Genomic DNA, 247,090 nt, shown 5'->3' with positions numbered 1-247,090 from the left:
TCCCAGTCCTATCATGGATAGATCCTGCTGACATATAACACATTTTAATGTACAACCTTTGTAATGAATCCATTACCTACTTTCTTCTCTTGTCTTTACTTTATTTTTCACTTTTATCTCAAATTTACCATCACAACAACTCATTAAATCTGCACTTATTGCTGGGAAAACTTTTTAAAATTAAGAATAAAAATCAGGTAACCATGGAAAGTTTGGCACAAAGAAACAAATTACCCTAAATTTACAGATATTCGAAACATAAAGTGGCCACCATAACTGTTTCTCTGCAGGAAAAATTAAAATTATTGCTTTTTACACAAATGAGGTGGAGAAAATTTTATTTATTCCAAGAGCTTCTATTCTACCTTAATACTACCTGCAAATAAGTGAATGCACAGTGGGGTAGTGGCTAAGGTACCGGACTCACTATTGGAGGATGGTGAGTTCAAGATCTGGTAGTCCAATGTAACGAACTTGCTGTCAGAGGATGGAGAGATCAAGACTCGACTTGCACGGTGTTGTGCCCTTAAGCAACCCACTTCTCATTGCTCAATCAGAAGAAGCTCAACCTGTAATTGGGTGTTCACATGTTGGATGACAGACTGAATATTAAAAATGTAGTATAAAAGGGATTATCAATAAATGACCATCACTTATCTCTGTTTCATGAAAAACCAATACTATTCAGGCACACTCTTTCTTTTGACCAAATGATGAGGCATTGTTCAAGTGAAATAATTCGCAGAACGAATTACATTTTGCATCATAGAAGTTTGGCTGTTATATCTTGGTGTTTTCAGGGAAATGGTACAAAGCAGTACTTCTGTTGTAGATGTTAAAGGCTTTAAAAAGAAGTTCCATCTAGTTTATCAATTCATATTATTGTACAGGTATTGGTCACTTTTCGTTACAAGTTTTCATTCAATGATTCATTGTTCTCACAAAAAAAACAGAACAAAATGTTTCAAAATTTTGGCAGACAATCAGGAGAACTACACGTCATCATAATCTGACAGAAGCTGAAGTTGTTGAATGTGATGCCAAGCATATTTTCTACTGTCAAATATTTCTTTATCAGTGAAGTTACAAAACTGGAATCTCAGCCCAATGTACATGTACTATCTTCCTGCTTCAGATGTAATCATTGCCATAAACCAGTAATCCTTAATTGGATCGTTTGGTCACCATCTGTCAGGATGATGCAATCATCTCAATTTACACTGTATTATAATGTTAAACAGCGTATTACTTGTAACTGATGCCAGGTTGACAGGGTTATTTACTTTTTCAGGTGTCCTTGTCATGATATTCTGTATAGAATGTTGCTTGTAAATGTTCTGAATTTCTGTCATGTGAACATGCTCTGCTTCTTTTTTTAGCTTTGCCTGCATCTATTCAGCCTAATTTATTTTCAGGGAAACAAATTCGTAACTCTGCAAACAACAACACATTCAATAATATTCACTGATGCAGTTCCATTTCTGAATTTAAAAATTTGGAAGCTCACTGAACAACTCGGGTCAACCTTTGCAGAAAGCTAGTATATTTAAGTCTGCCATTTAGCCAGTCTCTGATCACTTGTGAGTTCATATATGAAATGCTAAATGGAGAGATTTAGGAGGTTAAAATGTATTAAGCAATAAAAGTTTTGAATGTCTGCAGATTCACTTCAGAATCTGTATATTATTTAAAATGTATAATCAATGTGATGGATGGAATGATGTAATATTCATCTTTTGTCACATATCAGACAAGTATATGTCTGTGAATTTCTGTGAACTGTGATTAACACAAATTCATCTCTTGTCATCATACTTGCTAACATTCTAATGTTAAGGCCAAGAAAAATAAAAAAGCTTGTTTCTCATCCTCGCGCACGTCAATTCAGACCCATTTCATCACCCCTTTTTTCTGCTCATGAGGAAATAAAATTTAAATAAAATAAACGCAAAAATACATGACGATAGTGTATAACACAGTGCTGTATAAACAGAACCGTAAACAAAATAATTGACTTTCAGAACTTTACACAAATGTCACTGCTATATAAGCTGTCAAAATTGTGCGTTAATGCTGCACTAAAAGTCAAACCGCAGAACTGTTGCTATGCAACAATAATAAAGCAACACTGCTGTGCATTTATATCTGCGCGCATTCCTATGCTGTTTTCAAGTTTTTTCTGCGTTCCTGTTGATTGAAGAATAAAAGAATTGAGAGTAAAAAACCCACGTCACCACATCATTTTTGTCTAGGATGTCTAGGATGAGAAACAAACTTTTTATTTTTCTTGGCCTAAGTTACTGCATATGCACTGGTAGGTTGTGCTCTCATAGTGGAAGAACTCTTGCATCCTCGCTCTACATCAGCATTGAGTCTGAGTGTAAAGTTTGTGCAGAGCGCACCCAGCGGTGGGAACGAGCAGAACGGGACGACGGGTGCAGTCACTTGAGAAAAGTAATAACGAACACTGTACAAGCTGATAGCTTGCCTGGAGATCGGACAAAATGGCTGGCATATTTGCCCGCTTCAACGAAACCAGAGATTTCCAGGTAAAAATACAACGTTATTTAATCAATTTCTATCTCAGTTTTGGCATCGATGGCAAAGCAATATCACCATCCGTAGATTTCAGACAATTTTAAATCTTCAGTTCGCGTTAGTCGTGTCGTTTGACTGTTGTCTTTGCGTCGCTAAATGCGAGCATGATATTGTGTGATAGTTCGTGATGACTTCAGTGTTTCACAAAAATTCCGATCGATAAACTGGTTGCTTTCAGTATGTAGTTCGGAGGCCAAATACCTTCCTACGTTCGGCACGGATCCAAATATTCTCAGTATACCGTTTAGTGTAAACCCAAAAATTGTCGAGTTAAGAGACAGAAACAGTCGACAGTTGCTGCTACAAATTTCGGAGGTCGTTCATCGCGGATACTTTGTTGAACTGTGATACATTTTTGCACAAAGCCGATTGTTCAAGCATGGTTTCCGATCGCGGTTTTCGGAACAGTCGCACGATCTCGATATTGTTACTGTAAAGGTTTAATGACAGACATTTAAACAGTACTTCACATTCTTTAGTGATGTTTTTTATTTATGTCCTATTTCCGAATTTCGTGCAAGTTTTGGAATAATTGTTACGTGTGTACTCGATGGCCCCAGCCCCTAAATTATTTGTTGCAGGGCTTCCCTCTTAGCCCTAAGTTCCATCAAAACTCTGTGTACGCTTACAAAGGAGAACTTGAATAACATAATATTTAGTTTGCTTTATGGATAAAACAGTTCCGCAAGTCACTTAGTCTTGTCCCATTCTGATTTTACAGTTTTCTACTAGATATAGTGAAAATACACTTCAGGAAATAACGACAGTTATTTCTCAGGTTAATCTAATATTTGGGTAAGTTGATGACTAGGTGTAGCTTTGCACAAATTATATACTTGTGGTAGACTATCAAGTCATTCTGCTGTTGTCAATTGTGGGAGGGAATATGTGCAACCCAATACAATATAAAAGGTGCACTGACCAATTAAAACAAATGACACAGAAACTTTGCATGACCACCGAATTATTTTTCAAATTGAGTTTGAGATTTTGGGAGAGCATTTAGTCTTATTAATTTCCAGCATGGTACATTATTGTTTACTCACCATGGAGTCCATTATTAACTCATGGGTAAAATGGACTTCAACTCGTCCTAATCAAATTGATTAATTGATGGAGTGTGCAGTTGTGACCATAGTTACCCAGGCATATGGAAAATATTGAATGTCGCTTTGCAAAGAGGCTGGTTTTCAAGAGCATTACAGTGTTTCAATAAGTACATGACCATGTGACAAAGACATTCAATGTAGTATTACATTCCAATGAGAGCCATCTGTCTTTAATATTTAATGTCTGTTGTCATTTATTGAAATTGATCAAACAACATTGCTGAGAAAGGTCAGTATCTCTTCTAAAATCAGTTTGCATTCATCTTGTTTTGAGCTCTTATGCTAATTTATTAATAAAGACATAATCAGACTTCTATGTAAACCAATTAATAATGACTCTGCAGAAACCAAAGACTGTTTTTAAATTAAATATGAGCATTCAAGAATTTGATGTCTTTTTTAGAAATATGAATGATCTTCCCTGTAAAAAGGTTTTTACATGAAATTTTAAATGTACTGTGTTTGAACTACATGAAAATTGCTTGCCATGTTGAAAATGTATTAGGATTTTTCTTATTTTATAAGGTAGTTTTTCTAGAGATTTTGAAATATTCATTCGGAATCAAGTTATCATGTTCAGGTACTTATACTAGTTATCTAAAGATGTGTATACAAATTGTAAATACCCTGCTTGGTCCCCAGATATGGTACATATTGTAGCTATGAAGAGATAAAAATAGCAGACACTTGCACATGCCCCATGATAAGTGAAGTGGTCTGTCTGATGTATTTTTTCCTTGATTACAGGCAGTACATTTAATGTATCTCTGTGATAAAATCACACTGAAACGTTGTTTTTTTTCGGCCAAATGGACAAACTGTCTCGGGCAGTTTAATGCAGTTTAATACAGGATAGAATGCAAATTTTAAATTATTATGGTTCAATAGATTTGCACATCCTGTGGCTTACCATTACCACAAACAGACACAGTATCCTTATTTCTGTGATTGATTTTCACTCTTCACATCAATCATCAGTGGATATATGAAAAACAGGATAAACAAAATCTATAGTAAGGATGTAGGTTTTTACATGTAAGCCAATGGATGATGTAACATTAGAACATCTATAGTCTTCCTCGATATAACAATAGGGCAAGTTTTACAGACCATACTTTACCAGTAACCATGTAGTCGTCAGTCGTGAATTTTCTGTCTGAGCCAAAAGTTCCATATCCAAACTGCTTTTTGTAATGAATGGATTACTAACCTAAGCCCAGTCTCCTAAGAAATAAATTGTGAACAGGTGATTAAGATATGCGAATGATATACATGTAATTGTCTATTGCTATGGTGAAATTTTCAATTTGAATAGGACATTAGATTATCTTCTTCATGTAGTCTAAAATTTAAAGACTTGTACATGTATACGACTGTCTGACCTATGACGCCTGTTGAGTAATTGAATTTGCCAATGACAGTCTCCATAGATCTTTGAATATTGCTGGTAACAGTCTCTGCAGAGCATCTAAATTGGTCTCAGTATTTTAGGGCAAAGTGCTTAAGGAAAAATGTTTGCAATTATGGCAATTACACATAGATTGTCAGAGGGGTTGGCACTGAATACCTTTCAACTGCGCAGGGCCATTACATTCAGACCTCAGTGAATTCTAACCATTCATAGATAGGTGCAGAATATAACTGCAGTTTTTCTCTTGAAAAATCATGTATGTGGAAATACTCTTGTATAGTCATACATGAAATTTTAAATTTTTGAACTATTTATTGTTTTGCTGATTATCTTTCAGATGTTAGTGACTTAAAATTTCAAACCCATACTGTAAGGAAAATGAAATATTTTATTCATTGTAGATTCATAATTTCCAACATTTATTATTACATTGATAGCCACGTTTGGGGTCAACCATCATGACAAATAGCAGTGTATGAACTCACTGATTGATGAACATACTCTGATGTGACACGTTTCCACATGATTTAACCCAGAATTGCAATGTACCAGAAAATACAGCAGCTGTAATTCCATCCCACTGAAACCTTATTCAATTGTTATCCCAAATAAAACGCAGTAGGGTATGGATCGGTTCTTGTTCTCAGATTCTTCTACGGTAGAAAACTTGAAATCAGCAACTGAACTTAAAACTGGTTGCCATTATCAGGACATGTTTTGTGCATAATAAGTTGTGCAGATACCTTGATTATCAGGTAAGATCTAATGTGTGCACCATGAAATAGACCAACTTGCATGTCACAGTCATGTCAGCATCTGGAAATGCCGCAATAAGCATCTGCCCTACTGAGTAAATACTTGTATTTTTTATACTTTCTGAGTCATTTAAATACTGTAGAGTACTTGTTTCATCAAATGCCATCTTGAAAACCAGCCTCTGCAATTGTGCGATTGTCAATTGTATTATCTCACCAAACATAAAAAACCCGTCACTCAGATGTAATTTCCCTCTTCTACCTTGGCAATTAACCCTCTCACGAAACTCTACCTTGGTTGAATCCCATGGTTTCCTGTAGGGAAAGTGGACTTGTCCACAGGGAAATTAGGGGTGAAAGGGGTGAGCAGAATATGAATCATATTCAGTTTCAAATTTTGTTAATATATGCAAGTCCAGGCATAACTTTGTATAGCTTGGATTATACGAGCTGTGAATTTATTAGATGTCTTTTAATTTTCACAAGTTGAGAGTGTAGTCTTGCATGGTATGATAAAAAAGCATGGTTAATACTGGGACTCTCTGTCATGATCATTGCGTGTGCTTTGAGTTGTGACATCCAGAAAGGGAGTTAAAAAAACCTGCTTTCTTTTCTCCTCAGATCCACATACATGTGAGTTGTTTGGATAAGTAGCATGGCTACTGTATAGTGTGTCACTTGGTTGTCACATTTATAAATTTTTTTTGCACACGTGAACTATTTGTAAGCTTGCAAATGCCACAGTCAGTTACCATCTTTCGTAAAATTTATCTTTGTTGAAAGAAACAAAGACACAATTGCCTTTCGAAGTTGACAGGCCGCAATGGCTTGAGAACAGTATTTACGAGTCTTTTTGTCAGACAACACAGACGAACCTTTGATGTTTAAATTCAAATTTGATAATGCAATGTGCTATGGGAGGGCACTGTGTGCCAGTTTATTGATGTGTTTGAAAAAACTGACTGGCTTTGATAAGCTTACCAATAGGTAGCTGTACAATATACTAACTCACAAGTCATCATTACGGATGGTAAAACTTCATCCTCAGTTTGTGCTTATTCGCTAATTGTAGTGTTAATTGTAATGGTGATGGGGTTGTAGTCCAGTAATTGTCTTGTGGTTTCTCCTAGGAATTAGTGACTTAATCTACAGCACTACATTTTGAACAACAACATTTCTTTTCCCACGCTTGACCATAACATGGAAAGAAGTATTGCCGGTGCTCAGGCGCAATATTAACAATTTTGAAGAATGATATCAAACACTTTTGCAAATAAAAAAGAATACTGAAGTCACTGGTTTCTTTTGATCATGCTCTCTTGATAACTGTGATGCCCTGTGCCTTTGATCTCTGTTATGATAACTTCCATCACTCTAAATGTTCTCTGTCACATTCGCCACAGCAGTCAGAACGGCATCCTGTGATATCTCTATATTTCCGAATCCACTGAGTCAAATTGCCAAAAGAAACTGGCCCAACCACTTGACATTTTGAAATAGCTCACCTGTATAGTGAGACCATGTTATTTTGATGAATCATGCAGAAGGAAATTTCTGCAGCGGAGTTTCTATTTGATGGTGAATTTTTATTCAGAAGAAAAGTTTGCTGAAAAATTATACAAGAACACACAATTCATAAAACCCAAGAGCCCCCAAGTCAAGGTTTTTGATCAAGAGATATATCAACTTTAGGCTGTAAATTAAAAATGTGTTTAATTAGATTCCATTGAACTTCATGGATCAGCACACCACAACACATCACAGGAAGCTCATCTCCCTGCTGTCTCATGGCATGGTACTATTGTCTGTGTATATTCCATTATACTCATTGCATGGGGGACAGAACAGGGCAATGGTGCAGATAACGTAAAGAGTGTCCATTCTCTGTAGAGGAACGATCATCTGATCCACTGTCATAGGTACAAACAACACAGGCAATAGTGAAAGCGCTTTAACTTGTGACGTCCAACTAACATAAGAATCTGTCTTCTGTTGCGTATTAATGAGTAATATCAAGCTGCATATTTAAGTCCTGGTAACCTATAAGATATATTAAAATATTCAAATATGGTATTTTTCTTTCTTACCAGCGATTGAAAATCACAGAATGGAGTAACATTTCTCATCGGAAATGTATTTATTTTGTTATTTAATTGCAATTTCTGTAGAATATCTTGTATTTCTGTGATGGTTAACTCTTTGAGTACCTCCCCATAAACTGCAGTGTGTGTTATGTTTTTTTCTTCAAAGTGTCCACACCCATGCTTGTAAAACAGATCTACCCTCATAAGAGTATCACATCAGCTTTCTTCATGACTATCAAAAGGAGTCTTCTTCTTGCAAAACTTATTACCAAGCATCACCCTGTGTGACAAAAGAATGTCTTTTTTGGGGGACTGAACAATGGTAGAAAGGCACACAAATTGTCCATGTTTGTTGGTGAATTCACCAACAATGGATGCCTGACCAAAGGAGATAAATAGCACTAGAATAATTCTATTGTCCATAGACCATAGCACATTCAAAGTAGACACATACAACTCTGTTGCACACCAAAGCTGTACACTGCCTGTAGGAACAAGGCCCTCAATGTATGCCCAGTTTGGTCAAAATATTTATGAGAAAACTGATTTACCGAGACAGAACCATCTGGGTAAGCTTCTGACTTCAATAGCCTCTGTGTTTGTGTGGAAATTGCAATGTCTGTTTTAGAATTATATAGACAATATGAATGGATGAGCAAACACCAAGGCAGAGTGCTACAAGGCTTTTATGAACTCTTGACAATTTATTAGCTATAGAGTATCTTTGTACCTGCCCTTTGCAGTACTTGGCTAGTCCAGAGTACAAGTTTATGTAACGCATCCATCAAGTCAAGAGAACAAGTCATAAAGTCATGACTCAATGTTTTCATCAAAAATACTTGTAAAAAAACATAAAGACTTCTAGTCATTTGGCCCATCTGCAGGTAGTGTACGGTCATCAGTGTTATTAACATCACATATATAGCATGCCATCGCAACTTTTTCAGTTACTGTAATAACTTGTGCTCAACTTTCCAAATTTCACAATCATCCATTTGCCACTTTGTAAAGCAGTATAGTGATGAGCAAGTTAAAGTAAACAAAATGACCACTGTTTATGTTTTTCACATGGAAAGTATTTTCTGCATATAACATTCGGCATTCCATCTATTTATAGTGGAATGGATGAAATTTTGACTCAATAAACTCTTGATAAATTGAAGAGATTTTCTTATATTCACTGAACAAAGTGTCTGACAAATAATATAAAACAAGTGGGCTAAGGAATACAAAGTTTGGTAAAATTTATGAACATGTTATATTATGAAAACAAACCTCGTTCACAAAAACAGTTAAAATGAAATCCTGTATTGTGGTACAGCTGGTCAGCAGTGGCATGATGGATTCCTTGTGGAGTTTAGAACTGTGTGTTGTTCATAGATGCTAGGAATCTGCAACCCATCTGTGCATCCTCATCATCTTTCTCTTTCTCTCTCTCATGTAGTCCTGCATTATAGATCAAGACCTGAAGGCCAGAGCTGTGCCTGGTATCTCTGCTTGTGTTGCCTTCGGTGACAAGCAGTGTGTTACCAGGCATCTGCTTTGACCATTCCTGCTTAACTTTACCCCTATATACTCAGCAGTGTATGTATTTTAGTACCGTACATGACAGGTGTTTTTTAGCCAGTAATAAATTTGATCTCAGTCGTAAGCTACCCAGCTGTCTGTGCCCAGGGATACTGAATGAGTTCTTAGAGCAGCTGGTCAAATTTTGGTTAAGAAATGAAGATCCTCATATACTTCTCAAGTGTGAACTGTGTGCTTACTGTGGTTAAAAACCTCTTGCTCAAATCTTTATACTCTCTGCTGATTGGTTGTTGTTACCTGTCACCATGGTATTTACAGAAGACTTCATTTTGTGATTGGGTCACTGTGCTTGTTGCAGTGTGTCATCATTGGCTTGTATGTATCAAAAATAGCCAAGTTCTGAGTTCTAGTAGAAAGTGAAAACTATGTCATGAAAGAAAATCATTCCCCGAAGTACTGATGTTTAGCAAATTTGTCAGTCAATTCTTAGCAGAAAGGAAGTTTCAAGTAACGGACAGAGATCACCAATGCCTTGAAAACCAGCTAAAAGGCTTGGCTTCAGTTTTGAAATTCCATCATGTACAGAGAATGTTTATTTGGAAGTTTAATTTAATGTCACGAGAAGTCCTTCATCCCAGGATGAAGACTGGCACACATGTGCAGCCGTGAGAGAACTCAGAGCTTTGCTGTGGGAGGTTTCTAAGCACAGTGAGTAGACAGAGCTGTAACGTGAGGGAATCCTGACAGCTGCATATCCTAACAAAGACACTGCTTGTAGTTGGGTTTGTCTAATACCCAATGCAGTTTGAAGTGAGAGATTGGTTCCATGCCACTTGCCATTTTCCAGAAAAAAAAAAGTCATGTACACGTTATTGAAGCAATGCAATTCTGTAAGTGACTAACACTGACAAAATTAGATTTTCTCTCAATCACCTCCTGGTTCGACACAGAGCATACATAATAGCATAGTTTAAGCTTGTGTGGGATGGCTTGATAGTAAGTAATGCATGGTGCAGGAATAGCATAACTCTGTTTCCAGTCAAGCTATTTCACAAATTGATTGAAGCTTGGATTAAGTTTTCTTCTGTATGTTGACTTATAGGGGAGCAGTTTTGATCAGTATGAAGAAGGGCATATTGATATTGAGCAAGCATCTCTAAGCCAGCCAATACCAAAGGTAAGGGTTTCTATTCACTTTGGCCTCGTATATTGGACCATCTTCATCATGCCAATATGGTCTGCCCAGTTCTAATGTTACCCATTCCTAGTGAGGGCATGTCTCTGTCGGCAGATGTTCCAACTTACATTACTGCATGGGATTCGGACATTTCCCCTCTTCTTTGGCCTCTTTTCCTCAAAAAACAGACTTGGAAGGGATGTGTCGCTCTCAGATCCAATGCCACAAAAAGAGCCAGAAGATTTAAAGAAGTACATGAAAGAACCCAGATTTCAACTTTACCCTCAGAAAGGATGACTTCATGCAATTTATCTGTGACCTTAAAACAGATGCCGGCTTGAAATTGAGACCATATGAATTGAGCAGTGGGAGACGTGAAACTTTAGAGATAGCTTTCATTTGTACTCACTACACATTTAGTCATTTGGATGCGAACTTAAAGATCCTGGAGGAAACAAAGGTGGCATTCATTATATGAACTAGAGGGAGGAAATAATTGATCACAGCCCTTTGGTAGAGTTAATTCATTCATTGAGAGCTGTCTGGTTGTAATTTCCGTCTACAACATTGTTTGCCAGCCAACATAGCACACCAAACTGACCATCTGTGTATGGTGAATAATTTTCCAGTGCCATTTTGTATGTGCTCTCTGTTCTGTATGGTTTGTTTCTGTTCTTCACCTCGGTGTAAACAGGATAACATTGGTTACCGGTTGTTACAAAAACATGGCTGGAAGACCGGACACGGGCTAGGAAAAACCATGCAAGGTAAGGCATTGTCTTGGTATTAAAAATCTCCCCTCTGTGTGATGTCCCGTGCCTCTTACAGAAGACCACACAAACACTCATGAGGAGAGAAAAGTCAATAACCATGCCTCTTCAAAATTGGCAGACCTCTTAACAAAATAAGTTTAATTGTTTTAAATTAGAAACTTAGTTACCATATGTCAAATAGTTTATCACAGTGTAGCCAACTCACCAATCACCATAGAGGTAGAAAATTAGCATGTAATTAATGCATGTCAGTCATATCATTGCAAAATAAACAAAGAACAACAACAAAAAATACACACAATCTCATTTGTACACACATCGCAAAGGTCACTTTCACCAGGCTATGAGTAATTGCTCTGATGGTTTTCTTTTCCTTTTTTTTTAAATCAAACATAACATCCTGTTTCCGAGAGTATATTTTACTAATATTTGGTGCATTGAATGGGTCTAAAACATTTGATGTCTTCTGGTGCATGGTTTAGGCATGCTTTCTGATGTATCTTTTTTTTTTAACTTCTCTCAAACTTCATCATCATGCATGTAAACAGTTTGTCATTTGCTGTCTTAACATAGAGCTTTAACACCATACCTAAACAAAAAAAATTGCATCAGTGTAATCATATCAGTCTCTCTCTCTTACTATCTTCATGTCATTGGTAACGGTTTCTATCTGGTAAAGCATGTTATGTGTTTGTACCCTTTCAATTATGTTTGTTGATTTTTCATTTGAAGTTCCTTTGATTTTCTCCAGCCAATACAGGACCCTAAGCCTCCCTCCCTGGTCAGCACAGTCTGTAGGGCTGTGCCTCAGTCTGATGGTAATGCACTCTTCATAAGTGTTACACCAAACGTTGCCAGCATAGTCACTCAAACTTGACTTTAATGTTTCATGCATGCTAATGTGCGGTTACGTTTTTAAAAACAACAGATATTTTTTTAATTTGTATATTAATTAATTAATACCTACCTAATTGGCAATGATAATGTAGACGTAGAATTTATATATAATCCTCAACTTATAAGATGCAGTTTTTTCATTAAAAAAAAACAAAACAGAAGATGAGAAAAAACCCAGCAACCAACATTGTTGCGTCAGTGTTTGGATACGTAGCCTTGTTACATAGGCTCATCGCATGCACCGCATTAGTGTTAATTTTACATGCTAAGTAGTTAACATCAGCTGTATCATTTTCTGTTGCTTTTATTTTTACCAACAATAGCTTCAAACATAGTGCCTATTCTTTCTGTATTAGCATTACTGGCTTTTGCGTTATTTGCTTTTTAGTAGTTATATTGCTTGGTTTTGTGTGTGTCTTGATGTGTCATTTTGCATAATTGATTACCCATTTTATTTTTCCATCTGTATTGTGTAACCTGGTTGTCGTGTTATTGATCCAAACTCTGTAAGTGTTTGCACCGTTAGCATGGCTGGTTTCCATCCTTGACCAATTGGGAGTATTTTCACCTAAGATGCCCTGGAACAAAAAAATTAGCACCGTTGCACATATCAATACCATTGTCCAGTGCATATACTGCTTGTTAAAAAAAAATATTGTGTACGTGTTGGCTGTGACATATGCAGACTGTTAAATTGTGAGTTTGTTTACCTTTTGAAGTTGGTGTATAATACTAACATCGTCACACTACAGGGCTTCTGCCACCTTGGAAAGCCCCAGGACATGACTTGCTTTGAGTGACCTCCTGAGCGAGGGTAACATTTAAAGATGTCTGCTATGTAAGAACTGATAACAAGTGCTTTCAAACACTACAGATTTTTTTTCATGTTCATGTTCCCCTTCCTTGTTTATGTAATCTTTTTAACTTCTTGTTAAAACAAGAAAAGTAACACAAGTACAAGTTGACCTCTACACTTTAAAGGATGTGCATTATTGGGTACATGTAATTCTTTATGCTCAGTGATCTACTATTCACAGTAATATGTGCACGAAGCATCCATCTTCTTTCTCTGATCCTAAAAGCCGAGGCATAACTGTGTGTTTGATTGTGTTCAAAAGATTGCCTTGTGTGGCTAATGTTACTAACATAGGAGGAGGGGACCCAATTGTTGTGATTCCATCGTTTTGCAGCACATTCTGTGGTCCTGACAAGACAACCCTTGCTCACAGCACAATGCACCTATTTATTGAGACCCTGTAAAACATAAATCGCTTTCTTTCTCTATCACTTTGTCTCTGCTGTGGTTCTATGAAATTTTCAATTGAGTGGTGTTTTCAGTGAGTTGCTAAATGTTGTGTGTTTCATACATGTGCAGTGTACATTGGTTTGGCTTTCAATGAATTCAGATTGCTCTCTTCAAGAATTTGTCCGCTCATAAGACACAACTTGAGGCTTCAAGCTCACCAAACAACATATCTTTTAGAGGATATTTGCAAATCTGCTGGATGCCAGGACATCATTCATACTTTGTGTATAAATTCCACAAATCCCCACAATTTTGGATTCCCTGTTTTCTGAGATTGTCACAGCATTTCCATGAAAAATGCAAGTGTCACCATGTATTGCCGAATCCCATTCTGTACCTCTCCTGAAATAATTCTCACTTTCAGTGATCACTGCATATCTCCACAATGATGATAAAATATTTGACTTTCTCATCAATTAATTTGCCATAGCAGCATTAGCCCAAGTAATTTGATCAACACCCGTTGTGTGTATTTTTAGAATGCTATATTTACCAATAGCCACCACAGTTATGTTTGCTTGTTCTGTATTTGTTCAACAATTAATTTCCTGGTGATCCATTCCACAAATACCCACTCAAAAGATTCAAGTGGAATTCAAAGTACATGGGAACTTACGAAAGAAAAACGGGAAAAAACGTTTGGTTCCTCATCTGCACTGACAGTTAAATATTTATCGGGGTGAGTTGTCTGACTTCCAACAAACCATTTGACCCAAGATTTAGTGATTGAAATCGATATACCTGACACCAGTGTATATCTATCTGACCTAAACCTAAACTAACATGATTTTGCTTTAAACTAGTTTGTGAGTAGATTTCTAATAAATAGACAAAATGGTTGTGTTTGGATTTGTCATCTATGAAAAAACATTATTCTGTAGATTAAGCAAGTACTGGACAATGACAGCCCATAGTGCAGCACTCAGATGACGTTTTGGGTATTGGTTGCGTGTGAGGCAGACCTGAGCATTGCGTGTGATATTTATAATTTCAAAGGCTGTTGCATGTCATAAAATTTTTAAAAAAGATGGTGTGTCAGCTGATAGCATAATAAATTGTCAGTTTCAATGCCTGAAATCAAACCTGCTGCCACTTATCTTCACAGAGACTGTCAGATTATTGTAATTCTGCCCTCAGGATGTCAGGTCAATCTTTAATTCAGTGTACATGGACTGTGTTCTGAACAACTGAGTGTGACATAGCTGGTAGTGTACGCACAGTGTCGGATTTCAAATATTTTTTAAAAGATTTCTTCTTTTGGAAACCACTTAGTTTAAGAAAAAATTGGCTCATAAAATATTCATGGCAAAATAGAACTAGTATTTATGCAAGAAAAATACAGAAAAAAATGTGTCATGTAACATTTGCATATTTGACCAACATCCTGTTCATCTCAAACATATTATTTCCTAATTTTTGCAAACATGTGTATGTTTTTCTAATTTTTTCAAAATTCCTGTTACATGTGGTTCTCCCAAGCCTTTCATGACCCATTGATTTGATAATAAACTTTTATGACCTATGTGCTTTTGTAGTGAGAAAGCTCATAAAAATATTTTTGAAAAAATTGGATACGGGCATTAATACTATGGTGACATATGCTTTGTCTTGACATGGCAAAGTTTATATGAGCATTGGATATTTGGGTAGATATTATCTGTTTCTCACTTTGTTTTACCTTTGGCTTTTACAATGTAAAATTTAATGTTTTGATACCATTTACAAGATGCAGTTCTTGACTGAAAATAGTCTGTGTTTTGATATTTGGTGTTTCTGGTATATTGCATTATTTTTTTCCTTGGATGTATTCATCAATAGAGGAATCAGAATTGTTTTCATTCTTTGGTATTTTTTTCTTGTCATAACAGATACAAAACTACAGATTTGTCTCTTTTTGTGAGTTTTAGTGTTAATTGCATTTGATAGTGTAGCAAGCTTAACCTCATTTTTGGAAGCCAAAGAGGTAATAGAAGCATTATATAAATTGTATATTTGTACATGTGTGTCCTGAATCACAAAATTAGCAGGACATAAAATGTGGAGTTCTGTATGTGCTATGAATAATGCAAAGTATTAATTGACGTAGAGCCTCATTAAAAATTCATATTTGCACAAGTGATGGTACATTTGTAACAGGTATAGAAAAAGATAAAATTTGTTATGAAGATGGTTTGACTTTGAGATTCGTTCTTTTGCATTTTCAGACGTCTTTAATAAAGAAAATAAAGAAATTGAAAAAAAACCAAAATAAAGAGCACAAAACACGATAAAAAATCTGTGAGCTATTGATTCATTGCAGGTTGAAAACTCATCAGGTGTTCTTTTGTGTTTCTGTAAGGATACAGTTATTTGATAAGTGATACCAGCAGAATTGATTGCCTGGTTGTACCGCTGTTCACAACAATTCTTTAGCCTTGAATCCATTTAGGCATATTTAAGATCAGAGTGTATGAATATGGTTTAAGTAATAAATATACATCAAACAGATGGTACACCGGTTCTGCAATAGTGATTAAACATTATCAGAGGTACAAATTTTGCAGTGTAGTGTGGTGTGGAATCATGTAATATATTTGGTGTTCAATTGACATGTGAGTACTTGTCATTTTGTGAAAAGAGCGGGCCCCCTTGAGGTACTCCTCTCTTGTGACAAAACAACGTCTGAATGTTTACTCAAAGAACAAAGTTTGCTACAGCAAGAGTATTACAACACAAGAATGTGTCTTTGGTTGCGTGGCTTTGGTTCCATTCACTTGGTGTAGTTGGTATAGGTGACACAAATATCACACTGGCAGAGTAATGCAGGTGCAAAAACATTGATAATAAAACCCCATCTATAGCACTGGTGATATACAACCATGAATGGTGATACTTTGTGTCAACCCTATACATTCCGCAGTTTAAATTATAGGATTTCTTCCACTGGGGGTCAGGGGGTCATGTTACAATATTTTGATTGTTCCAAAGCCTGCAGTGTGGCATAGAGTTCCAGTTTTTTATTGTTCCCATATCTTCAATATCTAATAGTGTCAGTCAGTAAAGCTTGATATTCGAACAAAGTAATTTTGGAGTATAACTCTCGTTGATGTCAGCTTTCCAGTTTCATGGAGCTTGATTCTCAAATGAGAAGGCGTGTATGCTGTAACCTAGGAATATTTGGTTGAATGAGTAAGATATTTACACAGAATATCAATGGTAATGCTTACACTAAGCTGATGCAATACTCAATGAATAACATTATCAGTATAATTTTCTGATTTAGTGTTTTTGAAAAAATTTCATACATTTTCTTTAAAACCATGACTGCTGGCAAATTGCACACAAGGTTCTTGGCAGTGTATGCTTCCAAGGGAATGAATCATGTGACTTGAATTGTAGTTGAAAAGTGTTCATTTAACTGTGAAAATGCTATTAAAATAATTCATACATTTGGTAATTGTTTAATCATTTTTGCACGACTAGTAGTACATACAAATTTTGGTGAAAACTGAAATAGCAAAAGCGCTTCCAAAACAGTGGGAAAAATTTATTTAGTCTGGCAGAATTCACTCAATATTGTTGAGTTGATGGGCTGCATAACAACGATACAAAGTGTTAAAACCTGTTGCATAACAAATTGAGACAGATATTCTTGTCAGGTGTGTTGACATCAAGCAAACAGCTTGTGTGGTTTTGGTCTCTTCAAAAGAACCCAAAGCAAATTTGGAAAGCTTGAAATATCTTGAATACAGCCGCTAGTGTTTTGATAATCCCCAAAGCTGTTTTTGGTTGCACAGACCGATCTATTGTTATGGGCAGTAATATGCATAAAGTTTGAATAACAAAAGGAAATTGATAACCATGAGAATGTTGGAACCTCAGCTGTAACGATACATTTCATAGCATCATAAAATTAATTTAAGAGGTAATTCAGGTAAGGTGTTTCTACAAAGCTGTTCAGCTCACAGTATTTTGTCCGGTGTCATTGTAACTGAATGTTGTAAAAACAGGATCGTTTAATCCTAGAATACAGCCCCCACTGTCTCTGTAATCAATAGTCCTCTGTAGTGCAGATCATCTCACTCAATAACAATGGATGCACCAGATGAACACTTTGCCCAAAACTCCTTTGTGAAAATAATTAAGTTTATTCACAGAACGCTTCAATCTTCATGTAGTGAATAAAAATGAGACCACTTAAGCTATTTGTTAATCTTGATAAATTGTGCTATTGTATAATGAACAATTTTCGTAAAAACACCACTCTGCATAATTATTTTTAGCTGTACTTCTCACAGAGGATGCTCAGTATTTGTGTGCTTATGTTGACAACTACCGGAAAAGGTACAGATTTTGAATTGAGAAAAAACTGAAAATTTAATATTTGAAATAATTTTTTCATTAGACGACTTTCACTTTTTCATAAAACATAACAAAACATTAAATTTCAAGGCTGCTTCACAAATAGACCAGTGCTGCCTGTTGATTGGTACCTGATGTTTTTTCTCAAAAGCCCAATATTGATTCTGTTGTGGTGAATTTGTCAAGGCAGGATACTCAATACTGTCTCCATGGCTGTTGATAGGCTGGACAAATACTGAGACCCGATCCCCATGGCTGAGTCCTTTGTGTGGACATGCACGTATGAATTTCCCCCTCACCTGCAATTGCTCATGAAATATGCATCAGTAGACAGCAAGGTGATTAATGGTCAAAATTCAAATACTCAGAAAGGCCAGGCATTGCCATCACTGCACATACATTGCATTGGTATTTACCGGCACTGTGTAGCAGTCCCCCTAGGTTACCAGTCAAAAATAAACAGTATGTCTGCAAAGGATTTGTGGCTTCTGATATTCAACGATTATTCAGACGACAATAATATCTAGGTCCTGTAGCTGTCTGAAATGTATATGAAGGGAAGTGTACTGAATGTCATCTGTTCAAAAACTATTTTAAGGTGTTTGAAATATTGATGTATTGTGAATCTGAGTCCATTTCTTCCACAGCCTGGTCTATTTGTCTGAAATGTAGACACTGAAAGATCTTAGGAATTGCTGTCATGACTCCAACATACTGTGTGATATTTCCAGTTTTGTGTGCAGTATTAATATAGCAACCAGTATTTGCATGTTAAGTGCACGATTGTCAATCTCTCAGATTTTAACTTTTTTTGCTCTGATATGTATATGCATTGTATATGCATTGGCATTTCAAGGTAGTTTTTCATCAAAGAATAAATTTTACTGATACATATATTGGTTGTTTTTCATCAAAGTATACATATGTATAAGCTGAAAAACCCAATGCCTGTGCACTGTGATGTTTTTTTTAGTGAAAATACTACATTCTATTGGCTCATTATTCCACAGTGTATTTTGAAGGTACAGTTGAGACTAGTTTTTTTCATCATTGTGGATGACTTCTCAAAAGAGTAGTAGAAATTGCAAGTGATTGCCTGGCTGCAATTGTAAAAATGTAAATACTCTGCAATGAAAAGGATAAAAGCTGGTTATTATGGTTGTCATTGTGTATTTCTGTCAGACCAGCTGTGTCAATTCATCCAAAATTCCATGGTCTTTTTGTCAGTTGTACTTTTTCAGTAAAATTAATATGATTCACAGCCTCGTCTGCAACCATAGATTTATGATTTCATTCAACATTCATTATTTTTGATAGTAAAGAAAAAAATTATTTATAATTTAGGACGTTGTCTTGAGATCTGACATATTGGAGAAACAATTGAAGGCTTTTAATTCTACCAGAAGGAAAATGTAGATTTGGGGCCATTGAAAGTAAATTCTACAAGCAATTAGGGGTGAGACATGGCCAAATTCTGATCTAAAACTTGTTCCAACATATTGAAATATAGTGTGAATTTAGCTGAATAATACAGTAAAGAGGTGTTGGTAATATTCTTATGTATTTTGTCAACATGTATTTGTTTGTTCATTAGAGTATGAAATATTTAAAATGTATATAATTTATGTCCTACTTAATCAAATGTGTATTCACTTTCTTAAATACCAATGATGTATTGGTCTGAGTGGAATTTCGGCCAGTCCATGAGGGAAATCATATGTGTAAATTTATACTTGTTAATCAGCTTTCTGAAGTGTTCAGGCCTAACAAGAAGGAGGTAGACTATGAGTGAAATATTTAGTAGTATGTCTGTTCACATTTGACATTTTGAAAGCTGTTTTCCAGCTCCATAATCTCAACTTGCGTACATGCCTTTAGTTGGATGGACAATTGTTCAGTCTGTAATTGCTTTGGTGCCAATACCGGCAATACTTCAGCTAAAGTCGAGGCACGTATCATCCAGTTGATTTCAAAACAAGTTTTGATAAAAATAGCAGTTCTTAACGCAGACAGATAAAAACATCACTAACACTAGTTTTCCCAATGGTGAATTTTTTTTGGCAATGTTCCTCAATTGTGATTCAACAAAATGTAGCTTGAAGATAATGAGAAAAAGTAGAATTTTAGTATCATTGAATTATGTAACAATTGAGAACATGCTACTTTCACTACCTGGATATTACGGCTAATTATCTCTGTGAATGCAGTCTTGACGTGTTGTGTTGGTGTAAGCCTCAGTTTGCCGTAAATTGGGGTTAAGTAAACCTGACATTATTGAGCTCCATCAATAGATGTTCAGAACTGACGGCATTGAAAGGAATGAGAACAGCCTAATTGCCACAAAACTGAAAAGCTCCAAATTACTTGAGAGAAAAAGAAAAAAATCACCTGTCCAGCCATAGTGTACGTTGTTATGGGCATGCAGGCATGTGCATGTTTGTTTTGTCGTCAAGTTACGGATAAATTTCTGAAGTCAACTCACGTATAAAGCCAAACTTCACTTCAAAATGGTGTGGGCACTGGGATAAACCAATTTTAAGGTACAACATGCCTTGAAATCTTCAGATCTTTTGCTGATACTTGGCTAAAGGATAGTCAAAACTACTGTCATGTCAAGAATTACAGTCAGAGGATACCGTGCAAATGTTAGTACTGAAACAAATTACATGTACCGTAAATTTGAAATTTATTATTTGCAATTCAAATAATTCAAAATGGACGCTGTACCCTATGTTACCTCTATATAGAATATTAAATTTCTGATTATCACAGCAACAAGCCGATGAAAGCTCCATTTAGTCCATAAGTTTCAAAACAAGTCCACACAAGCAGTAGACCAGAAAAGACTTGCACTGTCCCCATGGAGCATTTCACCCTTAGTTTCTGAGAATTTTTAGGAAATGAGTGGCATTAGAATTTCCATAAGTTGAATTTCCATGTGCCTATAGCTTGTTGAAACAGAACTCTATGCCAACTTTAACAGTTTGTATTAAAGAATCCAGCTTATTCTCAGTCATGAGAAAAGGGATCTTTAAAATTTAGTTTTCAATACCTAGTTCTGGCTAAAGTGGATTTAGACATCCATTAGTGTATTAGCATTGAAGATTTTTGTCAGGTTGCATAATGATATTTATGGTCTTTATCTCCTCTTTAGAATGGCATGTTTCACTTTGCTAAGGAATCCATTCTGATCCAGTTTTAGTCTTTAGAAAAGCACTGATGCTTTCACATAATAATACTTAGTGTTGTATTGAGAATTAAGCCTCTTCCAGTTTTATCAAACATATTCAAAATCAGTATGAATATTTACTGTGAAATAGCCAGTCAGGAGTGGTACTGAATTAGAGAACTGTTGTTGTAATGATAAATGTTTTCCATTTGTGCATATGGTGTTCAGTATAATCAACATAGGGCTTTGAAATATTATCTTCTGCACAACTGAATGTTCTATAAGAACAAAATAATTTATCAAGCAGTTTTAAATATGATTTAAAGTATATTAAAAACATGAAATATGAATGTGTAAATGCATGGGATGTTTAACATGGAATACATGTCAATGCCAGCTGGCATTGAATACAGACATTGCCTGCAGTACCTTTGATAAAAGCCACTGCAAATCCCTGCCACAGCACAGGACATAGGAAGTACATTAGGATGTGCATGGTGCTTTTACACTGAGGAAGGACTGATTACATTTGATCTGCCTCAGTATCAGGCTTGAAAGTTGGGAATTTGATATGGCAGAGTCAGGATCACAAGATGCTACCAATACAAGCAGCACATTTCCAAAACCTTTAATAATATAGTGCATTTTTTTGGGGAAGGACTTTTGCAGGGTTTACTGAAGCACAGCTATGCAAATTTGGTTTGTTTAGATTGAAAGGACTTATCCGCCTAGAAACAGTTGTCCCTATCATGAAGCTCCCAGAGCTATGTTGACTTTTGAAGGTCAAGTTGACATGAACTGTGTGGTCTGAGTAAACATGCTGTATTTAAATAGCATATGCTGAGAGAATCATAAAGTGTCTAGAGATAACTGTCATTTTGAACCAGAATAATTTATTTGCACAGCAAATAGAAATTATATCAATAGCTATGTGCCATCAAAATAAATATATTCAGAAATGTAATAATTATAGTAATATTCAAAATAAATATATTCAGAAATGTAATAATTATAGTAATATAGAATGTCTGTCGTGGATACTTCACTATTTTTTATAACCCTAGATGTTCAGTACCTGCAATGAATTAATAAACACAGTCAGACAGATATGGATGCATTCACAGACGATATACATTGTATGACTCTTTTAATCCGTTTGAGCAAAGTATAATGTATTTACATCTAGTAAAATCACTTAAGACCAAGGTTTTAGCCTATTCTGATTTCGTCTACCAACCAGCAGTTGATTTGCAATTGGCGAAATCATGAGAAAGAGCATTACATAATTTTTGCAGCTTGAAGAACCAGTGATGCAAATAACACTTCTTGCATACTAAATATAATGTGGTTTTCTTCTAAATGTTGGCTGTCTTTTCTGTGTGTGAGTCTGTGACAATGTTATGCTTATCTTGGCACCTTGCAACCATGTTCTTTGGGGAATTGTGTGCTGTAAAAAGATACGAAAGCAGACAACCTTTGTGTGTAGACAAGCTGTTTGTGTCATGCATAACATTTCTCTATTTGATTATCACAAGCCTGTCTTATGTCAAGTCACAGATAAAAGTGAAATTCAGAAAAAATAATTGATTCTTTGTAAAAACTCTGCAGTTACTTCCAAAACATGTAAAAATGTTTCAGCAAGCTGATAACAGAGGCGCCCCTGTTGATCAGGCTCTTGTTTGTTATGACGGATGAGTATGAGGAAAACAGTGTGGCTTGTTTTCAAAGGAAAATAGTGGGAAAAAATTAATGTAGGCCGTACGTAGAAATGAAATTGCAGGCCTTCAGATGGTTACCCTGCATACATGGCTAGTTTTACCATATACAATCAGAAGGATGAGATAATCTACAGCATTTTTTACCTTCAGATATACCCGAAGTTTTTTTGGCAAGTGGAACCATATAACAAAGATATGATAATTTCCTGCATAATGTACACTAGTGTTATTGCACAGCACCATTTGAAATCCATCCTTCATTTGCTCTATTTTTTATTTCATAGTTATTGCCGGGGAAAATTCTCCAGATTTTTGTCTTTGCACAGAGTGAAATGTATAATTTGTCATGTTCCTTTTCATAAAGTGCCCACCTTCACACAAAAGTTTGATGTCACGTTATTTTGACGTAACCAAGATAATCTAATACTTGCATAGAGGGATAAGCGGTTGCATCAAGTGTCTCCCATGTGTACTGCTAACATTTTTCCTAACAAATAACACCATCTCTTCCCTATCATGTCACTGCCATAAGTTTTTGTACCCATCCCCCCTGATATATATAACAACCCATGTGTGTTGAACTTCAAACCTCTCAGTAAAAGAGTGTTGGTGTAGCATAACAATTCGACTAATTGTAAGCATATCCCTGCATGTGGGATATATACATGTATATATATTATATCTATATATAGATATTTATATGTGAATGGTTTTGTTATTTTTTAAAGGAGTTGTCTGTGGCTGTTAGTGTTACTTATAAGTTTTTTTCTTCGCTGGTTTATGAGTGTGCTCTTGTCTTGTGTGATGGATGCCTTCAGCTGGGTGTCTCATATAAACGGTTTTATCATAAAATGGCATTACCAATCAGCTATATAGTGTCTCATATTCCGCAACATACTAAACGAGTTATGTCTCTCTCTCTTTTTTTATTTAATTTTATCCTGCATATGAAGTTACATTGTGTTAAGTTTCTGTCAGTTCAATGTGTGTTCAAGGGTGCTTTTGATATGTGTGCATCGGACATCAGCATCGGTGCTTTGCTAGACTGTGTCTAAAAGTAGAATGTCTTGAGCACTATGAGGTCATGAAAACAGAATGGTCATTAGCAGTATGTTGAGTTCAACGTGTGAGGCCACCTCAGCTTCCACAACAGAACTCTGGTAGGAGTGAAAATGGCAAGCAGAAGGTACGGAAAATGGTTGCTGAGCCAAAGCAGTTGTTATTTTCAGTTTCGCTTTTGACCGCCTACACATATGAATTGAGTCATGAAAAGTTTGTCTATCTTGTATATGACGAATAATTTTTTCACTGGTAAATGGAAAGTACCATAAAAGTAGCCACAAATGACCCTCCCACAAGACATACATCTGAAATTTCCACTCCAGAAAGGGAGTCATAGTAAGTGTTCTAGTTGAAGTATACTATTTTTAGACACACTCTGGACAGTATCACTTGATGCCAACAAGCACATCAAAGAGCATTTGGGACGCACATGGAGCATTTCAAGCACTTGGTGTCTGTCTTTCCACATAAAAGAAAAAAAATCAAATGAAGAAACTTTTTTTTTGGAAGATTTACTTTTGAGTCATCCATTAACCCATACCATCAGTAGATGTTGAATCGTTGCAGTCTGGCTCGCATTAGTACTTTTAGCATGGTCTCTCAGCTAACTCCTTTCTCTCCTATACTCCTCTCTGTCAAACAAACCCTTTGCATGGCTTCCTAGCTGGCCAACGGACAAAAGTCCATTAAAAACCGTAAGAATATAAGTCAAAGAAAGAAAAATATTTGGCGATAATTGACACAAGATCAATACCGTTTGTTGCTTCTTTTCTTTTTTCAGAATGACAGAGCCAGATATTTATAATATGAGGGTAAATGGCAAACACTTTTTCTCTCGTTATCAAAAAATATCCTACACCTTTTGTAGGGGACAAAACCAACTCATAACTCTCCTTGACTGTCATGTTGCTGTATTTTTTGTGTATAAAGCTAACTGTCATCTGTTGTCATTTATTATTTTTGTTCCTTTTTATCTGCCTAATTTTCCCTCAGTTCACACCCTTACGTCCTTCAACCTCATGCCTGTCACTGATGTGTGTTGGTTTATTTTTCATTTCTCCACAGATGCCTGTGGGCCCAGGCCTATAAATGGTATAATAGGTTGCACTATTGTAGTAGTCATCCATTCATTGACCCGTGTTGTGTATTTCCAGGCTTTCCGGTGTATTGCTAAATGTATGTTTACGTATGGTTGTTTTCCAGGCCGAACGGATCCAATTCCAATCATACTTAAGGAAGATGTCATGGGAATGGGCCGCATGGAAATGGAGGTATGTACGGTACACTTTTTTGCCTAAAACACAGTGAAAGCATCCACCTATTTCATGTCGTTAGATTAAGGGAATATGTGATTGTAAAAAGAGAGTTTATGAAAAGAGAAATTTTGTCAGACATGATGACATTTCAAAATATTCATGTTTGTGTCAGTAGTGGAACCAAATGTGAATATTAAAAATTGAAAAAGCAATGAAAAATAACTCTAGATAATCCCTGTTGAATTATCAAAAATGAGTATGATATTTGATTTGATATTTACAGCAAACAGGAGCCTCATATTGCATTATATGTGTGCACCTGTAGGTGTTTTACCCAGTAGATCATTAATCATCTGTTTTAAATTTGAAACAGTTTTCTTGTACATTTACGTAATTCATGATGGCCAATGCAATTAGGGGATATTTTTGGTTCATTACACATTGATGAAGCTGAAATTTTTTAATTATGTTAATTCTCTTAATGGATGCATCACACCAAATGATATCAGTAGAACAGTGCGCAGTGAAACATTAAGTTGGATTTCAAAAAGAAGCTTACATTAATCATGTATTGAAACAACAAGAAGAGATAAAATGTGCTATCGCCCATGGCATCTAGTGTGGAATAAACAACTAATACTGTGTGATAAATTATAAAATGTCAGAAATGAGGTGTGTTGACAGATCAAACAATTGTGCCACCTCAAATTTATTGGAATGTCTTCCTCCTGATTAAGGTGTTAGAAGGTCTGTCCCTTACTCAAGGGTGCCTCTCAGCATTGCTTGATGTCAATCATCATCAGTTTATGTAAAATTAGCATACTGTCTGGTTGCTATTCTCCAAAGACCAGTGGTTAAAAAGCTGGCATGAAATAGGATGACAACTGTTTAGGGACAGGCCTACAGGACTCATTTAAGAGAGCAGAGTTCATAGTGACATATTCAGTGCACAACCCTCATGAATTGCAACCGAGAAGGTGACAGATATGTATAGTGTTTAAAAAATAGTGCATGTATATAGTCATACATGTATGTACGGTACATTGGAAGCAGTAATTACAGAGTGCAGATGCATACACAGCAGCATGGTCAGTCAACTGTGCGGCCTTCAGCTGAAATGTGCATGTGATTAGTGATGAGTCCAATTCTAAATTGGATATTTTGATACTAATGATGCAATTGTCAGTTCAAAGTGAGAGAAAACGAGGCCTTCAGTACCACAACAGAGGAGCCTATGCAACCCACAACCACGGTGTATTTGCATTGACCACGGGAGTCTGTTTTAATGATATCGCTTCGGCAATGAAATCCGAACTGACTGATTGAATTCTGTTGTATGTATCGCTGATGAAATTGAGGCTGCATTATCAACAGCAGTATTCATCAATTATGCATGGCTATTTCAGATGTTCTATTGATCTCCACGGCAACAAATGGTGGCGCCGCAACACACACATGTAATTTAGCAGAGTTGGGGTTTTGTGCTACAAGATCTATTTGGCAATCAAATTTTCATGATGCCTATTTTGTTAGAGCAATTCTTCTCACTGCTAGACTGGTAGATGACATTTTGCGCAAAGTGCACCATAATTATAAAGTACGGTCAAATTTTGTTTCTTGAAGCCCTATCACTGCAAGGTCAGAAACAGCTCCTGTTGGCTTTACCATGCCTTCATGCAAACACTCACAATCTCACTTCATAATTTTCCTGTGAGGCTCATCTTTCGCTACTAAATTGTGTGTGAATTCTTTTGCTGATGAGTTAAAGGGGCAGGTTTCTTATCAGCTTTATCTGTGAACAGATTACTCAACCGGACACAAGGTTCAAATGAGAACAAAGAACCAATATCAGGTAAATGGTTAATGTCAACAAGAACTAATGTGAGAACCAGGGATTGAAAACTGCCACTTTTTAAGACACATTCACTTCAGTTCTATTACACATTAACCATTATTTCCGGAAGTTTGAGATTAAAATGTAGAGTTCTTGATCGGTAGTCACAGAAACTGTAACCATGGTAACTGAGTTGAATTTTGTTTCTTATCTTGAGTAATGCAAATATTGATCCTTCTCTAGAGGTAATTGCAGTGACCATTGTAGAGCTAAACTGTATGGCATTTATCTCCAGTTTACAGCCATCCCACTGTTAAGTTATCAGTTTCACACACAGCTTTTTGGTACAACTGTAAAAAGTAAGAGAGAAGTGATACCAGGATAAAAATACTCTGCTACTGAATCAAATGTTCATGAGCTTTCTCAAGTTTTGAAACTTTGTCATCAGTCATGTACTGTTGTATGTTTTAGAAACTTAGTCACACTGCACGTGCAGAACATGCAATTTAGCATGCCTACAACTATGAAAGTGAAATTTGTCATTCAGCATTTTCAAACAAAAGTCTGGATCATGCAGACTTTCTCCCCACTTGTCTGGCATCATTTCAATCACCACAGAGGTATTAAAAACCAAAGCTCCCAAGCCATTGAAATCTGAAAATCATGTGTTGTGATGCATCATCGTGAAGACAAAGTAGGCAGTAACCAGCATGCCTTCTGAGCTAATTTGATGTGCTTGTTATCCAATTGTTTTCTCTCAGAGTCAAGAAAATTTTACACTTTATTACATGGATCTGCATAGGGCTGTCTCAAAGAAATCTCAACAAATTCCCAAAATGACTGATTGAGGGGTTTGGAAATTGCAAAAGTGAGGGAGGGCAACAGTACAGACTGTTGATACTACCTCCCACATTTCACAGGTTGAAATTTCTATGATACAAATAAAAGATCCAGAGTTAAGACAATATGTATTCTTTTCCAGTGGATGGGCCAGCTGCAATCAGGCTTTCTTTCAATGATGAATTGAAGGCATAAAAACATACACTGTAGAGAATTGGAATATCTTTCAGTCAAAAAATATCAATGAAATTGTGATATTTTATGACCAACAATGATACTTTCCTGACATCAGTTTAATGTACACATAAAACCTTTCTTTGCTTCATGTTTCAGAACAGTTGTTCGTAATAACCAATCTGCTGTTTGAAAGCTAAAATTTCATTTAAAATTTTCTTTGAAATTTGAGAAAAGCAATCACAAGAAGGCCTATGGTTATCATGGATTATCACAAGATAACCTATGATTATCATGGATTATCACAAGATAACCTACAATTATCATGGATTATCACAAGAAACCCAAAGATTATCGTAGATCACCATGTGTAACAGTACCACAAAAACAGTTTGAATGTCTTGCAAATTAGTTGTTCCTAAGGGACAAACAAATGCAAAGCAAACATACACAGTGCTCCATAACACCAAAAGAAAGTTTGACCATTTTGTACTCTAGTTGTTCCTACGGAGAAAAGAAACCCTACATAAATAAGAGCAATGCCTATAGCAACCAAAGAGCAGCTCAACAATTTGTGCAACAAACATTATTTTAACTGTATCCACTGGAGTATAATGCTGAGAAACCTTGGTATTGATGGGAAATTTGTACTCTCTAAAGCATCACCTTGGGACATGATTCTACATGTAGTTCTGTATTAATGTACGGGTATATACACTCTACCATTTTGTTCATGGACTTGCTGTTTGTACTGATTTTAATGAGAGTAACAGTTTAATAACCAATCAAATGACTGCAACCTATTTGGCACTATAGTATCATCTGTTCATTTCAGTTGTCCAACCCCATCCAACTCTGTGAACATCTATGGACAGGGTGTTTCACAAGGGCACAAACATTCACAATCAACTTTGATGTCTGTGTCATTGTTGCCCATCTATCAGTCCCTTGTTTCTACACAGGTTCTCTGATAAACTTCATACACTGACATGTCTATTATGTCTATAATTAAGTATATTCATGTGTTGAAAGTGAATTAATTAATATCATTTCAGTATGCAAATCCAGAGATGAGTCATTATCAATTCTGAATAATCATGGACCTTGGATTGTGCGTATTATAGACAGTAAAGGGCACAGTGTTCATTGTTTTCTGTATGTACATAGTCTTCCCATTCCTCGATCTATCCTGGCTCCACATCCTTGTGAGAATTCCATGATCAATTGCACTGGTCTCTGCATGCCCAGCAGTAGACTGCATAAAGAAATCACTGTTCTTACTGAAAGTCAAATGGATGCAATCGTAACATGTGTAGCGTAATGGTCCTTGAACTGTATCCCCAGCAGCCATCACTCATCAAAAGCCTACAATTTCTGTTCTACATGTACATCCACACAAACCCCTAGAATCAATCATATAAACACCAAGTGTACCATTAATTCTGTGCTACTTTCACAGTTCTATGTTTGATCAAATGTTGAATTTTAATCAACTGGATATCCTGGAGCAGGTAGATCAGAAGTACTTTACACATTAATCAAACTGCATCAGCAGGTGTTGAACAGTTTTAGTCCTGTGATTTTCACAGCTTAAAATCCTCTCTCCCAAAGGGGATACAGTTCACAACTGCAAATTTGAATTTAGTCAAATGCAGCCAAATACCCAAGTGACTAACAGTCCAAACAAATTTGTACAAATTCTGTGTGATATGTGGTGTCATCCGGCAATGCAAATCAGTAATCATTTATGCCAATGGCAATTTCATAAAACATCAAAATGTAATTTTCTTTGTGACTTTATATTTTAAAATTATTTTGAGCTGGTTTAGGAGGTTTAGAAGGTTCATCTTTGACCAGGAGTATGTTTCGATCTTTCCACAAGGTATTTAGTTTCTTGACCACTTTAGTAATAAAAATCCCACGTCAGTTTTGTATGAAAATTCTTGACTTATGGCAGCTTATAACAGTTTGTCCCCTTCTTTAAATGATAGTTTTTTGTGATTCAAAAAGTTCAAAGTACAAAACTGCAAATCACCAAATATTTACATGTTAGTAATAGGTATGATATGCCAGACTCTGAAGTATCAACACTGGAAATTCATATTGGCTTTCAAAATGTATGATTTCTATTTCATATTAAACAAGTGATGTTACATTATTTGTCAGTGAAATGCACAGGCTTTTCTTATTTGAGATAAAATGTAAACAAATCTATTAGCCATTGGTTTTTAATTGGCAAATTGATTATACAGTAGATGACATTAACACTGAGTTCAAGTGGTGTTAAATTGTCTTTTCCAAACGTAATTTCTGGCAAGTTGAAATATTGCAATACATTTTCTCAAAGCGCTTTGTAGTTTGTACAGTATTGTGTCACAAATAGCAACCCAGGAGAGCTGATGACATCATGGAGTGAATGTCCAAGTTAAGCTATACTTTGAATCATGGACATTAAGTTTCCTGGGGTACAATCTTATCATGAATGCCACTATTCAGTGGGAAAAGGGACATGCATTAAAGACTGATAAGGTCAACCTTCAGATATTTTCTCACATGCTGTATGACGTATCCATGGATACAGCGCCGGGAAAATAGAGGTTGGATGCAGATTAGATAGCTGCTGTGCAGAATAGAAAGGCATTAAAGAGATTTTTGTGCAACATCTGCAGCAACTTCAGTTCTCTAGAAATCCAGTTATTTTTCAGCTGTTTCATACAGCAAGGTTATAGTAATACAAAGAGAATGAAACGGTCAAGAGCACGTTTTTCTCTTGATAGTCAAATTGTATTTCTTAATGACCAAACCTCTTTCTGATCTTGTTGGTCTCTACATCAGATGAAAGTGCTCAATCATCACAATGGTTCCAGATATATGTGCACTTGGTCGGTGTGATAGAAATGATCAACACTTTGCTGCTAGCAGTCTTTCAACCACAGTGTTAATAGATTGCGCGACCTGTTTGTACATTTTATGCTTGGCATAAAGCAACAGACACATCTGTGTCTGAATCTTTCAACTTTTTACTTCAGATGTGTCAGCCTCCTTTTGGTAGGGACATTTCCAATCAGACACTGCAGCCAGTGTTCAAAAGTGAAGGAAACAGACCCAGCAAGACCCTCACTCCACAGACTTCCTTTAGAATGCCTTGCTCAGAATCTTTTGGTTTTCGTAGACTTCCTTCCGTGCCCTGGTGAGATACAGACACAATCAGTCAATATCAGTGACGTCAAAGATTTTTATTGAAAAACCAGATCCTTTGAACTGTTTTGAATGTGTTTACAGAAAAGACATTTCTGTGCATTGATCAGAGCTTTGAAATTTTTTATATACTCTCACTCTCACTGATACATGATTGATTCCACAGAGAGTATAGTTTTGTTTAGCAAGGAACAAAAAGACACTGTGTTATTCAGTCAGATGTACAGTAAATTGTTTGCCATCAGATTTTAAATTTATGGATAAAATGCCAATTTTCAGCCACATACCTTTCACCACCTGGTATAAGTAGTATAACAAAAACCTATGTTCGATTCAAACAAAATTCAAGAAAGATACCCTATATGCTGAATCCTGCTGTCCTGTAAAAGCTCCTAGTGACACAGCTGACCTCCACTCATCCACTTTCCCATTGAATGAAGTAAAGAGAGAACTTTCAGCCACAAGTATTATGTACAATGAGTAAAAAACAGCTTGTAAATCACCACACACAAACGACATTTACCTGTGTCTTTTAAAGTACCCCACAGGTCAAGTGCTGTGTCAAGGTTATGAAATTTGAACTTGTCAAACAAATCGCCTGTTTGTCAACAGTTATGTTCTGCACAATGAACAAGTGAAAAACTACCTGTTTAGGTTGAAGTTTTAATAGTTTTGGCATTTTAGTCACTTACATGTGTGATGGTGGGAGGACCTTCCTAAGGTCTCCTCTTTGACTGAAGCATTTAAAATTGTTATGCCATTATGCAGCTGTTCATTGTGTAACTAAAATTTCCATTGAGTGTGAACAGTGTTTTCTACTGCCTGCCTGTCAAACCACAAGACATTAGTAAGCAAGGATACCTCTCATTGTCGCTCAAAATGTAGAATGGAAAATGTCCTTTGTCTCAGGTTAACAGTCCCTGTACTGATGAAAGGGGAAACGAGTACACCTCACAAATACAATGTTATGAAATAAAACCATGCATTGAAATCTTGCAAGAAAGTGAAAGTGTGAGAATTAGACAGTGAACAAAATACCCAATACAGTTCAATAGACATTCTGGAAAGTGAGAATGCAGGTTAATTTTCATTGGAAATGATGAGAATTACAAGAAGTAAATCAAAACATGTGCCAACATTATGTGTGGAAAGTTACTGTGAAGTTGAATGTTTTCATGCTTTGGGCCATAGTTGTAGGTAGCCAGTAGACTTGAATCAATTCAGTGAATTTTTAAATAAAATCATTTGTAATAGGTTCTCTTGTTTCTCTCCTATTTCATGCAAACCTATTTGAAATTTGGCAGCCCAGGCCAGGTTTTCCTTTGGCTTGAATGCATTACCTTTGAGTCTGCCCAGTAGTGAGTTAGTTTCTACTGGATTCACGGGAGAAACTCCCCTGTATAGCATGCACCCCACTCATCCTGTTCTTCCAACTCACGTGTTTCACATGAAAACAGAACATAAATCATCGTGTTCACCCCACTCAAACATTTACAAATCACAGAGTTGAACCAAATCTAGGTAGCCAGGTGAATGTGTTTCAAGCAATAGATGCCACAGTTCCCCCCGAATGAACTTCTTTTATAAACCATTATAGGGCCGTTACATGTAAATGGCAAACAAAAGATGGCCATGTCAGCTATTTACAACAGTATATACCATTACCATGTACCATCCACATCACTTCTCCTTTATTTCCACAAATAAATAGCCTGTATTATAAATAGCATCTATTAGTGCTACGGAGATACATGTAGTACCAATTTCCCTCTAGAGTCTAAAGGACTTTTTGAAGTGGAGGCCAATAAAGTGTTAAAAATGTAGTGCTAAGATTTACATGCTAAGGGCAACCATTTGTAAATGTCAGTATTTTCAAGATCATCACACAAAGAATACAATGTGGACTTGTTTACCATGAGCAGCTGGCTTTTGATGAATTGTCAACCTTTTTCCTGAAATGTTGTTTGGTATGATTTCAACAACAGTTGCATTTATGACTCTGCGATCAATTGCACAGGCTGAAAGTGCAATACAGTTCATCTGAGTTTAATGTCCTTATCGTCAGGATAGAAAGCCATCAGATCGCGTGTCTACCAGTACCTTTTTCTGAGTGAATACTGAAGCTAGAAAAACAGTCAGGATGTAAATTTCCTTCTCGCATAAAGCTGTTTAAATGTCTTTTAAAGGATACTGAAACATTTAAAGCATAGTTTTACAATGCAGAACAAAAACTTGTAATACTCAATTATCATGAAAAACTGCTTGTGGAAAGATATATCTTGCCAATATATGCAAATCAGTGTGTCACTACAAACAGAACTAGTAAATTTTGTCATATTTTTTGACAATTAAACTACGCATCTTTTGACAGTCCCCAGATCAAATATGTGACATAAAGAATGCTCAGAATTGAGCCACAGTTTTTGGGAATCTTAACATGCTTGTAAAATTGTACCAATTTGTTTGCTATTGATGATCAATTTTATTTACATTCAGATGCAAAGTATAAATGACCAGGGTAATCATTGTGTATATTGTAGAGGAAGACTGTACCATTTTGACAAATAGTATGGTATTGTACACTATTCTATAGTGTACATGTGTACAGTGTATTGACACCATACCCTGTTTGGTCAGTTGTCGTCGTGGGAATGAGTTGTTATAAATTATTGTAGATTTGATGTACTATGTCATCTGCTCATAGCCTCAACAGCTGTGGTTTAACAGCTTCCAGACATATTATAAAAGACAGAAGTCAAGAAACCCAGTTTAACTTCATTCCTTGCATCTTTGACTTGCTCACAGTCTTTGCATCGTAACCTTCATACTCCCAAAGCCCTTTTTGTGTCGATGACACTTTCTCACAACCCCCCACTTCCTGTGCAGCATATAATCTCTACCTCACACAGACATGTCCTCAACAGTGTTGCCAGGCAAGACCCAGAAGCATCATGCAACAAAACAGGCTACACAAAGGTATTGACCAGGGAGGGAGAGGGTCATGTAACACAGCCTGGAAGACACTGCGAGAGTCTCTGTATTCATGTACAATCAAAATTTTACAAACATTTGGAACAGCAGGCTTTAACCCATACTGTGGAAAACACTTTAGGAAAGTACAGAAGGGGCCAGACGTGACATGGGCTTTCCCACAAGAGAACTCAAAGTGGATGGATGGAAATTCATCTGTAGAGGGCCCCACCAGGTATATTCTGATGGTATCACCTACAGAGAGAGAGACTGCTGAATGATAATCTCATGTTATATAATTCTTTCAGCCATCAGTCTTTTGTCTTTTAACATCGGAGAACAAAAGTTTATTTTCACGAAGCTGTATCTGTGACAAAAGAAGGCATGTTACAGAGGGCTGATGCTCACAAAATAGGGAATTTTATTTGACAACCTCCACAACCAGAATGCAACTGGTGATGTAACAGGCAGCTCATAGTCCGCTTCAACAGTGAAAAGATTGATGGAGCTGAATCTACAAACAAAGGGAAAAAAAACTGATGGTCCTTTACAGTCTTTTTTTGAAAGAATGTTTGATACAAGTGGTAAAAGGATTTAATATGATTCACAAGGGACCGACTCCATAAAGTTGGTCACAGCTGTTTTGTGGGGAAACAATTGTTGTTATCTCCTGGTCCAGTTGTTGCTGAGGAACAAAACAAATGCATTAATTCCAAAAGAACAATAATTTGGCAAGGACTTTACATGGCAAGTACTCTTATTATGCCATGAAACTTTTAAATGTTGAAGACTTTTGAATTTTCATAGCAGTTTGGAATTTCAACAGAAGACTACCGGTATATCTGCTTTGTAGTGATTTGGCCTCCAATTCTCAGTCCCTACTTCTCTGGCCCTTTCCAGACAGTATTGTCAGTATTAGCTTAATCATTTCGGTAATAACTTAAACAGATTTATTTCTGTTGATAGCAGTGCAAGACTAAGAGGGACTTTTTCCTTGCCTTTTGAACTGTAATTCCCAAAATGCTATTCCTGTGTAGCATGAGTTACATAATATCACTTGGTGATATAACAGTACATCACCTGAGTGAAGTATCAGATTTTAAATGTCCATGAAAACATAAGCACCCGTCCGACACATCCCTAAGGCCAAATTTACGTGCCACTGAGCAAAAAGTATTGATTTTGACAGAAGAAAATCTTACATATTGCTTTTAATAGTATTTTAGGGTTAATTCAAGGAAACTAGAGAGAAATTCCCAAATTGACTCTGAGTTCATAAATCTTCAGTTAGATAACATAGCTCATCCACTACTTTGATGGAGAACATATCAATGAATACAGATGCATATACAGTCAGTGGCAGAATATATTTTGCTGCATTGCATCACAAAATAAACTTCAAAGTGAATATTGTTTTCTCTGTCACATTGTATGTCACATAGTTTGAAATGGGCAAATTTGTATAAAATATTCTTGCAGAGTCTTTCTACTATTCTGCTTAGTCCATTTTCACCACCTTTTTGATTCCGTTTGTTAACTTTCTGCCAACTTCCTGAAAATACATTGTATAGTTTCATGCTCCAATTCCAAAAGTTAACTTCCAATATGCAGTGTCAAACTTTCTTTTGCCCTTTCACCCCGTAGAAAATTATGGGATAGGTGCAAGCCACAGTGGTGAAAAGGTAATTTCTCTGCAGGACCAGACATGGGCATAATTTTTCAGCCAAAAACCAATAAACAAAACATGTACCACACCTTTCCTTCACATTCTTGGGAGTTGAATCTTTATTCTTACAAAACGAAAGTCCAATATTAGCTCACCCATATTGTCAATAATGTTTAATGAATTACTTTCTGTCAACAGCTTGAGCAAGCTGAAGAGGCCACAGAGAAGAGAAGAACATTGGAGGTGGAAAAGGAGGAGACGGAAGAATTACGTCAGAAATACAAGGTATGAAGAAATAAAGTTTTGTTCAAATTGCTGTTGAGCTGAAAAAGGTGATGATTTGAAACAACTGTAATAAATATTTCACTTTTGAAATTACAGACCATAAAGTTAAAAATAGCTAGTTTCGCTATCATGGAACAAATCTAGTCTATTGGCCTGGAGTAAGGCAACATTTTTGTTACAGACAGGATGATTTACTGCATAATGTAAAACTATGTACTCTGTTAAACACGGGTTCTGTATATGTGTATTACGTCAATTCATATCTTTATGAAAGCAGGAGGCCAAAGGGTGTTTAGAATTTCCATTGTTAAAGTATAATGTGCCTCAGGGACAGATATTTGAATTCTCAAACTTTTACATATCTCTTCCGGTCTTCTGCTTGTGGGGGCTCATTTTAAAGCTCTTGGAGTAAGAAACATTTTCACGATCTTGGAATTCCGAAAATCAGAAATTGTGTGTTTCCCCATGCAGTTAACACAGGGAAGGCAGCCATTTTGAATTTAAAATAGAATGTTAGGTAATTTGCTTCTCTTGTACAAACTTTGCACAGTGACCCATGATTATTATTCTTTATTTGTCAAGAGAATGGTTGATAATTTTATTGAAAGTTTGAGCAAAGTTTAAGTCTTTCTTTTTTAAGGCACATACTACAGTAAAGGGTACATAACCAGCTCTGATGCCGAAATATGTGAACAAATAGAAGAGTGAAACTGTGAGAGTAGAACATCTGATGTCATTTTCCACTTTTTTTTGACCTGCAGGAGAATGCAGAACGGGAAAAGGCGATTGATGAAGCGTTGGCTGACCTGAAAGCAAATTTCTACTGTGACCTTTGTGATAAGCAATACTACAAACATACCGAGTTTGACAATCATATCAATTCATATGATCATGCACATAAACAGGTGAGTTGATGAGAATTCTACTGATTTACCATACAAGAGTTAACTTCTGAACTGCTACATAAAGGAAATACAATTTTATGGTACATTGTAAAAATAATTGTAATATTACACTCATCGTAACTTGTTTTCAAATTACCTTCAGTTGGAAAACAGGAATTAGTTGCAAAAAAGGAATGTTAAATTGGGCAGAACCAAAAGATTTAGTTGTCAGTTCCACAAATGAATAACATTTGTACACACATTCACAAGGTGAGAGTTCACATAATTTAAACTGGCTTTTTAAAGAAACAGAATGAAATCAGTTCTATTTCTATCAGCAGGAATGCAGTAATTTTCAAAATTCGAATTATTTGATTTTGTGTACTGGGTGTTGAATTGATATGCATTATGGCATTTTGGTTATTGTATGTGTGATTTCTGTATTTTTCAAGTAGATGATATGTCATGATGCATAAGATCAGTATCTTGGTGAATTTGAATGTCTGCCTCTCCTCTTTGAGTGAAGGTCATCAAAGAAACAAACTCAACCACAGTGCAATCATCCAAAATTTCCAAAGCATAATAATGTCCTGTCTAGCCAACCATCTACATTCTGTGGCCATATTGTTGGACCGTCAATAATTCTTTTCATTCCAACATGTCACATGACCCTATCGTGTCACAGAACATGTGTTGTATCCATGTATTTTGTCAGTAACCTGATTCACTTGGTTTGAAGGGAAACGTCTTTGTCATAATAAGAGATAAATCACACCAGCATGTTTATCATTCTGTTCGGCTCATATACCCAAGCTTTATGGCATGCTATGTGGGTGTCTCCATGCTTGAGCATGTATAATGTAATCCATGGTAACAGAATCATGGCATCATAATTTCTCTGGTTTATGTCAAAGAAGTGAGACAATTAGTTTAGCAGCGTATATTATTATCACTTGCGATTTGCAATTATGTTATTGTTCCCAGGGTTGGTTGTCATTTCATGTCTATAGGGGTTGTACATACTGTAAATGTTGAATCCCCATGAATTCTGTCTTCATTATTCATTGCAATTGAGTTACTGATGTATCAGAATAGGCCATCTGTCACCGCCGATATGTTTTACCATGCTGAATAGAAATGGTACACATGCCTGTGATCTGACTTACTGATGTTGGACAAGGTAGTTTGTGAAAGAAACGTGATGGATGAGGTTATATTTAGCAAACAATCTGACCATGTTTTTCCCATTGTGACATGTTTGCAGCGGTTGAAAGATCTGAAACAAAGAGAGTTTGGCCGGACAGTTGGTTCAAAGTGGAAGAAGGAAGAAAAGAAGCGAGAGAAGGAACTGAAACGGCTTCATGAACTTGCTGACCTCAGAGCACAGGCTGCAGAAGTGAGGTAAGACATTTAGTCAAGTACTACAGTTGTAATATAGACAGGAATTTTACCATTTTAAATTGCTGTTCATTCATTAGATGACAGGATGTGGGACAGTGCAGTACATTGAGATCGCAAAGCACAAGAAAAATTCTCAATATTGATATTTTACGTTTTCAGTCATTACTCACCTAAGTTTTAACATCCTTTCAGCTCAAGAAAAATTTTCCTATCGGATTGTGACATACAAATCCTGTGTTTGCAAAGACGTATGAGCAGAAGTAAAAGTCGTTGATGTTTTTTTGCAAATATTCCTCTGTCACAAGTTAAATGTAATTCGTCCATTGTATCATTTACCTAGCAACAAGTTTACAATATTATTTGTACCGGCCAGAAGTGTTGTCTAAATTAGTCACTGTTAATCATGTTACAGTTAGATACATTTACAAAGATGCTACATTCTTCTCTATTTAATAATTGTGTGTATTTTACAATTTCTTAACAGACAAGAAGAAATGGGCCAGGGGTCAAAGTTCAAAAGTGGCTTCAAGACAGTTGATGAAGAGGAGTCTTCATCATGGCACAATGTGCCACCTCCTAATCCAGAACAAGTAAAGAAGTCAGAAATTTCTGCGACGCCAAGCAATAGCAATACTGAAGTTGTCAAAGTTAAGGAGTCAAGACGGAAGATGGTAGTAAAGGGTGCTAAGTCCAAGGATAAGGAGAAGTCTACAAAAGATGTGAAAATAACAACGCCAAAAGCACCCGTGGAGAATGAGGATGATAAGAATTCAAAGGGTGTTGTTTCATTTGGCTTTGCAAAGTCTACCACCAAAGTGGGAACTAAGTCTTCTGTTTTCACTGGTGAAGTGGCTGACGCCAACATAGCTGATGAGGAGATGACTGCTGACAAGGTGGATGAAGAGACAGAGGAAGTGCCTAGTGATGATAAAATTGTGAGAAAAGTCTGTCAGGAGAAAATAATCGCAAAGCACAAAGATGGAGAGATTTACCCCTATGCTCCACCAGAACATTACAAAATCAAACCAAAACTGCCTTTCCTGGTGTTTGTCAAATACACAGACGACGCCAATACAGCAGAGAGTACATCCGAACCAAGAGATGAATCAAATAAGAGCCCACAGTCAAATCATGTGGACAGTGTAAAAACAGAAAGTGTGCCATCTGAACAGGAAGAAGAAGGCCACAAAGGCAGCAATCATGAAAGTTGTGAAAAGAAACAGGATAAAAGCACAACGAACAAAGACACCAAAACGTCTCAAAGGAAGAAGGCTGGTGGACCTAAGGGAGAAACAAGTACATCAGAAAAACAGCAGAATGATACAGCAGACAGCAATACTTCACATGGAAAAAGTAAAAGTAGCAATGATGGTCCTAAAGATTCTGGCAGTGGCGACTCTGGTAATGATGGAAAAGCTGGAAGTGTTAAAGAGGAGAAAGAAGCTGTTGGAAAGAATAAGGATGAGAAGCCATCAACAAGCCGTAAAAAGGAAGAGAAGACATCAACTGGGAGTAAGAAAGGGGAGAAAATGGCAGCTGATAGCCAGAAAAAGGATAAAAAAGATAACGACATTAAGAAAGAGGAGAAAACCAGTACTGAAACTGCAACAGTGAAGGCTGAAGACAATAAAGAAAAAGTGACTACAGAACAGGAAGATAAGTCAGCAAGCCAAAGTGTGAAAGAAGAAGGAAATTCCGCAAGTCAAGAGGAGAAGAGAAAGTCTGATGTTCCGGAGGAAGAGAGAAATAGACTTGCCCAGGAAGCTGTAGAGAGCATGTTTGTGCCTGTTATGAGCAAGGATGACACAATGTTGCAGTGGCCAGTTGAAATGATCCAACACACTGAGACACAACCGTCCCTGGCTTACAGCTGTAATCCACTGTACTTTGAATTTAAGAAACTTGTACCGAGTAGCAGAGCTGAAAACGAAGATGCTGCAGAAGAGGGAGAGACCCAGGGAGAAGTGAAGATGGAAGTGACTCAGTCTGAGAGGAAGGAGTCAGCAGAGAAAGGAGCTTCTGAGAAGAGAGAGAAACAAAAGGCTGGAAAAGTAGAAACTGAGAGCACAGAGGCTGATGGCAGAGAGCCTGGAGGTAAAGCTGAGACAGCAGAAGAGGAAAAGAAGCCTGATGTAGCAGCTGAGACTGAACCACCTGCCAAGAGCAAAAGTAAAAAAGCTAAGAAGTTGAAAAAGAAGAGGAAGAAGAAGAAGTCGCGTTCTCATAAAGATCATGGTCAGGGTGAAGCTGATGGAGGGAAATCTAAACATAAGAAGAGTAAGAAACGAGCAGAGAAGGAAAGCAAGCATGCAGAGTATAGCGATGAGGAGAAAGAAGAACATCATTCGAAATCAAAATCCAAGCATAAGAAAGAGAAGAAGAAACACAAGGAAAAGCATAGACATTATAGTGCAAGTGAGGACTATAGCACAGACTCTGAATACTCTGATTATGAGAAAAAGGGAAGCCGACGACACAGTAAGGATCACAAATCAAAACGTAAACATTATAGTTCAAGTGAATATTCTGATTACAGCGATGAAAAGAGCAGTAAGAAAAGGCATCGCAAGCGTAAACATGACAAGTACTCGGACAGTTATGACAGTTCTGATTATGAATATTCACAGCGCAAATCAAAGCGGTCACGTGACAGATACAGTGATGATAGCGATTACTCAAAATCACGCCATAGGTCAAGTCGGTCAAAAGAAAAGCGGAAAGATTCAACGAGAAGTCATGACAAGTATAGCAGTTATGAAAGTGATGATAGTTACTATAGCAGTAAGCGAAGCAGTCGTGAAAAACGACACCGAGATGACTCTCGTGAAAGCAAGGATTCGAAAAGCAAACGCAGTCGTCACAGTCGTGACAGGAGTGAGGACAGAGAATCTGAATACTCACGAAACCGCAGGTATTCAAGATCGTACTCACGGAGTAGAAGTCGCAGCCGTAGCGGAAGCGTCTACAAACGTTCAAAGCAATATGAGAGACCTGAAGAGAAAAGGATTGAGAAGAAATCTGTTGAGAAAAAGCACGATGAACCAAAAAGTAGTGGGAGATGGGACACATCTGCTAAATCTCTCACAGCAGGGAGTATTGCTCATTCTAATCTGGCAGCACGACTTCAGAATGCCAGTATTACGACAACAGCTGTTCACAGAGAACTTTCTCAAGATGCTATCTTTGAAAATCTCCAAGCACAGCGAGCTAAAATGCTTCTAGAAAAAATTCAACAAAAGAAACAGTCAAGAGAAGAACTGGGGAAAGCTGCAGATGACGGAAGGTCGATACTATCAAGAATAAAAGCTGGAATCAAGTTGAAAGATCCACCAGCAGGGCATTATGGTCCTAAACTCCCACCAGAGCTGCAAAAAGTCGCCGTCCTTCCGTTGATCGGAAAGCTGCCAACTGGCAAGAAGAGTGTCTTTGCTGCACTGTCCAAAGCCAAGGATGACATTCTTCAAAAGGAGGCTGCTAAGCCAGATAAGGAGGAGAGTAAGAAACAGCCTTCTCCAGAAGTGAGTCAGAAGGAGGACAAGAAAGAGGAGAAAAAAGATGAGACTGAGAAACCTGCAGAAAAGGCAAAAGAAGAGGAAATGAAGGATGGTAAGGATGAAAAGGAAGAAAAGGAAAATGTCAAAGATGGTTCAGGTACAGAAAAGAAAGAAAGTACCCCAGCTGAAAAGACTTCATCACAGGCTGGAGAAGTTAAAAAACCTCAGACAAATGAAAATAAGCCAACAGTACCAAATAAACAACCAATTAAAAATCAACAACAACAACAACAGCAGCAGCAGCAGAAGCAGCAGCAGCAACAACAACAGCAGCGTGCACAGCAGCAGAAACAGGAACAGCAAAAGCAACTGAAGAAACAGGAAGAGGAGAAAAACAAAGGCAAGGCAAAGTCTCCCTCACCAGCTAAGCCAATCATTCCACCAGAAGAGATGGAGAAGTATCGGAAACTGCAGGAACAGGCGCAGTTACACATCAAACAGCAGCAGCATCAACAGCAGATGCAGATGCACCAGCAGCAGATGCAGCTTCATCACCAACAGCAACAGCAACAACAACAACACCAGCATCCACAGCAGCACCAGCCGCACCATCAGCCGCAACACCAACCACAACACCAACCTCAACACCAGCCACATCAGCCACAACAACAACCACAGCAAATACATCTACAGCATATATCCCAACAACAACAGCAGCAGCAGCAGCAACCACCACAGCAACCACCACCGCAGCATGCCCACCACCAGCAGGGAATACCACCTGGTGCTATTCCCCAGCCTGTGATGCAAGTGTCTGCCCAGGGTGTACCTGCCCATGTTCAGCAGCAACATCACCCTGGTCCTCACCATCCTCACCCTGCACAGCATCCACATCTTCAAGTACCAGGCCCAGCTCATGTAGTTCATCAAGGACAAGGACCACCTGCCCAAGTACATGGACCAGGAGCCCCACAACCAGTACCAGTTCAAGCTGGACATATAGTTCGCCTCCAAGCTGGTCAACCTGTCCCTGTTTCCATGGCAGCAGCACACCAAGCAGCCATTGCGGCAGCAGCAGGAGCACCACCTCCGCCACCACCACCTCCACCTCCACAAGCCCAGGGTCAGTCATCAGCTGCAGCACAGGCACAAGCCCATGCACAGGCCCAGGCTCAGGCTCAAGCCCACGCTCAAGCTCAAGCTCAAGCTCAAGCCCATGCACATGCACAGGCCCAGGCACAGGCCCAGGCCCAAGCACAGGCCCAAGCCCAAGCACAGGCACATGCTCAGGCACAAGCACAAGCGCAGGCACATGCTCATGCTCAGGCTCAAGCACAGGTAGCACAGGTAGCACAGGTGGCTCAAGCAGCGCAAGTTGCACAAGCTGCTCAAGCTGCACAAGCTGCCCAAGCTGCCCAGGCACAAGCTCAGGCCGCCCACCATGCACAGGTTCAGCAAGCTCATGCCCAAGCACAGGCTCAGGCTGCAGCCCATGCCCAAGCACAGGCACAGGCACAGGCACAGGCGCAAGCTGCAGCTCATGCACAGGCTCAAGCTCAAGCCCAAGCACATGGTGCAACACCAGTCCAGGTACCAGTATCTCATGCTGCAGCAGTGGCAGCAGCACAGGGAGCTCACTTGATACCATTATCATCAGTACATCCTATACCATTATCACCGACTGCAGCAGCAGTAGCTGCAGCTGCTGCTGCAGCACATCATGGTCAAGGTCCCCATCCCATCCCAATTCATGCTGCTGCAGCTGCAGCTGCTGCTCACGGTGGTGTTATACCAGCTGCTCAGTTGCCAATACATGGACCTATCCCAATACACGGCCCTGTACCAATACCAATAGCTGGAGCATACCATCCGCAAGCACTCCTACATCAAGCACTGCCTCATCCTCATGCAATATCACTTGGGTACCACCCTCACAGAACACCAATAATCATGGCTCCATACTCTCACCCATTGCTACACTACAAAACAACTTCGTACAAATCCAAGTATTCATCAGTTTCAAGTAGATCTTCAAGCTCTGTGACCACTACCTCTGCGTCAAGTAGTGCAACGACATCCACCACAGCAGCAACATCAACAACTTCAACAGCTGCAGTCACAAAGACTACTGGTGCTACAACGCAGCAGGCAAAGACTGACGGTAAAAAAGCTGAGAACGGGAATCCAGCAAAACAGCCACCACCTCCAGGAACGTGAGGGGGTCTTCTCTCATGGTGAAAAATAATGCTACTGTGCAATTACTCCTACAAGTCAGAATACTGATTTTTGTATTAATATTAAAAAATGGTACATAAAAACACAGGAACGGTACAAAGATGTTATGAAGACAGGAGTATTTCTGTCTTGCCTGGATGTGTTTTGAGTCTGTCATCAGTGATACTCTTTCACTGTAATCAAATAACGTTTAAAGAAGGCCGTATTCTTTATTTCAGATACAACAGAATTTCAAACAAAATTGTTGAGACACAAAGTCTTTGGTTTTTTCATTGAGTTTGCTTGTAAATACGTTTACAGTGGAATAAGAACAGTGTGCTAATGAACAGTTACATAGCTTTCTATGAGCAACACACTATTTCAAATCTTAACAAAGAAAATATTGATAAAAGCTAAAGCCTCTTTCTGCCATCCCCTTATTACTGGCATTATCTCCACGGTTTACAATGCATACCATCTCTGTGTTCATCCACTTTGTTTCATCATCTATGCTCTGTAACTTTACCGTATAAGCATCGAAAATATCATGAAAACCATTAACATGTCGAAAGTCAGAAATCACTGAATATGTAAAGTGAGGAGGGAATGAAGAAAAAACTATGTGTAAATGATGACATATTCCTAGTTATGTGTGCAGCAAAGCCCCAGTAGATTATCTTGTGTTTTTCTGAGTCTGTTTTGTATCAGTAAGCTTAGCTTTACTTCTTGCATGGCAAAGGTATTGCAAAGGATTTTATTTTTATTTATTTTTTTGGTCATTAATTTTGTATCATTCATAGCCTTTGTAATTTATGAGACAAGAGCCCCCCAATTTTTTTAATCCTCATTGGTGCAGGTGACAAAATCTGTCATTTCACTAGCACCTGTGGTGTACCGCCAAGTATGAGTGATATGCTTGAATTCTATACAGTGGGAAATCTTGAGTATACGGTGTAATGAAGGATGTTTTCTTCCATCTGTCCCTGTGCTTCTGTGTAATTTCAGCATGTGTAGTATGAATAACCTGAAAGTAGTGGAGTTATTAGCAAACATTATAGTAAAAATACAGTCACAGCTCTAGCTAAATATTTATGGCAGTGAGCTAGTTTGGTTTTAGTGTTTCCCTAGAAAATTTCGAAAAATTCTTCATCAAGCAATTGTTATAATCTTATTCACACTGATAAGAACAAATACTTTGTTGTTTTAATCAAAATGAATGTGTGTATTATGCACACAGTATACCTGCATTGACAAAGGCTTGACGGTATTTATTGCAGACCCAGAAATTCAAGATATTGTAGGACTAAAATATCAGCCAGAATAACAATTAATGGAATGCTTTGCTTTGCACCGAAAGAACATCTTGATCGTGATTTCCATGATGGCAATGGACCACCAAATGGGGAATCCCCCAAAGCATTATTTATTTTACTTTGAACAGGGAAGTTGCGCTGAATTTACATGTAAAAAGTGGGGTACCATACAATATCGTAGAAGTATGGTTAAAAAAATATGCAGACCAAAGATTTGCGTCATATTTAAACTATTGCTTGTTAGATTTGTGTCTTTGTAGCGTTATCGATTAGTCTTAACAGCTGACTGTATCTAGTGTGTTTCTGTTTTGTCATAGCGATTCTTGTATCTTGACTGTCCAATTTCATTCTTGATTTTTGAATGCAGCATTTTCTCTACAGCTGTCACAAATTTTTCAGAAGTTTCTGTTTGATTAGAAGACAAGATATTGTAGTCATCAATGCAAATTTAAATATTCTTCAAATTTTTTTTACCAGTGTCTTTGATGTGAGCAGTCAGTAACAGAAACACAACACTGACATGAAGTACAAAATGCTGTAATATGCAAAATTTCAGTGTGTATGCTTTTTAGCTGTGTACAGTTTCTTTATCTGTATTTTTTGTAGACATAGCATTTACTGAAGAGATAGGGGGACAAAAACTTCAACTGTGCCTTGTACTCTTATTCTTATTGTCTATTACTCTTTTTCCATAACATTACAATGTAGAAGATAGACCTCTGTCATGTCACACCCCGCCCCAAGTCTGTTCTCTTTTCGCAAAGTCAAACCAACAAACACAATAGGGTTAGACTATTGTAAGGGGCTGATAGGGTGAGGGGATTATTCTGAGCAATTGTGAATCAGACCCAGATGCTTAAGGTAGTTTTCAGATGTTGGAAAACCAAAAAATTACAAAACATCAAAAAAAAGATAGGCAGTAGTGGATTGTTTCATCAATCAAGGGTTAACCTTCCAAACAAAACTTAAATTTACCAAGGTCATGTTCGTCTCCAGTCTAGAAGTAAGGCAATAATGTTGTAGGTGTTAATGAAGTGTTCACTTTCCAATCTGCTCGCATCATTGTGGTCGTGAGACCATCATCCATTAGCTTGCTATTTATTTGAACAAAAATCTTCATCTCACTTTTTTCTTCTGTAAAAAAGACATGGTGAAAATATGAGACTTGTGATGTGAAAATTTTGTACGTTTTATTCCTGTTTAGTATTTTTTATTTAAGGAAACTGTGGAAGGTGCTACTTCCCAAATCTGAAACTCTGTCTTTCTCTTTTGAAAGCAGACACCAAATTCTTTAAAATTGACAACAGCGCCCTCTAGCAGTAAATGTGAAAACTAAAAACAAATGGATACCAAAATTCTGTTGGTAAACCTTGGCTAAGTTGTACAGTTGACTCACCAGAGGGGCGGTTAAAATTGTAAGTAGCTTCTCACATGTACTGCCATTGTAATATTTTGCAGTGAGGATTATGTAAATTCTACAATTTTTGTGATTTTGGACTGTTTTATTTAGCATTTCAAATAAAACAAACTTTTATTTCAACATTTCCGAGTGTTGTATTATTTTTGTGCATCTCCCTATTGCTGTTATCATACCTCGAGTGGCTTCTTGTTCTTATCCAGCAGGTTGTGTTGAATCTGCATAGTGAAATGTTCATTAATATACGATTATGCAAATTTCTTACTCATTGACACCTGAGCAGGGTTTGCAACCAACTGTCGTATCCCCAAAGAAAGTCCAGCTATAACATACGGTACCCACCATAGTAACCACCCCTCCTTACAGCTTGAACAAGACCATATTCAGTGTTTCTCATGTCTCACTAAATTTTCCCAAATACATTGAAAATTAACAGTTGTCAAAGTTACGAGAAAAAATGACAGGTAGATAATACATGTATTGGTAAGAGGACCTCTCCAAATAAAGTTGTACGCCTAGGAGTCAAGTTCACCTGCACAGATCTGTTACAAACTATGAGCTAAGAATAAATATATGAAATATGAAATTGGTGTAATTTTATCCTTGTCCAAACTTTAATCATTTCAATTTGGATATGCTCCCGTTTCGCCTTGGACAAGACTGTCGTGTGATTGCTTGAAACCAGAATGTGATGTACTGAATGTGAATGAGCAAGCTGAAATATGTAAGACATAACAAGTGGTGTTTTATTCAGTCTGCATGATTACATAATGTGCAAACTTTGTACTAAGTAACGCCTGTATGAGAAGTAAAAAGCTGTCACAAAAGAAAGCAATTCATGTCTGAATCATAAAAATGTTACACTGAAAGTTTCAGCTCTCTCCACCTCCCTACTACGGTAACAAATGCTCTGAGAAGTAGAAAATCTCGTGAAAAAGGTTGCATAGATTTCATATTCTTCAACTTAATTGACCTTTACATGTACATTTTTGCCAAAACTAAATTTCATCTGGTGGTATGAAGGCCAGCACTTTATTTCTCCTTGTGTATGCTTGTTTGTAAAATAACACTTCTGGTCCCAGTCACAAAATCCTAGTGTTCACCATGTTGGGACAGCCAATATTTGTGATATGTCCAATGTTATTATTCATACCTGAAATAGTCGTGACCAAAGTTTGTTGTCAAGTTTTTCCATACACATTGCAATGCAAGTTATTTTGGTTTTTAATCTGACCAACTATCGTCAACTTTTAGTGAAAATTATCGATCGAGTCTTGAGTATTCAGGAAATACCAGTACAGATAGACCTGCCCATTGTCTGCTCTTTTTTTTACTTTCTCCCTAAGGATAGAATATGATAGATATTTGTAATCTCAAACTTTTGCAAAACACTTTTTTAGCCTACCACTTATGGGACCTTATTTTGAAGTTCATTGAGTATCTAAAGTTTTTACAAACTTATTTATGTGAAAATTTAAAATTGAATTTTTCCACATAGATTTAACAAAGGAATGGTGCCCGTTTTGAATTTTAAGTGTTGGTAAATATTGGGTGATTTGTTACACATGTACAAAATTTTTCATGGCAACCCACAATTTTTTATTCTTGATTTCAAAAGGGAATGATTTAAAACCTCAGTACAGTACGTTTGACAGAAATTTGAAGTCTTTCTATTTCCAAAACTGTTAGAGTTGGAAAAGTTTGGTTGCCTGAAATTTTTCATCGAAAGTAGGCAATGTAACTTTAATTTCATTGAGGAGGTCAAAACTCGCTGATCTGGCAACTCTTGGTGGAAATTACCGTTGACCTGTGGGTGAAGTTATTGTTTACAAACAGGATGATTAGAACTTGTCCAATGATGACCTGTGCCGTCTAAATGTCACAGATAACTTCAAGCTTTATATGAAAATAAGATGTTAGAATTAAAATCATCATACTTGTTGAATCTGAAATTTCTTGTTCGTAAATAGCTAAAGGGATTTACTAAACAAAACTTCTTTTGTTATTAAATAAGCCAAATTTAGAGATGAAGCATTCGTGAAAAGGAAATGAATGTCTTATTCTGCAAGATTCTATTACTAGTAACGATAGACAGATATTGCACTGTGATAATACTAAGAACAAATTTTTCGAAACGATCACGGAAAGAACTCGCGAAGCCGTCAAAATTAACAGATTTTAAAACAAAAGGTGGCTCAAGGAACTGATGCGTATTGTAGAGGGCGGCAGTCATAACGTGAGCGACCAAAGCCACCCAAATCATGCCCAAATGTTATTTTTGTTTTTAGAGGGCGCCAAACGAAGGTTACCGAACATGCGCACATATCATTTCCGGATATTCTTCTTGAGAGAAAAACAATTCTGCTAGATTTCGAAATATCGTATTTTAAAGGGGTTTCCGAAAGAGGGAAACGTATTTCAAAAACATATGCTAACAATACATTAATTTTCACAGTGTGTTGGGAACACTTAAAAGTGTTTTGCGCGTTAGTTTGAGAGGAAACCGATCATCGAGGAGGACTGTGCGAGCGCAGAAAGTGATCGATCGTAAATCGTGTGAACAGTATCGAGAGCACACGCTGTCAACATGGAAGGTACGGCGATAGGCACAAACGTGGAAGCAGCGACGATCAGTGCAAGTAGCATGACTTTCAACATGGATGACTTGGATCAAGGTTTAGCGGCCGATTTTGACAGTAATCTCACCGGTCTTGGCACCGAACTTGGAACATCTGCTTACAATATGAGGTAATGGAATCTGAACAGGGCTTCTTTATTTAGAAAAGTTTATGATATTTTCCAACTTTACTTACATGTGTACCTCAAAAATGTTGAACCTCGACCTCAACACGTTGAATTATTTGCTTTCTGTCAGAAGCAAATGATATCAATGAGATTAATGATTAGACACACGCACGCTTTTGCCCTTTGCTGCACTTGTATTGATATACTGTCCTTCCCAGCTTAGACGATTGGAGCCACTTGTTTGCAAAAAAGGGGCTCTTGCCCCTATCTCGTCTCACGTGACAGCTACTGACAGGAAGTCTACGAGATCCCCATCAATAATGTCAGGGTCCACCATTGTAACAGCCAACGGGGGTCCTGTCATTATTTACAATCAAATTGCTCACTACATACAGTTTCTAATTAAACGTAACATACGTACAATCGTGAGGGAGCTCAATGTGTGCTTCCTCCATACTACAATGAACATTTTACATATCGTAACATTCACTGCATTCAGGCTATATCAGTCCACCAGAAATCTCATTACTATGTATGACCATGGTAGTAAAATCCCCAATAGAATGGTACAACTTTGTTAACCTAAAGTAGTGTGAAATGGTCATTGAATTTATGCCACATTATAATAATTAATATTGATGTCAGAGAAGTTATCATGTAACATTGTAAGTAGAGAAGTTACCCAAAGCTATTCTATGAAATCAGAGAGTTTTTAGTTTGGAAATTGCTTGCTACAGTTCTGGTAGAGGGACCATGTGCAAGCCCAATTGATACTGTAATATTCACCGGTACTCTTAGTCACTGCTGTCTTGTCTGAGCACACATTCAAGTTGTTGGTGAAATCAGTGGGAATCTGTTCAAGAGACAACCTCTCACGGTATACTATGTCCTTGCCTCAACTCCAACCTTGACCTCCCAATAAGTCAAAAAGTATCTTAAACACCATATTTTCTCAAGCCAGAATGATGAAATAATTTACTTCCTACTCCAAAAGCCTGCACTTTTATTCCTAGTCAGCTGAGTGCAAGAGTCATATCATATCCTTTGCAGAACTGAAAAAAGCTGGCACCTTGTGATGCTAATTCTGTCAAATGACGAGTGTTCCTCCAGTCACTTTCCGCACAACCAAAACAGGATGCGAAATTCAAAGTATACACATATTACTTTTGACAGCATTTTAGTCATTAACCCTTCCATCACTATGGTTTAGTCCAAACTCATTGTTGTCGATGGTGAGCCTTGACCATTTTACAGGGCATTGGGATGAGCTGGTTAAAGGTGGGGTTTTAATCTTCTAGTCAAGTTTGTGATGCCAGGTTTCACGTGTGGCTTCCTTCAGCATGTTGAAACCTTTTTCGCTTGTCAATAAAGCCTATGTTACCAGTAATGCTCATGCAGCAAGCTAAACTGACAAACAGAACACAACAAGTATTTTAACCCTCTGAATGCCAAAGTTAATATTTGTTACCTTCATAAAATATACCACAGTAAATTTTTTCATTATTTTGTCAAAATTTTATTTGAAAAATGTAGCTTATGAAATTTGGTGTCCATTTGGTCCAACATTATCAAAGAACTACATAAAAATTCCTAAAAATTGGTAAAATGTTGCAATAACTTTTTGGTAGGAAAAATTACAGCACTCAAAGGGTTAACATGCTGTATCCTCCTACTGAAGAAGAAAATGTCAAGGCTTGGATGAATGTATGAAAACTTGCGGCTGCCTCTTAAATTTACAATTCATGAAGGTTTTTTTTTCTGTTAATTGAGCACTATTGAGAGTTGTGATCAATTATATTCCTGTCAAGGCCACAATAGATAAGCCAGCAAAAGTTACTGGTATTGACATCAGTGTAGCATGGTGGCACTGTTACAGTCAAAGGCGTGAAAGTGACTGCAGAATATTATTGTTCACAATGGCTACACACTTGGTCCATGTGACTCAAGTGTATGCCACACAACCAAACCCACCTTCATTGATGGGATTGTGAAGGATGGACAAACATGCCCCACATTGTATGTAAATAAAGTGTGTCCTTCAGCTTTGCTGTGTGCTGCATCTCCGGAAATACGTCCATCTGCTGCCACTTGTATTTGTTATGTAATGCCATATTTACTGGCCAAACTCTGTGCTGTGTACAACAAACTAAAACCGTGACCACGTGTCATGGTGGACATAATCCCGGAGGTAATACGTGGATTTGGTTGGCCTTGAATGTTGATATAGGGCACTGTTACACAAATCATAATTACACCAAACCTTGAGGTTTATTGTAACTGCACACAACTGTATTTTTATGGTTCAATGCATTTGGCATCCAGTAATAAATTTGTGAGACTCATTAACTTAACAAAGTAATTGAAGGGTCAGTAGCTGGAACTTTTGATGCATTTTTCACGTTCTTGTTCTACTCCCCAAAGCAAGTTGAATTAACGTGAAATTATTTAGTGTTCTAACATAGTTATATATGTGTAAAATGCACTGTTATTGTTTACATTTGAATTCTAATCTGGACGAGAATTCTTGTCACCAATAACGATGCAGTGTGCACATGTACCAGCCACGTTGACCAGCTGAATACTGTGTATTTGAACATGCTTTTGGGAGTAGAATAAGAGACTGATGTTGACATAGAAACAAGATTATGAAAAAAATCATAGAAGTTACAGCTGTAGACGCTTTGAATCAAAGGGGAAATATACATATAATAACGGCATTTTTTTAAAATTACATCATTTTTGTAGTATGTCTGAGAGAATAACGAGAAAGATATTTATACACAAGGTTTAAAACAATACCTTTGAAAGTAGACAAGATTGGTTGAAATAAGGACCCATTTAGTACATGTATTATATGTTTTTAGCGTAGACTGAAGGATACTTGGCCCATATATTAGAATTTTAAAAATCAAAGTAACCCTAGTGGACCCAATTGCTTCAAAAGGCTGTTCCCTAAGAAAATCATGTTTTCATATAAGGAAGATATGACCCAGTTTTCATCAGGTACACCATTTTTTTTCATCTGTGTAAAATGTTGTTGGTGGCCAGCCGAGCCAGGTTTGGGTATTTGTATGCATGAGATAATGTTTTTCACTGGAAAAGGAACATCTTCAAATCGATGTGTTTTCCACACTCTATGATCAATGAGAGGTAGGTTTGGAGTTTCAACAACACTGATAAACTGATCAATGAGTAGAGGTTGTATGGATTATTTCTGTCTTTTGCTGGAGTATGAGTACTCTCAATTTCAAATTCCTACAGATGGTATTGGCTGAAAATGACATATTTCTGTCCAAATATCAGATTTCATGGGCTGAAAATGACAGTTTTATCCTGTTGACAAACACAGCAGTCTCAAAATTCACCTTTTTTACTGCTTTCTCTGACTCTAATTGTTCGCCTGTCATACGGAGCACAAAACGTCCTAGAACCGTGACACCGCCTTGTCATAAGCAATGTTTGCATTCAATGTTTATCTCCCAAGATGGATGGATGATATTAATATCGTGGAATCTTTCAAGGAACAGGATTGCTCTTCCCGTAAACATGTTCTGTTATTAATCTCCCATGATTTTGGAGAATAGTATATGAATCGGCACTTCTTTTCAAAAAAGTCGTCCTTATTTTTGATCAACAAAGTACATCTCTTTTCAATTGTGTCTGTGGTAATTGCTGTGTGTGCACAAATTATAATCATGGAACTTAAAAAAAGTAGGAAATGTATTAATTTAAGATATTGATTTAGAAATTGCTTATTATATTATTCTGTTAGTAAATATTATACCAAATGAAAGTAGTTAGAAATTGGCTAAAACTCACAGATGGCCTAGATAATTATGATATTATACTGAAAGAAAATAACAACGAAGAATTCTGCTTTACTTTGAAATACTGAGAAAAAAAAAGTTATTCCCAATCCTGTACAAGCTCATGCAACTGCCTGTGCTTAAATAAATAAAAAGTTTATACTTGAATGTTTCTCAAGTGATACATGTAGTATTTTAAGAATAGATACAAAATACGGTATTATTGGGATCCAAAAATCCACAAATAGTCATATGTTGTGTGGGCATAGATCAAACCACCGTCTGTCTGTGGTCTTTGGACTGAAGCTGTTCATATAGACAGTCTTTCAGTGTTGTCATTGCCTATTCACAGAAATGACAAAAAAGTTGCTAGAGTATGGCAATGCTAATGGCCATGCTGTTCCAATACAGATATACCATTACTGATGAACTTTCTCAATTCCTAAGGTCAATATGCTCACTTAATTTCAAGCCTCTGATCTTGAATACAGTATCATTACTTATGCTACCTGATTCTTTGCACTGTAGCTGTACCTTGCAAATAATGAGAAATCAAATCTATCACAAAAACACCATCAATTAAGAAAAATCACTATTATTAGTATGTGATTTGTAAATTCATGACCGCACTACAAAGGCACTAAGGTGGGTAGTCTTGAGAGGATGATGCACGTCTTGTTATGAATGCTTATATTTACTGACTAGACATCTTTACTGACGTGTTTTCCCCCTTCTCTCTTTATCTTTGCATTTTGGTTCAGGCCCTACTACCCTCCTACAAAAAACAATTTGGAAGACCATTTCAATACTCTGGTAATGAAATGGCTTTAAATATTACAGATGTCTTTGTGAGGGAGAAAGTCCCTGTTTTTCATATATTTTGCAGTATTTGTTTCACATGAGATGAAATTATATTATTCTGCTGCCTGAGACACACTTTCTAAATTCAATAACCATTGTAGCGGTAGAACCACACTGCCATTCAATATGTTGATCCAACATACCGGTACATAACATGCATTCTGTTGCATACTGCAATGCACCACATATAAGTACTTAAATATTATATCTACTGGCAGGTTGTGAGAAGCTGGTACAAGTGGACAGTCATCATATTTCACTTAACACAGTTATCATTGATAGTTTCTGATGTGAAACAAAAATAACTTAAATATTGTCACAAGATGGCAACTGTATGCTCGTAAAGAAATTCATATCATCAGTAAGACTGATACTAATAAGTCTTGAGAATTCTGTGTCAATTTCTTTCTGTGTTTTCTATCTTCACAGTGAGGTGTTGGCAGTTTTCAAACAAGAAGAAGAAGAAGAAGACGGGTAAGGAGACTGTGATGTGAATTGAAAACAGAATCTAAAAGGAAATGCGAAATTAATTTTGCATGTTCGCATTTACAAATTGAATACAGCTTCAGTGAAATATCAAGTTTGATTTTAATAGATTGGTTGATCTTTCATCTAGTATACACCCATATAAATTTTTACTCCTTTTCCAGCTAGTTTAATTTGGAAATCAGTGACTGTTTACAGGGTACTCCTTGAGTGATATTGAAATATCCAGGTTCCTGCTTTGTCTATTCAGCATATGTGATGAACATTGTTATTGTGGACAAAACCATTCAGGTCCTGACGTCCTTGAATTCTTTTGTCAACTAAGAAAATATACCCTGTACATAATCCAGACTGTGTTTACAAGCCAAATACCAGGTACTTCCACATGCTTCAGGAGTTTTAACAAGAGCCTAGACCTGATTTGAAGGAAAAATATATATTGGTCAATAATTACACTTTCTACTGCATCAATCAAACTTGGTTAATCATGTATAGTGCATCGTCACATTGATGGTCTTTGAAAAGCCTTGTCTTCGCAAAATACATTACAACATCATCTTGACAAGCAAAATTACAATGGTTTGTGATTTTCTTTGTTTCTTTGATAGCTTTCAATATATTCTGTGTGCTGCAACATCCCCTGCTGTCAAGCTCAGCGAGGAGACATTGACATATCTCAATCAAGGACAATCCTATGAACTCAAATTGAATAAACTTGGGAACTCAGATTCTTGTGCAGGCAAAGTCCTCAAGGTGAGAATATTAAGTCCTTTTAACCCTCTTACCAGGGCATTTTGGTAAAACCTTGTTGTTCGCTATGGCAAAGTTGGACTTCTACACAGGGATATGGGGGAGATAGGGCTCAGTATCCCCTCATTTGATTACTGTAAGCAACATCATAGGAATACTGTATTAAAAACTGTGAATGTTTACTTGAGTTCCAGTGTGTCTATAGTAAGTCCAGTGAAAAATGCCCATTTTTGAGAACAGGATGGTTCTTGTCTGGATTATGCAACAGCAGAACTTACTGTACCTTATGAAGTGTAGTAGCTTGTCGACAGAATTTCACAAGACACAATATTTGACAGAAGCAGACTCTATAGTATTTGCCAAAGAAATCTCAATCACTTACAATAATTCTGTCCTCTTACAGTAATGTCACTAAATAAATTCCTTGCACTATATCCTCTAAGTGATATTGTACAGTTTACCAGAGATGGATTATCATCCGAAAGATTTTGTCTACGTACTTATAGATTGGATGGCATTGGAAAGATACTATGCTAACAGATGATTGTTTCCTTGGCTTCTATTTAAGTAAAATCACAGACATACTAGCAAGCCTCTCTCTTGTTTTTTGGTCGGTGGTAAACATTTCCACATGAAAACAATTCTTGATATATAATATCAGGGTATTTATTCACTGATAGAAAATGCCTTCGAGGAATTTTTGCAGAAGTGGAAACACTCCACTGGTTCCCAATGTTGTACATAAATGGAGTCTGATAGCATCGGAAAACCTTTAAGATGGCCTAATAAAATGTGGGATCAACTTTCATTTTCCTATTCTGATTTCAGAGCGTTATAAGGGTTCTATTTCATGATAAAAGACTTCAATATACTGAGCGAGAGCAGCTGGCAGAGTGGAAATCACAGAGGCCAGGAGATAGAATTCTAGATATAGGTATTGTATGGCACAGTGTTCTTCTACATACTTTTGGATATACAATTCAGAACTTTATCCTGCATTTTTCACAAGCCTAGTGTCAGTGACAAAAATGAACGTTCATAAAAAGAGTAATTTTAACGTCTGACTGTATTGAATTTGGCCATACCACGAACAAGAGGTGTCCCATGGCTATTTTTCTATCCATGACACAGTTTCCATTGTCATAAATAAGAGAGTTTCTGTTCACTTTCCAGCCTCCTACAGGCATCCATACCAACTGATATTAGGTTTGCACTGCAAACTAATGGGTAATATTGAATATATTGATTGAAATTAGGCTTTGTTTCACAAAACTATGAATAGAATACCACGTAATAGTAAACAACTATTACCTGGTCATCACGGCTGTAGCACCTTGTTTATTATTAGTATTGTGTAGTGCTATCTTACAGAACACAGAAACATGCAAGTTCAAAGAATGCATTACACATGTTCCAGCCTATGAATGTAGGATTATTCATGTTGACAATTTCACATTTGTAATTTTACAGATGTACCCCTGTCTTATGGAATCCTTCAGTACATTAGGAGTCCGACAGCTCTTAATTCTGTTGAAGTTATTTGGGATCCATCCAAAGACAGCGCTGGCGCATTCATACAGGTCAGTTTGCTTCATCTGACAATTTACACAATGCGGTTATATTTCTATGGTTGGATAACCACAATCATAAAAATAAAAAAGATGCATATGGAGTCCATTCATCATCCATGTCACATGACTGTGACCCACCCTGAAGAGACACACCCATGAGGTCAATTAAAGTTGAGTAATTTCTACCAGTTTGAAGTCTTCAATTAAGGTAGTATGCACCTCGAAAGTGAGACAAACTTTTTCTCACACTTTCCTCAATGAAACTTTCAACTATTCTCTTACCAAATTAAGATAAAAATAAGGGGTCACCGTGTGGTATCAAAGTTTGGTACTAGAGAAACAAATTACCCATCATTTTGCAATATTTGAAATTCAAAATGGCTGCCTTGGCTATGTTAACTCCATGAAAAAAAAAAAGCATTTTCATTTTTTGATAAACTAACATGGTGAAAATTTTTCTTACTCCAAGAGCCTTTAAAATGGGCCCCCACAAGTGATAGATCAGAAAAAGACCTGTAAAACTTTGAGAGTCTGAATATTTGTCCCCGAGGCGCATTCTACCTTAATCAATAATTGTTCACGGACTATTCCCACTATGGTGTATGGGGAAGTGTATTTTATGTGTTGCTTCTTTACTGCCCTCCATGTATCCATCTGCATCAGGAAAAGGGAGCTGCATCGGGAAAAGGATGAGAACCTGAAGACATGCCATGTAGATCATATTCTACTGCATACCTGTGCCTTTATAGAAGGGTGTTCAAAACCAATAGGAACTTCTGATAGAATGAAACTTTTCTCAGCATGTTTTCATTAGCCATTTTGTCATGTGTGCTAGTTCTTATCTGTATTTTAATTCCAGGTACACTGCATCAGTACTGAGTTTACGCCCAAGAAACATGGCGGAGAGAAAGGTGTCCCATTCAGAGTACAAGTCGACACATATTTACACACGCAAGAATCTGACACACATCTCCATTCAGGAAGTTGTCAAGTGAAAGTTTTCAAGGTAAGGGGGTTCAAGTTCAGCTCAGTATAGTTGACCTTTTGTTTGTAGGTCATAAATATAGTTGTGGACTTGGAGTTTCGAGAAAGTTTTCAGTAGTGCAAAATTTGTCAATAGCATTAATTGACAGGAATTGCTGTTCCATGAAACTTACCCCAGGACATTTATTTGCTGGACACATTCTAACAACAACCCTAACTATGTACAGGTGATAAATGCCTTGGAGGTAACTTTCATCATACCATATTAGGAATTGGGCACACCCAATGACGTTGTAGAATGACTATCGTAACCCTGGCCAAAACTGCCATAGAGGGTGGCAAATGTCTGGGCAGTTTAATACATCCAGGGGTAATTTGCCTTGTACTCAAATTACTGTCATCCATACTATATATGAGATTACAATTACAAATTTCCATTATTGCTCGGACGTTTCATTGCTTCCACGGTGACAAGTTTTTGCCCAAAACAATTCAGAAATCTTGTATCACAGCACACACTAAAGTATGAGAGGTGAAAGGATGAGTATGAGAGGTGAAACTAGGTTCTACAACAGTACATATACACCACTGATTTGTTCTGAAATAAATAATTTCATATAATTCCATGTAGATTATATCATTTAGTTGAAGGAAGTGACAAACTCAATTAAAACAAAGTTCAACTTTAAAATAATCTCTGACAGCCCAAAGGAGCAGACAGAAAGCATAAAACAGATCGAGAAAGAATGGAAAAGAAGAGTGACCGAGATAAGTACCAGCCATCTTATGAATATACAGTCCTAACAACTGTGAGTACCTTCTCTTTTATTGTTCTCTCCCAGACAACAGGTCTACACTTTTTTCTTTGAAACTTCATGGCTGTAAATGTGCAGGGTGAATAATGGTGAATAGTTTATACCACACATTGGACGGTTTCTTTTTGAGAAGGGAGATGGTTCTGCTCTGTTTACATCACTACTGAGGCATGAATAGGGATGAGTACACAAAAACCATTGGCTAACAAACTGAAAGCATTTCCTTAGGTCTTTGGCTAAGTACTGCATTCTCAGAAGTTACTAAGGCACTACAAATTTGCATATATCAATATATGATTGTCAGCCATGTGTACTCATATCTAAATATAGCAAAGGAGGTTTGTCAGCCATGTTTACTCATATCCATATTTGGTAAAGAAGGATTGTCAGGCATGTTTTACCCACAGAATGGGACTAACATAGTGCATTTTTTGTATGGCCACTCAAGTGAAAATCTTTGATTGACTTCTACAGTTATAGGAGACCAAATTCCTTCAACTGGAGCCTTAACATCTCCTAAGGATAGATGTGAAATGCTTTGTTTATCTACAACCGTAGTTTTAAGTCTTTCTGTTGCAAACACAGCAAATAATTCAAGAACCAGTCAGTGGTACTGTCATCTTCTGTTGCCATCTTGTCAATATTGAAACTTGTAATTTAGTCAGGGTTTTGCTATTCATAAAAAAATATATGTAAGGACATATATATGAATGAATTCACACTGTGAGAGTTGGTCTCAAAATGTTGCCACCATAACAAATATTTCTGTCAAACTTCAGAACTATCCAAAGACAGACCAAAAGAGTAAGATCCAGCCATCCTTATAGGGCAGTTCCATTTTCAATTCGGCAGTATCTATGTATCCCATATAATGTAGAAGTGTAGAGATACATAACACAGACAGACAGAGACAAAGACACACAGACAGACAGGTAGACACAGATACAGACACACATTCCACTTCATATATATATATATATATATATATATATATATATATATATATATATATATATATATATATATATATATATATACATACATACATACATACATACATACATACATACATACATACATACACTCCTTGTGCAACTGAACACCTCCAATTTATTTTATTTGGTAGAATACGTACCTTGAGGCAAATGACCTTCATTTTGTGATTTAATGACGCTGTTTTACTCAATATTTTGTTTTCCAGTGTCAACTTAACTCAACATCAATTCCGTCAACAGTTGCACCATTGTATGATGCCGCTGATGGATTCAATTCATCGTATGAGCATGTGTAAGAATTTCTTCTCTCTTTGAATGTTGTAAAATTGCTAGCTTTTTGTTCTTTGATTATGTATTTGAAAATTTGTCCCAAGAAATTTAGAAACATATTGTAAGAGTAGAAAGCACTACTTTGCATGCCCGTATTTAAGTGGTTTTCTGAAATATTTGTCACTTTCTTGAGAACTGTTTGCATGTGGAACATTTAAAGCTTCAGTGAAAACCACAAGAAGCGAAACAAAATCTCAATACTGTCAGTGGTGTCTTCAAAGAGAAAATGTTGCTTGATTCTTTATTTATGTAAGATATTATTCACGGGTGAGCTGAAAATGCAAGTGTCCATCTTGACAAATAGTAGAACTGTCTTCCCTAAGTAATTTTTGTGTTTCTAAGATTTTTGAAGATAGAAATGGTTTTTGAACCCTTGAACAGTTTCTACTACTTCATAATATTGCAGCCACATCTACTGATAGGAACATACCTTGTCTTCATCTTCAGCTAAACACCACTCAAACCTGAGATAGTGAGATAGTGTTCAAAATCTTGTGACAGTCAATTTGACAAGTTTGAAAATTCAATTCATAATACCGTTTACCTACCAGAAGCCTGTGTATGCAAAGTTACCTTGTTATGAACTTTGTTATACATATTGCACTCCAAGCCATGCTGCTTATCATGGCTGTGTTCTGTTCTTCTGCTTCAGTGTAACCAGTCCTAGCTCAGGCATGGATGCAGCCAATGTGGTCACAGCCACCGCTGCTACCCCGACGACACCGGTCGCTGGTGATTTGAATGTCCCAATAACAGATGTGAGTATTTTTGTCAGGATTAGTTGTCTACAGCACTGACAGCTTTATTTGAAAACTTCAGATTTATCCAAGAACTAAAAAATTTGACCACCATCTACAAGAAATGTCATGTTGACAAGTGTATTGATAAACAAAGCAATGAAAAATATACTGGTACTGAAAGTTGAACTCAGAGGCGTGAAAAAATGAACTGATTTACGATAACAAAGTTTGATAATAGGAATTAAACAAAAACTAAATTTGCTGTGACTATAAAAAAAGAGGCCAAAGTTTGTCCTTGACCTTCAAATCCTTCTAGCCTTGAAAATTCCGCAACAAAATCATCAACTTTGTTTTTCTTTCCTAAAAGTAAGGAAAACTTCATCCTTTACAACAGCATTTCGATCCAATTAAAAACAACTGACAATATTTGTATTTTCTTTTAGTATCGTGCTCTACCCCACATTCAAAGGGGAAGAATTCAACAAAAATGATGAAAGTCATTGCACTCTCATAAGTTTCAAGGGGGTTGGGATGGGTTTTGGGAATTGATATTTTTCAGCTAACATTTAATTTCTGGTGGTATCAATTCCAGTTTCAGACCAAGAATATATAATGAAAGTGAAAGTTGACAGATCTGTATTTATTGTATTTGATGTAACTGATGAAATGTTTTCACTCCTACATGTCACATTAGTCTCCCCATGTATCTGTATGAATAATTAGTTTGGTTGTAATATGTGGTAATGTATCAATGTTCCTTTTCAGCCCCTGTTACCAACGGCAACAAGTCAACAGACACAAGACTGGCTTTCAAGAAATAGGTTTGCAGCTTATAGAAAATTATTTCAAAATTTTACAGGTAATATTATTCATGTTAGTAACATTATTCTTTATTTTAGCATTATATTAGCATACAAACATGAACATGTCAATCACAACATTAATTCCAATGAAAGTGAATGGTAAAGTTTCATTTTTCATAGTAACTTTGTAATTTGTTGCTTTCACAAGAGAAGGAAAAGTTGTCAGACCTATTTGTCTAAAAACATTGTTATACAAAGACTTCCTATATAGGGAAATACAAAGCAATAAAATCTTAACCAGGCATTGCCTATCATGGATTGTATAACTACCTAGAAACTTAGTTATTTTTAATAAGCTTTTAGAAAAAATAAGATTTTTTAGTCAGCCATTTTGTTACTGTTGGTAGTGCTGTACAATAGCATTCATGGTGAAATGTCACAAAGTAGAGAATGACATTGAATACTATTGACATATCCACCGTAACCAAAAGCAAACGATGTAGGAATTCATGGGAACTGAAAGGAAAAAACATATTGTCAGCCGTAGTATTGCTCTCAGCAATGCCATATGAAACAATATAGTGAAATGTCATGAAACAGAAATGAATTTTTTTGAATAAAATGTACATATCCTATATCACACAAAAGGCAAGGACTGGTCTATACATTGATCAGAACTTTAACAAAAAAGAAAGAAAACCTCTGGAGTTAACATCTCTTTTGCTTTCAGCAATACTATCTGTAGCATCCATGGTGAAATGTTACAAACTCAGAAATTAATTCAGTCAAAACCATGGTAACGTTGATCAATGAAAAAAGTGAATGGTTAAGACAGTCAGCAGAACAAAAATGAAACAAATCACAAAACTATCAGAGGTGACATTGAAGTGACATTGTCTTCTTTATGACATCTTTAACCCTTTGAACACAAAAGGCTATTTTTGTCCCCTTTATATAATAAACCCCAGTCAATTTTCTCAAATTTTGTCAAACTTTTCAGAAAAAACTGTAGCAAATGAAATGTGATGTCCATTTTGTCAAAAATTATCAAAAAATTACGAAAAATTAATAAAAATTGGTAAAATTTTGCACTAAAATTTTGGTGGGAGAAAATTATAGCGCTCAAGGTTATAAAACGTAATGATACCAACAGTAAATGTTTGACCTTGTTACTATGTACAGTTTTTGTATAATCAATGAGAAACTGATAACTATTATGTTTGACCTTGTTACTATGTACAGTTTTTGTATAATCAATGAGAAACTGATAACTATTAAGAGAAGCATACATTTTGATGGCCAAGGGAAATACTACGTCCTTGAGAGTGATCAAACATTTATCATTGGCACTCTAAGAATCTGAGCTGGAGAGTACAGACATCTCCTAAACTCACTGAGCCTGGTACATTGTGCAGCGGTGCATTCCTTGTCCTATTGGACTCCTGTGAATATAATCAATCAGAATAACAACAACACACTTTCTATTTGTGTCTGCTGAAATCGCAAAATGAACATGAAATGTAAGATTCATGGAGTTACACCATGAGACCATCCTCTCTTACTTGTGTCCGGCTGTATGTCAGTAACTTCAGGGTCAGACATTGTACTATCAAAATAAGATGTGTGAAAAAAAACACAACGCCTCTTTTACATGAAAGTGAACTCTAGTATTACCTGACTGTTGAATAACTCAAACTTTAGAACAAAACAGGGTATTCTGAACCTATCTCACAATCTCTAAGGCTTGATTCTTGATGTTTTGGCAATTTTGGTCCTCATATGCAAAGGTATACCTGTTGTCACGAGCAGGATTGAAATGGCAAGATTCTCATTTGGACAACTTTGTTTCATATTTTTGATTTCATTTACTTTATTTTATGGTATCTATTGTTCAGTGTCAATTGGAATCTGCCTATGTTATTAAACGTTGTATGTTGTGATGTAATGTTATTATTGTGATTTTTTGCTCTTTAGGTGCTGATTTACTTCGACTAAGTCGGGTTGATTTGATTCAAATTTTAGGATTAGCTGATGGTATACGCCTCAATAACGCCTTGCAAGAGAGGTAAGCAGTGAGCAATCATTTCTCCCCCAAAGCTACATAATGTAAGAATAGCATGTAATATGAATCCAATGCTGGCTTTGGTTCACTTATTTGAGCAATCAATTTAACACAATTTAGTCCCTGTTGCCTGGGAATTTAAAGAGAATTGATGAAATTTCTGCTCATGCCTGAATTGTTATCAAAAGGAGAACGTGTTCAAAATATTTCAAATGAAAGAAAACCCATTTTAGGCTTCAAAATTTTGTTTATCAATGTACTCTGTCAGCTGTAGACATTATGTGCTTTAGCCAGAAAAGATACCAAGAAACTTCAAAATATTACAAAAACATCACTTCTCATTTACTTGCATATCTTCATTTGCTTTTATTTAGACATGTACGTCCAAGATTAGCAATATATGTCTGTCAAGAATCTGACCAAGGTAGGTTACCATAGTAACTGCATGGTGTAGCTGGGAGACAAGATTCATATTTATCTGATTTGCAAAATAAATGGAAAGTAACAGTATCCTGGATTGCATACACAAATGTATATTTGATCATATTATGTGGTGTCTATTTCTAGGTGTGAAAAATTTCATATTTCAAAATGGACATTACCGGAGGATAAGTTTCATAGTCACCACAGCAACGTGCATTTTCGCCTTTGGCAATTTCCACTTAGGTAATCAGATTGGAAAATGTGAAATTATGTACCAGTACATTGACTGGCTGTGAACAGCAGCTATCATGGTGATTGCATTTATGATCATTTGCCAATGAAATGTGATGTATTTCCATGGTGATTTTGCAGTCTCCATTCCAAAACAAGGTGTAGATTTCCAACACTGTGTGTGGTCAATTTTTGTCAGAAAATAAATCATCAGAGTTGGCAATCTGTTGAAAAGATACTGAAACTAAACAATGCTTTAGAAGAATTTATATTGAGCTGACTTTTGAAAACTCATTTACTGGACAAAATTTAGTGATGTTCACCGTGGTGGCTGTTTACTCAAGGTTTTTTTGACAATGCAAGATTACATTATGGTTATTTATGAATTATGTTTTGAATTTCCCTGCAGTGTATCATGCCATATATTTAGAAAATTCAACTTCAGAAGAACTTAAGACCAAAGTGGCACAGTTGTACAACGTAGGACTAGACAAAATATCCCATGTCGTCCGACAGACACCGGCAGGAATCAGGGTACTTGTCTCTGACGAGGTAAGCAGCATTGTGTGTGGTTGAACTATTTTGATGTTTTTGTGAAATCTGTCAAGTTGTTGTTCGTTAAGTAAAAGATGACCCATCTATAACAACCATAAAATTGTTCTATGCACAGGAGATTTGGTTTTGCAAACCGTACTCAAGAGTTTTCCTGTTGTTATCGATGTTACCAGTTTAGAAAGTTGTATTAGGAATCAGCTGTCAGCAAGGTGTATGAAAATGTAAAAAATCAATAAATACCTCTTTGATGTATACATAAGTCTTGAATGAAGTTGAAAATTTTAAGTCAATGGCAGGTATGAGAGTTGACAGGCAGGGTATTTCACATGGTATCAGGACAGTTACCCTCTCGATATTTACCGCTTGACATATTCAACCTACCAGTTAGGTGTGAGGGCTACGGATAGGTTTGGTAAAAGTGTTGGCTTAGTATAAAGTGTCCAGGGGTTATGTGTCCTAGAACCTTTCATTTCAACATTCAAATATGCCGTGTTTCTGTAGTTTTCTTCACTAAATGGATTTTTGGTTCGTGTTTATGAATGCTGATGTCCTCCTACAATATATCATGACCCCATTTTGTAAGTCACATCACAAACTATATCTCTCTCTACAGATGGTTCAAACCTTTGAGGACGAAAGTAGTTTCAGTATTGAGGCTTTGAAAGGTAAGTTGTATGGAAAGCCTGCCTTCCATTAGGTGCTGAGATTAAGTTTAGGTGTTTATAAGTACCCATGGTGTAATCTGTAAATAACCAATTACCATGGTGTAATATGTAAATAAGCATGGTGTCATCTCTAAATAACCATAGTGTAATCTCTAAATAACCATGGTGTAATATGTAAATAACCATGGTGTAGTCTGTAAATAACCATAGTGTAGTCTGTAAATAACCATGGTGTAATCTCTAAATAACCATGGTGTAATCTGTAAATAACCGTGGTGTAGTCTCTGAATAACCATGGTTTAATCTGTAAATAACCATGGTGTAGTCTCTAAATAACCATGGTGTAATCTGTAAGTAAATATGGTGTAGTCTCTAAATAACCATGGTGTAGTCTCTAAATAACCATGGTGTAATCTGTAAATAAGCATGGTGTCATCTCTAAATAACCATAGTGTAGTCTCTAAATAACCATGGTGTAATCTGTAAATAACCATGGTGTAGTCTCTAAATAACCATGGTGTAATCTGTAAATAACCATGGTGTAGTCTCTAAATAACCATGGTGTAATCTGTAAGTAAATATGGTGTAATCTGTAAATAACCAATTGCCATGGTGTAATATGTAAATAACCATGGTGTAGTCTCTAAATAACCATGGTGTAATATGTAAATAACCGTGGTGTAGTCTCTAAATAACCATGGTGTAATCAGTAAATAACCATGGTGTAATCTGTAAATAACATGGTGTAATCTGTAAATAACATGGTGTAATCTGTAAATAACCATGGTGTAGTCTCTAAATAACCATGGTGTAATCTGTAAATAAGCGTAGTGTAGTCTCTAAGTAACCATGGTGTAGTCTCTAAATAACCATCGTGTAGTCTCTAAATAACCATGGTGTAATATGTAAATAACCATGGTGTGGTCTCTAAATAACCATGGTGTAATCAGTAAATAACCATGGTGTGGTCTCTAAATAACCATGGTGTAATCAGTAAATAACCATGGTGTAGTGTCTAAATAACCATGGTGTAGTCTCTAAATAACCATAGTGTAATCTGTAAATAACCATGATGTACTATGATGCACCATAATGTGCTACCAACACATCAGTTATTCTGTTCTGTTTCAATACATTAAGTAATGTCCGGTACACTAATTCATTTTTTCCCTTCTCTATTTTCAGATGATGGTCGAGAGACTTACACTGTAGTACTAAAATAACTGAAGGATTAATAACCTTTACCTGTGCTACGAATAATATCCGACACCAAACACACCTTGAGTCCCAAGAACTTTTCCCCATACTGGTACCCCATTTGGTTGCTGCTACTGTCTTTTATGTTGAAATATCAGTTTCTCAGTAGGTCATTTTCATTGTCCCTTCATTGTTTTGCATCCGAGTATTTTTGATTGTTCAAAATTTGACGTTCTGCTTCAAGCAATATGTAGTGTTGCCTGAAACTGAGTGCCCACTGATAATTCATGATGAACACAGTGATTATGGTTGGCAGTTCCATAGTGTTCAACCAACATGGTGGATTCTTGCCACAAAAATAACAGGATGTAAAGTCATGCAGGGTCACAGCAAATCTGACTCTGGAAGCCCTCTGTGTAAATAAGAATACATATATGTTAATATATTGGCTTTGAAAGCTTGTAAAGCAGCCATTTTGACTTTGTAGCAGGCAATACTACAACCTGGTTGGTGAATAGCAAATAATTGTGAACTTTTGACAAATTTATTGTAAATGGTCCCCCTACATACTGGAATAATGTCTATCTGACAGATGTGATGTTTCAAATCTGTTTTAAATTTGTCCTTTTTGTTACATCACATTTGGTATACCAATGTGAGGTTATCGTATAAGCTGAATAAGTTCATTTGCATCCCATTTGCATGTCTGTATGTATGTATGTATGTATGTATGTGTATGTATGTATGTATGTCCGTCCACATCAAAAACTCCTAAACCGCAGCACCTAGTGTCTTAGTATTTTGTGTACAGGTGCACCTAGGGGTGGAGATGTGAATTTGTTCAAGTGAACTTGTCAGTGTCAAAAATATGCAAATGAGGGGAAAAAAGTAAAAATTATTCTTCTCTGAAACCGCCAGCCCAATTGCTCTCAAATTTGGGTTGGATGTTTGCAAAGGTGTTACCCTTCTAATTTGTTGAAATTACGACAAAATTTGAAATATTACTGTTTGGGGCAATTTTTGTCATTTTCGGTCAAAAAACCTTAAAAAATATTTTCTTTTGAAAGCTCCTGGACAGACAGCTTTTATATTTGGTGTACAGATGTCCAGAGATGACAATAGTTAGATATGTTTAAGTTGTCCTGAAATATACAAATTTGTATTTTTAAGACAATTTTGTCATTTTTGGTCAAGAAAACTTGTTCTCAAAATTACTTGTCTGATAGCTTTGTAATTTGGTACAAAAGTCCCAAGTGTTAAATAAATTTTCTGCTCAAAGTGTTGGGAAACCCCCAAATTTTTATATTTTAGGTAATTTTCTCAGTTTGTGACCTTAAATGACGTACACCAACCCAGGATATGTTGTGACACAGTTTTGAACATAATTTTGTCATATTTGGTAGCAATTTGTAGTAAAATTTGATCCAGAAAACAAAGCTGAGGTAAATTTTCTCATTGCGAACCGATTTTTGCAACTTTTCCACGTATGACACTCAAGAACTGATGAGAAATTTGGATCCTGGATAATTCCAGATGTCGTAATCATCCCCCACAGTGGAAAGCATTTCACTATCATTAACTAATTTAAGTGCTGTTTACATTCAAATGATAGCACTCATAGCATTAATTAAAAAATCCAAAGGTTGTAAATACATTTCCTGCCATCTGGCCTTATGTAAACATGGTCAACCAAGGGGTGGAACATTTGATATTCAGATAGAAGATTGATGAGGCAGCATTACTTTTTACCAGATCCCTTGTACATTTTTTCCCACTCTTTATTTTTCCCCACTCTTCCAACCTTTTCTTTTTATCAAGCCTTCTCTGGCTAATTTTTTTGTTGACATTTGCTTATGTATGTAGGATCTGCTTGCCCCATTGCTATAGAACTTGATATGCATGTTCCTAAGGATGACCTCCAGTACCTAAGTTGCAGACCTTATTTGCTTTTGTCATTCTTGTTTTTCTGGTTGAAATATTTCTTGAATGGACCACTCCAAACCAAATGTGAGCACACTCTCCTTGACGGTATATTTTTTTAATACATGCTGCATATAGTGAAAAATCACATCAGTAATTATGGTATTTTTCAAAAAAATCTTATGTAAGTTTTATGATCCCTTTTGATTGTATTCAGGGGATGCAAATGAATGACTAACTTTGTAAAATCTCGCCACTGCAGGGTAAACGTCGGTGAATGTCTTGAACACCGGTCATAATGTTGATAATAGAAAACCTTACGAAGTCATAGGTATCGCCAACTCTGTGCATTTCAGAAAGATACAAGTCAACCTGGGTGGGTTTTTTCAGTTTCAAGACAAAATGGCTGCTCAGAAATTTCCAAAACTGTCTTTATAATCAAACCAGAGGCACTTCCCGTAAATTCAGCATTTTTGTTGAAATATATAAAGTTCAATGCCAATTAAGTGTGCTTGTATTGCACCTTCTGCCATCTGAATAATTGCATTTTAAAGGTAAAAAGTGTTTTCTGTATGTGTATGAAAAAGTGTTCTGTAGACACTAAGCTTGTGTGTACATTCATATCATTTCAATAACATGAAGTTTTTGTTGTGAGTATCTGTACACTGCTATGCATTGACCAACATGGTTAACATCAGTTATTTTAGTAAAGGTGTCAAGTGTGAAATAGTGTGTAAACGTGAAGTTGGCCTGCCCAGATTGCTTAACTTTTTTCAAACAATGACCTTGATTGGTTTAATTGCCGTATGAAACTTGCTGTCAGTGAGTGTGCCACGGTATTATATATAATAATAATGCCTCCTAATTACCGTGCACATCCAATGAAACCACAATGCAAAACAAAATTTGATTGGAGCAGGGAATAATAATTTTTGACTTTCATATCCACATGTATGCATACTTATGAGCTAATTTGCATAACAAAGGTACAGGATGTAAACAGTCCATAGTGACTGGTACATAATCAGGTCATTAACATAAATTGCTCTGGCCACACTGAAAGCTAGTCACATACCGGTAGATATGTTAATTTCAATATTAAAATCACAAATATGATTGCATGTGTTATGTTATACCATGTTTATGCAGTGCTGAAATTATTTTTTTACTTCCATGTGTATGATTCACTAAAGTTATGCTTGTCACTGCCACATAAAAGATATTTTTTATTGTTATTGGCACTTTAAACATTGTCATTACACAGATGTGCAGACCATGTAAACTGGGACAGACCAAATCAAGTTTGATTCAGTATAGTGTATATCTGTGTGAAAATTATAAAACAAACTTAGGTATGAGATTTTGTTTATCCAAATTGATTAAATTCACTTTATACATCATGATGATGTAATTAGCAATATTCGAGAAGTGAAAACCATGTAAAATTTACATGGTGATCACATAAAGTTCTACTTTCTGCTTAGTGTAGAATGGTGAAGAATTGTTCCACTCTGTTAGCATGTGTTTTTGTATTCTTTCTTCGCTCTTTTAAAAAATATGTTAGTTCTCTACTAATTTTAAAATCTTTGAATGAGGAAGCTTGAAATTGCTTAAATTAATGAAATAATTAAAATTTGATTTCTCATCCTATCGCAACTTAGTTCTTTGACCAGATACCCATAAAGGATATGAGATTACAATACTTAAGTTTAGGCTTTTCTCTACATCTTGTTTGTTAATTTATGTCTACATTGTATCGCTGGTCTAGTCCAAACGACTTCTGAATAATGTCTAGTTTGATGTTTTATCAACTCAAGATGATTTACTTATTGAACACCATGAAGGGGTACAGTTGAAATAATCATGAAGTATTCACGATACTCCAATACTGATGCTGTCTGGAAAGTTTCTTTTCAAAACGTTTTTAATTTGCTCTTAAAAATGTTATCTGTATGTTTAACTCTTGCTATGTTCAAGAAAAGTAATTGTGAGATTGTAGGGTTTTGGTGTCAGCCATACCCCTTTCAATACCAAATTTTTGGGATAACTGTACTGTCTTGTCAATGATGTCAGAGTTTGACCCCTGTTTTCAGAAGTAAGCTTGAAATGTTTAATAAAATGCTACCATATTTAGAAATTATTTGTAAAATTGATGGATAAATGGTGAACACTATTTGTAAAAGTTTGGTGAAAAGTAGGACATGGCTACTGCAATAGATGTCACTGTTATGTTTGTTTGCTCTTCTTTTGTCTTTAATGTCAACTTCAGTTCCCCAAGCCATGTTGAGGTACATATTGTTGAGTTTTTTCAACTTAACCTGTACATGTGTTTACTGCATCGTTATTGCTGACAAGTGAATTCTGGTCCGGACTAGAATAGACATGTAAACAACAACTGTGCATTTTACATGTACAGATGCTTTGTGGCATGGCAAATACTTTGTGTTTCAACATGCCTTGAGGAGCTGAATAAGAACTTTGGCAAAATTGTAACAGACATTTTTATACAAGATTGTGCTCATTGTAAAAGTTGCAGATGAAGTGGCGGCCATTTTGGTTTGAAAAATGGCAAAATTCAAGAGAACTGTAATATGTTGTTTTTTAAAGCTATTTGATTGAAGATATATCTGTATTATTTCAGATACTTTTCAATTATATTTAGAAATTTAGTATTTTTAGTCCAAAAAAGCCTTAATGTGTAACTAAGACTTGTTTTCCATTATTCTCATTTAAAATGCAAGCCTGTTTCAATACATCTTTGTTCCCTGTGAAGAATTTTTCAACATGATGCATAAATGTAAAAGTTTATCTTTTGCAAGTTCCTTCTGATAGTAATGCAAAGTAAAGACTTCCTAGAGTACTATTCCCCAAGTGTAGGAAAAAGAATGCTAGTACACAGAGGATGTAAATTTTATCCGGGCAGGTAAAATTTTATATTAACCTGCCGGATTGGCAGGTTGAAGTAATTCCTGATTTTTGATTTGTTAAACTCAGGGGCGAGGTATAGCTGGTGTACAGTATGCGGGAACATAATTGTAAGGAAAGGAAGTATTTTGCTGGCACTGGCAACTTTTCAAAGATATTAGTACAGATGTTGTTATTTGCAATGAATTGGCTTCACATTTTTCTCTGTAAACTCCAGGAATTCAAGGAAATATTACATTCAAAGACTTGTCTTGATCTAGAAATTACAACAGACCCACTGGCTCTGCAGTTTTACACCTTGAAGGGTTTTTCTCCATCCTATGAAACAAAAATACTTTTGTAGGTCTCACGGATGCAGAGACCTATTAATGCTTTGGTTAGTGTTGATGTGCATGCCAACATAATGTGGTGCACAGTTGTGTCATTTTTGTCTCCACATCTTGTCTGAAGAAATCACCTCGTGATGTAGATTTACCTGAATAGTACTTTGTTTTGCAAATTTCCATGTGTCGTGGCAGACATCGGAGAAAATTACATTTATCTTTAAAAAGGTTGTTGAGTTGCATATCAATATAGGCATTTGGACTTGAAGTGTAGTTTAGTGTACTAAATATAACCACTATACCAGAAATTTGTTTTTCTTTGGACAAAATGGTGGATTTTAAGAGATGTATTGGGTGTGTTGAACTATAATGAAAGTGTGGTTGAGTGAAGTCTTACCCCTCAGGTGTTTGATGTCGTAAAATTTTTCCTTACAAATGAGACAGTACCGGTACTATCTGCCTTGCCTTCTACTTACAAATATGTACAACATAACACAAAGGCTCAGATTAAATATTAAGGCAGAATGCGCCATAGTACAGATATTCAGACTCGCAAAGTTTTACAATACTTTTCTGGTCTAATGCTTTTGAGGCTCATTTTAAAGCTCTTGGGAAAAATTTTCACGATCTTACTTTTTCAAAAATCAGAAATTTTATTCTTCTGCATACAGTTAACATAGCAATGGCAGCCATTTTGAATTTGAAAAATCAATTAATTTTAAGTAATTTCTTTCTCTGTACCCTTGATTTTTATTGTTGATTTGCCACTGAAGAGAATGATTGAAAGTTTCATGGAGGAAAGTTTCAGCATAAGTTTAAGTCTTTCACTTTCAAGGCACTTACTATCATAACACCTCTAAGTGGACACTAATCATATTGGATATGGAATTAAAAAAGATTGTACCAAGGGGGCCCTATTTTTGTCCATCCTCAAGCTAATGATTCCCTAAGTTACCTGTGATCAATGCAAAACACCACTGTGTTCAATAATTTCACATGCCACTGTTTCAAAAACAGGAATTGTTTGACTTCTTCATATTACCTTCTACGTTCAATTTCTTCCTATCCCAGTGTCACATGACCTTTCCAGCATGGGACAATCTTCTATGATTGGCTGTTGACTGTCCCTCTGGTTTGAATTACACAATCAGAAGCATCAATGTCAGCCTCCCTACAGAGTAACCCGGTTAAACCAGCCTATCAGAAAGGGCTGTCCATAGTGTTCAGTTGCAGTATTTTTGTACTATTACAAATAGCCATTCACATTGTAAAGGAGAGTATTATAGGAAAGTAATTGTAGAGCTTCCCGTGATATTTCAGGAGAAAAATTTATTGTCACAGTAAATGTTGGCATTTTGTTCTTCATTCTATCATAATCTTATGTGTTTTGAAAAAGAAATATTTTTACTCATTGTTTATATCATGGCCACTGCTAGCTTCTCCCCATAAAACACGAGAACATAAAAAATATCCCCTTCATATATGGAGGGAATTTGGTGTGTGGTGTGGTCATTCTGAATCAGGATACATGTAAAAATATATGGAAACTTTGAACACTTTAGCTAAAGTCAAGGTGTGAAAAAATTATGAATAATCTCTGTATAGTTTTATTTTTTATCAAATATAAATTAAGGCAAATAATAGAAAAATGTATGTGATTGAAAGTTTGTGTGTTTTGTGTGGTGTAATTCTTTGAAAGGCAATTTCATGATGAGTGGGTGCGAGGGATGTCTGTCATGTAGTCCAGCTTCTGTAAACATTTACTTTGATATGAAATGTATATCTTAGCAAATTTTTTGCCAGCTGAGAGTTTCAGGAATAAAACTCTGACCATCGTAAAAACTTGTGTGTTTACTCTTTATTTGCCACAAAATTGAACTTCTTTGTTAAAACTATGTCTTGGGACACAGTGTGCAGAGGGACAGTGCTCAAGATGAGCTATATAAATACATCACTTCCAGATTGTTTACAAATATGGACATTGGTTGAAATGTTGCCAACCAGATCTGAGGCTCTGAAAAGTCAACCTCACCATTCTCAGAGACAAGAACAACAAACACAGTCCCTATCCTACATTGAAAGTTGTATTTTTCTATCACACAGACAATTAAGTCCCCCCTGGTCAGATGTAAATATGTGATGACAAAAGTGATAGAATGTGTCCGAATTAAACATTTAACATTTTACCATTAGTACCTCTTCAATAGGGCTGTTCACAAATGACATCATTTTTCTCTCATTAATATGCAATAATAAATGTGCAGATTTTGATTACATTTTTAGAATTTAAGTATGACAAAAATACTGGTACAACTTGTAGGCAACTGCTAGTGTCATAATGAATACTGAACAACATATTTAATAACTCAGACTACAAGCTGCAGCAACAGCTAGGGTCTCAACATTGACAGATCTTTTCTAAAAGCAGCAGTGTCCAATATAGCATGCATGCAGCTATATTTAATGGAAAACCTGCAACCACAAACAGTGTTATAGCAAGACCAAAGTTTGTGCTGCCTATTGTGTAATATAAGTTCAAGTATGCCCACAAAGTGATGGCAAGAGTTAAAATTGCCTTTCTTACTGAACACTGAGAGAGACCCATGTGTATGTCTAATGTACCAAGTAAATGAAAAAGCTATCTTTGCTGGCAGAGGCATGCATGCAAAGTTCTTTGCCACATGGAAACACTTCATCAAAACTTTTATTCAAAAAGAGGATAGAATCCAACAGTAGGTAAGTCAAAATACACCTGCTGAACAAGTGTTATATAATTCCTAATTTAACGATTTCTCGTGATACAAACAATATTTTTTGTTAATATTTTTACATGAGAAAACTGGACAGAAGTTATCCTACAACTCACTACAACTTCAGTAATGAGAAAGTACGCCCTCTATGGTTGAGTAATAGAAAAAGATCTTTTTGTCTCGATACAGACTTGGTTCGAGTCTGTGATTTGTGAATGTTTGTGTAGGGCGAACTTAATGATTTGTGTGGGGTATACAAAACGAGACCGAAGATCGAAGACACGAACAACCGAAGATCGAAACCGAAGACCGAAGACCCCTGAATTTGGATTAAAGGTACTATATCGGGGGTATACAAAACGAAGACCGAAGATCGAAGACCGAACACCGAAGATCGAAGACCGAAGACCCCTGAATTTGGATTAAAGGCACGATGCACTCTAACCGGCAAGGACGGATCGAACGTTATAGTATTTAGTACGCAGTAATTACGCTGTTTCAGACATGATACACGCCAAATTACCATCACATCGGAGTCAAACTGAAACACTCGCCGCGGCGACTTGATAACGATGGCGGCTAACATTTCAAACACAATACACGAAGTTCAACCGAAATTAAGCCAATACGGCGAAATATGGCCCTTAAATACCGGAGATATCACAGTTCTTTGATTTGTACTTTTGACTTTGCCAGATACGGCAAGCCGCTAGTATTGGTTTCGGATTGTAATTCTCAAATAGGCGCAACTATTTTAAGTTTGTATGTTTCATATAGCCATTTTTGATATAATTGTGGATGAATAACTCTCACCTTGACCAATTGAAACAATCCCGACGAAATATGGACGATTATTACGAAATATATGCCAGGGTCTTCGTTTTGTACATTTGGACTTGAAAACCGCCCAAAATTAGTAGGTTTTTCTTAAATTACTCCAAAAATATACGTCCAAATTTTGTTTTTGGCACGGAATTGACTTCCTCCCACTATTCGTCACAAAATAAACCAATACCGACAATGAATGATCCTTAAATACCGGAGATATCAAGGGTCTTCGTTTTGTACTGTTGACCTTACAGATACGGTAAGCCGATGGCATTCGTTTCGGATTCCGATTTTCAAATAAATGCAACTATTTTAGGTTTTAATGTTTCATATGGCCATTTTTGCTATAGTTGTGGATGAATAACTCTCTCCTTGACCAAATGAAATAATCCCGACGAAAAATGGACGATTTTTACGAGAAATATGCTAGGGTCTTCGTTTTGTACATTTGGACTTGAAAAACGCCCAAAATTAGTAGGTTTTTCTTAAATTACTCCAAAAATATACGTCCAAATTTTGTTTTTGGTACGGAATTGACTTCCTCCCACTATTCTTCACAAAATAAACCAACACCGACAATGAATGGTCCTTAAATACCGGAGATATCAAGGGTCTTCGTTTTGTACTTTTGACTTTGACAGATACGGCTAATCGCTAGTATTCGTTTCGGATTCCGATTCTCAAATAAACGCAATTTTTTTAGGATTTAATGTTCAATATTTCGATTTTTGATATAGTTGTGGATGAATAAATCTCACCTTGACCAATTGAAACAATCCCGACGAAATATGGACGATTTTTACGAGAAATACGCCAGGGTCTTCGTTTTGTACATTTGGACTTGAAAACCGCCCAAAATTAGTAGGTTTTTCTTAAATTACTCCAAAAATATACGTCCAAATTTTGTTTTTGGTACGGAATTGACTTCCTCCCACTATTCTTCACAAAATAAACCAATACCGACAATGAATGGTCCTTAAATACCGGAGATATCAAGGGTCTTCGTTTTGTACTTTTGACTTTGACAGATACGGTAAGCCGCTAGTATTGGTTTCGGATTGTAATTCTCAAATAGGCGCAACTATTTTAAGTTTAAATGTTTCATATGGCCATTTTTGCTATAGTTGTGGATGAATAACTCTCACCTTGACCAATTGAAACAATCCCGACGAAAAATGGACGATTATTACGAGAGATATGCCAGGGTCTTCGTTTTGTACATTTGGACTTGAAAACCGCCCAAAATTAGTAGGTTTTTCTTAAATTACTCCAAAAATATACGTCCAAATTTTGTTTTTGGCACGGAATTGACTTCCTCCCACTATTCTTCACAAAATAAACCAATACCGACAATGAAGGGTCCTTAAATACCGGAGATATCAAGGGTCTTCGTTTTGTACTTTTGACTTTGACAGATACGGTAAGCCGCTGGCGTTCGTTCGGATTCCGATTCTTAAATAAACGCAACGATTTTAGGTTTTAATGATTCATATGGCCATTTTTGATATAGTTGTGGATGAATAACTCTCTCCTTGACCAATGAAATAATCCCGACGAAAAATGGACGATTATTACGAGAGATATGCCAGGGTCTTCGTTTTGTACATTTGGACTTGAAAAACGCCCAAAATTAGTAGGTTTTTTTGAAATTACTCCAAAAATATACGTCCAAATTTTGTTTTTGGTACGGAATTGACTTCCTCCCACTATTCTTCACAAAATAAACCAATACCGACAATGAAGGGTCCTTAAATACCGGAGATATCAAGGGTCTTCGTTTTGTACTTTTGACTTTGACAGATACGGTAAGCCGCTGGCGTTCGTTCGGATTCCGATTCTAAAATAAACGCAACGATTTTAGGTTTTAATGTTTCATATGGCCATTTTTGATATAGTTGTGGATGAATAACTCTCTCCTTGACCAAATGAAATAATCCCGACGAAAAATGGACGATTTTTACGAGAGATATGCCAGGGTCTTCGTTTTGTACATTTGGACTTGAAAAACGCCCAAAATTAGTAGGTTTTTTTGAAATTACTCCAAAAATATACGTCCAAATTTTGTTTTTGGTACGGAATTGACTTCCTCCCACTATTCTTCACAAATTAACCAATGCCGACAATGAATGGTCCTTAATACCGGAGATATCAAGGGTCTTCGTTTTGTACTTTGACGTTGACAGGTACGAAAGCATGATCTAGCGTTGATTACAGATTACGAATCTAAAATTCACTGAATTATATTTGTTTTATTTGTTGTGAGGCATTTTTACTACATTTATAATAATAAATGCATAAATGAATATCGAAGAGTTAAATAAATTATTTATTTATATTAATTAACATACATACATACATGCATACATACATACATACATACATACATACATACATACATACATACATACATACATACATACATACATACATACAGACATGCAGACAGAGATAGATAGAGAGGTAGATATAGATAGATAGATATATATATATATATATATATATATATATATATATATATAGATAGATAGATAGATATATATATAGATATATATAAAACAAGCTGAATGCACTTTGAAAGTTTTTTTTTATTAAAACAAAATGAACTGTCAACTTTACGCTGACCTTACATAGTCCTTTGTAATGGTAAAACATCAAATTTGTAGCAATTCGAACTTCAAGATAACTACTGTATTGTGATCGGTATTATCTTACGAAGATAAACAATTGCTTAGAACAATTACAGCGAGGGTCATCGGTTTATGATACTGTTGAAACATTTTTACACAAGGTACATGTGAACATGTTGCTTAATAAGTAATAGCATGGGTAGTACGACAGACCCTAACTTGGTGATGTGCATTTTAATAGCCATCCTGACATCGCCGTATAAGTAACTGTGATTCTCCTTATCGCTTACAACAAATGCCAATTTGATGCGTGTTGAGACTGAGTAAAATAGTACGTTTTACATTGAAGTGCGAAACAATATACCTTTATCTGTGAGATGATTATCTATGTTCAATATTGAAGCTTACAAACACTTGCTTAGTCACTGAACTTCTCATTTGTAGCACTACAACCGTTATGAACGATCGTCCGGGTCTTGCACAGCGCCTGAAACATTTAGCACCAAAACAAGTGTCTGGATATCAAATTTTGGGTAACCCAACTGTCCCAAAAAAAATCGTCAGCCCAAAAATTTGTCACTTTCAAATTTCAGAGCAAATTTTACTAAATTTTATGTAATTTCAGCGTTGTATATCTTGTATGGGGTTTTACACACAAATAAAATCAAACACGATTGGTACTAATTTGTAATAATTGGATGGTGAAGTAATGTCTATTTGATCTGTGAATGTAAGCTCATCTACTTTTTAGCTACGCTGTCAGCGACGCGGAGTTTATCAAATTGGTTGATTTTCCGTCGTCGTCCGTCATCCGTCAACAATTGCCTTCTCCACGGAAACCGCAAGTCCGATTGCTTTGAAATTTTATATGCAACTCACTTGGGGTTACTTCACTAAGTTTGTTCAAATCGTAGTGAAATTTGCGTATTTGTATTTTAGGGGCATTTTTCCCTGTTTTTGGTAAAACAATCTTCTTCTCTGAAACCACTTGTCCGATTGCTTTGCAATTTGATATGCAGTTTACTTAGGGTGACTCCAGTCAGATTTGTTCAAATCGTGGTGAAATTTGCATATTTGTATTTTAAGGCAATTTTTGTCGTTTTTGGTAAAAAAATATTTAAAAATCTTCTTCTTCAAAACTACCTGTCAGTTAGCTTTGCTATTTCCCTACGGATGATCTACTTCAGATTTGTTCAAATTGTACAAAATATTCAAATTTGCATTTTTTAGGTAAAAAATTGTGTTTCTCAAAAAGTACTGGTTTGATAGCTTTGAAATTTGGTATAGAGGTTCCTACAGATCAACTAATTTCTGATGAAATCTGTAATTTTGTATTTTTCATGCCAATTTTGACATTTTTGGTCCAAAGATTTGTTTCTCAAAACTGCAAAGATTTGTTTCTCAAAAACTGCAAGTCGATATCTTTGATATTTGGTATACAGTTTCCAAGGGGCTATTGTAATATATGATATATTGAAATTATGGTGAAATCTGCAATGTTTATTTTTGGGGCAATCTTTACCATTTTTGGTCAGAAAATTTTATTCTCAAAAAACTACTCGTCAGATAGCTTGGTTGACATGTTCTTAGGGATGATCTGATGAGATATATTCAAATTATGATGAAATTGTGTATTTTTGCAGCTATTTTAGCCACTTTTTTCCGGCTCCTGAATTGAGCTATCAAAGATTTCCACCTTCTTCATCAACATGTGTCAAAAATAGTTATTCTCTACATAAACACAGCGTAGCTATATCTTCCGTTAGGTTGCTTGTCTTTTTAAGTGACAAATGCATTTGTTGTTATGAGAAATTTGTAATATTGCATCATTCCGCTATAGGGCACGTACAATTTTTGAGAAATTTGAAAAAATAGAAAATCCAATTATCTCAAATTAGTTCCAATCGTGTTATCACACAAAAACAATCGTCGTCCTACCTAACCAAATTTTCGAAGACATGTTACAAGAAACACATAGTTGTTTAGGTCACGTACTTGGCAATAACAATACAAAAAACGAATTTGTGTAACCACTCAAGCCATTTCAATATATCCACAATACCATGTAAAGTAAACATTAGTCAATTTTGATGCATGAAACAAATTCCAGTACGACCATTCGATTTATCCACTATGTGCTACTTAAGAGGCACTCCCACTTGGTAACATTTTTAAACGTATTTTTTAATGCCAACGGTCGATATTTGACGTGGCGGCTGCGCGCGGATCGCAAGATATCGATAAAAAATGTCCTCAAAAAAGTAAAAGTTTGAATTCCGGTGGCCAACCTCAATTCAGCTTCCGAACATCGAACGTTCGGCACTGGGGCCATTGTCAACTAAGCTATGGAGTACGAGTCTACGCTGACGCTGCTGTATGCCACAGTACCACTCGCGTCGGTGATCGGTCATGCCCCATGGGGGAAAGCCGAGTCTTACTGACTCGGAGAAAAGACGGAAAACAAAAGTTTGCTGATTCCGCCAGAATTCGCATAGGTGACTAGCACATACGTGCGGTTGATACATAGCGGCCGCCGCGTGGTATGCACGCATACCGCGCGCGGCGGCCGCTATGTATCGAACCACGCGTAACTGTGTGGCAGACGACAAAATGTAGTCATCAGAGGCGGCTAACTAATATTTTACAGGTAAAAACTGATATCTATGTGATATTGGGTAAAAATATAATAGAACTGACCGAGAATAATGAAAAAGACAAAAACTAAGGAGAAGTTTAAAAAAAACCTGGCATATCTCTCGTAAAAATCGTCCATATTTCGTCGGGATTATTTCAATTGGTCAAGGAGAGAGTTATTCATCCACAACTATATCAAAAATGGCCATATGAAACATTAAAACCTAAAATCGTTGCGCCTATTTGAGAATTACAATCCGAAACCAATACTAGCGGCTTACCGTATCTGTCAAAGTCAAAAGTACAAAACGAAGACCCTTTATATCTCCGGTATTTATTGACCATATTTCGTCGGTATTGGCTTAATTTGTGAAGAATAGTGGGAGGAAGTCAATTCCGTGCCAAAAACAAAATTTGGACGTATATTTTTGGAGTAATTTCAAAAAAAACTACTAATTTTGGGCGGTTTTCAAGTCCAAATGTACAAAACGAAGACCCTGGCATATCTTTCGTAATAATCGTCCATATTTCGTCGGGATTGTTTCAATTGGTCAAGGTGAGATTTATTCATCCACAACTATTTCAAAAATCAAAATATTGAACATTAAATCCTAAAAAAAATGCGTTTAATTGAGAATCGGAATCCGAAACAAATACTAGCGATTAGCCGTATATGTCAAAGTCAAAAGTACAAAACGAAGACCCTTGATATCTCCGGTATTTAAGGGCACTTCATTGTCGGTATTGGTTTATTTTGTGACGAATAGTGGGAGGAAGTCAATTCCGTACCAAAAACAAAATTTGGACGTATATTTTTGGAGTAATTTAAGAAAAACCTACTAATTTTGGGCGTTTTTCAAGTCCAAATGTACAAAACGAAGACCCTGGCATATCTCTCGTAAAAATCGTCCATTTTTCGTCGGGATTATTTCATTTGGTCAAGGAGAGAGTTATTCATCCACAACTATATCAAAAATGACCATATGAAACATTAAAACCTAAAATAGTTACGTTTATTTGAGAATCGGAATCCGAAACGAATGCCATCGGCTTACCGTATCTGTAAGGTCAAAAGTACAAAACGAAGACCCTTGATATCTTCGGTATTTAAGGATCATTCATTGTCGGTATTGGTTTATTTTGTGACGAATAGTGGGAGGAAGTCAATTCCGTGCCAAAAACAAAATTTGGACGTATATTTTTGGAGTAATTTAAGAAAAACCTACTAATTTTGAGCGGTTTTCAAGTCCCAATGTACAAAACGAAGACCCTGGCATATCTTTCGTAATAATCGTCCATATTTCGTCGGGATTGTTTCAATTGGTCAAGGTGAGATTTATTCATCCACAATTATATCAAAAATGGCTATATGAAACATACAAACTTAAAATAGTTGCGCCTATTTGAGAATTACAATCCGAAACCAATACTAGCGGCTTGCCGTAACTGTCAAAGTCAAAAGTACAAATCAAAGAACTGTGATATCTCCGGTATTTAAGGGCCATATTTCGCCGTATTGGCTTAATTTCGTTGAACTTCGTGTATTGTGTTTGAATGTTAGCCGCCATCGTTATCAAGTCGCGCAGGCGAGTGTTTCAGTTTGACTCCGATGTGATGGTAATTTGGCGTGTATGGCGTGTATCATGTCTGAAACAACGTAATTACTGCGTACTAAATACTATAACGTTCGATCCGTTCTTGCCGGTTAGAGTGCATCGTGCCTTTAATCCAAATTCAGGGTCTTCGGTCTTCGGTCTTCGATCTTCGGTGTTCGGTCTTCGATCTTCGGTCTTCGATCTTCGGTCTTCGTTTTGTATACCCCCATGATTTGTGTTCTGTTTTCATGTGAAACACGTGAGTGGGGTTAACGCTATATCGTGCATTCAGTAAAGAACGTGTTTGTGAAGGGCCACACAAACACAGTTGCACAAATGCCCCTGACATTAAGACTTATGTCCAGCACAAAAAAGACAGATTAAAAGAAAGTGCTTCAAAGTATGGTGAAGGCTAGCCCTGCGTACGATGCTGTGTGTTCCGCTACAGCTAATAGCCCCGCTCTAGCTGTAGCGGAACACACAGCATCGTACGCAGGGCTAGGTGAAGGCTACACCATTAATGTGCATGGGAAAGGACCCTTTGCATGGGGTTTATGATGAAAACCCTTCTGAGGGGTTTCTGACGTATCGTTGAGGACAACCCTTTGCATGGGGTTTATGATGAAAACCCTTTCGAGGGGTTTCTGACGTATCGTTGAGGACAACCCTTTGCGTGGGGTTTGGGATACTAATGTTGTGGAGAACCCTTTGCTTGTTTCTAACGTAACTTTGAGGAGAACCCATTGCGTGGGTTTGGGATAGCCTACTAATGTTGTGGAGAATCCTTTGCGTAGGGTTTCTAATTAACTATGATGAGAACCCTTTTCGAAGGGTTTCTGACGTATCATTGAGGAGAACCCTTTGCGTGGGGTTTCTAACGTAACTTTGAGGAGAACCCTTTGCGTGGGGTTAATAATGATGACATTCAGAACAACTGTTCTACCCAAGTGAACAGTTATTTCTGCGATGTAAAGCTCAAACTTGGTACATAGACACTACGTTTAAGATCATGTGACGTGCATTCAGTAAAGAACGTGTTTGTGAAGGGCCACACAAACACAGTTGCACAAATGCCCCTGGCATTAAGACTTATGTCCAGCACAAAAAAGACAGATTAAAAGAAAGTGCTTCAAAGTATGGTGAAGGCTACACAATTAATGTGCATGGGAAAGGACCCTTTGCATGGGGTTTATGATGAAAACCCTTTCGAGGGGTTTCTGACGTATCGTTGAGGACAACCCTTTGCGTGGGGTTTGGGATACTAATGTTGTGGAGAACCCTTTGCGTGGGGTTTCTAACGTAACTTTGAGGAGAACCCTTTGCGTGGGGTTAATAATGTTACATTGAGGAGAACCCTTTGCGTAGGTTTAGCTATGGTAACATTGAGGAAAACCCTTTGCCTGGGTTTTGGATGTATCGTTGATGAGAACCCTTTGCATAGGGTTAGTAATGATGACATTGAGGACAACTGTTCTACACAAGTGAACAGTTATGTCTGCGATGTAAAGCTCAAAGTTGGTACATAGACTCTATGTGTAAGATCGTGCAACGTGCTTTGAGTGAACTCTTTTCAAATCACATGTTTGTGATGGGCGATACAAACACAGGTGCATAAATGCCCCTGGCATTAAGACTTATGTCTCGGGAAAAAAGAGAGATTAAAAGAATATGCTTTAAGTATGGTGAAGGCTACGCCATTAATGTGCATGGGAAGGGATCCTATGTGTTTGGTTTCTGACATAACATCGAGGGGAACCCTTTGCGTAGGGTTAGTGATACTTACGTTGTGGAGAACCCTTTGTGTTGGGTTTCTGATTAACTGTGATGAGAACCCTTTTCGTGGGGTTTCTGACGTATTGTTGAGGACAACCCTTTGCGTCTTTGCGTTGGGTTTCTAATGTAACTTTGATGAGAACCCTTTGCGTGGGGTTAATAATGATGACATTCAGAACAACTGTTCTACCCAAGTGAACAGTGATTTCTGCGATGTAAAGCTCAAACTTGGTACATGGACTCTATGTTTAAGATCATGTGACGTGTATTAGGTGAACACTTTACAAATCACATGTTTGTGAAGGGTGACACAAACACAGTTGCACAAATACCCCTGGCATTAAGACTTATGTCCAGGAGCAAAAAGAGAGATTGAAAGAAAGTGTTTCAAAGAATGGTGAAGGTTACACCATTAATGTGCATGGAAAGGGGCCCTTTCTGTTGGGTTTGTGACGTTACATTTAGGAGAACTCTTTGCATGGGGTTAGTTATTGTAACGTTGAGGAGATAGTGACCCTTTACATGGGATTATTGATACGGGGTAGTTTCCTTTTCTTCTAGTGTTGTAATTGATTCCCTTTCGTGCCAAACAGGAAATTGTCGTTTTGATCTTAAGATGGAATATAATCCATAATCAAGTACGAAAGTCATATCATAAAAAAGTTAAAGAGAGTCATGAATATGCAGCGCATCTGGAATGCACCATGGCAGCAATAACAGAGCCCCAGTCATTGCATCAAGTTGTAGATTACTCTGTCTTCCCGCTCGGACTCTCCCTCGTATTTCTGAAAATGTAACAACACAAATAAGAATCGTGGTTGGACTAAAATATGTTCAAGTCGGGTCTGACATTATGAATACGAGTTAAAGACAAAACCAAGTCTAAAAATGATTATTGCAAGTACGGTGATAATAACATTGATATAAATCACTAGAATTTAAAATGACATCAATAAAATATGAATGCAAAGTATCCAATGAGTGATCCAGACCAGCTGAACCAATTTCTGTTCAGCAAATATCAGGTAAGTTAAAATCGCCAAGAATTACCAGTTTGCTGCATTAACGAGTGGCAGTGTTCAGAGATGTTGCCAGTTTTTGTAGTGGCTCAATATCCTTATTCGATGTACGATATAAGACACATACCAGCACGTTTCTCTTCCTTGATAATTAAATTTCAAGCCATAATGATTCTGTGTCGTCATATTCAAGATCCTGTCTACGTCGAAATTAGACATCACTCAGAAGTAGCGCCACATGTATGCTAGCGGGGTGAACTTAGCAAAATGTTGCTACTTTGGAGGTTGGTCGTATTACATACTACACTACAGCCTTATAACGCTGCGTTCACAAAAAATAGTTTGGGGCTGGAGGAATTCAGGGGGTTCGAAAATTTTGGGGGTAGTAGAGGGGGAACTTGAAATCTTTTTGGTTCCTTTCTGTTTTACATTTTCCAATTTCAAGTTTTTGAAGGTAATTAAATGAAAATGAATACCATTTTTATGTCATCCAATTGTTGTAATGTTAGTAATAATATAACAAAATCAAGAACCATTCTGTGACATTTCATGACTTTTATTTCGAAAAATTCTGAATATGTGTGATTTGTCGTAAAAAAACAAACGTGAGCCTAGTAACAGGGCAGAAGCTGCAACTGTTGATGACTTTTGCAATATTTCTATGTAATATATCAACTACAGTTTCTTGCTGTCTCCCGACAGTATCATACACAATATTCAGTTTGTTGACAAAGCCTATCTATATATATATATATATATATATATATATATATATATATATATATATATATATATATATATATATATATATTATATATATAATTATGTATTAGGTGATTTAATCAGTGACACTCATTTGTCAGTGATACAAATGCGTGGTACACATACACAGGCTGCGATAGCAAGCTCATGATACTGGACAGTTCAACATGCTGTAGAGAGTAGAACAAGAACGCAGTATAAACAGAACAAAAATATTGTTAAAATCATCAAAGTTAATACAGCTATTGTCTACGGGCACTGTCACTATCAGATACTGCCCTGCTACGGCACTGTCACACTCACTGCATACCTGAGCAGTGACAAAGATAGCTCAGACTCCGATGTACATGGTAGTTGAAGAAACATTTGTGTCAAATGACGCTCATGACAGTGAAACAAACTTGTACACAATATCAGGCCAGAGAGCAACACATGGAAGACCATGAGATTTTCTGGTATATGAGAATAATATTAAAGAAAAAAGATGGGGTCACCATGTTCATTTTTCTAAATTTTCACATTTACGTCATGAACTAATATAAAAGGAAAACTTTGAACAGTAAAGCCTAATGATACGTGACTAAATGGAATTATTTATTTTTTAACCAAATTTGCCATAATTACACCCAAAATTTCAGAGATTAAAATATTTATTGATGGAATATTTTAACCTTCCAGCTTTATCAATTTTGAGCAGCATCTAACACATGTATGTCTTGTACTTTTGAAACAAATTTTTGGTAAGTCGCTGCTCAGTCTTTTAAATATGGCAACTAACCAGAATTCACAATTTGCCTACTCTTTCATGATCGTCAGTTTGTGTGTTCTTTAGGAGCAATTGACCCGGCCAGAGTTTGATTAACTCAAGTTGGTTTAGACTGATAAATCCAACAAGTTCACTGATTCGTTTATAAATCAATAAATTTAAGAACTTGCCTTAGGAATGTGACTTTACAAAGTGCTAATAACAGGTAGTGGTGAACACCTGCGAGCCGAATGGCGCAATACGTATTTATATTTTTCAGCGCGTACATCCTTTACAAATATGCATTCTTGTGATAGTGGGGGGACTTGAAAAAATTTGATTATATAGAGGGAGGCATTTGAAAAATTTTTAGGGTGTTTTAATGGGGGGATCTGAAAAAAAAAGATTTCAATCGCGATTACTCCAGCCCTCCCCCTCTAATCGTTATTTGTAAACGCAGCCTAAGACAGTATGGCAGCATTATTGAGGTCAACACAAAAATCTGTACCAAAACTTTACTAAGATGCACTGCATACTACATAACACAGAACCGTCGATCATGACTTATCAAAGCGTTAGCCGTGGCCGGGAGGGGGCGCTACCTGCCCCCTCCTCGCAACTTTTCGAGTACACAGAGACGATGATAACATTGTTGATATTTCCGGGGCGATTCCCAGCACGCGTGCTTTGAATTAATGACTTACTAACGTCCCGTCAAGTGTCGCTGTATCTACACTGACTCTTCTTTATTATTTATATTGTTGCTATGGTTTATTGTGCGCTGGGTTAACTGACTCAAGCATTTTTGCAGTGCGCTGTATAAAATGCAACTGTTTTGCAGCTTAAACGAATAATTAAACATCCTTTTTGCAGGAAAATGCAAAAAGAAGCGCATGCACATGCACTGTGCATTTTAGTCAAGCAGTTAGAATAGTAAGTCGCCTTTTCAAGCTATCGAATCCGACGAAACGACGTTGTGTTCAGCAGACTATTTTGACATTATCAGGGAGCAGGCAGGGTAAGCTGCGCTCACAAAAAATGGTGGGGCCGCAGGAATCGCGATTGAATCTTATTTTTTTCAATCCGATCCCCCCCCCCAATACCCTAAAAAATTATCATGTTCTTCTGTCTATATGATCTAAATTTTTCAAGTTATCCATTATCATAAAGCTGCATATTTATTAGGAATACACGCAGATTAAAATTAAACATCTATTGCGTAGTTTTCTGCTTGCAGATTTTAGACACTACCTCTTATCAGCATATTGTAGAGCCATATTCCTAATGCAAGATTTTGAATTGATTCATTGCATCATTGGATTTTTGGGATTTATCAGTCTTAGCATACTGGAGTTTTGCCAAATTGTGAAAAACTGAGCGCAGTCACGTACCAAAAAATGTTTTGTTTTTTTTTTCAAAAGTACAAGATATATACGACTTAAAAGCTACTTATAAATGTTTTACTAAATTGACAAAACTGGAAAGTTAAAACATTCCATCAAATAAACATTTTAATCTTAGAAATTTTAGGTGTTATAATGGTAAATTTGGTAAAAAAATTAATAATTCCATTTAGTCACCAATTTTTTCACTTAAATTAGTCATTTTTACTGTTCAAAAGTTTTACTTTTGTGTTATTGTACGATGAGATGTGAAAATTGTATTCACTTCGTGAACTTCGAATGAATGGTTTTATATATTAATTTTAAGATTTTCGAGAAAAACAATGACTCTACATCGTAGGAAATCAAGCACGGGGACCTCATCTTTTTCCCTAATATTTTGTTTGTCCTTGATATTTGTTTATCCCGCGTACCTAGTAACTGTTAAGTCCCCGAGTCTTCCATGTGTACCACTCTGACCTAATTTTGTGTACAAGTGTGTTTTACCGTCCAGTCAATTGAGTGTCCTATGACCAAAACCCTTCTTCAATTACATTCATACTTCAGAGCTATCACTGTCACTACCGGCATGAGATGACAGTGACACTGCCCGTAGGCATTAGCTGGGCAGTAGCTGTATTAACTTTGCATCTTGACAATATTTTTTGTTCAGTTTAGGGAGCTTCAGAAATTACCGGGGGTATGGGGTGGGCCGAGGGAACTCGGCGCACAGCTATACTGTAAAATGAAACCTCCCCTATCCTCCTGTCTAAAATGTGACACCCCCTGTCCGACATTCTAAAACTTGATCCCTCACCACTGCAGTGTTCTCCCAAGAAATAGCTGAAGCAGAATCAGCTAATTTACATAACAATTTTGTTAGGGAGGGCTGGTGTTTTGGAGAGAGTGTCACAATTTATCACGCAAGCGTTTTTGAAGGGACATGATATTTCATACATTTGTGAGAGGGTCACCATATTTTATGCAACTATAAGAAGGCACAATGCGGCTGATAAAGTGCTTCACCCAAAAATATCAAATCATAATGAATGCAGTCTATTAGATACACTATTGACAATTTTCCCCCACAAAACAAGCTATGTACATTCATATATGTTTGATAATATATGTAAATGTACTTTGCTTGAGATGGGAAGTAAAACATGCATTAGTGTACAAGAAATTAGGTTTTTGGATTTCAAATTTTAAATGCATGATTGCACCAAGACAGTTGAAACTCTGCTCCCCCCTCCCCCACCAGAAATTTGGCCTGGGTACGAGCATGCTTATCGAGAGCTAAGAATCGTACACAACAAAATGGGATTAATTGTACTATTCTTTATTATGTTTTAATTTAATTGGCCCTTTTCGAGCCCCTGTGCTGTCTTCGTTTTGTTTTTTCATGGACTTCTTAGAAATCACTGGTCACACAGGTTTGAATTTGGTTTGGGTTCTTGATGAAATGTATTCGGTTTATTCACACTGTTAGGAAATCTGCAATATTGAGTTTTTGACATTTTTGTCCTTTTGTAAAAATATCTCTGAAACTGCTTGTAGAATCTGAAAATTCTACGACGCTATGGGTCCCTGACCACACACTCAAGACACACGTAATATACGTTTAACTTCTTTTGATTCCGGGCGAAACCGCACACACATGCAGTTTCAATACAGATGGAAATATGCATAATATGAATGCAATATCCTGATACGGTTCTGAATAAAGGAAAGAAAATTACATAGCAAATAAATGTGTGTGAACATGAACGAAATTGCATGGCAAGTAAATTAAAACGAATAACTTACATAGAATGTACTTGACGTAAAGACTTTCATAAGTTTTAATGAAAACTAATGTGTTGCGTTATCTTCATTAAATGACATTAAGTTGAAATTTGCGGTCTACTGGTGTACAGACGGACAATCTGTACGTGCATAAATGCTATGTCAGACCTGCACACTTGAAGAAAAGAAAAGTTACACAGAAAAAAAAGCGCTCTTAACTCGGATTGTGACACTTTCAGGGAACGATAGCCAATTGTGCAAAAACAGCGAAGAAAAAGCAACCCTCAATTCTTGACACCGCACACAGTGTACAACAGACGGCAGTACACTGAGATTTATCGAGCTGGCCTGGACTGCCTAAATTCAAACTCGTCTATTTAGAGAGACTAATTTGAATAGTTAAGGCAACACCTGCACAAAAGGCAAACGCCTGAAACAAGGTAGAGAATGCACACTTGTACTATAAGAACAAAGGGAACTTGCACGCACACTGTTGGTCAATTGCCTTTAAATTTCATTGTTCATATATCTGAAAAACAGCTGATAGGATTAAATCAAAATTGTCTTCATTCATTTCATTTTTTTAACCATACCCAAACCTTCTTTCATGTCATTGATTAATTCATGTATTTAAAAACTAAGCTGTTAAAAATTACTTGACCGATTACATCCAATTAACACTACAATTGTTTGGATTAATACTGTCTCCAAATGCAGACCCTCTTCTTATTATAGGAAGAGAGTATACGTTTGCAGAGAGTAGTATTGAGTCATATAATGATGGTTTCCTTGTAGTGTCTTTATGACATCGACATTGAAACAACAACACGATTGTTATACATATTAGTTCGATTTTATAAGTCAGAAACAATAGCATTAATATAAACATAAACAACACACAACCAAAATTAATATAAACATAAACAACAATTCAAACAACACCAACAACCAGGTTTCAGGGAACCCTGTGTTGTAGCCTGAAAACTGTTCTCCTGGATGGTACGCTGAAAATGAATAAGTTGTACCTGGAGGTGCCTTCCTGATGGATTTTGTTATTTCATGTTAGCTCGCTATTTTTTTCATGAGGCAACTTGTGGCTGGATTTCTGCTCCAATACGCTCGAGGCTCAGCTCTATAGTCTCAGCTCGGAACTACCTGCAATAACGTAAATACTCCGCCCATATTAAGAAAGAACAAATCTATCTCGGTTCCTAGCATCCTCCAATATGCTAGGGTCTCTATCTGTAGTCAATCTACAGGAAAAAGCCCTTGGTTTGCAGCAATCTGTACTATCTGACACTCTATGTTTATTAAAAAATTAGTTAAATGTCACAGCACGGAGCAACCCGCGCTAACATTAACACTCCGCTCTTGTTAAGGGAACGTTCAGTTATTATAGCCGGGGTGGGCCGACAAATTCTTCGTGCACATCAGTCAAAATAGTGAAACCCCTTACCCATTGCACCAAAAATTGACGACCCCCCCTTTTAAGATGACAAAAAATTCATGACCCCCCCCTCCCATTGCTTGAGTAAAGCTACACACACAACACCTCTGGAGGGGAGGGGCGATATAATCCAAAACAAGATTCTCAGATTTTTTCAAATGGCCCACTAACAAACTCACAATGCATTTAAATCTTCCTTCTGACTTGCTACAAGTTTGAAATCCCCCTCAAAGGGATTGAACAGAAATTACAGGTGGGCCGTAATTTATTTTGTGCAAGAATTTTTGAAGGGTCATGAAATTCCATGCATGCCTTTTGGGGCAGATCACCATTTTTTGCATAAGTATAAGAAGGCAAAATGTTGCTGATATGGTACTTCGTCCTAATATATCAAATCATAATACATGGGAATCTGTTGGGCAAACTATTTAACATTTTCCCTAAAAACATCTAAATCATGTAAATGTACTTTGCTTGCAGTGTGTACAAAAGTTTGATAACTGGATTTAATTGATAATGTTAATTCACGATACACGGTAGTCTAAGAGAAAATTTAACTAGCAATATCTATGAATTTATAGACGTTTGATAATTGACATAAATGTACTTATGGGATAGGGTGGTTACAAGTTGTATGAGTACAAAAATTTGATTTTTGAATTTCACCGAAAAATGTTCATCCACTACATACATGGTAGTCTATGATAAAACAGTGAATATTTTTTTCCAAACTTGCTATACTTGTGCATATATAGATAATTGTACTCGATCAGACTAGGATAGTTACAAGTGGATGTGTGTGCAAGAAAGTTGATATTGGAATTTCACTGAAATGTAGATTCATAAAACACGGTAGTCTATGAAGGAACTATGAATATTTTTTCCAATAGAAACTAGTTAAATCTGTGCATTTAGGGACATTAAATAATAGAAATAAATGACTTCAGAGAATGAAATCATGCAGCGAATCATTTTTATTTTCCAGAATATTTTGAACACTGAAACTGCATTTTGATGGGATGGATACTTATGAAAATCAAGTGCCCCCTCTTTGTGCCATTTGAAAAATATCTGACCCCCTCCCTTTGCAGTTTTCAAATATACGGTGACCCCACCCCGGGTTTTGCGGGCCTTACCCCGGCCGTAAGAACTGAACGCTCCCGAAAAAACTTCAATCTCTCTCAGTTCCTACCATCCTACAATATGCTCAGGGCCATCTATTGTTCACAGTTAAGAAAAGTCTCTCATTTTGCTGCAATCTGCAATGTCCGACACTCTATGTATACTACAAAATTATTAAAATGTCTCAGCTCGGAACAACCTGCACTATCGTTGCTGTTAAACTCTGTCCATGTTAAGAAATTACCAATCTATCTCAGTCCATAGCATCCTCCAGTATGCTCAGAACTCTGTCTAGGCTCAAGTCCACAGATACGAAAAGTCAATCAGTTTGCAGCAATCTGCAATATCCGACACGCTATGTAAAGTACAAAATTATTAAAATGTCTAAGGTCGGAGCAAACTGCACTAACGTAAAAACTCCAGCCATTTTGAGAAATTACAAAGTTATCTCATTTCCTAGAATCCTTTAATATGCTCTAGACTCTATCTAAAGTGGCACAGATATGAAAAGTTGCTCGGTGTGCAGCAATCTGCAATACCCGACACGCTATGTACATTACAAAATTATTAAAATGTCTCAGCTCGGAGCAACATGTACTAACGTGAAAACTCTGTCCATGTTACAAAAATTACCGATCTATCTCAGTCGGTAGCATCTTCCAAGAATACATGAAAAAGCGCTAAGTCTCCAACAAACTGCAATATCCAATACGGTATGTATATTTCCAAACTGTCAAAATGTCTCAGCTCGGGGCAACCCGCACTGAAAACTCCGTCCATGTTAAGAAATTAGGTTTATTCTATTCAACGAAACAAAAAGACAAGAAACTAAACAAAACGAAACATTGGCATTTGTAGTGAAGAGAAGTCAGGGGTCCCAAATCTATTTTCATTTTTATTTTATTTATTAAAATAGGCTACTATCTATATTTTGTCTTGATGTGCTGAATGAATATCAGAGACTTAAATAAGAATGTACAGAAAAATATAACAAATGAAAACACAACTACTCTACCAAAATAAACTTTCAAATTTGGCGAAGCTACAATGACTGTATCTATGATTAAGTCACACACCAGGACAGCAATAATGATATGTCATGCCCAACCATAAGTACCTGTTCTTGGTCGAACCCAGCAACCGTTGCACACTAGAAACGCAACAATATTTCTTTCGAAGGGCTTCTGAATTACAGACAAAGCATTGGTATTGACAGTCTGGGCTACAGTTTGAGGAGCAACGCAAGACACGCACTAGGAGGATTTACATGCATTGTGACAAGATAATAATTTTAATCAACAAACGTCAACGGGTTCTATGAGGTAAAACAAGCGTCAGGTATCACAAATATATGGCTTTATTACTAAATCCCGGTACTAAATACTTCGATGACCAACGTTTCGATCCTGCGCAGAGCTTCATTGGGGATTTAAAAAGAGCAAAATAACAGTTGAAAATAAAAGAGAAATAAAAAAGTAAAAAACTGTTAAAAGACGAGTCATAAAATCGCTGTGATAAAAATCAAGTTAAAAAGGGGATGGTGTAAAAAATTTTACACGATCTCCCTTCTTTAGCCTGATTTTTATCACAACGATTTATGACTCGTCTTCTTTCGGGAGCAGAAATGAAACGGAAGTGAGAGCGCCGCCACTGTTTGGAGTGTGCACACATAAGCTTGCCCCTGACGCGTGACGTCACACATTTGAAATTGGTCAAAGATGGCGGCTACGGCGGCGAAGTCTGAATGTACACAATAATAGTTGAAATTGAGTACCAAATTCTGCACGATCGCCGGCATTTGTGATTCAGAAGACACCTGGAAGTGGTACGCATAGTTTGTCACTTCTTGAATCCTACAATTTGAATACAATGGATCAAGTGGAGAGCTAATTAGCAACGTTCGGGGAAACAACCATGTGAGTTGACATCTGCGAAATCAACACACTCACTCAGCTGATTGAAACTTTTCAATCACGTTTTCCGAACTCACGTTACGCCCGTTACGCCAATCGAAAGAAATTGTACAAACGATTACTTTGCTGCATGCATTGCCATATCAACATGTTTTGTGACTGCTGTCGCAAGATTTGAAGTTAAGTCTTATTGTTGTGGTAATCTGTACAGAACGAAAATCGGCTCTACGCGTGTTATTCAAGTTTCGGTTAGTTCAACAAAGAGTCAAAGTTTTGGCGTTGAATTTGAATACGTTCTTGCCACCAACACAAACTGAATAGACTGCCAGTGATAACGTCGTGACTTTTTTCGATAACTCTCGGGAGAGAGTCAATTAGGAACGAAATGACCAGCTTTCTGGATGACATGGATCCGCTGATCCAACAGCAGGATATCCACAAACGGCAAGCAGCCGGACAGGACATTCTGGAGCATCTCCAAAATCCCAATAATCCACTGGAGTGCGAAAACTGGGATAAACTTGTCGATGGCCTGTCGCACTGGGTTAATAGCAGCAATTACAAGGTAAGGTGGGAATTTCGGAGACAAATATCAGTGTGTGCAGTAGTAATTTGCAGGAAAGCATGTTTAATCTTGCCCTCAGCGAGGCAGCGAAATAATACGGTGCATTCTCATGGTAATGGCGTTCGCCCTCGTTCTAGTCATTAGATGAGCTTTGCAACATCCATTTGTGCTGCTGATCAAGGCCAGGGTGTATATCATAGCTTATGATCATCAAAAAACAAGAAAAAGAAGGGGCTTATACAAGCAGTCCAGTTGAGCAAAAGTTTCCTGTTAGTTGTGTAGTTGTCAAAGTTGCCCCCTTGTTGAGAGGTGTGGCATTTTATTATTTTTCCTTCTGTGAAGCCATTGCATTGGTAGTACATAGAATGTCTAATTTGCAGTGTCTCCACGATCCCAGATACACAACTTTGAAGGGCTCTTTTGAAAATGATGCTGAAAGTGAACAGTTGGGAGGGAAAATTTCTTGCTCTTTCCATGAAAAAATCTGACATGCAGAAAAAATAAGATATGGATCAGTTGACATAGTTATTATGTTTACTGTTGAAGTGCGGTGTGCTATTCATACCACAACGGTCAGGACAGCTAATCTTTCCATTCTCAGACACAACACCAAACATTCTTACATAGCAGTTTAGTTGTTTTTCATGCACAGTTATTTGAAGACTATATGTTTGGAAAGGTCTTCTGTGTTTAACACACTAGTGTTCTGCCATCCTTATAATTACTGCCCTACAGAACAGCAGTGACCTGATTATTAGGGTTAATTGTTTGTTCTAGTCAACTGTGCCCTTGTTTCCTTTGATAGTGTCATTGCCCTGGTATTCATCAAATTTAGGAATTTGGTATTTCCTAATCAAACGAAAAAACAAGCATGGCATAGGGAAGTCAGAGAACAATTGTGAACTCAGCAAGGCAATTCTTAGACCTATAAAACATATGTGCTGTTTGTAGCTTTTTGGAGGATACAAATCTAAAATATTTCAGAAGCCTTTGCAGTATTTCTGTAAAATAATACGTTACAATATGTTATCTGTGTGAGTCCAATTCTAGACAGTGTGAGATGAAACTGTAGAACTCAATCACATATATTTAGAAATAGCTTGCAATTTGGTTGACACCATTTATAGATATACAATTTAGACACTGAATTTTATTTTACTTAGTTTGGTACATTCCTTTCAATGCAGGAAAAGCCAGCCAAACATTGACAAATAATGAAGCTAGGATAGTAGAGATGAGCGTTGGAAAAATACAAGTTAATCTCATGATATTGAAGAATTTTATGACATTCTTCCTATAATAGGCATATGTGTATCCAATGTACAGAAAAAAATGCCGGTGGGGAATTGTATCAATCCAAAGAAATTTTGTTACACTATAATTAATCAGCCACCAGTAAATAATTAAACAGATTATGAAGGCTTGTGAAAAAAGCTAATTAGTAGATTATTACAGAAGAATTAATTACCATACACATGAGAAAATCAGTCTGATCATGAAAATTTTCAAGTGAAGGGTTTCACACACGATTCTTTTGTCTATTTTTAGATCGGATTGTTTTACTCTAATGTTATTTGGCCTATCAATGACAAAGTATCACTTGAAGCAAGAATTTTAATGGGTGGCTAGATGCAGCATTTAAAGCGATCAGGACAAAAACCGTCTGAGTGTCTGTCTTCTATCTTGGTTAATTGTGGAACATGGATGCCCTGTGTTGAACCCTCCTGCCTCAGTTTGAATGTGGCTTACACATGTACAAATCCTGTGATCAATAAAGTGGGGTAGTACGCAGTAGAGTTTGTGGGTAAGACTTAGAAATGTGATCTGGCAGGCGAGATCTGACAATTACGTAGAATGCTCTTCATAGGCAGTTTTATAGCGTCCTCAGTTTACAATCAAGCACCATGATATTTAGATGTGTAACAGAATTGAACACCATTATAATAAGTATTGTATAAATCATGCCTTTAAACTAAATATATGTCAAGATGATGAGGTATTAGGTCTCAAAATGTCTTTCCCACTGAATACCACTACAAATATATACAATTTAGATAAGTGACTTCCTTCCCAATTGCACCTGTAACATTGAATGTAACTCAAAAGCAAATTCAGTGAAAATGTATATCGTGCTTTACACAGCCAATTTAAATGACACACAAACACAATCACACTAAAGTGAACAGAAATCAATGTTGTTTATGTGTTCAGGGAAAGGGGACAGGTCATTGTGGTATCTTTTAATTGTTGACCTTTGACCAAAAATTGGAAGAGTCACCTGATTGTAGCCATGTGAAGCTGTGCCATATGTGCAAGTTGCAACTATCATATGCATAAGTTATACAAATGAAAGTGGTAATTTATACAAAAACTTGTACACATTAGGTCTATTCTGATAAACAATTGCTGGCATTGTTATCATACCCCTGATACGTCAAAACACTTCCAAAACCACAACAAGAAAAACTGGAAACAGTACAACAGTATGGGTATGGCCTTTGTACATTCCCAAGTTTCAGTATTTTATTTTACCTGTTATTGTGAATTACTTTGCAATTTGGTTGTTAAATTTCCAGTTCAAATATAGTTTTAATGCTATACAATTTATGTAATGAACAGATACCACTACCAGCAAGAGTTGATATACCCAGGATTGAACTCATGTTGATCCACTTATGTAGAATGTGTGACCAGATTGAAGCTTAGCTAACTATCTGTTAATGAGGTTTTTTCCCCCCCGAAAACAAATATTTCATATGTCAAATGACTGATAGGAGCTGCTTGCCCCAAGAGGTCAGAGGTCATGTGTTGCAGCAGGAAACCAAAGGGGCAGTGCCATTCAGGTGGCCATTATAGATACCACAAGGCATGGTACATGCTTTACTGCTCCTGCGTTGGAGAGGGAACATGTACACACATGAACTTGAATTTTATGAACACTGTAAAATCAGTGACCCATCCCTATCAGCGGCATAACGTTTGCATATACTGTGGAAACCCAACAACCGCAAAGCTGAGCCCTGCCCAGTAACGACACATATACACCTTAAATGTAGTCATATCCTGTGTGGTGTGTGTACCAACGTCACCCAGTCCATGCAGCTCTGTGTTCTTGCAGTGTTAGCCTTCCCACTTGATATCCAGAATTTCCTTCCTACAGCATAGCGCTATTTCAGGTGGTGATTTTGCCTTGGTTGGCAGTTCATATTTCTCTTTGGTCTTGAATCATGCACCTCACGCCAGTGAAATTTCTGTATTGAACATCTGGCAAACCTGGAATCAGATTATTAACCTCTTCCTGACTTCCGTTTGTGATCAAATTTAATTTTCAGCGCTTTGTTCCCTTTTAGTCTTTCAGAGGTATATGTAATCTTCCTTCTTGGATTCAAGGCACCTGCTAGTAAAATCATTGTTCCTCAAATGATATCTAGCAACACCGTAGTTGTGCAGTTTAACATAGTAGGTGTAGCTGACATGCTACTTCCATCAGTGGATACAGAGAATGTCACAAGAAAGAAACGTATCAGGGATACTCATAGGATGCTCATATCCCAATACATACATACCTTAATACCTTAATACTCTGTGTAAATGATACGCTGCATCTTATTGTACCGTACTAATTCATGTAGTAAATGCTTCTATTTTGCCTCTATTTAAACTGGTTGTCTGAAGTCGACACACTTCTACTAGTGGAGTTTTTGAGTTGTTTGCCCTGGTCCACTTGAAATTCCTATTGCTCCATGTAGGACCTCATCTTTGCTGCTATACATCGCAAAGCAGAGTTTCCTGCCAATCTAGACGGTTCAATTGAATGCTATTCAACCATTACTTTACATGTAATGTCGTTCCTTGTTGTGGGCTCAAAAACTAAGATTTATTCTATCTGGTTTCAAATGAAGAACTTAAAGCCCAGTGAAAGTCAAGCATTTCAGCTAATCTAGGCTCCTCCCTTGCCCACCGATGCATTTATGTTCTTGTTACTGTAAACACTGCATTTCTAACTTCGGTTTAGTTGTGAAATGCAGCATTTTTATATGCACATATAAAATTTCTAATGAAGAATTGAAAAGATATTCATTAAATTGACACCTGGACAACTTGATAATTATTGACTAACAGAATGATGTCCATAAAGATTTTTGTAGATAATGTTACATGTTACATGTATTCACCAAAAATTCTATGGCCGCACGATTAAATCTCGAATTTCATTGTGATGTGTTTTTGAGTATATTTTATATTAAACACATTCCAAAATGGCAGAATCTACCATTATAACACCAGATGGAGTTGAAACCGTGCATTGAGAAAGGCAGGAGGTCTCACACAAATCTGTATTGCCATTCCTTTTAATGGCCTATTTGCGTTTGTATGGAGTCTTAATTTATCTGAAAGGAAAAATTATTGTTACAGGTATTGATTACCATCCTGGTCCCTGTAAAAAGTGTCAGAGCACACCCTGTGTGTTGGTTTTTATGGTGAAATCAGGAAAGCAAGGTGGTATGTTTATATCTATTACATTGTTCAGTTACAAAACCCTTGATAATTGTTCCTTTGTCAGCCAGACAGGGCAGATTTCTTTAGCTAGCCTGGCTAATTGCACCAACAATAGCACCACACACTGTTCCTTTTGTGCTTGACTGATAAATGCATTTTAGTGGATTCCGTCTCTCCTTCCGCAGCATCTGTTCCAACAGGCACCGGAATATGTATCTCCAATACCTTATTTGCTGGTTGTTAGTGTCCAGCTCTTGTTTAGAGCACCATGGAATGTCATTATTTCTTTGGTGACATTGCTAGATGTGCAGACAGAAGAACAAATAGCCCGAGGGATAAAAAGGAACAAGTTTGTCAGTTAGTGCCATTTTTGTCCCATCTCTTCCTCAATAATGAATGAAACTACAATATATGTGATTGATTTACATTTCTGTGTGGCGGTTTAGTGAATTTACATGCCTTTAATGAACATACAGGCTAACAGAAAACAATTCAGTTTTTGTCCTGGATTTTTTTTTATGTGGTGACAATACAGTTGCAGTGGAAAGGTCAAAATTCACTGTAAAGAAAAGGTCACATCAGGCATGTTTCATTTGAAAGCTGATTTCAAAAAGCAAAAGTTGGTTGGAATTTCTTCAAAACTGTGAATCTTGCAGTGGTCTATTTTGGAGACCATGCAATGATGGATGTAAAGTGAACTTCATTATAAACAATGAAATGTGAAAAGGCATCATCAACGCCAGTGGTGTCTACTTTACCCATAATGCAATTGTCCAAACCATATGCATAATATTCCTGTAAAGCACATTTCTGGTGTTGAGAAAAATCAAAAGTTCAAGAAAAATATCATTATTTTAACGTTCAGAAAAATAAGCAAAATTACAGCAGATAGAAGACAAGGACACCTAGATAAACATTGTTTCATTGTTCAGTTATGTGCAATGGTAATACGTTCAACATGTACTTATATTTTACCTCCAGCTTTTTATTGCGGACTGCCTGCTGTGAGTATCAGGGATGTGTGAGTAGCAGACTTTCTGTAAGAAACTAAAGATGAAAAGTTTGTACTTCTACAGATTTTATGTCAGAAACACTGTATGTATACTAAAGTGGTCAACAAAAAGGTGGTATTAATATTGATAATTTGAAAAAATATTAATTCTCCCAATAGTCCCCTTACAACTAAAAATTCAGCCCGTCTGAATTCAAGGAGAGGCTGAATTTTTGCCAACTTAGCATGTGCAATCACTCAGCTGTAATAAAGATTATTCAGATATCTCAGAGATATAAATCATAGACAATAATCTTCCAGTCCTGCTAATTCATCATGCAAAATTTAATAAACTGAGGAGAGTCGTACAGAAATTATATTAATAAATAACACAACAGGCACAACAAAATGAATCTAGACTCCAGATGGTGGGCCATTCTCAGTTTTTTTGTCAACAGTAATACTGCATCTGTGCTCAGGCTAATGCGAACAGTAAATGAGATTATTACAGTAATGTTCCTTTTCTGCGTCAGCAAGCGTGACCTGGGAAAGCATGTAAAATTTGTCAGTCAAATGAATGTGTCCGGGAAAATTGAAATCAGTGACTTGTAAATCCACATATGATCAGATGAAAATATTCATTCAAGGTTTGTGTACAGACATGGTCATACAATAAAACATTAGAGTGTAGGAGGTGTCGGGGGAAGACTTGTTTTTGTTGCTGGCTGAGCCTGGTAATACCCGTAAGTTATATTTATGAGATGCTCAACATAGGGATCTGTGCAGTGTTGTAAATTGAAAGCAATACCCAAACATTTATGCACAGACCTCTTTATGTACACTGGTCCAGTAAATTATTGGCAAATATCATTGTACTCTTGGCTGGTTTTTTGCAAACCAACTGATGTTAAGTTGATATCTTGTCAGTTATATGTTCATATATGTAAACAAAATGTATTCCGGTTGTTAAGAAAAGTTATTTAAATGTGAAATACATTTTACTGTTCATAGGAATTTTGAAGGACAGGTTATTTCATAATTTCTGGTAAACTGTGAGAGTATAACGTTTCCTATCTGAGATGTGTATGCACCAGAAGTTTTTAGCACATGGCAATATGATAGACAGTAGAAGTGAGAGTGAATATTATGATATTACTTAATAATCCAGTCGTTAAGCTGAATGGAGGGGACTGATGATCATATCAGAAACGTGCAGAGGTCAAATTGCTTTTTTGGCACAGAAACAAAAAGATAATATGTATGACTGGTATTCAAAATTTCTGTCACTATCAATCTAGTGGAACACTCTTCATTCATCTGCTACAGTAAAGTTGCTCGCTCCGTTTGTCGACAAGTGTGGCCCTATGTTTATAAACAGTTTATAACCGGTCACAACTGCTGCAATCAGCTATTCAACCTGTTTTAAAACACAAGTTATTTATATATCTGTAAGTAATGAAGTTAGTAGTCATAGTGTGTCGGATCACGCAATGGATCTATTAATATAGTATTATGACTTCTAGAGACAGGTCCCTTTAATTAAATTGCTGGTAACCCAAGTGACAAAACGATATGGTATGGAATCTGCGTACATATTCTAACTGACGTAGTCTATCATGCGGAGTACAAACACTACCCGTTTCGGAATTACATGCAAAGTTTTATCCTTTGAATAAAAGTTGTAGAAAGGATTCCACCTTGCAGTAGTCAAACACTTGAAGGTGCTTTTTAGAGTGGAAGTTTTAGAAGTGGACAGTTTGAGAAATGAAAAAAATCATTAACTTCTATTTTCATCACAAAGGAAAGTTTGACCAGTCTTGCATAATGTATGGAGGGCAGACAAAAACCGTGACCCTAAGAATGTAATATAGCAAATACAAGACAGACTACACTGAGCAAGTCATGATATCCTAAATTCTATACCAACATACTGCACCCTCCAGTTGAAAGATTTAACCTCAAGTTGATCTGATGTGGAAAGCCTATTTCTTGGTATCCTGCTAAACAATTGAGATTGTACCACAACCATAAAATACCTCCCAACTCAGGAATTACTACAGTGAAGTTTATCTCACTTTAAAGTGACCTGAACTCAGTTTGACCTCTTAAGATCAGAAAATTAGGTTCTGAATGGTTTTGTACTGAAAGAGCTTTCACTTCCTTTATGATGTGGATTGTACATGGCTTCACTGATAAATGTCTGTCTGTGACCTTTGACCTGCAGTGGAAAGGTTAGACAGCAGAAAAGTATGAAAGAGCTATAAAGAAAGGTACATTCTGAAACTGAGTTGTGGAAAGGTTAGGATGATGTCATACTGCAGTGTTGTGTGAACCGTAGTTGTTTCGCCTCAAACGGATGTGGCTCTTGGTCGTCATCGTAAACCACATGCCTCTTTACGGCAACAGCTCAGCGCTTGATTTTTGCGTAGGTCAGTGGAGCGGAAATTATTGCTCTGGCTCGCGAGGATGTGGCTCTTGGTAGTCTGGCAGGATACAAAGTTATACAGTAAGACTCAAGGATAGTTTCTTTCAGTATAGTGATTCTGTTATGGGCATTATCTTTCAAGCTGAAATGTGGCAATATTTGTTAACGTTTTGCAAAGCAAAGTTACCGGAATTAATGAAAGTGAACTTTTAAAAAGAATGCAATCTCCAAGGCTTCATGACTGACAGAAAGACCCAGAATGCACTGCTCCATCCTTCTCATACATGTGGTCATCTTTTGACTGAGTTTCTAGTCTTGAAGAAAATTTGTAAAATAACTTTATTGGTAAGGACTAACTAGAATGAAATAATAAGTAATTCCGGATCAAACACAAGATTTTGACGTCTTTGTAAATTTTGCCATCAGATGTATTATTTTGCATCAATAAAGATACCAGCAAAGTTCCATTAAAGCAGTCCCATTCATGCACTCTGCAATACCAGAACTTAATCAGTGTGGAACGATGTTAAGTTTCTTGATTTTCTCACTAGTTTGATTCCCAGTGGATTGTAAAATTCAAGTAGTATTTCCCCTGAAGAAGTGAAATTATTAGAATGGTTTGAATTATTTTTCAACAGTGCAGTATTTTGAGAGTATTGCTGTAGTTTTGGTCCACTTATCATTTAGTATCAACAAAAGAGTGGAACTGAAGTTAAAATCATGTTGTGTCCCAAATTCAATTGCTCTATGTATGTGCAGGATTTGATATATATTGAATCTTTAGAACAAAAACCTAGCAAATTAAAACCGTCAGTTACTTCAAATATCTCTTTAGTGACAGACTACCAAGTATGCCCTTAAAAATTCAAATGCATTTTGATTAAAAAAACAAATAGAAAACATCACGTAAGGGTTCTTATTTTAGGTTAGATAAAGCCATGTTGCACAATTGTTCAGATCTGGTAGAAATATAAGTTAAGGCACAACAACACACATGCAAGTTATATGTTACAAAAGTCCAAGTCCTCTACAAATAAGTTCAGCCTTTGTGTACTATTCAAATCAAATGCAATTTTTGGACTAAGAGCAAAGCATTAAATTGTCATGAAGGAGGTGATAAATAACATTGTTATTCTGACCTTTGACCTGACCTAGTGCTGGTTGGCCTTTGACCTTTCATTGCTTTTTGTCTCCACACCTTTGAAAGACATTTAATAAATTCAGATTGTACAGTGAAACTGACAACCAAACAATGCACTGAGCCCATTGTTTTCCCAACTTGCCAGGGATATAGGTCATCCTCATTCCAGATCTTTTGGTGGTTGTCCGGTTTGTGGAAAGGATGTTCATGGCTAATGGGAAGCAGTGGGTCGCATATCGACAGTACTGTCAGTTCTCACATATTGGTGGTGTAATTTTTCCAAAAGGCTTGAAAATTATGTATATTTTTTGTTCTGAAAACATACAATTGTCAACAACATTATGGCTGAAGTATGAATGGATGGCAGTTTTCTTCCATGAGTGAAATATCCTTGTATACAAGGAAGATTAGTGATTTCCATGTATATAAATAAATGTTGTAGTCTAGATTGTTGGGCATTTCACACAGCTTCAGTTTTTCGTACGCTGGACACTTTGTGTGTACTCTCTTTCACTGTCGTCTCATCTAATGTTCAATGACTGCCTTTGCCAGACTGTGTTATAGCCATTGTGTGTAAAATTATATGAGTTTGAACCTTTCACCCATACATTTCCTGTGATGTGGTTTCAAGCATATTCTAATGACCTTTCTTGTTGTACTCCCAAAAGCACATAGAGATACAGTCTAGTCAGCTTGTCAACCCAGCCTGTACATCTACTCACTGTGTTGTTATTGTTGACAAGCAGATTCTCATCGAGACTTCATTTCAAATTATGGAAATAATGATAGTGCATTAACCACATAATAATTAATGCTGTGTCGACAAGCTAAATAGTGGGTGTTGTAACATGCTTTGGGGCGTAGACAAGAACTTGTGGTTGATACGCAAAAAAATAGTGAAAAAATCATCAGGAGTTTCAGCTACTGGCCCTTGTACAGTAACCTACAGAAGAAGATATTCAGCTGGCTGAGCACTTTGATGTTTATTTGCATATTGATGCACAGACAGATGTGTAGTAACTGTCAAGACAAAGACGAGATCTCCATTAACTGAATGCCATCTGAGCTGTGAGAGATGAATCTGTTACAGTCAAATGTTACTCTGATCCCTACAGATGAGACAGCATAGTGTAGACTGTTAAATGATCCGTTTAGTGTGTATGTACAAGTACGGTACACATACACACACACACACACTCACTCACATCAGCAGGTACATCTGCACAAGCACTTATAGAGGATCTCCTTCATTGCTAAACTTACAAAAGTGCCATGCCTCTTGAGGGTCAAAGTTGCGGTATCTTATCCAAATCTTATCCAAATCCCCATATTGTGGTCAGGATAGAGTTTGGTGATGTAATGTGATTTAGATCTTTAAAAACAAATCCATATCATCTCACATCAGTAATTAATAGATTGTCCTCTATGGTGAAATATCTAGGTCAGAGGTTAGACTGTGTATTGGCCGTCATATCAAATAGAAGTGTGCGGCAAATAAAACTGCAGGCGTGTCGATAGATTCTCTGCAGTGCTTGCTGAAAGGTAAACACAGTTCAGACCAAAGGTGAAACAGATCAATTTGCTGTTCATGTACTTTATGATGTACACATTTTGAAACCCTTTGTTAGATGAGTACATGAACAACATGTAGGTCTGTGCACATGGTATTTTAACAGGATTGCAAACTAATAAAAAAACACTCAACTCGCTTCACTTTCATCCTATGGGGGAATAAGGTGTAACAACCGAACCGAGATTGATGAAAATGCAGTACACATGCCACGTATCAATACATTCTCAAAGAGATTTGAGAAGCATTACAGACTCACATCATCATGTACATATAATGCCCTTGTGTTAACATTGTCACCCTCCTTTATCCATGTACATAGGTCCAACTGCACGGTTGAAAACAGCTGGGTCATAGCATAGTTCAGTGGTAAAAGGGTCATGAATACCAAAAAAAAAGGAAGTTGAAAAGACCATGTGATATGTATGGGCATCAAGTGATGTCAACAGAGAAGTTTGGTTTATTTTTGTTGAACATAAGATGTCAACATCCTACTCAAATATTAGAATATTTGTTATAAATTTCAGGTTCATAGTTCCCAAAATCCAGGCTGCTTCCATCTCCTTGTGAGAAAGAAGCACCTATATTTCATATTCTCTGCATTATTTTGTATGGAAATTGAATTGTATTTCAGTCTGCTAACGTAACAACTGTACAGACAGCTGTTTCACCTTCATTGTCCTCCAAAAGATTTCTTACCATTTGACCAGTATGATTCTGTAATACAATGTTATTGGAAAATCATTCACGGTATTATCCTGCCCTGCCCAGTCAGTGTGCCATGTGAATGCACATGATGCTTGATTTGGAATGTCAAATGGTTTTAATGGAATATGATAAACAGTGAAATGAAAGATAATACTGATGATATCGTTGGTTGAAAAATAAATTCATTCATGATCCGTAATATCTCCATATTGCCTTCAGGAGCTATCCATAGATTTTAAAAATTATCCTTCATCGGGGCAGGTGTAAGAATAAATACACTGTAAGACCATTGAAAGGTTCTCTGCCTTAACTGTTTGTTATCTGTGTCATTTGTACAATCAATATGGTAGAATTCCCTTCACTGACATGTCAATACATACCTGTCATATTTGATATTTATCAGTACAGTACTATTATGTAAACTGAAAGACATGTATGGTTCAGTATATCTTTACAAGTCAAGGACCTACTTGCAAATGTTCAAGAGAAAGAACATTGAATAATCTGAGGTTTAGCAGCATATAAAAGCCTTTTTTCATCATTCAGTATAATAGAGAACCAGCATTCTGCTCCCTTCTGTATTGTTTGATATATTGTACTTCTGCGATGTCATCACACTTGTACCTTCAAAGATATTTCAAGACGTGGCCTTGAAGTTATGCTACTTGTGCTGTCAGTCATTGTAAACTTTACAGGTCTGACGTGGCATGTCCCAGTAATTTGTCTGTCGTTAGTCTCAGTTCAAACAAATGCACTCTCCAACACACAAGCTCTGAAGTCATAAGATTGTAACTTTACTTCGAGAATCTTCAAGTAATAAATGCAGTATGATTGGAATATGCTGTAAAGTATGTTCTTTCAGAACAAGTAACTTGTACATATTATATATATGTGTGTGTGAAAGGACTGATCAAAAATAGATCAAATTCTACGTGTAAACAATAATTGTGTATATGAAAATACATTTTGTAGGGGGGTGGGGTATTTGCAACACATTGCGTTGGAATCTGACAATTACTTGTTTCATTGATGGTGAGTATTAGGTACTGTATGCCCCGGTCAATAGTGTTCAGTATTTTGAACATCTGTTACAAGACATTCACAGTGGTCCCTCATTCAGCCATTTCGCAACTTCAGTTTCAGCATAACTATAGTTTTCAGTGGTGAAGATGGACCTTTGTAGACAGAAATGGGCTGAAGCATTACACAAGATGGTAGATATTGCATATAAAAGGAAAGGCAAACATTTTCTGTCAAAAGTCATTATTCAGCAAAAGTATGAGATTTGATACATGGATAAATACAAGTGAAAGATGAATAAAAGACACATCATTGTATAGTTACGATTACTCATGTACGTGTATGACTGTGTTTCCAGTAAAGCGTTACTGCATGTGGCGTCTGTATCAGATTCAGAATCCTGAATACTGCCGTAATCTCTGTGTTATGTGATTTAGGCTGGAAATTAATCCCCAAATGACTTTAAAAGGGACATGAAATATGCACAAATGGATAGTTGAATTCTTGCAGCTCAGCGTCACAAAGTAGTTCTACTTTTAATGTCATAACATCAGAGTCAGCAGATATGACATAGTCTGTGTGGAGATCACAAGAAGGGAGATTGCAAAAAACTGAAACTGATTTCACAAAGTTATTTTTGCGATAGATTTTGTTTTACTTTCTACAATGCTTTGTTTTGTAAGCTTGTACAGAAATTGGCGTCACAGGTATGGATTAGTTTTGAAGCTCATCAATAATGCATGTCGTGTATTGAATGACCTAGAGACAACTCAGAAGTGATCGTCCAAATGTCGCCCTTGTTCATTCGATCCAGCTGTGCTTATGAGCAGAACTGTTCATGCAAATTTCTCCACAGATTTTGAACTTCTCCACTGCATGGTCAAAATGCTCCAGTAGCTTGGAGCAGCGATATTGATGATTTCTGTTATTGATGACAAGATTCAGATGAATTATTCATCACAGAGTGCACTGAAGGGTCAGTGTCATCTCTAATTGTTCTGCAATTACCGCTGAGTCCTCCTCACGTCTGATGTGTCTCATAAGATTCTGTTTGCATTCACAGTAAAGATAAGGTCACTGCTAATGAATTTTTCTGTCAAGGTCAAGGATCATTGAACTGTCTGATGAGGTCAAAGGTCATAACACCCTATGTTCTGTCCAGGCGTCTGGATTAATACATGTATACAGGATTTGAACGTCTCATTCCATTTACTTTATATAACTGGCCATATATGACATCCCCCTTCACTCTTTAAGTCTGCAGGAATGTAATTAGACTGGTGTATTTAATTTGGTATTGAGTGACATAATGACAGTGTTTACAATTGAGGCAGTATATTCCTGTGTGCTATGAAGTCACTGATTAATGGTCTTTGAAATACGCTGACAGTTCATGTTATTGTTTAAAATATGCCAATTACTGTCCAGACAGAGAATAATTTTAATTATCATTATATGCCATCACTTTCTATGTAATATCCGGCTGTGTTACTAAGATGTGTGCCTCGTTCCAGTACCTGAGACAATTACTTACTGGTGATATGAAAAGTTTGTTTTCTGAAAAGCTAACAATAAAATGATGAAAACATATCCAAGCTAGAAATCTCAATGGACATATTACAGCGAGAATAACAAAACTGTCTAATTCTGAAACCAGTCGTCTCTATGATTCACCGACAAGATAAAGTTTCTGTGCTAATGTTATTGTCCTCACATCACCTCGTGAATTGTAAACATCAAATTTTCTGCGGGTGCATGATCAAGTTACTCAGTGTATGGATTTTCTAAATTCTACTGGCACTAGTGCAGTGTTTGCTGAGGATATAAGATATGCTTTAGGCATACACAATATGTGATAAAGTGCAGAGAATTAAAAGTGGGTTACACGCAAGTGTAATGGATTTTTCCAGTGGCGCTCAGATATATCTCCATTTAGTGTGTCGTGCAGAAAGATATTGTATTAATGGCTGTTAAAGATATCCATAGCAACAAGTCTGTCTTCTGTGACGATGTTGTACATCAATGTCTATGTTTACTGCAAATCTGAAAATCTACATAAGTATTAGTAGTAAAACATGTTTCTCATAGAACACCTGTGCTTTCACTTCAGTTTGGCTTGCCAACAAAATTTGAATTGGCCTAACAGCATTGAGAAACAAAGTGAGAAACAATATGCAGTTTTATCTATTCCAAACCTTCTTTCTCTTATGTAGTTGAAATATTGTTGTGAAAAACTTCACAAACCAAATTGTGAAGTATTAGTATTACAACCTCTCAGAGGAAGGTGGCATTTTATTCAAGAAATCTTGAAACCGACAGGGTTAAGTGTCTCAAGATGCTCATCAATATTAGTCAACTGTGCATTAAGACTGAACAGAGAAGATAACAAACTTTATCATCGTACTAGCAGTATTTTTAACTAGAAGTACAGTAACAATATTAGACAATGACATTATGATGAGACATAAAAATTCAATACTGTCACAGTTCTGCACTGCTTCACCTCTTGCTTCAGTTATGGAGGTAATTTCCATACTGCACAGTGTTTTTACTATGGTTTTAGTCTCAGCAAATATGTAAATGATTTTGGAATTCCACTGGTACCATTTCTATTGTCTTCTCATAATATTGTATTGATATACAAAGAGGAGCTCTAAGGAAACAAAGGTAGGACTTGCTGCAACAGTAAAAATGGAGAACTAGCTAGGATCTGTTCAACAGCTGTCATCACTTTGGTATATGGCTTCTTTTTCCTCAATCAAGACATAGGCAAAGGTACTTATTTACCAAATTCTACAGTACTCCAACTGTTATCAAATTCCACTCCCATGATGCTTCACTGGAGTGTATTGCCCCCATGTCGTCCACCATGTTTGTTGTTGCACCATGGGAGTAACAATGCTTCTTGCCTAAGGGAAATCAATGTACATTGTAGTAAAACTCAATATTAACTTGATGTAAATACATGCTGTTCAGATCCAGTGAATAAATAAAAGGGTTATAAATATGTTTCAAAGGATCAATTTTATGGAGTTTCCAAAGCTATAGAGGACTTGTAGTGTTTACTTCAATAATTTCTAAGAAAATCCCCTCCCAAGGAGACTGTAGTGTCACACAAATGTATTCCATCCGTTCCTCTTAGTTCAATTCTCTTACTTGTATTTAAGAAACTGCTGCAGGCAGTTCTGTCGAGTCCAGATGCATCACTTCAGGAAATGTCATTCTTATAAAATCTCATCTCTCATCCACATCTGTGAAAACAGAAATAAGTGATAATGAATTTGTGTTTGTGACAAGTATAGTTGTTAGAAGTATTAAAAGTTAGTGAAAGGTCAATCCCAAAGGAAATGCCTGAATGAGAAGGAAAATCTTTTGATGGTCCCTTGATCTGAGACAGTTGCTGGGTTTATCTTTAGCATGTGTGTCTCTGTCTATCTGTTAATCTCTGCATTGTAAGACTATACTGACATATGTGTCCAGATATTTGTTACCAAACTTGTTGCTGTACACCACTGCACTCTTCAGGCGTACTGTGAAAGGACAAAAGTTGTGATTTGTCGCCAATCATTGAAAAGGTAGAAACCAATGTCTGTTTCCATCGTTTATGTGTGAAGTGGCTTTGTCTTGCCACAGAATGACAAATTGTGACGCTGCACAGATTATGTTCTGTGTCTCCCTCTGACAAATAAACAAACTGAATATACAATTTAATGTTTGTATTCAGACTGGCAGAATATTTTGCCTCTCAAGTTCAACATCACAAAAGCCAAATGATAGACTTAGGAGTCTTCTCTACACATAGTAAAAATTCTAACATTTATCAGGACTCGTGAATTAACTGGTCAATCATAAAAATAACACACACATACACACACACATTCACACTTGCACACACATACACATGCCAAATAATTTTGGAAGAGACCTATATTGTGTGCATTTAGGTATGGCTGTGTAAATTCTAAATTTGGTAATATGGATATCATAAAAAATTACAGCGATCACAGTCATCTCTCAATTTGAACATTCAAAGATGTCACCGCATGGAATATAATGAACAGTACAACCATTGTTTGATATGAATGTCACTGAACTGATGTCTTGTTTGATGCTTGGCATGTGATCTAGTATCACAGAAAAGAAAGGGACAGTTGGCAAACGGCATTACTATCTCACCCCAGTGTTATCAATCATCAATAGAGATTTAAATGACAGCGCAGCACACTACATTGCAGTCACTGTAATGGTTTGCCAATAGTTGTTATCAACCTTTGCAACATGTATCAACCTGATATGGATTTGTTTATTCTACATTCAAAAAACGTTAATTGCTTGGTTCTGTATTCTGTAGAATTCATAGGTATACAATACGTGGATGAGAATGTTCATAGTGATCTTTAGCTGATATTCTTGTTTTGACAATAGCAGTGGCCATTAGATAAATGCCAACATTTTTGTACGAAGATACATGTCAGGTGTTTTACATGTAACAAGTTTTTAGACTGTCAAAACACTGCCAATCATAAACCCCCCCAAATTAAATGTGATTGCTGCTTTTATTTCAAAAAGGAAAATTTTTAAAATGGACAAGTGGCCAACATGGAATGAAGCAATCAGCTGTGCTTACAGACCCACTGGAAAGCCCACCTTACGTGTAACCCCTGTATCAATAGAGATGAGATGTTTTAACCCAAAGGGTTATGACCTTCCATTGCCTTATGTTAGAAACCTACTCTACATACAGATTAAACATTAGAAGCCTTACAATGGCAAAATAATTGCCTATTTACATCACAATTCAAACTTTACGTGGAGCACTGGAAATCCAAAGTGGTTTTGCTCAATGGTGCGTTGAAAAATGAGGGCCTTATTTTAAGGGCATCCTTTCCAGTTTAGCAGCTAATAGTAGCCAGAAGTGCCTGGATTTCGTGATTTATGGCTTTGCAGGACACATCACTAGAACTTGTTTATGAGTTCAGACTGTCAGTATCACATCTCATCCACACATTTTATCATGGAATTACCTTTACGTTCAATGAATGCAGAATTCACCTCTGTGGACATTATATTATGCATTAATGTGCTATTATTTCAGTTTGCTTGTGTGTTACATATATAACTGATTTGTAAAGTTTTTTGACCATGAAAATATTTGTTTCCAATTATCCATAATAAAGTAATAACCAAAACTAGTGTACAAAAAGGAAAACTATGGTACATGTTGTGTAACTAAAACATTCAAGGTTTTCAAATAGTAGTTTCAAACTCGATTCATGCTTGATGCCTTGATTCTTCCATGTACAGAGTAGAATTCCCTTAGCGGTATGATGCACTGACGTAAATAAGATTATTAAGACGACACCACACTGTGTTTATGACATTTGACATTTCTTCAAGGTTCTTAGATGTGACAGACTTTCTCCACACCTCACAGAAACAAACAGTTTCCTTCTTCAGCATTTCAGATTTCTCCTCTTGAATGCCTTTCTCTATTGTGATTCTGTTTTCTCCATGTTGTAAAGTGTGTATTTGCCGGTTGACTTGATAATTCCTAACTGAAAAAGTTGCTATGAAATAGCAATGAAATAAGTACACTTTAATAGTTGTTATTGTTTTTGGTACCATTTCCCTTTTTTCTCAATTGTCTGTCTGTTCCCCTTTCATGATCGAGATTGTCTTCAATATTTGTGTTTAGCTGTCATTACTGTTACAATAATTTGATTGGAGTATCTTTCAGACTGGTTCTGTCTGTGGCCTTTCAGCTAGGCGACTGATGCCGTATGTTGTGGGTTCGAATCCGATTGAAAACTATCCGAATATCTTTCAGTCTGTCAATGGTGGCCCATAATTCCTAGCCACAACATTGCAACAGTGTACATCTTCAGTTTCCAAGGTTCTGTGTTTAGTGACATTGTAAAAATCTTTCCGATCATAGAAGATGTATAATGTCCCTTGTAATTGCAAAGATGAAGGAAATATTGGAGAATATAACAAATGTCGGCATGAATAATGAGAGAGAAATACGACATTGGAGATGGGTTCAAAGGTTATGTTAGGTGTAAAGATTTCACAACTTGAGAAATTTGTTTGAGTTGGTTTGAACATTTTTGTCAGATATGTCTTCAGTGTTTCATAGTTTTAAGAATTTACATTTTGTATTTACCTATGCAGATAGGTAATTTGATTTTAACCTTCAGCAATCAGTTCATCTGACTCATATTGTCTCTGTTTGCAGAGATAGTGCCATATCTACACTCCCCTGTCATAGTCACTCAATGTCAAACTGGCTGTCCAGGCTACCCAGTGAATTTACAAAGCGTGAACAAAAGTGTATTCATACAGACATGCACTTTCATTTTCTCCAAAATTTTGTTCAAATTCGTACAAATTCATCCCAACTGTCACGTTCGCAAACCTACATGTACATGCACACACAAAATTTCATGACCTTTAAGGCATATCGTAACACCTTTTTATCAAATTTTTGAGATTCCAAGTTTGCAACTTTGAAAGGCGGAAACTATGTGCATTGATGGATTTGCATTTCTGTTTTGACGTCAACAACAACCCACCGCTAGCGGCATACACAAAATCTCTGGTGGCATATTTTCATTTCCATTGAAGTGTAGACTGGTGACATCAGTGTGAGGTCACGCAAGGTTACTGAACTGTGCAGTCTGTTATTCCAGATGAACTGTTTGCCATTGTTGTAGGGATTAATGAAATGCTGCTGTTCTCTCACACCCACTCCGTACAATGATGTCTGTGCTCAATGGTTTCATAGACCTTGTTGGAACCACCATCACAGCAAATTTATAAACACTGCATGTTTGATTCCCTTACATTGCCTTTTGGTTAGGACTTGTCAAGAATAAACTCCCTTTCAAAATTTTGAAACATTTAACACTAATTTCCACAGATTTTATTTGAAATTTATTTCATTATACTGTAAGCCCTTTGGAAACTTCATTACTCCTCACAAGATACATTCATCTGTACATCACAGGTAGTATTTGGCGGCCATATTGACTCAAACCTTAGGAGTGTGAAAGTCGTTGACTTTTGTTTGAGAAAATTTTGAACTCTTCTCTTGGAGTCACTAGAAAAACTTGTAGTTATAATTTAACCCTTTTCCTGCCAGACAGTATCACTTCCCCATCAGCCAAGTCAGTAAAACGCGGTATTGAGCCAAAACATGACGTACTTTCACCTGCTTGACTTGGTATGTTATAGCATCTTTAGTCCAAAAAAAATCAAGTTTACAGTATTTATGTTATTAACGAGCTTTCAAATGTACAGTATTATGTTAAAATACACCATACTGAATATGTTTTGTTTCATTAATTTTAACCATCTTGACGTGGTGGTGAAATATGGACTTGGCAGGAAAAGGGGTATGGATGTTTTATTTTGTACATTGAGATATCTATGCAACACAACAGAGTTGAAGGTTGTGTTCAGATACATGTAATAGCGTTAGAATAAGTTAAAAAGATCAGGGACTGAGGGGTACTCTTTTTAACTTTTCTGTTTTCCTGCCTTTTTTCACTTTATACATACTATGATCGTTAAGTCATTGATCTAGAAAGTCATGGAGCTGTGGCTGTCATACCAGATGTTTACCATCAAGGTTACAAATCAAATTATATCTAAAAGGATTTTCATTTGTGCAATGACATGCGGCTGAATGATTATTTGGATATTCTACGTGTTTTCTCATCTTCATGGGAAATTAGACTTCATGGTTGAATACTGAGAATCAAGAAAGCAATGTACCATAGACAATTAATCATAGGGGATTCATACAGTCTATAATTAAAGTATTATCCAGAGCACCCTAGCATTACTTTACTATGATAATAATCCTACTTCCTACCAAGTCTCTGATGAAGAGACTGCATGTCTCACAAAGCCAATGCTGTATTACTGCCCTCTGTGATTTCATTGTTCTATCACTCTCTCAGTATAATCTTACATCAAATATCAAAAAAGACTTCACTGATCTTTCTGTGTTCACTTTGCCAAATGGCTTTCATTTATGACACATTTCAAGTCACTGTAGTAAAACAACCCCAAAATATTCCTATGTGCAAACTGAAAGTTCATCTCACTGTACCAGAAGTTCACCAGTGACCACGTTTACTGTAAATGTGGCAAATCCATACAGTCACACGGTTGCCAAAGTCCCATAGGACACACCAAGATCACTGACACCACCAAATATTTTCATGTTGCCCATTATTTGCTTAGACTGTAGATCAATATAATTGAACATACCATTCCCTAAAATTGAAAAGATCACCAATAAAGATCAGTTTCAGCTTGCAGTGTTTTGCTTCTAATGTATTTAGACTTTCATTTGATAGAGCTCCGTAATGAAAGATTTAAAGGTTCAGCCTGCAGGGATATGAAGAACAACAGCAAGCAATAAGTTCTTCATGGCCAGCCAGTAACTCATAACAGATTTCACATAAAAAAAGCAAAACCAGAGGCTCATGGCAGACAGTGTACCTATCAAAGTCAACTTTAATATGTATCTTTTATTGATTCAATACTAGTTGTTGAAATTTGTATTGTAAAAAGTTCAGTGCTTTTTTGTTCCTTACAAAGGTTTATAGTGAATTATGTAAGGACATGTATTGTTTGGTGTAAATTTAATGCTGATGTGGTTGTATTCATCCAAAAACTGCTATTGCATCCAGGGTTCAATTTTGTGTTTTACATTTCTTGCCTTGTCACAACTGCATTTCTGAAAAACGTTGCGTCTTGTATATCTGGAGTTAAATAAGGTACAATTTGTCAGGTGAGATTGCTATTGGGTAGTTGATGTGATTTTGTTCCATCAGATAGTTGTAACAACAAATAACACTCATCAAATGTGAAAGTTATTTTTATATCTGTACGTGTACATATATTTTTTCAATAGCATAAACAACCTATTCTGCCAAGTTTTCAATCCAAAGTGATCTGCTGTAATGTTTGGGTATTTTGTTTGCTTGTCTGTTTGTCTGTCTTTTTGATTATTTGATTATCTACTAATATATATATCAAATTATGTGTGTCAATCACAGTGTTTTTTGATTGAGTTTGGCAACATTGATGAATGTGTACACCCCTAACAAAAACATTAGAATATCCCAGATATAGCTTTGAGGTTGAATTATAAAAATATACATATAATTACTTCTGTGAGATACATAAAACATTTTACACCTACATACAGGTACATGTATATTTCTATTGCCAACAGCCTTGAGCAATCATCAAAAGTTTTATAAATGTCAGAAAATTTTCCCATGACTCAGGACAAATAAAAAAAAATTGACTCAACTCACCCATGATTATGAAAAATTTAAGGATCGTACAACTTTTTCACAGCTTTTGACCAACATTCTAGAATTTTTCTCTCATCAGCAGAAAAACTAATTTCTGTGGGGCCTGTGTTAAATCTTATATCTGGAATATGATTCAACATGTGCTTGTCACTTCTGAAATTTACGATATTTGTTTACTTGACACTTCATAAGATTTTCTGTGGACCTCACAGTACATAGTATATCCTATGTTGGCCCTATACTTTATGATATAGTCAGTGCTGACCCAAACACTTTTCAACACATAATGTCTACCCGCACTCTTTAAGAAATATCGCATGTTGACCGTTCACTTCATAATCTACGTTACTACATGTATATGCTGACACTAAACCTTATCTAGTATCCATTTTTGATCCTGGCTTCGTAGTTTATCCTACATGTATGTTGACCCCACACCTTATACTATATCCAGTCTTTCCCCCACACATTATGATATACCTTACCATATGTTGACCTCACACATCATGTTATAGTCTACATGTATATTGACCTCACTCTCTGTAATATATTCTATATTGACCCCACACCACATTTCTTGAAATATCCTATTGTTACCTGACCCTCATGGTGTCATGCTATATCCCATGTTGAATTTGACCTCATAATATATCCTATGATACATGATTCATAACACATGATTCATAACATATCATATGTTGACCTGCACTAACATTAACTAATATTATACAATATTGCCCCCTCACTTTCTAATATATCACACAGTGTATATATACTTTTATATTGATACTTTTCCTGAAATATCCTGCCCTGTTGAGTGTAATCTGCACCTGTCACACCTCTCACTGTCAGCAATTTTTTAAAAGTGAAATAGGGTCACACAGATGTTCTCAAACATGAATCTATGATTATCTGAGCTCATAATAGTCCAACAGCTTTTTATGTCAATCATGTCGCATATTTATGCTGGTTGGCAGTATGTATACAATGATTCATACTGTTAGCTTACATTGCATGTAATGAGCATTAAGCTACTTTTGTCTGGAATTCTGATTAAATGTCACTCTTTCAATTTAATATTTAATATTTTGGTTTGATGGTGGGATGATGGAATATTCTCTGGTAATGTTGAATGTTTGCACTTAACATCAAAATCATGGTCATTAAAAGTGATGTCAGCGAGATATGCATATGTATTTGTACGGGTTGTCTTTTGCAAACTCTCTCTGATCCATTGTTATGTAGCGGATATGATCAGTTGTATTCTTGTCTGGTGGTTTCACTTTCAGAATGCCTGTGTAGCTTCATCTGCACAGTCAGTCACTCACTTCAATATGGCCAACTTCGCCCTCATCTAATATACAAAGTGTATCAGTCTTTGTGTGTAATGAAGTCATCATGACCTCTTGATGACCAATGGAATTCCACGAACAAAGGATGTACTTTGATGGAATATTTTCCAGCTACAATTTATATCCATGCTGTCCAAATTTTCCAAGACAAACAAATGACAGTTTGTCAACTAAACTTGTGTTTCCTTGCTGTCACTTTTGGACAGAAAATTATAATGTCTTCAAATCTGTAGCTGAAACCTTTGAAATCACACTGTATACTCTACATTCAGTAATTTCCATAGTTTTCACAGTGGCTGTTGTGTCAATGAATCAAAAGGTGGCTTTGCTGTATGTTAATGTTGAAAAATGTGTTGTGCACCATTTTGCAAACTCATAGAATTAATTTGAAAGCAATGTTGTGAAGGAGTGAATGCTGACTTCAAAATGTCATACATGTATAAATGGACATGTTATTGAAGCAGGAACGGTGATTTTGCATTGACTGCACAATTGATACTATAAGCAAAATATTAATGATTACTCACCAACAACTTTGGGAAGAGATTTGAAAGCTTGGTCTTGAGTTGAATGAAAATACCACTGAATACCGGTACACGTGTTCCATAATGATACCATGGTTTTACATTTGCCATTTTATGGTCTATATCCTTTATTAAAAACAAATCATATTTGCTCCTCCGCTGATGTTCAGACCCAGATACTTCTCCAATGCTAACATTGTTAGATTACAGCCTGTATCGTTGCAGCGTATCAACAATCACAAATGTTTCTCATTTGTTATGTTTTACAGGTGTCCCTCCTCGGATTGGAAATTCTTGGTGTTCTTGCCGATCGCATGAAAGAAGGCTTCAGAATACATATCTCAACAGGTAAGAGTATTTGCACAAAAAGTCTCCAACTGCAAACAGTCTCTTTTGAGTGCTATATAGTCGACAAAACTTGTGGCACTTTTGGCACAGTGTGATTGGCTAGACAGACGGTCATGTGACTTCAAAAAATCTCCAAGACAATGTTTGAGTGTATGACATAAGGAGAGGGGAGAGATAGAATGAAAGAAGATGAATCTGGTGGGTATTAGACAGACCTGTTGTAAGAAAAAAATGGATGGTAGAGATTGACAATGGGAAAGTATATCTTTCTTTGGCAGTGGTGGGGGTGGGGGTATATCACATGATGAACCCACGCAGACAAAGTAATTGTTCTCGTCAGACAAACATTTTTCCTGCTCTGATTGCCAGAGAATCTGACCAGCAAACATGTTGCTATTGTTTGTGATCAATGCAGAATGGAATTAAACGTTTGTTCCTGTTTAAGCGACAATGAGGAAAAGTCGGTCTACCTTTATTTGCAACCATGTACTCCTAGCTCTGAAGACAAGAAAGCGTGTTAATTAAAGTTTTAAAAGTTTTTTCAATGAAAGTGTGGTATCAGGAGAGAAGTGAATGCTGTTACTTGTAAATGAAAGCTTTGTCAGGCTTTCAGGCACTCAACAATTGCATGTATTGTCAGGATTTGTATTACGTCACATAACATTGTTCTCCCATTGTTGTGGTACGGGAAAACTGCTTTGACGGATACAACAATAGTGCTGCGGGGGATCAAAAGAATCTCCTGCCTGCAACCCTGGTTCTTCAATTCTCTCCAGGCATATGAGCCCGTTGTGCTCATTTCACTAAACCATCATTTGAAAAATTGCAGAGATGTTAATGTGACATGGGAATAATTTCCTCTGCACTATTATTTTCTTCAATACAAAGAATTATAATTGATGCTCATTAACAGAAAAATATATTGTAACATGTTTGAACGTAATTCTTGAAGGACTATTGATGGATTTGTAAAGAAAAAACATTACTCGCACAAACATATTTCATGAAAGGCTGTTGTACTATTGTTTGTTAATATGCATTTACTGGTAAATTCAAATAAATTTATGTTATCATACAAAGGAAGATATTTATTTGGTTTTGTTTGCTGGTATGCTTGTACTTCTGCAGGTGTACATGAGCTTGCGTGCTTGCTAGATTGTGCATTTGAGTCTGTAGAGGGCGCTATATACATTGAACGATACTTGTTAGTCTTTGATGTCTACAGACATGGTCCAACCATACTCTTACCAAGATAGTTAGAGGAATAAACTTACCAGTTTCAAAACTGAATAGACATGAAAGAATGGCCACTTTTTTATGAACATGCAGATTAAACTGGTTTCAACAATTTCTCGTTGATTTGGTATGTAGTATCTGCTCAGTTCTTTTCAGTAGTCTGAATGTGGATAACTTTTGAAGTACCAAGATGTCATTGACACAAAAGAGATGTTTAGTGTAATTCAAGTGTTGTAAAGGGGATTTACAACAATAATCTTAACATCCTACCTGTCTTCTTAATGCGATGTATGTACAATTTATTGCAGTACTACCATCTGTTATTGATCGTCTTGGAGACAGTAAAGATGCGGTTAGAGACCAGGCACAAGGACTGATACAGAAATTGATGAATGTAGCCCCATCACCACAGGTAAGATAACCAAAGCAAAGCTGTGTAGAGCAAAAATACAAGGTATTTTGACAAGACACAAGACATAAGTTGAGAAGGACACAAAATCTTGTACTGTCAATCAATACTGTTTTGATATTCCACGGCCATGATTTTTTGTGTCACTTTTAATTCCTCACCGCAAGCTTGTAGATTCTGTGTACCAGTATAAAGTGCAAATCTCTTCATCATAAAGTGGTATTGTGTCTGATAGACATACCTTAGTGATGATATTTATGATTTCCCCAAATTTTGTGATTCATTCAATAAGAATAAGATAATGTACAAATATTAAAAATATATTAATACTATTATAGTAATACAATAATCTAATACACCACTTAGTTGTGTGAAATAATAACTATCATATGTTGAAATACACATGAGAACTATATTGTACTGCTAATAGTATTTACATCATGCTTTTGCTTCATAGTTTCATTTTTAGAAATCTAACATTTAACCATTGTGTATAAAACTGAAGTCTCATAATGCCATACTTAATAGCCAAATGTCTATAAAAAACTCAACGTTTCCATGGTAACTAACTAACAAGGTTATGGAAATTAATGTTTTCTAATAAGTTTTGATCTTTCACCATTTTAGGCAGTATTTGAGCGTCTGATGCGAGGATTTACCCATAAGAACTTCAGAGTTCGGGAAGAAGTACTGTTGTGTTTAATGCAAACAATAAACACGTAAGTTATCCATCTTCAGTTGAAAAATATTTTGTAAATTTAAAGGGAATTCTAAAAAGTAAAGTAATTTAAGCCCCAATAGCTGCGAATATGTAGTAAAACAATCTCAATCTCAAAATAACCTGTTTTCAAAGAGTTCTTTGAAGAAGAACTGAAAAAGTGTACGACTTGTCATAAGGATTGAAAGTGATAACATCATTTTAGATTTCGCGCCATTTTCAAAAATTAATCATGTGACAGAGAAAATAAAGATTACAACAACAAAATGTTGGCCATCGTGTGTTTGTGCATTCAAGTAAATGGCATCATGCTTTGTTGTTTTACGATCACATTGTGAATGTGCAGGAAACCCTGCATTTTTTGTATTTTCCGTGGGGGTGCCATTTTATGAGTGCAGCACCTGTTTATTATTTAACCAGTTAAAAAACATAGGCATGGTCCAAATCAGTGAACAGTGATACTTCAATACATGTCCTTCAGTTAGAACATTTACATGAGCCAACTTTGGTTTGAAAATAAAATCTTGAAAATAATGCATGAAATTCGCAGCTATTGGGACTTTAACCATTAGAAAGGGATATACTTGTAACCTTTTCACCCCAATGTCACTGTTTATAGGTCCTTCCACCCTTTGGAACACAATGGGAATGTACCATATTGTAGTTATGATTAGGGTACAACCTGTTCACCCCAATTTCCTGTAAACAGGTCAACACGACCATTGATAACAGTTGGTTTAGACCAAACCATTGTGGTAAAAGGGTGGAAAGTCTCACTGATGTCTTTATCCATTGTAAATAACCTGAGTTGTTCTCAAATTTCATGAAATTTGTAATATCCATCAAAGTACAGAGGAGGATGCCACACAAAAGTAGACCACAAAAACTGGTGTGTGTGTCTCTTTCAACATAGAAATTTCCTAGATAATCTTTTGTGATTTAATCTGCTTATTTTGAGGTGAACTTTGTTGTAACAGATGACATTGGATCGCTTTGTCAGAGGAATGTGAATATTCAAAAACTCTGCCATGTCACAGCTGTCTGGAGGCCGTCCAGTTCATATGATACCAACTGAATATTTATTTTGTATACAGGTAATTTATGCATGTGACGTAAACTAAATCCTCACTGTCTGTCTGAGTACGTAACAGATTGTTTTGTTTTCAACAGGTTTGGTACTACATCTTTATCGCTGTCCAAGATAGTCCCATCAATCTGTAAATTACTAGGCGATCCCAACAGTCAAGTAAGTTTTACTGTTGTTGATATCTGCCGAGTGCGACAAACATAATCTGGAAATTTAAGCCTTTTTCAATATTTTAATGAAATTGTACATTTCTGGATAAGAATTCCTGTTTACTGCAATTTTTATGATTGACACATCAGTACTTACGCAAAATTTTGATCCATGTCCAAAATTTATTTGTAAAAAGTATATTGCTGATATGTTGTAAATTTTTTTTGAATATTTTGACCCTGACAGCAGTGTGGTCACAGAACTCATAATTGCGTATTTATATTCAGATAGAAGTACGAATCCAATTTCCTCCGTACAAATTGTGGCTTTCAGTTGTACTTTGATATGGCCATTTTTCATGTAATTATGCGAGACATAATTCAAGTTTTATCAGACTGTGAATGCAGAGACAGACAGTTGTAGAGTATGGAAATAGAAGTAAATATTTTGTTTTTCCTGTATCAAATGTTATGTATGTACATATGTTTCGTATTAGCCCAGTGGGGTAGATGTGGCAACTAATAATTGAAAACAATGTTGTGTATTTGTTCTAAGAAAAAATCCAACATAGGACACTTCAATAAGATAAACAATGACAACAATAACAACATTAAGATAAAGTTTCTGAACTGCAGTTGTCATGATGTGTTGTTCAGCAGAAGTCAAAAACAAATTCTGATGACGTTGATCGTGAATTTTGTTGAATAATGCTTTTTTGCACAAATAACTTGATAAAATTCCCAAAAGTCAAAGTAATGTGTATTGCAGATATTTTGTTGAATTTTTTTATCACCTCTCAATCAAGATGTGTTGCTATTATAAGTCCACCGTAAATTTCAAACCACATGAATTTGACTTCTTATATTCACAGGTACGTGACACAGCCATAAACACCTTGGTAGAAATCTATCGGCATGTCGGTGAAAAAGTCCGGATAGATCTGGGAAAGAAAGGAATACCATCTTCAAGGTAACCACTTCCACATCAGTGGTGTGTGATATTATCATCGAAGACTTCATCATCCAATGTGTGACTACAAAACAATGAAAAATTCATTTCCGAAACTTTTAAAACTATGAAAATTAACCAAGTCAATAAAATCATATCGCATCCATCTTGACATATTGAGGATTTTTGTTGCACACTCTCTTCCATACTGTCAAGTAATGTTACTTTGTTTCTTTGTGAGATGTCAGACAAATGTTCATTATCAGGCTATGATAAACAACAGATGTACAGGAATGTACAGGATCTGCTCAAACACGAATGCAGGGTTTTGCCAAACTGGTCATAGCGCCCCCATGAGCTTTTTTAGGGAAAGTACAGTACATCCCTTGATGTTGATTGTTTAGAGAGAAGTCGTCATGCGGTTTGTGTGTTTGTTTGCTTGTGGTCTTGTAGGTTGTCTATCATATATGGCAAGTTTGACGAAGTCAAGAAGTCTGGCAGAATGTTAGCTGAAGACACAGGTTAGTGGACATCTCAAAAAAATCATTGAGCAAAAATTTCTTACAGGTGAATGTGCACTGAACCGTGTCCTCAGTAATTGACAATCAACAAACAAATTTATTTACAATTGAACCACTGTTGACGTTGAATGAGGTCATTTCTTGATCTTCTTGTTTATATGTGGTATTCATTGTGCAGCATCTGGCTTGTGCCTGTTGTTCATATTTATCGATTCTCAACAGTTTACCATCATTCACACACCTCATGAACTTGACATTGGAATTTCAAGTGGCAGTACTTATTCAATTTGTCAATATTACAAGGGTGTCTGTATTTGCGTTTGAAAAAAAAAAAAATGGTCTGACTTTGATAAGTCAACATGTCATGTAGGCTGACGTACCTTTTATTGTGTTGCCATATCATATCAAAAGATCAGCTATTTGCTGTCTACATTGACCTGTGTGTGTGGGGGTGGACTTGAGTAACGGTACACAGAAATCAAGGGAAGGAATGTTTTATGTTTGGCAGGGAATCTATTTATAGCCCATCAGACTTTTATGGCCTAAATTTAGAAAGTTTCCCCAGCCTGTGCAAGGTTATGTGAGTCTTTCTGAAAAACTGCTGGTCAGTCTGACAATGATCCACTACGCTTGGGATCTGCCATCAAAAGGGAATCATCCAAGATGTGACAAAAGGCCTGTCTTATAGATGAAAGGATGAGATGCATTTTTGGAGCGGATTGATGTCATTGTTCTGTTGGCAAAGACAGTTGAATGACCCTGGGCTATTGTTTGCATTGTTATGACAGGACAATAGACCAGGGATGAGTAGTGTGTGACAACAATACAGATATCCTATATAGTCATAAAATGACAACAATATGTGTGTGCAGTGTCCATCATATTTCTTTGGTCAACATTTCATGATCCCATCTTGTTCACTTATAATATCTTTATTCCATATGTGTACAAACACCACTGTTCAGCAGGAAAGGGCTGCCACATGTGCTGTTTTTTATGTCATTTTAATTTATATTGGTGTCTTACACACTTACATAATGTATTTCTGTCTAGTTTGTTGGATTTTAGAAACATCTGTTACTTACTGACTGCAACCCTTATTCAAACACATATGTCATTTTCAATTTCCAATAAAATATGTATAGGCAAAGATATAAAATAAATGTTGTGTCTTGGTAAATTGAATGACATCAAATTTTCTCCAAGTTAACTTCTAATTTGCGTGCACACTTCTGTGAGAAAAACATCTCATAGTCAGTATATAGTTGCAAAAATGTATTATGTGTATAATATTGCTACTCTTTTTATCGCTGCTGTAACCTATAGTGTGGAGGTAATTATGGGCCATTGACCTCTGGAGACACGAGTTTTAAGAGAGAAAAGCGACTTCATTTATTATAAAAAGTAGTACAAATATTTCTTCGGCCAGTACTTTATGGGGTTTTAGTTAGTATATACATGTACATTTTGTGTCAATTTATGCTGTAAAAACAGCACCCCTAGTTTGTTAGAATATTCTTTTCTGTATGTAGAAGAAAAAAATTGTAGCCTTGAAGAACAGCCATATCTGAAAACTCTCAAGGAAATATGTCTTGTGTTCACAACCCATATTGATTAGAGGACATGTAGGTATGCAATATTGGCCCTTCTTGAACTACCCTACTGATAGGTTGAAAATGGAAGAAGCCATTCAGACAACAATGGGGTGATTCCATTGCACAAAAAAGAAAGGGTTGAGTTTGGATGGAGAGCTGAAACGCTGACATTTTAAATACCGAATACTGCTAACGGTGACCATGGCGATAGTTTGCTAAGCACTTCATAATATCTGACATGTGACTTGCCAACCCCACCAATCATTGTAATTCCTAGAACGCTAGAATAATCTCCTACTTGATATTTGAATTGTCCACCGTTTGCCCGAACTTTGTGCACAGAGACAAAATACAGTCAGCCCATCCCTCAGTAATGCATCTCTAATAAATCTCTGTGAATCAACACAACCCTTTGTAACAGTTTGACAAGATAAATCCATCAAAAGCTGTCTTCAGCTGAATTCTGTGTAATTAGCCGTCACAAGTCTTCCTTTGAAATGTTTCAAGTATGATTCATAGACCAGAATAGATACTGCAGACTTCCCAACAAATTGGCCATAATTCTTCTCCGTTTCATCCTTACTTTTCGTTCAAAGGCTGACATTTGACATTTAACAGACAAATGCTGGAGCTGTCATTTCAATGTGAAGTGACCTGTTGACATCTTACAGCCATAAGACCCGATATGAAAATAAAGTAAACGTAGTAAATAATAAATGTCACCTATTAAACTTTAGGTGGAAAGCAGTTTCACAAAACAATTCGTACTTGCCGTGTAATTAAATTGTGGGGATTCTAATTTTCAAAACTTAAAAAAGCAAGTGTAACCATACAAGGAAGTGATTTTTTGACTAAATTTGAAATTTACAAATGTCAACAGTCTGCAATATCATACTGGAGATATCATCATTCTCGCTATTTTTCAATATTTTTCCTCTGTGTGATTGTACATGTACGTATTCCCTAAAATGATCAAGTCAAGAAAACAGCCTGTTTACAGTTAATGCCCAACATTTCGCCCCAAAACCAACCATCAACCAAACAGCAGGGAATAAAAGCACTTGTGATGAAAAGAAATAAATTGACATTTTGGGTACAACCCTCTGCCAATACTGAAACATTCAAAATTTTGCCAAAAATGCAAGCGTTTTGTTTGGGACATTTGAAGTAATGTATTCTTAAAATTTGATCGGTAAAGAGAAGATCCTTTAAGGCAGGAGATTATGTGTGAAATTTTGTCAAATGCTGATGTGTAATTTGATGTGTTAGTCAGTAATTAGGTCTGTATGCATTTAAACAAATGAAGGGCTGGGTAATTTCAAACAAGGTAATGGTATGATGTGGGTATAATTATGCCAGCTATTATCTCAGGATGTTGTCGCCAGTCTGACCTGAAATGAACTTTTTATTTTAGATATGTCATCACTAGTTTAAAATTATACCAGAAAAAGAATCTTTGTGAAATATGGATAGCTTTGTTAGAATATTCAGTTTTTTACGTATAATCTTATGTGATTGGCCAGTTTTTAACGGACAGCAGGCAATGCTGTCTTTTGATAAATCTGAACAGTTTCTTCATAATTTCTGTGCACTAAAGTCAATTTATTTTGACAGTAACAACCAGTGAATTGCCATCTCTAGGTTTGATTTGGTTAGGCTGCACAGCACAGTTTATGGTGCTTTTGTTTCTGTTGAAGAGTTGCACTGTTTGTGACAGACCTCAAAGCGATCGTATGATGACCTCAATTGCCCTTGGTGTCAAAGGTCACAATTTGTCAGCCATGATGACTCACTGTATCACTGTGTCTGAAGCCGTCCCAGTATGTCTGTTAATCAAAGTTGATCCCAAAATCCGGTGTCAGGATACCATTCTCGTAATCTCTCCATTTGCGTAATTTTCAAAGAAAGCCCAAACGAGATGGAAATGTTAAAAGTGTACTTACGGAATGTTCACAGCAAACCATATGGGTCTTTGAAAATGTTGAATCGGGATTGCTGCACATGTCAAAGGTTATAGTGTTGAATACCTTCACTCCTGCATTCTCTGTATAAATCAAGTCTACATAAAAGAAATCGCAGGGGTTAAGCAAAACTTAGGTGTGATAGTTTGTAATTGATGGTGCTCCACACAATATCTGTCAGTCTGGATTCAAGCATAGTGTCTATAGTATAATAAACTGCTGGTACACAGTATGTTGTATTTCACACAGTATTGTCCATCATTTATACATACATTCACAGTTGATAAATCATAACTATGGTTCAAAAGATCATCTTGCATCAATAACTGATAAAACTCTCAACAGAGGATTTTGCTTTGATCCAAAATTAATATGAACACATTGGATTTTTCTGGGTACTGGTTGTCTCTGTGTAGAATTAAACCCTTAAACCAAAGTACATGTACTGTGAAAGTTTTTTTAAATTTGGAAACATTGGTTTGAGTCAGTAACAGTCAAATGTGTCTCAGTCAAAATCCAAGTAACACTAAATTGTTTTGAGTTGCATTAAAACACCTCTCTTTGCAACAGGAAGAGTACAGGTCAGACTTGTTAAGTTGAAACCTAACATTGTTATTGGCAAGTGTTCAAAGGGTAATATTACCATTTGGAAAAAGAAAAGCATAAATATGTTAAATTTGAAAAGAGTCTGAAGAAGAAAATAGCCAAGTTCTACAGCCCTCAACTGTACACATGGTCAGTATGACTTTTGAGATGTTAGTCTATGATAACAGCATCAACAAAATTTCCCACAGTCCAAAGACAAGAAGATCTTGATAAAACTTGGCAAACATTGTCTCTAGTTTCAATAGCCTCTCCACTGAGAGCATCCCAGACAGTATCCATCCAGACTGTATTGTACCTCAGCATGTCCATGAGCATTCTCTACGGTCCAGTGATCAATCATGTGTAAGACCAGGAGTCCCCATTAACAGCACAAAGGTCACGACCTTATGTCATTCAGAAGTGTTAAACAACATCAACAATCCTGGGAAGCTTTTACTTATGACCTGAATTGACCTTTGTTGAATACTGCCAGGACTGTCTCAGCCTTTCACCTGCATTTGGTCGACCCTTGCATGTTGGTCTGATCTCATGTGTAGAATCTGTCTGGTGACAAAGTAATTCAAAGGTGAAAAGTTGCCCACAAAAACTCATTAACATGTTTGAGTTGCTCAGGGCTATCATCAAAGAAAGATTCCAGCTTTTTAAACCCCATGTAAAGGATGTTTTTTGTAAAAGAATGTTTTTGTACAGTTTGTGTAAAAGTGAAAAACAATGAGACAAAATCAGATGTTGTCAGGAAAGCTTACAGTAGTCAGAATGCTATGGGTGATTTTGTTTATTCACAAACATACTGGTAGTTAGGTTAGAAGATGTAACTGGAATGGTCTTTGCACTTAATATGACAAATTAGAATTGTGTTTACACTTTCTGAATTGCAGTGAATGGAAAAGTGATTATACTGTGTATATAATTGGTGTTTATGTTAAATACAAGTATCATTGTGTGCATAGCAATTCAGCCACTTGATATAAAGGCGATCTAACAGGCTGAGTATCTGGTGTTTTGACATGTATTTTCCATTAGGTGGGCATAAAAACTATATTCTTTTTCCAACTTTAGGAGATAAAGAGTAGAAAAAGAATAATGTGCAAGCTTTGATATCAAAGTTGTAGCGTCTTGTGAAGTGCCCTGAAATGCTATTGCAGCAACTACATGATAGTTGTTGCTATGATAGGGTCATCATGATCGGACAGGTCAAACAATTTGAAAGGCAAGACATCCAATCAGGCGCGCTGGCATTAAAGTGGTGATGTCATGTCAGTTTCTCCACTAAGGTTGCCATAAAAGACAGAATTGGTTGCAGGAAGAATCAAAGTGACCGGCTAGCAATAACTGCCTAGTAGTGATTACTGATAGACCTAGGGTCAATGCATTGAACCATAGATTATTCTATCGTGAATGGCTTCAAAATCAGGGTCATCTCACTTCATGAAGGCAAAGGCTCACCTCTATCACAGCGTTGTCTATAAACAGTTCTTTCCCAAGTGGCTTAATAACACAAAATATTTGGCTAGCTGATAAACACACCTGTTAAAAAAACTCTTTTAAAGCGTTGAATGGAGCATTTTGTGCATCTCACAAATACTCCACATATCATGAGGAAATTTTGAAGACGTGTCCCAACACCAAGGTTATTCCCCAGTGCTCTCATCCCTATACACATTCGTGTAGGTTCACCGACTACCATGTAAGATAAAGGTGTTAAACCAAATGACATGTTTTGAAGGGGTTTATTCATGGTTGGTCCCCATCATGCATTGCTTAGTATTCTAGTCTTGTCTTCCTACAGAGAGTCAAAGAAAGGTTAAACTTATACATTGGAATTGCCGAGTCTGCAAGTAAACATGTTGAAAAATCCTTGAAAAATCCTTAGTAATTGTTCAGAAAGGTATGAGTGGAGAATGGGTTTGTTGTCTCCATATTAAGAAGACGTGCAGTGACTCCATCATTGTGTAGCATCACTGAAAGAACACTTTATGGACCTGTGATCTGGTCAGGTCTCTGTTCTTTAATGCTTAGAATCTGTACATGTATGCATTCAAGTCTTGTTCAAAAACTTGTTAGAGTAGAGTACAATTCAACCCAGTGCAAATAGCCTTGACCCTATTAAGTATCACACTCCATATCTGGGTTCCAATTTACCATAGAGAACAATAGTACTGTGCTAAAAGTGGGTTGTGAGAAGGTTAAAGACCTCCAAACAGGTCGTTTTGACTTTCTTTCAATGCCAAACTGTCCTCTGTCATGGTGTAATGCACTCTCTACTGCTGTATATGTACATGCATACATGTAGCTGTCTGTTTATCAGTAAATGGATTGCTGTACTGGAATCTTAAGTAGAAAGACGCAAATCTTGAAAAAACTGTCATTTAATGAATGACAAATGTTTAAAATGTTTTATATTAAACGTGTTAAATATTATTTGATAATGACAGGGTAAATGTATATTTTAGACTCCATATCATTTATGATAATGCATACTATGCAGGCTGAAGCACACACAAGTACTCATTACTTTGGCTTCACCATGGCATGATAGTCCCCCAATTTGCACTGATTACATGAAATTTTCTCAGGAATTGGGTTATTGTGTCCGGCCTGGGTCTCTTGTAGTGGATCATAACGATGACATTAAAGACAATTCTAACTCTAAAAACATTGCTTTTAATCCAAGTGTTGTCATTGTCATTGAACCCCATTCCCAAAGTTTTATTCATTACCATGGTTACACAACAGGTTTCATTCGCAATGGCCCACTGTTGACTGTGCTCAGAAACATATCATGCTTGAAGTCTGAGATAATGATATTCATTTATGCAAAATCATGTAGCAAAAAAGTAGCAGAAAAGTTTGACGAATATTCACATAAAGTGCAGCATGTCCTTTGTACAGAAATGTGACACGTTATCATCTTTCTAAGTTCAAGGCTACAATGTGACACAAGTGGACCGTACTTTTCAATGGATACCAGGTGATACCAACTTTCCCGGTAACAGAACCATGCTGTGAAAATTGAGATTACATTTGAGAATTTCAATATGGCTGCCCCCACCTGTCAATCTCTTCTGCTACTAATCAATGTTTTCACATTCTTTAGATGAAAAATGCATGTGATAACATACAGTGTTGCTTGAAAATGGCATTGAAGTGCATTTACTTCATTAAAAGGTACCGAAATATCTTCTTGATTCACCAGTTGTTAAGGTGACAGAAAATGTGTTAGCCCCTTCATCCGTTTTTCTGCGTGCAGGAGTCCAATATTGTAATAAGGAAAGCCCAGGCCAAACCAAATGGGGTGAAAACTCATAACAGCCATTATGCTTAAAATTTGTCATCTATTGGTATGCTTGAGCAGGACATAAATTTAACAACTTATGTGCAAAACTTCCCTAGGAAAGTAAATAATGTGGAATCTAGATATCTATATGAACAGAATGCTAAAGGTTTGATTTATGAATAATTCCCAACTTTTGCCCAATGTGAAATATGTTCATATGGTGAACACCTGTGTCAGATGTCATTTGTTGAAAGTGTCAACATTTTTGAAATATCAGGAGTCCTAAGCATTCACTTAAATTCTTGTGTGGTTGTTTTTGTTAAATTTTGTAATTAGTTCTTGAATTCTATAGTTCTATGCTAATATTTGGAGAACAATCCTAGTGACATAGTTTAGGATACATTTATATAGTTCTGGACCTTCATACTAAATCTGCGTCATCTTATGTGGTACTTTTTCACCAGACTAGATTTGGAGAAGACACTGTTTTGTGTTGTTTTCACTTGTTCATGATTTTTATCTTGAACAAAATTGTGTTATTTCCCGAAAAATCAAGTCCTTTCAAGGCAATACAGATTTTTTTCTGCTCTTGTTCAGTTTTGTCTATTTCTTTTTAAAAATAGCTTATCTTAGAACAGCATTTGACAAATGAATGACTTATAATATCAACTTAATCTCTCTTGTGATTTGATTTGATTTGGTTTCATTTTTTCAGCTATAATCATATATAAAAATAAACAATGTTATGTGTGTCCAGACTTGTACAATATCTGACATACCGATAATCCTTGACACTTCCCTCCCCTTACATGTACTACTTATGTGACCCTCGGATCAATTCTTGCTAGGATACCAGAACTGTGGTGTACAATAAGCTTTGTCAGGGAATCGGGTCATGAACCCTGGTGGAGCTACCTGGTATTCTGTGTCTGTAGAGGGTTTCATGATACAAGTATCAGATGTCACTGTAGTACAATAGAACAACTCTCTTCGATTGAAGGAACCAGTGAAAGCCAGCTTGTTAAAGTTGTTGAAAATAATACTGTGCAAAACAGAATTAGCAGTTGAAGTGAATCACTCACTTGTGGATAAATGCTGTAATATTTTTAGTCTTCAGCTTGTTAGAGAACAAAATCTCTCATTATAGACTACACCTCTGATTTCATGTTGAAATTTCCTGTAGTTGGTCTGAAAAATATGTCATTTCAGTGTTTGAAGTGGAACATTAATTCTCAAAATTTGGCACTTTTGAGAGTTTTTGACATTATGAAAACAGAATTCATACAGATTTCCTCATCGGCAGAAAAATATTCAAGAATGACATCTGCTTTTCATTGATAGCCAATGGCAAGAAAAGTATGAAAGTTACAAAAAATACCCTTCCTTCTAACTTTCAAACATACATATACAGTATAGAGAATTATTTATTCATGCTTCTGCGTATTAGAGAGTACACAGTCTAAGCTGATGTCAAATTCTAATGTATTAATTGGACTGGTTGACCTCTATGAATATATAAAAGAAAAGTGCCTCATGCAAAAATCATTATTTAAATTCGGATATTGTTGCTGTAACCTTTGAATTATTAAAGTATGACATCAACGTTGAAATATTCTCATTGCACCATTGATAAGTACAGGTTTTTCATTTCAAGTGCTTTTCAGGGAAAAAGGAGATAATTAATCATTGGTTTGTAAATTGTAGTACCAATGGTGCCTCACTGGCCATGCTTAATTGAGTAGACACTGCAGTGTGTTTACACACAGATAAATAATCATCAGACCCTTGGGGTGTGCTAACACTGTGGTGAATTTGAATCCCAGCATCCAATCATTTGAAAAATTCCATCCACAGACAGCACGCATATCAAATGTATTCAGTATGACTGAATCAAACGTGGACGTTACCAATTCACAGAGAAGGTCATGTGACTAATAAGTGCTATAAATATTAGAGGCAGGCTTGCTCGGAGTTGGACGGCAGTCGTATCTATTTCCTCACCAAAATCTGGCAACGACGCTGCCGGGGTAGCAGGCCGGCCCTGAGAGCTGATGGGTCTGGATTTGCATATGAATAGTGGAAACCTGAACATTAATTTGCATGGCATTGTTGGTAAACAGTGGCTGGAGCGGCAGCAAGTATCTGTGCATTAATTGCTGCTGTGGGTTGGACCATTCAGTGGCTGCCTTTCAACAGCGGATTTACAACAACGGTCATTGTATTCTGTCTTAGTCTTGTCTAATGACAGCCCCCTCTGTATTGACTCAGTATTCCAACGGCCCTGCAGAATGTGTTAATGATATTCTTGGCTTCGATTTTCACCTGTGTTGCTGAGATTATTGCGAGTGTTGGATTATTTTATCTACCCGTCTTCTCTGACATGACGTCCAGCTTACTCACTCAACCATCATGACAAGCAGACCAAGTGGCAGTCGTATTCCAGTATTTCGACCTGGTGAGTTGACAGACACCCATGTCAATTAGCCATTTACACAAATCTGTGATAGGTACTTGTATTTTCTGGTTCATCTTGATAAGACATCTACTTTTTTTCTTGTCTGCATTTCTGTACGTGGAACGCAGCCATTCAAATGCAGCAGAACACATCTGTTGAGGTCCCTTCTGGGGAAAAGATTTGCTTCAGGAGCTGCTACTATCATAATCTGCCGAAAATTATGTATTTTCAAGGGAATTACCTGGATAAATGTCAATGAAACAGAAGAGATATTTTTAAATTTGTAATGAAATTAGCAAAGAAGGGCATTTTAATCTATTGTTTCTGATAAAACGAAGTCTCCATTGACGTTATGCTAGGTAGTCTAACTGTGACTCACTGAATGATAATTCATCACTCTGTGACAAAGTGTTTGCTGTGTAATTGATGACAGAAGTATTTTTGACAAGATAATTTTAAAATAGAAAAATAGCATACAATATGATACAATACAGTTTACCTTTCATGACGGATCAGCCCCCACTAACAGTTCAATCAGGTCAGTGAAAGTAGAAAAAAAATGACATCATCATTTATATTTGTCAGTGTTCATGTGTTTCTAAATTCACACAGATATTTTTACACTGGTATATTTTAGCCTTCACTTATCATTGACTGTACAGCCTCTCTGATATGTTGTGTAAATATCAGGCGTAATTTTCTTGTAATCCGTATCGATGTTGTATAATTGTACAGAAAAAACGTATTCATATCAAACTCTGGCGTCATCAACGTTCCTCTTTAACGAAAATAATGTTAATTTTCCAATTGGTTGACTGATTTCTTGATCTGGTGATAATTTTAGAAGTACGTTGTTGTACTGATAGGATTTTAAAAATCAATTTCAGTAATCTTGGCAATATGTATACATTTGTTTCATAGCAGTCAAACAGACAAGGGAAAACAGCAATTTTTTTTATGGTCACTAAAAAACAAGATTTTGACATAATTTGTGCATATTAATAATGCTATTCCATGTTTCTCACACCAGGTGTCTTTTAATGATTATTCTAGGAAGGTATTTATTCACATGTTGAATATCATAACCATCCCTCAACAAATAAATTGCTGTTCTCACAACACAATCTTCCAGAGCAAGGCATAAATGGAGAGACCGTTATTTCTGGCTCATAGCCTTTTGACATCTAATAAAACGACAACAAGTTATGTTACACTGACATGAATGCCTCTTGACTTAAATGCACCGGTGTTATGAAGTGAGTGGTCAGTCTTTTAAAACCATGCACCGTGTGTTTCCTGCCATTGAGGTGGTGACGGATTACTAAAAATAATTGGATTAGACTTCAGAATTGTACTCAGAAAACAATCCTTATCCCTGCCATTAACATTTTTTTCTTCACTATACAACTGTCACTGACATTATTTTCAGCTCTTCAAATTTAAAAATGCATCACGTGCTGAAACGTGATTGGTTTCATTTTCAAGGCTGTGATTTATATATGGTAGTATCGTTGAAAATAATCTGGTGATACAGGGAAATCAAATCCTCTCCAAACCAGTATTTCTAACCCATGGTTTATTTTCAAGCAGACTACGTTTGACATTTATGAATTTTTTTTGCCACCATTTTGGATGTCAATGACGCCTTGACCAAACCTGATATCGGCTGGGTAGACACAATACCTGACCGCTGACAAGGACACTGTAATGCAAACTCAATGTCAATGTCATATATAACTGTTATATGTAAATTATCTTCACACAGATGTCTGGTCCAAATTTGATATTTTCCCTGTGAGGGAAATTTAACTTTCTTATCATGTAGTATCCATACGCTGGATGCATTTCACATTAGTGATAATCTCTGCTGTGAATTCTTAAGAAGCATAGTGCCAGACAGACTGTTGCCATGCACACCAAGATGATAGCAAGTACATGTATATATATGATTTGAAATGGCTACAATTTTTATCACATCGTTTTTGGATAACCAGTGCCAATGATTCCAGTTTTACTTTTTATAATTTGTCAATATTGTTATGTCTGGCCTTCCTTCAGTCATGGTTTTAATAATCAAGTGGTATGATAAATGAGAAATTACAGCGATATTGTACCATAAATGTTTCTCTCTTCCCTTGCCCCTGTCACTAGGATACAGGTCTGATAACACGTTTGAAAATACGGGAAATGAGCCACAATACAGTTATAGAAAGGTTAGATATGACTACTATCAAAATAGCATTTGTAAGATTGGCTGGTACCATGATAGGGGAAGTTGAGCCTTCCAGGACCACAGACTGAAACGTAACTTGTGTTTGATTAGTAAACTAAAAATTGTTTAAAATTTACAAATGTGCTGAATTCAAAATACAAAATGTTGAGAGGAAAGATACAACAGGTTTAACAAAATTTACAGTGATTCAAAAAGGTCAAAGTTGAAAGAAAGTGTTACGAGACTTGTTAAAAAGGTCATACTCACTGTGTTAATAATATTTCATGTGTCACTAGGAAATATGAAAAGAAATATTCTTAAGACCAGCTTTGGCTAATTCCAAGTTTTTTCCAGAAATTTTACTGAAATAAAAGGGCAATTGGTGTAGTGTCATTTGTCATCAGAATTTCAAAGCAGTGGAGCTATGTGTATTGAAAAACACCAGCGACTAGCTACATTACATCGTGTTAGTGTCTGTCAGATTGATGTCATCAGAAGTCAAGGCAAGGATTGTTTAGTTCACATCAGTGGTATTTCTGTCCACTGATGACAAATATTGACTCACTGATCAAATTCCACATCCTGTAGTATCATACATGTATATTCCAAAAAATAATTTTCAAAGATTTTCTTATTCTGAATTTCTGCTGTGATAATAGGAATTGTCTTAAATCCAGTGCTATTCTTGGTTTTCAAGAAAATTCACGGTTTTTTATCACTTTTTTAGCTCAAATTGTGCAAATGTGTCAAATGAAGATGCCAGGCTGTATTTCAAGAGTACGTTGATGTCCTCCGTATTTTACAGAAATTCCTGCCAGAAATTGCAGTCAGTCAAACTGATATATGATTTAATAACAAACAAACTGGATCTCTACTTATTTTCTAGCCTCTGAGCAAAATTATTACTGATGGAAAATTCATTTAAAGTCTGCTTTTGGTGGTTCAATTTGATTCATAACTTTGCACTCGACTATCTCAAAGACACAGGAACGAGTAATATACTTAACTCCTTCGGGAAATACAATTGCCTCATGAAAATTTTTCTTTTACAAAATGAATGAGACTTTAACGCTGACCCAGATAGTGAATTATTTATTCAGCTTCATGATCTATTTAATGCAGATTTAATATATTAGTGTAATGCCGGAAATGAAATGGTATTAAAACTAACAGAATAATCATATTGTTTTGATGATCATTGGTGCTGTCTCAGCCTCAGGTGTGGTGGCTTCAAGATATCAGGATACATGTAGAATTTGAAGTGTGAATTTTATCAGTACAGGTGTTGTCCATATGTATGTTTGACTGCACCTTGGTATTGAAATCGACCAAAATTAATGACATCATTTCTATAAAGATTAACACCTGTCAGAAATTTTTTTTGCCTTTCAATTGTCTAGAAATTATGACATTCAGTGTTCATTTCTTGAAAAGTCTCAAAAAAATTAGTCAAGATATAGATCAATTTTTCATTTATAGGAACAGTTTTCAGGCACAAGGCATTAAAAAAATGAATAATTATTAGAAACAACTGACGGAAAGAACTCAGCTCCATATCTTGATCTGTTCCTACAAGTGGGTATTAATGGGCTACACACTAAGCTGTATAACGAAAGGGATGATTTCGATTTTGAAATCATAAATTATCCCCACTTGTCAAGTAATATTCCGTCTGCACCTGCTTATGGTGTGTACGTGTCTCAACTTCTCAGATATTGTAGGGCTTGTGATTCCTACGCTGATTTTCAACTGAGACACAGCTCATTGGCATCAAAATTACTGAGACAAGGATACACATCAAAAAGACTCGTTAGGACTTTCAAAAAGTTCTACGGTCGATATGACGACATTGTGCCCAAATATGACACCTCAGTCACTCAAATGATTAGCGACAGCATTCTCGGCTTTGACTTATTACAGTGATTCATATACTGTATCACTTCATACAATATTTAGACAATTTTTGGACCAATCCTGACGGGCGTAGCATGCTAGCAGGGTACGCTTATACATTCCGGACACCTGGTACCATCACTAACTATCAGTGGTTCAATATGGTCCTACTTAAATTTGTAAATCACAAATGTCCCATGGACCTGGTAATGTATTACCTTGAATGGAAATGATTATTGGACCAGTTGTATGTCATATTACACTGACAAATATTGATCAAGATATTTCCTCAGCAACATAATTTATGAAAAATTGAAATTTAAACAATGGCTGCAAAAGGACAATTATTAATCTACACTATACATGTACATGGTAAGGGATTTTTCTTTCAATATGAATGGGATCCAATGTTTCCAGCTTGAAATTTGATAATGTTGGTATTTACTTTGTTAATGATATTCCAGATTGAAATTTGATATCATGATATTTGAAGGGTGGAATTTGGCAATGTGATATCAAAATGGAATATTGCGATCTTCAATATTAAAACACCAAGCGCAACGGTTCAAGGTTTCCATGTTTTGTGTGTGCATTCTTGTATACAAATATAAAGCAGTATACATCAATGTCATAGCAAGGTTTTACAAAAAAATTACATTTTGTATTCAAGTCTGTCATCTGCAGGCCACTGATATTTTATCTCCAGGCGGAGTTGTGCCGGCTGTCACAAAAATGTCACAAGTGTTTGCACAACTCTCCAAAATGTACACATTGTTTTACAGAATTCCTCGCAAGCACACAATGCTTATTTGGACTTAGATCATAATTTACTCACCTCAAACAGGACTAGATAATTTCCACAGAGCTGTACTGAACAGAGTGATTATCATTGTTGATAAAATGTGCTCGCATTAGTGTGGTACCAAAGCTCAAAGTCTGTTGACAAACAAGGATTCACACTCACATGAAAACATGTGATCAATCGATCGCTTTAGAAATCGGTTCAAGACGAAGAAAATCTTTGTTTAATTTTTAAATATCAACATCACCATACACCAATATTTTATCTTTCACATAGTATCGATGAAACTGTACAAGCTCATACATTGAGTGATATTTCAAAGTAAACAAGATAATGCCGATATGGTATGAATTGTGATAATTTTGGAACATCTGAAACGAAAATACCACAAACAGGATATCCCTTTTACAAAAATATTTCTTTGATGTTTATTTGCATATTTTGCTGGTTGAAGTTTCAAAGCATACGGTAATGTTAATTGTCGCCATAAGATTTTCTTTCGGCTACAGACACACCCATGTTTTTGCTCATGACTGCCTATACTAGTACTGTGTGTGTTTCTTTCATGACTGTCTATACATGTACTGTGTGTTTAACCCATTTTAGTGAAGGAATTTTGTGTTGATTACCTGCGTTAGGGCCTCCCATGTTTGTTTGAAATATTAGCATTTCTGAGCCACAAGAATCAAATATCCCCAGGTTAGATTTTTTAATAACAGCAAGTGCAAACCGTCATTTGTTAGCAATGAAAAAATATCATTTGACACAAAAAATAGTGAAATTTTTTCAAAAATTTGTTGTGTTTAATGCGCTATGGTTGCACATTTATAATAACTGTGTTTAATGAAAATAATTGTGTCTATTTAGAGAGATGTAGTAATTATGGCATTCATAGCTAGAGAAAAGTGTAATAACATGCGTTGAAAAGGAAATGAAAAAAAACATCAGCACATCTTGGCACCCCTACAAAATAATAGTTTCATCCAGGCTTAGCAAATGTTGGCCAAAAACAGAAGCAACAAATCAGTCATTTTAGGCGTGGATGTGTGTTCAGTCATTATGTGAGCAAATAATGTAACTATTATTATTTTGAATGGAAAATGTTATCCGCAAGAACAACAATGTAATTATATAAGGTAAAAGGTTAGAGGTCAAAGGTTGTAGAGGTCAAAAACTCAGCATACACCAAGGCATTGTTGATTCTAAAATTAGGACAAAAAGACAGCAGTCTTCCTTTATCAGCATTCTGTCAGTGTTAGCAGACATGTAAAGTGTGAAATAAATCTTATTAGACTTATCCTCAGTCCATCAAAGCCGTGTCTTGAAACCATGGCAACCAACATCTCTGTTGCCAGATAATGCATATCAGTTTATCTGCTGAATTTTCAATGAACTGAATTGACGTGAAATTGAGTTAGTCGTTCCAGGGCATAGTGTCAAGGAAATAAAAATTGCCGACCTAGAAATTACGCCTTTCCATCAAATGTAATAACATATTTGGTCAAAGTTATTAGAGACGAGGCTGTTATTGTGCTGGAATTTTTATCCAAATTACATGTAGTTAGTGAATAATGACTGTCTTTGAGATTTCACTTCCTTGGTTTGTGAAAGGTACATTTATAAAAGCTGGGTGAGATTTTAATTTCCACAAATGTAGCTTTTAACCATATCAACTTGTAATTTTTACATCCACTCTGTCCTGTAAATTTCTCTGTACTATGTTGCTCTTTATGTAGCAAACTAGCAGAAATATTGCTTGCTTTGACATTTTGAGACAAGGAATATTTGCCACAGGGAGAAAATTTGTCATTTAGAGTTAATCATTGTTCTAAAATCAAGATGGCATTGTTAACTTTAAGGACAGCTTGGAATGGAAGACCTTGTTATGTTTTTCTACAGTTAATCCAGCCTTTTCCTTAGTTTATGATATAAAATTTAACTTGGATGGAAATATGTGTGCTTCAAGTAATGGCAGATTGCAAGGCAAGTCAGTTTCTGAATAATAGTGAAAACAGGGTTAACAACAGCATCATTGTGGATGAGTTCATCAGGACAAAGCTTGATTAGCTCATTATTATTCTTTCCAGTGTCCCATCTTGTAAATGAGCTGATTTGTTCACAAATTTTTACGTGCAGTGCATGAGTTCAAGCAGCGTGTGATTGTTGTTGAGACATTTTACAGGTTGTATTCTCAGCGTAGACTGCAATTGCGCCTTGGATATTCCCTTGTCTGCAGGTGTCTTCACTTTCCAGGGATTGTGCCTTGTGTCCAGAAACAAAGCTATATTAAAATAATGGTTTGATTATTTGCTCTTAAAAACAAACAGAGAAAACAGTTAATTTTATATCCATTTATTTATATGCATCAGGTTCTTGGCCCATTGAAACAAAAAGGACATCACAATGAACTTACAAAAAATTTAGGAAAAAACCCCAAAAAATATTTTAGTATATATTTAGGAAAAATTTAGGAAAAAACCCCAAAAACATGTAAGTATAAAATGTTTCGCCAATGCCAGTACTGATAAGAGTAAGCCTACGTGCATACTCTTTAATGATTTTCAGATTTCTGAATTCTGTTGACAAAATTCAAGGTACATTTATGCATTTAATCAATGGGACGTGTCCAAAAGTCCAAAATAAGAGGTGGTTACATAGTGGTGTCTTTAAAAAATTACATTACTTCTATATTACACACATTTTTTACTTGTTCAGTTATGTCATATACAGAACCTATCCCTTTTTTCCCCTGACCTTGACCATGTTGGCAGTTAAAATTTAAAGTCACATGACAAAAAATTAAACATGCACAGACAACATCATCTCCTTTCATCCATATTTCTGTTGTAAGACATTCATTAATGAATTTACGCATGAGTCACTTCGCCTTGAGGTTCTCAATGATATCAGCAGTTACAGGTATTGATAAAATCAGTCAATGATGTATTAGCTGGTCGCTAGGAGAACTACAAACACACACTTGTCTACTATCAAATCAGTAATCTGGTCCTATTGTGTGAAAGGCATGAGTCTGCGCGTTCAAAACCATTTAGCTTCTAAGATTTGGATTCCTGATTCAAATTCGCAAACAGCAGAGATAAGAAATGAAATCTTGAATTAAAATGAAAGACTTATCTCCCACACGTTACTGGGGGCTAGCGATTACACTGTCTAGTGACCGACTTCTTTTGCTGTAGTCATCACCAAACAATTTCCTTATTTCAAGAAGTCATTGTAATTTTCCCTTCACGATGTGTGCAAAGTTACTGCAGGACAAACTCAGCATACTTGTGAAATTTTAATGAGTCGCATTAAAACTTAAATCCATCAGGATGCATTCTACAGCCCACTCTTCTCACTTCTTACCCATATTATGTATTAATCTGGCATTGATATGGCTGTTTTAGACTGTACAGAGCTCCAAATAAACCAAATCAGTACTTATCACACATTTTGGATATCATAATTGCAGGAAATTTGCTGAATTGACATTCTTCAAGTATCAATTTTAAAATTTTTTTTTAAATATTTTGATTTTTTGCGTAGTTACATAGGAATTTGAAAAAATAATTCAATCATTGGTATTCTGGTATATTTTCATGAATGCACAGCTCAGAATGCAAGGCTTGTTTCTGTTGATGAATCAGGTGCTGTGAAAATCATGATGACAGAGACAGATTGAGGTCCTAAAGTAGTGACGCATCAGGACCTTGAGCGACTCACTTAGAAATATTTGATATGGTTTTCAGGGTGATTGATGGGTTTAGCCATTTTTCTCTCAAACTTGTGATTGGAAAATCAGTCACATTGCCAAGAGAAAAAGAAATCTGTATTTTTAACAGATTGATAGATTGAATTTTAATATGTGCAAGAGATATTATTCATTAATGTGAACTAAAATGTTGGGTGAATTTTAGAAAGTTGAAAGGTAAATTTGGACATAACCATGTGATTTTAAAGCAAGAATGCATTCACTGAAATAATTTTACTGCTTTGATTTCAGGAAGTTGAAAAGTAAAATTATGCAATTATGAAACCATGGTGATATGTTCCAACTTTAAATTTATTAGTTGAATTTTACCATGACTAGTCATGACTAGTCACAAAGTGACAAATATGGATTGTACAGAACTTCCTATTTCTAAATTGTAACTGTAGGGTATGAGCCATACTTGCAAAAAACCATTATTCATCATTTAGAATGTATACACAAATTCAAAATTTTGTACTTTATTCAGTAAAATGTACAAGATAAAAGTAAGTAGGATAAATTTTGCTACAGTGGGCAGATCACAAAGAACTATAAAATGATTTGAAAATTATGCATGACATTTATCGAATCTAATATCATGGCCAGGATATAGTGATTTATGCACAGCCCAGGGAATGTTTAACCGTTCCATCATATAGCCTGGGTCAACTAATTAAAGCGTAGTAGCAAAGGATAGCAGTTAATGAGTATGAATTTTTATGGTGGATTTTGTGAGCAGAGTTCCTTTCAGCGTTATGCATTCTACATAAATCTATTTAGTTTCAGTGTGCAATTACCATCACTTCAAGGTTTACTCCTTTTATGTGTCTTCTTTTTCAATTTTTTTCAAAACTGAATTTCAAAGACTATTATCCTGGTGAAAGGTCAATCATAAACAAAAAGGATCAATATAAACCAATCAGCTTTGAGTCAGTAAAAAATGAACCAATCACAATCTGAGAAAACAAGATAGGTCATCTGCCATGGCAATGGATTGCCAGTTTGGATATTTTGTAGAGAGTACTGCTATTTAGAATTTTTGAAAATTTCTAATTTTACCAGTCCTCAATCTACCATGCACATTTCTGAAAATTGAGTAAATACATGAAAAGTTAAAAAAAAATAAGAAGATGAAGACGTGATGACAGTGAAATGATGAACACATTTCTGTCGACTGCTTCAGGGTGTTCCAGGTGCCATGTACATATCAATTAGATGTAAATTATCTCTGACTAGAAGATGACTATCTTTCACGAAAATTGGGACAAGAAAGTCAATATGTAAATGAAGTCATCAACCTCCTTAACTCTATGGAGAATCTGACGTACACAGATCTCCTTAACTCTATGAAGAATCTGACGTACACAGATCTCCTTCAAAAAGCATGGATTCTAGATCAACAGCACTCTCTGGTCACAAATTGCCTTTCTATAAATGATTTGTATGAAAGAAATGAGTTTTTCAATATGACAAATGTCTACATCAGATTCAGTAGGCTGTCTCTATCAATCACTGGCTGTGTATGTGACATCAGTTCACATTATCAAGAATGCTTCAGATCGTACTTCATCAAAATTTGTAGTCTTAATTTCACCTGAGGAACACAGCCCAGTACTAAAGATGCCAATATCGCACACCAGGCATTTTGTTGTTCGCCTACATGACATAGAAGTCATAGTCAGCTCTTAAATCACTCGTAAAAATAACCTGATTTCATGAAAATTTAATGGTGTCTATACCCTTGGGCCAACTGCAATGAAATTTCTACTCGGAGTATACAGCACATGGCTACACTGAAGTGAAGCAGCCTGAGAGGGGGGTATATATTCGCAATAACTCAGAAGAGACTATTATCGCTGCCTTGACAGTGTCCTGAACAAAAAGATAACATTGCTATTACATGTAGCATGTTTTCACCCTATCCGGCAAGATTTGAGTTTGCTAAAGATTCATCCAGTTAGGGAATTGAATGTCATATCTCAGCAGGATCACCTTCTTAGTCCCTGAACTCATTGTAAGGGTAATGATTTCTCAAAACTCCTCACTAACTGTATGAGTCATTGACGACAGACTTTCTGTGATCTGTGTTCAGTCAAATATTGAAATCAGCTTTTAATCAATCATTGCAAGGGTTTCTTTTCTTTCCATTTGCATGTAAATGGAAAGTGGAGATCAATGTAATGCATATGTCAGTCAAGTATATTGATGTCGTTGTCATCTGTAGTGTGTTCAGTTTTAATGAAATTGAAGGAGTTGGGCCATCTGACAGGTATCATAGGTTTGAGATAGCAGCCAGGTTTTGGTGGAAAAAATAAGAATAATGAATGAGTGATCTACTCTTGGTAGATTCTGATTTCAACCATGCATGTTGTGTTCCAAATTACATCCTGTCTGTGTGGAGTGTGAATTTCCAATTTGAAATGGTAAACCAGACTGCCAGAAACACACCTATAGTCTTCCTTCAGAAAAGGTGAAATGTAATGGTCGTCATGATGAGAGTGCTTTGAATGTTGCCTGGCAACTGTGCCTCAGTACTCTTATACACTTTCGGCAATTCCTCTGTAGTAGGTGTGGTGGTCATGTGACTACCCAACCTTCATTTATACCTGCAATGTCTTCACCAATAGATGTCTGTTCAAATGACCTTCCAGAGAACACTGATGTCCATGATGAAAATTCTACAGCAATAAGTGTCTAAGGATGTCATCCCTGCATTGCCAGATACTTGACAGTAATTCACATTGTCATGGAATTTTGGCATAATGCCAATATTTTTCCCAATGTCCCAAAAATTTTCTTGTAATTTCAGACAGATGGCAAAAACATGTCATAGATCATTCACAAACAATCTTCACGGTTGATACTTTATAAGAAAGTTCAATGTGTCCTTGCAATAATGAAAGGATAATCATATTTTATACATAGTGTACAGGTAATATTTGAAACAATAATTAAGTACTATGCTGGACATACCATGCAATGGAGCTGATAGGTCATATCAGGTCAAGTGGCATTGTTCTGACGCCCTTCATCATGATGCAACTTCAGTGCTTGTTGCCAGGTAACAGGGCTCTTCTTTGTATGTGACACCTGAGCATTTCTGAGCACCAATTTTTCAGAAATTTAAATGAGTTGGCATTTGTATAGAATGAATTAAGTCGGACGCCTCATAGGTATTCTTATGGTAACTGGTATGAAAAGGTGTCATAGTACATATAACACTCATCTACTGCTGCGATACAAGATACATTCATCATTAGGAATAACAGTCATCATCTTGACGTATGTCTTTAAAGGAAAATGGCAGTGTAACCTCTGACCTCATAAATTTACACACCAGAGTTCTTGTATCTTTTGTATTAGACAGTGGTGTACCTTTATCGGTACAGCACTGACCCTGAGAAATTTCTAGAAAATGCTAAATTGATTCAAAGGGGTAAGAAATCTTGAATGCCAGAGGGCATAAATGTGAATTACTGTTAGCGCGAGATGAATATTTCTGGCATTTGTGACCTGTGTGATGCTGTCGCTGCTTGTTAAAGCAAATAATAAATAGGAATGTTTTAAATCTCTACATGCTGTTAAAGCATGCATGCAGGGTACAGCATCATTATGTTGCTGAAATTGAATCCGAATTTTGACTTGAATTTGCTTGTCAAAACTTATTCTTACTGTAATATTACAGGTTAGCTAGTTAGCTGAATACCCTTGTCTTGACAAAGTCAAACAACAACACACAGTGTGAAAAGTTCAACTCAAACTGAGAGAATTTCAATTTTCAAATTTACATGAGTGTGTTCAGTCTGTAGCAAAATGAAACAAGACATTCTAAGGCAGAATGCATCCCCAGGACAGATATTTCTAAGTTGTACAATACTCTGCTGATATGCTGCTTGTACTGACTTATTTTGAAATTTGTGGAGTAAATGGAATCTTTACTGTTTTTTTCTGTGAAAATCAAACATTTCTTTATTGCCCATAGAGTTATCAAGAATTGCGGCCATTTTGAATTTCAAATATTTTAGGTTATGCGTTTTTTCTGAGGAAAGTTTGAGCTACAGTTTTAATTCTTCCGGTTTCAAGGGGTGTACTTACTAATCAAAATAGAATAAAAAAAGATAAAAATAATTCTGAATGACTACAAAACAGAACAATAGAATTACATGTGCACAACACAATTGAGGGTAATCCCAGCGACAATAGAAAAACTTGATCTAATTTTAGTGACAACAAACTACACAGCTTCAAAGGAATGCTTGTTGTCCACTACTTGAACTCAAAAGGTATTCTATAAGTTGTATTGCATGCCAAAGTATCCTTTTTGCTTCTCTGATAGGTACCACTGTAATTTCACCATTTGATATTGATCTTTTTTGTTTTTTCTGCATGTTTTTCAGGATCGAAACCAACAACACCAACACAGGATGAAGTAGACTCAGCTCGGGTAAGCCAAACTTCCATGAACTGACAGATCTGCCAGAAGTAAACTATACATGAGACCATTTTGGAGACTGTATATGACAATTTTTTGAAGCAAAATAAGGAATATCACAAAGAATGTTTTGTATGATGTCCCCAGTATATAGTCCATCATATTCATTAATTGACCCTTATCCTGCCAAATTCATATGTCACCGTCAGGTCAAGTTGATGAAAAACCAGTTAGGCACAGTCCAATATGTTGCATTTTATCGAGGACCCCTGAAAACAGAGATACTGTAAACATCATATTTACTGACTAAACATACCATGTTACTATAAATCGATGAAAATATCAGAGGTTTTAATTCAATACAACTGCTTTTTACTGACTTGTTAGATGGGGAAGTAATAGACCTGGCAGGATAAGGGTTAAAAACAGCAAATCAGAAAATGATGTCTGAAAATTCGCCATGCTGTCATTTCAATAGATTCTATTTTGACATATTTTCAAAATGTCCTTATAGATAACGAATTGAATGCCATAACTACAAGTCCGTATCCAGGACAAGTAAATAAATTGTTACATCTGAAAAGTGTTCTTTTAAAAGCATTCTTTAAAAAACACAGTTTTTAGCTGCTATTCAAGTATATTTAGCCCTATTGCACTCGTGAATACTTCCACTTTAAAACAAAGTCTCCTCATAGCACTGTAATGAATAGCTTCCAAAAATATTCTCATCAAAACATTTGCATGCTTGAAGTAAGTTAAAACTGTAATTTACAGAAGGATTTTAATCAGTGGGTCACAAGGTTAGTATGTTAATTATCAGAATGTTTTTAAAAGATTGGGTATGAATCTTGCCAAAGGTATTAAGGTTTGTATACTGTAATCTGGCATGCACCAAGTTATGCAGACGGTGTCAGATAAATATAGAAAATGTGTAGCTTAAAGAAGAAGATGGGTTATAGAAAGGGTTTCTGTTTAACTTGAAATAGAAATCACCCTGAAGGAGTGGTTTGTTTGTGTCTATCAAAACAATTACTTGCTGTCCAATAGCCCTAGCAGCATGTAAATAGAGACTTTGTAGTGATGGTGCCCTCAAATGCGGCATTGTCTGCGTAGTTTGCCAGGGCATTGAAGCATGTAGCTTATGTGTGAGTGCAAAACATTCTACCTCAGGGCAGTTGTCTGTCTGTGCGGTGTATGTTTTGTAAACTTGGTAGTTGGGAGAAATACCATGCCAAGGAGTCTATTCAGTAAGTTTTCCTGACATGGGGTCAAAGTTGAGAGGTTACAGGAACATTTTCACTTTCTTATTTTGACATGCAAGTATTCCATTCCCTGTTTTTGCAATGTATCTGGACGTTCTTTCTCGCTCGGAAAGTAATTCCTGGGGTAGAGTTTCTTTTGTCTTCTCATGTTTCTCTGTAAGGCATGTCAAAACTTCTACAATAGAAACATGATGGAAATGTTTCAAGTCCATGTGGGAATTATTGTCACAAAAAAGCTGACTACCTAGTGTTTGGTAGCATAACTAAAACTGGGTGTGTTCACGCAACTGGTGACCAAACTGAGGTCAAGGTAGACCCTCGGTGTCAGATTTATTTTTCCTTCCATTGCGAAGTGAAAGGAATATTTGTTCCCAGTTTGAGGGAAATGTGTTTCTTCTTTATTTTCACTCAAAACATTTTTTCCCCTAAAAGTCTCAAAATTGTTCCGGCAAATTTTAATTCGACCAGTTTAGTGGAAGATTGGTCATTTCAGCCACAATGTGTCAAGTTGCCACCCGATATTGCAAAAGAAATTTATGTTTGCGTGCACGAGTATGTGTTTGCGGTAAATGTGAAACGTAATGCCGACATATCACAGTAGCAATCTCGAATATAGCATGTCATTTTTTTAGGTTTATCAATAGCATGCACTGTAATTTTGTAGATGTGTATTATTTCATTATCTACATTGCTATAATATAACTCAAATAGCTATGTAAGCAAGAAATGTGAAAGTCACAGAATATGAAAGTGTGGCACTTAAATGTGTCCTTCATAATTGCATTGCCGTCATTGCACTAGCATTCATCTCATTTCATTTCATTGACGCTGCGCACACGGTCGACCACAGAGGAGAATTAGAATGAAAGTTAGAGCAGTCGAATGTTTCATGGAGGTGAGAGGTCACAGGTCAAAAGTTCATTTCAGCAATGCAATTTGCCAGCCTGTTAGCTTGCTAAGCATCGACCTCTTCCAGTAGCTGCTGTTTTGAAAGAAAAAATATCAACTGCTGAATTTTCAAAAATTGTCCTTTTTTTGACTTCTTTGCTGTCGTATATGCAATTATCACAAGCCTCTTGAGTGTTAAATGGTTTTGTGTGAAGAGAAATTGCAGTTGATATTTCTTCAAAAGCACCCAGATCACAAAATCCTTTGTCAGCCCAACCCTTATCAGAAAAGCACACATGCACAATAGCAAAAAGTAGCAAATATGTCTTGTAACTGCATGTTCACTAACAACTTGACAAAATATGGCACTTTCCGTGTAAGTTTCTTTCCTGTCTGTTGGCTCCGTTCCCTTCTGTTTCTTTGTGTTTTATTTTCTTTGATGGAAAAACCCAATGAAAGTCTCCCTTCCTGCCTATGTTTACATATAACACAGTGGAGGTCCACCCGATGGAAACCCAAAGTTAAAGCGGTAAATGCATTCATGGAGGTGAGAGAATATTTATGGTCCAAGCTTGGCGTTAGTCTAGCTGCCATGTCGTTGGTGGTGGGAAATAAAAAGGCCAGTTCATCTGCGTCACATTAACGCTGAGACAAATTTTTGTGTCTTCTTTTTCTGCATCCGTTTAGAACATGTCAACATGTGTCAGTTTCGAGCCAAAATAGTTCACAGTGCATTTCATGCTGATAGATTATGCTTTGTCAGATGTGTACGGTCTGTTTGTATCACTTTCAGAATATGTGTACTGTCATGCTTTGTATCTTTTTGTACTGTTATGTTATGCGTGTTCTATTGACATGATCTAACGCTTAACCAAAACTCAAGAAATCATTGTTTTCATCAGGTTTTGGAGTTTCTGACACAAGTTTTCTTCCACTTCTTTGCAGGCGTCAAGTGCGGCTCGCGTTGCCAAATCCAAGTCATCGACTGGAGTGAAAAGGTCGGCATCATCAGCGTCAGGCAGCAGACCCAACACTGCATCATGTAAGTACACTCAAGTTTCCTTCCTTGACACCCATTAATGGCCCAAGTGAAACGCTGCAAATGTCCGCAACACCAGTGGACATAAATGTAGGGATCAGCGAGTATGAAGTGGTGATGTTAAGATTTGTGGCAGAACACACAGTGTGTTTTTTTACACATTGCAGTAAATGGATTGTTGTCTTCTTGTCAATCACACTTGCAGCTAATCAATACACTTGAAGTTTTCTCACAGCAAGAATAGTTGTTATTGACAGGAAGATGAAGAGTCTATTTCTTGCATTGTTTATGCACACACTGTTCTTATCACTGATAAAAACCATAATATCAACACTGTACACTTCCTGAAAAAAGCAATGGCGGCTGTACATAGAGGAGTGGTGTAGGACCCATGTTACAGTGTATCTCATCTTTTCATTTCTTCTCCAGCCTGTCTTAAATGATTTCTTAAGCAATATTTTTGTGTGACAAGAATGAATTAAACCCAGAATTTGAATGGACTACGGTACAAACAAAACAAATGCACACAGATATACGTGTATTTCCATAGGCGTTTGTACACATAGGTTTGTTTGTACCATCATCATGTGATCTCTTGAGCTTACTGAGTCTATAGAATACTTCAAGCACTTTTATAACCATTCCCTGAGTGAAGCAGTTTCTACTGACTATGAGACCAGACAGAGTATTGGTTGTAAGGATAGTCTTTAAGTGGTCTGATGTGTGTGCATGATATATGAATCTCAAGTAACATACACACGCATAGTTTGTGTACAGCTTTAGCCAGCAGGCAGTGTGGGTAGCAACAACATATCCAAGTTGTCTATTGCCGTGACGGAAGCAGAAGGGGTGCTGTTTGGTTCAAGAAAAGAGGCACAAGGAAGATAATTATATCAGGAAAAATTATGCACTGGTGTGAAAGATTTCAAGAAATTAAAACTTTGAAGTAAATCAGAAATCAGGCTCACCCCAGCTGATGTTCAGACTGATTTCATGTCAATTGCTAGTTTTAACCCTTTCACCCCCAGTTCCCTGTATACAGGTCCAACTTTACCATAGAAAACAATGGATGTGGGACAAACCATGGTGGTGAAAGGGTTAAACTCTTCATTCTTACAGTGTATTCTGAATGACTGCTTAGCCCTCTCATCTAAAATATTTATGATCTCGATACAGTTGAAGAATTCCATCAAAAATTTCTCTGAATCAATAGATGTTGTAAGGAATGTTTTCTGGTGTCAGAGAGAGACTCGCTGTGATGTGTTGATGATATGTCATTGGTTGATGTGATGTGTTGATGATATGTCATTGGTTGGTGTGATGTGTTGATGATGTGTCATTGGTTGGTGTGATCTGAGGCAGTTGAAGAATTCCATCAAACATTTCTCTGAATGAATAGATGTAGTAAGGAATGTTTTCTGTTGTCAGACTCAGAGAGAGAGAGCTGTGATTTGTTAATGATATGTCATTGGTTGATGTGATGTGTTGATGATATGTCATTGGTTGATGTGATGTGTTGATGATATGTCATTGGTTGATGTGATGTGTTGATGATATGTCATTGGTTGATGTGATGTGTTGATGATATGTCATTGGTTGATGTGATGTGTTGATGATATGTCATTGGTTGATGTGATGTGTTGATGATATGTCATTGGTTGGTGTGATCTGTTGATGATATGTCATTGGTTGATGTGATATTTTGATGATATGTCATTGGTTGATGTGATGTGTTGATGATATGTCATTGGTTGATGTGATGTGTTGATGATATGTCATTGGTTGATGTGATGTGTTGATGATATGTCATTGGTTGGTGTGATGTGTTGATGATATGTCATTGGTTGATGTGATATTTTGATGATATGTCATTGGTTGATGTGATGTGTTGATGATATATCATTGGTTGATGTTATGTCTGCTGAAGATGGCCAGTTTCTTATCACTGCAAAGGTAGTGTGAAAAAATTATGGATTTTAGAAAGTGTGGTGATCAAACATTTGTCCTGGAATCTTTGTTTAGGGAGCATAGTCGTCTTACTGGTTGTGTGATGCTTTTCACACAAGGGTGAGCAACTTATGGCATTTGTGGCCAATGCTACCCTGGATGATATATTTATCGCCAATCGAAACAGAAGGCACCAAACTGTTCTTTGCATTATGAATTGCATAAATGGACAATGCAATGTAACATGTATACATCAAAAAACTTGTTTCAAATGCGGTTACATAATTTTAAATGATTGCTGCAATGCATCGTGGGCTGACTGGAAAAGGGTCTATGGACATCATATCACTGTCAGATATGAGGAAGTGTCTTTGTGAGTGGGATGATATAAATATCAATAGTTCAATTGGACAGTATTGGAGTTGGATGATAAAACCGAAATTTTTACCACTGGCAAAGAAGATATCATGTCCAACATGTGTTTCAGGCACATATGGGTGCATTCATGTCCTTGTTAGAATATCATAAAGTGATGAATGCGACGGTAATGTCCCCGGGGTAATGTACAATTAATTACCTTGGGATAGTAGTGTGACCAGGGATCACAGTATAGCTATATTTCATGCCTTGAGGAAGCATTATGGTTGGAACTCAGTTTTCTATTGCTGTATGTATTCCTAGGATCTGTGCAATACACAGCACCTCAGAAGGTGACAATGGGACGTCCCCTCTTCTCAGCTGGACAAAGAAGTTTTAATTTTGTGTGGTTATACGATGAGAATGCAAACATTTTGTTCTGTGCATGAACTTGAAATGAATGGCTTGTTATATGATTTCAGTGATTTTGTGAAAAAGTGTGACTTTAATAATCATTTTGCAGAAAATCAAGCACAGTGACACCTCTTGTATCTTTAATGTTTTATCTTTCTAATATACAAGAATTCAAAAATCCCCAACAGTGAAGTATGACAATCGTTTCAATTTTTTCTGATCATACATCCTGAAACACGGATGATTCAGAGAATATACTTGTCAATGTTTCATTGAGGTCACATGTGCACTTCTAGAACCCAAGGGCAATACAACCCACATGATTACAGATGACTTGGAATACAAAGATCAGAAAAATCAATCCTATTTACCTTTTAAACTAGCTATTGATGTCGATAAAGTTCAATGCAGTATTTCAATTACTACGATAGGTATCTATGATGTCTTTGTTCCAGTAAGTCGATACCATAATTGGCAGTGTAGGTCACTTTTGAAATAAGCATGGCAGAGTCAATAAAAGTTACAGGTATTTTTAAGGTCAATGTATCTTACTTAAGCTCTAGTCTTCTGGTCAATATTGTAATGAACAGTGTAGGTCAACATCATGATTATCGGCATGATTCAATATTGTGATCTCAGTGTCATAGCAATAAATGCATTCATATCACAAAGAGTCAAAGATTGTAGATGGCAACCAGACTCTTCTTACTTGATTCTACTTCATGACATGAATACAGGTGAAGTTTGATTTTATATATATATATATATATATATATATATATATATATATATATATATATATATATATATATATATATATATATATATATATATATATATATATATATATATATATATATGTATATATATATATATATATATATATATATATATAATATATATATTTCTCAGGCGGGTAGAGTGCTTGAATGTGTGGTGTCCATTGTGTGTCAAATACCTTGAAAGGACACACTGGTCAAGTTGACCATTGTATTGCAACTTCACAATTGGCAATGGTGTGGATTCTTGAAACATTGCAAGTCACAAAAGAAGATTGGTGTTTTATGAAGAAGAATATGACCCTTGACCTCTGTGTATTGGCAATACACGATGTTGTGTTCCACCTTGCTGAACAGTGCAGCATGGTGAAAACATCATCAAGATGTCATGTCAGTTTTGTCCTGTCAAATTATCAATTTTCCCCAAGTTGAGAACAAAAAGTTCGGTGAATGAGACCTGTGAAAGAAGCAGGACTGAACCATTGAAATACTTGTGTTCTGTTCTTTCCGCAGCTGGTGCCATTGATGAAGAGTTGTTCAGAAAATCTTTTGAAGATGTTCCTGAAGTTACAGTGAGTATTTCATCAGTAATACTTTTTCAGCTGCAAAGGCAGGGATTTCAAAATCAGTTAATTCCATCCTCATCAACCATTTCCCTTCACAATCCTTCCAATGTGACCTTTGATCCAACCCACTTGGTTTTCAATGAACTGGTTTTGACATGGGGTGACGAATTTCCATCCGCTATCCCGTCAATGTCTATAACTAGCTTTTGACATACCTTGTCTTGGTGACATTTCTCATGTAGCTGAACTGCTGTCACCATAATTCACTCGTCTTCGGAAACTGTTCTTAACAAGCATCATGCCACCATAATATGAACCTCAGTGCAATATTACTTGAATTTCAAGTCTTTGAAAATTACCAATCTAGTTTACCTCTCAGACATTCATTTTCCACTTTTCTAATTCCAGATATACAATGCAAAAAGTTTAGAAGAAGATTTCACTAAGATCAAGGAAACTCTAGAGGATGATAAAAATGCCTGGGACCAGAGAGTCAATTCTGTAAGTGTTACTAGGAAACTGTAACTTTTGGTGATTTTTTTCACTAATTTTGTTTTGTATGTCAATATCAAGATCTTGTTCTATGCTGCAAAGCATGTTGAAACACCAACTATTTGGCCTGTCAACACAGCGTCTATACATGTAAAAATGCTCTGTTATCGTTTACATTTGAATTCTAGTCCAGACAAGAATTCATTTATCAACAATAACAACCCGTTCCATAAATGCACAGGATGAGATGACAAGCTAAATACTGTGTATCTCAACATGAATTTGGAAGCAGAGCAAGAATCTGAAGTTGACATAAACAGCAAAAAGACTGAAATAATCATCGAAAGTTTTTAAGCTACTGACCCTTGAAACAGATACGTGATCTTGAGTTCTTCTCGGACTACTATGACTTGATTAGCGCCCTCAACGTACACTGATCTATGAAAATTATCCGATCATAGAAAACAGCATACCCAAAATATTTGTCGGTACTCAGGATGGCAAACTCATTATATTGTAAGATAAACCACAAGGCAGTAGTGATTATACAAAGTATCACTGAAAGGCATGTATCAAACTGTAGCAATTAACTTTGTCTATCACATGGCTCATAAAAAATGGCTTCTCCTGTTCAGCTTCTCCTGTTCAGTAAAAGAATGTGAAAAGATCTCTGTTTCAGCTTGTACATATGGTCAATTTAAACCAAAACAAAAGTTTGTTGAGAACATTTAGAAATTCAACAAGATGAGGAGTTACGTTAAGTTGTATGTGTCATCACTTGATATCTGTTTTTCAACATATTAATGCAATCAAGCATGTGAAAACAAAATTTCAATGAGGTTGCTCCACAGAAAATAGAATGCTGTGAAAATTTACTAACAATGGTCAATTATTTGTTCAAGCAAAGTAATTTTAACCTCAGAATTTGTTTGTTATTCCTAGGGCATTGTGACATAGTGAATAATAAAAACTCTTCGGAGCTTTTGTTACCAAAATGCCGACCGAAATTTGGACACTAGAGGGCGCTATTTGTTTTATTTGTCACTTTGTTGGAATAAATTTATCTTTTTCCCAAAAAAGGATAGTATCAGTACTTCACCCCATCTGGTCGCAACAGTTATATAATTTATATTATGATTATTACTAATATCTATTTTCTTTTTTCTTGTTTGCAGCTGAAAAAAATCCGTAGTCTTGTGATTGCAGGTGCTAAAAATTATGACTCTTTTCAACAACAAGTGCGACTCCTAGAAGTAGCTTTCAAAATATCAGCAAATGACTTGAGATCGCAAGTTGTGCGGGAAGCATGCCTTACACTAGCGTAAGTGAGAGGAATAACTTCAAGAGAATGCTTTTAATATGTGTTTTTGAGAGATTTGTCATTCAAGTTTTTTTCAATGTTTATGTGTCTGTGTCACAATGTGTGTATGCATATGTGTGTTTTTGCAGGAAGAAGGATGAATAATATTGTTTCAACTCCATTCTCATTCATCTCTTCATGCTTTCTATATTTCACAAGTCTCTCTCTCTCTCCTCTCTCTCTCAAAACCTCTAAACCTTTCAACTTGTCTGTTAAACTCTCTAAACCTCACTCAAACTCTCTCAACCTTTCTCAACTTGTCAAACTCTCTCAATCTCTGTCCATCGTCTCTTGCAAGATCTGTCCTTCCATTAGCCTGAGTTAATTCAGTGATCTATGAGAGTGTGTGTTTACTCAGGTATTGGTGCTGTTGTTCACTCACATTTTAATGCCATCGGTATTTGTTATGATTTGATTGAAACTGACTAAAAAAAATCTTTGTATTTTCATTCTTGAAGCCAAGCTCCTCTGATTATCCTCTATATAGAACAAATGACAACAATTCATAGGGAGTTATCATATTGAAAAACTGAGATGCATGGATTTCTAAGCTTCATCACCAGGCTAATGTACATTATATTGTTTTGTTTTCAGGTTCTTGTCAATGACGTTAGGTCGTCAGTTTGTCAATGTGGCTGAATTTGTTCTTCCAACGTTATTTAATCTAGTTCCAAACAGTGCTAAAATTATGTCTTCATCAGGTACTGTGTGTCTTCATTTCATCATTAAGGTAAGAGCACACCAGTCTGCTGTATGACGTTTCCAAGACAACTATCTCTGAACATTTATTGATTGAACACCAGTACCTCTAATTTTTGATGATTTTTTTTTCCTCTATTTTTTAAAATGTCAACTACCGTTTCTTGTTCTACTCCCCAAAATATGTTGAGATACACAGTATCCAGTTTGTCAACTCAGCCTGTACATGGATAGATCATTGCATTATTTTTGTGGACAAGTGAATTCTGGTCTGGACTAGAATTGAACTATAAACAACAACAGTGGGTTTTACATGTATTTTATATGTGTTGACAAGCTAAAGAGTTGATGTCTCAACATGCTTTGGGGAATAGAATGAGAACTTGTGATTGAGATACAAAACAAAAGTAGTTAAAAAAATCATCGAAAGTTACAGTTTCTGGTCCTTTAACTCTCTCCGTAATCCCCCACTGTTCTATAAAACTTTTGTACCATGAACAATAAGATTGTTCATAGATAGGTTTTCTAACATGCATGTCACAATTTTAAACCAAAAGAATTGCAACATCTTGAGCTTTAAAAATTGTTTTTGACAGGTTTTATAGACAACATCTGCCAACATATGTATGTACATAATTGTCTCCAAGCCTGTTGCCGTGTCTCTGACTGATTTGTTTGTTTGTTCTTTCACTTTCCAGCACACACATTCACATAGGTTGATACCCATAATTTGTAGCTATGTGACATCAAAAGCTGTCGCCATCAGAAGGTACGTGCAGAAAATTTGGAAAATTGACAGTTAGGTCATACTTGATTCCTATGGTACACGTTGAGCTGAATAACATATCAGATATCATGTTTTCTTGTTTATTTTCGTGAGATGTCATTATCTTATATCCATCTCAGAGCAGAAAAAAGGCTGGTGAAGATTACCAGTAGTGGATACAGATTGTGTTTTTTTCTTTGCAATAATTACCAGTAACTTAGTCATTATAGTTAGGGATTGATACAGGACATACCTAGAGGGCCCTGGAAAACCCTATGAGTTCATATGTGAAGGTTTGTGTCTACTATTCCGTTGTGCAATGAAATAAACTTATGACGTAGAATTCACTGTAAAAGTTAAATTGTACTTTCTCTTCTTTTCTTTCAGACAAACTGCTCTATTTTTATGGATAATTTTTAGCAATTGGGATACACACTCTCTAGAAAAACATGTAGGTATTTTAACAGACGCTGTTCATAAAAACATTGAAGATGCTGACTCAGAAGTGAGATCTTTTGGCAGAAAGTAAGTCAATCAAACATTGCCTTTCTCTTTTCAAATGAATGTTGTTCGCCATGATATTTCTTTGGACAAATGATTCAGACCATACATATCTTTCACTTTGGTGAAAATCTTAGCCCTGAAAATTTCACTGATTGAATTATTTTATATTTTTTTAACTGTGGATTTATTTTTCTGTGTTTAATTTTTAACCGAGATCACTTTAATCACTGTGGTCTGAATTTTATACAAAATGTGTGACTGGTAAAACAATTTGACTTGATGTGTACTCCTTCATGCCTAAATTTTGGTCCAACTTTACTGCCGTTACTGAGGTTTGACAATTTCTGAGGAAAAGTAGGAAGTAAAATAATAGTTTTCTGCACAGTTAGGTGCTTGATATGAAAAGAACATTATCCGTAAATTTGTAAACAGAAAAAGTCAAACAGAATTCAACCTAGTTTGTCTGTTCATTTTCAGAGCTTTCTGGGGCTTTGCGGAACACTTCAGGCAGCCAGCCGAGAAATTATTGAATTCATTAGATACTTCTAAACAAAAGATGTTACACGGTGAATTAAGCCAGTCTTCAAGTACAGGATCATTGAATATTCCGCCTTCAAAGCCGTTGTCGCGGAAATCAAGCAGCAGCTCACAAGAAAGCGTAGGGTAAGTGAATGTAGGCCGGTTTCTGTGTGGAATGCTGCCGACCTAACCAATTGGCAAAGCTGTTCATCTTGTACATCTTTACAATAGTTCATGTTTCATGTTTTTGTTAACTGCAACATGCTATGGTAAGCATCCTCAACACTCCTATCCAATCAAACATGGTAAATATTACCCTTTGAAAGGTCAGTAGTATGGGTCAATATTATCAGGCTCCCCCAACATGTCATGATGGCTGGTGTTCATGGAGTGATATTGACCTGTAGCCACCGAAATATTGCAAATATTGTCCTGCTCAATAGTCAACAATATTATTTGTCGCCATATTGCATGTGCCTCCCTACTGACAATAGTAGATCTGTGATGACAGAGAAGACGTAATACTCACGGAGGAAACACATTGAATAGCAAGTCAATGTCAATAATGAACATTGACATTGAACTTGTATGTTTCATGTTGTTACTTTCAGACCACCGAGGTCTACTGGAGCAAGGAGGTCATTAGTGACATCACAGAAAACAGAAACTCAGACAGGTGAGAGATGTTCCAGGTTTTGAATGATAGTCTTGTAAATTCTATCGCCACTTGTAGATTTGACATATTTTGCAAAAATGAATAAGGATATGAGAACAGGAGTATGCCCATGCCTTACACAATGCAGCATCAATACAACCAGTGAAGTTTGGGCTCATAGAAAATGTATATCACATAGGCTTAGTCTTTTAGTTACTTGTAAAATATTTGAGATGTTGAATATTTGATACAATTATTTATGTAGAAAAATCAAACCTTTGAGAAACTGCGTAAACTGTTGTAGGAATTTTGTGAATTATTTCAGCACTTGACTGCTACTAGTCTCAGTGCACCGTCAACCCTTTCACCACCATGGTTTGGCCCAAACCCATTGTTATCAATGCTGATTGTGGGACTATTTACAGAAAACTGGAGGTGAACAGGTTAATAGGTGGCACCAGCAGCCCCTCCCAAACACTGTTCTTGCAATGCTTCCCCCGCCTAGCTTTCTGTTCTTTTAAGATTTCTTCCCTGAATGATGTCAACCATTCTCGGCCCCTGATGACACTCTCTTTGCATTCATTGGTTTTCAAATAAAATTCTTTGAAGCCTTGTAATTTCAATTATGTTGGTAAAGGCAACAATTAAGGTAATTTGGTGACCAAATTTTGACATCATCTAGATTTAGTTCATAAAAAGAGATATTAAAAGACTGTTCAAGAATATAGTGAGCTTGCCTTCACCTTAATATGGCATTTTATTTTCAATCATACGATGCCCACAGCTCTACAGTATACATGCTGTTTTTTTTCCATTCTATTCACGTATGAAAGACAGCCTTTGTTCAATTATTTGTGTATTGGTTCTAGAAAAATCATCCTTGCACAAAACTTGAGAAACTGAAAAAATCTGTTGCAACGAAAAGTAAAAAGGGTTATGACAAAATTTATGAAAATTTAAAAAGAATAAGGACAGTGTCATCAGCAACATTCTGCAGCCTGCGGTGATAAGGTCAGATGTCAAACTCACTGCGGTTTTTATCCTGCTCTCTATGCTTGACGACTCCTCTTTCTGTCTTCGAAATACAGATGGTGGCTTTCGGTTAGGTCCTCGTTCTAATAGTGATATCAATACGTCAGCAGCGTCCCGTGCCAAGTCCCGCTACTCTGCAAGCAGTACATCATTAAATACTGCACAAAGGCTACCCAAATCTGCCTCCAAGGAAAACTTAGGTAACTAACACTTTTCTGTGCTCTTGGTAATCTCAAAAGCTGTAACAGTTCTGTCTAATATATAAATGCAATAATTCCAAATGGGTAAGTAGTCTTTGCCAGTCTTTCTTTACTCGGTACACACAGTTTACTAAAGCATTTATCCTATCTTTTGGAAACATTCACATTTGAAATCCCTAACCCAATCTGGTGATGGTAAATCTGCATCTTGGTGAATGTCATCTTTAAGGCTGATGAATCTGAAAAATGAAATTTTTTGAACAGCCTTTTTCATAATTTCTCAATAATAGATGTCAAAATGACACAAAATAATAATGCTTTACATGAAGTCAGAAATCCGTATAAAATGTCCAGTCAACATCTTCCCTATCAAGGCTGTTGCTCAAGAAGATAGTAGTGTGTAGTAAAGCTTATTTCAAACCCAAGCATGGTGACATCTGTTTTTCAAACTTTGTTGAATTTGCAATTAGTCAAGATGTGTAAACATTTTGAAAAACGACAAGACTAAAGTCATGATTTTTATCTAGGATATTTACATTCTGTATACCAGAACTACATTCTAGTAAAAAATGATAACTTTTCTAGTTGTTATGTTACTCACCTCATAAAATGCATTTTAAATACACACGTGGTCAATACGACATTCAGGGACATATTATTCTGACTTGTGTGGTTTCACCACTGTGAGTCTGCAAAGTAATTTATTCATTGAATAACATGTTATATCATGATAAGAATTCACCAGTGATCAAACACAAAGTTAACAGAGATATGCAGTGTAATAAGACAGAAAACTTTAGATTTTTGCAATGTTTCCTGCATATATTAAACAATAATTTAACTCCTGACAACCGGAGTGCACAATATACTATGAATAATAAGCATCATTATCACCAGGCACAAATCCTCTATAACATGGATATCCTTTGTGAAAAATCTCCGTAGAACTTACTGTAATTTTTCTTAAATAACTTAGTTCCTAAGAATGGAATTATGGAAAATACTTGTCTTGCACTAACTATTTATACTAGCATGGCTTTTTTTGACAGATTTTGTTTCAATTGCTCATTCTTTGTTGCATGGTAACCATAAATTGTGTCTTTTGGTTTAAATTTAGGTTTATTTGGCTTGTTTCTTGTGGCTTTGTTTCTGAAAGTTGTGTAAACCTCTCTTCTAAATTTCCATAACACTGTTTTGCAGCCGTAACTTTATTACCTGTTTTTATCAACTTTTTATTTCTCTATCTTTCAACTTCATCATGATCTGTCCATTTTTCACTGCCATTTACCTCACAGGAAAGAAAAAGCAAAGAGACAAAGGTGTGCACATGTTAAGTGTATCATTTTGGGCTTTTTTTTTTTTGCTACTTAAGGCACTAATTTCATTTATATAGCTTTTGCTCGTCGGTTTTGTGTGCGGTCAAAATTCTGCACATGTAATGCTTTAGTGGCTATATTGGACACAAACAGAAGCCAGAGGTCTATCTATTTATAGACAGATCATACCTCCCTTTTACCCGATTACGTTTTGAGATTGGAAATCACCCTATCCCTTTCACTCTCCACCTCTGAATAGAGAGGGCCATTTTCTACAAAAACAATGGCATTTCCATTTCTGACACAGAGGGCTTTGTGTGACAACAGATACGATAGTATGATGCCCAGTGAAAAGTTTCAGTCCAAATCATAGAGGGCTGCAAGCAATGTCCAATATGGTTAAAAAAGCTACAGGAACACATCTCACGCGCCTGTCCCCTTTTCACAATATACTGCTCTTGTAGGAATGCAAACTGGTTTCTAGCATTGTTTCATCAGTACATTATTACTCATCGGAGAGAAGCTGTCAATCTTTTCAAAAAAAATGTTGTCATCGAAAGAATTTTCGCTGTATTAAAGTGACAACAAATGCTGACCTTGTCAGTCATTTACCATAGTTTAATGCATCATACTGTGATTAAAAATCATAGATTTTAAATCTTTTGGAAGAAAACACGGGGATTGCACAACGGTGCAGCATTTTTAGCCTCAGGCCAATCCAATGGCTTTAAGCAACCTTTTGTGGTTGTCATGTCTTTCGATTTTCAAGTTCTTTTGTAAGTGTACTCATTTGGAGAATGATAAAAATATTTATCTTAAGCTTCAAACCTTGTATCTCCTAGATTTGCTAACCCCAGTAGTACTTTCATTCTGCGTAGACTAGATGCTTTCATTTCAGTCCTGACAGAGAAAGAAAAATGGAAATTTTATGCAAAAATTCATCCCTGCTATACTCCATAAACAGCAACAAATGTAGAAATTTTGCAGTATTACTTGCACTTTGCTACAAATCAGCTCCAAGACAGTTGGTTTGTTTCCTACCTCAAACCATATTTAATTCCAATTTCCCTGACCTCTGGCATTTGCACTTCACTCAGGTCAATTTGTTGGTGGTTTGTTTCCTCAGGTTTGACTGGGTCTAACACCGTGCTTGATAAGGCAGCAGAGGAAGGTTCCAGGATCCCCACACCGAGGAAGGGACGTCTTGGTGTCTCACAATCACAACGTAAGCACATCTGATAATATCCTTGTAACCACTCACTCTTAACCCTGCCACCCCTATTTTGCTGTACATAGGTCTTCTAATCCTATTAAAACAATGGAGGTATACCTAATTCTGGTGGTGCAGGGGTTAACTGGTTCATCACTAATTCACTGGGAATAGGTCCCCCATCACCATTGATATTAACGGTTGTGGGGAAACCTTTGTGGTGGAAAGGTTAAACAGCGTTTCTTACTGAATTTCCTTTATCAGTGTCTTAAATCTGCCGTTGAAAATAAAAGAGTTACATCAATTTTCGATCATAAAATTGCTCAAGAGAAACATCAGTGTGTTTACTTATTTTGTGAAGAAGTTTAAGACAGACTTTTTGTTAGAAATGGTGTCTTTGTCAGAACAGTCATACATACATACATTAACGTAAATATGAGAGATCGCCATATCATAATCAAAGCTGTTAATATTGAGGAATGAGTTTATGACAGCAAATATGTTTGTGAATGTGTTTGTTCAAAGGGACAGTAACTAGACGTGCTTTCTATTGTCAAAAATAACAATATATGTCACAATGTGACAGGTTATCTTAACACTTGACATTTGACATGTTCCAGAAAGTAGGGAAAAAACGTGATTGATTGTGCATACCAACAACTTGCAAACTTAATCAACATATTGCTTTTTCAAACCCTTTATTCCACACATGTGCATTTTTGGAAAGTTCAACAGTGGCTCAACAGGCACATAAAAAAGTTAAATCTCCCAGAGGAATCCATCCCAAAAACTGAGATTTTTTTTGCAAATTTCAGCGGGCAGCAGATCCAGTAGTCGGTCAGCGTCACCAACAAGGTACCTATACGGCACGTACAGCCGTGTCGATGCGACTGGCTCAGACCGGAAAACTCCGCGGAAAAGCCGGATCCCCAGAAGTCAAGGTTGCAGTCGGGAGGCCAGCCCCAACAGACTTGGTTTCGGTAAGTTTTTGGAAACAGATACAAAGTCTGAAAAAGTTTTATGGTAAAGGTGGTGTGGGATAGAGATCATGAATGTTGTTTGGAGGTGGTGTTAGGGGTGGTAATATCATTCAAGATTGTTACTCTGTAAACATCCTGGCATGGAGACAGGTTGTCATGGCAATGAGCAGGATCATCACGGCAACAGAGGTGTAGGATGGTCACCTTAAAGTAAATAGCTTTACACCATACACATGGGGAGAGTCTTGGGTTTAGCGTGGATAGCCATACCTGGTAGATTTCGAACTTCATTGTATGAGTCAAAACTTGAGGAGACTGAAACATTTTAGCCCTCCCTCCCACAGCCGGTAGTAACGGGAACAACAGTCGGCTTGCTTCTCCAGCTAGCGCCACCTTTGAGGCTTACAGACGGGCTAAATTAAGTAGGCACACAGAGAGAGGCAGATTCATTTCTAGAAGTCTGGGAGGCAGTCGGGAAACTAGCCCCTCCAGACACGGATTCTGTAAGTATCGTTGATTTCTGGAGGGAAATCATAGACAGCATACAGTCATGTTCACGTTGGCATTGTGTTCTTTCCTGGTTGTTGGGTGCATACTAAAGTGTGATGTCAATACGGGTGTTGGTACTAGGAATATCGGGGACGTAAGATAAGGCATAGAATTATGCTAACACAACAATTAGATCATCTCTGCATTGCATGTCATTTCCGTAATGCTGATCTCCTAAGGTAAATTACTACACTACTTTATGAGACTAGGAAAGCTCTCCATACACGAATCCTTCTGTATACTTTTTCTTTCAACAACTTGACAATGAACTCGGAGAATGCTGGACCAAGGTCTCCCTAGGGCTCCTGTTAAAATGAATGAATACATACCCCCCAGGGTACTGTTGAATTGTTTTATGGCCTGGCATGATCCCACTATACTCCAGTCTTGCCAACGTGACTGTCAATACTGGCTGCCTCTAGTACCTTTTGCAAAAGCATTTCTGCATCATTTTGGCCAATTCATGTGTGATACTGCCATCTGTCTCAAAAAAAGGCTGAAAATATGCAAAGCAGGAAATCCTTCGGCGAAGGACTTCACAAATCTTTTACACCCTATTCCGTGTAAACAGGTCCATCAACCACCATTGTTCGCAATGGGTTTGGGCCAAACAATGGCGCTGAAAGGGTTTAACCAGGAGAAGACTGTAGGTGTGTGTTCAGAGTTTAAGTGTACGCTTCTTGTGTGTCAGCTAGCTTGCTATTCAAAGAATGGTGCATCAGAGCCCCTTGCAGTTGTTGTGTGTTGAAGCTTGCCATAGGGTCAAAGGTACAGATAAGCTCAAATAAAGCTGTAGCTGAGGTGATGGTATTCTCAAAGTATTATATATTTGAGAAAACTGTAAAGCAAAGGAAAATTTCATAGGGCATCTGCTTGTTGCTAAATAGCTTTGCATTCGCCTGTTGAGGTATAGCAATAATAAATGCTGATGGACTGCTGTGAACATCAAAAAATTGAAATGAAAAAAAAAAATACAGTCAAAATGACAAGCTGTCCTGTCCACAGCCAGCAACTATTTCCCTAGCAGACGAGCTTCCTCACCGACTAGCTATATGTACGGTGCATACAGACGCGCAGAATTGTATAGACAGTCTCGGGAAAGGCAAATGTCCAGGAGTTGGGGGGGCAGTCCGGATGTGAGCCCAAACAGGTTTGGCTTTGGTGAGTGTACGACATGTCCAAGATACTGCCGTGTCTTTGTAGTTCTTTTACTTCCAAAGCTGGAATTTTAGCCCTTCTTGAAAATAACTGCATTGAGCATGTTTTTATCTGAATTCAATTCTTTCTCTTTCTTTATCTATCTCTTTGTCTGTATCAAAGTCTGCTGGTCACAGCTAATCACTGACTCACAAATCGTCTTTCTCAAGATCTTCAGTTGTTACAATACTCTTGATAATTTTTTGGTTAAATATTACGAAAAGTAAAAGACTTCAACTAGCTTCAACATTGAAGGAACCAGATGTTATTGAACCAAGTTTGTTCAGAAAGCAGCCTGATTGTTTGTTGTTAAGATTTCTGTGAAAATTTATGAAGTGAAACAAGTTAATGAGCGATATACTGCTGCTTCCCCAAGATCTAGGGGTCAAGAATTGTTCAAGAATTTAACCATGAACGTACAAGAATGATTTTCTGAAATGGTAGCTTATGGAGTGGAATTTTGCCGTTTTCACAGGGAGAGACCGCCATGTTAGTGGCAACGGTGCACAGAGAGTTGCCCCAAGGCCTCAGCTGGCCCAACCAGTACTTGGCACAGGTAAAGACGCTGAAATAGCCCTGGCAGCTGCGTTGACACAACGGCCATCCCGAAAACGATGGGAGAGCTACGGATCAGCGTATTCTGATGATGAAAGTGACGCCTCTAGTGTTTGCTCTATCGGTTCCTATGGTTCAGGACATGGTCGAATTGAGGTAAGGCAGAATTTTTGTATTTCTTCACTTCTCGGCATATGTTTTGTGTAAAAAAAGCTCATTCTGTAATAAAAGTCATGATGATTATGAAAGATACAAAGTACTACCAGAATGTGTGGAAAATTCAAAGCACATTCATATCTATTTTATAAAGAAGTCAAAAGTAAGAAAAATTGCACGATGTGCGAATGATGTGAATGTGCTTCACAAACAAAACTACAAAAACCTCTATGGAATCATGGAATTTGTGAACATCTTGTTACCAATTCGGTCTGTCTATCGCACTTGATGAAATAGCGCCCTCTATGGCATAAGGTGATTTTTCCCAATTTGATGTGTTCCTGAATACTTGAGTACTGATAACTCTAATAATACTGATAATAGCTGATCAGCTCTGTCTTGTTTTGTTTTGATAGCGATTTTCTAGCAACTGTGTTTGCTTTTCTTTCAAACATAACTTGTTTTCTCTGGCATCTTCCTCATTTTGGCTTCCGGCTGTTTTGAACTTTTTCATCTTAGGATGTTCCTGATATTCTCAATAAAATGGGCAGTGCAGCGTGGTCAGAGAGAAAGGAAGGATTGCTAGGATTATCCAATGTACTCAGAAGCTCTAGGATGCTAAGGTATAAATATCTAGATTTTTACATTGCACTGATACTGAAATGTGTTGTGAATATTCCTTCATATGTGTCAGTGATATTAAGGTACAATGCACCTCGGGAGTGAAAGACTAAACTTTTGCTGAAACTTTCTTCAATGATGCTTTCAACCATTCTCTACCAAATCAAAAAATAAAACTCAGGCATCACTATGTAGAGGTTTTGTACTAGCAGACAAATACCTGATATTTACCAATATTTGAAATTCAAAATACTTTCCATCCCTGCGTTTATTCTGTGGGGGAAAATTGGATTTTTGATTTCTGAAAAACTATAAAGACCGTGAAAACTGCTCTTACCCCAAGAGCATTTAAGTATTTAAAATGAGTACCCACAAGTGATAGATAAGAAAACAATTGTGAAAATTTGAGTCTGAATGTCTGTCCCTGAGACAGGTTATACCTTGAACTCTGTTTACCCCATGGTTTGGTCAAATGTTATTGTTTCAGATTGTAAAGGTGGCTGGCTACCTTGATGTGCAGTGAAATGAAACTGTGAAAACTTGCCATTAAATCATATGAAATCATATTTTCACATCTATAATTCCATCTCTCTGTATATCTCTGTGACAGACTACATCAACTGGAATACGAACATGAGTTCATCATTTTCTATATTTTTTTTAGCAATAGAAAATTATCAAGTTGTCAAATATTTACACGTATGTGTTCATTTTTTGTATGAATGTTTTTTACATGTACAGTCGTCAAGAACTCAAGAGATGTACAGAAATATTTACAAGAATGTTTGCAGATCCCCATGGCAAGGTGAGCAGAACATTTCAGAGTTTAGTCCTTCACAATTTTCAAATATAATTCAATTAGTTACAGAAGAAATTGTTGACTTTAGAAAATAACACCTGTTTGGCCTACGTGCCAGATTTTTCTTAAGGTGAATCTACGGCCACAAAATATTTCAGAGACGTCAAGAATTTCAGACATCAATTGATTTCAAATCCCGTAAAAGCATTTATTTTCATAGAGGTTTAATTTCACTGTTTTGACATTTTAGACATTTTCACAGGGAGAGAATTCAGCAATTTACCAGTAAAACAATGATCAGCATTTTCATGCAGGTTTAGTGGACTGGTTGTATCAGCAGAAAAACAGTGAAGTTAAATCCCGATGAATTTTTAATTTTACAGTAATCATGTTTGCTTTTCACTCAACACTGTGTGAAATCATGGCTGAAACAGAGATCAAGGAATTCCAGAACAAAAGAACTTAATGCTTTTAAATTCAACACCTCCCACAGCTCCTTCTATCGAGTTGCTCATTTTTCAAACCATTCTCAAATTTTTTTATATCTTTTTATTTTCCTCTTTCCCGCCAGGTTTTCAGCTTGTTTTTAGAAACATTATCAGACTTCATAACTATACACAAAATGGACCTTAGTGATTGGTTGTACATTCTACTGACACGACTTTTACTTAAAATGGGTATGGATCTCCTGGGCTCAGTTCATGCCAAGGTTGAAAGGGCATTAGATGTTGTCAGGTAAGGCTGTCTTCAAAACATGTCAAAGGTCATAGGTCAGCTCATATCAGGTTATTTATGACCTGTGATGTCTTAGCCATGTTTGAGCTGTTCAAATGCATACTTGCTGTACTTTACAAGTTAAAATATTAAACAAGTCCTTTCCATTGGTTAACACAGTGTATAATATGATTTTAATGAACTGTAGAAATTAAAGTGTTTGTTGAAAAATAATAAACATGAGCTGTCTGTGCTTACATTCAGAGTACTACAAGTGCATGTATTCAACCAGTGTATTGGAAATATGTATTGATAGAGACTATTTTTGAAAGTTTCTCGTTTGCTCAATGTAAAAAGAATAAGCATGAATTTCTGTTCATTTCATTGAATGATCTTTACCTACAGGGACAGTTTTCCCTATGACTTGCAGTTCAATATTTTAACCCGTTTTATAGTGGACCAAACACAGACACCCAATGTCAAGGTAAGAATCTTCCAATTTACGGCTGATAAAGTTGAAAGTATTCTATATGTCTTCTATATCCTCAGCTATTATTAACCCTTTGAGTGCTGTAATTTTTCCCACCAAAATTTTACTGCCACATTCTACGAATTTTTATGAATTTTTCTGAAAGTTTTTGATAATTTTGGACCAAATGGACATCATATTTCATTGGCTACAGTTTTAGTCCCCACGGACACCGTCGGGGGGACTTATAGGTTTGGTCATGTCCGTGCGTGTGTGCGTGCGTCCGTCCGTGCGTCCGTCCGTCCGTTCACGCAGATATCTCAGAGATGCCTGGAGCGATTTCATTCAAACTTGTCATACAGATGCACGTCAATTTGTTTTTTGATACGATCCAATATGGCTGCCAGGCGGCCATTTTATTATGATTTTTTCATGTACAGAGCCATAACTCAGACATGTTCAACTGATTTTATTCAAAGCTGGTACAAGGACATTGACCAATGTCATAGATATGCACATCAATTTGTTTTGTGATACGATCCAATATGGCCGCCAGGCGGCCATTTTGTTACGATTTTTTCATGTACAGAGCCATAATTCAGGCATATCTCAACCGATTTTATTCAAACTTTGTACAAGGACATTGACCTATGTCATACATATGCACATCGATTTGTTTTGTGATACGATCCAATATGGCCGACATGTGGCCATTTTATTACGATTTTTTCATGTCCTGAACTACAACTCAGACATGTATCAAGCGAATTTATTCAAAAGTATTTTATCACAGACCTAAAGAAGAGGACTCTATCCTCTCTGAGGACATGTAATAAAAGTACCCATTAACAAGTGGGGACTGTGTCATCAACGATGACTTGTTTATCAAAATTTTGGCAAAAATCTCAGAAAAATGGACTAGAGTATATTTTATAATGGCGACAAAAATTGACGTTGGCGCTCAAAGGGTTAAATCTTTTCTTGGTTAAGTGTCTTTCCAGATATACTGCATTTACACATACTTAGCCCATAGAGCAGAGAATCACAGTATACTCACAAGCTTGTTGCTTGAAGATAATGCTGAGTCCATGATTTTGTATATGTTACCCACAAACAGCTAAATTAATAAATGTTTATGCCAGCTTTGTCAAATAAGCAATTTTTCACAAATGTATAATATGGTTTGTATTGTGAGTTTCTTCTTCCAAGCTTTTAGTTAAAAGTCTGTGAAATTCTCCCATCGACAACTTTTCAGATGTTCTCTCATTGACAACTTTCAGGCAAAGTATCACATGGTCGACTTTCAAAATTTTTTCCTACCCACTATGTCCTTCAAGGTCTTTTGTACTGGCAGAAGAAAAATGGCTGACATTTTGACCTTCAGGTAAACATAATTTTTGAGCATGGATGTACTGAACACTGTTGCATATCTGATTTATCGCTCCTACAGACAAAGGTAGCTTTGTTGAAATACATGCAGTACCTAATAGAGCTAATGGATCCGTCAGACTTTGTGAATTCTAGTGAAACCAGACTTGCGGTCAGTAGAATTATCAGCTGGACAAGAGAAGCAAAGTCACTGGACGTCAGGAAGGTAAATAAACCAGTTTTTTCCTAGGGTGTAGAGTGCAGCTCTGCAAAAGATTTTCAAGCTATCAAATTTTTACAGTACTTCACTGATATGTGGTGCCTCACTGGTATTAATCCATGCAATGTAAAGAAATTTAAAATCTTACATTTACCATATCAGTCCTGGACCAATAATTCGACCATGATTATGATTTTGAAAAGGTCAAATTGATTGAGTCATTACGATGCTTGAGGACAAATATCTTATATTCTTGACTTTGCAACAAACAAGGATAAAATATTAATCTTAGTCCACAAGTGATGACAACATCTCTATAGTGACAACTCATCATCATAAATGACGGCGTCATCTATAAACATCGGCAAAAATGTGTGCTTGCTTTCTGAATTGCACCGTTTTGTTTCTGTAGATTTTTAACTTAAGGTATGGAAGATCTTAGCAAGGCACACTGACAATCCACACACCACATGACTTCGGTGACATTGATTTTCAATGCAATACAACAACAGATGAGCTTTGTCGATGGAAACTTTGTGCCCATCATCCAACTTACATGTAATTATTTTTTTTTGATTGACAGGTGTCACAACTAGTACTGATTGGTCTATTTGAATTAAATACGCCAGAATTCAGTATGATGTTGTCAGTATTACCCAAGACATTCCAGGTAAAAGTTACAAATCATTGCGGTATTTGATTGGTAGGATTTTGTGGTCACTCAAAGTTGCCATAACAATGCTGGCAGAGCAATCTCCTACACAGTTATTCACACCGAAAGAGGCCAACTTTTCCTTCCATTCATATTTCTATTTTGGATGGTCACCTAGAGTTACAGAGAGATATTGTTTCAGGCAGAAATCTTGTTAAATTTCGTTTCCCTTCCCCATTCCCACCTCTTAAATGTCAAGGCAAGTTCATCATCTGACATTTTCTACCGAAGACAAACTTCCACAATCATAATAGCATTGTTCTTCATACAAGTTTTCGGTGTTTGGTAGTAATAAATTTGCATTGTAATGTCAACCACCTGTTATTAGTGGTGTGTGCGCACTCTATAGTCTATGTCTCTTCTGACTATGCAAGTCGCCATTGTGGTTCTGGCATGAGTTTTTACCTCAAGGTAAATCCTTCCAAACAGTGGGACGTTATTTTTTTCATAAATCTTTCATTTATGACACCTTTTGCTTTTTTAAAACATGACATAATCATCAGACTTTTAACTGGTGGTAATGTGTCCTTTTGGTTCGTAGGATGGTGCCACTAAGCTCCTTCACAATCACCTACGGAATACAAGCAATGAAAACGAGGTGAGTTTTTCCTCTCAACAGAGAGTGTATTCATTGGTTGCAGTGTAGTGCTTTATTTAGCTTGTTATTTATCTTGTTGGTTTTACATACTAACAACTTTAAAACTCGTTTGTTCTAAGTTTTCATCATTTGTAATCAATACTTGAAGGAATTGGGATTAAGTACAACTTAAGACAATGACGGATATAGATTATACGAGCCAATGGGATACATGTCATAACTTATGCACCTACCCATCATCCTTTTCTGCTGCCATTTCACTAACATCATACAAGTTTTTTTTAATTTTTACTCAAGTTTTTGATTTCAACAATTTTTTTAAACACTCATCATGAATGCAGGGCATTTAGAATATGATTTTATTAACTTAAGCATGCCGTGTTTAATAGAATTAATATTATACTTCCTCCTATTAATTTTGCCATTTTTGTGCTTTGTGTTATTTTTGTTTTTTGTTTGTCTTGTCATTTCTGTCTGTAAAGAATGTACCACCCAGGCCACGTAATACACCAAGTCGAGCTTACCAGTCCAGACCCATGATGTCCCCGCGAGGCGATGCTCTGTCACCGCGGGCAACTTACCCCGACTCCGACTTTGACATGCAAAACATGAACTCTGAGGAGATCTACAACTCACTGCGCCGGACGACCGCCGAGATCCAAAACTTCAGCCTGCGCAGCAGCCGTGACGATCTTGATGATCTCACGAAAGACCCGGAGAGAATCGAAAGTGACGAGGTATCAGCTGATAGTGGCATCACCAGTTCGATCCCTGATGTTAGAGTAGACAGCCCCGAAGTTTTAGCCGATAAGAAAGCTCCGCGATCGGAGGTGTTGTCCAGCCTTAGTCGACACGCAATGATTCCAATAAGTCTCAGTATTACAATCCTTCAAACTACACAGACAATGTTAGTAATATTTTTGTTCCTTTTTAGTTCATTTTCTGTTTGTTATTTTTGATTCCGTCACTTTTGATCTTAGCACGGGACGTTAGTTTTCCCCTTGCAGAGAATTTCATTTCCCTTCACTGTTTCATTCTCCTTTTCTAATTTTTTATAATTTTGAACCGCTATCCCTCTGTTTCATATTTCCAACAAACTTTATTCTTCCTTTCCAAATACCTTTCCCATTCATTTTTCGTAACTGGACATAACAGCACCTCAGTCCCCCTCCATTCAAAATCCAGTAAAATTAGATAAAATATTAGATAGGGATGTACTTAGATTAATTCCCAATTAATAAAAAAATTAATCATAACATACAATTCTTAAATAACAAATGAGAAGTTTAAATTAGTTGTGATTTGTATTATTAAATTCAAAGGTGATAACACATGTAATTGTTAGGCTATAAGGCATGTTTATATTACTCATAAATATTTCATAATTTTGAAATGTGATGTATAATTCATTGTCATTCCATAACAATGTTAATGATGTCGTTTATACTATCAAAAATCATGTTACTATCCAAAGCTTTTCTTGAATTCATTAAATTTTGTAATGCACACGTGCACTGACCGTATTTTCAATCAATATCTTGAAAAGCTTTGGTTGTGACAAGGTTGCATGGTCGGTAAATATATGTAATCCATGGTGATGTTTGTCTATTTGTGTTTGATATTTTGTTATATGTTGTAAATATGTGGTTGTCATCAGCTATTGTGAAAAGCTGCCTATGTATGCTACCACACACTAGCACAGCTCAGTGCCAATATTTGGTGGCAAGTGCAGCCTTTTTGATGTGGAACTTGGTATGATATGGCTAAATGATCTCACCTGGGTGTTAATTGGGTGGTTGGGCATACATACTAAAAAGGGTGGTTTACAGCACATTTGTGTATCAAGACTCCTCATGTGTGTATGTCATGTCTTTGTTTCGTCTGACTGTGTAACTGTTTCAGTGATTTGTGTCTACTGTTTGCTGTTACCTATAAAAAACCGCATTGTGGGAGTCTGACTAAAACATTCCATCTGCCCCACACACCCATTGGGTTCCAACATCCCTGGAATGTGACAGGGCCTTTCTTTACATTCCGTCAATTCTAGCAACTTTTAAATCTGGGTCAATGTGTTTATCAGCTGAAGAGTTCTGATTAATATGCCAGCTTTATCCTTTTCAAACAGTCTATGTATTTGAGTCTGTATCTGTAATACAGAACCCTTCCCATGACAGTGTCCCTGGTCCCGCAGCTTGCTGAGTGTATAACCACATATCACATGGGATAACTGCCAGTTACTGCAGTGTAAAAGTCAATGTGATACTTTGAGTCCCTTTCTGATATTGATGGAGTCAAACAAGCTACAGTTTCCTTTTATCTTTGCATGTTTGTTCATTTGATATTTTATAGATCAGTCTTTGTTGTGTCGTTACCATGGTTATGTGCAATGTACCTCACCAAGATACTTGTTTTTTCATTGTCACATTTCATGTCATTGTATGTTCATTGCATGTACATGTGCCCTCAGTCAACAAGTTGTCTCAATGCCTGATTTCATTGTTTATAATGAACTTTGCACACAAGCTACCACAGGGAATACTACGTCATTCCCATTTTAAGTTTCAGCAGACATTTGTTACTATCCTCGTCTGATGAAGATGGAAAGCATTGAGATAGCTCTATGGCACATTGTAACCTTTATAATCATTTCTAAATTAGTAATTGACTTTACTTTTTTCACCGTCAGGCTGTAAATAATAGTTTCAACAGACCAGCCTTGGCAGAAGCCACACTGGGTGATAACATAGATGAACCATTTAACCGAGGTAAGTGAGATGTTTAAAAGTCTCCCAGTAGTGTAAAATTTAAAATGTCTATCCCTGAAGTCTCATCTATGAGAACTGGCCAATTCTTTTGCAAGATAGCTTCTGGTCAAATCAAAGTTGAATTTTTTGTAAACATCAAGAACCCTTATGTTTTTGGTTTTTAGCTACTATAGACTATAGTCTATAGAAGCTATTGGGATGGGTATCCGTCCGGCGTCCGTCGTCAGTCTGTATGTATGTATGTATGTATGTATGTATGTCCGTTTGTGAGGCGTCCGTCCACTCAAATATCTTGAGAACCGCAGTACTTACTGATTTGATATTTGTTGTGTAGATGAAAAATACGATTTTGAGAAACTATTTTTTTTAATTTTTTGATATTGTTGAAAATAGGCAAATTAATGCCAAAAAAGGTGTTTTTGGTAAAAAATCTTCTTCTTCATAACCGCTGGTCAGACAGCTTTGTTATTTGGTATACAGGTCCCTAGGGGTAACCCAACTTAGATTTGTTCAAATTGTGATGAAATATGCAAATGTGTATTTTTAAGGAATTTTTTTGTCATTTTTGGTCAAAATTTGACTTACATTGTATGTAATTGTTGTACTGTATAACCCTATCAATTCACCCAGAAAAAAAAAATAATATGATTTTAAATAATTGAATTAATTAGGAAATCATCAAAGCCAAAATAATTTTAGTGTAGAATTATCAGAAAGTTCAACTTTTTTTGACAGTTCATAGTGAAATGCTTACCATCTTGGAGGATTAAAAACATGTAAAGGCAACTTTCCTGAATTCCAACTTTGACATATTCTGAACCGTCATTTATTGTGCCCTGTATGTTATCTAAAAGAAATTGCTCAAAATAGTCAATAGAGATAGAGATAGAGAAAGTTCTAATTTCCATTTATGGTTGACTTGGTAAGGATAAAATAAAATTACTTTTTGAGGAAAAAAATAAAGTGGTCAATTAAAAGAGTGGTCAAAGTGATAGGGTTTTTATGGTAAAGCTGGGCTGTATAAAGATTCCTCATGTGCTATTTATAGCAATTATGCAATCTGTGTAAACAGTGCAATGAAAGTGTAACATGATTCCTTATAATGCATTTGGTGACCTTGAACTTCTTAAGTTTCAAACCTTTGTCTCTTCAGTGTGCTTTCTCTGAGTATGTACAGTCTCAACTTATTAAACAGAACTCACAATGTTAATCAAAGATATCCACCTTCTTCATCAATACACGTGTCACAAAAGGTTATTCTCTACATAACTCAACAGAGCTGATCTGTCAACTGTTGAGTTGCTTGTTTTTTCAAAACCACTGGTCAGACAGCTTTAATATTTAGTTTACTTGTCCGTAGGATGACCTTAGTGAGATAATTTCATACAGTCAGGAAATACTTAATTTTGTATCCATGTCTATAGTAGCTTCAGGGACTTTGGCCCTATGTTGCTTGTTTGCAATTTCAATTAACATGTGTTTTCAAAAGGTAACATACTTGCTTCATTTTTTTTTCCAGATCGAGACATATTAGCTGATATCATTCGAGAACTGTCAAATCACAATGAAAGGTAAACTATATACTGTATGAGGTCTGATATTTTAATCAGCTGCATAAATTCAACATTTTCAGTGCTAATGCTTGCTTTGTAGTTGAGATATTGACTAAAGCAGATATACTTGTATTGAAAGAGACGCAAAAGAGATAAATCTACATAAAGTCACAGTGTTTTCTGTCCACCCATTGAATGTAATCATATATGTACTACCTCCATGATATAATGTAGTACATAACATAGGACTGAACCTCGCCATAATAGTAGATATGTTCCTGCAGTACAAAGCAATGTCGCCAACCAGCAGGGTAGTGGTCAGATACAGCAACATTTACTCCTCAGCGCCTTTGACTCAATGCAGGAGCTGAAGTAGTGTTGTTGCTACTCCCCTCTCCCCCCCCCCCATAACATTGTTGCAACTTCTTCCCATGTGGTTACTTTCTCCCCATGACATTGTTGCTTCCCCCAACCTATAACACTTTTGCTACTTTTCCCCAAAAATATTTTGCGACTTACCCCATGACATTTGTTGCTGTTTTCTCCATTGTTGCTATTGACTACTGACCCCATAACATTGTGCTGCTACTGAAACCCCCATAACATCATTGCTACTTCCCTCATAACATTGCTACTACTTCATCATTGTTATTACCTTTAGCCCTAAACATTGTTGCTACTTTTCCTCAAAACACTGTTGCCAATTTTCCCTTATAACAATCTTTCCTTCTTACTTTGTTGCTACTTTCATCATTTTTGTCACTTTCCTCATAATATTGTTGCTACTCTTTTTCATTATTGTTACTTTTCCACATTGTTGCTACTCTTCCTCCATAACATTGTTGCTACTTTCCCCCATGTCCAGGAATGAGGAGAGGGAGTCTGCGTTGCAGCAGTTGATGAAGATAGCACGTGAAGATCAGAACGCCCCCTGGGAGATCCACTTCAAAGCAGTACTACTGGTGTTAACTGAGACGCTTAATGATGTCGATGCGACTGTCAGAGCATTGGCACTAAGAACACTGCGTGAACTCGTCAAAAATCAACCTGATCGGTTCGTTGAGTATGCCGAACTGACGATACTGAAAGTATTAGAAGCGCACAAAGACATGCAAAAAGAGGTAAGAGGCATGGGCAGAAGTGATGAACAGTGACAGGACAGCATTTTGAATAAATCATCCGGCAAGTTGTTAGGGTTAGGGATAGATAATATTTTAAACAGTTTTTGGAGGAAAAGCAGCATATGGACCACTCAGAGAAGGGGTCCTACAACAGCACAATTGAAAAACCCAAAAGTTGCCAAAAACAATTGAACACAATGTTGCAAAGTCATGATACAGCTTCTATTTGGGATGTAGCCTCGATTAGGACTTTCTAATAAACAGCTTACGACATTACAAGAAGACCATTTGCACATATCATTCTGAAGGTTCGCTGTCCACGTATATCTTCGTTCATGCTTACAAATAAACTGTCGAGTTGCTTTTCCATTTTGATTTTGTTTCTAACAGTCATTCACTCACTTCTTATGAATTGCACAACTATACAGGGGTTTTCGTGATGTGTCTTCTCCAAAGTTGTTTGATTCATTTCATGTCTTCTAGGTCATACGAGCGGCCGAAGAGACAACTGCAACACTTGCGAATTCCATCCCACCTGAAACCTGCGTTAGAGTTCTCTGTCCCCTAATCCAAACTGCAGACTTCCCTGTCAACTTAGGTGCTATTAAAATGCTGACAAAGGTAAAAACACTTCACTGACTTACTTCAAGTTGTTACAGTATAAAAGTTGACTGCGCAAGCAAATAAAAGAATGCCAGTGTTAGGAACTTTACTGATAATTTTTTCACTTTGGATCTTGTAATTAATTGTTGAGAAAATGTGGAAGGTGGTGCCCTTCAATCCAAAGCAATCCCATAATGTTGCTCTGTATAAACTTGATACTTCCATAATAACAAAAGTGACTTGGGATTCTGTACAGTTCTTTGTCTATAGAGGGCGGTATAACACTTTCCTTGTATTTATTGAATCTGTCAGAACCAATTTGCTTGGGATGGTAACTGCTTCTAAGATTTATTGACGTTATGTGCAGTGTCCATTACAATCACTATTCACTCTGTCCTAAAGGAGGAAAAGTTCATCAGGTTTCTTTGAAATTGTGTTTCTCAGTTGGCGCCATGGAAGAGAAAGTCCTTCATCGTAACTTGCCCATTAGTACCACCTTTTAGTGTGTCTCACCTCAGATTTAACCATCTTTCATTCTCAGGTTGTTGAATTATTTCCAAAAGCTGATTTGAATGAAATGTTGCCAGAAATGATTCCTGGTCTACTTAAGGTGAGAATATATCCACGGTGGTATGATGCTTGTATGAGTTATCAAACCATCTTTTATTAAACTAACTATGCCCAGCAATAGATGATACCAGTTTTCAGTGTAAGCTACTTGTTACAATGTTTATAAAACTGGTTTATTATTAGTCGTTTTAAGGTAGAATGCACCTCGGGGACAGATATTTGGACTCTCAAATTTTTACAACTCTTTTCTGATCTGCCACTTAGTTTTCAAAAATCAAAAATTTTACTTTTCCCTATAGAGTTACTCAGGGATGGCGGCCATTTTGAATTTTAAATATCGGTAAATGTCAGGTAATTTGTTTCTCCAGTACCAAACTTTGCACAGTGACCCCTGAATTGTATTTTTGTTTTGGTAAGAGAATGGTTGAAAGTTTCACTGAGGAAAGTTTGAGCAAAAGTTTAAGTCTTTCACTTTCAAGGCACAAACTCCCCTAATGAGATTGCCTAAAGTGTACCACTACATGGAATTGAAAATGGTAACTGTGCATTGGATTGGTTATTGGAATAACCACTACGAACTTTGGATCAAGCAGAGAATTGTCTTCAAATGTCTGTAATGTATTGCGTCCATTTTAGGAAAGGATGGGGTCAGGATCCTAACTGTAACATCAATCCTGGAATAGACAGTGGGGCAGTGGCGTTTAACATCTACTTTTTTCACTCTGAGGAAAATCAGTGTTTTTGTGTTTTTATTTGCTTTGCATTTTCAATGGATAGGGTAAATATTGTTCAAATGTTATGGATGAGACGTAGAATTTGGAAAATATTATGATACTTTCTCTTGGTTGAATTGCAGGGGTATGACCATCCGGACAGTAGTGTGCGTAAAGGTAGCGTTTTCTGTCTTGTCGCCATACACAGTGTGATTGGCGACGACTTGAAAGACCATCTTGGAGATCTCTCTGGCAGCAAAGTAAGTCACCCTAGCCTTCTGCCAATTGTTGCATGTTCTTTATCAGCCAAGTCATACTTCTGATAGACTTGTTGAATTTTGTCATACCCAATCTCTGTCCACTCCTCTCTCAGATAAGGCTGTTGTTGTCAGTCCATTGTCACTCAGCTTCCCTCATGTTATCATTAGCCAGTCCTCCCTAACTAATCCTTCTCTTCCTCTCACATGCATGTTTTCCTCTTGTTGTCTTCCACTCACCCTCATAAACAACAGTTATTTCACCGTACTATGAAAGACAACTTTGACTTCAAAACTTCCAATAATTCAACTGTACATGTGAGTGTAGTAAACTTGAAAGAGTGTATGTGCATTGTGTGTGTGTATCTATAGAGCAAAAGCCTCTTATGTAAATTATTTGTTATCATTATTTTGGTATCACCAATGTACGGTGTGTTTCACTCAAAGAGATACTTCATAAATTATGCTAAGATAAATGTCATGAAAATTATTACATGTTGCAAAACCCACATTGCAAGTAGTCTTGCTGTTATATTTACATATCTTATCCTCCTTGTACAGATGAAACTGTTGAACTTGTACATAAAGAGGTCGCAGGCTGAGAAGCAGGTAACTGATGGAAAACAAGATAACGGCGTTTGAAGATTTCAGCAATGCAACTGTTTAGTTACGTGTGTCCCAAGAGACCAGTTCAGTCAGCGGAGGACTGTGAAACGTTCCCAGATGAAAATCTTCACCTGCAGTAGACCAGAAGTCATTGTCTGGAGCAGAGCAAGACCAGCTTTTTGTACTTTCTACTTCAATGATGAGCGTACCAAGATTGATAAACAGACTTTTTGAACAGTGAGAAAGGTTTACTCCCCACCTGTGTAGTGTTTTCACAATACATTTGAGTATTATTGAATAGAAATTTGGCAGAATTAGAGATTAGAAAATCAATCCAATATTTAGTTGTCCACAGACTTGTTTCAATGTCAATTCAGTGGTCCTGAAGTTTGGTTTGCTAGTCCTGCAGTCTAGTTTGCCAGTTCTCCAGGCTAGTTTGCTAGTCCTGCACTCTAGTTTGCCAGTCCTACAGGCTAGTTTGCTAGTTGTGCAGTCTAGTATGCCAGTCCTGCAGTACATATCAGCAGTTCTGCAGTCTAGTCTGCTTTTCATGCAGTCTAGTTTGCTAGTCGTGCAGGCTAGTAAGCTAGTTTCACAAGCTGGTTTGCTAGTTCTGTAGTCTAGTTTGCTAGATGTACAGTCAAGTTTGCTAGTTTTACAGGCTAGTTTGCCAGTTCTTCAGTGTAGTGTGCTAGTCCTGTATAGATTCTTCATCATACAGGTAGGTTGGTCTTTCAGACCTGGGAAATGGCAGATCCAATGACTGAAATGGATATGCAGACACTGCAAGTGTTACCCTCGTACCCCGTATGTAGTCTTATTTCACTGTTTTGGTGAACACAGCCAGTCTAATGAGTTTTAGAGAGGGGTAAAAGGTTTTAAACAGGAATGGCTTTTGCATCAGATGTGGATTAGAAACGTTTGTTTTACCAAGTAGCATGGGTACCATTTCTGTTAAAAGATAACCTCCATATCCTAAAAATAACTTTTCAAAGATTTCTTTGGTCTCCGTAGCACACCTCACCTATGTATCCTTACTTTTACAGAGTAAAATGTGAAGTTTTGTGAGAAATATCTTTAAAAAAATATTGAGGTAACACTTTCCAGAAACAAAAAAAAATGAATACAACATCAGTCAAATTTTTCCTTGATCTGAAAAAATTAAAAGTATATAAGCACGTCTGTTCATTTTCACTATCATGACTTACAATTTTTGAATTTTTCATGTATGACTTCCATTTTATGAAGATAATAGAAATATACCAACAGGTTTTGACCCCAATTCTTAGTTGATGTTACTTCTGACATGGAAATTTTAGGATATCCTTGCCAGCAAAAGAGTTAGAGGTAGTGCTTCATGGTCTGTTGCAGGTGAAATTTGCAAGTATGGAAGAAACAATTATCACTTTCTAACCTTATGGTGCTTCTTGATATATCAATTTTGGGAAAAAAATCTCTTCTTGAGAAATATCTCCTTGGCTATTCTGAATAACATTGGTTAACATATCGGCCAAACATTACATACTCTTGAATAATAAAAAAAGTAGCTGTAGCAATTTTAGTGAGTTGGTGAAAGAACTGCCATGATCGGTTGAAATTTTGAAAGCCATTCCAGGATTGGTTGAAAATATTTTGAAGCTTGCACAGGGTTGGTCAAAGCTTTGAAAAAGCCACTCTGTGATTGGTTGTGCTGATCTGATGATTGTGAAGTAGCCTTTCAAACATAGAAATGTGTAATTGCCTGGCCGTTTATTTCAGTAGACGATAAAGAACAAATAAAGTTGTCACAACATGAGTTCAGCATGAATATACACACAGTTTCAACATCTTTGACAGAATTTTTGGTCGTTGTTTGAACTTAAAGGGATCTTTAAATACAGACATGGTAGCCAATAACTCGAATATACCTACATTTTTAACAATGTCAGCTACAGACTCTACATGACACATAGTGATTCCTACATGTATTTTGCTGTGTGCATGCACATATTGTTAATTAAAGCTCGTTGCGTTTTTTGGCTTACGTGAAAGTGCTCCTTCATTTACACTTTTTGTGGAATATTTTACAGTTTTCGCCTTGTTTTTGCCAATAATGTCAATTCTTTAAGAAATTTTGGTTCAGACACATCAAGCTACACAAATACTCAACAGAAATGTTCAGAAAGGAAAAAATCTTTATTTGAATAGTGCCTTTTGTGACTTCATATGTAATGTACTTTTGGAAATTTAGTTGTTTGCGAAACAAGTCATGGAGCCTGTCAGTGTTCAGTTTTGAGATAATTTTACAGTGAATGTGACACACCAAGGCAAGTACTTAAAACAGCTCTCTGTCCTATTCACCCAATAGAGATAGTTGTGACAAGGTTTGTTGTTCGTCAGCCAATAGGAATCACCGTAACGAAGATGGTTGTGAGCCTGTCATAAATCATGCATCTACATCAAATTCAGTAGGTTCCCCTGTTTTGCCCAAACAGCACTGTTGGTAGGAATTTTGTCCTGCAGAAATCAACAGGTTTCATGGTGCTTGTCACCACTAAAATTAACCATATGTACAGCTAAGTAAATACTGAAGATAGGTACTTTTCTGTCCTTCAAATTGAAAATATTGATTTTCAAGATGTAAAAGTGTTTTTACTCTTGAAATCAGCTTTATTTGATTTTTTTTTTTAAATGTAGAATATTTTGAAAAGTTCATAAAGGTTGATAGAGTGTTTGCAGATGAACCCTCCTACATTTAGTGTCCTGTGCTGGGTATATGGCAAAAGTGGGGAACCAACCGTTGAAGTGTCATAGTCATTATTCATGTCAACTTTGTTTTCGATTCAAAATTTTAATGTTCTCTACTAAATATGTTGATCTCAAGTCATGTTCACCGTTATGTTTTTTGACACACACCTGTGAGTTTTACTGTATGTACTTTTGTATTTTTTCTCTTCATATATATATATATATCACTGTACAGTGCGGCCATCTTGGGGTTGTTTGTTTGGTAGTTCACTCCCTCAGTACAAATGTATGGAGTATGATATATCTATGCATATACAGCATGTTACTCATCCCACTTCTAACCTATCAAATCCTTGTAAAGTTTAAGCAGAGGAAGTGGATAATTAAAGATGAAATCCATAAGATTTTGTTTAGTTAGAAAATAACTGCCACATTATTTTCTGTGCCGACAAAATGTTCTTATATTTTACCCGCATTTTGTCGAGCAGAGTATGATAGATTCACAGAGACTTTGATGTGAAATTTTTGTCAATGAAAACCGGAGTTTAAAAAAACAAATGGGAATAGGATAGGGGGAGCAAATTGTTAGTTATATGTTGTAAATGAAAAATGCAAGAGAAACGTTTCTTGTATGTATTGTCCTTTTTATTATGCTTGTAGTATTTTTAAAACTGAGGCATTCTTCGCTGTATTTTATGTCTTGCAGTTTTTTGATTCTGATCGATGTAATGCTGTGATCTGTCATGCTTATTAAAATAAGGATGTATTTACAAGATAATTTTTTCAGTGTCTTTGCTTTCATGGTCAGCCCTAATAGCAGTCGGTAGTTTTAAAACTACCAGTTTGGCAAATTTTGATCAAAAAATACAAACATGCAAATTTCACCTCAATTTGAGCACACATAATTTAGAATACCTAAAGGAATCTGCATACTAAGTTTCAAGTCAATCTGACCAATGCTTACTGAGTTTTAGCCATTTGCGGGATTTTTCTTTTTTCCCCCTCATTTGCATATTTTTGGCACTGACATTTTCATTTGAATAAATTCACATCTCCACCCCTAGGTACACCTGTACACCAAATACTAAGACGGCAGAAGTTGCAGTTTAGGCCGTTGATAATATAAGCTGACGCACAAGAAACTTAATTCCTTCGTTTTGCTTGAAACCCCCTCCCCCCCTCAAAACGAAAGTTCTTATGCGAAATCAATTTTGTATTATGATGCCGTTTCTGATAAACCCACACGCACCTCTGCGATCCGCACGCCCATAAAAAAATAAGTGCACTTTAATTAATAAACCTCCACTTTACGTGTTTCACTTTTTAAGACAGAACATTTTAATGCACTTCGCACATAGGAAAATGTTTCACCTACATGTTTCACGTGAAAAAGCATACAAGTTTTTATTTCAAATTCATGTCTTTTCGTTGTCTTTTCTGTCTCTGTATTTTGTGGTCATTCTGTTCTCGATGAACGCGAAGGTAGTATTGCGTTCTCGCAGCGTCGCACTTCGAAAACAATAGAAAATCCTTATGTGATTTTGACGCACACAAAACGAAATGAGCTTTTACCCCCTCCCCCCTAAACGTAAGAATTACGTTTGTCGTGCGTCAGCTTTTATTATCGACGGCCCCTAACAGACAGACATACATACACACAGACGCCATTTTGCCACCCCATAAGAATACCTCCCATTTACATATATACATATGCATATATGGGAGCTAAAAACAGACTCACTGAATACCTTGCATAAGTGTGTGAATGTGTGAACAGATATGTGTGTCACTCGGTCAATGTTGTGCACTGAAAATGCAAAATTACAGTTCTCAGACTTAATGATTTGAAAATGGATGTGCTTACTACAATTACTGTTGACATTTCCCTTTGCCATGACTCTCCATGAAATTTTATTTACATGTAAAATCGACAGTCCAGCTGAATTCCATTTACAGTGGAAGGCACCAGAAATGACCTTGCTTATGGCACCCATGGGACCACCCACAGTGAGGCTACCCACAATTCTCCATGATCTGTACACATGGAGATCACTCACTGAACTGAAGCAAATTTCTTCTGTACACAGAACAACTCAGTCCATATTTCAATTTCTGGCAACATAATTTTCTGATTTCTCACTGATAATAATGAGAATATCAACCCCTTTTCCGCTGAGGAGATAGCAATTTTGTAATTTTGTTGACAGATTTTTGACAGCCATACTATGTTTTCAAGGAAACTAAGGGAGTAAGTCGCATCACTGTTGGCAAAAGAAAGGGTATTGATTTGTTTTAATGTTCGTAACAAAGGAAATTTCCATGTCTGACAGGTGGTATGATGAGACCTTCTTAGTTGCTGATAACTTTACCTTGACAAGTGTGCAATTTTTAGCACCTCCAACATCGACTTCTCATTCAATTTACTCTTGAATTTTAAACATAATAATTTTGAAACATAGTTTTAACAAATAATCCTGAACTTAAATTGTAAGTTAAAAATTGTTAAGAAACTGATACAATTGAAAAAGCCTTAAGCCTTTAGCAAAATATGTCTGAGTGAACAAATCAAGGGGAGTTGTGGGTAGCCTCACTTTATAATGTACGTGCCACCCTCGACAGTTTCTTGTGAACAATAATTGTGTACCTAAGGGGTCTTCATGCATTAGGTGCATCACATGATGAGATGACCCATGCTTAACCTTTCAGAAAACCTATTTTTCTCCAGTTCCTTTGTATTATGACTCTGTGTGATAGCTTCCTTGGAAATTACTGATTTTGCTGTCAAACATAGTAGTTGCAGGCCAAATCTTTATTCTAGCATAATAGACAAAACTTTCCTCAGTATATTGTAGTATCTAACAGCAAAAATGTTTGTTTTACATACCAGGGAATTTGTAACTTTGTAGAAAGGAGAGTAAACTGTTTCAATACATTGCAGCTTTGTAGGAAGGAGGGTAAACTGTTTCAACATCTTACATCTTTTATTGTTAGTTTGTAATATAATGTTGAGGTTTGTTTTATAGGTCTGGTGAAAACTGGAGCATGTAATTACCACCAGCTTGAATTTTTGTGGCAAAGTGATACAATTCACTGTGTGTTGTACTGTTTCAATGAGACATGTCAAAAAGCCAGGGCTATAAGGCTATTTGCTGTGCATGCATTTGGACAATTGTGTTCAAAGTATTTTGTCGACGACCCTTGATGGACATTTAATACCAACAAGGACTATTTTGGCACTGGGTCTCATTCTGGTTTGTTTCATGTATCATGTTCTGTCTTACAGAAACCTCAACCTCTTTCTTTCACTGCCTTCCATTTCTTGCCGAGTTGTTTGTGAACAGTTGGAAATGTCCAGTCTTCACTTTTCACGTGGTCCTCTTTCAGCGTGGTCATTTCACAAAGAAACATGTTGTACTCTCTTCGGAGGTTTTCTGTTGATTGATTTGGGTCCTTAGCGATTGTGCGGCCCCAAACATCAACCTTCTGCTCGAGCTCCTTTAACTTGCTTCCAGCTTTAGCGTGCTGTGCCTTCTGATTCCTTGGAGCATATTCGGAACTGTTTAGGATCACGATTGCAGACAGAGCGACAGAACAAACGGCCGAAACAAGGTTTAACGTTGGGCTGGTTGTCTGTTCTGATCTTGTATAATCGCTGATAATGCTTCCAGCGTTCATCGTGCAAACAGATGACAGGAAAATAGCCACATAGATCAACAGTCGCTCCTTGTTTGCGTACCTATCGGCACTAATGTAGTGAGAAACGCTGTGAAAATGTAATGAGTATGCCAGCCTCTCAGCCATGTCATGAAAATTATCTCTTATCTCAGCCGTAGCGACCAATCCATTAGGACCGTGTTCCATGTTCATGCCGCCTGTCGTCCACACTATTGATAATCTGTTTTGTGTACGAGTTTTTCCCTCTCGATATTTGTAGCTGCACTCACCAGTTAAATTATCGTTGTAGACCCCATGGTCTCTGAGACCAGTAAGATGAAAACCTTAAGTTAGTTAGTTACAGGAACATTTCGTTCCCACCATGTCGGCTTTCAGTCGAGAAGATAACCCGATTTGTTTTTTGTTATTTTGTACTGCGTCATCGCATGCCCTCCCGGGTAACAAATGACTCATGAACTTTGACCAGAGGCAGAGTCACTGATTGATATATAAGCTTAGTTGATTACGTATTCATTGCTTATAAAAATATATTATAAATAGTTGCGTGAAACTCATATCTCGAACGCATTACCTGACCGGAAAACCCAATTAAATGTTTGTAATTATTATGTTATGTGTAACCGCGACCCAGTTGTAACAGCCGGAAGGCATGCAACACGATAAATGTGATGACCTCTCGCTCCAGGGTCAATAGTGTGACGTTTAGGTGACGTATATCCTATATCGCTATAATAACTGGAGGCCGCAGGCCCTTGTCTACATACAGTACATAAATACTTTTATATATTGAAATGGCATTAAACGGTTCCATCTTTTCCGTTGACCTTTCGAGATAGGTATTAGGACGTACTGATAGGCCTACTTCCCCCCGGCCCCGCGTGTCGTGAGTTTGTCGACCTTTCGCACTTACACCTGGTCGTCTTTGTTGTTGACAAACTTGTGTAGGCCTAATAGCTTGAGAAAAATTGTGTTGGAAAATAAAAGAGACCACACTTTTGAAACATCCTGCTTTAAGGGATAGCCGATAGAATTTCTGTAAGTTCCAGTCTCAGAAACATGTATTTTAACCAATACTAACATAAACGTAAGGCTGCGTTCACAAAAACTCGGGGGGTGATTCGAAAATTTTGGTGGTATTAGAGGGGGGACTTGAAAGTTTTGCTCTGCCTATAGGGCGACCTGAAAAAAAACATTGTTTTTAATTTTGGTTCCCTTTTACTTTTTCCATTTTCCGATTCCAAGGTTTGGCAGGTAATTCAATGAAAAATGAATAACATTTTAATGTTATCCAATTGTTCTAATGTCAGTAAGAATTTAACAAAATCTAGAACCACTTTGTCACATTTCATGACTTTTATCTCGAAAAAATCTAAACATGTATGATTTGTCGTAAAAACCAAACTCAGACCTAGTAACTGGGTGGAAGCTGCAACTATTGATGATTTTCGCAATATTTCTATGCAATATATCAACTGCAGTTTCTTGCTGTCTCAATACAGCATGCTGAAACACAATGTTCAGTTTGTTGAGAAAGCCTGCATATATAAATTGTATTTGGTAATAATTTAATTAGAGTCCAGACTGACAGTTATTCGCCTATGTACAAATGCATGGTACATGCACAGGCTGTGTGGGCAGGCTGAATACCGCACAGTTCAACATGCTGTAGGGAGTAGAACAAGTACATAGTAGTATAAACTGAACAAAAAAACTATCAAAATTATCAAAGTTAATACAGCTACTGCCTACATGGGCAGTGTCCTTCTACTGCAGTGTCACTGAGCAGTGACAGAGATAGCTCTGACTCTGATACATGTACATGGTAGTTGAAGAAGAGTTTGGGTCAAATGACGCTCATGACAGTGAAACATAGTTGTACATAAGACCAGGCTAGAGAGGAACACATGGGAGACTTGAAAAGTTATCATGGATTTTTGAATCCTGGCATATGAGAATAATCAAATATTGAAGGGAAAAAATGGGGTCACCATGCTTGATTTTCTAAATTTCCAAATTCTCATCGTAAAATAATACAAAAGTAAAACTTTGAACAGTAAAGAAAAATGTGTCAGGAAATGGACTTATTTATTTTTAAACTAATTTGCCATTATTAGGCCCACACCCAAATTTCAGAGATTAAAACGTTTATTTGCGATGGAATGTTAACCTTTCAGTATTGTTAATTTTGAGTAGTAATCACGTAATATATGTCTTGACTCTTGTACTTTAGAAACACCTTTTGGTAGGTCACTGTGCTAAGTTTTTACAATTTGGCAACCAGCCAGGAATTCACTATTTGCACAATCTCTCATGATCGTCATTTTGTGTGCTCTTCAGCAGGTGCCATTGACCTGGCCATTGTTGGATAAACTCAAGTCGGCTTAGACTGATCGATGCATTTAAAGGTGAATCAATTTAAGTATTTCCCTTAGGACTATGGCTCTACAAACTGCTAACAACAGGTAGTGTTAACCATCTGTGAGCAGAACTGCGCAATACATGTTTATTTTTTCTGCGCACACATCCCTTACAAATATGCGGGCTTGTGATATTGGGGGTTGGGGTGGGGGCTTGAAATTTTTTTATCATATAGAAGGGGATTTGAAATATTTTGAGGGTATTGAGGGAGGGTCTAAAAAAATAAGATTTCAATCGCGATTCCTCCAGCCCTCCCCCTAATCGTTATTTGTGAACGCAGCCTAAGGGTTAAAAAATTACTGTAACATGTGTAAGCTTAATCTTTTACAGTCTCTCGCGGCTCCGACCAATTCTAATCTATATCAAACGTCTAAATGACATAAATACACTCAGTTCTATTTTTCCTTAAAGAAGCGTCTCACGTCGTGCTGAATTTAGTTTAATCAAAATCCAGACTGTCTAAATACTTTTATTTATTTTCTCAATTGCTGTCTGTTTCTGCCGTGGTAGAAAGTGAGCTCGAGGACCAAACGGATGTGAACACAAGGGGCATATCAATGGAGAAGCTTACCATCCTATCTCACATTTGACTTGGATCGGATTGTAGTTAATTATGTAATGAATTCTAGTAAATCTGTTGCATTTGCTTGCACCTCAATTTGCGTGGCCCAAAAGAGTAATACACCCATTACATATCCCTCTATCGCTCTCATATAAAATCTATCATGTCTGCCTTTTACTTTCATACTTTTTTGACGTTTGCCCTTTTAAAGTTTTGAAATTACAAATATGCCGTCACATCACCTGAGGTATTTTGGACGTCGTGCAAATAATATACAAACACATTGCCTCTCATTAAATGTATTCTGTCACCTTTTCTAACTTTGTCAGCGTTACCATGGAAAGAGAAAATTAAATCTAACCAATCACAGATTTTAAGCGGGTGGCCGCTTTTTAAAAACAGCGCCCTCACATGGGCATTTTGAATACAAACAACGCCCCTTTGACCATATATGGGCATATTTAGATTACAGGTGACTGTATACCTTTAAGATCACCAGAACATTACACCTGGAAAAGAGAGTGCTTTAGCAAATCTTGGTGCAAGTAATTTATCACATAAAATTTTCAAAGTTGTCAAAGTGCTGAGTTCACTGTAAAACGTAAGGTAGAATTCGCCTCGAGGACAGATATTAGGTTTCTGAAACTTTTAATGCGTTTTTGGCTTTGTGTGGGCTCATTTGGAGCTCATGGAGTAAATAAAGGTTTCACCGACTTACTTTTGTAAATATCGAAAACTTAATTTTCCCACTAGAGTTAATAAGGGAATACGGGAATGTTGACTTTCAAGTATCGAGAAATATTGAGGGAATTCTATTACCATCATAGCAAAATTTGCATGTTGGCTCCCCATTGTTATTCTTGATTGTGAAAGACAATGGTTAAAGTCTCCGGTCCTCGCGGAAAGTTTGAGCATACGTTAAAGTCTTTCACTTTCGAGGGGTGCACTACCTTAACCCTTTCACCACCATGGTTTGTCCCAAATCCATTGTTTTCTATGGTAAAGTTTGACCTGTATACAGGGAACTGGGGGTGAAAGGGTTAAATGGTTTTGAAATATTGTAATGTCCAGAGTCTTTTCTAGACATGTTTTGTTGATGATACAGTAACACTGAGCACAGTGACAAACTAAAATATCGAAAAACAACACACCAATGTTGTAAATTTAAACTCTTTAATTTCTCACAAAGGGGATCATGTCAGTAAGTGCTTCCATTATTAATACTGTCCTCATATTTCGAATTACTTCTGACAATATGGACTTTGCGAGTTGGTTTCCAGGTAAAAAACGCCGTTAGGACTCTTTCCAGCATGGAAACCCATTCTGTTGCACCCTCTTAAACCACATGAGTAACACTGACTTTCCTTGTCGCAGGGATAAGCCTCGAACTTGCAGGATGAGCGGATGGACTCTATGAAGTAATAGTGTGCTCTGCCATGGTCACAGATCTCTGTAAGACATAAGCAAGGTCAACGAAGTTGAGTTAAATGTCTTTACTCTCCGCGATACCGACAGCGAGGACTTCGGCACAGAGCGGATTCTTCACCATATTTGCGCAGTCGCAGCCGATCTGGCAAATCATGAGTCGACCTCACCAACATTTGAGTTCAAAGAGCAATTTTTTTGCCGTTATGATTATCTTCCTGTACTTCTTCCATTTTGCTCTAATATACTACAATGGCAATAAACTTGTTATTTTATGCATATCAGCCTCGAGACGAGACTGTGCAAGACTTCGATTCTCAAACTGTACATGCAGAAATCTTACTCGGTCATCATGACACACACCGTTAGACAGCTTGAAATCACGTACAAGTGGTTCATACAATTGTCTGTTGTGCAAACTGTCTAGCAAATAGACACTATTGTGCCAAAGAGAATCACGTGACAAAATATGAACACCTACCACCGCCTTCAACTCCATTTTCAAATGGCAGAAGTCCACAGCCAGGTTGATTCTTACCACCATTTGGATAGAAATCGACATCGCCACACTGTAAACAAAGTGGAGATCAAGTATACATCCCTCAATTTTCTGTTTGATTGTTCATTTGCAGTTTATGAAACATGTAAATATCATCAACTCAATCAATATCGCTTAATATTTAGAATAGGAAGAGAATTAAACCTGGTACAATATACATGAAGGGTAGAAGCAACATTGTTTTCTTCAAAATGAGGAATTCGACATTTCGTAGTGAGAAAGATTTCCTATGATATTGTGACATAGCCCTTCGATTGTTCGTATTTTATCACTTGAATTTAGCTTTTACCACTGACAATGACTTTGACCCATAGTAACCCCTTCTACATGAATGATTCCCTTGTTTATCTTCGAGACTCTTTGATGTAACCGTTCATACGTCTTTAGTGAACGTATTGTTTTGACAACAGCTTAAGTCATTAACACCAACCGGACACTTAAGCTGGACCTCCTGCATTATGTTTACGGATGTAATAATGGGAGCGACCTTCCTGTCCTTTTCACTTCTGGCGACTGTCTTTTAGTTAATTTAGACACATACCAAAGTGATGACAAAGCCAGATATTCACTCAATATAAACTCTGCATTTTAGTGTGCTAAAGGTAGAACCTGTTGAGACGCCCGAGACGACAATGACCGTGACCGACGCCTACTATTAGACTAGTGTAAGTCATAGAAGTTTACCGTGTAACTTGTGTTACTCAGCTGAATAAAGTATTACGACTTAGAGTATATTTGTGTACCTGTTGCCGTCTCTACTGGACGTTCCTTGCCACAGAGTGTGCGTTTCAAAAGCCGACAATAGCTACTCGCATCACAACCACGCTACGTGACAATATAATGCAGTGAAAGGGATATCTAACGGAGGGGGGATTGTGTCTTGACAAGGAACATCCATGGTGTTAGTATGATTGCCTACACTTCAGAATTTGCAATTTTTACGCTACAGCCTGGCACTTTCTCCTTCGTTATATCTCTTTTCAGTTTGACAATCTTAATTCAAAACAAGATTGTTGTCTCCTTACTTCTTGCCATATTCCAAAACCAAGTTCATAGAGTGGGTCGGCATCGGTATGAATGATGTCTACAAAGTCAGCATCAGTTTCGTCAATACGGTCGGCCGGGTCGTTACCCTCAAAACCGGGACCAGCAGGATCCAATCCTGGCGGCAAGTGAGAAACATAACGATTAGTTAGAGATTAGTGTACTGTGGTTGTTCGTGCCTCCAAAATGAAAGATTTAAACTTTTGTCAAACTTTCTTCAAGCAAACTTTCAACCATTCTCTTTCAACATCAAGAATAAAAACCAGGGGTCACGGTGCAATTATTGGAAGCCGAAGAACTAATTGATATTTTGTGATATTTGAAATTCAAAATATATTAAAAACCAACTTTATTTGAAAACCTGTCACAGAAAGGAAAGTTGCATCAAACGCGATTGGAACTAATTTTGGATAATTGGATTTTTATATTTTTTTAAAAATTTCTCAAAAATGTTAGGTGCCATACAGCTGAATGTAGCGATGTTACAAATTACTCATAAAACAACTGTGTACTGTAAAAAGAAAAGCAGGTGACATTACATTTGTAGATGAAATCGACATTACTTCATCATCCAATTATCCTAAATTAGTTCCAATCGTGTTAATGAAAAATATCTCGTCATTTTTCTCTTTACAAAATATGTCACTGTATCAATGTATTATGAAATATTAGTGCGTGTTACTTTCTCATACTGAGTTCTCATAGAGAAAAGAGTAAAGGATCGCTGTTTTGTGATGCTTTAGATATGAAGTGCAGATTTCATAATGATAAGTACACTTTGCAAAACAGACATTCAGTTTGCAAACATCCATATATCTGATATACAGTATATCTCTTATACATTAAAGGCATGCGCCTGTAGGGCGCGCCGAAAATTGTAACCAAATGATGCAAATTGTAACCAAATGATGCAATTTGTGGCTGGTATAATGTTTTGCAAAACAAACTTTAAATTTACAAACATCCAAATATCTCTGATATATGAAAGTTACGCGTCTGTGACTGGATTATGCAATTTATGACCGATACGAGCCCTTGTCTTAATTCAAAACCACTGACCTTCCCTATTTTAAAAACATGCAGACTCCCCATCACCAAAGTAAACAACAGGGTGAGCCCTATTGGGTCCACCCCCCCCCCCACTGAAGAAACTGACCAGTCCCTAACGTATTAAAATGGGTAAGCAATGTGTGAATTTCACAGACATCCTACATCAGCGATTTGATTCCTAAAATGTCACGACGCTGTGATCGACGTCACCGAAGGACAAGCCAACGCATGCAGAGGGCAATATATTGTCAGCAACGAAGTCAAGAAGGAATGGATAATAAAATATATATCTGATAATATAGTCTTTATCTTGGATCTGGAAGCAAATATTTTTTCTCATTCTTATATTACTTTGAAATACTAAGATGAACCTGTGTGCTACCTCCATGTTCTTATTGTATAGTAACCACTTGTTATAAGCTTATTGAGCTGTCTAATATCGTTTTAATTCATTCATTGCGTAGGTTTGAAACAACAGAATTGTAGTATGCTGCAGAAGGATGATTGATAATTTGTACTTTGTACCTTTTCTGATGTCGGTAGAAATCAGAGTATCGTATTCATCTTATTATGTTCTTTATGGCGTCGGTATCCGACATGGTGACGATACGGTATGAACGGAACTCAAAAACTTTCTCAAGATCACTCGCAGACAGACTCACTGACCTACACTATCTTTGAGGTATTTGCACTGACGTATACTAGCGGTTCGGTCGTGAAGCCTTGTCTTGGTTCTGTATTCAATCAACAAATTCAAGCTCTACATCATGATTCGTCGATGCTAGCATCTTCTTTATATTTCTCATTGATTATGACATGGTGGAGAAATACGTCAGTTAGATCAATCAGCAGCTTACCTGTAATGCGTCCCACTTGTCCCCTTGGGTTAGGCAAATTCTGGGTGTCTCTGCCAGCGTATCCACTGCACTGTGCGCCCAGGCTGAAGCCGATCAGGTGGTTTCTGCTGAAGCTGTATCTGAAGTCTCTATGATCGTTAAGAAACTTAATGAAATCTGATGTTTCCTTTCCTACGGTCTTGGTATTCTCGACAGACTGGCCATATGTGGGGCCCTTGGCGCCGTCTTCCCAGTCCACGATGATAACGTTGTAGTTAGCCTTGAAACAAAACACAAAGCCGACAATGGTGAAAACAAAAGACGGTATTTTCAGATGAACGAACGAAGTCTAGTGGTGGTCAATAGCGAATTTGTATCTCAAGGCAAGCAATGTTTGATATATTTGTCCATCATTTTGTTTTATCAATAAAATTTAGTGTCTAATTCTACTCCAAAAATCATGGCAATTGACAATTTGGAAATAGTGTTCAAATTGTTAACAAAACCTGTACGTGTGTAATGTTAAATCATAGACAGTTGAGTCCCCCGACTATATATTGTCAAGTTTTGCGACAGTTGACATATCACATGCAAGGTATTGTGTTTACAAATTTAATACTTAGTATCTCATCGTATCCCACAGAGAACGACAGGAAATTCTTAAAACAAAATAATTTTAGAAATATCGAAGATTACATCTATTGGCCATTTGATTTCACTTTGGCAAACAAATGTTCATGACGTTGTTGACTATCATGGACGACACATGTGCGTTTGTAAAAGGTTTTAAATTAAACATGGTATATTGTAAACTTGCCACGAGTCTGTGAGTTTACAAATATCAACAGGGAGTGGAGAATGAATTTCAGCAGACTGTCGTGTTGATGAAGTGAGGTAATCGAGAAATTGGAACAATGTACCCAGACTGTTGCGTAGATGACGAGGTTAGTGTAGAAGGCGCCTCAAAGACAAATATCCGGACTTTCAAGTTTTTTCAAGACCTTTCTGGTCTACTGCTTGCTTGTAGGGGTTCATTTTAAAGCTCTTGGGGTAAGAAACGTTTCCACCGTCGTACCTTGTTTAAATCTATTTTTTTCAAAAAGAGGATGGCGGCAATTTTGAATTCAAATATGGTAAGTAATATGTCTCTGTAATACCCAAATGCGCGGTGACCCCTGATTTTTATTCTTGAATTAGTAAGAGAATGGTCGGAAGTTTCATTGAGGAAAGTTGAAGCAAAATTTGTAAGTCTTTCACTTTCGAGGCACGTACTAGCAGCTAGAAATAACACGTACAACCTGAGAAAATAATGTAACTAGTAAGTTAGTCTAGATATATCGGTGGGGCGGCGAATTATTTCTTACAGTTCTTATCAGCAACATTAACATTGGTCAGTATACAGGTCCTTTCCGACTGTAAATCAAAAGCTTATTCGAACCAAAGTTTCAAGAAATGAAAACCAGGATTGAAAAACCAGACGGTACACGATATTTTACTCACATAATCGAGGAACTCATCCTTCATGTTGAGCATCCAGTATGAGGCACCGCTCTCGGTCCAACCATGAATGATATACTTTGTGTCTCTATTGGTGGCAAAATTGGAATTTCCCACAGAGCCTGCGTCTGCTGTCAACACTTGGTAGGAGTTGCGATTGCTACGGGTGTAAAGTCTGAACTCCGGCCAACACCAGCCTTCAAAGACGAAGTCAAGAGGCTTAGAGGTTATTTCTGGCCTATCTTTGTGTTCGTGATATTGCACGCTAAAAATGCTAGTGCTTCAACATTGAATTATAATTTGTAACACCAAGAATGTCGACATATTAAAGCGTTTGCCACAACCCAGGACAACCACATAACAACCATATTACCGAACTGTGAGATACGTCAAGCTAGTTTGTGCTTAACAATTTCACGGCGTTGTGCACGTGCATAGAGCCTGTCTAGTTTTTCGGTAGATTTATTGCGCTGTGAAGTTCATATCTGAGCAAAATGCGTAAGGGCAGGAAAATAAGTCCTTAAGAGTAATTGCATATTTTGGAAGAACAAATACATTTACCGAAGTCTGTAAGACTTTTATATGCGGCAAAGAAAGCAAAGTCTTTCATGCAGAGCTTTGATAATAGAGAGAAGAGTCGTTGGTCATACTAAACACTCAAATTCAGTTCGTCAAGAATCGGAAAGTCGGCATCTTTACATGTAAGAACAATTCCTTCTTCTTTCGAAAAATTGCAAGGTAGAGGTATCGTATGACGTCACTTACCAGGAGTTAGGACAGCAAGGAAAACGAAACACACGGCAACACGCATAATGAACTGTAATGAAGTATGAGAGAATGCGAAGTTTGATTCAATACCGTAAAACACAAATTAGGACTTTTTGTCTGGAACGCACGAGAAGTAGCCACCATGTCCACCGTGCCCGAAATTTGTTTTACGTTCTATCAGACTACTGAACGACTGAAATTAACCCTTTGAGCATGTAATTTTTGTCCCAAAAATATCAGGGCAACATTTTACCAATTTTTATGAATTTTTCTGTAATATTTTTCATGATTTTGGATTAAATGGACATAAATTTTTATGGGCTTCACTTTTTGATCAAAATTTTGGGAAAAATCAGAAAAAATTGTCTAAATCTGAAAGAAATTTTTGGGGTATATTGTATAAAGGTATCAAAAATCGACTTTGGCACTCAAAGGTTTATAAAGTTCTGATGAAACTTGAATGCGTGTATAGTCTACTATATGAAGTTCATCAGCGAGGCGATCAAATGTTGTATGGAAAACACTATAGTAACTCACAAATGCAGCATGCAATAGTTTTAGACTTATACTGAGAGAAAATACCTTTACATACCTAGTATTCCGGAAAGTTCCGATCTGACCCAGCGGTCTTTGGATGGCGGAATATATACCTGTCAAACACCAAACTGGGGCAGGTGATGTATAGTGAGATATGGACGCTTGGTCCTATTTCGAAGTGACATATGGTCAGAGAACATACCGGGTGTTTTTGACAATATGAAGAGATAAAAGAAGATTTCGATATTTTTGCACACAAAAAAATCGTCATATTATCCCGTCGAATGAGACATGATTATACTCAGAAAATTGGTGAACGTACATCATGCACCCGAAGAGTACATCTTCTCATATTATCTAAAAAAATTCCCATTCCTATTTCAACATTATTTGAATTCGTCCTTGTTCAAATGATTGGATTTTGGCGAAAAAGTGTCTAATAGATGACCCGACGTCAAAATATGGTGTTGAACTTGACCAACGCAGTTTTAACTTCGAATTTTTCATTATTTATGGAGGTAGAAGCTGTTTGGATAAGTTAGTGTCTGCCGTTTGCTTCTCCTTCTTAGAGAAAGTGTATTTTAAGTCAGGTGTCTCGGTTTGCTGTTTTCACTTCAGTAATTGAAAAATAAAACTGGGGGGGGGGCGAAATCAAATTGAGGTCATGCAGTTTTTGACTCGAAAATATGAAAATATTCCTTGTGTAAGCACAATATATATTTCATTTTTATTATTCAGCTCTCCTTTTTCATTCAAGTTCAAGTCAGGTATACATATCGTTTACAAAAAAGCTAAGCTGTAAATATTGTATTTTCATGTTTGCTTTGGGTATTTTTGTTGGTTTTTGTTCACCCCTGCCAAGAACTAATGGTCCAGCCCATATGGATAGCTATTCTAAACCGCACATGTACTCATAACTTTTCAGAGTAGTTTCCAAACAAGATGAGGATGATAGAATCTACTAACTTCATCACTCTCTGCAAAATTTGACGTGCGTATGCGGTGCTCGACTATGCTCGCTTTAAAATTAAAATCAAACATGTTATTAACAGCAGTGACTGTTCAAATCACTCAAAATTTCGAAGGTAGACGGGCAAACGGTCAAAATGAAAATATTATCAACAAATAAAGCTGTTGCCAATTAAATAATTGTCTCATCATCCTCGAAGCCTGCATAAATTCGAATATTAAATTAAAATCATTAGCAGGGCCTAAAATAATGAGAAGTGCGCTTGATATTCTTAAAATTGCGATTTTTGGTATTCGAGATTTTACATGGATTATAATGTAGGTCACCGAGAAAAACGGATTCTTGACCCAGCATTTTTATGACATATGTAAATTTAATATTAAAAGGTTGTATATAGTGGGGAGAGAAAAAGAGAGAGAGAGAGAGAGAGAGAGAGAGAGAGAGAGAGAGAGAGAGAGAGAGAGAGAGAGAGAGAGAGAGAGATGACAGACAGACAGACAGTTAGACAGAGACAGAGAAGGGGAGGGAGAGAGGCATGGAGTTTGGGTGATTGACATCTACAAATGTGTTTCTACCGAGTACACGCCATCAGCACGCATTCAACAGAGAATTACCATGAAGATTTCACGTGGGTCGCGTACAGAGTACGATCCTTTTTGATAAATATCACTTTTCTACATTGCATACTTTTCTAACCCACCTGTTTTGCCTCTTAAAGTTCATTATGCAAATTCTTCGCAGTACATCTTTAGAGCGTGCTGTCCTTGGCTTTGCCGGCGGAAGGATAATCCGGCCCGATGGCAGATTTTGGCGTGCCGTACCTGTCAGTACACCCTTGCAAAAATTTCGCCCTCCACCCTGGTTCACGCCGAGACAATATATATGTATATATATATATATATATATATATATATATATATATATATATATATATATATATATATGACAAACAGTTAGACTGAGACACAGAAGGGGAGGGAGAGAGGCCATGAGTTTGGGTGATTGATATCTACAAAAGTGTTTCTACCGAGTACACGCCATGTGCACGCATTCAACAGAGAATTACCATGAAGATTTCACGTGGGTCGCGTACAGAGTACGATCCTTTTTGATAAATACCACACGTAAACATTTAAAATATTTGTCACTTATGGCACTTGGTAGATATGGTGTTAATATGTTCGATGCGACTCTAGGTGGAACGCTTTCAAACATTTGATTTCCTTACAGCAGAGTTTATTTAGAATTGTACAGAACTTAATAGTAAAGAGCAAAACAAACCTAAAAGCAGTTCATGGACCTTTTTGGCCACAAAACAACGATGATGTGAACTGTTAAAAGTTTGCTTACCCTTTGCTGACTTGAGATAAGCAGAGGCGTGCGTCTGACAGTTTCAGAGCGAACTCTATCAGTATAAGCATGCGCCGCGGGCGTGTTTTGACATTATGTCGATAAAGGGACCGGTTGCCATCTGATATTAAACATAATATGATATTGTAAAGCGCCTAGAGCTCGTGAAGATTAGGCGTTTGATAAATATGCTTTATTTATGCCATCGGGTGTTTGCAAATGTTGACATCTTCTCTTGACTAAGTCGAACAAGGTACGTTTCGCAAGAGTTTGGAGACATGCAGTTTAAGGTAGAATGCGCCTCGGGAACAGATATTCGGACTCTCAAATTTTTACAATTCTTTTTGTAGTCTACCACTTGGCGCTTATTTTAAAGCTTTTGGTGTAAGAAAAATTTTCACCAGCTTACTTTTTCGAAAATCTAACATTTTATTTTCTCCATTGGGTTAACACAGGGATGGCGGCCATTTTGAATTTCAAATATCGGTAAATCTTGGGTTATTTTTTTCTCTAGTACCAAAATTTACACGGTGAACCCCGATTTTTATTCTCGATTTCGAAAGACTGTGGTTGAAAGATTCTCTAGGGAAAGTTTGAAGAAAAGCCCAAGTCTTTCACTGTCCATGCGCATACCGCCTTAAGGGCCGAGAAAGTTAGGATGGCGGGTGCACCACAGTGGCAATCGTCGAATTGTCAAGTGTTTGTCGGCGGGATCGGGCTTCTGATGGTGCGAGCAGTATCACGTGAAACCTCACACATATAATAAACGTAATGGATCATTCTCCTCGTCCTCTATGTTCTAGAAAGTCACCGGTAAGAGTATAACATTGGTTAAGTCAGTCATTACGAGCTTCAGAGCAGTCATGGTAAAATCGTTCTCATCATCTTGTTTGCTCCCAGACGCCATGGTGTGTCATTTATGACAAGTATGATACAAGGAGAATGTTGAAGCATTCACTGAATATGTGCGTAAATATTCTTCCGTATATCACATTTGGAGAAAGAAATATAATTTTTTGGCTCCTGTTTTCACTTCTTTAACCTTTACTTTGCGTAAATGTCATTTGTTGTTTATGTGGAGATCTAAAACTTATGCGTCAGATCAAGATACACCCTATCACAAATAATGTCTAAACATAATTATCTTTTATTTGAACAGAAGGATTGTAAGACCCGTTTCTCACGTTTAGCCAGACGTCCCAATCGCGTCTTTCGCAAGGGTATGAAGATAGATTACGCCTTGAGTACAAGCATTCAGCCGGTCTCTCAAACTTTTACAGTTTTGTTTTTTTTGCTCTACCACTTGTGGGGCTCATTTTGAAGCCCACTGAGCAAATGAAATTGTCACAGTTATTTTTGCGAAGATCAAAACTTTATTTTGTTCCCATAAAGTTAACAGAATGATGACAGCCATTTTGAATTTCATGTGTCCATCATGTTAGGTAGTTTGTTTCTCTGGCATCAAATTTTCCGTGATAGCCCCTGATTATATTCTTGCTTTCGAAAAGTAATGGATTAAAGTTTCATTACGGATAGTGTCAGCAAAAGTTTACCTCTTTCAATTTTGAGGTGCATACTGCCCCTAAATCGACTCCAGAAACACTCCATTGGCAAAATATTAGCATTGTAATCGACTATCACCTTATTTCACAAACGCCATATTTCAACATCATGTCGTTCTGTGGATTCTTCGGACAGATTTCGTGAATTTTTTTTTTTTTTTTTTTATTCAGTCCATCATCCAACAGGCGTTAGCCCAATTACAGGATGAGGTAATAAACCACTAACCCCAATGGAGCACTGAGGAGTAAAGTGCCTTGCTCAAGGGCACAACACCGTGCTGGAGTCTCGAACTCACCATCCTCCGACAGTGAGTCCGTTACTCTGGACCTACCGGGTCTTGAACCGGGTCTCGAACTCACCACCCTCTGACAGTGAATCCGGTACCCTAACCACTGGGCCACGGTGCCTCCTCTCACTAAATATCTCACTGAAGACATCTATTGCAAACTTGTTCCACACTACCTCCTACCTTAATAATGGCGATGTTGCTCCTTGGGACCGCGGGTATGAAAGGGACTCCGCATCTGAGTCGCGGAGGTGAGTACGTAATTTGCATGGAAAAGCTAAACAGCGCGAAGGGGAGCTCCGGACAAGGTTACCCTGGCACATAAACGAATATAAATCCATTTCGACACGCACAGATTATCACGGTGCAGGCTACATCGATCATTACCTGTAACGTGATTCTGTCAAATATTTAATACACTTGTCAAGGAATAGCTCGATTGGTTGCCAGTGCATTTCGGAATAGAGTTCAAAATTCTTTGGTTTGAAATGTAAATCGCCCAGAGGACTTTCATCTTCAGCCTACCAAGAGCAATTCAAGCAAACTCCGAAAAAATATCGCATCGAAGTATCCAACGTTTACTATGGGGTCAACTATAATACACCCTCGAAGGCCTGTGAGACAACTAACAAGATATTTTACTTGGTGGTCACAGCAGTTCATCTACTGAACTCTGCCCATACATGGAGTAACGATGAATTTTGAAAGAGAATGATTGAAAGTTTGCTTGAGGAAAGTTTGAGTAAAAGTTTAAATCTTTCGATTTCGACGTGTGAACTATCTTAAATGACATTAATTCCTAAAACTCCTTGAGGAAACGAATTTTGTATAACTTAATACTTTAATTTATTTATCGGGTCGTATAGTATTTTATTATCAAGTAATCAGTATTCTGTTCTGAGATAATTCATCAGAATTCAATTCATGAGAAATTCATCAGCTGTATAGTTTCGTTTTATCTGCGTGTTCCTATTAAACTATGTGACGCAAACTGGAATTTTGTTTACTGTTTGTGGTGTGACTATACATTTTAGTCCTTCTACAGTCCCTGTGTAGCTTTACATTCAAGTTTTCAATGCGTAGGCACGACTATAGATGGCGCACTTTAGTGTGGCATTTGAAGACGCCTACACCAATCCCACCCTACCTGTGATTGCTCGCACTGATTACAACTCAATCCATATTCGTCCGTCAACAGGGTATTGCAAGCAATATTCGTCAGGTAGTTATGATCAATAAATGTCTTGTATTAAAGTTTTTTTATCATACCATTGAGGTAAGCCTGACCTGTGTCTCGTGTGTGCCTATTACTTTACCCTCGCAATAGACTGGTCCCAGTCGCTTTGGCTTTTTTCGGCAGCTGAGAAACTAGCTGGCCAAGCCGACCATTAGCTCGTCGGTCTGCTAATGTTTAGTCCTTCAAATTATTATATATTTTGATATGCTGGCAGACTTGGAGCAAGTCTACCCTCGCAATCTCTGTGTCGTATTTTATAGAAAACAGTCCATATCTGTTCAATATTACCACGGTCACTCCGCAATATTTTGTGGAGTGACCGTCATATTACCCTCAGTAATCCCTTCCTGAATTCATTTCACCGATCACCAGTTCTGGGGGTATCGCCCTAACCAAATAACTCGTTAGCAGCTCATGAGGTAGAAAACGGAGCTTATGGGCTGCTACTGGGTTAATTGGTCAGGGCGATAAGGGACTGTTCAGAATTTACTTCCAGGGGAGGCCGGGGGATTTTCTATTTTCCTGGTGATTTTTTTCATGCCCCACTCCTAGTAAATTATGGAGAAAATCTGTGATCCTCCTCACATTTCCTTTTTTTTCCATTGTCCCCTAATAATAAACTTGGTTCAAGTCGGTGAATTTTTAAAAAATAAAATCATAATAGCTTCTCTTGTGTCTCTCCTATTTCATACAAACCTATTTTGAATTTGCCGGCAGCCTTCGCAAGGATTTCCTAGCGATTTAACGCGTTGCCTTTGAGTCTGCACAGTCTGCACCGGGAGAAACTCCCCTGAATAGCCTTCTCCCAACTCATCGCCTTTACCCCACTCACGCGTTTCACATGAAAACAGAACACAAATCATCGCGTTCACCCGACTAATACATTCACAAATCAAAGACTTTAACCAAGTCTACCCGAATATAGCCTATATACATGCATACTTACATACTAAGCCATATACAGTCTGACAAGTTTCTCACACTTTGCAGGACAATACAGTGATCATTTAATGAACGATATAACAAAACATTTCAGAGTTACAATTAAGTGGCAATAAAAAAGCATGTTTTGCAGGAACTGCAAGTGACACACTTTTGGGAAGGCTAGTAATGAACAAATCAGGTTAATCATTCAACAAGTCTTCGAATTCTTCTTTTGTTGTATCCACTATGAATGATCCATTTTATAGTCTTTTTTGATTATTTTGACGATTACTTTGTCCCAGATGTTTTTATATAAGTGGTCTATATCAAACACTTTGGTTGTAAATGATCCAAGTTGTTTTTAACATTACATACCAGTAGCAAGTACTCAAAATAAGAAATGATATAATAATAATTTACAAAGCAGGGTGTATTCACTGACTCGACAGTCTCACTTTTTTCAGAACTACTCTCCAATAGGTTGAAATGGATTGAAGACTTTTAAGGTGGAGGCCAACGAAGACCAAGAATATTGTCATTTTCCAGGCAAATATTGAATTGATGTGGGCTTTTCCTCTGCCCCCCTGAAAGGTTGCGGTACTTTTGCCTGCCCCCCCCCCCTCCTCTAATTTTTCTTGGGGGAATAGCGAGGGTGAAGTAATAGGCACAGACACGACACAGGTAGCTATGGGTTTGTATGACATTGATTGTTCACAACTCCTTCTGCTCCTCGATGCAATGGTGCGCCCACAGGTGCTTGAATCGCCAATGTGGTGTTTATGTAGCTCTACAATGAAAAAATTCAAGCGCCTGTTATGTGGGTGCGCCTGCACTGTAAAGTTAAGTGTTCAAGGATAGAACACCAATTAAACGCCTTTTTGTAACACTTTTTGAACGCCTCCAGACGTTCAGAAATTTAACACTACGTGTTCAACCAACGTTCAATTTTTGAACACACGTGTGCAGATTTTGAACGCTACGTGTTCATCAGACATTATATTGAACGCCATGTGTTCCATATCTGAACACACGTCGCACATAGGTGATATATAAAAATTTGAATATTTCATCACAACTAGCACAAATTTTACGATGGTCATTTTTAGGGACATGTTTACAAAATATTGAAGACGTCAGTAAAAGACAAGAAGATTTTTTCCAAAAAATAGCAAAATTAGCCTCAAAAATATAAATTTGCATATTTTATCATAATTTGAACATATCTGATTAGGGTAATCCCTTGGGACCTGTAATCCAAATATTAAAGGATTCGCACAGGCTGTTTTGAAGAAAAACCTTTGAAAGTACAAATTTGAGGACAATGCTACACATCCACCTATTTAGCAGACAGCAAAGCTAAAAACCAGTTGCTAAGTACAAGAGACGTGTTGAGCTACAATACAAAATAGTTTACGGTTTGGTAGCAGGCTATGATCAACTAAATGTTACAAGGGCATAAGCTTTCAAAGTACGTGAAGTCTCCTTCATCAGATGCAAGGGGGGGGGGGTAAAAAATTGAAGCAGAAAGTGACAGAAAATTCAGAGTGAAAATTTCAGAAAAATCAGTAATTCAGAGTGGACATTTTTACTCTGAATGGTCTGTCGCTTAACAGCTTTAATTTAAATAAGGGAGACTACACGTCTGTGAAAGCTTATTCTCCAGCAACATTTAGTTGATCATAGCATGCTACCAAAGCTTAGATTAATTCAGAACAAAAATACAGAAATTTATCAAAATTCAGTTACTGACCCTTGGAAGTTAAAATCTACATTAGAGATGAGCTGAGTTTCTCAAGCTTGTTTCCAGACAGCTACCTGTACACTCATCTTCTTCGTTATCTGTACCACCAGCTTCTATAACAACTCTTCGATTTTCAGTTAAATCCAACTTTTTACATCCTGAAATGCAACAATAGGTAATATGGCGAGATGAAACTTTAAATGTAAGACAAGGGGCTGATTATTATAAAGAAAAGTGGAGACTTTCATATACAGTGCCTCTCTTCAATACTGTTACAAAATATTTGCTGCTTCTTGTCATCAACTGATTAAAATTAAAAAGCCAAACTCTCATATGCTGAAACAATAGGCCCTACATTGTATACTCTACGATGTTTAACTGATTTTTTACATGCGATTGTGTTTACTAAAAGACATATGTTAGCTGTGATTACGCAGCGGTACTATGCAAGGCGTATCGATCGCGCTCAGGTCAAGGGTTATCACTACAGTTGTATTGCGATGACCCTTGACCCGAGTGAGATCGATCGATAGGCCATGGCCAAAAGTACCACTGCGTAGTCACAGCTAATTGTTGGTATAGCAGCCATGAAAGAAAAAAAGGTTTCCTTACGTAGTTAAGCTATTTCAAGGTACAATACAATTAATTTCAAAGGACGATAATATAGATGCTTCAAAAATCTAATACCTTTTACTATTTTGGAGAGAACTTACCCTTGCTTTCGCACGATCACGACTTCAGGGTGCGCTTACAAGAAAAATGTCGCAACTTCCGTTTTGATGCATCATGGGATAGGAAAAGGCATCAAACTTGAACACCAAGTGTTTAGAAGTAGAACGCCTCTTGCACGCCGATGTTAAAATTAAAACGTTCATGGTGGTTTTCTGATTTTCTTTTCTAATTTTTGAACTTTCAACCCGTAATAAACGTGTAAAATTATTTTGTATACTTCCTTTTTTAGAAAAAACATGCTTTCAGCAATTGTAGGCCGGAAATATTTTCACTTATTTTCACTTGTGAAATTCGTTATACCAAAATCCGTGTACGTTTACCGGACAGTGAAGCAATAGTAAATTTCATATAGCCACTGTAAAGTTAAAAGCACAAAAGACTGTCAATTGTTTCACAGTATTGTAAAATTTCTGTGACGTAGAGTTTTTGAACACTTGAAGGAGATCGTTGTTAACACATAGTGTTCAGATTTAGAACATCAATGTTAATATTATGAACACTGGTGTTAACAATATGAACACTAGCCGTTCAAATTTGAACACCGACATGTACATTTTGAACGCGTAAAGACGCGTCTAGCGTCCGCTATTTTTACAGTGTGGCAGTCCCGATTTTATGACATGCAAAACTACCTGAACAACAGCAACAACACAGTTTAGAAGATCAACACACAAGAACGATCATTACTTTCCGTGATTGTATCGAGTCCCGGGATTGAGTCTGTCGTGTGTCGTCGTTGTACCAGTTTTGTTTTTCGGAATTTCTTTTAAATCTAAAGACAAAGACACGATCAGAACTCAGCCTATATAACAAGCTCTTGATCAGCCAAATGGCAACTATGTTAGATATCTGACAGCCATGTTATGTAGAAGTTTACATCAGCTCGCCGTCTTCTTGTGAGGGTGACACTGACAGTAAATTTTGTTCTGCGTATTAAAATATGACTATACGGTCTGACACGAGCCAAAAATACCACCAGTCGATTCATAGACGGATATAGCTGCAGTACGTTGTAGCTCGAGGTTTTGCCTTGATATTTGGGTCGGATGGCTGGTTTTGTCGTCCAATCCAAATACCCAGACAAAACCTCGAGCTACAGCGTACTGCAGCTAAGGCGGATAAGGCATTTGTGGTCTAAGAAACATGTATAATAATCGTCAAATACTAACAGTATTAATGAAATTAGACCGGTATTTGATCAGTGTTGTTTTCTATCCACTCTACAGTGTATGGAAAATCACGGAACGCCAATGGACCATATTTGACACAGGAATTTATGGAGGGTTCAGTACAGGATATGTTCATCAAGGGCACATATACCACGTGGTAAACGGCTGGTCAAATTGTGATCGATAGGTGTTTAGTGACTTCTTATACACTGTAGAGCAGAAAGGAAACACTACCCTAATCAAATACCAAACTGATTTTCTTAATATTAATATTTCATGATAAGTATACCTTTTGCTTAGACTACAAAGTCCTTATCCGCCTGTGATCGAGTTTGAAAGTGTCGTAGATTATACCTTCCGTATGTATCATTGGTATCACTCGGTAACGTTGTACAGTCACATGTTCACAACCACATCGTCGCAGTCACGGATCGGAAAATCTGCCAGTGTGAGTAATTTTTCTGCTAAAAATACACTGAACCTGAGTGTTTCATTCTCGGGAGCCGGAGCTTTCTTACCGTGTTACGAAAGAGGCATGCGGTTCACAATGGGTTTCTTTGACCGAATCCGCCAAAACCGACAGAATTGGTAAAGTCAGAAAAATTCTCCACCTGATTTGAATCCACAACGTATGGTACCTATTTACCTAGCGAAGACATAGGTCAAAACCGCCCGACTAAATCCTCACCTCTGAAAGGAGTAGTTCAGTTATCGTGCCCCGTGACCCCTCAACACGCTGTAGTTTTCTCGAAGCACGCGCTACACACTCGCTATCGTAAATTGCACACAAACTTATTCAAAGCAGCTAAATTGGGCCTAGGTATATATCAAATTAATAGCAAACTGTTTCGGTCGGCCAGAAAAACAAATGATTCGAGAGTTTGTCACTGTCATAACTTTCGATTTCAGGGATGACTATAAAGTTTGGCAACTTCTTGTTTCATGCGAGACTTCAGTTTAATTCTGTATGCAGAATCAATCGTAATACCTCTATCATTTCGGAACCCCGAAGCTGGGTTTAGGATATAGAAACAGCGAAGTTATCCTAACTACCTCCATAATAAATCTCTGTACATGTTCAACATCAATCGTTCCACGAGGGGAGTTTCTGATGAACAAAAAAAGACTTTGAAGTTCGTATTTATTCTTTTTTAAACTTCATCAACAATTAACAAGTACTGTGTTGTCATGAGCACGTTAAATGTACATTGCAATGAGCACGTACACTGTACTAGAGCAAGAACGTTGAACAGCCACAAAGCAGTCGAGGGTTTGCTTATTCACCGTTATCGCATTTCCTGAACGAAATCGATTACACGTCACAGCTGACGTTAAAGGCAACACTTGCTGCCACATTGCTTGTCTGTATCCTGCAACTGTTACAATCGATGACATAACAGATCTTGCTGAAGTTCTCGCGGATTTGCATATTTTGCCTGATTGCAGGTGCGTATTCTTTAATTTTTCACTTCTGTGTTACTGTACTGCTTTAAACAGTCTTTAGTCGGTGGGTAAAAATTAGTGTAGATCGGGTAAACTGAATAACGTGTTACGCCCCTTTCCCCCTTGCCAAAGTTCAAATGTCATCTGCCAATTTATTACATTATCATTAATCAATTAATTTATTCAAGACTGATTATAAAAATCGTCCACAGACAATGAATGGTTTACAAAGACACTCGCTAAAAGGCACAAAAAGACAAGGTTAGAAATTCAACACACTTTAAAATACCAAAAATTATTTATCAGTACAAAAGAGTACATGTCAGACGCGCATAATACATTTAACAACTTATTTTTGCAGTACTCAACCCGCTTGAGAATAAAGCTGTAAACAGCCTTTCTCCTCAAAACTGAAAAAAAATTATTGACACTTTAAAACAAATGACGATGAAATACTGTCAATTCGTGACAGCCCTTACAATCTGATATATATATATATATATATATATATATATATATATATATATATATATATATATATATATATATATATATATATATATATATATATATATATGCAGAGGTGAAAACCTCGGCAACCCGTGTTGATTAGGCTGTTACCATATCTTTGTTGCTGGGGAAAGTGTTGTGGCAGTGGCTTCCTTTCCTTCGTTGTTAACTCTACATTCAAGCTGCCAACAATTCGTACCGGAAAAGCGTTTTTCTTCGCGGTTAACGTTAAGAAATTCGTCACATTTTGATAATCTCATCAATTCAGCTGTTGCACAGTGGTAACAATGCATATAACACGTAACGAAATTGATTAACAGAAAAATAATGCCAATTGCCGAGGCCAGGCCAAGGAAATAGCACAAAGTTGCAGAACAACCATGACTAACGGTGGCCAGAATAAGAATTGCAGATGTCTATGCATATCATAATACAAAAGCATGAAGCACTGGAAAACGAGGAACTTTAGAAATGCACTGGTTATGACAAGTCAAAGGCAATAAAGCTTCGATAAAATGTATTAAATGGATCGGACGTCTGGGTTAACATATTAAATTCACATCGATAATAATTACAGTTGTGAATGCTTTGACCATGGTAAGTGACATTACTCGGGGTGCTTGGCTTCGTCTCTTTCTTTCACTGCCTTCCACTTCTTGCCGAGTTGTTTGTGAACAGTTGGAAATGTCCAGTCTTCACTTTTCACTTGGTCCTCTTTCAGCGTGGTCATTTCACCGAGAAACATGTTGTACTCTTTGCTGAGGTTTTCTGTTGATTGATCTGGATTCATGGCGGTGGTACGACCCCAAACATCAACTTTCTGTTCCAGCTGCTTCAACTTGCTTCCCGCTTTGTCGTGTAGTGCCTTCTGATTTCTTGGAGCATATTCGGAACTGTTCAGTACCACGATTGAAGACAGAAGTACGGAACAAATGGCCGAAATCAGGTTTAATGCACAAACAGACATCTGTTCAGATTTCATGTAGTCGTTGAAAATGCCTCCAGCGTTCATTGTGCAAAAAGCTGACAGGACTATAGCCAAGTACGTCAACCATCGGTCCATGTTTGCGTACCTATCGGCGCTAAGGTAGTGAGAGACGCTGTGAAAATGTAATGAGTACGCCAGCCTCTCAGCCATGTCGTTGAAATTGTCTCTGATCTCTGTCGTTGATGATGTAGTGCCGTTTGGTGTAGCTGGTCTTGTTTCTTCCATCTTCTTAGCTTTGAAATATATCTCGTGGATGTTACAGCCGCCAAAGAATTGTAGAAAGCCTTTTGGTCTTCCGAAGTTCTCTCTGCAGAGTTGTTGATCTCGCTTTGACTTTTATAACGACAACATACATACGGGTTATCAAGACCATCAGTACCCACCTAAAAATTACGTCAGCATTCTTGTTTACTTGCTTTCGCTTTCTCTATAGCAAATACTGGTTCGTGCATCCGGGGCCCACGCAAAGTAACTAAAAGATCTTTACATGTCAACTTAATTTACAACTGTGTAAACTTAGTTCAAATTTCGTGATGTCTATGACTAAATATGGCACAGAAATTCTCATGATGGCATTCGGCTTCAGAGGAGTGCCGTTTGACCATGGTGCGTTTTGTGCCAGGGTAATGTGATTGATGAAGTCAGCTTACGTCAGGAAATATGCAGACTAACCTTGAAGATCACATACTCCGTTGCAGACAAAAAATTTCCCGCAAATTTAAAATTGCTTTTGTGACGAGGTACGGTCTGTCGTCTCTGTTTTTCAAAGTTCTGAGATTTGCTAAGATTTACTTCAATCATAGCAATTGGAACTATTCGGCAGATCTTTTGGATACGAAATAATGGTGATTCTGTCCTGTAGCTGGCATTTATAAAGACTTACAGGTAGATATGATGTGTGTGTACACTTTTCGTAGATGATAATGTTGAAGACAATTAGCATTGATCTAATATCACTTACACTTTCCTGTATTCATTGTCGTATCATCAACTAGTGCGATGACAATACAGGAGGTGTAACTGTCCCTCTCTGAAAAATTAAAAGTTTATGGATCTTTTAGGCTGCTTTGCTGCTCCGAAACGCTTTAATTCACTCTTTGTTGAAAGTGTGAAAGTTTGTTACTAGCTGTACACAGCAAACTGTCATACCATAAGAAATTGATCAAGGGGGATCTCAATAGAGTTTCGTGACATTACACATATCCTTCGCTAGTTGTGTTGCTTTTTTGTAAGGTCCATGCAGGCAAATCAGCCGAGTAATTAGACTGTCGTCAATCCGACGATGGTTTGCGTCAATTTCGTCGCTGCACTAATACTGGACACGGCTGTGTCGAGGGTCGATGTCTCGTTGCTTTGGCAATCGCGGTCATGCCTGCGGCATTCTTGACTCGCGCTTTCAGCACTACTCTAGCGACACCCCCTACCCTCGTATGTGCGAAGGATTATACCAATAAATAGAAATGGAAAGGCACAATACCTGTCGACAGTCTACTGAGTAATGTACAGTCTTAACATCCTGACAGCTAGTTTGGAGTCAAAGAAATGACAGGATAAGTATGAGAGGAAATCCATCAAATGACAAGAGGTTTTCGCGATTGTACATTGCCCAAGTCTGGATTTATTTTTAGGTGATGTATGGGCCGCAAGAATTTGGGTTGGACGTAACAATACAGTTGCTGATTGTGTAACCAAACAAACAGTTTAAATTCAATATTGACTTTTCACTTGTGGTTTTTATAAGTACTTAGAAATACAGACATTCACGGCAATTCATCATTTTCGGTATTTTCTGCATTGTTCATTCACCAACACTCCATGCATGTCAGGTGTTCAGCATTTTTACAATCAATTTATAGACCATTTCTATACTTCTCTAACGCCCCTCCCTGTAGAGATTGTACCTTGAAGCGTCCCTCACGTGGCCAAGGCGTGTGAAGGTCATTGACTCAGATCGTACGAGAAGCAGATTAGAGATAGTGTGATAGTTTAATTAATTATTGGTTAAGATTCCAATGAGAACAATCGAGAACGGGATATACCATGGTGTGATCGTATTTAATCTTAAGAAACGATCAAAGACTGGCGGGAAAATAACCACGTGATAAATTTTGTAATTATGTAAGTTAGAAGATGTATTTAACTTTGTAGAGAGCTTAGACTATAGAGACTTGAGATCAGACCTTGGACGGTAATGTTACGGTCGCCATCTTGCAATAAAGTACAAGGTTGTATTAAATCTACATCTTGGTGTTTCAGCTTCAGTTACTGAAAGCATTACGATCCAGACTATTACCTCTCAACTCGTAATTCCCCTAACTACGAGCGCAACACTTCAAAGATGTTCATAGATTTTGTTCAGATACTGTGTATAATGAAGAAGAATGAAACTTACTATTTTAGACCATATTAATATTAGAAGCCAAAACGTGGCCGATAAAATGCTTCGTCTACAAATATGAAATCATAATAATTTGAGTCTATTGGGCAAACTACTTATTTAACTAGTGGTATTAACAATGCCCCCCAACAGATTAAGCTGTATCTGTACTTTTGAATACTTTGATAATTTGTAAATGCACTTTACTTGAAGTGGGAGATGAAAAGTGCATTGTGTACAAGAAATTAGATTTTTGGAAATCATCGGAACGTTGATTCACTATATATGGTAGTCTACAAGAAAACCATGAACAATTCCTTTCAAATAAAAAACCAATGTCTGCTCATTTGTATGCGTTTGATAACTTATATAAATGTCTTTGATTAGAGTAATGTGGTTACAAGTGGCATGTGTGTACAAGAAATTTGATTTTGGAATTTTCATCGAATAGTGACTTTAGTGACCTCTGCACGGTTCAGACCTACATCTAACTGCAGTACAGTAGCTCGAGGTTTTGCCTCGGTATTTGGGTCGGACGGCAAGTCTGGTTTTGCCGTCCAACCCAAATACCTAGGCAAAACCTCGAGCTACTGTACTGCAGCTAACCTACATCAAGCCTGTAGCCACAGAAGGACTCACTTCCTTACTCATCAATGTCTCTCTGGACTCAACTCCCCGCTGACTGTAAATAAGGATTTTTGTACCATCCCAGCTAAGCTAAGTGCGGTAATTTTTATACCCTTTTGTAAATGATCAAAGTTATCTTCTTCAGTGTGTTACAAGTACTGGACGAGCCTTTGTCTGATACTGAATCAGCTTAAAAGTTGATTAGATTGGCTAGCTAGATATGGTTGTAGTTGTTAAAGTAGCGGGAGGGGGCAAATGTATGTATTTACCCCCGAACCTCAGCATTAGGGAGGCAACTACCCCCATACCCCGGTTTCTTCGCCTTTGTAAAGATAGCCACAAAGCAGTAAAAGATTTTTCTCATCACTATTATCGCATTTTTCTGAAATGAAATGAAGCGCACGTCAAGAACAACGCTGGCTGTCACGTTGTTTCTTTTTATCCTAGCACAATCGATGACATCACAAACCTCGCTGAACTTCTTGGGGATTTGTATATTTCGTTGGATTTTATATGCGGTTTTATTCTCAATTTTTGCTTCTTTGTAAATGTACTTCTTTAAAAAGTCTTTGATCGGCAAGTAAAATTAATGTAGGTCGGGCAACCTGAACATCATGTAACGCCCCTTTCTCCCTTGTCAAAGTTAAATGTCATCTCGTCTATATAGTCTTATATCATGATTATTAATTACTTTATTGTAAACTGAGTTTTCAAATATTGTCCATAAACAGTACATGATATACAAAGACGATCGCTAATACACAATAAGACAGACAAGGTTAGAAATTCAAAACACTTCATAATACTAATAGCTAAAAAAAAGTTAATAGTACAACACAGATCGCTCGTGACACAGTGACCCAGAAGGTACATGTCACAACTCGTTTTCACAGTACTTTGGCTGTAAACAGCCTTTCTCCTTAAAACTGACAAGTTATTGACACCCTTTAAAACAAATGAAGATCAAATGCCGATTCGTGGCAGCCCTAATAATCTGCGGAATGCAATATTATGACCGATATGAAAGCAAGGGGTGCCATCATAATTGAATACCATAAAGATTGTTGCAGAAGGCGTCAAAAAGTCGACCTTCAACTGCACAATAACAGCTGAAACAATATGAAAGATGTCATCTTAGTTGTCACATGCGTACCACCTGAAGGTTCCAATGTATACGGGCGATGAGGTTATAGAAAATGTTGAAAGTAGCCTAATCGATGTACTTAGCAATATTGGGGACGATATTAGCATCACAATCGCTGGTAATCTCAATGCACGAACTGGGTCAATTCAAGAATTTATAGAACAGGAAGACTTAAGATGCGAAGTCGGGTCAAACTATGAACCCAACTGCGTTACAATCACCCACAAGTCACTTGAAAAGAGAAATAATTTCGGTTTATCTTTACTGACACTTTGTAAAGATCTATCATTGTCCATGTTAAATCACAGATCCTCGAGAAAAAAACGGTTAAATGGAAGAAAATACGTTTCTGGCCAAGATGCATTCACGTGTTTTTCAAATGAAGGGCGAAGTCATGTTGACTATGTCCTTGTTTGACAAGAGTTTTTTCCAGAGACAACTCTTTTGTAGTACCGACACGAGTAGAATCTCACCATTTCACTTCTTGTTGTCCATTTGATGTGACAATGGATTGTACAAGGGAAACGTATTCTTCTCCTGTCAAACAATTTCGTTGGTGGAATGATTTACTGCATGTATATCATGAAAATATTGGACAAGCTGAAAGTACTGAATTTTGGAATGTCCTCAAATGTCTTTAATATAGATGATGCTGTAGAGGGATTGGCAAACGCAATATAACAAATGCTGCCCAAAATATGCTCAATGTAAAAAGTTACAACAAAAAAAAAGAGAGATTATGGGAAAATATGGTTTGATGTAGATTGTAGACGGGCATAATCAGATATGCAGAAAAGTCTTGGAAGATTTTGAAGACTTTGAAAATTATAAGGAAAAGCAAAATCAATATAGCTGAGTTTCGACACGCCATAAGCGTGAATATGAGGAGAGAAAACAAAGACGTCTTACCAGAAATATGAAATATGTTGGATGGAACTAGTATTTGGAAACAAAAGGGGCAAGCAGGGACATGGTTTAATTTCACTTGGTGACTGGGTAGTGTATTTTTCAGAATTTTTCCAATAGACAGCAGAGGATTTATAGATAAATGCCCATTTCGTCAATAAAACGAGAAGATTTTTGACGAGTTTGACCAAAATATTGAACACACTTCGGTTAATAGTATTAATTCTTCTTCTGTACTCAATATAAAATAACTGATGGAGAAATTGAAAATGCAATTGGTATGTTGAAAAATAACAAAACAGCTCGTCCTGATATGTTTATACCTGAATTTTTTAATAATTCAGATGGTATTCTGCCGCCTTACCTAAATAAATTCTATAATGCCATTTTCGACAAAGGTGTTTCCCAAGCAGTTAGTCAGCTGGCACTATTGTTCCTTTATTCAACTTGAAGAAAAACGACCCAATACATAGCGGCCGCCGCGAGGTATGCACGCATACCACGCGGCGGCCGCTCTATATCGAACCACGCGTAACTGTGTGGCAGACGACAAAATGTAGTCATCAGAGGCGGCTAATATTTTACACCTAACCAGATATGAACTGACTTTCATTAATGTTAAATAATAGTATCTTTAATATACATACCAAGTTTAGTCGATTTTGATCGAGTCAAATCAGACATATATCCCTAATTAGGAAAATTCATTTAATATGCAAATTAGCTTAAATTAAATGACACTGTATTCTGTAAGCACAGGCCTACAAGGGCCAGAGGCCCATATTACGCAGAAATAAAATAATCGCAATCATACCAATCCATAATCCAATAACACTAGGTCAAAATTTGTAAGACAATAGTTGTAAACATAGACACAAAACAGCACAGAACAGACAGTAAATAGACGGTACAAACAAAGTCAAATTCATGAAAGAAAGATATATGGACCTCTGGCCAAAAGACCAAGAAGTGATGTCAGGTGTTTCGAAAATAGTAAGCGCATCCTGCCCCACATGTGGCACCCGCCATATATCAATCTGTAAGTCAGATAGGTAGTGGTCACTATAACTAAGGCCCAATGTCACCGATGCCATCAGTGATCATTTGTCGAAGAGAGATATTGTATTTATCTACCAGCTTGCGATACCTGCCAAAAAAGCGTTTGAATGTAGAGACAAGTCTTGCTCTGGTGTAACCTTGATTTAACAGTTTGAAAGAGAGATGGCCATGTCTCTCTACAAAATCACCATATGAACTGCATGCTCTTGCATATCGTATAAGCTGGGAAATGTATCCCCATAAGCAGGTGAGAGTGGAATATTACTGATGAGGTGTGGAAAATTAATTATACTAAAGTTGAAATCATCTCTCTTGTCATATAGCCTAGTAGAAAGGTGACCATTGGAGTCAAATTCAAGTAAAATGTCCAGATATGAAGCAGAAGAGGCCGTTTCTGTAGTTTCTTTAATCTCCAATTCTGGAGGATAAATCATAGCGAGATATTTACTGAATTCAGAGTTATTCAATGAAATAACATCGTCTATGTATCTAAATGTAGGTTGAAAGTACGAGCTACAGAGACCTTTTTCTGCTTGATAAGGTTCTGGATAAATTCTGCCTCGTATGAGAACAGAAATAAGTCGGCAAGTAAGGGAGCACAGTTAGTGCCCATGGGAATTCCTATACACTGTTGGAAAATGTGTCCTCCAAATTCAACAAATATGTTGTCAATGAGGAAATCAAGCATACTGATAATGTCTTTCTCGGTATAAAACACTTTAGCATTAGTTGTATTTTTAACAAAATATGTAGAATTATACCCTAATACCACATATTTGTAACGGCGTGAACCGTTTTTGTAGAAAAATGCTTGGTTGATGATGTTTTTCAAGCGTTCTTTCAATTTATCATGTGGTATTGTGGTATACAATGTGGAAAAATCGAAAGTTTTAATAAATGTTATTTTTGAAACAGATCTTGATTTCAAATTTTCCAAGAGTTCCTTCGAATTTTTTAATATCCACATTTGATTTATACCACTCCGAGAAAAGACAACATCACAGTATGATTGAAGTCCCCGTTTAACAGTACAAAGAACAGAAGTCAGTATCTTCGATAACTCTGTTGTTGAACATTTTGAAGATCCTGCGATAAACCTAGCTTTGTAAGGTGTTTTGTGGAGCTTTGGTATCCAGTATAAGCTAGGCAACTTATTATGGTCATCCTTTGTTGTAATATTAAAATTATCCATGAATGACTTATGGTTTGCCAAAATTTCAGATTTGTTGAACATTGATTGTCTGTAAGTGGAGTTGGTTGAGGTCTTAGTTACACCAAGTTCGTCTATAAGACATTCAAAATAATACTTCTTACAGACAAATACAATGTTATTGGCAGCTTTATCAGCAGGGACGACAACATATTTGTCATGGATATCATTCAAACACTTAACAGCATCAGGATCTTTAAATACAGAATAGGGTCTTCTGCAAACATGTGATCTTAGTCGACCGAATACGGCCACGCACTATTTTCCTCACAGATTTGACCCATTCTGACAGTGTGTCCAACTCTACATCCTCCCTTTTAGCCCATTTCCTGGCATAATCTTCAACTGAGTCCATAATGATCTTAAAATTATGGTTCCAGTTGATCCTGCGAGGTTCTCTGAACTTGGGTCCACAAGATAATATCTTACGAAGGTGGTGATGTTCAACCAAGTTCAGATCACCAGTGATGACATGGCCAACTGGAGTATATTTGAAGGGAGATGTAGAGCAGTCACAGGATGCTGGTGTTTGAAGGAATTCATCAATTTTTAAGTGCCGCAATGCCTTATTGTAATTGAATATTTTATTGGAGATAGTCTTGGTGTATTGATATGATAGAATAGGTACAGACTGGTTCTTCAGTATACAGGTATAGTTGATGTAACCTTTTTGTTGTGTAGTATATTGCTGATATTAATGGCATCAATTCCTTTGTTAGTAAATGGAAGATGTATGAAATGACGATGATCATCAGTCATAGGTTCAGCACGAACAGGCTTGTATAGTCTGTATAGTGCAATGTCAGCAATAATACTAACCAGTCTGTACGGTTGTTTGTTCGGATCCGTCAAAGACAATCCCAATGCATAGACATGCAACCTTCTCAAGTCCTTGATGGAAAGAGCAAATAATGAAGTACGAATGTGATGGAGACCTAAAGGCTTCTGCAATAAAAGAAGCAGTTCATGAAATTTGTCATGGCAATTGGATGTAGCTGATGTATCCAATTTAGGCCAATGGTAACGCCTATGTCCATGACTACGTCTTCTACGGACAGAAGACTCAAATAGGCCCATCACATTCACTTCTGAACAACCAGGACTTGAGAGATTGCCTATATCTTTGATGTTGTCATTACAACCATAAGGCATTGCGGTACCTAACTGTCTAATCCAGTGGTATTCTCTCTGTCTACGGAATGGTGAACTAAGTGTGGGGCTGTTGGTTGGATGGTATATTTTTTCAAGAATACGGACACGCATAGACAAAGTGGAGTGATCGTCCTGGTTAAAATGCTTATAAAGTTGCACATCCAAAGATCGATTCACTCCACTGCGATGTCCGTTCATTCTAGATCGTAAGCTGTTTCCTGTTTCACCAACATAAATGAGCCCGCACAATGAACACTCAATTCCATAGATTACGTTTTTTGTTGTGCAATTCAGAGGTTCCAGACATTTGGTAGAATAGGTCTTACCTGTCAAACTACTACTGAACTGTTCTGTAGTGATGAGCATACTACAGGTTTTGCAGTTTTTAATACCACACTTTGTGATAGAACCTGTATAATCACAAGCTGGAGATGACTTTAAACAGTCCGTCAGTAGCAATTTGCATGGTTTAATTGTCTGGTAGCTTTCTCCATTTCTGTGATAAAAATTGCCCTCTGATTGCACGTATGATGTCTTAGTAACATCCCGAAGGATAATCCGAGGGACACACGGATTTTGAGCTACTGTGCCCCGTGTAGCTGGTCGGGACCTTGTTAACCCGGGCGACGTCCCAGCCGGTATGAATATATCTCTTATACAGTCCTTCATTATCATGTACAAGTACCAGGTGGATGATGCCCTCGGGGACAATATGTCCACCAGCAGGAGCATCGACCTGGTCGTAGTAAAATAATCGCAATCATACCAATCCATAATCCAATAACAAACTTATAACAGCTGAATTTCTTAAAAGCATATTTGAGCGACCACACAATGCCTTTCTTTAGTGATTAATATCACCATCGTCTGTTAGGTCATATGATAAAACATGAACAACGTCCCAAGAAAGTACATTGATTTATAAACTCTATTGTGTGACCACCAAGCACGACTGCAGGAATTTTACAGAGTTTGTTACGAGATTTAGAACACATACTTTGTCTTCTGACTATGATATGTTCTATGTTGAAGTCCCAACGGCTGGTTTACTACGCTTCTATTTTTTTCTTTCTGGTAACAGCTTGAAAGGGCTTATTGATGTCATTGTTAACATTCAGAATTGATATATTTTCTTCATTACTTATACTGTTTCCCATGGGGAGTCTCGTTGTTAATGTTATTTTCTTGACGCGGCTATGGATCTCAGTACATTTGAATATAATTTCACCAATGATAAATTCTTAATATTACAAGGGTCTTCGACTCGCATCACTTTGGTGTTTTCCTCAGAACTCTGCGTTTATGGCTCAGAGAAGTCTTTTAAGTTAGCCTCTTCCATAGCGTTTATAGGCTCTGTGACCCGAGTGGCAATATCAGCACTTTCATTCAAAGTCGATTTACATCGCGTTTTTTCTTAGGACTCGGCCTTTTTCGGCAGCACTTCTGATTTTAAGTCGGAGTGTAGATCCGCTGATAGATTAGCGGCTTCCTTCAATGTCGAGATGTCGGCCTTGATTGAAGAAAGTTGTTGCGGAATGACTGCAACAGCCATATGGTTTTGAGATATAGCCGGTATATTACCCAAATCAGATGCAACAAACGACAGTATTGCTTCCGGTTCAACTTCTTGTAACAAGTCAACATGTCCTGCAGGTTGTTAGCCTTTTTATTTTGGCCTTGTCTCCGCTTGTAGCGGGACATGGAAGCAGATCAGGATGAGCACATATCAAACAACTCATAAAACACTCTAAATTTGGGCATTAGAATAAAAGTCATAACATATTTTTAACAAAGTAGATTTCGGCATTACGTCCATCTTGTTGCAAATGAAACATAACAACTCTTAAACAAGTACATGTTTCAGCAGCTTTGTTTCAGGTCCATTTTGCAAGGTTTATTCGAGTCCAAAATAACTCCATCAACCTCGATGGACCATTTGTACACGTCGAAGACGTTCATAAATTTTGTTCAGATATTGTGTAAGACAAAGAAGATTTAAATTCGTACTATTTCAGACCCATATTGTTACCGGACATAAGATATTGATACACTCTTGATTTGCAAAGGCCGGAACCGATGTCTTGGCCTCTCCTCTGTTTGCTCTGTCAAGTTCGGACACGGTCCCGAGGTCCGGACAAAGCAACCCACTGATGTTTTTTGTAAACTCTTAACGACAAGAATATGAGCCATGCAGTGAAGTTACAAAGCCATACATTTACCAAAACTCTTGATTTATTTTCAGGTGATGTATGGACCGCAAGAATTGGATTGGGACGTACCTATACAGTTGCTGATTGTGTAACCAAATCAATAGTTTACATTAAATATTGACTATTCACTTTGGGTTGTTATGAGTATTAAGAAATACAGCTAGACATCATTCACGGTAAAGTGTCTTCATTGTTCCTTTGCCAACACTCCACGTATTTCAGGTATTCAGCATTAATTTTGTATGAAGAATTCATGGACCATTTGTATCCTTCGAAAAAATTCGTCGATTCTATTCAGATATTGTGTACGACCAAGAACATTTACACTCTGACTAATTCAGACCCGTATTGTTACTTTACATAATATATTTATACACTCTTGATTTGTTAAGGCTAGACCCGATGTCTTGGGAAATGTCTTCAAACTGTAGGGTATTTGGGTGGAAGTAAGGCGCTTTGCACGAACTAGCATGAAGTACTGTTAGATGTGACTTGGATATTTATAAAGCTCTATCTGGGCTACATAATAGAACTGTAAATGGGTTGTTCAATGAATTTGTAAATAAAATTCATTAGGTATGAAATTAGTCTTCTTAGAGTTTACAACATCATTACCCTCTGTAAGTCAATTCTTCTGAATTTTTACCAACTTTACTCTTGAACAGAAGTGATTTTACTACAACTTAAAAAATAGAGACGTAATTTGAACCAAGCGAAAAACCTAATTTTTCTTTGCTCCAGTGCATCGTTTGGTATAGACGTGAGTTTACTGTGTTAATACTATCATAGACCCTCGAAGGTCTATGATACTATTGATAATGATAGTTTCCCTGTTCTGGTGTTTGATCAGAGTTGAGTTTTCTAGCCACTCTACTGTGCATGAAAAGTTGGATCATCATTGGATCACATTTGACACAGGAGTTTTTAGAGGATTTAAAGACTGGACGTAAATTAGCAGGGGGGGAGGGCCGGGGGATTTGGGGGAGGGTCACAAATTTTTGAGCCTCTGTTGGGGGAGGGTCACAATTTTTTGAGCTCCTCTAAGGGGGAGGGTCACAAATTTTTGGGCTTGTTGTCGGTGTACTAAAAGTATAGAAAGCAAATTGTTTGTATAGACAATTACGCTCACATGACATCACTCGCACACTGCCTCTTACTTTCTATTAAGTGCTCATTCCCAACTCTCTAGGAATCTCTTCCCCACCATTATCTTAAATAGGATTGTCTCTCTTGTTGCTATTCTTATCGCCATTAAGTTTATAGCAAATCCAATCTATTGTTCCTCAGCTAACCCGTTGCACTCTGGCTGCCCAGTGTACATGTAGTATTGGACAGTGTTTTTGCTATTGGGGAACATTGGGAACCCTGGTAAAATTTTTGTTGTCTGCTAGTATAATTGCACTGATATACCAAGGGTAACCCTGGTAAAATGACTGGGGAACCCCGGTAACATTTACCTAGGTACCGCCCTTAACAAAAACACTGCTGGATATACCACAATATCTTACATTGTTCCACTGATGTAGTCAATCTTGAACCAATAACTACTTGACAATATTATTTCTCATTCCACTTTTTTTTGATCAACAAAAGTTCCCTCTCTTTCATAAGCCACTTCCCTTTAAAGTTTAAGGCCAAGCTCCACCCTGCATCAGTCACTTTATAGGTACATGAATTTTAGTTTTTAGAGATACTATTGTTTGAAATTAAGAGCAAGCTTTGGTGTGATAATTAATAATTTTGATTCCAGAAAAGTGATTTTAGTATACTTAAATATTTAGGTACAGTCATCTGATTGGTATGGATACTTTTGGCATTTTCAAGTTGATATTGGCTTTACCACATGGGTACTTTCTTTGGAATGGATAATGTTTATTTGTGTTGTGATGGCAGGATATATGACGTTTGTTGAAATTTAATTTGGGTAATTTATACAGTGAATCAGCCATGTTGATCACATATTCAGATTGAAATTGATTAAATATGGTGAAATCCCAATGTCATTTCAAAATATGAAGACTTGATTGGCCATGAAATAGTGTTTGCCACTTCTGTGTCAAATCAGGATCAATCTATCCTCTATTATCTAGGCTGCTTTCTGTGATATGTTTAAAATGCAAAGAAATGAGGCACAAAAAAATTGACAAAGTATTGTCAATGTTAAAACACCTGGCTTTGAATTGTTTGCTTAAATTATTGCTTGAATAGGCATAGCATTTCTGTTGACCTTTCCCAAGAAACAGGGCAAAATGACTAAAACTTCTCATTGTCTACTGGAACACATAGTACATTTTGTAAAACTGGATTTGATATGAGTGCAATGAGCACATGTACAGGTATTTTCAGTTCTCTGACTACACAGGTCTATCAGGAATATTATAAAATTCAGAGAATTGGGGTCATGCACACATGTAGTTCTATATCTGTACCAGGAACACATTTTAAACATACATTGTACTTTCCAATATTTCCTCCCCATGTAGAGATTGAACTGCTCAATACATTGAATATGACCATATATCATTGTTGTGGAGATCAGTGTCACATTGTGTTTCCAGTATTCCCTCAATTGTCAATATGAATTTCACTGATATTTTGATAAATGTTAAATTATATTTCCTAAGAAAAAATGGCAGGCACATGCATGTGCATTAATATAAAAGAAAACATTTGAAGAGCATTATTTATCACAATCATTCTTAGTGAGTATAAGTGTGCTCTATTCCATTATGAGCCAATTTGGGCATTCATTATTGGAATTATTGGACAGTCTGTTGAATCATAACATTCCACATCTGCAGTTCAAAGCCAAAGTGAAAGGGTACATATTTACTGCCTACTTGACATGATATATGCCACATTGACTTATAGTCTAAGCCCTACGAGAATGGTAAGAGTATTCAGCTATTGGCTGCTTTGATTGCCTCCAACAACGGCATACTCATCACACAGGTGCAACCACAGTCGCAACACGAAGGCCTATGTACCCAGAAGAGAGAGCTCTTTGGGTAAGTAGTCTTTGCGTAGCGACGGTGGTACACATATCCTCCTAGCGTAGGGCAATATTGCCGTTGTACCTCAATATTTGGACTGCTGTTAATGTTTAGGTAGGACGTCAACTTCATCAAACCCTAAAATTCAAAAGCTTAAACTCGAAAAAGGCAAACCCTTCATTTTCGGAACTGCAGCTACATAAAGCAATATATGATACCAAGGTACTACCAAAAGAGTGTGGTAGCTCCTAGCTTTGCATGGCAGGGTTTGTGTTACAAGCGTTAAACGGCCTGTGGTAGGAGGCCATATAACGCCGGTAACACACAGCCCTGCCGTGCAGAGCTTGGTAGCTCCTGCTTGGGAAGACAACACCGAGACTTGTGAATTGCAATACCAACATCTTTCTGATCCTTACTATATTTTTCATAAGCCAATAAGCCAATCATTTAAACATACAGACCTTTATTTCCTGAAAAATGATAGGCTAAAATGTACAGTGTACGTCCAGAGAACTTCTTCGTACAGCGCGAAACTTGTAAACAACTTGTATGCGTTGAAGGTATTTGAATATTTTTAGAATGATGTTCACAGTCACACTTGTAAGTAGTGACAATTTAGTCAAGTTGTAAGTGAAACATATTTGTGAAAATCATCATTAAATTAAGTACTTTCAATATACTTACACCTCAATCAATTTTGACAGTCAGGAAGAACGGACAGAAATAATTGAGTGAAATTAATGACTTTCATGACGAATCTCTGACTTGACGTGAAGTTACTGTCATTTTCCAGTATACAATGTACGTACCAAGCTTGCAGGTCAAGTGCAGATCGGGTCAAGTATGATGTGAAATAGGCCCAGAAGAAAGTTTTTAAATAGCTTTGAAACAAGCGGACTGCAAATCTTGTTTAGTGGTCATCTAGTACCAAGACTTTAACTTTTTTCACATAATGCTATGCTTGGTGTCTGCTTCCATGGTGTACAACATACCGGTACATGATTCGGCACTCAGCAGAGGACTGCACTTTCATATTGGAAATATTTGTGAGTTCACATGGTAGTGTAATCATACATCCCTGTTCAGAAATGGCTAATATTATTATACTTTGGACAAAGCTACTTTTGTCAACATTTTACAGTACTATCTTGTCAATGCACCAATTATAAAAATATTCATTGCCACCATTTTAATACTTCAACAGTGCAATGGTCATGCTGCTTGACACTTGAATTAAAAGAATCTGTACTAGATATGTACCAAGTTAAAGGGACAAAATTGCACATTTTTGACATTATTTTGCCATTTAAAATTTCTTTTGATAGATTATTGTCACTGAAATATGCTCACTCTCTGGTTATTGCAATTCAATTCTCACTTTTTATAAGGCACATTAACTTGTGAAATTTACTGTGACAATTTTTGGTACATACCTTGAATTAAATTATTAAGTGACCACATGTTATATCCATGCATGCATATGAGTTGAGCTGTGACAACCAGAGATTGCAATTTAGCCCATTTCAGTGAGCAGCAGAAAAGCATACATTCAACAGAAATTAAAATGACCAAAATTTTGTCAAAAATGAGTGACTTTGTCCCTTTAATGGCCAATGAAAATGGCTAAATTCCATGTTTGCTGTTTTGTTAGTTTTGCCTGTCAGTCACTGTAATTTGAAACAATGGTGTATGGACAAGATGTTGGTTTTGTTGTTTACTTAGCAGGTCAGAGTTACATAAATTCATAAGATTTCAGAATTTTTCAGTATTAGCTGCTGTATTTTAGCATGATATGCTCTGTATTGATTCAGTTTGTCAGCCTTGCTTGATGACACTTGAGCAGTGGTGTCATTTTTTGTGTCCAGTGACGTCTTAAAGTGTTTTCTGTGGTTTGTTCCACATTTACAAGTGTGCTGACAAAGTGGAAAATTGAGCATTTCATCAAACTTGTGCAGAAAATCAAACAATGAATTAATTTAATCATACAGTTTATCCTATAGTGTTCTCCAGAACTATCCACCCATACCAAACTGGAAACAAGAATACCAGTGACAGTACTCCTTTATCTGATGATTGGTTTACTAAGTTAAACAGTGTAAGAGTTAACAGTATATTAAACCACTATCATAACAATTGAAATGCATATGTGTAGGCAGACAAATCAGGGGTTTCCCTTTATTAAAAGTACTGAAAAATCTATAGCATAGAATTATCCAGATTTTTTCAACAAGATTAGTTTTACCCATGCTGGTCAATGTGACTGACACCATGTCATTGAAAGTATTCTTTGGTAAGGCTGACATCCATATCTAGACTTGTTCTTGTCACAAGCAGAAGCAAATAAATAATTTGCAGACATCCCTTGCTGGTATCCATCTATATTGCCTTGTGTTGTAAATCACCAGCTCAATTTTTGAACGTTGAAGATTAGATCAATTTGTAATATTCTATTTTTTTGAAACTGGGGGAGGGTCACAAATTTTTCAGCCTTGCTTTGGGGGAGGGTCATAAATTTTTCAGCCTTGCTTTGGGGGAGGGTCATAAATTTTTGGCCACTCTCTTACGAAATCCCCCCGGCCCTCCCCCCTGCTAATTTATGTCCAGTCCCTTAATACAGAATATGCATATCAAGGGCAGATACCATGATATTGAACACGCCGTTAACGGCAGTTTCAAACACGATCAATAGGTGTTCAGTGACTTCTTATGCACTGTAGAGCAGAAAGGAAACTCAACCCTAATCAAATACCAAACTGGTTTTATTATTAATATTCATATTTCATGATTAGTGTGTATTTTGCTTAGACTACAATTGCCTTGTCCGTCTGTGATCGAGTTTTAAAGTATACACGTTCCTAACGTGTAATTGATATCATTCCGTAATGTTGTACAGTCACGTGTTCAAAACCATATCGTCTCAGTCACGGGTCAGGAAAGTCTGTGAGTAACTCTTCTGCTAAAAATACACTGAGTCTGAATGTTTCAGTCTTGCGAGTCGGAGCTTATGGTTTATGTAGCAGACAATGTCATCTATGAGGGACCCCCTCGGGCTCCCCCTCGGGCGATACGGGACAAATGTGGGGGATTAGACCGTGTTGCACTAAAACTATGCCCGAGGGGTGGGGCAATTGCCTCATATTGATCCCCCTAGTCACTTTCACGGACAAGCGCCGAATTTATGAATGCCCCACCCATTGCGATGGGCAAATATGGGGGATTTACTTGTTTTAGGTGGGGATTTTCCAGATTGTTTTGTCCCAGAGGGCTGCGGAATTCGACAAAATTCACTCATTTCCTAATCCCCCACTATGTTCCGACGTTGAAAGGTTGACTGCCGCATTACAATATAGGTTTTTTTTATCGAATCCGCCAAAACCCGACAGTATTGGTAAATTCAGAAAAATTCTCAATCGAATTCGAATCCAAAACGTACGGTCCCTATTCATCTAGCAAAGACACCGACAGTCAAAACCGTCCGGCTTAATCCCTACCTCTGGAAAGGAGCAGTTCAATAATCGGGCCATGTGATCCCTCAACAGTATAGAATTCACGAAGCACGCGCACATACACACTCGCTATCGTACATTGCACATAAATGTATTCAAAATAGCGAATACATTGCTAAACGGGGGCTAGACCAGACTTGCCCCAAGTCTGTTGGCTAATTATGTCGTACTATAAAATAAATACATTTCAGCAAAATTTGTCTTAATTTAATTTTACGCCGTGTACCGAGCACAAATCTCATAATGCCCAAGCCCATTGATCACGTGACCTGGCCAAATCCGCATCCTGAACGTAGATAAAAACAGGTAATACCAAAAGGAGACAGGGAACGACTGAATGAGTTTAAAATCTTTATTTAAACGTCAAAAACATAAAAACCATGCAAAGCGACTTGTGGGCTTATCTAGGCCTAGACATATATCAAATTAATAGCTAATGTTTCAAAACAACGAATGATTCGAGAGTTTGTCACTGTTACAACTTTCGAGTTTATGAATGACTGTAAAGTTTGGCAACTTCTTGTTTCATGCGAAACTTCAGTTTAATTCTGTTTGCAGAATCAATCGTACGTAATCTCTTTGTCATTTCAGACCCCCGAAACTGGGTTTAGGATAAAGAAATAGCGAATTACGTGATCCAAACTACTCTCCGCAGTAATTCTCTGTACGTGTTCGACATTAATGCTTTCACGAGGGGGTTTCTGATGGAGAAGAAAAAAACCTTGGCGTTGGTATGTTGTTTCTTTTAAAGCTTGTTGTATCATTGGGGCTTCAGAAAGCGACGATCGAAGCGCATATAATTTCATATGTGTTTCACTTCTTTGTTAATGTAGTATGTACTGCTTTAACAGTCGATGGTCGGAGGGTAAAAATAGTGTAGGTCGGGTAACCTGAACAACGTGTAATGAATGCCCTTTTCCCCCTTGCCAAATCTTAAAATATCATCTCGTGTATTTTCTTAAATGACGCTATAAGTGAAAATATTGCATTATAAAAAGGGGGAAAAAAATTGAACAAAGCTTCGTTATGTATTTCATGGACCCTACTTTTGGGTTTACATATGTAAATTCACAACAATATTAATTACAGCTGTCAATGCCCTGACATATTACACAGAAGAATTATTCGGTTTTCTTGGCTTCGTCTCTTTCTTTCACTGCCTTCCATTTCTTGCCGAGTTGTCTGTGAACAGTTGGAAATGTCCAGTCTTCACTTTTCACCTGGTCCTCTTTTAGCGTGGTCATTTCACAAAGAAACATGTTGTACTCTTTTCGGAGGTTTTCGGTCGATTGGTCTTGGCCCATGGCGGTTGTGCGCCCCCAAACATCGACCTTCTGTTCCAGCTGCTTCAACTTATTTCCAGCTTTGGCGTGCTGTGCCTTCTGATTCCTTGGAGCATATTCGGAACTGTTCAGTACCACGATTGAAGACAGAACGACAGAACAAACGGCTGACATCAGGTTTAATGTACAAACAGACATCTGTTCGGATTTCAAATAGTCTTTGAAAATGCTTCCAGCGTTCATTGTGCAAAAAGCTGACAGGACTATAGCCAAGTACGTCAACCATTGGTCCTTGTTCGCGTAACTATCGGCGCTAAGGTAATGAGAGACGCTGTGAAAATGCAAAGAGTATGCCAGCCTCTCAGCCATGTCGTTGAAATTGTCTCTGATCTCGGTCGTTGAGGTTGTCGTGCCGTTCGGTGTTGCTGGTCTTGTTTCTTCCATCTTCGCTACTTTGAAATATATCACCTGGATGTTACAGATGCCAAAAAGTTGGAGAAGGCGTTTTGGTCTTTCGAAGTCCTCTGTGCAGGGTTGGTGGACTAACTTTGACTTTTATACCGACAACATACATCCTGGTTTGGTATTGTGTTCGGAATTACTTGCGTTATCAAGACAGCCAGTCATCACATATTTACAAGAGTTTTTAGATGCGAATCAAAAATCATATTATCACTCTCGTATGCTTCTTCTCGCTTCCTCTATAACAACTACTATAGAGTCGTGCCTGTAGAGCCCACGCAACGAAACTAAAACAACCAAAACTTTAATCACGTAAATATTGACTGGCAACGAATTTACATGGAAACTTGGATCTTTTGATGCGTATGACTAACTATGGTACGAAAACTATGAAATGAAAATCACTGGAAACAACGATGTCTTATAGGGAAATTCAACTACCAAGGGGGGCGGTTTGATTCATGTGCATTACGTGTCAGAGTAATGTGATTGGTTAGCCTACTTTATAAAGTAAGAGGTTAACCTTGTAAATCACATACTCCGTCTGACGCTCATTTTTTAATATTTTGTGGATGAGTCCGTTTTTCACAGTTCTAAAGATTCGATAAGATCTACCGAGGAGTAACTTCAATAGCCTTTGGGACAATGGTCATTTTGATATAACGAAAGAACTGTGATGTGCTAGCTATCCATAAACACTTTCAGGTAAAGATGATGTGAGGGTACACTTTACATCCGATGACAATAGTCAACAGAGCTAAGATTTATCTGATATCTCATTAATTTCCAACATATATTGACCATTTAAAAAGCTGCAATATTAAAGAAGAGAGAAAGTATGACAATCCCTCTGACTGAAGAGTAGACTTTCACAGTAATACTTAAATTAAAAGCTCTGAGAGCTTTACGGATGTTTTGCTGATCCGAAAAGCTTTAATTAAATCTTCCCTAAAATGTGAAAAAACGTTACAAACTGTAGCGACATGAAATAATTTTCATACCCGAGGAAATTGAACTAGGGAGATCTCAATAGAGTTCCGTGATTGTACATGTATGTCTTGCAAGTTTTGTCGCTTTTCGTAAGATCCGGGCAAAACAGTCGAGTAACGTATAGTCTGAACATCCTGACGGCTAGTTTCGAGTCGGAAGGAACACAGGCCGAGTATTAAAGGAAACCATGAAATAACACGAGATTTGTTCGACTGTACATAACCCACCTCTCGGTTTATTATAAGGAGATGTATATGATGCAAGAATTTGGGCAGGGCCATACCTCGCATACCAGTACATTTGCTGATTGTAATACCAAACCAATAGTTTAATTTACACATTGATGATTCGCTTTGGTTTTTATGAGTATTTGGAAGTAAAACTAGACACCATACGCGGTAATTTCCCGCGTTGTTCCTCCACTAATACTAGGTGTACAACATTTGTAAAATGAATTCATGGACCATTGGTATACTCGGAGACACACTTTAGATCCGTATTGTTACTGAACGTAATGTATTTATACCTGCGTCGCATCATAGACCGAAACCGTTGTTTTGGCCAATTTATTAGAAATGTAGGAGTTTCGGATGTACGTATATAAATCTCTCAATCTATCTATAGGCTATGTAGTAGAACTGTCAATGAGTTTCCAATGAAAGTATGGTCAATAGAAATGAAAGTCCTCTGAGATTTGGCAATATAAACGACCCCTGTGATCCAATTTTTCTTGATTGGTAACATTACCATTGAACAACATGGCGTTATTTCAGAAGTACCTCTCAGTAGGTGATAGATCTAGAGAGTATGTTTCAATTCCACATGCCGGTCGTGCAAATGGTACGTACCGGAAGCTGTCAGTACCAATGGGTCGAATTAACATCCACTGTGGAGAGGGTCAAGGTTCGATTATTGAAGTTTGAGCGGTCGCTATTTTTCGCTCAGCATCATTTCGAAAAAACACCAACGGCCACGGTTGGTTATTCGGACTCAAAAATAAACATGTGCACACTAAATGAGGGCGACTATGATCAATAAGTACAGCTTCCAGCCTTCGTGGTGTGTTTCGAAAGTTCTTGATGCTTTTCATCGGGCAAGTCACTGACAACACGTTCACAACTAAATGCAAGATAAAGTCACGATCACAGTTCATTCTAGCAAATGCATAGACATGGATATAGCGGTTAAAATAGTGCCAGCTCAATAGTTCATGGACTGTCGACAGTCCCTTGTGCCTTTTCCGTCTCTCATTGGTGTTGTCTCTCGCACATACGACGGTGTGACGGTGGGGGAATCGCAAGCGTACACTCGCGGCTCGCGCCTTCGGCGCTTCGCTTGCGATTCCTCGTCGTCGTATGTGTGAGGGACTACACCAATAAGAGAAAGAAAAGGCGCGAGGGACTATCAACAATCTAAACAGTTCCAGATAGACAGCTTTCACGTTTGGCGATGCAGAGCTTATTGGCAGGGTGTGTGTCGGCCGTCGTCTGTCGTCAGTCGTCGTCTGTCAACTTTTCACATTCCAAGCTTCTTCTCCAATACAGCTGGCAAGATTGCTTTTAAATTAAATAAGCGCATTTTTTGGTTGACCTTGATTAGATATGATAAAATTGTGTTAAACTTTGCATATTTATATTTTAGGGCCAATTTTTCCTGGATATTTTTGTCAAAATATCTCTGAAACTATATGTCCGATTGCAGGGTTGATGGACTAACTTTGACTTTTATACCGACAACATACATCCGGGTTTGGTATTGTGTTCGGAATTACTTGCGTTATCAAGACAGCCAGTCATCAAGAGTTTTTAGATGCGAATCAAAAATCATATTATCACTCTCGTATGTTTCCTCTCGCTTCCTCTATAACAACTACTATAGAGTTGCGCATGTAGAGCATGTCCGATTACTTTGAAATTTGGGATGCAGGTTTTTAGGGAGATCTTGGTCAAATTTGTCCAAAATGTATGAAAAAATGCATATTTTTATTTTTCGGGACAATTTTTTCCCATTTTAGACAAAAATCTTCTTCTCATAATCTATTTGTCTGTTTGCTTTGAAATTTTGTATTCAGATTGCTGGTGATGACCCTTTGTTCAAAATGTGGTGAAATTTGCACATTTGTATTTTGGGGCAATTTTTATTCATTTGGTTAAAAATCTACTTCTCTGGAACCGCTTGTCCGATTGGTTTTAAACTTTGTATAAAGGTTCCCGAGATTGATGCCAAACAGATTTGTTCAAATTGTGGTGAAATTTGTATTTTCGGGGATTTTTTCTGTTTTTATTTTTAAAAATCTTCCCTGAAATCACTCATAAGATCGCTTTACAATTTAATATTAATGTCCCTAGGGATTATTTTTATCAGTTTTATACGAATCTTGACGAAACCTACAGTACTTTATTTTTTGGGGACATTTTTGCTGTTTTTGGTCACAAAATTTCAAAAATCTTCATCTTAAATTCCCTCTGTCCGATTGCTTTTCGTACGGATTTTTAGGGTAACATGACTCTGATTTTTGAAATTATGAAAAATTGTATACTTATATTTTTGGGACAATATTTGCCGGTTTTGGTCAAGCAAAACATTTATCTTGACAGTTGAGCAACGGTTAAGTATTAGTACTTAGGTAAAGTGCGCCATCAACGATATACGCCACCAACAGTCGCAGTCGGCACTGATGGTATGGACATATTCTGAAATTTCCTGCTGGCTTTTAAATATCCCCTTAATTGACAAACTAACTTACATCTATTATCTAAATTATCTTAAAAATAACAATGGAGATATATCGGCTGCTTAGCCAATTGTAAAATACAACATGTACACAGCACTTTAAATATAGTAAATGTACAGTGCCTTGCCCATGACATATATTTGAACAATGGGAATTAAAGCAGAACAGAGGTTTCTCTGCTATGATTTTTGATAAATATACATAAATGTGATAATTAAGAAATTTCACTGTAAATGGAAATTTTGTAAAAATGTTGAGTTTGTTAGATCACGACAAAGACAAATATTTACTTGAAAATGAGACACATGATGGTTTTGGGTGATTTTTCTAGGACTGTGCATATGTTGAAAAGATTATGGTACATAACAGGGAAATGGGGTGAAAAGGTTTAACCGAGTTAGCGTTTGTCATTTTAAAAGAACTTCATGACTTTTTGGTCGAAGACAAAAATAGACCATAAAATTTCATATACAATGTGTCAAAACAAAAGAACACATTTGAACATGGTATACCCAAGGTGCTTCGGCAACATTAAACGTTATCTAATTATGATATGTGTGATCAAAATGTCAGAAAAAAGCGTGTGCACTAAAACAAAAATAGGATACTTAAATTTGTGTCTACATACTAAAGTACCAAGAAAGTATTCATAAAGACCCTTTAAAGGGAGATTAGCTGTAACTTATTGAGTATCTGTTTAGTATTCTAGCTCTGCATATCAACTATAGTTTCAGCATACTGATTACAGTTCAGACTTTAATTACATTTTCAGCAGTAACAATGCTGAATTTGCACAAAAAGGCTGTGTTGATAAGTCAAATATTTGGTATTTAGTCATGATTCATGGATTTTTTAACCATTTTATATACTCTGTTATTGTTTTTAACATATTCTCTTGCGTGCAATAAAGCTGCACAACTGATATATTTATCAAAACCATTCAAATAAACTCCTGAATCGGCGTTTTTATGTAGGCCTTTTTATTAAGAATGGCCCATTCTTGCTATTTCATTCAGAAATCTATTACACGATTACACTACTTTTTAAATATTTCTTTATATAACTGACTATCTCAAGTCTTTTTTGAAAGTTCGAGATTATGGCAAGACTACATGGATGTTTTCTAGCATGTCTACATACAAACCAATATAATCGGCTGGTACAGCACTACACATGAATAGTTCTCCCATCATGGGAGACACAACCGTGAGTTAACCTTTGAATGCGTGAGTATAACGTCATATTGGAGGTCTGTTAGCTGTAATTGCACGAACTGATTACTTTATCACGTTTGTCTATGGTGCGCCTGGAAAGAAACGTTTCAGGTTAATCCCTATTTCGTTTTATTTCAACATACAGGAAATACCCGACATAATCAAAGGCAACACACTGCGGGAGCGGTCATTATTTACGGCCTTTGGTATGGAGGAATCAGCGGTCGGGTTGTTGAAAATGTACAGCAGAAGAAGGGGCTTCTGAATGTTTTGGAAATGTACTAAGCATTGACGTGAAGTTATGAAATGATACAAAAATAATAGAAAAGAATGAAAAACACTGCAGATTTTCAACTTGCACAATAATATGGCAATATGGTAGAATTTGATATATGTTTACTAAGCATATTGATTACGAAATGAGTAAGTTTTCAGTATTTCCTAATAAAAGTTTGGTATATATACGTAGCAGGAGAAATCTACTCTCTGTTCTATAGGGTATTGGTTATTGGGGAGAACGTGTAAAGAAAGCTAATTCTACAAAGTATACAAAACATTGGACTGCCTCGATAACAAACCCATCTTTTATTGCAAGGAAACAATTTGTCATAGTCCAAAATACCTGAGTGATAGAGATTTTTTGTCTCTTTCAAGCAAATGCAAAATTAATCTCTATATTAAAGTTTTGTTTTCTTTGTCTTGTTTATTTTCTCTTCTCTTTGACCCAAGTTTAGCAATCTCTTTATAACCAGAATACAGCAGAAACAAAGTTTTCGATATCGTAAATAGATAAAATACATAAAATGCATTTTATATAATGTAAATGAAATGTTAAATATCAGCAAATAAATACTGTAACAGAACAATAAATATTTACTACATAAAACAAAATGACAAAAGTAGGGCATGTGTAAATTCTATTACGTATCTTGAATTTATTTTTGCTGTTGATATACTCAAATTGTGGAAAAGCAGTGTAAACAATGACAATTTGAAAAACTAAACATTACGAAGGTTTAAATAAGAACATAAAAACTCAAAATGTATTTGATAAATAGTAACAAATATATTCTTACATGAAAAAACATTACAGAGAGCAAAAACGATTCTAAGCCCTTTGGCAAGGGGACTAGCAAATTACTATTAAATAACCGTTTAGCAAGATTCCAAGAAATTTGATGATGTACTTTATACTTATGAGTACATATGACATGCAAAACTGGCTTGGCTGGAATGCACTCTCTAGAAGTAAAATTGATACTTCAGACATGCCAGACTAAATTATTTCTCGAGAATTATATCATTAAAGGTTTGGAAGCTTTGTCTACACTTCATGTTTCAAATCTCGACCAAACATTTTTAATTTTAATTGTCACTAGACATGTCAGATTCAGACAAAACTCAACTATTTGAATCGATCAGAAAAATAGATAATGTGAAAGTTTGCCACAAATTTAACCCGATTTCGCCCGTGACTAACTTTGGCAACTTCTTGTTTCATGTGAGGCTCACGTAGTCGAATTATTTTTACAGAATTAAGCTTACCGACTCGAGCCAATTGAAGTTCACGCAGTCTAGAATCTCTTTACGTTTTGTTACCCACACCTGGTTTTGGAGTTCCACCGCTACCGAAGATATCCTAGACTGCATTGATTGTTAGCTACATTCAAAACTTTTCTACAGATGAAGAGCAGTTGAGTACTTCCAGTGAAGCACGGAAGCATAGGTAAGACTACCTCCATACGTGAAGTGAATCCAGAAAAGCACATATTGAATAGGGTCCAAGTTGTTGCTGACAAGGTAGGAAACTGGACTGCCTATCGTTTATCAGTCAGCCGAAAATATTTGTAACGGATACTGTTCAACTGACACACGATGTTGGCAGGTAATGACTGCACAAGATATTTAATACTAGGTATTTTTCACATTCTGTCATCAAATTGTTTTCAGTACAATATGCTTACAATTTTAACTAAAATCTTTTATGGTGTGAAATCTTATAAAATTATTTTATTATTTTTATTATTTATTCACATACTATAGGCCATCGGTCCGTAAGTGTACATATCACAAAATATAGTTACATCTCTGTAAACACATAGATGAACTTCTTGTTACATTTTGTGTTGCAATAGAACGTTTCTTTGAGGAGTAAAATATAAAGTTTGATAATTACGTACTATGGATACAGTTTCAGATGGCAGTAATTTGACAAATTTAACTGTCGAAGGTGGAGAATAGAAAGACTTCAAGTTGGTAAATACTTAACTCTCACATCTACATAAAATGGACATATCAAACAAAAGTCAAATTCATCTTAAACCCTGTTTGTATTACAATAAAGACAAATAACGAGTGTTATATCTGCCTCAACTCGTAGAGAAAACGACACAATGCGTTACGAAATTTCTCCTTATCTAACTTCTGAGACTAAAAATATTTCTCCCGACTGAAAGTTCTCTTGAATTCACAATATGTATCAAGCTCAGAAAAACACTCAAATTGGCTGGCCATTCTTTGATGTAAATATTTTACAACGCTGTTTAAATAATCAATAAAAATATAGAACGCAGCACAGAAAAAGTTTATAAATAAGAAGGAATTGTGCCTTCTAAAAGTCGATCAAGGCACAGTATAATCTGCCACCCTTAACTAGAATTCTACCGATAATAGTATGTAATATCAAAATATTGTCTACAGTTGAATATTCCCTTCGAAATCCTGCTTACTCCTCAACAAGCGGATAATGAGTCCCTGACAAAACAAGTAATCTCCGATAAAAAATGTCACTGAAAACTTTGTTTATCGTTGGTAAAAGAGTAATCCTCCTATAGTTGTTTACCTTATCTTTTGGACCTTTCTTATGCAATGGGGTGATCAAACCTTGAACCTACTGTTTGGGGAATTGTGACCCGTAGTGATTAAATTATCGAAAAATAAAAACAAGGCCAAAAATCACATTCGAATAAAGCTATATAAATAGTATATGCACCGTACCTCTAATTTTACGTTAAACACTGTAAATTCGTAATGTTAGCAAATGTAGTGTTCATACTTGACCATGGCTGGTAACATTATTCGATTTTCTTGACTTCGTCTCTTTCTTTCACTGCCTTCCATTTCTTGCCGAGTTGTTTGTGAACAGTTGGAAATGTCCAGTCTTCACTTTTCACGTGGTCCTCTTTCAGCGTGGTCATTTCACCAAGAAACATGTTGTACTCTTTTCGGAGGTTTTCTGTTGATTGATCTGGATTCATGGCGGTGGTACGACCCCAAACATCAACTTTCTGTTCCAGCTGCTTCAACTTGCTTCCAGCTTTGGCGTGCTGTGCCTTCTGATTTCTTGGAGCATATTCGGAACTGTTTAGTATCACGATTGAAGACAGAACGACAGAACAAACTGCCGAAATCAGATTTAATGTATAGGAGGGTGCCTGTTCTGATTGAATGTAGTTGTTGAAAACGCTTCCAGCGTTCATCGTGCAAATGGCCGATAGGAGAATAACCACATAGGTCAACCAGCGATCACAGTTCGCATACCAATCAGCGCTAAGGTAGTGAGAGACGCTGTGGAAATGTAAAGAGTAAGCCGTTCTCTCAGCCATGTCGTTGAAATTGTCTCTGATCTCCGTCGTTGAAGTGGTCGTGCCATTAGGTATAACTCGCCTTCTCTCTTCCATAATTTAACACTAGACCGTCACAGGTGCCAAAGATGTATAAGTCCTTGTACTCAGATCTTGAGATCCTTTTTTAAATGATCGGACTTATATATTCTACCTTTATATAAGCTTTACCCAAGGTCGGTTTTTGCGTAAAAGTGATGAGTAATTCACACACCGCACTCCATGTTATTGATGGCTTGCCGGAAACCCCGCCCTGACCCGAATCGACCTGAGACTAATTTCGGACAACCTGACCCCTAAGTCAACATTTGTAAAGCACGACATGGACAATGACAGCTCGACAATGATGCCTATTAAATTCGGACAAATTTTGTTGCTGCATGCGCAGCTGTTGTTGCAGCTTGTAGTATGAGCCATAAATTCATACGAATTAGTGTGACTTTTAGTATCCATTGTAACACAAGCAGGTTTTATTTTCATCATTCTTGCGGAAAATGGGTACTAAAATAATATTTATTTATACCTATTAATGAGAGAAACAATGACGTCATTTGCGATCAGTGCTTGACCGCCGCTCCCTGGCACGGCCCTGTTGTGATAGCAAGTCTGATGTCAGAGCATAGAGGAAGAGAGCGAAACTTGTGGAATTTGTCGACGCGCATCTATACTAGCTGGTATTCTCTGTTGCTTTCAATTTCATGTGAAGCAAAGAAGATAGGACCTCAGCACGATCTACTGCTAAAATAGAGCCAGCTGAAAATTACCCACTTCTACGAGAGCCTGGCGTGATTTTCAAACGTACTCGGACGCCAACGGCCACCACCTCTTACCACGGCACAGCCTAGCTCTGCGTGGCAGAGCTGAGCACGTAGAGCTAAGCACAGACTAGCCCAGAGTACTGAGAGTACTACGCATTTCTCCATACATGAAATACTTGTAGCCCACGAGCCGTGCGCCGGCTTTTTTTCTGTCGTGTTGGCTGTGTAGCGCCGGCCCGTAGGTGCTATATAGCCGACACGACAGAAGAAGCCGGTGTAAGGCTCGTGGGCTACAAGTATTGCAGCTATATGCAGGTTAGGCTGCGTACCGTGCTGTTTGTTCCTGACGTTATAGGGCCTCCGATAAGGGAGCCGTCATTATTTACGGCATGGGGGTCGGAGGAATTGCTTTAGACATTCCACAATTTCGAGTAACCCCCTGTCAACCATGACGTGTTTGAGTAACCCCCCTCTCTGCTACAGAAATTTTGAGTGACCCCCCCCCCCAAAAAAAATGGATTGCTGCTGCGACAGGCCCTGTACAGACCCTGTACAGACCCTGATTAAACCCTGTGGTACAGGTCTGTGTTGGAAAAAGGTTCCATTGCTGTGACAGGGGCTGATGTACAGGTCTGTATCCAGTGATCTGATGACATGCAGTGTTCTCTGAAGGTTTTGTTTACAAGAGGGCGAAGATGTGGTGCGAAAGCACACGAGGGGGGGGGGTCAGGAGGGGGGTATCCCCTCGTGCCGTTGGAGCTTTTGAAAAATAGAGATTAAAATGGTGTTATTTGGTGGCACTTGGTGAGTACTTTTTTCATATTTTTTTCGTATAAAATACTCAAAGGAATAGAAATCTGAGACAGTATTCCAAAACTTATATTCCAGTTCACTGATTTCAATGAAGATTACATTTTTTGAAAACTAAAAAATAGCGACAGACATACATTTATTCACATTTATTATTTGTTATTATTTTCCTTCAATAAAAGATGGGTTTGTTGTCAAGGCATTCCACTGGTTTTAAACTTTATAGAATCAGAATTAGCTTGCTTTACACATTTTACCCTATCGGTAACCTATACAATGTAGAATATAGAAAGCAGACGTTTCTCATGAATGATCAGGCAAGTATATCAATCCTTAATCAGGAAATACTGAAAAATGTACTCAGTACTAGCCTCTAACATAAGGCTTGCCACGTCGAATAGCTGATCATTCTCGTCTGAAGATCACAATAACGTGAAACACATAGTGTAATGAGATTTTAGTTTCTACTTGACACCATCTGTATTATGATATATATATATATATATATATATATATATATATATATATATATATATATATATATATATATATATATATATATTATATATGTGTGTGTGCGTGTGTAAATATACCAGGTATGAACATACATATCTCAAGCATACATATTGCTGTTCTTTACTATTATTGTTGTATTAATTCATAACTTCACTAAATGCTTCGGTACATATCAACAAAAATGAGTAGCGCCCCCTTCTTGTTCTCCACTTTTGAGCACCCCCCCCCTTGTAGCTTACGATTTTTGAGTGACCCCCCCCCCCTCAGATTCCTCCGACTCCCCAGGCCATAAATAATGACGGCTCCCTAACGCCGAACACCAGGAACGCACAGCACGGTACGCAGGGCTAGTTTCCTGGTAAGCTCTTTGACATGCACTATCTGTTTGATACAATGGTTTGAACATATGATATGATTTCATATTCATACAATATTAATGCAAACACGGTAACCGTGGGGTAGGGTAACTGTGGTGCAAAGGACTGAACGCTTATTTGCTGCATGTTTTGTGAATGTGGGACCATGAGGGCGTAAAGAGCGATTTTCCGAATATCGGTACAAGGGGCCTCGGTCGTCTCAGGTCGTCCTACAGGCTGGGTTGTAGGTCAATAATTTAATCAAATAAAATTCTCGACAGCTTCCGGCTATTGTGTTAGGATATATGTGTTCATGAATGGAAACTATTGACTGAATTTACGTGAACAATGGAACACCAACGTTTATTCATAGGAGTGTTATTTGCCCGGGTTATGTGGAGGTTGTAATTCAATATCGGCCGTTCCCGTGTTATACACATGAGCGTCATTTGTACGAAGTCGAGTGTCTGACGCAGCACAAACGACACGAATGCCGATGCAAACATGTGATAGCGGGTAATAAATAACCTTTGAATATAACCCCTGCAAAATAACAGAGTCATGATTGCAGGCTAAATAAAAAACCTTTGTTTCCCAATACATACTTGAACTAGGGTAGGTAGGTCGGGATTTTTTATATTGCCAACGTTCATTTCTGAGTCCTGCAGTCGTTCAAAAACAATTCAATGTAGCGGTGCACGTGGACATTGCTTCATAACACGTTTTCAGAATGGACAGTGTTGTCATATCACAACACATTTCTCCGCATTTGTTACAACGTCATCAGAATTTACTACTTATCACAATTGTTTACAGGAAACTAAAAATCTTATCATTGACGACAGGTAAATTTAACGTGATTGGAACTAGTTTGTGAGATTGGATATTCATATTTTTCAAATTTCTCAAAAGTGTTAGGTGCCCTATAGTTGAATTACAATATTACAAATTAATCACAAAAAGAAAAGTATAACTTAAAAAGAAAAGCAGATAAGCTTAGATTTCAGTGCAGATTAAACCGACATTACTTCACCACCCAATAATCCCGAACTAGTTCCAGTCGTGTCGGTAAAATCATGATTCACTTTTGTGCATTTGATCACATTCATGTGAGCAGGAACAACAAGTGATATTTGTTCTCATCAACTACTATAATATCTGGAACGTAAATCCCGCTCAGGTATAAATAAGCCTCTTCCGTGTTTTGAGGATACTTTAATAACTTGGCTACGTAGTTCGTATGTCTGATAAGCGGCTACCCGGGAGATTGTTCTATTGCGAGTGCGGCAGGGAAAACGTTCGCGTGGAGATGAAATTAGCAGTCGCACAGATACTTTGAAGACGTCCTTGATACCTTATGACATCTACCCAAACACCAAGGAGCAAACTGCCCAGGATCGAGACAAAACTCTGTGATAACAGCAGGATGGAAATACGGTCCTAGCTGTCCGTTACTACTTTTTGGATAAAATGCAAAATCTTTTGCATAGATATAGAGTATCAAAACAGGAGAGTATTTTTATAACAATGTTCAACCTACGGTATCATTTCATTTTACTGAAACGAGAAGAGAGACAGTACACTCCCTAGGAAACCCCACGCATTTACTGCCTGTAAATGCCTTTATCTTCCCTCAAAACATGTCACAGCATGTAGATTTTGCTGTAGAATCATTAACAAATTATGTCAAGGCAACTCAACGGTATGATTTCGGTTTTTTTTATTTTGTTCGTTTTTAAGTTTTGAACCTTTCGTATTTTTTATTTTGTAATGACGTCACGATAATGAGTAATAGGCACATTATCAATTAATGACTATTCAAATACACTGTAACTTATCAACCTCTATCAGTGACCTTGTTCAAATGCAAGGAATGCTACCAGGTGTGGCAACAACTGTCTAAGGAGAGCCCGACTTTACATAACTAACGGAAGCTTATCAATGGTAGACCTTATATCGTAAAGGAGTTCCTTGGTACACACATCTTTTGGTCCTTTGGTTTTCCGTGTGTTCCGGGAAACATTGAAAGAGAGTAAAAAAAAGGTCAAATATCATTTTCACGGTTGCTAGTAAAAGTAACACAACTGTATGACATAAACTTTTCTCTGCTGTGTGGGCGAACACTAAGCGAGTACGAGGGGTTTGGTCCCGTACGTTTGGCATGGTCATACTTTACTACGTCCTTGTGAAGGTCATATTTTAGATTTACAAATTGGATAACCAATCGGAATATTTACCAAGGTATTGTATACGGTGTTGTAAAAATTAGATAACATACACAACAAACTGCGGCCTGAATTGTGTCTTCATTGACATTAAGCGGCTCTAAAGGTATACAATATCAATCGATATATCGATGGGAATGCATGGTTCATAAACAAGGTGTGCTCATCGCAGATGTTTTTAGAATCAAATTCTATTTAGATCCCCGAAATGGTGAAGAATAATAGTCGAACGGTTCTAAAGCTACATTAAAAACTGGAGATAATATTGCTATAAACTGACGTAAATTTTATCTACACAGTGTGGTACTTTGATTCAGATCTTACTCTGTTGGTTTGTTAAGAAATGGGTAGATTTTTATGGTGTAACTTAAAGACCGTTAACAAACAAAGTATAACCATATATCATTTGAATGTCAATGCTATGCAATGCTAATACAATTGGAATTTGTCAAATTTGAGCAATCACACGTGCAGCCGAGATACAAAATGTAGATCTCATGATAATCGTTATCACTGTCGTCATCTATTGTTGCACAAATATCGAGGCTGTAGTTTTAGTATAGTTTGAAGACTAACCTATACCCCGCCCAATAAATGTACTGGCAAATGGCTTGTTCAAAGTTCCTCGGCAGATTTTACAACGAATATTAAATAAGGTAGTTTTATTTGTCAATATGATTGGTCGGACAGTTAATTAGACAAAGGGATGCTGGTACATACATGTATTTACTCAGAGGCACGTCACCAGTAATTTTGCTTCTCCGAATCCTCACACCTTGACTGCACTTTGGTATGCGATTGAAAATGTATATTTTTGCTATTGCATTTCGCTCCGACAGGACTCCGAAGGAATTGGCGATCGCCTTCAGTAAATGACCAGTCAAATGAATGAGATATTTCGCACACACCAAAGTGGCTACGATTGTCCATTCGTTTTATGACATCGTTCGACTGACGTGAGATGAGGACGTTTTAAGAGGTTGTTATCAAAGTCTTTCGCACAAAAGGGTTTCCCAAGCCCTAAGAAGTTCTTGGCTCAGCAGTATTTTGTATACGATAGCACGAAGAGAAATGGCCGGCTATCAATGTAGGGAAAGGGTCTCCTTACTGCTGAAGAAACATAAATGTAATAATATTATCTGACAATAATTGACATTCATAGGATTTTCTCTGACGATTGGCCTAAAATTTATGTTTTGTTTGATTGACAAACTTGAAGTCATCGTTGGGAACCCGCAAACAAAACGCTGAGTTCCAAGATATTACAAAAGCAGCTTCAGATTATGATTTTTTGAGTTTTCAGAATAATAAGGAAATGATTAAACATCTACAAATGCAAATGTTATGATTATTCAAACAAATCGTAAGGGAATATCTCAGAGGTATGTATCAAATATGTAAAACACGTGCTCTGATTTATCATAACTGCAAAAATATACAGGGAAAGGAGGGAGAGAGCTCTTACCATAGTCAGGTGATCCTAAAGTGGCCCTGCCCTACGATTGTTCTACTATAAATGGTCCCCTTTTCTCTATTTTCATGATTTAATGCAACACATTTTCGGATCTTTGCATATATTGTGCTCTTATTCATTAAAAATAAACAGGAAAGGGGTTCTTGTTCTAATTATTGAGTTAGACGCTTTCAAAGTACCCTACCCGATGTATTTTACTGCGGGCTCATTTTGCCATCTTTTGACGATAAAAGCAAATTACACGCCTAAAACCTGTGAGGAAATATTATCATTTTTCTTATGTTTGCACATGTCCTACTTCGATTTATTTTAAGGACAAAAATAAACCGAGAAAGGGGTCACCGTCTCACCTTTGGAATCAGGGGATCCTGAAATACCCCAACCTGCGCCATGCTTTTTCAACTACAGACATGCTAACTTTTCCGTAACACTGTTAAAGCCTGTTGGGGAATATTGTCATTTTTTCTGGTTTTCGCATAATGTGTAGAGTAAAGTAAGTACACCGGGAAAAACGCAAACAAAAATAAAATATTGAAATATCAAAATTTCCTCGGGCAATAGCATTGGAGGTCATCAAATTTTTGTCATCTTCTAAGGGGGTCATCTATTTTTTTCTGATTGGGTTGGGGATGGGGTTATCTCATTTTAATGGAGACACAAGAAGACTTTCCCTGCCCATCCTTGTTATAATAACTGAACATTCCCCTGCCGTAACAATCGAACCATTAGAATCATGTCGCCGGTTTTTTTCATCCACATACGCGTGGTAAGCTGCAATCCTGTAACGCTTTCTGTATTCTGTCTTGTTCTGTATTGTCCAGTTTTAATGGCCGATAAAATTCGCTACAAAGTATCTGTAAATGTAGGCAAGTGGTGTCATTCTTTTCGTTATGTATCCACTGATTTATCACATACAATCATTGTCATCACAGTCACCGTCCTTGATATTGTAAGTTTATCTTTTTTATTGCCCAGATATATTTGTCAGTCAATTCGTCAGAATCAGATGAATCATTCTCATTCCAAATATATAATGCAAAATATCAACTGTAAAGGTCAATATTTATTTCAAGTTTGAAATGTTCAAACAGGCTGACAATTATACCAACATGTAAAATGTAACTTGAAAATGAGTAAATATTAGAACCACTACCGTTATATACCAATTCAAAATCCAGCTAATAAGTAGTAAACTGTGAGATTTAAAATAAATTTAAAACTAACTTCAACAGCAACGACACCAACAAGTCCGTCTCTAAAGAACAGCATGAAATATGCAAAAATAATAATAATAAGAAATAATTATTGCCTAATCGGCAGACTTTCAAAATTGAAAAAAAACACAATTCGCGAATTTCAGTAAAACTGAGAAGTGCCTAGGCATGTGATATAGCTAATTCTATATAAAGTCAAAGGAGTGGTAAAGACAATAGATTATTCACGTTCAGCCAGATCCAGGGACCGGATCCTGTCATAATGAATGCTAAGTACAACGTGCTGGTGTTTTCAAGACAACGTGCACAAATTTAGAGGATATTGTAGTCCCGGAGCCAGTAGTGTATGTGTTTACGGTTGTCACCACGCTACATTTGCGTTACATGTCCCTTCATCGCAGCATGATAGTAAAGAAATAACGGACGACGCGCTGACAATTAATGTTTATTTATGGGCAAGGGCCAAAAATTAACGGGCGAGGCTTGCCGAGCCCGTTAATTTGGCTTTCCTCTCGCCCGCGACCATAAATAAACGTTAATGGTCAGAGCGGAGTCTGTTATTTCCATTATATTATCAACCAACCGAAGAAAACCGTCAAACTTTGCGAAAATTCCCGGAGCGAGCGACAACTGGGCCACAGAACTGAGCAATGCGCGACAAAATGTCACGCGCGCTGTAAAAAATTGGCAAATGCGGAGATATTTTCAGATAAAAGTATCTCAACTTGGCCCACAAGTGCTCCGTTTTATTTTGTGATTGATTCTAATTTGCGTTTCAGCTGTAAAGTTACGATACTTTGAGTTGTTATTCATATTATTCACATTCACGGGCATGAAAACAGACCATTACTGTGTATTTGTGGTCAGTCGTGTGGTTCAGCTCGACCAATCAAAATGCGACAGCCAGGGCATGGTAATATAATGCAAGGTATATTTGGCTGCCAAATTACGGTTCGATTCAGTTCCGTGCACTAAGGTTTGGTACACAGGCGCCCATGGGTTGGGTACTGTAGATCGATTGATTTTCTGCTCGATCTATCGATCCCGTACTCGAGCTGACCACCACTGCAACCTAGTATTTAGGTTACAGTGGCGGGCAGCTCGAGCAGAGGATCGATAGATCGAGCAGAAAATTGATCGATCTAGCAGATTACTCAACCCACGGATGGCTGTGGTTTGGTAACATTGACAAGTATGTCCGTACTCTCGATCGCAAGTCAAGTCTATCTATATATACTGCAATCGCGAGTATGATACTACAATTATGAGCTTAAAACCATAAATTTCGTGAAGAATTGATGGTAGTTATTTGTCATGAACTCACAAATAGTTACCAGACAATCAGAAATATTTCATTTTCTCGCCCGATATCTGCCGTTGTTTAACTTCCCCTAGGCCGTGGGTTAGAGGGGGTCTACGTACCCCCCCCCCCGCAGGATAACAAACCTGTATTTTTCAGAAGCCTTGAGATCCCTGGAATACGAAATGGAATTTTAACAGAAAAAATATAGAGACGCAATAGCTGTTATGGTCATGTTTTGAAGGATACCGCAAAATCACGATTTTCCAACCCAAATGCATTTTCGTCAAATCTGTCTTTTCGTAAGTCATGTGCTGAGCTTATTTTTTAACGTAACCTCACTTGGTATCATTGGAAAAGGAATTTATTCGTTTTTAAGATGACATATTGTACTATGCAATATCTTCTACAGTTTTTGTGAAATATGACCAAAACTTACCCCATACCCCAAAATTTAACATTGCAAATTACAGTAAATCTCAAATTCTACCAATTTTTTAGCTAGGCATAATAAAAAATGCAACGCTTTGTATGAAATCTGTTTTATTTGATACAGGGACATGTCATCAATGTGAAATAAGACTTTTAACAGAAAAAATATTCGGATTCTACAGCTGTAATAGTCATATTTTGAAGGGTACCGCAAAATCACAGTGTTGCAGATTTGCATGCATTTTTGTTAAACCTGTCTGTAGAGTCCCAATATTTTGTCTGTTAAAAGTCTATTTCACATTTAACACCAACTTTCTGCTCGAGTTCCTTCAACTTGCCTCCAGCTTTGGCGTGCTGTGCCTTCTGATTTCTTAGAGCGTATTCGAAACTGTTCAGTAC

General features: G+C 36.9%; 4 protein-coding genes across 36 annotated transcripts; 3 read left to right on the top strand and 1 right to left on the bottom strand.

Annotated features, from left to right (window-relative positions):
* The first annotated feature begins 2,443 nt into the window (after positions 1 to 2,443).
* On the top strand, positions 2,444 to 46,996 carry LOC139117377 (G patch domain-containing protein 8-like). 10 transcript variants are annotated; one of them, XM_070680455.1, is made up of 10 exons: positions 2,444 to 2,549; positions 10,587 to 10,661; positions 11,356 to 11,428; positions 12,186 to 12,252; positions 24,709 to 24,739; positions 25,131 to 25,198; positions 36,064 to 36,150; positions 36,912 to 37,055; positions 38,299 to 38,435; positions 38,920 to 46,996. In XM_070680455.1, exons 6-10 carry the CDS (start codon positions 25,172 to 25,174, stop codon positions 44,144 to 44,146), a joined length of 5,622 nt encoding a protein of 1,873 aa, XP_070536556.1. In that variant the 5' UTR covers positions 2,444 to 2,549; positions 10,587 to 10,661; positions 11,356 to 11,428; positions 12,186 to 12,252; positions 24,709 to 24,739; positions 25,131 to 25,171; the 3' UTR covers positions 44,147 to 46,996. The 10 variants fall into 10 exon arrangements, with proteins under 10 accessions (XP_070536556.1, XP_070536551.1, XP_070536558.1 ...); XM_070680457.1 differs by lacking the exon at positions 12,186 to 12,252 and adding an exon at positions 3,320 to 3,393 and having other exon boundaries at positions 2,460 to 2,549; XM_070680456.1 differs by lacking the exon at positions 24,709 to 24,739 and adding an exon at positions 3,320 to 3,393 and having other exon boundaries at positions 2,460 to 2,549.
* Positions 46,997 to 49,195: 2,199 nt separating this feature from the next.
* Positions 49,196 to 73,902, top strand: LOC139117372 (transcription factor CP2-like). The gene is made up of 15 exons (XM_070680445.1): positions 49,196 to 49,621; positions 54,715 to 54,759; positions 55,380 to 55,524; positions 56,350 to 56,455; positions 56,992 to 57,101; positions 57,952 to 58,098; positions 58,781 to 58,885; positions 60,093 to 60,178; positions 60,869 to 60,974; positions 61,722 to 61,815; positions 63,734 to 63,824; positions 64,196 to 64,245; positions 64,885 to 65,027; positions 65,644 to 65,695; positions 66,881 to 73,902. Exons 1-15 carry the CDS (start codon positions 49,461 to 49,463, stop codon positions 66,916 to 66,918), a joined length of 1,479 nt encoding a protein of 492 aa, XP_070536546.1. The 5' UTR covers positions 49,196 to 49,460; the 3' UTR covers positions 66,919 to 73,902.
* A 20,327-nt stretch (positions 73,903 to 94,229) lies between these two features.
* On the top strand, positions 94,230 to 183,610 carry LOC139117371 (CLIP-associating protein 1-B-like). 24 transcript variants are annotated; one of them, XR_011548516.1, is made up of 40 exons: positions 94,648 to 95,007; positions 118,843 to 118,921; positions 120,466 to 120,569; positions 121,194 to 121,285; positions 122,455 to 122,530; positions 123,393 to 123,490; positions 123,923 to 123,990; positions 146,940 to 146,986; positions 149,087 to 149,131; positions 149,618 to 149,671; positions 150,070 to 150,166; positions 154,174 to 154,232; positions 154,635 to 154,727; positions 155,894 to 156,039; positions 156,673 to 156,808; positions 157,476 to 157,546; positions 157,931 to 158,068; positions 158,525 to 158,710; positions 159,178 to 159,242; positions 160,310 to 160,453; positions 161,749 to 161,772; positions 162,896 to 162,994; positions 163,795 to 163,959; positions 164,304 to 164,462; positions 166,181 to 166,416; positions 166,936 to 167,039; positions 167,779 to 167,842; positions 168,408 to 168,571; positions 168,956 to 169,034; positions 170,470 to 170,613; positions 171,191 to 171,277; positions 171,861 to 171,917; positions 172,400 to 172,824; positions 174,604 to 174,682; positions 176,202 to 176,253; positions 177,101 to 177,356; positions 177,840 to 177,977; positions 178,501 to 178,569; positions 179,386 to 179,502; positions 180,061 to 181,212. XR_011548516.1 is itself a non-coding variant. In XM_070680423.1 (40 exons), the coding sequence occupies exons 1-40, from the start codon at positions 94,828 to 94,830 to the stop codon at positions 180,139 to 180,141; spliced, it is 4,407 nt and encodes a 1,468-aa protein (XP_070536524.1). In that variant the 5' UTR covers positions 94,648 to 94,827; the 3' UTR covers positions 180,142 to 183,610. The 24 variants fall into 24 exon arrangements, 20 of the variants coding, with proteins under 20 accessions (XP_070536538.1, XP_070536539.1, XP_070536528.1 ...); XM_070680423.1 differs by having other exon boundaries at positions 172,400 to 172,654; positions 180,061 to 183,610; XR_011548517.1 differs by lacking the exon at positions 149,618 to 149,671.
* A 7,033-nt stretch (positions 183,611 to 190,643) lies between these two features.
* Positions 190,644 to 197,359, bottom strand: LOC139117370 (pancreatic triacylglycerol lipase-like). The gene is made up of 7 exons (XM_070680422.1): positions 197,259 to 197,359; positions 196,664 to 196,715; positions 195,902 to 196,095; positions 194,423 to 194,681; positions 192,497 to 192,633; positions 191,394 to 191,481; positions 190,644 to 190,937 (listed from the first exon to the last, which is right to left on the bottom strand). Exons 2-7 carry the CDS (start codon positions 196,707 to 196,709, stop codon positions 190,729 to 190,731), a joined length of 933 nt encoding a protein of 310 aa, XP_070536523.1. The 5' UTR covers positions 196,710 to 196,715; positions 197,259 to 197,359; the 3' UTR covers positions 190,644 to 190,728.
* Between the last annotated feature and the right edge of the window lie 49,731 nt (positions 197,360 to 247,090).

The sequence above is a fragment of the Ptychodera flava genome, chromosome 18, assembly GCF_041260155.1.
Source record: "Ptychodera flava strain L36383 chromosome 18, AS_Pfla_20210202, whole genome shotgun sequence".
NCBI classification, from domain to species: Eukaryota; Metazoa; Hemichordata; class Enteropneusta; family Ptychoderidae; genus Ptychodera; species Ptychodera flava.
Note: the sequence above shows the minus strand (reverse complement) of the source record. Positions and strands in the feature narration are given on the sequence as shown.

Coding starts and splice junctions, on each gene's coding strand:
- LOC139117377 (XM_070680449.1), top strand. CDS start 2,505: ATGGCTGGCATATTTGCCCGCTTCAACGAAACCAGAGATTTCCAG. Junction 10,662..11,355: donor TAAGCCAGCCAATACCAAAG/GTAAGGGTTTCT, acceptor CGGTGTAAACAG/GATAACATTGGTTACCGGTT. Junction 11,429..25,130: donor GCTAGGAAAAACCATGCAAG/GTAAGGCATTGT, acceptor GTTGTTTTCCAG/GCCGAACGGATCCAATTCCA.
- LOC139117372 (XM_070680445.1), top strand. CDS start 49,461: ATGGAAGGTACGGCGATAGGCACAAACGTGGAAGCAGCGACGATCAGT. Junction 54,760..55,379: donor GAAGAAGAAGAAGAAGACGG/GTAAGGAGACTG, acceptor TTTCTTTGATAG/CTTTCAATATATTCTGTGTG. Junction 58,886..60,092: donor AATATACAGTCCTAACAACT/GTGAGTACCTTC, acceptor TTTGTTTTCCAG/TGTCAACTTAACTCAACATC.
- LOC139117371 (XM_070680423.1), top strand. CDS start 94,828: ATGACCAGCTTTCTGGATGACATGGATCCGCTGATCCAACAGCAGGAT. Junction 146,987..149,086: donor ATGAAGTAGACTCAGCTCGG/GTAAGCCAAACT, acceptor GGTCGACCACAG/AGGAGAATTAGAATGAAAGT. Junction 156,040..156,672: donor GAAGCATGCCTTACACTAGC/GTAAGTGAGAGG, acceptor TTTTGTTTTCAG/GTTCTTGTCAATGACGTTAG.
- LOC139117370 (XM_070680422.1), bottom strand. CDS start 196,709: ATGCGTGTTGCCGTGTGTTTCGTTTTCCTTGCTGTCCTAACTCCTG. Junction 196,096..196,663: donor CCTTGCTGTCCTAACTCCTG/GTAAGTGACGTC, acceptor TCGTCTTTGAAG/GCTGGTGTTGGCCGGAGTTC. Junction 194,682..195,901: donor AGGATGAGTTCCTCGATTAT/GTGAGTAAAATA, acceptor TTTTGTTTCAAG/GCTAACTACAACGTTATCAT.